General features: G+C 36.5%; 3 protein-coding genes and 1 pseudogene across 8 annotated transcripts; 2 read left to right on the top strand and 2 right to left on the bottom strand.

Moving 5' to 3' along the window:
- Nucleotides 1-19,801: 19,801 nt before the first annotated feature.
- Nucleotides 19,802-48,058, bottom strand: LOC100590009. 3 transcript variants are annotated; one of them, XR_001116542.2, is made up of 8 exons: nt 47,922-48,058; nt 40,282-40,426; nt 37,665-37,861; nt 30,874-30,991; nt 28,599-28,741; nt 23,014-23,239; nt 21,773-21,865; nt 19,802-21,420 (listed from the first exon to the last, which is right to left on the bottom strand). XR_001116542.2 is itself a non-coding variant. In XM_003256413.2 (7 exons), the coding sequence occupies exons 1-5, from the start codon at nt 47,930-47,932 to the stop codon at nt 28,666-28,668; spliced, it is 444 nt and encodes a 147-aa protein (XP_003256461.1). In that variant the 5' UTR covers nt 47,933-48,058; the 3' UTR covers nt 19,802-21,420; nt 21,773-21,865; nt 28,599-28,665. The 3 variants fall into 3 exon arrangements, 2 of the variants coding, with proteins under 2 accessions (XP_003256461.1, XP_012366084.1); XM_003256413.2 differs by lacking the exon at nt 23,014-23,239 and having other exon boundaries at nt 37,768-37,861; XM_012510630.2 differs by lacking the exons at nt 19,802-21,420; nt 21,773-21,865; nt 23,014-23,239; nt 28,599-28,741 and adding an exon at nt 29,164-29,319 and having other exon boundaries at nt 37,768-37,861; nt 47,922-48,039.
- A 74,834-nt stretch (nt 48,059-122,892) lies between these two features.
- Nucleotides 122,893-212,121, bottom strand: SERPINI1 (serpin family I member 1). 2 transcript variants are annotated; one of them, XM_003256411.4, is made up of 9 exons: nt 211,942-212,121; nt 158,347-158,614; nt 155,723-155,953; nt 153,604-153,798; nt 152,063-152,267; nt 140,901-140,998; nt 125,416-125,502; nt 123,932-124,021; nt 122,893-123,215 (listed from the first exon to the last, which is right to left on the bottom strand). In XM_003256411.4, exons 2-9 carry the CDS (start codon nt 158,594-158,596, stop codon nt 123,139-123,141), a joined length of 1,233 nt encoding a protein of 410 aa, XP_003256459.2. In that variant the 5' UTR covers nt 158,597-158,614; nt 211,942-212,121; the 3' UTR covers nt 122,893-123,138. The 2 variants fall into 2 exon arrangements, with proteins under 2 accessions (XP_003256459.2, XP_003256460.2); XM_003256412.4 differs by having other exon boundaries at nt 211,630-212,042.
- Nucleotides 212,122-212,829: 708 nt separating this feature from the next.
- On the top strand, nt 212,830-264,067 carry PDCD10 (programmed cell death 10). Of its 3 annotated transcripts, XM_003256407.3 has the most exons (9): nt 212,830-212,959; nt 222,218-222,290; nt 227,432-227,643; nt 242,782-242,835; nt 250,529-250,646; nt 251,947-252,073; nt 260,260-260,338; nt 260,637-260,719; nt 263,580-264,063. In XM_003256407.3, the coding sequence occupies exons 3-9, from the start codon at nt 227,548-227,550 to the stop codon at nt 263,659-263,661; spliced, it is 639 nt and encodes a 212-aa protein (XP_003256455.1). In that variant the 5' UTR covers nt 212,830-212,959; nt 222,218-222,290; nt 227,432-227,547; the 3' UTR covers nt 263,662-264,063. The 3 variants fall into 3 exon arrangements, with proteins under 3 accessions (XP_003256455.1, XP_003256454.1, XP_030678648.1); XM_003256406.3 differs by lacking the exon at nt 222,218-222,290 and having other exon boundaries at nt 212,842-212,959; nt 263,580-264,067; XM_030822788.1 differs by lacking the exons at nt 212,830-212,959; nt 222,218-222,290 and adding an exon at nt 213,035-213,550 and having other exon boundaries at nt 263,580-264,067.
- On the top strand, nt 252,482-253,463 carry LOC115837286 (annotated as a pseudogene).
- Nucleotides 264,068-288,358: the final 24,291 nt, after the last annotated feature.

Here is a 288,358-nt window from a genome sequence, read left to right as displayed (position 1 = left end):
GTGTCCTATGCTAAGGCCACATCTCTTGCCAGGTAGACTTTCCTGGAAAACTCACATCTTTGGTAATTGCTCCTGTTCCTGTTTTTTTAGGACTAATGATTGTAATAGCTTCACACAGTTGCCAGCCTCAGGCTACCCTATCATCCTTTTATCAAACTTATCTTTTCACCCAGTTTGTAAGATCTCCGTGAGTGTAAGATCTCAGTTTGACAAATATGCCATTTATCCTTTTTCTTTATTTACATCCTTATTTTATTTTGGTGGGGATCATTATTAAATTCGCCAATAGCTTTCTGTGAAAAGATACATGGATGGTACAATTTTTGATACCTCAAAACTGAAAATTTCTTTGTTTAACCCTCATTTCTGATTAATTTGGGCTGGGCGAAGAATTCTAAGTTGAATATATTTTTCCTCTTAAATTTTTGAAGATGTGTTTTCCATTTTCCTCTACCTTGTGTTGTTATTAATAAGACCAATGCCAGGCTGATTTCTGATCTTTTTAATAAAATAATGATTTTTTTCTGTAGGGCTTTTATGTTTACTTCTTTGCTCCCAGTGTTCTGGAATTTCTTAAGTCTCTACTTCGTGTGGATCTTTTTTCATTTGCTATATTGGAAACTCAGGAGATGCATTCTATCTGGAAATTTTGTGTTACATTTTCTATTTCTGAGTATTGCTGTTTTGAACATTAGACTTCTTATACCCATATTCTAATTTTCAATTTTCTCCCTAGTTTTATTTTTTTTTAAAAAAGCTAGATCCTAAGAAATGTCCTTAATTCTATCTTCCAGAATTTGTATTAAAATTTTTATTTTTGGTATATCTATACATACATACACATATATTGTGTATATATATATGTATGTATGTATATGTATTTGGTTAATTATACATGTCAAATTGACTGAGCCATTGGTTGGCCAGATATTTAGTTAAACATTATTTCTGGGTTATCCATAAGGTATTTCTTGATGAGATTAATTTTCAAATTAATATACTGAGTAAAGCAGATTGTCCTCCCCAGTGTAAGTGGGTCTTGTCCAATGTGTGGAAGGCCTGAATAGAGTAAAATGCTAAGCAAGAAAGAATTTGCTCTCTCTGCCTAACTGTGTTTGAGCTGGGACATTGGTCTTCTGCCTTCAAACTTGGACTTGAGCTAAAACTTACACCATCAGCTCTCCTGGTTCTCAGGCCTTTGATTTGAACTGGAACTATACTATTGGCTTTCCTAGGTCTCCAGCTTGCCAACTGCAGATCCTGAAAATTCTCAGCCTTCCAACCTTCGTATTTGTGTGTGCCAATTTCTTATAGTAAATATCTTCGTGTGTGTGTGTGTGTGTGTGTGAAAGTGTGTATGTATCTCCTATTGGTTTCTTTGAAGAACCCAAACCAATACAGATTTTTATATGTGTATATTTTTTATTTCTAAAGCTCTTTTATTATTTTCTCAATATCTCTTTGTGGTAGCTTGTTGTTCTTATTTTATAAACACTTATTTTATATCTATGTGGGAGTTAATTATACATTTTTTCCTTTTATATTTTATTCTATTATCTGAATTGTCTCTTTCTCCTAGAATTTCATTGTTTGTTTTGGCTTTTTTATTTTGCATCAGAGGCATAAATACCTGATGAGCCTTTAATGTCTGCTCATATTTAAGAAAGAATCACTAGAATATTGATTAGAAGTTCTGCATGTATAGGTGGGACTTATCTACAGGTGAGCTTACTATAAGGTGCATCAGAAGCCTTCCAAAAGTGAGTATTTATAGGTCTCTTTTGTTAGGCTACTGAGTTTCCCCAGAAGGGAATCTTTCTTGCTTTGCTCTTGGGGATGAGGATTATTTCTGGTATTTTGAGAGCCATGCAAATGAAACGGGTTAGAGGGTGTCATGGACTGAATGTTTGTGTCTCCTCTATATTCATATGCTCACCGGAAACCAACCATTCTGGACTTTGATCTTGGACTTCCAGCCTCCAAAACTGTAAGAAAATTAATTTCTGTCATTTAAGCTACCTACTCTGTGGTGTTTTTTTATGGCAGCCTGAACAGACTAATACAGTGTGTATCTATGTCTTCCTCTTAGTACCACTCTTTTTAATATAATGTTTTCATGCCTCTTATGTTGCCTTGGTTGTACACAATGTCCTTGGATCTGTTGTCTTATCTCTACAAGGCTGAACCTTGAATTTTCTGCCAAGGAAAGGAAGGGAGTATATGCCTGGTTATGCAGTATATAGGTTTGGTGCGAAGGTCTAAGTGCCAGATCTTAATGCTTTCCACAGATCCACCTGCTTTTAGCCCCACTCTGAACACTTCCCATCAGGCAGATGACTCTAATTCATGCATGTCTTGGGTTTTACAGATTGAGTTACCTTGTTTCTTGGAAAATTTGTTGCCATCTTTTTTCTATTATTGTCTCCTCTCCCGTCTCTTTCTCTTGGAAACGTATGTCTTTGAAATGTTCTAGTTGTTGTTTTCCTGATTGTCATTTTATAATAGTCATTTTAATGAGGTCCTTTTTAGGAACTGGACACCAAAATATCATGGACTTGATTAATTCCATTAGTTCTCCCATCCTAGAGAGCCATTTTTTTCAGACCACATCTGCAATAGATTGCAGAATGAACAGCAGGGACAGAGGACGAGATCAAACTGGCTGGAACACCTAGAGCAGGGGAGGGAAGTAGGAAGCCTGTGTCCCATGATAAAGCCAATATTTAGAAACCAGACTCTTATGGAAATCAGTTGGCCAGACAGTGTTAAGAAGCAGTGATAAAGAACAAACGAGGGCTTCCAGCTGTCTCTGAGCCATCATAAATGACCTCCCCCAACCTTCTTCCTGCCTAATAGCAGAGAGGGCAGGGGAAACCACAAAGAAGCTGGAGGAAACCACAAAGAAGCTGGATGTAAGCAGATGATGCCTCTTTTCCAAGTCACATGAGAACTAGACAGCCTAAAAAGGGGAAAAGGGAAAGAGGAACATTATATTAGATAAAGAGGCAGAATTTTAGGAATAATTGATACTGACTCTTTAAATGCCCAAATGAGACTGCTTAAAGAATAAAAATGGATTAAAGGGCTATGCACTCTGTACAAGATGTATTTAAGAGGATCACTAAGACGATGAACCAACTGAAGTGACAGTATCAGCAAGTTGAACACAGGAAACTGGGTGGAGGCCGGTTTTAAAAACATTTTTTCCAAAGCATTAACTAAACCGCAACGTTTCACTCTTTCTTTCTGACTGCAGTTGTGCTGTAATGGCATCATCGATTATTGCATTAAGTATTACGGACATATGGGGACTATGAGATATTTAGCAAAAACTTTTTCAAACCTCAATTTATAGCCTCTGGTTGGGTGACCTTGAGAAAGCGAGTAAAGTTATTATTTAGCTACATTTCTTTCAATCAAGACAATAACATCTGCCTTGCAAGTTGTTATGCTGTTATGCAGATCAGAGAAATTGTCTTAGAACCATGCCTAGCTCTCATTAATGACAATTGTTGATAATTCAGTACAAAGACAAAACACAATAAAACTGAACATGTAAGCACAAAATAACTAGGAGAGATTAACTCATTAGCAAGAAAAGAATTTGAGAAATTTGTTACAAATCTGGAAGTGCTAAGTTAACATCACAAGTGGAGCATCTACAACCAAAAAGCAGCAGGGACAATTTCAGCAGTTTGCTCAAGCCAGAAAGGAGACTGAAATGTCACACTTCTTTTGCATCATGCATTAGGAGATTCTGTGCTATGAGCTTTGCAAGTCAGATTTTGTGTGATGGGCAGAAAGGGAGATACCAAGTTTGAAACTTTTCTCTTTGTTGCGGCCTTTAAATACTGCCGGGGTAGTATGGCTCATTAAAAGAAGATGAAGCAAAGTCTAGAAATATACGTTTTACATTTTAGTCACATAGGAAGCTTGATGCAGAGATTTTCAGAGGACATTTTTCAAATCATGAACTTCTCAGAATTAAAGGCCTCTAAAGAAACCAACTTTTCAGATCCTTTATGACTCACAAGATTGAATTTTCTACTCATATGTCAAGACACTGAACACATTTGTCTTAAAACCTCAGGGAGAGAAAACAAGTTTATTATTGATTTGTTCAAGGAGATGGTAGTGCAGATTCAAGCGGGTTATGTGTGTAGTGGGGGTGCCAGTGTGGTCTGCAGCTGAGTGCCCTGCTGGAGCTAAAACAGGACCAGGCATGTCTGGAGGACAAGTGAGACTGGTTCACCAGAAATCTATTTATATCAGGAATGAAGCACCTCCTAGGACGTAAATCATCCTAAAGGGAGGAGGAATCAGTTATATGGGGCTGGTTCAATGGCAAAGACTATGTCCCCTGACAGGTAATTTTGAAGATAGTATGGTTTATGTTACTTAGATTCTCAGCCTCCCAACCTTCCCCCAATTTTCTAGCATTCGTATACATTTTAGGAATTGTGATAGTTTTAGGTGTCAACTTGACAGGGTTAAGCAATACTCAGATATCTGGTAAAGTATTATTTCTGGGTATGTCTGTGAGAGTGTTTCTAGAAGAGATTGGCATTTGAATCAGTGGGCTGAGTAAGGAAGAGCCACCCTTACCCAGTGTGGGTGGGCACCACCCATTCAGCTGAAGACACAGATAGAACAAAAAAGCAGAAAAAAAAGGCAAATTCTTTCTCTCTCCTTTCTAGAGCCGCAGTTCTCTTCTTCTTCTGCCCTTGGACACCAGAACTCCAGATTCTCTAGCCTTCAGCCTGGAACTAAGAGTTACACCAGCAGCCCCTTAGGCTCTTACATCTTCAGACTCAGAGTAAGCTATGCCACTGGCTTCCCTGGCTCTCCAACTTGCAGATAGCATATTGTGAGAATTCTCAGCTTCCACAATTGCATGCGCCAATTCTCATAATAAATCCCCTCTCATCTATCTATCTGTCTGTCTGTCTGTCTATCTATCTATCATCTATCTATCTATCTATCTATCTATCTATCATCTATCTATCCCATTAGTTCTGTTTCCCTGGAGAAGATTAATTCAGGTATTATAAATAATTTTTGTCATAAACCTGTAAAAACAGCTCTTTAAATTATTTGGAAAGAATCAGCCCTTTCTATTTACTTGTGTTTCATAGCATAACATCAAAGAGTGAGAGTTGGGGGGTGTGCACTCAAACCCCATCTATCCATCTCCACTTCTGCATAAAATATAGAATGTCTTTCCTAATCTGAGGACTCTAGGGAACAAAGATCCCTTTGGCCTTTCAAGGATCTTAGAGGATGGCAGCAGTGACCATCAAGAGCTGGGTCAGCATTGAGCCTTGGATGTTCGCAGATGTAAGACACATTCATGTGACTACATAGATACAATACAGGCCTCAGAAATGAGAAAAGAAGAACAAGGCTAACATTCATTCATTCAGCAAGTAATTGTTGACTAAATGACTAAATTGCTCAAATGCTTGGATGCTTTCCAATGAGACAACTTTGCAACAGCCTAGAGATTCTTCAATAGACCATTTGAAGGAAGGTCATTGCCTATGAAATATGAACTAGATTTCTTTTCTTTTTTTTGAGACAGAGTCTCGCTCTGTCGCCCAGGCTGGAGTGCAGTGGCGCAATCTCGGCTCACTGCAAGCTCCACCTCCCGGGTTCACGCCATTCTCCTGCCTCAGCCTCCTGAGTAGCTGGGACTACAGGCGCCCGCCACCACGCCTGGCTAATTTTTTGTATTTTTAGTAGAGACAGGGTTTCACTGTGTTAGCCAGGATGGTCTTGATCTCCTGACCTCATGATCCACCCGCCTCTGCCTCCCAAAGTGCTGGGATTACAGGCGTGAGCCACTACATTTCTTAATGTCACCTCCATGAGGACAGGAGTTTTATCCATTTTAATCACTACTCTAAATCCAGAGCCTACACTGGGAACACATCCATGATAAGATCTACTAAATACTTATCAAATTTGTTGAATGACTATGATTTCATTTACTATTCTGGGCAGATTGTTCAATAAAACATGGTTTAATGGTTAATTTTGTGTTTCAACTTGGCTGAGCCATGGAGGTGCCCAGATATTTGGGTGAACATTGTTCTGAGTGCGTTTGTGAAGGTATTTCTGAAAAGACTAACATTTGAATTGGTAGACCAAGTACAGCAGATTGCCTTGCCCATTGTGTGTAGGCTTCATCCAATGTGTTAGAGGCCTGAGTATAACAAAAATGCTGAGTAAGGGAGAATTCACTCTGCCTGACTGTCTTGGAGCTGAAACATCAGTCTTCTCCTGCCTTTGAATTCAGACTAGCACTATAACATTGGCTCTCCTGGGTCTCCAGCTTGCTGACTGCAGATCATGAGACCTCTCAGCCTCCATAACCTGTGAGACAATTCCTTATTATATATATATATATAAAATATATAGTGGTAATAATGGCAGTGTTGATGGACCAAAAAGGAAAAAGAAATGGATACATAATTGTAGTAAATATTTATTGAATAAACATTAACTATTTACTTAATAAATAACAGCGAAGAAAAAGAATTAAGTCATGAAACTTCCTTCTATTGTGTAATTACTTTCTTGCAGCTGGACATTGTCCAGGAAAAATACTTTTTGCAATATCTTCACAACGCAGCAGCCACAATGACCTTTTAAAACATAAGTCAAATCCTGTCACTCTTCTGTGCAAAACCCTCCAATCGCTTCTACCTTACTCAGAGTGAAAGCCAGAATCATTACAATGGCTTAAAAGACCCTGGATAATCTGGCCTTCCATTGCCTGTGGGGTTTCATCTTCAGTTATTATTTCCTTATTCACTGTGCTCCCCACAGTAACCGCTTTGCATTTCCTCCAACATGGCGGAAATCTCCCCAAACAAGGACTATTACACTTGCTATTCTCTGTGCCTGGGTCACTTTCCCTCTAGATATTCATATTGCTTGCTTCCTTACCTCCTTCAAGGCTTTGCTCAAAAGTCTTCTTCTAATGGACTCCTCCCTGATCACCCACTTTAAATTGAAACGTGTAGACAACCCAGATTCCACTTTAGAGCTTTATTTTTTTCTTTAGGACTTATTCTCTAATATGCTATGAGCTGCGCTTCCTTAGTTTATTATTTCTCTCTCTCTCCACTAAAATAGAAATTTCATGGAGGCAGTGGCTGTTGTCTGTTTTGTTCCCTGCTGTATCCACAGCATCTAGAACAATTCCTAGTACATAGAAGGAATTCAATATACTTTTGGTGAACGAGCAAATAATTGAATGAATACTATAAAGATTTGTCTAGAAGCTGGGTGTGTTGAAATTGCTTGTCACAAAGCCAATAGCATCAAAAACCTTTTACAAATCACCTGAATGTGAAACGTTTTTACTAGCTGTTATTCTTTAGAAATTTGAGTGTGTGGTGAGTGTTACTTGCAAATTCTATAGTTCTTTATTTCTCTAAGTCATATTTTTTCATGGAGTCCCTATTTGGTCCACAAAATGGGAGATAACTCAATATTATTAATCACTGGCTGCTTTGTCCTTTGTCAGAGTTGCGTACAGGTCCTGGGAAGCTAATGAGGCCCAGAAAATTTGGCAAGGGCCCTCTGTTTCTTTCCCCTGGCATGATCACTGATACACTTGCATGTTGCCTTGGAGGCAATCTGCTCTTCTGCATCTCTGCCAAGGTTTGACAAGCTGTGTCCTTGCCAAGGCTTAGAGCCTTGTCGCCTTGAGTCTAGGCTTCCTAGGTTCATCATGGCACTGTGCTTCCTGCAGTCTTGCTGCCCTCCATGGTTTTAGCAAGGGAATGGGGTATAAATTCCGAATTCTCACAAAATCCGCAATTACCTTCCCATTTGGAATCCAGGGACTCTCTTTCTCCCAAGGGCTGCTACCAACTTCTCTTCTCTGAAAGAATCCTTTGTAATCTCTGCTTGAAAGCCTTTAAAAAGGTAATGTTGGTCTGTCTCACGCAGGATGGGAAAAAGATGCTGAAACAGTCAGATTTTCTCTTTGAAAAAACATTTTAAAGAAAATATTTTTAAAATATATGTTTAAAAACATATTCAAAACCTAAGAAATAATTTTCTTAGTGAGTTTTGCTACAAGATAGTTGTGAGGTGAGTTTAGGGGCTTTGCTAAGGGATAAATGAAAAGCCTACCAGGGTACACTTCTTGAAATAAAAAGAACATTAGGGTTTTTTGTTGTTGTTGTTGTTGGTTGGTTGGTTGGTTGGTTTTAAGAGACAGGGTCTCCCTGTGTCACCTCAGCCTGACTACAATGGCCTGTTGATGACTCCCTGCAGCCTCAAACTTGGGCTTAAGCAATCCTCCTGCCTTAGCCTCCCACGTATAGAGGACTACAGGCACATGCTATCACAACTAGATAATTTTTTTAAATTATCTTTTATAGAGACTGAGTCTCACTTTGTTGCCCAGGCTGGTCTTGAAAACCTGGCTTCAAGCAGTCCTTCTGCCTAAGCCTACCAATATTCTGTGGATACAGGTGTTATCCTCTGTGACCAGCCAATATTAGGTTTTAAATAATAATAATGGCTTAACAAATCTAATTTATACAAAGTTTTTTTGGAAAACATAAAATGAGAGATAATAATGCAGACAAAAGTTACATTGTAGCAGAACAACAGATATTTGTAGCATGAAAGTAAATGTATTTTAATGGGAAAAATATTGGTAAAGTATTTTAAGGTTAATAATTTGCTAGATCATGTACAAATGGGAAATATTTTTTACAATTATATCCACAAGTGTGTTTTTTAGAATACTCTAAAATATGAAATATAATGGAGAAAATTGATACTCTATGTGGACTTTCTTGTTTTAATATCTGTGTATTCAGCTGTTTCCCAATTCATTACGAATTCTCAGTCTTTGCTTTAGTTTTGTTCCAGTCATTGAACTGAGCTTGAATGAAGTAGCAGAACAGAGATTCCATCACAGACTCTTACTCCGGAGGTTCCTGGCTTGACTACTAGAAATAGAGCTCCCACATACTTGTTTTGAGATGGTTCTTTGACTCAGTGTGATGGATAATTTTATGTGCCGACTTAGCTAGACTATAATGACCAGTTGTTTGGTAAACACTAGTCTAGATGTTTCTATAAAGGTATTTTTTTAGAAAAAATTAACATCTACAGTGAGTAGAGCAGATGACTCTCCATAATGTGGGAGGGCCTCATCCAATCATTTGAAGGACTTAAGAGCAAAGACTGAGGTTTCTCAGAGAGGAAGGAATCCTGCCTCCAGGCTACAACATAAAAATTCTGCCTGAGTTTCCAGAACTTTGGACTCAAGACTGCAACATCAACCCTTACTTGAATCTCCAGCCTCCTGACTTGCCCTGCACATTTCAGACTTTCTGTCCCCTACAATAATCATTTGAGAGAGCCAATTTCTTAATGCAATTTTTATCTCAATCTTTAGATAGATAGATAGATAGATAGATAGATAGATAGATAGATAGATAGATCCTCTTGGTTCCATTTCTCTGGAGAACCCCAACTCATACATTCGATGTGGTACATTTGAAATGATAGTATGATTAAGTGTCAAAGTGGGCTTTCCATTTGATGCCAGTGTGCAAACTGTTGATTACCAGCTTACAGCAAAATAATGCCAAAAAAGTATAGAAAATGGGAGTAAGCATTTAGAAACCATTATCACAATTGACATACCATGGTATCCAAGCTCATGATCAGTGAACTCATCATGTTTGGTAGGACATAGATCAGTATGGATACTGTTGAACTTGCATTTATGAGGGGGATTTGTGTGTGGTTCACCTGTGTACTATTCATGTGTGATATTTTAAAGTTATTCTGTTAATTAGAACCCACAATTATTTTAAAATCTGAGAATAAATAAGCATTAAATATTTATAACTTGTTATTTTACTTTTTAATTCAAAATTTAAAGTTTTACAATGTAACATTGTTAGCTATGATTCAGAAGTAAAATTCATATTATTTGTATTTAATTCCAATATGCATATGGCCTTTTTCTAAATGTAGTTCATTTAATTTTTTTTTAATCAGGAGAAAAAACTTCTTTCTGAATGTGGCAATTAAGTGTGTGATTCCAAGAATGGAAGATCAAAAGAATCCATACTAGTTTTAGCTGGAAATCTGATGCCTCAGGTAGAGAGTTTAGTTTTGTGGTTGCCGTTGATGGAGAAATATGTTAATACCACAGTGTGATACTTTTGGAGATACACTGGCTAATGAAGTAATAACATGAACACTTAAGCAGAACTTGCATTCATAGCATAAAGAAATGTTCAAATCTAAAATAATTCTTCCAAAGAAAAAATATTGAAATAAAAAGCCAGCAGAAGTAGATGTTCACTATTTCACATATAAACATTAGTGCTTTATAGATTACCTGTAATGTAACAATACATACAAATGCTGAATCTTAAACAAAAGAATGTGTAAGAGATTTTTGCTTGGAAACTTTGGGATATTTTGCAGCAGAGAAGGTAGCTTAAGTACCTTACAATGATATCACAGCTTAATGTATTCTGGAACTGGTGAATGATACGGAAAACAAAGTCAGAATAAAGAAAGCTAGCAAAGTATTTTTCAACACAATGTGATAAATGCATAGATATTGCTAACATGACAGTTCTTTCATAGATATGTGATTTAAATATGATGGCGATTATTCTGTCAATGAGTGTGGTCCAGAGTTTATTTAGTATGGGAAAAAATTCTGATGGTATAGTTGTAATGGCAGGAAAATAATCCGGAGTAGCTACCTAGATCAAGGAGCTTGTCCCAACATGTAGATTAACTCACTGTTTCTAACACTGATAAATTCTTGCCTTTAGGAAAAAAAGGGGATAAAAAGTAAGCTAAACTGAATAGCAAGATAAGTAGTAAAAATTATGAATTATATAAAGGCAAATACTATAAATTTAGGAATATTTCCTTTTTATATAATAAAGAAACTGGTTGTAAACAACAACTAGGTATGCTGACATAGACGGTTATCAAAAGGAAAAACTCTATCAAGAACAAACTCTTCATATTTCTACAATATGCTTTTTTTTTTTTCCTGAGACAAGGTCTCTCTTTGTCACCCAGGCTGGAGTGCAGTGGTGTGATCACAGCTTATTGCAACCTCGAGCTCCCAGGCAGAAGCCATCCTCCCGCTTCAGCCCCACAAGTAGCTGGGGCTACAGGTGCATGCCGTCATGCCTGGCTAATTTTTTTTTTTTTTGTATTTTTCATATTTTTTGTAGAGACAGGAGTTTCTTCCTATGCCCAGGCTGATCTTGAACACCTGGGCTCAAGCAATCCTCCTGTCTCAGCCTCCCAAAGTGCTGTTGTGAGCCACCAGGCCCAGCCTCTACAATATTGGAACAGTTTGTTCTGAACTTTTTAAAGATCTTCCACAAAATGCTAGACTTGTTTATTTTTCTTATATCTGTGGCATTTTTAATGATCTTTAATTTTTTTCATGCAAGAAAAGAATGTAACGCATTTCCCAATGGAAGATAAGAAGAAGGGATAAAATGAAAGTCAGAAGCTTGGAAGAACAGTTTGTATTGACTGTTATTGCATGTCTCACAATTGAGCAATTATCTATGAAGCAGGTGATCTTGATGAAGCACCTCAGCTAGATAAAATTCCCATAGGATATTTTTGGAGAGAGAAAGTGAGGCATGGGGTGAGTTTGCTTTAGGATATGGATATGCATCTATTACGTAGGCAATTATTACCATTCTTTTGTTCTTCCTTACTTGGCTCCCCTGTTTAATTTCTCAAAAGATTAAAGATAGCATGAATAAAGCATATGTAACTGAGTATTAATTATTTTTCTCTACTAAAAGCATTCCTTTTTTGGCATTCTTCTTTTTTGGTAAATCCAATTTTCTTTTTCTTTTTTTTTTTTTTTTTTTTTGAGATGGAGTCTCACTCTGTTACCCAGGCTGGAGTGCAGTGGCGCAATATCGTCTCACTGCAACCTCTGCCTCCCAGGTTCAAGCAATTCTCCTGCCTCGGCCTCCCAAGTAGCTGGGATTACAGGTGCCCACCACCATGCCTGGCTAATTTTTTTGTATTTTTAATAGAGATGGGGTTTCACCATGTTGGCCAAACTGGTCTCAAACTCCTGACCTCAGGTGATCCATCTGCCTCGGCCTCCCAAAGTGCTGGGATTATGGGCATGAGCTACCATGTCCAGCCTGTAAACACATTCTGCCATATGTGCCTAGAATCCTTGATGATCATGATGGTGATGATAATGATGATGGTGATGTTTATGTTGCTGGTGTAGATCACTCTAATTTAAAAATCTACAATATGTGTCTCTTTTGTCCTCTTCCTGAAACAGCAAACTTTACATTCAAGGGCACCATTTGATTCTGTCACTGGAAGTGAGGCATTTAATCTTTTGAGATATCTTGGTATAATGCCACAAAAGCTTTTAAAATGGCATTTTAGTGGAGAAAGATGTTCTGGCTCATCAACAACTACAGTTATGTACAAATTATTGTCCCAAATTACCCCTTTTTTCTTTGCATGTTCTCCAATCTGAGACCTGCAGGAAAAAAAAAAAAAAAAAAAACTGATTCATTTACTCATTTAGCAAACCTGTACAAACCTTTGAAGGATTATACTGCCAATAAATGTGGTTCTCTCTAGTCCTTACTTTTTGGAACAAAGAAGAAATAGTCACCTGCTCTCTTGATCAGTTCAGATATATGGGGTCAGATCCTAGCTTAGTAATATGTACCCGACATGTCAGAAATACTGATATTTAGTGAATCTGAAACAAGTAATAGTTGTAAATTTTTGTTAAGTTCTGTAGGTTAGAGAATGACAAGGTCTATCTCCACATTTTATCTTGAGTCAGCACCACACACAGTTGTCTCTTTCTCTCCTGCCTCCCTCTAGTTGCCCTAGTATGTAATGCATCTCTCCAGGTATTTGCACTTTTGTAGGCTTGAAAGACTTTTACTATTGAGATGATTCAAGCAGGAAATGGCAGTGTCAGGGCTTTATGTATCTGTGATGACATTGATGACTTTGTCTAAGGCCCCAGGTACAGTCAAAGAGACTATTTTGGGCAACACTCTTGCCTTAGCAGCAACATGTGACCAGCTACCTACTGGGTCTATTGTATCCACCCTGCCTGATCAAAATGCAGTTTGGGCTTCTGGAGAATGACTTTAATAGGGTCACAGTAGAGTCATACTGAAAGTTGTGAAAACTAGAAGTGTGTAGCTAGATCTCTGGTTTTGTAGTCATAAGACCTGAGATTGAGCTAGCTCCAACACTTACCAGCTGGATGATACCAGGGAAGTCAGTCTAACCTCGCTGTCTGTTTCGCGAACCATATAAGGGAAATAATATCACTTCATGGACACATTTTGATGATTACATGCAGTAATACAAGAAGAAATTTTTACACAGTGTATTCAAATACATAACGGCACAGTAATAGGTCCTCTACATTTTACTCACACGTTTATCTTGCAGTTTATTCCTAAGGCTGCTGGATCAATTCGTATCTCTCAATAGGAAATGGCCTTATTTGAACTTCTTATGATTTTCTAGACATTTCCTGACATTTCTAAAATTTTCTTGAATCTCTTTGTCACGTTCTCCAAGGAGACTCATTTCACATTTAATTTGAATGCTTTCCAGTGCATCTGCCTTTTCTCTGCTCAGGAGTCTGCTCTTGCTGTGAGCTGGTTGCTTATGTACACAGCTTCAGGCTGCCCAGGCTCAGGCTTCACTCACACTTTTCAACACGGCCCTGATCCCCCTGAGGAATCTGCTGTCTTCCCTGTCTCCCCGACCTGTCTCTGGGTCTAATTTACCTCTTTCTCGCCAGCTGGTTAGAAAATACTATACTCTATAGAAAGAGGGACAGGATCTCCTACTGGAGGAGTTTAGGTGTCTCCTGAGCAAGTTTTCACAGACTTACTACACAATCCTCTCCAGCTTTCCAGACATGCCCCTCACACACCAGCAGTTTTATCCCCACTTCCATCTACTGCAGTTTTGTTTGGCACAGACTATATTGCTGAACCTGATCTATCGTACCAGGCTTTTTTTTCTCAAGTATGTGGATTGTTCTCTCAGCATACCCACTGGGACTTTCTCTAGTCTATTGTTTCTTGTCACTCCATACACACTAGATTCAGATTGTCTTCTTTGAGTCTCCTGGACTGTGTGTAAATCAGAGATTGTGCCTAGACACTGGTGAATATGCCAATAAACTGCTTATACCAAAGTACCACAACCTTACTTAAGCCCTCCCATTCACTATAAATAATTTGGGTAAGAATAACTGAATTGCTTTAAAAACAAGTGTTACATATAACTGGATAAGCAGCATCAGAACATGTAACTCCTCAAAAAAAAAAAAACCTCTTTTTAATATTAATACCCGTCCTGATGGATTGGCTGCTTATCATTATAAAATATCATTATTTGTTTCTAGTAACAAATTGTCGTTAAATTTGTCTATTTTTCATATACTCAGTATAGTCATTCCAGCTCTTTTTTGGTCATTGCCTGCATATCACATCTTTTTCTATGGTTTTACAGACATACCTCAGAGATATTGCAGGCTGGGTTCCAGAACACTACAATAAAGTGAATATCGCTGTAAAACAAATCACATGAACTTTTTGTTTCCCAGTGCATGTAAGTTATGTTTACACCACACTGTAGTCTATTAAGTGTGCAGTAGCATTATGTCTAAAAAATGCATGCTTTAATTTAAAAATACTTTATTGCTAAAAAATGTCAACAATTATCTGAGCCTCAGTGAGTCATAATGTTTTTGCTGGTGAAAGATCTTGTCTTCATATAAATCTTTTTAGATATGTACCATATCTTAAATAGAATGAAAGTAAAACATTGTTTTTAAATACTAGCTAAATACCATTGCCTGCTTGAGCCTATTAGTCTGAAATTTTACTCTCTCTTAAAATACATTAGTTTTAACAATGTAATGAAGATATCTCAACACTAAAGACTATTCTTGACTCACCAAAAGAAATCAATTAAAAAGGAGAAAGTTCTACCCACTTAATTCAGTGTTATCTAATGCACTACTTGAAATTCCCTGTACGCGGTCCACATTTTTCAAAATGCTCTACTAGTGAGAGCTGGCCAATTTTTCTACTCTTTTTAGAGACACATATTTTCAACATAGAAAATACTTGGGGCTCATCTCATTGAGCATAGCCAAGCAGCTAAGGATGTGGAACTACATATGGTGGTGGTTCTAAATTGATGCCTAAACAGTCCAACAGTGTGAAACAAGGAACGACCATCACATTAAAAGGAGCACTGGGTTCTTTTAGTCACCATATATTTCTTTGGAGCAAAGTAGAAATCTTATTTGTATGTCTAGACCAGTTCTTTTTTTGATATTCGAATCAGTCACTGAACAAAGTCACTATTTTAGTGTCACAATGGTTGATTTACAGAATGTTAGTGTTACAAAGTTTATTGGAAGTCATTGAAACTGAACTTTACATTTTCTATATAAGAAAACTGAATACAGATAGGTGAAATCAATGCCTTGGGCTCTCCCTGCTACTTCATGACAAAACCAGGCTCTAGAGCCCTGCCCAGTGGCTTTTTCTCTACACCAGTGGTTCCTCCACCGGGTTGCACATTAGAATCACCTGAAGAGGCCAGGCCCAGTGGCCCACACCTGTAATCCCAGCACTTTGGGAGGCCGAGGTGGGCAGATCATGAGGTCAGGAGTTCGAGACCAGCCTGGCCAATATGGTGAAACCCCATCTCTACTAAAAATACAAAAATTAGCCAGGCATAATGGGACATGCCTGTAGTCCCAGCTACTTGGGAGGCCAAGGCAGAAGAATAGCTTGAACCCAGGAGGTGGAGGTTGCAGTCAGCCGAGACTGTGCCACTGCACTCCAGCTTGGGCAACAGAGTGAGACTCCATTTCAAAAAAAAAAAAAAAATCAAAAATCACCTGAAGCAAAAAAAAATAGTGACACTTGAACCTCATTCTAGACCAATTAAATCAGAATCTCTGGGGTGTGGGTATAGGGCATTGTACTTTTAAAATCTCCTCAGATGATTCTAATATGAAGCCAGGGCTGAGAGTCGCATTTTATGCCACTCTCTTGCAGAGTAAAAATATTTACAAATATTAGCTGATGGATTCAATTTTTTTGCCTTTGCTCTCTAAGTGTTGATGCTGAAGCATCTATTGCCTTAGGGTGTGATAGAGAAAAAGCCAAGGGCAAAAAAGTCATTGTTCACCTTTGATTTTCGAAATAGACTTTAAAAAGTGTTTAGCAAAAAGAATTTGAAAGCTAGACTTTCAATGGCAAGGGCAAGGCTCTTGAGAGAGAAAAGGCTTTTCTAAATTCCAAAATCTTTCTTTCTAGTATCAAAAGTCAGAAGCTGTTGGACTCAGACATGGAGTATAAGTGAGCCACATAAAAGGAAAATATCAGGCTATGTTGAAAGAGGCATCTCCAACTACACAGAAATGAGCGTAAAACATTAATGATGACTACTTTCTTAGAGAAAACTGGAAGTAAACAAAAGATGTGTGTCTTAGGCTGGCTACCTGATGTAAAGAAACAGAAACAATAGGGAAGAGAGAGAGGGGAGAGAGAGAGAGACAGAGAGACAGAGAGAGAGAAATTTTTAAGGAATTGACTAATGTGATCATGGAGGCTTGCAAATCCAAAATCTACAGGGTCAGTTTATAGGCTGGAGACCCAGGGCAGAGCCAGTGTTGCAGTTCCAGTCCAAAGGCCAACTTCTAGAAAGACTTATTCATGTAGGAGGAAGAGGGTGCCAGGGGAGTCTTATTCCATTCAGGTCTTTAACTGATTGGATGAGGCTTACCTACATTACATAGAGCAATCTGTTTCACTCAAAGTTCACCAATTTAAATGTAACCCTCATCCAAAAAATATCCTCACAGAAACATTCAGAATAATGTTTGATCAAATTTCTGGGTACAGTTACCCTACCAAGTTGATACGTAAAATTAGCCATCACACCTAGTATATGCCCAGTTGTGCTTCTGTTACCTGTCACAAATCCGTACGGGTCTGCAGCAACCTCAATTCTTGCCTCCTCAGAAGAAAGAATTGAACTGAAGGGCATAAGGCAGAAGAAGAGATGGAGGCAAGTTTTACAGCAGGAGTGGAAGTTTATTAAAAAACTTTAGGGCAACAATGAAAAGAAAGTAAAATACACTGGAAAGAAGGCCAAGTGGGCATCCTGGAAGTCAAGTGCAGAATTTAACCTTTTGACTTGGGGTTTTATATGCTGGCATACTTCTAGTGTCTTGAATCACATTTCCTTTGATTCTTCCCTTAGGGTAAGCTGCCTGCATGCATGGTGGCCTGCTAGTACTTGAGAGGTGAGCATGAGCAGTGTGTTTACTGCAGTTGTACACACATTCACCTGAGGCGTTCTTCCCTCTTCCAGTGAAATGCCCCCGGAAGGTCATATACCAGTTAAACTCCACCATTTTGTCTCTTAATGCACATGCTCAAGCCCACTCACACAATTCCTGAAATCTTATTGGGAAGCTGCTGATCACCAGTTACAGGCATTTTTGTCTATTGAGAAACTGCCTTGCCCTGGCTCTGGCTAAAACCAATTATTATTTTAGAGAGGTAGTGTGACAATCACCTGACACCTCACTATCACCTGATGGTTGCCTGACATTCCTGGTGGAGTAGGGGGAGGCGTCTCCTGCCCCACTCATACCTGGCTAGCTACGTACTGTAACACTTCTGCCAAACCTATCTCTTACTCTCTCCTTTCTGTTGTGCCCCAGCCAAAATTCAAGGAGGAAGAATATCTGCTCGTACAATGATTTTAGGGTCAAAATGCAAAATGATTTATAGGAGACAACTTTATATACCAGAGGGACAACATGAGGATCCACACATCCTAAAGCTTTATTTCCTACTAGAATTTTTTTAAGTGGGGAGAGAAGCTACATGTAGAATAGCACAGGACCGAAAAAGGTTACCCAGCGTCTTGAATATTGCAGCTGCTAAATAAATGTTAGTTGCCCTGGAAAAAATATTTATCTATCAAAATATAGATATCTGTAAAAAATAAAGTTTCTGATTCGTATCTAATGGTTCACCTGCTATTATAGCTTTTAAATCAGAGCTAGATTATGTAATGTATTTTGTGTAGTTGGAAGAGCTGGGGAGAGTTAAGTATGGGGAAGAACATGGGCAGAGATGTGCAGATACTATCCGTCAAAGTTTTGAGTACTAGAACAATAACGCATAATAAAATTAATTTTCTCTACAAATTTATGTTCTTTCACCAGTGAGTTATTTTCTGCATTTATGCATAGTAATTTACTGAGAAAAAATGACATCAAGATTTCTTAAAATGTGTTATGGGTAGATAATGATTTTAAAAGTGGAGAAAATATATGTAATCATTGAACAGGTGTCTGCTTGCCAAAAGAAGTAAATAAACATTTAAAAACAATTCTTCATCAGAATGAGTTTTACTTCTAAAATATGGTGGACAATGTACTCTGTGGATACTTGGTACAAATTCGTTTGAAAGGCCTCTTAGATCTTTTACTCGGTGATCAATTTCTTGTCTTTATTTTTATTTTAGAAAAACAAAAACAGAGAGACTATAATTACTCTGAATAATATTCAGCTATTCATTTGTATTTTATAGCTCTGTGTGACAATAAATATACATTTATATTAGTTCCTTATTTTAATCCTTCATTTGGGTAACAAGTGATTGCTATATTATTAGCTTTTTGTGTAATGTGATATGCATAGGGAACATCTTTTACCTGTCTAAGACCATATTGGCAATAGATTGAGAATCCAGATGACTGGAATCTATGAGACTTATTCAAGATATTGCTTTGATCGTTTATAGTAGGTTTTGACTTAGGTCAAAGAAGATACAATATTCAATTTGAAACTATCAGCATATTTGTATTTCATATGTAACCAAATACTCTAATATTGAGAGTAAGTTGAGATTAGCATGACATTTTAGCCACAGGACTCTGGAATACCAAAATCTTTCTCTAGAAAAATACCTCTCACAATTTTCTGGAAAGAGATAAGTGACGATGACAGTGACCAGCTAAACAAAATAACACTTTATTAAAAATCGAGTCTTTGCTACTTCAAAAGCCACTGACAAAGTCTGGTAAATTGTGCTGGGATTCAATAGAACTCATGCCTAAGTGACATACAAGAGTGACCATCATCCTGTTGAGCTGACATTTAGAAAGAATCACTTATAGAACAAAAGCTGTATCTGCTAGCTCTGAAAGACATGGAGGCAAGGAAGCAGAAAAGAGTTTTTGCTCCATTTGCCCAGCACTGAGTTAGCCTAGACCACTTGCTGTAGACCTTCAAAGATCAAGGCAAGGTCTCCTGCTGTGCAGGAGGGTGGAAGAAAAAAAAGGTGTGTGTGTGTGTGTGAGTGTGTGTGTGTGTGTGTGTGTGTGTGTGTGAAAGAGAGAGAGAGAGTCAGAGATAGAAAGCTGGTACCCTTACCACTTTTCAACTGTGGAAGAAGGAAAACTGGGGAAAGCAAAATCAAAGCCCTCTTGAAAACTCCAGCTGTAGAAAACTCAGCATGTCAGCAACCAGTGGCCAAGCAGTTCAGCTCTAGCTCCTTAGATGGAAGGAGAAGGAGAGGAAGGATAGAACTGCTGACTATTGAGCTGATTTGGTCATGGAAAGGAGGTAGAAAAGAAGCCCAGAACAACCTCAAGGCTAACATCTGTCCCATAGATAAGTTCATGATTCTGTGAGATTTTTGGTTTTCACAAAATATTTTTTCAGCCATATAACGTTTATTTCTTTAGACTCATAACATACATTTTTTTAAAGTTTTCCAGCTCCAGAAATATAATTTCAAGGAGTATCCATTCAAAGTTCACTCACCTACTCAATACTCATTGAGAATAACACTGAGTTTTTTGAGGGGTATAAAGAAGAACTAAGATGAATCGCCCTTGAAGAAACTTGCATTTTAGTAGTCATTGTCAAAAATAGCTAGCATACAAACTATTAAGTAAAAATTGCCGTAAAATATATATAGCTCAAGGATACTGAGAGCTTAGAGAAAAATGAAGATTTTTTAAGCAACAAATTTCACTATGATTTGTATAAACTCGTATAATCGGTTTTGAAATGACCATTTAGAAATTATAAACAGAACACATATAATACTTCTTTAGAAGAGACAAAAAAAGCAGATAAGCAAATATACACCTGAATGATTCAAATACTGATGCATCTGCTCCAAAGCTCTAAAATTAATTAGATATTTGGTTTCATGATTGCAATTAGTCTTAAAAAAAATAGGCATCTATTAACATAGTTTGGCATTATAATGACAATTAGTGATAATTGCTCTATTCTGGAAAGAAATAATTAACGAAAGTAGTTGGCTTCTAAATAAATTAAAAAGTAAGCTTGCTAACTTAATTTTTAAAATTTGGTATGGGGAATTTATTTTAGGAATCTTCCACTTTGGATGTATAAAGAACTTGAGGAAAATAAAATTCTTTTTCTTGCTTTGGCTATTTCTCATTAGCTTTCCCTTACCTTTCTGCCACCCTCCTAACCCCACAGACTCTTACGTTATCTATTTACATTTCCACTGGAATATTAGAGAAAATATTAGGGTATTTTCGAGAGCCCGGAAGCTGAGAAAAATTCCTTATAAGATGGAATTAATTATAATCACTTGAGAGATTTGAATAATTAGTTGAAAGTTACAGAAGGCAGATATCAGCTCAGTATAAGGAAGAACTTCCTGAAGATTAGGAGGAATTAAAAACCATTTGTTTAGATGTTTCCAATACCTCAGTTTATTCAAAGGGGAATTGGAAAGTCCTTTACTGGATATTGTAGAGTTGATTGATGTAAGCATTCACTGGGACCGGTGAGGAGCTAGGTTTGTTGATATGTAAGTTTTCTTTATGAACAGAAAGGCTTTCTGTCACTGAAATTATTTTCTAACAAAGAGTTATTTGCGTTATGTTTCTGTCTCAGAAAATTGTATCTCCTACACAGTTTATTCCCTGAAATTGTTTTGGACTGATCCATCCAGATAATCCAGCACCTGGTAGACATGGGACTTCCAGGGGAAGAGTGAACTTGGGACGCAAAATTAGATACGAGATGCTAAGTTGCACATGCACATTCTTTTTATATCTATTACTTCCAGTGTATTGGAGAATAATTAAATATTTCAGAAGAGTGGATGTAACTATAAGTTTTAGGATGAGAGCTTGGTGTCATTCAGTTGAGTTAAATAGAATGTGGTCAGATGTCAGCCATCTTTGGCACTTATGCACAAAATTTCCACAAATATAGTTTGATTGCTGATAAAAATCCCTGCATTCTCCAACACTGTACATCTTCTGATATGCTAAAACCATGGAGAGAGTAGCTCAGATCTCTGCGCATTATAGAAGATGAAAGAAAGTACTACAAAGGTCAAGCGAGCAGATATACTAGAAACTGCAGCAATGCAATTATTGGATATGTCATTATGGGTCACCATTGATGACTGGTGGAACTACCACCGCTACAGTGAGTAGACAGACTCAACTTTGGGGTTTGATGTTATTCAGTTTATAGGTCTCCTAATCAGTCCCACTCTGGCATAGACAGATAACACCAACTTCGGCCACACTGCTCATAGAACCTGTACAAGACGTCAGATTGCAACATCAACACACATCTTCAGATTAGCATGATCTACATCTTGAGACCCTTACCAGTGAGCCTAGCCTTCTTCATAGCTAAGCAACCCAGCACTTGTTATCCTTGCATAAAACCCATGATTTTCTTGTCAGTTAGCATGTTTTTGCCTGCAAGAAACAGATAACCCAACATAAAGTAGCTTAAACAATAAAATAATGTGTTGGCTGTCGTAACTCTCCAATTTCCTATGCCCTTATAATGTCGATTTCCAACACTGTTGCCCTAAAGTTTTCAATATATTTCACCTAAGCTTTTTTTTTTCAACTTTTATTTTAGATTCAGGCAGTACATATACAGGTTTGTTACCTGGGTATACTGCATGATGCTGAGGTTTGAATTATTCGGTCGCCCAGGTGCTGAGTATAGTACCCAATAGTTAGTTTTTGAGTCCTTTTCCCCGTCTCTTCCTGCCACCTTTAGTAGTCCTCAGTGTCTGTTGTTGCCATCTTTATGTCCATGAGACCCAGTGTTTAGCTCCCACTTATAAGTAAGAACATGTGGTATCCATTTCACCTAAACTTTTGAAGTTGTATCCTACCTGGTAATTCTGCCACTCATTAATAATTTCCTACAATAGCCGTTTATTCATTCATTCCACATTTCAAGTGCCTGCTATCCTGTTTGGGGGGAAAAATACATCATTGAATGAGTTATGTTGCAGTCTCTAAATTTAAGGAGGTGTGTTAGTAGGGAGAGGGTAGGCTATGGTGCAACATCAAATGATAACAGAGGTTTACTCTCTAACTATCCAACTTTTATAGAATGACTGTGGCTCTGCTCCATGCCAGGTTTACCTCAGGACCTAGGCAGATAGGCCTTGATCTGGAAATTTGCCCACTGGTATGGCACAAGGAAAGAAAGCATGACAAAGCACAAACTGTTTCTCAAAATTTCTGCCTGCAAGTGACCGATATCATTTGTATTTCACTGCTCAAAGCAAGTTGCTTGACATAAGTGACTTCAATAGTGAGGGAATCATACACCTCTTCCAAGGAAGGCACATGGATATTGGTGAAGAGTAGTGCAATCAACCATGTGACATTAAAATTTAGAGCAGAGATCAGTAAACTACAGCCTGCCACATCATCTTGTAAATAAAGTTTTATTGAGACATAGACACACCCATACATTTACATATTATCAATGGCTGCTTTTGCACTACAATGGCAGGGTTGAGTAGTTGTGACACAGATCATATGGCCCGGGAAGCCTGAAATATTTACCATCTGGTCCTTTACAGAAAATATTTTCCTACCTTGATTTAGAAAAGCAAAAAGATATAAAATAAACTGCAATATTTAATCATGCATTTCCTGTGTTTATTAGCTTTTAGCAACAATGATATTGCTTTCTTTCTATACAGACTGCGTTAGGATACAAGGCATATTTTTGAAAAAATGTTGGTTTCTGGTGATGCACAATCTTCTGGTAGCTTCAAGATTCCATCCAGCATTTTTAAGTTTGGCAAACAGGAGAATACTCTAAAGCAAAAGTTAAAAAAAAAAAAAAAAACTATATTGACAAAAGCATTTTATTTCACTTATTCTCTTTATAAGTGAATGGACTTTGCCTATTGTTATAAGGAAGATGAATGGCTATCACTTCATTCTGTGTTCCTTATCTTTGCAGTGGAGCTAAAATAAAATATTATTCATATTAATTGATCTGATGACCTTGCCATAGCTTGCCCTTTCAGGGATCTAACAGATCTTTCAGCAGGTGGTAAATATTGATCAGAGAAGTGGGACTGTCTACAATCTGTTTTTGTAGGAGAATTTCATTCCAGTTTTTACAGTCTTATAAGGGAAAAAAAAAATCAATGAGTGGATATAGCCAACTAACCATGAGAGAAAGAATGAGATCATGATATATGTGCTCATTAAAAGTTAAAAGTTCAGAAAGAGAGAGAAAGTAAACCAAGCCCACAATATTCAGTGATAGTTAAAGAAGAATTCTGGCTGATAAATATAAAAGAGGGAGTGGGAAATAATATTGTGCTGTTATTTTTTCCTGAAAGAGCACTTCTAAAGCTCCTATTTCAAATTCAGGGAGTCATTTCTATGTTCAGAAACAGATCCTTCAGTTCAATCCAGTTAACAGTGGTCATATACATAGTGGCATTAAAAAGCAGCATTTTCTTTAGAATGACAACTTTTCTAGATCTGGGAATTCTGAGGGCTCTGGCTGGGAGAAATCTATGGCATTTGAATTTGCCTGCATGAAAGATACTGAAACCTCTTAGCAGATATGCTAAATCAGCTAATGATGGTACTGACCTCCTGGAAAGCCCCCATTGGCTGCATGATTTTCTTAACATTAATTGCTTCCTGTGCATCTCTTTAAATCCTCACAACAACTCTGTCAGATTGGTTTTTATCCCTCATTTTAAGTAACTTATTCAAAATCGTAAGGCCTGTAGGTGACAAAGCAAATATTAAAATCTATGTCTTCTGGCTTCAAAATTCATACTTAGCTGGCAAGAATTTCTAGCCACTGATTTTTTTTTAAGTCACGCAATAATGAACTGATATCATGTTTGACTCCAAGAGAATGATAGAGAAGTTTGCCTGTAGGTGTCCCAGAAATGGGGCCACCTTCTAACCTACTGGGACTTACACTATTAGCTCTATCATTAAGTCCTTTCTCTTTTGAATTGTGCTGTCTTCTTATTGGAGGATCTGAAACAAAGGAGGAAGGGAAAGCAATCACAATTCTAGGTGATAATGGTCAAGAAAAGCTTGTACTTTAAATAATTCTGAGCATGGTGTGTAAAAAGAGTCATCTGAAGCTCTGGCCCAAATCCTCAACACAGATACCCAGTGACAAAATGAAAGCTGTTATAATCTTCAAGGTGTGGATTTTTGGCTGGGTAACTGAACCCATATTTGAATGAACTTCTGACTCCAACTTAGTTCCTTAGCATGAGTGGATGCTTAAACCTATTCCTCATACTCTAAAATGACCCCATCATTCCGTTCAGTGTAACCCTGCACTACCTAAGTTAATATAACCTGTCTTTTTCTAACTTGAAAGTCAGCGTATATACACCTTGGACTCAATCCAATAGAGTTAATACTGGAAAAACAGAAAAACCTCATTATATCCCTCATTCCTACATAACTCTATACCACATCATGAATTTTGCAGACGGAATTATAGTAAGACCTCAGGGCATATCCAATTTCAGACAATTCATCTTAATACTATTATTGTAAGGCATTCTTTGAAGAGAGGCAAGTGGCTGAGTTGTGACCAAAATGCTTTATAAAACCCCACATATGAATTAACAAAACTGAAATACAATACTATTACATTATCCCTATGACTAGAAATGTGCTTTCTTATGAATGATGTTGAAATGTCCAGCTAAACTCCTTTGATTATAGGAAATATAATTTTAAACCTCCAAATATTATTATGGTTAAATATTAGCTCAATATTATAGCAAGTGTGCTGCTAGTTTTCACTGTTATGTGAAAGCAATTTAAGAATTTATTATCACAGACATGAAATTTTGCTTCCAGACTCCAGTCATAGGGGAGACAACTGCAGTAAATGAGATTTATGTAACAACAGAGATTAGAATTTCTATTTTGACAAATTTTCGTTGTACATCAGGCGTTGAAGAGTCTAACATCATATAGGTTTCTGGAATACAGTTGCTGTTCATGGGAAAAGAGCAGTGTGAGAAAAGAAGATGGTGAAAACTATGTCTTTAACTGAAATTGAAGTAAACAAAAGATTGTAATCATAGAATAGAAATGGACCCTGGAGATGATCTCTTTGTTTGACAGATGCGCCTGGGAGGAGAGATGACCTCAGTCATGGGTGCAAATACAGGTTGTAGAATTCAGTTTCTTGTTTTTATCCTTTTAATTCCCGTAAGCACACTAATTAGTGGTACTGGGAATTAGCTGGAGATAAATAGGTGGGCATATTACTGGGTGCACACTTGAAGGTTTAGATTCCATTATTATCATTAGGAATGTTCCCAGTTGTGACAAAGTAATAAAAATGGTTTCTTCTTGGCAGGTTTTTGAGCTCTTTCAAGCACTGGAGTAAATTGAATTCTTCGTATTCACTTAATGTTGCCCTTGGGGCCCAAAGAGTGAAAGTAAAACCAGAGAATAAACAATTTATAAAATTGTCACATAGAACTTAATAAAATATATATATGTATGTATGCTTTTTTAAAAGACATAATATCTATTAAGCATGTGGGAGAAAATGTGTGGAATTTGAAAGTCTAAAGCTAAACAACTTTGTATAGGTAAAGTCATTACAGAAGGAGCCTAAAAATCTGCACAGCAACTATAAATTAACGAAGAGAAAAGAGTATATTAAGAAAAAATTTTAAAAAGACGAAGAAAGATTTGTTCAAAAGTCTTTAGATGAGATCAGAAGCATGAAGTGTTCAACATAGAGCAGATTCTATAACTATTTGCTGGGTAAATTTGAGCAAGAGACGAACGATATTTTAAAATATAGTTAAAAGTATAATATACAATGAAGTGCAAAAGATGACTGGTGTCTGGGGCCTTACTGCTTCCTGTAATTTTGGTGGAACTCACAAGGATTCCTCTTGAGAATAAGGGATTCCAGTGGAGTGCACCATAAACTGGAGAGTCCAGTAAGAGTCTCAATGTGGTTTTCGGCCAAAGATAAATGCTGTATCTGAGGTATCTTTGGTAATTGTTTGAAAGACGTGAAATGGTTTTTGCTCATATTTAAAATTCTGCAGCTGGATACAAAAGATAAACATCTTGTTACTTGTCTCCTAAAAAGAATGGTTAACTACCAAATCTAACATAGGACTAGCATGCCTTATGTAGATAATAACCCCTCAACAGAGTAACAGTGATGTTACTGTCATGATGGTCACATGCAAACTATGTGACAAATACGGTTCGCAAAAAAAAGAAGGAATATTTACATTAGAATATTAAGAGAAAATAAGCAAGATATATGAGACCATAAGTTTGTGGAGCACAGGAATCTGTTTTCTTTTCCAATGAATGTGCTTGGTACCTGACTTGGCCCATGGTGGATTCTTGATATGTCCTGAATAAAAGGATGAATAGCTGCATATCATCTCAGCAATATAAAAATGGACACACACAAAAATAACAACTTGTGAAAAATACTGCCTCTAAGTAGTGAAATTATAGTTATTTTTCTTACTACCTTTCTGTAATTTAAAAACTTCTATATTGAGAAAATAGCACTTTAAATCAGAAAAGAGGCATTTTTAATATAAAAGAAAACTAAAAATACCCTTAGAGACAGTAAAATGTGTTAGGCATTTAAATTTAATACATTTTCCTGATAGATAATGCTTCTCAATGTGTTTGCCTTAAAACTGTAACTGTACAAGACTGTGCAAATAGAGAAAATAATTCAAAATCTATCACTGACATCTTGCCTTAAGGAAAAATTCCTTTATGTGTAAGTTAGGATTTAATATCATGAGATAAATACAGGGTACATATTTATGGGCCTTGGGCCCCACAAAGACACTTGGTAAATGGTCATTGCTAATGGGAAAGAGGGGGCTGTAAAGAGAGAACTGCAACAGAGAAGCTTTAGGGAAAAAAAAATCCCTTTGAACCACCCAGATTTCATTGTAATTGTTTTGAATCTATTATTTTTATTTTTCTTGTTTCCTTTCAGTCCCTCTCCATATGTATATTTTATATAGATCTCATCTTATCTTTGATGACTTTTGGCTTCTGCTTATTTCCAGAATTCATACAGACTTCAGGAGCACTTCAGTACTATGACAATTTCTCACCGAAAAACCAGCCCAAGGAGTTCCTGCCCCCTGCCTCTCTCCCCATTCTCCTCTGAAATCTGTTATTTTCTTGTTTACCAGTCATGCTCTCACTTTTTCATGGGTATCCTTTTATCCTTTCAGTATCTCAGATTCACCACATCACAGATTGTTCCAGTCGATAGGAAATGTTAGGGGAGAGAAGAGGGGCAAAGCAAGTGGGTGGTGACACAACTTTCTCTGTCCTGGCACTTCCTGCCTGCTGGACTGTTTCTCTCTTGTGTACAGCTATAATGGCCTCTTTCTGAGACCTTCTCTCAGCCAGTGCTCAGAATTATATCTTAACCTGCTCTATAAATTACCCTTCCTTTTTGTGGATGCTCAATTTCCTTCATCCAATTCACTCCTGAGGACCTCTGTTGGCCCCTCTCATTGCCACCAAAGCTCACTCCACCTACCCGTTCTGCCTGCTGAAGCAAATAGCAGCTCTGTGTAAAAAGGGTTCTCTAGCAATCCCTGACTAGAAAGAGATTATTTTTAACAATATGAGTTTGGAATCCTTGAGAGACCAAAGAGTCTATATATATATTTTATTTTTAGTTTATTTCTGTCCTTAATCTGATAACCAGCCTCCACTCCAATAACAGAATGTTACCCTAAAGGCTACTATTGACAACTACCTTGTAAAGTCTTTCCCCATAGGTGTTCGATAAATATGACTAACTAAAAATTAATTTCTTAAACCATAATGTATACGTCATGCCATTGCATTTTCTAGTTTATAACACAAGGAAAATGGCAAACTTTTCTGCTCATACAAATAACTTTCCTAAAAATTGGCAATAAAATATTAATTTGAAAAAAAATAGATGTTTCCCTCTAAAGTATGACATTCTGATATATAAATTTCTCTTCCGGCCTTGCCATATGTGCCACTTTAGTGCAAAGTGTCACCTTCAAGACCTGACCACATGGGGCCAGGTGCAGTCTGTACAGCCAATGATCACGTGTATCCAAATAGAGAAGACTTAACTTTAGCCTGTTAACTAGACATGCTACAGAGCAGATACCTTGGCAATCTTATGGCACTTAAGTCCACCAGAGAATTATCCACTAACCAGAGGGTTTCAACTCGAATTAGTCTTCTAAGAATTCTGTTAAAATTTTCAACTTGGTAGGGATCCCCCAAATCCTGAAATGAAATGTTCTAATTCTGAGGAAAAACAAATAAAAAGAAAAAAGTAAGGTTTTTGTCAACTTTAGTTATTCATTTAAAATGTATTATATATATTAATTATACATCCAAACACAATTACGTTGTAGCAGTTTTCAAGATAGGGAGGGTGAAGATCTTGATCAGAATTAGTGAGCAGCATACAGGGTTTGGGAGGGTTCCATGGGTGTATGGAGGAAGAAGGCCAGGATTCTCAAGCAGATTCTGAGATTTTCTAGGTGTGTAGAATGGAAGGGATAAACTTCTGACTGCTTTACATGATCAGTAATCATTAGCCTCACTTGAAAATTCTCAGAAATCACATTTATAAAATTTTCAGAGTAAGATAACATCATTTGGAAGATGAAAACTATGATTTTGTTTAAAGTAACTAGAGATACATGCCTAAAAATGATTTGCTGTGCTTCAAAGATAGTGAATATTTTATTTTCACTTTTATTATCAGTCCACTTTGGTGTAAAATACATTGTTACCACTCTCAGTGGTCGCATTGCTCTTGTAAACCGCATTCCTAAAAGTCAACTTAATTTTTTATTTCCATATTTTGCCATCAATTTCTGTCAATAAAAGTATTGAATAGAATGACAATCCCTTTTTTAAAAATTTGAGGCCAAATAATTTGCTGTTTTTAAGGAAATGTAGACATTATCTTTAGAAAGATTATTAACATATTGATATTTTTAGGTATTATACTTTATAAAATTTGATACTTGAAATTTTATTTTCCAAAAGCATACAAGGTCTTTATTTTAAAATAAAACTTGAGAAATGATAAAAGTTTATGTGTATCACCTGTGCATTAAAATCATCTCCCCAGAAAAGATTTTTAAAAAATTTACCACTATTTCCCAACTAAGTTTTCTATGATAGTTTAGAGTTTATTTAGCCATTCTCTTACAGTATAGTTATTGAAAGGACAATCAATTTTTCTATGACAGTTTATTAGCAAGGCTCCATTGACCTTAAAGTATACCCAAGGTTAAAATTGCAAGTATAAAGAAGGAATGAATATAGACACCAAAATGACTACGCCTAAAGAGAGTCTGGGAATGGATGTCAAAGCCTTAGATGTATTGTTTAAATTTTTTAAATAAATAAGTGGATGTATTGTTTATATTTGTACTAGATTGTATCCATTCTTTATATATGAATAACTTAAAATTAATTTGAAAAGAAAGAACCATATTGGGACACGGTCTTCTATTTTCTTATCTTTGGGCAAGTCAGTTCTCTTCTTGGATTTCCTTTTCCTTTCTGAAAATAAGACATTTAAATCAGACCCTATGTGAAGCTCCTTCTCATCCCCTAATTTTGTAATTCTGTGGTATGTAAGTCTGTGAAGCAAAGGAGGCGTCAGGAGTCCTCAACAAGGAGTTTTAGGCTCTGTTTCATTTCTGGAAGACTTCTTAAACTTTTCAAGTATAATTTTATCCCTTTAAAATACAAAAATATTAGCCTCTCACTCTGTTGTGAGGAAGTTGACTTATTCTTTTGTTGCCAGAAACACTTGTCCCAGTTAAATCTTCAATCCTCTGCCTAAGCATGACTTGATCCAATTGGAGTTAGGAGCTTGAGTAGTCACAGCCCCACAGCTTTGTAGTGGTCAGGTTGACTAACTGCGGGGGATGTTTCAATGCTAGTGGCTCAGTCAGCAGGGTGATTTTCTGCACCAAGAAATGAAAATCCTGCTCCCTCACTGGTTAAAAATTTGATTTATTCTAGGATAGCTTTGTTTGAGCTGGCTGCTCAAAAGTTTCATCCTGATGCATCGTTCAAAGGATTCCAGATTGCATCGTAAACTCATTGATATGGATTATTGTCCAACATTTGACATTTTTATTATTAACAACAATTTTGTTCTTCTCAAATATTTTAAACTTATTCTCAAAGTTCAGCAACATCAGGTTAAAATGAAGGTTAGAAAATATGTAACGTATTATGATGAAAAGAAGGGGGAAAAAGAAACAGAGAAGCCCAAACACCGAGAGTTTTACGGAAAGCTCTGAAGAGATGTTAAAAAGTTGTGTTATTTATGCCCTTTAAAAAAAACAGATGTCACAATTTAATCAATGGAAAAATAGACTTTTTTTTAAAAAAAAAAAAGGTCTCACCTTGCAGTCTTCCCAGTTTTCTTGTAGTCATGTTTCCAATTTGTTTTTTCAAGAACTCTTTTCCTTGGGGGCAAGGCACACTCTACTTGTTTGAAAAGTTGCTCTTCTTCAGAGGGTCCTAGATAAGAACCAGAAGTTGAGATTTTGGAAGTATGTTGAGGGGGCAGGACTGGCATCTTCACTTGCTATTTGGTCAGTTGTTTGAAACTCCCACTAGATATCACAACTGGGGGAAGCATGATTTGACCCACATAGTGTGAGCAGTAATAAAATGATTTAACCCACTCCTGTCTTCCTAACCTGGTTGGGGGAAAGGTTGAAGACAGGGAAAGATCCAGGACTTCACCACATTTTTCATTTTCTGATAGTTGAAAATCATTTTTTTCAAATTTTGCCAACTAACTTTCCTCTCATATCTTCTAAGGAAAATTGAGCTAAACCTCTTATTTGACAACACTAAATCAGATTCACAGTTATGACAATAATAAATTAATCAAAATATGACAATTAAATATCTGAACCACTCAGTTTTCTCATTATCCTTCTGCTATAGGAGCCTGTGGCTGTGTGAGAGGCTTACTGCCGAGCCCTCTCAAAACAAGATGAGTGATACAAAAAAGGGGAAATATGAAACAAATCAGCAACTTTATTTCTTTTTCATCTTCTTTGCTTAAAAAGCAAAGGAAAGTTTTTTTAAAACTATATTAAGGCTATAATATAGGTTATAAGGTTATTTAAATAGTTCTTTTTTTTTTTTTTGAGATGGAGTCTTGCCCTGTCACCCAGGCTGGAGTGCAGTGGTGCAATCTCGGCTCACTGCAAGCTCTGCCTCCCGGGTTCATGCCATTCTCCTGCCTCAGCCTCCCGAGTAGCTGGGACTACAGGCACCCACCACCATGCCCGGCTAATTTTTTGTATTTTTAGTAGAGATGGGATTTCACTGTGTTAGCCAGGATGGTCTTGATCTCCAGACCTCGTGATCTGCCTGCCTCAGCCTCCCAAAGTGCTGGGATTACAGGTGTGAACCACCGCACCTGGCCTAAATTGTTCTTTTTTATACTATCCATGGTCTAAGTTTCTACAGATGACTGACTTACTTTTAGCTTAAAATTTCACTCATAGATTTATTTTTTATTCAGATTTAGCACATCACTGTGAAAATGTGACAGTTAAAATATAAAATATCTCTATTTTTTATACCTTAAATTCTGGGCATGTATTTCAAGGTTCACAGATAATTTAATTGCTTTCGGCTCACTGCAACCTCCGTCTACTAGATTCAAGCGATTCTCCTGCCTCAGCCTCCTGAGTAGCTGGGATTACAGGCATGTGCCACCACGCCTGGCTAATGTTTGTATTTTTAGTACAGACGAGGTTTCACCATGTTGGCCAGGCTGGTCTGAAACTCCTGACCTCAGGTGATCCACCCACCTTGGTCTCCCAAAGTGCTGGGATTACAGGCTTGAGCCACCACTACTGGCCTAGAATTAACTTTTAACCATACGTAAATATTTCTGGCCCAGTCAAGTGAGAACAATCACTAGGATAGTGATTTCATCTTCATATAATTTTCTCTTTGGGGATTGTGAAGTCATTCCTGATTTTCTTTCTCTTTTGTGTCTCAATTCAGTTAGTCACCTTATCCTAGCAGTTTTCCCTTTGAGAATCTGTCCCTTCATTTTCAATGTCCAGGTTCTCATGTCTTCCTACTTAAACTGTAATTACTTTCTCTTGAATCTTCTTGCTTGCAATGTTCTCTCCTCCAATATAAACGATACACATTACCATACAACCTTCCTAAACACAGCTTTTACCCCAGGACTCACTACTCAAAACATTTTGGAAATTTCTTCTTGCCTACAAATCCCAGCTTGTCAGATAAGGCTTTCCACAATCTTATCTCAGCTTCCATTTCTGAACTCATTTCTCACTATTTTCCAACATTATCATCCTTCAAATAAGGTTTGCACAAAACTTTCAGGGTTAGGGAAAGAATGTCCTGTTTCCAGTCTGGAGTTGGCTGGTAAGTAAATGTGGGACTCCAGATGACTAATTTTAATATCCTGATCTTCAGTTTTTCATGTCTGCAAAAAATAGGGGGAAGGTCTAAATCAAGGGCTGACCATGAATTGAATTTGGTGAGAAAACATGTTTGTTTGGCGCATATAGTGCTTTATAAAAATACTGATTTCTAGTACTTTAAGGACAATATAGGCTTTTTTAATTGCCATAGGCCCCTACACTCTCTTGTGCTTCCCCTCTGATTATTGTGCTTCCCCTCTGATATTATGTCAACTTCACTCTGATATTACGTCGACCAGGCCCCTGAAAGCAACCCTACACTAAATTACTTCAATTCCCTACCAGTTCTATCATGGTGTATTTCTATAAGTCACATCTGGTACCATTTGCGTGCACTTTCCCCACTCTGTTTTTCTGGAATGCGTGACTCCCCTCATTTCAAAGGTAAAAGAATAAAGGAAAAGGACACTGAGGACATCAAAAACAAACTTTGCTTTTGTGGCCTGTGGGCTTTTGTGGACTATGATAGAAAGTAATAAGTTCATTTGTGAAGAGTTTATGGAAGGCAATAAGAGGGAGTCCAATATTTTATTATTTCGGCACAAACATCAGTTCTTACACCAGGGGCAGGTGGAGACCAGGGTGGAGCCTTCCCTTTCAGTCATTTCTCTGGTAATGAACTCTACTGTTATCACCCAGGAAATCCTTTGACCCAGAATGAGGCAGTATCTCAACCGACTTACACATAAAATATCCTTATGTTAGGAAATGTTCTTCTTCATTGATGAGGATGATTGGATTTAAAAATCACAGAAGTGGAAAACTGGAGCAATCACCTAATTGAACAGGGAGACCCTCAGGCTGTATTGTCTTTCACCCACCCCCACTTCAAATTTGGCAGCTTTCTCTGTGCACCAGATAACCCAGAGTTATTAAACTCTTCCCTGTATTGTTTGTTTGAGTGTTATTGATCTTCTGCTATTTAATTATTTCTTTTTAAAGTAGCTTTCAAAGCTTTCTTTGAAGTTGGGGGCCAAAGTTCACTTCCACTGTGAGGAGTTGAATTAAATTGGATTTTTCTTTTTTTTCCTCAGACTTGGTTGGTAATTGAAGATATATCTTAGCAGCTGAACTACAGTCTGGAATACCTGACAGTTCAGGGATGTTGACTTTCACTTGCTCCCTCTCAGCCTGTTCTTTGTCCCCTCACTGGATTTGTAACACGTAATAGCAGTCACTGAATTAACTTCCTGGGATATTTTCGAATGGAAAGAATCTATTCTTTAAAAGAATTCTGCCAGCAGTTTACTTTTTTGCTTTACTTAATTGTGAAAATTTAAGTCAGTCTTGATCTGGCAATCAAAGCCTTAGGCAATTGCTATTTATCACACACCAGATAACCTTTCCTGTCTTATGAGCTCTTCCTGAATGTACAATTGAGGCAATTGAGATAAATTGAAGTAGCTTTGATGGGTGTTTCCAGATCTAATTTGGAAGGAGGGTAATTCTTCTCAAAGTGCTTTTGAAAAGCATTTGTTATCCATGTCACAAAACAAACTTAAACCAAATTAAGAGCAATGAAGGAGGGACATCTATTTCTCCCTGGTTTGAGGCGATGGGATTTTTTCGAATGTTTTCCATCCCCTAGATCATGCTCTGGTCCTTTTATGACTAGTCACTTACAAGAGATTGGGTGTTGTTAATGATCTATAGAAGGAAAATATGCTTTTATCTCTACAGAGCAATGATGTCCTCTGCATGAATGGCCACCATGGTCGTTACGTTGGATTGGTTTTGCTGAGTGATGACCTCAGCACATAACCTGGCCACTTAAGTCAGGGAGAGAAGGAGACCTTTGGACATTCTCTGCACAGGCTCATTTTCAGTTTACCCTCACATTTTATTTCCTTGTCATCTCCAGTTTCTGTAGTTCTCTCTAAACCCCGACCCAGCACTTGTGCTCAGAATTCGATTTCTTTTTGCCTCATTATGGCTGCCACAATTATCAACCACCTGCCCCTGCACTCACACACTCATGCCAGCATTTTTACTTATCAGTCTATTCACTTCCTATTCAAATTTCTTTCTTCTCTCCCTTTCCTCATACCTCTTAAACCAGTGTTTCTCATAGTATGGCCTTCAAGTCATCTACAACAGAATTCCTTGTGATAATTTTTTACAAATCTGGATTCTGGGAGCCATCCCTTACATCAGATTCTGTGGGAGCAGGGCCCAGGAATCTGACTTTTCACACACCTCAAGATGATTTGTTCACACACTAAAGCTTAGGGACTAAATTAAATCCTTCCTGCTTTAGCCTGTGATGTAGCTCTCTCTTCCTTTTGCTAGAGGACTCCTGACACATGTGACACACTCAGCCACCACTTCTCTTGGTGTCCTTCCTTCCTAATTCTTCACAATTTCTCACTCTTGGAAAAAAAAAAAATCTTCCCAAAGTCCTGAAAGGACAACTCTAATTTATCCCTAGTAGTACTATCTACTCACATTTTAAAAATAGGAGTCAGTGCTTGGCTACAAATAGAGCTGACAGAGTTAAAACATAAGAACATATTTTACTCAAAGTATAAGAAAATTACGCTATTTTAGTTCCCCTTCCTTTGCCAACTGAATTTGAGTGAAAGAAGACAAGCATCATGTGGGGATCCACTGAGAGGGAAAATGAGCAGATGAATAGACCTAAAGCCACTTTTCCTAAATCAACAGTAAAATTGTGCAATATACAATATTACTGCAAATCTGCTAATATAGATGGAAGATAGCGAAGATTTGATGTTTCCTAGAGACTAAACACTCACTGAAGCAGGAATTATGTCTAATATTATTTCACTGGCTTTTGTGGATGCAAAAAAAGGCATGAGAAACGCATGGCCTCTGTTCTTACAGAATTTATAATCTATTGAAAGCTGCTTATTGAAATCAAACATTATGTATATGAAGGACTGCAGATGGCGATTATTCAGATTATTATACTATTACCCTTGTAAAACCTGATAGGATAAAATAATAATAGCAAAACATAGTTATTCCACCAAATTTAATGTGCTGTGTGAAAATGTAAAATGAGACTACCTGGTTTATTTAGTGTGATGGTTAATTTTAGATATCAACTTGACTGAATTAAGGGATACCCAGATAACAGGTGAAACATTACTCCTGGGTATGTCTGTGTATTAGTCAGTGTTCTCCTGAGAAACAGAACCAATACGAGATAGATAGATGATAGATAGATGATAGATATAGATGATAGATAGATAGATAGATAGATAGATAGATAGATAGATAGATTAGATAGATAGATAAAATGGGGGTCATTATGGGAATTGGCTTACATAATGATGGAGGCTGAGATGTCCCACCACAGGCTGTCTGCAAGCTGGAGAACCCATGAAGCCGTTGGTGTAACTCAGTCTGAGTCTGAAGGTCTAAGAACCTGGAGAGCTGACGGTGTCACTCAGTCTAAGGATGAAGACCTGAGAACGCCTGAGAATCTGGCGGCCTGCTGATGTAAGTCCTAGAGTCCAAAAGCCAGGGATCTTTGAGTTCTTATGTCCAAGGACAGGAGAAGATCAGTGTCCCAACTCCAAAAGAGAAAGCAAATTCATTGTTTCTCTGCATTTTTGGTCCCCCTAGGTCCTCAACCACTTAAATAGTGCCCACCCACACTGGGTGAGGGCAGATCTTCCTTACTCAATCCACTGATTCAAATGCCAATCTCTTCCAGAAATGCCCTTACAGACATTCCCAGAAATAATGCTTTACCAGCTTATCTAGTTATTCTTTAATGCAATCAATGTAACACCTAAAATTATCCATCACAGCCTGTGAGGGCATTTCTGGAAGAGATGAACATTTGAATCAGCAGGCTGAGCAATGATTTGCCCTCACAAGTGTGGGCAGGCATCACGCAACCCATTGAGGCCCCAATAGACCCTGATGGAGTGACACTATCATCTCTCCTGATTTTCAGATCTTCACACACATACCAAATTATACTACTGGCCTCCCTGTTTCTTCAGCTTACAGACAGCGTATTGTAGGACTTCTCAGTCTCTATAATCATGTGATTCCTACAATAAGTCTCATCTATCTATCTATTATCTATCTATCTATCTATCTATCTATCTAATCTATCTCTTTAGATATCTCTCTCTCTCTCTCTCGATGTATAGCTGTATATATATAGAGAGAGATGTATATATCGAGAGAGAGGTGTATTTTATTGGTTCCATTTCTCTGGAGAACCTGATGAACACATTTAGATTCTATTTTGATGTTGTTGGAAAAAACCAATATAGAATTAAGTCAACTTAAAGTCATCAGTTGAAATGACAGTGTTATTCGTTATCATAAAAAATAGTAAATAAACTAAATTTCCAACAAAGATTATTGGTTAAATATATTTAATATATTTAATGATACTAATATGATGGAAAATTATGCAAGCTTTAAAAAGTATGTTTTGGATAATGTTTAATGGCATGGAAGAAATGCTGACAATATTATTCTGTTAAGTGAAAAAACTTAAGAAATAAAAATTACATATATGTATGTGTGTGTAAAAAGTAAATGGAAATAAAAGTCACAGTGGTTATTCTGAATAGTCAGTTACAGGTTCTTCTTTATCTTTCAGTGTTTTCCAGTATTTATTACTGAATGTTAGTTATTTATATAATCAATTATAAGAATATGCTTTCAAAGGCGGCTTCACTTATCAACAATTCTATGGTCTTGAAAAAGGAAAATTTTACCTCCAAATGATGTCTTTTTTTTTTCTTCAAGTAATGTCTTTTAATCCACAAAAAATTCTACTCAGAGGATGTACACGAAAAAGGCACACATTTATTCTTTTACCTTCTCTTACTCTTGGGTAACGTGGTTGACTTCCTTGAACGTCATGTTGTTCTACCTTGTGCCAAGTGAGGTACTTACAAGAATCTGATGGAAGCTTTAAAACAAGAGAGAAGAGAGACACTGTATCATCTGGCAATATGTAGTTCTTTTGCTTCCGTGTGTAAAAGTAATGCAAATCCATGCCAAACACTTAGCCAAATTGAACTCCAAATATCTAATGGTGTGCTCATGGAAATCATCTTATCCAATCTAAATTATGTGTTCTTATTCAACTTCGCATCTCCAACACCTGCAACTGATTTACATTTGATGGTAAATGACAGCATGAATAAATATATGTACCCATTCATGATCCCCTTTAGACCAATTTATATAAATCATCCTTTAATATGTTTTAATATCTCATGAGCAGTCTCATTCCATTTACAACAGTTCTAATTGTTAAAATGTCTTCATTACATGGACCCTGCTTATTACATAATCCCTCTAACTTGCTCCAATTGTACGAGTTATATTTTTTTAAGGCTACACAGAGAATAACTCCACGTATGCTTACTGTTTTAAACGTTTAATTATAGTTGTCATTCTTTTCCTAAGTTATTCAATTATTACTCATAGATAATCGTCTATAAATTAGTAAATATTTTGGTGGTTATTCTTGGAAAGAGTTTCCACTTATTGACATTGCTCTGAAAATGTGTAGTTCAAACTGAATGAAATATTTCAGGTACAGCCATCTTGTTCTGGACAGCATATTACTGACTAGAACATGTGCCAAGATCACATTTGGGGCAATTTTAATTGTTTACTAACATTGGGATTGTAATCGATCAAAATTCCAGTGTTTTATATAACTTGTTATTATTTCAAGGTTAACACAAACAAAAGGCATATTACTTGAAAAGAATATTATATTAAATATTTACACCATAGAGTCATTCTTCTGTTAGCCAAAGTTAAACACGTGTACAAACAAACTCAGAATATTTAGTTTAAAAAATGTTAAGTATTTGGAACAAATACTCTGTTCTTTACAGCAGAATTTGGCACGTGCTGCCCCAAAATAAGTTGAGAAGTGCTGGCTTTTTAATAATAATTTAACTTTGATATTTTAGCTGCATTACTTACTCACTGAATGACCTTGGCCATGCTCCAATAAATATCCAAATACCTTCATTTTAAAAATAGAACTAGTAACAAAAGCTGTCTACCTTGCTATCAGTAACACTAAAAAGTTAACTTATGCTTGAGCCATTCTTGGAGATATTCTGAGGGTTTGCTAACGTGCTTTCAAGGAATGAACTCATCCTTTTGTACTATTCTTTTAGGAAAACAATAAACACAAAACATTTTAGATTACTAAGGAATACAGCCCACAACCTACTCTTAGCTGTTCGGTTTATATACTTATGGAAGCCTCTTTCCCAACACCTTACGTGAGTTTGGAATTTTTCTTTTCTTGCTTCTATTATAGAATAAAAATTTCTTGGAAGTTAAGTTATCTAGGATTGCCACACCCACTGCCTCTGTGCTATTTTATGAGGCTTGTGCTGGGAAAAGAAAAATTGTTTTAAGCTAAAGCTGTGTTTGAGAGGAAAGTTTTCATTTTTCACCAGACATCTACTTTTGTACAAAAACCCATTTTTTTTTTTTTAAGGAGCTAAGTGGTTGATTTTGGAACTTCTGACATTGTAGGAAAATGAGCTGCTGCATGTTTTTATGTATTTCTATGTAAGGTTGTCAGAGTGGTGCAGCTGTGTGACAGTTGTTTCTTCCTAAAGGAAGAGCGAATATTTGTGTCTTGCCCTGTAATTTTTCCTTTTTTTAATTCTGATGGGCCAATTGATTAATGTATTGTTCAATAAATTTTTTTGATGCTAGCATGCTTCATCACATTTTATTCAAAAATATATATTACCACATTATATGTCAGGCACTCTGTTAAACACTGGGGATACAAAGTTGAATAAAACATGATAATTGTGCTTGAAAAACTAATTTTCTGTAATTTGGTAGGTAGACATTTGAATAACTCACCTTAAGCCAGAGGGATGCCCAGAATAATTATGTATGAAGGGAAGGGAGAAAAGGCGTGTATGATTCCAGTTAGATGGCTTAGAGAGAATGTCTTAGAAGTGGTGGGTTCAGGAGATAAGAAAAATGTATCTTGCAGACAAAGGAAATTCCAGAAAGAAAGGAAAGTAAATCTCAGAATAGAGACAGAATTTGCACTCAGCAGGAGAAAGGAAGGAGTGCCACTTTTGGCTTTAATGGTCATTATCTTTTCTACTCATCTTCTCCTTTCTCCTCCTTTTTGATCTTCCTTCCTGCAATCCAACTTCCTTCTTTTTTACCCTTTGAATTGTAACTGAGAGTGTCAACTTTTCATTTCTCCTCTCGCAATTACAAGGGTAGGGATAAACAGCTAATACACTTATTTTGAAACGTTGAATATCAAATAAAATATGTTCTATAAACTTATCATCAGGTAAAGAGTTAATTAAAAATATTTACCAAGGATGATATTCCAGAATCCAAACGTGGGTAGAATGTTCTTCTCCTTGATGGAGCTGACCCAGTGTGGGTCTCACTTGGATCAGAGTAGTATGATGAATTAGATGGACAAATCTCTTGACTACTTGTGTTTTGACCTGAGGAGCTGAGTAAAAGAAAACTCTTAAAGTGTTCATATATGTGTTTTAAAGTTTTTTAATGTAAGTATCCTTGTTTAAAATAACAACAGGCATGGCACAGTGGCTCACACCTGTAATCCCAGCACTTTGGGAGGCCGAGGCCAGGGGATCACTGGAGGTCAGAAGTTCGACACCAGCCTGGCCAACATGGTGAAACCCCATCTCTACTAAAAGCATAAAAATGTGCTGGGTGTGGTGGTGTGTGCACCTGTAATCACAGCTACTTGGGAGGCTGAGGCAGGAGAATCCCTTGAACTCGAAAGGTGGAGGTTGCAGTGAGCTGAGATAGTGCCACTGCACTCTAGCCTGGGCAACAGAGACTCCGTCTAAAAGTAAAAAAAAAAAACACCAAAAAAAAACAACCAACAACAAATTATAAGCATTAAGTTTTCCCCTAAAAGAAAGATAATACCGTAGATTTTAGAAGGATTTTTACCTCTTTTCACAGTTCTAAGCAAATTTTTATGGCTAATGGTCTGTTAAGACAAATTCCCTTCAAAGGTAAGGGTGTCTACATAGACTGTGTGTCTTAGAAAAAGGCATCTAATAGTATACACGAACACACACACACACACACACACACACACACTCGCTTATAAGATACCAAGGAGTACAGCCCTCATGTTGATGCTGGAACATCATTCCTAGTAGAGCTACAGCTGCAGATCTGGCATGTACAGTCTCTGCATGATTCTGGAACTTAAATTTTCCCGAGATTTTCCCCAAGCCTATTATATTCCCTCAGATTAGCGGCAAATGACTTAAAAAGTCAGATTCTTTAATCAATTTTACTCACTTTGGAATGCCACTCAACCCTTTCACATAATAACAGTCCAGTTCTCCTTGTATTCCTATATTTATACCACTGAGATGTAAAATATATGTTATACTAATTCTCTGGTTTTTTATTTATTATTATTCTTACACTTTTCCCTTTCTCCTTAGAAATGGTGGTTAGGTTTCTCTTTCTGTAATTGATGTTGTACATTATGTTAAGCCAATAATTTTAAAATATTTTAATCTAAATATTTTTTGCGCGTGAAGTAAAACTAGAAATCACATCTTTCCATAGTTACGGTCTCTTTTTTTCTCTTGGTAGATTATTTTTCAGTCTCCAAGAATCTTAAGAGAAAGTATTCTATATTTTTAGCACATTTATTATGACTAATAGCAATTTCACTGATAGGAAACTACACACTTCTTGTTTATTAAGGTTGCCTTCATGAAGTACAATGTAGAAACATCTTTCATTTTTCACTTATAACTGAGCTAGTACAGTAGAAGAGCACAATTATATTCTAAAATAGCATCGTTCTTTAAAAAGTTTCATATTCTAAAAATATCATTACTATGCCATTAAATTTTTTTTAAATGACCTATGATCATGAAGAAAATTATTTCTCTATCTGCCACTAAATTCAAAAGTCAAGAATTTGGTCTTAATTATGTAAAAAAATCAAAACATATATGCATCTCATTTCTGTCTCACTTGAGCAATTCTTTAACAGTTTGGATATTGTTTCTTGAAATTATCAAAAAGCATCGTGTCATAAAAACAAATTAACAAACATTACAGAAACAAACTCAAAATTTCGGAATTTTATTATTCCTAAAGCAGATAAATCCTGCCATCTAAAACTGGAGTTTTAGCCAGTAATTATGAGAAAAAATTGAGGGGAAATGGAATAATATATCAGAGGATTAACAGGAGTGAAACTTTAACTGACTTTTGGGTTCATTTGTCTTTACTAAAATATGCTAGCCACTTTATGCCAGAATAAAATAAGAAAAATAAGGACAATGAATATGGATAAATCTTTCTTCAGTGACTTGTGTCTTGTGATTACAAACTCCAACGATGGTTACACAATGAGGGGTTGGGTTAATAGAATAACCTGTAAGTCTCCCTCTAAAGTATGGGACATGGTTTTATCTTGCTTATATAATCTCCTTAAAGTAGGAAACAAGGAAAATAAAGTTTATATAATTACAAGATCTGGCAGGAAAGATCCAGTTGATTAGGTTTTTATTGTACCTTCTTGTGTAGTTTTGCAAGACTAAGCATAACAACCTCAAGGTGAAATTAAGTTTTAAAGTATAAGTGAAAATTATCTCATCATCTTAGTTTACACGAGATTTCTTTCTGGTTTAAACTAGAACTCTTTATGGCATTATCCCGGTAATGACCGGGCATTTATTAATAATAGAAGGTAATTAAAACTTTAGTAATACAAGTAAGTAGGCAGCTAAACACCCTTACCATCTTTCTCCCTCTGTCTCTCCCTCTCCTTCCTTCCCTCTCTCTCTCTCTGTCTTTCTTCTCTCTCTCAATGCATTTCATTTTTTTCAGAATGGACAGAAAAATGAATCGAAGAATGGTTGTGTTTCATCTAAGAAAATTCCACTCAATAGACGACTAGTCTGATTGTCTTTGAGTGTGAAATCTGCTTGTAGGCCCCAAAGTCTGCATCCTTTTCTCACATTCTTATATTACTCCAGACACCACACCAGGGTACAGTGATAAAGGGCAGTGTGCTGGGAGGAGCTCGTGTTAAAAACCTCTGGGACATTCTCAGAATCTTAGTTCTGTCACTTCTATTATAAATTTCATATGGAATTTTTCTTCAGTCTGCTCCTTTGGAGAAATTTCAGCAAAACAAGATCATTTCTGATCATTTAGTTTTAAAAATAAAATAAAAAATAGCATACCTTCCAGATTATATAACTCACTCAAATTTCTCCTCCATCTACAACTGCCTTAATGTGTACATCATTGAAGTCAAAATGGCAAGACCTGCAAGTCCTAGGAATTTGAAAAACAGTGACTGCTATGACCCTCGTTAAGGCACTTAGCATAATCTCTGATCCTCCGTTCTGTATCTTTAATATTCAGGTGATAATGTGGACTGTGCCTCAGGGATAGGGTGTTTTGTTTTGTAATATTACTGCTATAATGACAAGTGCTGCTATTACTAAAATTATACTTTTACAGTTTACATTTATTGACATTTACTATGTGGTAGGCACTATACTAAGAGATTTACGTGAATTAACTCATTTAATATCATTCCTATCACCTAGTGAAATGAATAACATTATTTCAACTTTAAAGATGAGGAAATTTAGGCACAGAGAGACAGGGTAACTTGCTCAAGTTACATTAGTAAATGACCAGTGATCTTAACTGCTAGAATTCATACAAGATGCAGATAACTACTGTCATTCCTTAAATTACTGAAGAGATCTATCACCATTAGGGTGCAGTTGTTATTAAGAAAAATCACTAATATTGATTTTTCTTATTTTAATTACTTCACTTAAACACATATAAATAATTGTACTAGTTAATAGAACATGTAAATTCAAGCAGTTATTATTTATTGAAAACAAAAGTTGAGCATTCAGTAGTAGAACCTATGAGAACGCCATTCCAGATAACATCAAACTGTTTTTTAAATGCTCCCACCTCCCCTCCCCAAAAGAAAATAAAACCAGACAAATGCAGTTTAGTTGGTATATTGGTTTACTCATTTTTAATCTTTCTGCCTGCAGTGAACAAACAGTTATCATAAATTACAAATCTAAACCTTTATGAAAGAGGAATTAATTTTATTAATGTTCCAATATAAAGCTGCCGTGGAGAAGATGCCATGGCTAAAACTGTACAGCATTTGTCAGCCATGATTTATAGTGTCTTTAAAATAGCTGGCGTTATCCGAATTGGCCATCTAGTCTTGGTTGAAAAACGGTGTAGAAAGGCTAACAAAAAGGATCAGGTGAGCTGAGACTGCTGGATGAACAACAATAATATAACTTATCAATTCATGAGCCCTTTCATCTGAAGATTGCAATGTTCTTTACAATCACAAATTTATAAGCCTCATAAATTGTCTGCAGCAATGGTTGCTATCTGTTTAATTAAAATGTCAAGGTGGTGATTATGTAACTTTGTAAGGCGAGTGAAGGAGGAAGTGACAGATGGCCCACTTTCTAAGGTGAAGTTGAGCTCTTAAGTTGCATAAAGGTATGTTGAGCACACATCATACACAGGCCATGGGCTCCTTTAAGACATGTAGTGTTGTCAAAATAGTATAGCATGTGACTCAGTTTCTAAATGTTCCATTTATACTCATTGCTTCAACATGAGGGCTTGTATTTAGGAGGAAGGAAGGAAAGCATGTTCAACTTTATTTTTCAGTTAGCAAAGGGCACTCTTTCCAATCTCTCAGCCTCCTTCTCCTTCCAAAAATATATTGAGCTAGAGTCTCAAATTCAGTGGGATCTCGCCAAAGCCAGGTACTTCTGAGGCATGGGCTAGAATGGAATTACTATGAACTCTATAGCATTACATTTGGATGAAAGGAAATGTGATTTCAGCCTCTTTGATTTCTTAGACCATTTTTAAAAATATTTAAAACCCAGAATTTCTGTCCTCTTTATGCTTGTATTTTGTTTGTAAAATGGGTCATGATTGTGCTCTTTATATGCCAGACATGGTAATGAGAAAACTGAAAGTATTCTCAATGGAGTTATCATAAAGCCAGGAAGAAATTTGATATTATAAGTTGTTAATTTCTACACTGGCAAATTTGCTAGATTTTTTAATTTGAAGTTTATTACTATATACTGATAGCTTTAAATTGAGTTTCTGGAAGTAAACATGTAAACTGAGTAAATAATTATTTATCAGTGAGCTATTCTGAAAAGCTAGGTGTTTTAGAGATATTCCAAAAATATTTCACTTATCCCAAAGCCTAGGATTTCAACGGATGTGTCCTAAATGATTTACATTGTTGATTCTAAAAGCATACAAGAATAAATTTCAATTTTGAAAAATACACAATTGCAATTGCTTTTTCTCTACCTCAGTCTGAATGAGTCAGATTTTATGTGACCCAATTTTTATTCTTATAAATTTTGCAGGTCCCTATTATTTTAGCCCCATAAACATTCTTATAAACATTTATAGGCCACCAAACTAAGGTGCAACAAAAGTAAAAGAACAGACACCTATAATACTTCTCTAGAGGTAAAATTTGTAAACTTCAATAGCTACTAGTTGGTTCACTAACATTTATAGAAGCAAAAGATATATTCAAATAACAAAACCAATGAAGATAGACTGAACTATCTCTATGTTCCCACTATGAAATTATATTTAGAAATGTTTAGAGCTTTATTGTAACAACATTTATAGCTGCAGCTTAGGTGGTTTTCAATACTTGAGGAATATCTACTACTCTCTATATTATTACAGCTTTGAAAATTTAACCACATACAACACTCTGAGCTAGAAGAATATAGATACTAAAAGAAAATATGTGACTGAGGTAGATCTTGCTAGCAGAAACAAAACTATAAAATGCCAAATGAAATTGACAGTGTTTTAGGAAGGTGGGATGAATAAGGTTCTTGTTTCATGATGTGCAGAAATGTGATTGAAGAAATACTGGCATCGAGGAAACTTTTCTTTAATCCTTCCCTCTCTCTTACTCTCCCCTTTCCTTCCTTCCTTCCTTCCTTCCTTCCTTCCTTCCTTCCTTCCTTCCTCCCTCCTTCCGTCCCTCTCTCCCCTCCCTCTCTCTTTCCCTCCTTCCCTCCTTCCTTTCCTTCCTTCCTTCCTTCCCTCCCTCCTTCCTCCACTCCTTCCTTCCTTCCTTCCCTCCCTCCCTACTCCCATCCCTCCCTCCCCTCCTCCCTTCCTTCCTTCCTTTTCTTCCTTCCTTCCCTCCCTCCTCCACTCCTCCCCTCCTTCCTTCCTTCTTTTCTTCCTTCCTTCCCTCCATCCCTCCTCCACTCCTCCCCTCCTTCCTCCCCTCCTTCCTTCCTTCCCTCCCTCCCTCCCTCCCTTGCTTCCTTCCTTCTATCCCTCCCCCATCCCCTCCCCTCACCTCCCCTCCTTCCTTCCTTCCCTCCCTCCCTCCTTTCCTTGCTTCCTTCCTTCTATCCCTCCCCCATCCCCTCCCCTCCCCTCCCTCCCTCCCTTCCTTCCTTCCTTCCTTCCTTCCTTCCTTCCGTCCTTCCTTCCTTCCGTCCTTCCCTTCTTTTGCTTTTCACAATTTGAAGATTAAAGTTTAAGTTGTATCCTGGGTGTAGGCTGGGTGTGGTGGCTCACCCCTGTAATCCCAGCACTTTGGGAGGCTGAGGTGGGTGGATTGTCTGAACTCACGAGGTCAAGAACTGCCTGACAACATGGTGAAACCCCGTCTCTACTAAAAATACAAAAATTATCCAGGTGCAGTGCACAGGCCTGTAGTCCCAGTTACTCGGGAGGCTGAGGCACGAGAGTCTCTTGAACCTGGGAGACAGAGGTTGCAGTGAGGCGAGATTGCACCACTGCACTCCAGCCTGGGCGATAGAGTGAGACTGTGTATCCAAAAATAAAAAATAAAATTAAATAAATAAATAAAAATAAGTCGTATCCTGGGTATCACTCTTTAGGCTGTCTCTAAAATCATTTTATAAAGATTTACTAGTTGAAAAATAACAATGCTGAAAGTAAAGATTATTTTATATGGAACAAATAAACCTTTTGTTATAGTGTACTAAAAGAGTTTTAGCAAGTAGAGAAAAAATGAAGTTTACAATTCTGCACAGAACTACTATCCATTTTAAACTCTTGTTTTGTATGCTAATTTCTCCAAATTAATACACATTTAATTTTTAATATTAAAATCAAGTATCTTGACGCTGTTTGAGATATACAGAGTTGGCTAAACAAATAGAGCTTCTATCGCTCCTTTGATATTCTAATCCCTTACCTAAACACAATTCATTTCTTAATTATAGGTAGTAGTAAATGGAAGCTATAAATAAGTTTTGTACACGTTTATGAAACCAATTTTCAATCTTGAAAATTGAAGATGCAAATATCAGTTTTTAAAAAGTGAGAGCCAGGTTATATACTAATATAAAAAAAAATTTCAAGAAACCTGCAAATCCCCAATTGTATATTGTTTAATTATCAGCATGTTTGAGAAACAGTTATGAGATAGCTATGAAATTTAGGAGTGAGGAAACAAATATTGGGTTTGGGCCTCTATTTAATCTAATTTGTGGCTTTAATGAGCTGGTATAAGTCATGTTTTTATGATAGTAATTTCATTTAAACTGAAACACTAATAGATATTACCTTTCAGCTATCTTGCGTATGTTTCTCATGAAAATCACAAATGCTTTCTTGAAGAGTCCCATGTCTTTCAGACATACCATTACTAAAGGAGTAAGCCCACCTCTCTCCATCACAACAATGATCACAGAAACTGCATTGCATTTGTAACCAGGTATTAGGGGAGACGGTGGCAGTTGAGTTTGCTTCTCTCTCAAGGCAACCATAATCAGTAATGCAGGCTGCGTGACTTTATGTCTCTAAAGGAAATTTAATCTGGTAACACTATCTACGTTTGTTTGGCTTTTTTCTTTCGCTCAACTAATGACAAAGGTTACTTTTAATTTTCCTACCTTTCAGACATGTCTTGCAGGTGCAAAAAGTCCTCTTACCTTCATAAAGCTATTTTTCTGAAGACATTTTTCATCATGTTCCCTGGAGGGGATATGAGAGCTGTCCACCAAGAATCTGCAGCCTCTTTTGGGGGTCTTCCATGGATTCACTGTGACCAAGGAAACAAGCTGTTACCTAGCAACACAGCCCTTCAGGAGGTATTGTTACCAATCTCTCAGAGCTCATCAGAGGAATTCCTGTGCTCCTGGAGCAGCTTTAACAGGGATCATTGTTTCTAGGGAGTTGTCTAAACTGTGATATAACTGAACCTCAACTACGGAAACATAAATGTTAGCAGAGGGGATAAATGTCCATAGCATCCCTGGAAGGTTCGCTGTCTTCGGTTCCATTATTTTTTGAATTGTTTGCACTGGCTTGGGTTTCTTGAAGTTCTACTTGTGCAATATATCCCCCAGTATTTGGTTTCTTGCTTCTCTTCTGTAGAAAAAGAAGCAAAACGGAAGATACCTAATTCTTGCTTGAAGTATGCTCAAATAAAACTCCTATGATTTGAAGACCGGGAATTCTGCCTTATTCATAACAAGAAATAAATAATAGCTATTTATTTCAAAGCAAATTTTTTACAACTTTTCAGAAAAAAAAAGGAGTATATGTATACTCATTTATTGATCCAACTATCCTGCTCTGAGTGTCTGCTATGTACATAGATAGCATTGTGAATTTTTAACTTCATGAGCTGATAAAATGAATGTCCTCTAAACTTGAAAGTTGTATGTCTCCTTTCCCAAAAATAGAATAATGTAGCTGTGTTTCTGTGTACTAAGAAATTGCTGTCTGCCCAAATCATAGTAAACTCTCCCATAGTCTTTACTGCTTCAGAGAAAAAGATATTTAGGAAACCATTTTATTCAAAATCTAGTTTCAAAACAAGATAATTTGCATATCTTGGAAAAAGCATCGTGTTTCTTTTTATTATTTTTTTCTGTTCAGTAGTAATCTATAGACTAAAAATGTTTCAGTAACCTTATTAATGTGTTTCATATCAAAAATTGAAAATACATTCTCCTCTATTTTGTTTCTGTCAGGAATTAAATTTTACATACAAAATGCTTCAGGTGATAGCTTTAAACCTTCCCAATCCCCATCAATAGCTTCCTGAAACTCTCCTCTCTTGTTTATTTCTGCAAAGGGTAGCTTCTTTAAAACGTGATCATGTATGAGTGTTTATTTATTCACTTACCCTTTTTTACTTTTAATCAATGTCAGATACCAAGAGTTGTGTTAAGAAGTTGAGTGTAGCCTGCAACTAACTACACTTGGATCTTACTGATCCAGAAATAGTCCCCATAGTTAGAGTAGTTACTTATGAAATGGTCATTAAAGTGAACACAGCACATATACATCATCTATACTGCTTTTTGTTATGATTAATATTGGGTATGTTCTGATAAATCCATCATTATTATAGAGAAAAAAAATTACTTTTTTACCAGTTTTTCCAAAGACAGATCACAAAGCTCAAGGAATTTAATATTCTTGTAATTGACTAGATAATTCAAACTAGCCCATTCCAGAAGAAAAACAGCTGGGAATTAAGTTAATCCACTTGAAATTGTTTTACAATAATCAGAACATTCAAAACCTCAAGGCTCAGGATCCCATAGATCAGAGCCCACCTTTTTGATAAACTCTTAGTAAAGTCGTGGAGACTAGAAGCGAGATAGTTTGTGACACATATGCTTCCCAAAAACTAGAATAGATTTTTACTGAATAGTGGTATATCTGATGGTATATGTTTCTCAAAGGTCCAAATGTAATAACAAAAATGAAAAAAAATGCTTCAGGGTGAAACTTAGCAGAAAAATCTTCTATGTCAAAAAATATAATTTAACATATTTGCTAAAGATTCATACATTGATTTGTTTCTATCCACATTAGTATAATTTTTGTAAATGGAGTTTCACTGTTGTTGCCCAGGCTGGAGTGCAATGGCACGATCTCCACTCACTGCAACCTCCGCCTCGCGGGTTCAAGCAATTCTCCTGCCTCAGCCTCCCGAGTAGCTGGGATTACAGGTGCACGCCACCACACCTGGCTAATTTTTTTGTATTTTTAGTAGAGACAGCGTTTCACCATGTTGGCCATGCTGGTCTCAAACTCCTGACCTCACGTAATCCACCTGCCTCGACCTCCCAAAGTACTGGGATTATAAGCGTGAGCCACCATGCCTGGCCCAAGTTAGTGTAATTTTTAAAAATTTTCAAATGCCTAAAATATTACATCTAAACTTTCTGGATACTTTTCCCATGATAGGGACAGAGATGACAAATGTTAGACATTTTCCTTTCTTTTCTTCTCTCTCTCTCTCGCTCTCTCTCTGTCATGTGTGTGTGTGTGTGTGTGTGTGTGTGTGCCTATAAACCACAGAACCAATGTCATACATTTTATTTACTCTTATCTTTTTTAAGCATCCTGGGAACTTTCCCAAGTCCAAAAATTCTAGACCAAGATTATCCAAAAATGAATAAAACACAACTAAACTTACCTTTTTAGCTTTATAACTCACAACAATTGATCCATACTCCTAACTGCTTTAGGCAAAAGCTATGTAATACTCCAGTGACTCAACTCTGACTTTGCTTAGAATTATCTCGGGTGCTTTTAAAAAAATCCAGTGTCCAGGCCCTTCCTCAACTAAACAAATAATATCTGAAGGTGGGTGGGGCCCAGGCATTCATAATATTTTAAAGTGTTCCTATTATACACTCTCAACTCCTCACTTACCTGTACCTACTTCTGTGGAGCAAAATGTGGTTGAAGAAAAACACACCATTAGGCTGGGCGTGGTGACTCATGCTTGTAATCCTAGCACTTTGGGAGACCGAGGCAGGCGCATCACTTGAGGTCAGGAGATCGAGATCATCCTGGCCAACATGGTGAAACCCCGTCTCTACTAAAAATACAAAAATTAGCTGGGCATGGTGGCAGGTGCCTGTAGTCCCAGCTACTGGGGAGGCTGAGGCAGGAGAATTGCTTGAACCAGGGAGTCAGTGATTGCAGTGAGCCGAGATAGCGCTACTGCACTCCAGCCTGATGACAGAGCAAGACTCTGTCTCAAAAAAAGAAAGAAAGAAAAAGATAAAAAGAAAAATGCACCATTATGCTGACTGGTCTCACTCCAAAATATATAACCACTCACCTCAAGGTATTGTCTGGCAGTCACACTAAACTCCCAGAACCATTCTCCAACCTGCCCCTGTCCCACCCAGTCTAGTAGATGATTTTCAGTTGTTCTTCCTTTTTTTCTAATTTCCCTTATTTCTGCCTCTATCTTACTCTCGCCTAAACAATCAGAAAAGGATTTGCACAGGGTACTATCATGCATGTATCCACCTACTCACATCTACCTGCTCACTTACTCTACTTTCCCCTCTAACAAGTAGGCCTTATCAGCGCTTCCATCTTCATTTGTGGACTGGAGTCTGTCACTTCATCTCTACTCGAAGTCGTTAAACAAGAAAGTCTCTTCCTTCTCCATCATTAATATCTCTTCTTTACTGCATCATTCCCACAGCATATAAGCCTGCTGTAACTTTCCCATTGAAAACAAAAACAAAAGGTACCCTCTCTTGTCCCACTTCTCCTTTCAGCTTTCATCCCAATAGATTGCTTTAATGTCTTCCAGCATATGAGAAAAGCATTAAAAGTGCTGTCTATGCTTGCTGCCTCCAATTCCTCTCTTCTGAGTCTCTTTTGAACTCACTCAAATATCTTCAGTTCATTGCTCCACTGAAATTACAGTTGGCAAGGTCATTAATCATTTTCAGGTTACTAAATTCAATGGTCAATTCTTAGTCCTTATTTCCTTTACTTGAAAAGTACAGTTACTCTCTCCTTTCAGCACTCTCTTCGTTTGGCTTCTAGGACTCTACACCTCACCAGCTGTCTTTTTACTTCATAGTCCCTTTTGCTGTTCCCTACTCATCCCCCACCAGCTCCTAACCTCAGTATGCCCAGAGCTCGGCCTCTAAACCTCTTTCTCTCTCAACTCAGTCTTATTTGGATAATGATCTTATGCAGTCTCATGGCCTTAAAAACCATCTATATGCTAATGACTCCAAAATTTATAACTCCATCCTAGATTTCTCTCCCTTGAATCTCAGACTCCTATATTCACCTGCCTACTTGAAATTCCTCTTATATGTCTTAGATGCATCTCAATCTTAATCTTCCAGAAATATACCTTTAAACCTCCTGTCCAAATCAGCTGCTTTCATATCTTCTGTCTATTCAAGCCAAAAATCTTGGAATTATCCTCAACTACTCTCTTTCTTTCAAATCCCACGTCCAATCCCTCATGAAATCCTATGAGCTCTACCTTCAAAATGTATTCAGAATCTGATCACCTCCCTTCCCTTCATGGCTAGCCTGTTATGAGACCCCTGCATTTATTAGTATCATTACAGCAGCTGCTTTACTAGTCTTCCGCTTCAGGCCATACCTCCCTATAGTCTATACTCCATAGCACTCACAGGGGTTCTGTTAAATGCAAGTCACTCTTCTGATTAAAATACTTCAATGGTACCCCATCACATAAAGAAAGAACAGTATCCATACAATGGACTACAAAGCACCAGTGTGTCTGATTTTTTTTAAATAATATCTATCTCAAAATTGTAAGCTACTTTTGAAACAACCACAAAACAATCAAGGTTTAAATTGACTAAAGTTCTTGCACAACTTCCAAGTTGACTAATATCAGTTAAGAAAAGCTAAGCAGTTGGTACATGTTGTTAGACAAAAATACTTTTTTTTTGTTTCCCTTAGGTCTTAGGATCTGTTAAAATAAGGAATTTGGAACACGAGCTGTTAAAAATATAGGCTACCATTTACAAATACCTCTTGCAGAGTATGTTCTTAATATTGTGAAATCAAATCAAAATATAGAACTTGTGGACGTGGCCTACCTAGCAGTCTCCTAATATTATACTTCCTTCAAAAATGATACAAAACAAAAAAGAAAGGAAAAGTATATCTACAGAAAAACCAAGCACTCAGTAGATCTTGAGAACAGAGACTAGTAAAACTTCAAAATAACCATGAATTTAAATGTTTGGTATGTCTCGCGTGCACCAGCTTCAGCCTTATCCCACAGGAAGACTAGGGCAAACCAAGGAAAACTATGGGGAGGACAGGAAAGGAAAGAGGCCTAAAGTCGATCTAAAACTATCAGAAAGTACCATGAAAGTGTTCAGGCAAATCAGAGCATGAGCTACAGGAAAGAGACTTCAAAGTATGCAAGATGTGAAAGCACAGGCTTGATATAAAGGGGCCTTTTTTGAAACACAGCTTTTGGGAGAGAATAAAGGCAAAAAAAAAAAAAATAGTGAGACATACTCTTTGGCAACTGGGAGGTTTTGATGGTTAATTTTAGGTGTTGACTTGACTGGATTAAGGAATATTTTGAGAACTGATAATGCCTTACTTCTGGGTGTGCCTGTAAGGGTGTTTCCTGAGAAGATTGTCATGTGGGTTGGTAGACTAAGTGGGGAAGATCCACCCTCAATATGATGAGCACCATCTAATCAGCTGGGGTCCCAGATAGAATACAAATGCTGAGGAAAGGCAAGTTCTGTCTGGCTTTAAGTGGGTACACTCTTCTCCTGCCCTTGGACTTCAGAACTCCACTTTGATTCCAGGACTTACACCAGTGATTTCCTGGGTTTTCCGGTCTTGGGCCTGGACAGTTACACTATTGGCCTCCCTGATTCTGAGGCTTTTAGACTTGAACTGAGCCAGGCTACCTCCATCCCAGTGTCTCCAGTTTGCTGGTGGCTAGTTGTGGGACTTCTTAGCTTCCATACTTTCTTAAGCCAATTCCTCTAACACATCACCTCTTAGGTATCTATATCTGCTTGTGTATATGTACATATCCTAATGATTCTGTCTCTGGAGAACCCTGCCTAATGCAGAGGTGAAGAGGAAAAGAAGAGAAAGGAAAATCTTGAGGTCTTGTAAGGCAAAGTAGAAAAAACTATATTAGAGGACTCACAAACCCTCCTGTGTTAGGCAGGATAATGGCTCCCCAAAGATGTCCCCATCTGAATACCTGGAAACTGTGACTGTGTTACCTTACACAGCAAATGAGAAGTAAGGTAGCCAACGGAATTAGAGTTGCTAGCCAGCTGACTTTAAAACAGGAAGATTTTCCTGAATTTTCCAGGTGGCCCAGTGTAATCACAAGTGTCCTTAAATGTGTAAAAGAGAGAAAGAAGAGTCAGTGTCAGAGTGATGTAATGGAGGAAGACTCAATTGGTCATTGCTAACTTTAAGAGGGAAGGATGCCATGAGCCAAGGAATGCAGGAAACCTCTAGAAGCTGGAAAAGGCAAGAAAATACCTTTCTTCTGAGCCCCCAGACCCTCTCAACACTTTAGACAGAGTTATGCTTTTATGAGCTTTGTAAATGGGCTTCTGCATAAGAGTTAGATTGACAATAGCCAGTTAGTCATTAGTAATACCCATGGAAATGGAAACCAACGGTTGAGGGTGGGGGAAGGGAAGATTCAGAACATGGTATCAAAAAAGGGCAGATTGATCTGTAGAATAGGGTAGTGAGAAGCAAGGAGTACTGGGAAAGTGAAGCATGCATCAAGAGGCCATGAGATGGTGCTCAATAATGAGTACCTACAAAGCAAGGCTACAGGGGTGCCCTTAAATACCTCTACCAAAATCTTAAACACATGTGATATATAATTTTCTAAACTTTCCAATTTTTCTGTGATCACTACCTGCTGCTTTTGTAATCTGTTTGAAATGAAGCAGTTTTACAGAGCAGTGGCAAATCTAGTTTTATGTCAACCAGACTAATTGGACAATAGCTTTGGTTTGGGGGGCAAGTGCCAGGTGCTCTGAAATGTTCAACTTCATGTTTCTCCCAATTCCAAGTCTCAGTCTGTTTTGAGACCCTGACAGTAGTAAAATGAATCTTACTTATCCTGACTGGACAGATGGTAGTGAAGGTGCTATATAAGAAACCAAATAGTATTGTTCCTGGGACTAAGATTTTACCATCAACTTAATATACAATTACTGAGTAACTACAAGGTACCAGACACCGTGTTGGGTCCTGAGAACAGAGCGGAGAACACACAGAAGCAACCTCTATCTTCCTGACACTATGTACAGATCAGACATCTAATGCTAACTTACATCAAATTCACAACTAATTGGTTAAAGCTGTTATGTCTATTATGATACAGGTATACTGGGTGTTTATTTAAGAGCTTATTGTAGGAAAAGAGCCTAATCTAATTTAGAAGTTTAAGAAATGACTTCTCCAAACAAATGGCTAGTTAATTCGTTTTCTTCTACTCTTTCTTCACATTGGTCATTACCTACTACCAAGTGACTGACAGCCATAGTAGGTTCCCTGTCTATATTGTTCACCACTTGGTGTCTCTCATGTCAAACACAGAGTGTGGTATATCATAAGTATGAATGAAGTATTAGTTAAATAAGTGCGTAAAAGTACAAATATCTAAACTCATCCTGCTGACATGGAAGATGGAAACAGTTCACGGCTGAGAAATGATTCTTTTTTTTTTTTCTTTTTTTGAGATGGAATTTCACTCTGGTTGCCCAGGCTGGAGTGCAATGGCACAATATTGGCTCAGAGCAACCTTCGCCTCCCAGGTTCAAGTGATTCTTCTGCCTCAGCCTCCCGAGTAGCTGGGATTACAGGCATGCATCACCACGCCTGGCTAATTTTGTATTTTTTAATAGAGATGGGGTTTCTCCATGTTGGTTAGGCTGGTCTCCAACTCCCAACCTCAGGTGATCCACCCGCCTTGGCCTCCCAAAGTGCTGGGATTGCAGGCTTGAGCCACGGCGCCTGGCAGGAGAAATTATTCTTAAGCTGGAGAACACTTCACAGAGTTAACTACTGGGAAATGTTTGTGTGTTTACATGTGAGTTACTTATAGAAAACATTTCAAGAGGCTTCTTTCAGTGGAAATTTATTTCAGTTCCCCCTTGACCTGGCAGCTTCAGAAGAAGAAGTGAGATTTTTCCTGTAACAGTATGAAGAATAACTGATTGGGAAACAAGACACAAACTGAGAAAAATTCCATGGTACATTCGTAACATAGATGTATGGATCCTGCCTTATATTCCAATCTTCGGGGAGAAAATAATCAAGGAAAAAGCATTTATTTTCTTCTTGGAAGATTAAATTGGAGATAAATTAAAGTTTTTCCCTTTTTTCCCCCAGGGTATGAATAGTTATGTTCTTGGTCTAACAGAGTTTTGAGTACCTGGCCCAAGGCCTGGCATATAATAGCCATTCAGTGGTAGAGTGAAACCAATGAAGCAGAAATGCTTGGGGAGATTGACTTTTCTAATCAGAGGAGAAGAAGATCTTACCTCCAAGGGTAAACAGGCAGGCTAAGGGCTTTAGTAGCACTCATTAAAAAGCAGGCTAAGGAAGGACTACACCTACTAGAAAAAAAAGAAATTTCTATTAGTTTGAGGTTTCAAATCCCCCCAAAACAAGACCGGTATCATGGTAAAGGCTAGGTTGGGGCCCTGGACAGAGTATGAGAATGTGCAGGTGGCATCCCTCAGGATTCAGAGATTCAATGGACCATGAGTGCTCCAGCTGCATAACTCATTGAATTGTCTTGCCAGTTTCTACACTGGCTCGATTGGGCATAATTCAAAAAGGAAAAGCTCATATTCATTCCATTCTTCTGGAGCTCTGTGATAGCATTTAAAAACACCCAAATGGGAAGTCTTCCACATATAGTATTATGATATTTCTTCATGTAATTACTAAAAGATATAGATCTAATTGTTCTGTAATACTCATACCCATTTTATCTAGATGTTCAATGGATCTATAAATCTCCCCCTGATATTCATCATAGTAACTATAGCAGAACCTTCAACTCATTAAAAAATGCTTTATAGTTTAGGCAGTAGAAGGAAGGCTGGCATCAAAATATTTTGATCAAAAAAGATGACAATGTAAAGGTTCAGTTGCGGCAGACAGTTTTCGGAAAGTAACTGGTAAAGCATTTACCATATCCTAAATTTGCACTCTTTGCAAACTTATGCACATATATTCCGCTTTCAGAGTAGTTTTGCAAACTGTACACAAACAAAAAAGGTGGAAGATTTTTAATAAAGAAATTGCATTTACAGATGATCTGTATTAGAATATAATAGATCTCCAGTTACAGTCAATTACTACCTGTGTTGTACAAGAGATACCTTCTATTTTAGTTGCTAATAAAGGGCTACACAACTCAAAAAAAAAAGCAGGCTAAGAGAAATCAAAACTTAAACTGGAAGAAATTGTTAGGTAATCATAAATTGTTATTCAGTAAATATTGTTACTAGGTAATTGATACCAGGTTATAACAATTGATGGAAAGTATGAGGTGGACCAAGTGCTTGTCACTTTACATTTTTTAAATATCCTTTCTTTATATGAAGTTTTATAACATAAATAATTGTATATACATATATTTGCATGTGCATGTTTATATATGTATGTATAAAATCTAGTCACAGATTTTTCAAGATTTAACTCAATTAACTTATTACAAATTCACTGTAGAAAAGCAGTAGTTTCCAATTTTATAAATATGCAAAGTTTTGGAAAATTAATTGACATGAAATTTACAGTTTCTTATTTTCCAAATAAGGTAACTAAAACAATAGAAATATTATATATTTCATCATCCACTTCTAAAATGAAAAGATATATTAGTTAATCCAAATATTTAAAAAACCACTATCTTAAAATAAAGGCCGATCGTTTAAAGTAACATAATGTCTCATCATGAAACTCGACTATGTTTTCTTTGTGTTCCTTGTTTTCCCTTGGTTTTGCCATTGCTAACTGTGGACCAGCCTTTGAGACTTCGGCAGCCATAGCTCTGGAGTCCATTCTAGAAAAGAAACAGGCCGCTGAAGTAGGAACGTTCTATTTATTTAGCAGATTTATCATCCTTGAAACCCACAGAAGGCAAAAAGGCACATCATACTAATGTAACTCATGTGTTGTGGTATGATAACATCATGCCTATGCAAAGGATTTATGTGAGATAGGAAAAACAGTTTTCTTGCTTTCAGATAAGTAATGGCATAAATTAACAACAGGTCTACTGTGAAGACTTAAAATGTGAATACAGAATGGTTTTGTTAAAAGGTGCTGGAGAATAAACTAAAGGGTTTTTAGGGTTGCCCAAATCTGATGTTACAGCACTGCTGATTCTTGGAATATTAAAATTTTTCTTATACAGATATAATCTTGTTGAGACTAACACAAGCTAATTGATAAATTCTAAAGATTTTGCTGTCTACAGTGGAAATGGCATCTAGCCAAATACCAAGAAAACTCACTTTTTAAAATTTTTATTTGCAAAAACTATGATGCAATATTTGCTAATCGTTTCATTTTGTTTTGCCAAAGGCTATTTAAATCTCTGATGCTTCCCAGCCTTCTTTACAGGAAGGGAGCTTAATAAATGTTCAACATGTAATGAAGTTGCTCTCTACTCTATACTTCCCTGTTTTTTGTTTTTTTTTTTTCTTTTTGAGACAGACTCTCTCTGTCGCCAGGCTGGAGTGCAGTGGCACGATCTTGGCTCACTGCAACCTCCGCCTCCCGGGTTCAAGTGATTCTCCTGCCTCCGTCTCCTGAGTAGCTGGTACTACAGGCGCGTGCCACCATGCTTAGCTAATTTTTTTTGTATTTTTAGTAGAGATGGGGTTTCACCATGTTGGCCAGGCTGGTCTCAATCTGTTGACCTTGTGATCCACCTGCCTCAGCATCCCAAAGTGCTGGGATTACAGGTGTGAGCCACCACGCCCGGCCTACTTTAGACTTCTTTTATTGCACTATAGTTTGAATCTCCAAATTCTAGTCAATAATACCGATGTTCGCCTATATCACATCAACCTTCAAAAAACATTTATTCCTAGAAACTTATCATGTTTTTGTTACTTTCCTTTTTGAAGTCAGTTAACCTGTCATAACCAGAAAAATCACTGCTAAGTGCTTATTGATAATCCCTAACAACGAGACTCCATTTGTGACTTTGTTGTGTTGGATGTTTTTCAGATTACCACCTGCTTTATATTTTAATGTGAGCTATCTGGGCTGATAGAAATCAATCTAAAGGCAAACAAGTAATTTCACTGAATCTGAAATTGTTTTAATTACCTGAAACTAACTGGCAGCTCTGAGAGAAATGAATAAAAAAGATTATTATGATAAATTCTAAACAAAACCCCAAAATTGTATTTTAAATAATTTATTATTATTTTATTCAGTGAATTGCAAGGTTCACTGTTCACTCTATTTTCCATTGGCAAAATTTGATAACATACATAAGACAAATGAGGCCAAAATACCAAATGGTCATTGCTTATTAAATTATAAGATAAATCAATTTTTATAAAGAGTTTTCATCCCAGTCTAAACAAAACTATGTTCAAGTTGATTAAAAATTCTATCACCATTCGCAGGCCTTTTAGCACTTTAGCTTCTACTGTGTGTGCTAGGCACTGTGCTAAGTGGTAGAAATACAATAGTGAACAGGTCAGATTTATTCAAGGAAGAAATATGGTGAAGGTGAAAGAAAGAGTAGGAAATTATTAATTAGGATGAAAAGTGTTACAATAAAAGTAACTAGAACAGTATGGAATCCCTTAGAAGGGACACTTGATCAGCTGAGGTGGAAGAGAATCAGAGAAGGCTTTCTAGAAGAACTATTATCCAATCTGACACCTGGAGGTTAAGTAGGAGAGAGGCAAAGAAAGGGAAACAGGAGAAAGGACAATACAGGCAAAAGGCAAAGGCTGGAGGTGAGAGAGAGCATTGCAGTTTGAGTACCTTTGGTAGTTCAGGGTGGCTAGGACTTAGAATGAAAAAGAGAGTAACAGAGATGAGGCTGAAGACACAAGCAGAAATCTGTGAAGATTTTATACGTAGGGTGACAATGTAAGTTATCATCTGAACAAAGACCCTTTTGAGAGTTGAGGGGGTGCTAGCAGAAGATCCTGGAGCTAAAATCATAAACTTAATTGTCTCAGGCAAATGGAGATACGTGCCACTTCATGAATAAGTTTAACTTGATTTTTATATAAATGGGAATTATTAGGGGGGCTTAATAATGAGAATGAATTATATGATCAAAGTTGTGCTTTACCAAGATCACCTGACTGCATTGCAGAAAATGGATTGAAGGGAGGAGAACTGGAGGCTGGAGGCAACTTAGGAGAGTCTTGCAAAAGTCTAATAATTATACCAAGAGGATACAGCATGGGGGAATTTGAGAGACTCTTTAGAAGTTATTACTGGCATAACTAGTTGGACATGGAGAATTAAGGGGGAGGAAAAATCAAAGATGTCATTTCAGATTTCTGACATTGACAACTAGGAAAATGGTAGCACCATACACTGCGATGGGGCAGGAAAACCTTTACTTTAGAACATGTTGGGCTTGAGGACCCTCAAGAACACCCAGCTAGAACTATCAGGCAAATGTACTGTATTATGTGTTTGGAACCCAGAAGAGAGAGAGAGAGAAGTTAGGGACAGATGTTTTAGCGGTTTCAAAAGATTTTTGAAAATGGAAACCGTGGGACTGGATCAGATTGCTTGTAGAAAATGTGAAGAGTAAGGAAAGAAGAGAGGTCAGGACCAAATTGTGAGGAACACTAACCTTTAACGGATAAAGAGGAGAGTAAAAAGAGAGCCATAAACAAGACTGTGAATGACTTGAGAGATAGAAACAAACCAAGTAGGATGCCTCAGATACCAGAGGAAGAGTGTTACAGGAAAGCATCAAAAGCTGCAGGAGGCATTAATACGAGGTGACTGCCTCTAGTGATCTTGTAAGAGCAAATGTAATGACATTAATGCAGAAGCCAGAAGGCAATTTCCAAAATATGTGTGTCTTGTCTCATTCCGTTTCCCCTTTCTGTAACTCTTTCCACACTTTTAACTCTTTACCTCACTCAGTCCTTTTGGTCCTTGAAGATAATTAGACCACATTGCTCCCTTATTGTTTTGTGCTTATCTTCATTGTATCCCTGTATTGTACGTTTGTTGAAATAATAATTTAATTGTTAGTTTTCCCAATAGGCTGTAGGCCTCAGAAGACAAAAAATGTTCATGATTATATCCCCAAGTCTTAGCATAGGACTTGCCATAGATGTGAGCTATTTAGTAAATGTTTATTGAATTAATGCAAAAGGAGGCAACTATTCCTGAAGGTCTATAATTCAATGTGAAGTGGTAGTTCAGGAAGAGATTGCTCTAACACAAAAAAACAAGTAAAAACAAGTAAAAACAAATTTTATTATAACTACACCCATTTAACTATATCTACAAACTAACTCATCTACATTTAGTTCTTGTATTTCCTTTCCAGCTCTTTGAGTTTATTTGTAATAAGAGAGCTATTTCATTAAATCTGTATATTCAGAATTATAAGTGAAAAAGGCTTGCAAATTCAAATTTACTCACTATTTATTTCCTGGGCATCTGTTAGTACAGGGTAAGTTTTGTTGAGATGTAATATTGTTTTATTGCACTTAAAGAGATCTACTAAATGCTTATTTTTCAAAAGTTGTAATAATTAGATTTTATCAATTTTCATGCATCATAGACAAAAGTATGATGTCATATTTAACAAAAAAGGCAATGAAATGTCATCGAGATATTTATAGGGCTATCAGTTACCTGTCGACAAAGTATAATTCAAATCTCATTTTGAATTTTGTCTGTGAAATTATTACGACTAAATATAGAATTAAATATATTTTGTCTGTTTTCTTTTTTAGTAAGTTAAATCAAAGGTAGAAGTAAAAGAGCAAGAAGAAAAAAATCTTACAATTTAAGTCCTAATCCTATTCACCTCCAATAAAACTAATTTCCAACCACATTAGAAGAATAACAAGATATATTTTTAAAAATTTAAATACAAGGGTGTTAGCAAAAGTCATCTAACTTTAAAATAATAATTTAGATGCCAATCACATGGAAGTAAACTAATAAAGTAAATAAACGAATTACTGAGAAATGGAGATTCTTCCATCCAATCCTCTTTCTTCCTTTCTTCTTTCCTTCCACGGTATTTACCGTATCAAGAAGTGAAATAAAATAGTTGAGTTAGTTTTGGGCAATATTTCTACTCTTCTGGGAGGAATGAAGTACATATGCAAGTATGAACTACAAAATATTTATCATGTAATTCACATAAGTTATATGTACCTTAAGGACATTTTTTTCTGATTTTTTGCACAAGGGAGCCCCATATTCTCATCCTGTACCCGGCCGGCCCCACAAACTATGACCTACAAGAAGGGGATGGTGTCCTGAAAGTGAAGAAAGTGCTTTCCAGATGGGGGAAAATGTCTGTCAACTGTGTCAAATGCTGGTGAGACTTGAGAGAGATGAAGACTCATAATTGATCATTGTTTTTGGCATGGAGACTATCTAATTAAGCTAATTCTATCAGCTTAGATGGTAAAGTATATGTGCATAATAGTTTAACTCTTGTAAAAATAAGGGAGGAGGTACTATACATTCACTTTTGCCTGTGACATTTTCACTTAAATATATCGGTTTTATTTATTCTAACTATATCTGAAGTACAAATAAATTAACTTTTGTTTAATGACAAAACAGAATCACCCTAGAACTGAAATAATTTAAGAACTATAATTACACTTTGTTTATGTCTTCTGTTGTGGCAGGTAAACATACTATTTTATTTTTCTTTCTCTTTTTCTTCTTTCCTTTCTATTTTTCTCCTTTACTTTGAAGATGCCCACACTAAAAGGATTGAATTATTAGATCAAATCTGGTGCTAAAAATAATAGTTCATCAAAGAAAAATCTACGTTTTCCTACTTTGTCTGCAACATGAAACGAGAGAGAGAGATGAAGTACAATGATTTGCCCACCTCCGTGTTATTGTTTACATAAAAATAAAAATTTCTAGTTTAATCATATAGTAGCTCAAGTCAGCCACTAGATGGCAGATGTTACCATATTCAAGAAACCCTTTCCTCACAGAAAACTGTTTATAAGCTCGTTTAGAATAACAAGTTGCAGAGAAAAAAAATTCGATTGATTCATCCTCTCCATCCTTCCTGCTCTTGAAGAATTCATTTTGGGGTCGGATTTCTATGACAGTTTTCCTTGCTTAGAGATGGAAGGATTAAAACTTTCCCCTATATATAAGATGGAGGATTCTGAAAGTAATTCTGGAGACTTACCAACTCCATAAAATATAAAGTAGAATCACAAAACTGGATAACAAATTGCATTTAAATGACTATGAAGATGAATGGCAATGTTGCACTGCAATGTTTTCAACCAAGACCAAATGGATAACCCCACTGATGCTGCATCTTATATCTTACAAGGAAGGAAATGACATATAGATCAAAAAGCAAAACTATGTATTTACTTCTGTGTTGTACTAGTTATATTACATTTTTTAAATGTTGACATATCGTTTGTTCATTTGATCACAATGTTGGTTACTTATTCCTTATATAGCAATATGAAAGCAATATCAGCTTGTAAAATGGGAATCTTTTTAAGTTTATAAATACCCTAAAGCACAAGAAACATTGATCTTTCTCCTTTTTTTTAGAGACAGGGTCTCACTCTGTCACCCAGGCTGCAGTGCAGTGGCAAAAGCACAACTCGCTGCAGCCTCCAACTCTTGAGTTCAAGCAATCTTCCCTCCTCAGCCTCCCAAGTATCTGGGATTACAAGCATGCTGATCTTTCCTAATAATAATTAAGGGCATTCTTGCTGTTTGATAATTTTGTGAAATTTTTTTTTATTAAAGTAGCTGTTGATATCTTGCAATATTTCATACCCAATAACTTTTTGTGAGGGAAGATGGGTAAAAAAGGAATGGGAATTTATTAGCAAAAGGAAATTTTGGAACTTAAAAATAAAGAATCAGGATCAGAAGATAAACCAAATTTCCTCCCCGAACTCTCCATCACTCCTGAGACACATGCCATGACATGCTGTCTCTTTGGTTTTCCTTTTATCTCTCTACCTGCTCCTTCTCAGTCTGTTCCTTGAGGTCCTCTTCTGCCTGTTTCTTAAATTCTTTTGCTCTCAGCTCTTTTGCTTCTCACACTTTACTATTGCTGTATGCACTCTTGAAGGATAATTTAATTCTTTCATCTACAGTGAATACACTGGTCTCTCTTCAAATCCTAGGAGTTCATATGGCTATAGTTGGGTTCTGGCATTAGACTGCCTGGGTTTGAATGCTAGTTCCACCATTTAATCATAGGTGATCTTGATAAATTACTTAACTTCATTGTCTTAGTTTACTGTCCTGTAATTTGAGAATGTTAATAGTCCTGCTATCTTGTTAGGTTAGAATAAAGCAATTTTCGTAATGCATTTACCACAGTATCTGGCAAAAAGTGAAAATCTAATACATTATTCCATGTAGGGCTCTTTCTTAGAAAATAGAGCCAGGCCTACTGGATGTCTCCACTCAGATGTCTTATAAAAACCTGAAGACAATATATCCAAATCTTTTGAATCAATACCTCACTTACCTATCCCCAGATCAGTTCTCTTTCCTAAATTCCCTGCTCAAGTTAGTGGCAACAATAGTATGTAATTTTGTCTCTCTAATCTCTCATATTTATTTAGTCCCTACATCCTGTTGACTGTACCTGGTAAGTATCACCTAGGCTTATCTTCTTCAGTTAATTCCTATTCCTTAAGATTGTTTAAATCCATTCATTAACTGAGTGAATATATTGTCAACTGTAATGGGATCTGCAGACATGCTAATGAAGAAGGCAGTGAGGCCCTGTTCTCCCTGGATTTATAGACTACTGAAAAGAAGACTGACATAAAACAGAGAAATTGCAAATAACTCTTACCTTAACTTGTCTCCTCAGCAATTCCTCACCTAGATTGTTAACATTATTTTTCATTCCCTCTTCTTTCTACCATATCTGTGAAAAATTGCCAGAATTTGTATCCTGAGATTTTTTGCTGAAGTTGCTTATCAGCTTAAGGAGATTTTGGGCTGAGACAATGGGGTTTTCTAGATTACAATCACGTCATCTGCAAACAGGGACAATTTGACTTCCTCTTTTCCTAATTTAATACATTTTGTTTCTTTCTGTTGCCTGATTGCCCTGGCCAGAACTTCCAACACTATGTTGAATAGGAGTGGTGAGAGAGGGCATCCCTGTCTTGTGCCAGTTTTCAAAGGGAATGCTTCCAGTTTTTGTCCATTCAGTATGATATTGGCTGTGGGTTTGTCATAGATAGCTCTGATTATTTTGAGATATGTCCCATCAATACCTAATTTATTAAGAGTTTTTAGCATGAAGCATTGTTGAATTTTGTCAAAGGCCTTTTCTGCATCTATTGAGATAATCATGTGGTTTTTGTCTTTAGTTCTGTTTATATGCTGGATTATGTGTGTTGATTTTCATATGTTGAATCAGACTTGCATCCCAGGGATGAAGCCCACTTGATAATGGTGGATAAGCTTTTTGATGTGTTGCTGGATTCGGTTTGCCAGTATTTTATTGAGGATTTTTGCATCAATGTTCGTCAACGATATTGGTCTAAAATTCTCTTTTTTGTGTGTCTTTGCCAGGCTTTGGTATCAGGATGATGCTGGCCTCATAAAATGAGTTAGGGAGGATTCCCTCTTTTTCTACTGATTGGAACAGTTTCAGAAGGAATGGTACCAGCTCCTCCTTGTACCTCTGGTAGAATTCGGCTGTGAATCCATCTGGTCCTGGACTTTTTTGATTGGTAAGCTATTGATTATTGCCACAATTTCAGAGCCTGTTATTGGTCTATTCAGAGATTCAACTTCTTCCTGGTTTAGTGTTGGGAGGGTGTATGTGTCAAGGAATTTATTTCTTCTAGATTTTCTAGTTTATTTGCGTAGAGGTGTTTATAGTATTCTCTGATGGTAGTTTGTATTTCTGTGGGATCGGTGGTGATATCCCCTTTGTCATTTTTTATTGTGTCTATTTGATTCTTCTCTCTTTTCTTCTTTATTAGTCTTGCTAGCAGTCTCTCAATTTTGTTTATGCTTTCAAAAAACCAGCTCCTGGATTCATTGATTTTTTGAAGGGTTTTTTATGTCTCTATTTCCTTCAGTTCTGCTCTGATCTTAGTTATTTCTTGCCTTCTGCTAGCTTTTGAATGTGTTTGCTCTTGCTTTTCTAGTTCTTTTAATTGTGATGTTAGGGTGTCAATTTTAGATCTTTCCTGCTTTCTCTTGTGGGCATTTAGTGCTATAAATTTCCCTCTACACGCTGCTTTAAATGTGTCCCAGAGATTCTGGTATGTTGTATCTTTGTTCTCGTTGGTTTCAAAGAACATCTTTATTTCTGCCTTCATTTCGTTACGTACCCAGTAGTCATTCAGGAGCAGGTTGTTCAGTTTCCATGTAGTTGAGCGGTTTTGAGTGAGTTTCTTAATCCTGAGTTCTAGTTTGATTGCACTGTGGTCTGAGAGACAGTTTGTTATAATTTCTGTTCTTTTACATTTGCTGAGGAGTGCTTTACTTCCAACTATGTGGTCAATTTTGGAATAGGTGTGGTGTGGTACTGAAAAGAATGTATATTCTGTTGATTTGGGGTGGAGAGTTCTGTAGATGTCTATTAGGTCCACTTGGTGCAGAGTTGAGTTCAATTCCTGGATATCCTTGTTAACTTTCTGTCTCGTTGATCCGTCTAATGTTGACAGTGGGGTGTTAAAATCTCCCGTTGTTATTGTGTGGGAGTCTAAGTCTCTTTGTAGGTCACTAAGGACTTGCTTTATGAATCTGGGTGCTCCTGTATTGGGTGCATATATATTTAGGATAGTTAGTTCTTGTTGAATTGATCCCTTTACCATTATGTAATGGCCTTTTTTGTCTCTTTTGATCTCTGTTGGTTTAAAGTCTGTTTTATCAGAGACTAGGATTGCAACCCCTGCCTTTTTTTGTTTTCCATTTGCTTGGTAGATCTTCCTCCATTCCTTTATTTTGAGCCTATGTGTGTCTCTGCACCTGAGATGGGTCTCCTGAATACAGCACACTGATGAGTCTTGACTCTTTATCCAATTTTCTAGTGTGTGTCTTTTAAGTGGGGCATTTAACCCATTTACATTTAAAGTTAATATTGTTATGTGTGAATTTGATCCTGTCATTATGATGTTAGTTGGTTATTTTGCCCATTAGTTGATGCAGTTTCTTCCTAGCATCAACGGTCTTTGCAATTTGGCATGTTTTTGCAGTGGCTGGTACCGGTTGTTCCTTTCCATGTTTAGTGCTTCCTTCAGGAGCTCTTTTAGGGCAGGCCTGGTGGTGACAAAATCTCTCAGCATTTGCTTGTCTGTAAACTATTTTATTTCTCCTGACACATATACACCATGGAATACTATGCAGCCATAAAAAATGATGAGTTCATGTCCTTCGTAGGGTCATGGATGAAACTGGAAATCATCATTCTCAGTAAACTATCGCAAGGACAAAAAACCAAACACCGCATGTTCTCACTCATAGGTGGGAATTGAACAATGAGAACACATGGACACAGGAAGGGGAACATCACACTCCAGGGACTGTTGTGGGGTGGGGGGAGGCGGGAGGGATAGCATTAGGAGATATACCTAATGCTAAATGACGAGTTAGTGGGTGCAGCACACCAACATGGCACATGTATACATATGTAACAAACCTGCACGTTGTGCACATGTATCCTAAAACTTAAAGTACAATTTTAAAAAATTGCCAGAATTTTCTCCTTAAAACTAAATCTAAATCTTAAAATACTATCCAAAATACTCTAACAGCCCAGTTTTAAAATAATAGACATGATCTAATCATATCTATTTAAGTTATTAAGTTATTCAAAGATAGTCTAATATTAGGAAATCCATTATTATAAGTCATTAAATTAACGAGCTAAAGAGAAAAATTATTTGATTATCTTCATTAATGCGATAGACACATTAGACAAAATGTAATGCCCATTCATGTTAAAAATAATCAGTAAACTTTCTTAGCATATTACAACATATTTACATCATCCCAAAAGCTTTGGAAACTTTAATGTTTAATATTTAACATTATAATATTTATTCTTGAAAGGCAGGAACAAAGCAAAGATACCTACTATATCCACAACATTTAGGATATTGCAGACACTAACTGTATTAGTATACAAGAGCTGCCATAACAAAATACCTTAAACTGAGTGCTTAAACAATCAAGTTTATTTTCTCACAGTTCAGGATACTGGAAGATCAAGGTGCCAGCAGGGTGGGTGCCTGGTAAAGGCTCTCCCCTTGGGTTGCAGGTGGCTATCATCTCACTGTGTGTTCCCATGACCTCATCTTTGTGTGCATGACGGGAGAGAGGGGTGTGTGTGTGTGTGTTTGTTGGGGGAGTGAAGGGGGATGCTAGATAGTATATTTCTCTGGTGTCTCCTCTCATAAAGACACTAATTTTATTGGATTTGGGCTCAACTCTTGTGGCTTCATTTAATCTTAATTGCTTCCTTACTCCAAATAGAGCAACACTGAGGGTTAGGGCTTTAATATATAAATTTTGGAAGGACACAAACATTCAGCGTTTGTGTACGTTGGTACTCTAACCAATGTAATCATCAAGCATGAAAAAGCAATTATGGGGCATAAGTTTGGGAAACAGAGGTAAAACTGTTTATTAAGAGAACATGGTGATTATATACCTGGAAATCTCAAAAGAATCCCTGGGGAAATATAATAAACAATAAGATAATTCAATAAAATAATGTTATAAAATGGCATGTAAAAATCAATAGCATATATAAGTATATACGTATACATATATATAAACAAAAACAGTGAGAATATATAAATGAATAATAGATCTCATTTGTGATAGAAAATAGAGAAAAAAGAAGAAAGCCCCTTGGCATCAGCTTAATCAGAAGTGTCTAATATTTATAAGAGCAAAACTATAATGTGCTTTTGAAAGAACTAGTCACAAATAAATGTAAAGGAATACCATCATCTGGGAGAGAGAGAAGGAAATATCATAAAGACGTTAGTTCCTCTTACTTACTTAATACATTTAATTTGATCTTAGTTCAATGTCTCTAGGCTTTTTTCTAGAGTTAAACAAGTTGATTATAAAGTTCATTAGGAATTTAAAAACAAGTAAGAAAAAGCAGATAAACTCTAAAAAAGAAAAGCAATGTTCAGGACAAGAGCTGGAAGAAAAAACTATATCAGATTTCTTTAGAAAGTACTATAAAAACTTTATAATTTAAACAGTTCGATATTAGTACATGAATAGGCAGACTAATGAAAAGGTAGAAATTTCAGAAATAGATACAATCACATGTGAACATTTAGTATGCTTTATAGGTAGCATCTCAAATTGCTGGGTAGAAGATGGACAGTTAAATAAACGTTGCTGAGATAACTGGATAGCCATATGGAGAAAGATAAAATTGGATCCATTTCTTACACCATAATCCAGGATAAATTCCCAATGGATCAGATATTTAAATCAAGGCTTTAAAAAGGAACTGTGCATGTATTTTTAAAAAGCAGTTATGAATTCTTCTATAATCTGAAAATGGGGAAACATTCCTTAATATGACTCAAAATCTAGAAGACACAACAGAAATAACATATATTTTGTTATATAATTATTAAAATTTTTCACAGTAGAAATATAACATAAGCAAAGTAATAAATACAAATCGTAGCATGGGAGCAAATATCTTGCAAACTATACCAGAAAATTAGTAATACTGATACTCAATACAAAGATATTCATAAAACATAAAAAGTTTTAAAGATTGAGAAGAAAAAAGCCAGGAACTCTATAGTAAAATGGACTGATCTGCAGAAAATTGATGATAATGGAAAAAAAGGATTTTTCTTTTTTTTTCTTTTTTTTTTTTTGAGATAGAGTCTTGCTCTGTCACCCAAGCTGGTGGGCAGTGGTGCAGTCTCGGTTCACTGCAACCTCTGCCTCCTCCCGGGTTCAAGCAATTCTCCTGCCTCAGCCTCCTGAGTAGCTGGGATTACAGGCATCCGCTACCATGTCCAGCTAATTTTTTTTTTTTTTTTTTTGTAGTTTTAGTAGAGACAGGGCTTCCCCATGTTGGCCAGGCTGGTTTCAAACTTCTGACCTCAAATGAACCAACCGCCTCAGCCTCCCAAAGTGTAGAATTACAGGTGTGAGCCACCGTGCCCGGCCAATTGTTGTCAACCATATGAAAAGTTGCCCAACTTCACCCATGAAGGGATAGTTATTGACTCAGGGTGATGGTTACATGGATGTTCATTACCTACCTGTATACACACATCTGATTGTGTCACTCATCTGGTTGTGAGCTGCAGATGGCTTCTCAAAACCTGTAAGATAAAGTTCTAACAACTTAGCACAGCATTTAAGAATTTTTGGTCAGGATTCTGCCAAGTTGGTTAGCCTAATCCCTCACTGTTACCCAACTCCACATTATGCTGTGATCACATCAAAAGTTCTGTTATTCTACAAATTTGTTGTGTATATTTTTTTCATACCCTGCCTTTGCACCATGCTATTTCCTCTGTCCATGATGTCCTCTCCTTTCTTTTCTGCTTGGAAAAACCTATGATTCTTTGACTCAAATGTCAAACTTTCATGTGAAGCATTTTGCTTACTCCTTTGAGTTTCCACAACACTTTCTTCAGGCTTTGATTAAAGCACTTCTTTAATCAAAAGAAGTTGTGATTAGCAATCGGCTTTTATGTATGCCTTCACCATGGAGAGAGGTATTTTTCTTGCCCCAATCTCCCTAGCCAATTTCCAGTGCCAAGCAAGCTGCCTGGCCACAAAGAGACATATAATAAATTTGTTGAATACAATAATTATTATGCAGTTGCCAAAGAGACGTCAGCATTTCCTATACAAATCTTCTTTCAGGAAGATGTCAAGGGGAATGGAGGCTGGAAAGCAGATTCTTACAGATTATGTTTACTTAACAGCCTGAGTTTTGGCTGTTAGTCAGGAGTCCTTTGGTTACAGGACAAAAATTCAACTTGAATCAGCTCTGAAATTGGCAATTTATTTGCTTCTAAAACCACACCTTGGAAATGGATTTGGTTTCAGAAGCAGTAATTTTTCTCTCTCTCTCTCATTCTGACACACACACACACACACACACACACACACACAGGCACTCCTCTGCTTATTGCTGATTGCTGCCTTCATCATCTTAAGCCTATGATCTCCATGAGGCAACAACTGGCAACAGATAACTCTGGGGTCATATGCTTGCAGCATTTGCAACTAACAAGGAACAGAGCTACTTCCTGTCAGCTCTGGTTTAAAAAATTCCATGAAACTACTCCAACTGCCCTGAGTCATACAAGTATCCCTAGGCTATTTTCCATGACAAAGAAGGTGGAGTATATGATTGACCCCAGTCTGGTACCATGCCTGTTCTGAGAATGGGATAATGTGATTGGCAGCTTCCATCAGAACTATATTTTGGAGGGCAAGAGGAGCAGCTTCCGAAGAGAATAAAGACTTCTTGCCTACAGAGGGTAATTCTCCACTACAGATATGAAGAAAATGACAAGAGGAAAATGTTGGAATATTATGTAATTTTTGTGATTAAAACTTTCATATTCCTGATATGTAAATACTGTAATTCAAACACATTTTAAAAGTTTATCAATCAAAATAAAAAACTGCCCAGGAATCTCATTTGTACACTTTTATCTTTTGTTTTCTTTCCTCTTTCTAATTATTCTTTAAATAAGGATCTACCTAAAGAGTACAATTCTCTAACATGAACTTTCTAAATCTGATAAATTTTGTTCTTTGTCTATTATATTCTTTATTCTTTTACAGTGCCTATTTCTGCTAAAATCAAAGAATATTCAAAAAGAAAAGAAAAAACTGAAGAGAAAAAGCTTTTCTATGAATAAGTTACTGCTCAAGGATATTTTGAGAGTGGAAAAAAATGGAGCAAGCATGTCCATGTTCAGTCTTAACGGAATTTTCTAAGGGTACTTGTGAAGTTGTTAAAGGTCTATATCCAGAAACTTGGGCTAGCTGGCAAGTATCACCACCCCACTCTGGGAACAATGTGACTGCAGGTAGAAAGGGTGATTGTGAGGTGTTACCACACTGGCTTGGTAGCCCCAACAAGCAGCTTTTTCTTGGACAAATATGATCCACATACATTTAAGTGCCCATTATGTGCAAAGAATTGTCCTACAAGCAGTGGATGGATAAAAGAAAGTCCTCATGAGATTAACCCTATATAGGAAGAGAAATATGAAAAACTGCTGGGTAGGATTTTAAAGTAGCAACTGTTCTTTCGCAAATTAAATCTTTTAATGTAAAGACACATTTTATTTTGCCTATCTGTATTTTCTGCTTTTTTTTTTACAGTAAACATATTTCAAGGGTCATAAAATATAATGAAATAAATAAGTTATTCTAAAATGTTAAAGGATACACCTCACCTGGCATCAAATAAGTTCAAATCCCATTTCTGCAAGTCACCAGTTGTGTGAACTTGGGCAAGTTGATTAATCTACGCAATAACATTGTGAATATTATAGAAGATAAAATGTAATAAAGTGGTTGATACTATGCCTGGAATGTAGAAGTTGGAGGAATAGATTATATTCATCGTTCTTCTTATTAATGTGAAAGACAATCTTAGTTGAAGTCTAGAAAAAAACAAAATCTAGAAACAGGTGGTAACTGACCCAGTTTATTCTTTCCCAACATTTGCTCAAGTATGAATTCTCTAGGCTCTGTCAGCTTTATACTGAACTCACTCAGAAAGCACCTTAGAGTTCACTGTCTGGGGGTGTCCAGGGCTTGGGTTGCTGTTGCCTCATGTTTTATCTCTAGTAGCAGGAGCTGGCTAAAACTTCAGCCCTGTTTCTAATTAGAGCTTTAGAACTAAGTGACATTTGCCATCATGTGAGTCCAACCTTGGGATTACTGTGGTCTATACGTTTCCCTCTAATTCAATCTCAAGGAGGGAATAAAATAGTAGTTTTTCTTTTTCTCCTTGTTTTGGCAACTTTATTTTTCAATTAAAGGTTATTCAGGGTAGAAGTGGTGAATAGTGACAGCTTCTTGTTTGCCTCTCCTCTGTTCTTCCCTCCCACACACCTAATTCTGGATGGGCTTTTGGCAGTTTCTTCCACACAATGGGGAAGTTAACTGCTGATTCTCCCCAATGTTTGCTGACTGCTAAACCAGGCTTTCTTTTGAGAGGAACCTCTTTATTTCTTTCTCATGACCAAAATCTATTTATACAAACAAAATACATCTATTTTTATCCAACTTAAATGTTCTCAGCCAGTTTTGTCAAACTCGTTTGACTTAAGTTTGTTTTCCCCCGGCTCACTATTTGAATAGTTTTAGAGACAGAAGTTACATCCTTGTATATAGCAATGCAATTGTTGGGGGGGTGGGGGGGAAACACACAGCACAATTCTCACTAATGGAGCTATTGGAAAACAGAATTGATGGCTCTCTAAATATGGAAGCTACTACTACTGGTTCTTAATACAGTTCTACAACTGGTTCATTTAATAAGGACTTATTGTGTGCCAGACAGGGCACATGAATAATTTATGTATTCCTCTTAACAACCCTATGAGTTGTTATTATTTTCCATCCCATTTTACAGATGAGGAAACTGTGGTTTAGAGTGGTTAACTAATTGGGCCAATTCTACCCAGCTAGTGAGTGATTACGTCTGGGACATGCTAATTAAATTGTTAAGGTTAATAGATTCTATAATTTCCTCATGTCAGGCAGAAATATAACCATTGAATCAAATATTTTCAATGTTTACCAAAGTTTATTCACAAAAGTGTGAATTGAGCTCTAAAACCTATTTGCATTAAATGAACAACAAAAGGGGTTTATCAATCAATTGAAAGTATGTTGCTTTTTAAGCGTAATAAATTTAAACATAGATTACACTTAAAACTTATAACTGCTGTTACAAGTTTGTGGGCTTCTCAGATCTCTATAGCATTTTAGAACTCAAAGGGATTTAGAATCCATTTACTTCAGTGTCTGTTCCTACAATGCTCAGACGCTGTCTAGTTTCTCAATGAGGGTCTTGGAGGAAGGGATTGGGTTATTTGGCACACCTGGGGTTGTCTGGCAGAATAATTAATCCCATTTATAATCCAATGTATAGATCATTTTCAGCTATGACTGTTCTGTAACTAGTTGGTAAGAAACTGGTAGTTCAGTAAACTTAATGAAGCATTGACTAAACTGAGTGTCTGAATGTTTAAATGTTAGACCAGTTTTAGTGATAGCATTGGTTGTATGACTTGACAAGGAAGGAAAATATGTCAGTCTTCCTGAGATTTATGTCCAGGATGTACAAACAACTTGGATTTTCTCAGATGCTCTTAATTTCCAATTTTCAGTTATTTTCTCTCCATAGTCCATTGAAATGTCCCCTCAATTCTAGTTTATAGAAATTAATAACTGAATGAATTAAGTCAGCAAACATTACAATATCAACTAGCTACAAAAGATGATACAACACAAAATGTGGAATCATAAACCTGGGGCTATCTGGCTGCATAAAACTTATAATTACTAATAAAAATGCATGAATGTCTAACATATATGAGGCACAACTCTTTATGAATATGGTACTTTCCAGTCATAAAGTTTTATAAAACCATGACAATAAAAATGCAAGTGTAATTGAGATTGCAAAGAAAACTAATACAGTACAAGGTGTATGATGGGATAATCATTACGTCCATTATAGGCCATTACTTTGTCTATGGTAGGAAGAAGTTTGAATTATATTCAGAAGGATTTAGTGATGCTTTAATATATCATGCACCTAGGCAGAAATAAGTTTCAATTATTTCTGCAAATATATACGTGTATAAATACATACATAGCCACTAGAGGCAGTAGTTGTTGGAGTGTAAATACTAGGGATTGACTGCCTGGCTTCAAATCCTGACTCTGCCACTTATTCGTGCATAGCTTGGACAAATTACTTAATTTCTCTGTTCCTCACTTTCCTCATCTGTAGAATGGAGATAACAATAGAGCCTAAATCCTGTAGTTGATATGAGGATTAAGGGACTCAAAATAGTATGAATATTTATTGAGTTCCTGCTGTGTGCCAAGCACTATTCTATATCCTGGGGATATGGAGCTGAATAAGACAGGGCCCCTGCCCTCATCTGTGTGCTTACAACCAGTAAGCACACAGTATGAATAAGATAACTGAAGATTCTGAGCAAGTGCCAAGAAGACAATGGAAGCATCTTTTTAGAATGACTGAACTCATAATATAGCTTGAGGATATGACTGTTTAAAATATAACTAATATAAGCATGCATATGTACAAGTATCTAGGATTTACAGTTGGCTTTTGGCGCCTACTCTCTAATGAACTTGTGGAATGGCTTTGCTAGATATATCTAATTAATAGTTTGGTTTCTGTTCAATACAGGCTGCTCATCTCTTCTTTTCTGTGCTCTCCAAGTCTGTTGCACCTTCTTCCCTGTAAGCAGCCCATTGATTTTTAGGGCTGTGACTTTCCTAACCCCTTGCCTTCACTGTGAATTACCCTACATTATCCTACCGAGAAGACATCAGAGTACTGCTAAGGAAGCTTTGCTTCACTCTCAATACGTTCTGTAAAAAACGCCTAGAATTAAGAGCTGTATTAATGGAGAATGTCTTTTCTCAGTATTTGCATCATGCTGCAGCTCTTACAGTCTATCTCCACCTTTCTCTCCCTGGCCTCCACTGAGATTTTGTACATTGTTTTTTCAGCTGACATGACGGGTTATTTAGCTTAATTTGTGTGGAAGAGTGGCTTTCTTATGGGGGTTTGTATTGAAAGCAGATTTCCCTCATTAAACAGAAATGAGAATGCCATGACACTTCATAGGTAACACCTGTAGTCTTCCCTTGGCTGGCAGGAGTCAGGAAGTTTACTGTTCAATCTTTTCATGCCCACTTTTATGTAGGCAACAAGAAAATATAGGATAGTTTCTAGTGTAAATTGGGTATAACAGATTGGACCATAATAGCCAATTACTGAAAAAATAGTTCTTTGTTAGGTCATTTATAATAAATTTTAGGTTGAAAATATCTTCTCATGGGATAGAAGTTTCTGATATTGAAATATTGTTATGCATGTAACACTTATAAGAGCTTTTTACTGAAATAACTTCTAATTATTTTTCAGAATTGGTGGTGAATTATAAAGACTGAGTCAGTGAGAATGGAAGTACATTTGCTAGGCCTATTTTAATGTCAATAGAATTGATGCATGGGGCAAGCAGAGGGAACATTCAAGAATTTTCCTTTGCTATACAACCCTTCTCAAGAGAATAAATTATTATAGTTTTCTTTTTAATGTAAGCTGGACCTTCAATGAGGAATATTTCTTCAGGTTTTTGTTTGCTTTGTTGCTTTTTTTTCAACTTTAACACACTTTTATAAAGACCATTCATTGCCTGTGAGTTTGCAGCATAGGAACTGTGTATCTCAAAAGGCCGTATTAAGCACCTAGTTATAAATACTTGTCCATATTGAGCCTCAGAAAACGATACCCTGAAGTGAAGGATTCAGATGTCTCTTGCCCCTCATTCTCCCTCAAGGTGAACCATAGAAACTAGAATTCCTCTTCCCTAAGGTGGGTCATACAAACCATATCCACTTTTCCTCAAAGCCAAAAATAAAAGCTAGAATTATTACTCTAACCTTGTACTGCCTTTCTATCTAGGAGCTGGCCATAAAGACATTCTCTGACCTCCCCTTATTTGATAGTAGGTCATCAAACCCTAATTCCAGAAGGAGTCTTGCCCCATATCCAGGAGGAAGAAATGCCACACAGAGAGGCCAAGAAGAATCAGAATATATAGTTCTTACTGGGTTTCCACACACAGTCCATTACTATTAGATAATTCCTCCTTTGTCCAATCACATTTCTACACAGCTGTCCACGCCATTGAATCTAAGCATAAAGATGGATAGTTTTCCCTGGTTCTTTGAGCCTTCTTTCAGAAGGCTTCTCTGTCATGTAAAAGTATGATTAAATACATTTGTCATGCTTTTTTCTCGTTATCCTATCTTTTGTTATAGGAGTGTTGGCCATGACCCTTATGACGGATGGGGAAAGGCATCACATCCTTCCTCTCCTACTTGCAGAAATGTGAATACTCAAGGTTAATGTCAAGGCAAGAAAACTATTTATCAATTATTTAAAGTAACACAAATTGTATCTTTAAACCATGATTTAAAAATTTAGCTAGCATTTATTTGGCATGTTCTGTTGTAATCACACTTGTGGTGTTATTTTATTATCACAATTTCTATCAATTAAGTATTATCAATTTTTAACATGGTTAAACTGAGGCAACAAACTGAGAGAGGTTTCAGCAACAAAATTCTTAATCATTATGTTCATCATTAGCACCATAAGGATTTCTAAGCAGGTAAAATTCAGGAAAAAGGTGCAAATTTGAATTAATAATTATGTAAGTGGGAGATTTTATTGTAATTAGCATTACCTTCAATGTCAAGTAATTCAAGGTTTAAAATAGAGCCTTCTAATTTTGTAAAGACATGATTTAGTAGGAAAGAAATTTGTCATTTGGGTAAAAGACTATTGCAGATGTTCATTGTATTTTGAAGGAATAGCTACTATGAAAACATCTTTATTGACAACCACCACAGTCAGCAGTAACATATCCTTTTTCATTTCGGATTGGTTTTGTTACTAAAGGATGTTTGTTCCACTTCAAAACTGATGATGTATTATACTCTGCATCTGAATTGACAAGGAATGGACTCTTCAGCTCTGACAGGCAAGTGAGAAACCATTGGCTGACAGGATCAACAAAGAGACCAAGATAAAAACAAAACAAAACAAAACAAAAAAACCCACAGGAGTGGAGCTTAAAAATATATTTGTTTGAAACCCAGTCACAGTAATGTCTTTATTTTACAATAGGAACTCAACTCTTAAGGGTTGCTACTGTTTTTCTTCCATAGCATATTATATCTATCTTTGCTGAAATAATGGCAAAGGGATGCTGGAATGCATGTCAGAATGGTGAGGGAATGAGGAGTCATTGACTGGAGTCATTTTCCAACTAAAGTAATAACAAAATGTAGGCTTCAGGGAAAAAAAAGATACTTGAAAAGTTTAGATGAGCTTTTTAAACCTAGAGCAGATAATTAGCAATGACTTTTTATTGCCTTTATTTCCTGGCAAGGCCTGTAATCCCAGTTACTCGAGAGGCTGAGGCAGGAGAATCCCTTGAATCCGAGATCATGCCACTGCACTCCAGCCTGGGAGACTGAATGAGACTCTGTCTCAAAAAAAAAAAAGTTTCCCTTGTTTTTATTAATTCAAAATTTCCTAAATTATAAATTTTTAAAACTTCATAATTGGGTGTTATATGTTCTACATGACTGTATTCAAGAATAATTTAGGAAAACATTATTGAGAAGATTTGTTAAAGCTTAATTTGGGTAAGCTGGGCATAGTGACATATACCTGTAATCCCAGCTACTCAGGAGGCTTAGGCAGGAGGATTGCTTGAGGAGTCCAGGAGTTCAAGGCCAGCCTGGGCAACACAGCAAAACTCCATCTCTTTAAAAAAAAAAAAAGTTTAATATGGGTAGATATATTCAATATCTATCCCCTAAGGGCAACATAAATATTTTGGCTCCTTATGACAAGGAATTCTGCATCAAATCTGCTTTGTCTTCATTGCTAAAATAATACATTAGAATCATTCTGTGCTATACAATCACCATAGACTTACAACTAAAAACACAGTTTTATCATTTACTAAATATTTACCTTTAGAAACCAGATGAAAGGTGGAATTCTCACTCCTGAAAGCTTGGCTACTACTACACCTCAATTCAAAGGACCAATTGTGTCCTGACCTACAGGGAAGAGGAGGGCATTGTAAGACTCAGGCAGGAATTGTAATATTCATGGAAGAGAAATAAGACTTTATGTAACGAAGTAGAAAGAAGGAGGCAGACCTTATATTTGAAAAGGTTCAGAGGATGTCACCCCAAAATATGTCACTTTGGCCTAAGGACTATTTTGGGTCAAAGGCAATTAAACAAAACAAAACAAAGCAAAACAAACAAAAAAAGAAGACACGAGAAAAACTCTCTGTTATCCCCGACCCCATCAGGAAGGGCAGGATGATTCTACATCACCAGAAACAGCTATGAAGTCTACCAGCCCAAGGAAGGCACCAGAGAGGAATCTACATAATATATAAAACAAATCTACTAACTAGACCTCATCCTCCATTAACTTTCTTTTCTTTTTTTTTTTTTTTTTTTTTTGAGACGGAGTCATGCTCTGTCACCAAGGTTGGAGTGCAGTGGCGCGATCTCGGCTCACTGCAAGCTCCGCCTCCCGGGTTCACGCCATTCTCCTGCCTCAGCCTCCGGAACAGCTGGGACTACAGGCGCCCGCCACCGCGCCCGGCTAATTTTTTTTGTATTTTTTTAGTAGAGACGGGGTTTCACCGTGGTCTCGATCTCCTGACCTCATGATCCACCCGCCTCGGCCTCCCAAAGTGCTGGGATTACAGGCGTGAGCCACTGCGCCCGGCCCTTTCTTTTCTTTTCTTTCTCTTTCCTTTTCTTTTTTTTCTTTCTTTCTTTCTTTTCTTTCTTTCTTTCTTTTTTCCTTCCTTCCTTCCTTCCTTCCTTCCTTCCTTCCTTCCTTTCTTTCTTTCTTCTTTCTTTCTTCTTTCCTCTTTTTGAGACACAGTCTCACTCTGTCACCCAGGCTGGAGTGTAGTGGCATGATCTTGGCTCACTGCAACCTGTGCCTCCCAGGTTCAAGCAGTTCTCCCCCCTCATCCTTCGGAGTAGCTGGTATTCAGGTGCACCCCACCATGCCCAGCTAATATTTTGTATTTTTAGTAGAGACAGGCTTTCACCATGTTGGCTGGAGTGGTCTTGAACTCCTGACCACAGGTGATCCACCCGCCTCGGCCTCCCGAAGTGCTGGGATTACAGGAATGAGACATTGTGCCCGGCATCTTCCATTAACTTTTCCCAAAAATTTACCTTCCCACAATTTGCTGCCCCTAGAAGCCCAAAGTTCCTTTCCTTTGTCCTGACACTTCTCAACATATTTATTATTCCTTGTTCAGATTGTTATATAACCCTAAGGTCTAACCACTCATTTGAGTTATACATTAGTGACAGTTCCCATTCTTATGTACTGTGCCTATGTTAATAAACTTCTGTTTTTCTCTTGTTTAATCCGTCTTTTGTCAGTCTAAATTGCAGAGCTCCAGCCAATAGATCTAAGATGGGTGGAGAAACAAAGAATTTTTTCTTCCCCTATATAATCATAAATTCATAAATTTCAAAAACGCGATTTGAAATGCATGCTGAGAACATGCTTAAAAAAGGTTTCATTTTTGGTTTTTGTGCAGCAAAATATTAAGGATCTATCATTTATTAAATGCCTAACAATTTTTCTCTAACCTGTGGGTTTTATGAAGCATTTCTCCATCTAATATTGGCTGTCTTCTTTATCATTAACCTATTGTAAAGCTCAAGAGTTTTTGTTTGTCACTAATATTTTAATTTATTAATAATTTCAAAAATAAAACTGTGCCTTAGATGCTAAATGTTAGTTTAATAGAAAGAGATATGTAAAATGAATAGTTTTTATATGAATAAATTGGAACTAATGCAATTACAGAAGTTTTTATTGAATATTACATCCTGCTTATTAATATGTGTTGAATCAATATATGTAGCCAGAAAAATGAAGAAAAGAGATTACATTTAAAATATCAAAATGTCAAAAATATTTGCCTTCTGTTTTTGTGAGCTCTTCCTCTCCTTCCCATTACTGGAAGGAGTTAAATGTTTCTACTGTATTCCTTTCATACTACTGTGAAGAAACACTACCGATAAGGTTTTATACTTTGTCCTTGCAGATATGTTTCCATGTATTCATAGGTGGGTATGCAGACATCTTTATATAGACATAGGGATATTTTTCTATATATTTATGCCTTTTAAATTTATTGTTGACATTATTTGATGTCAATACACCAGAGATTTAAGTGACCATTTTTAATGACTAAACATACGGAGGTACAATAAATTATTTAACCAAGTCTTTCTTAATAGATGTTTATGGAATTTCATCCTTTTTTTGTATTGAGAACAATTAGTGAACTTAGTTTACATACATCTTTGCATAATTACCTAAATACTTTCTTGTAATAAATTGTAAATAAATTGGGATTAAAAAGATAGATTTTAAAAAGCGTACTCTTTAGAAACCAAGTGTGTACCTTTAAATTGTCTTCTAGAAAATCCACACCAATTTATACCTTTACTATTAATGAGGAGAATTTGTTTGCACATACCTTCAGCATCACCGAAATTTATACATCTTCTTATTTCTCCTAGCAAATCTCCCTTTAGAAGTCTGGAAAAGCAGAAAGAGAAGAGTGAAGAAATGTCCACAAAACTGCTCCTATCCTTTAGACCACATAGGACCAAACTCTTGCCTTTCATCAGTTTTCAGTTTGTACATTAACATATCCTGGTGAAGTTCCTCAACCACTTCTGCAACATTAAAATATAAATTTTAATTTATATTTGCCCACATTCTTTCATCTGTGATTTGGACACATGCAGGCTATTGAATATAACGGATACAAATCTCTGATTCCCTTGAGCTATTTCATAGTTCTTCTCTCACAGGCAGGATAGAGTCAAGAAATAATGATTCAGTTATTTCTTAATGATTTCACAATTCTACATTCAATAAAGAAAATGTGAATTCCTGGAAGTTATGGTATTTGTGAAATATTTAATGTCAGTTCCCATGGAAAGCGTGGACACATCAACAAGCCCAAGTCTCTTAGAATTTCGTTCTGCTAGTTCACTGAATTCCCAAATGGGATTTAAGCATCACCATGGGAGTTGCAGGTAACGTTAGCAGAAAAGGTATAAAAATATTTTATAATAAAGTTTAACTGCTGACTAAAATGGCAGCTATGTTTTTCAGTTTGGAAGATCAATAAAGAGGAGGCTTGGTGGATACAATCTTGCTTATCTCTCTATCTGGATTATGAATGTGAAAGGATATTACTAAAATCAAAAGCATAAAAAGGCAATATGATGTGACACCTTGAATTTGTTTACTTACTGAATCATAGTGATGGATTTCCTAATGTTGAACCATGAGATGCCATAGATTTTAAGATATAGAGAAAAAAATGAATTAATAAAATGATATGACTGGAATATATTTAAATTTTAAGAACTTATTGCTAAACAGAAGAAATTTTTATCTCAAAAATGTTAGCCAGGATATGAAACGCTGAAAATCTGAAACCATTGCTGTAAACCCAAGTGTTGGCTACTGTGGAAGTGGGGAGTTTGCTCAAGATGGAAGCGCAGGGGCCAGTGGAAATGTCTCCTTTTTAAAGGGGCGGGAGGAATGGCAAATTAAATACTCCAGTGGTTACACTTACTTATTAATTTTTATGTGTTAATAAATACACATAAATAAAGACACATAAATTATATATGATTTTTAGAATAGTTTATATTGTTAGAATAAGTTTATAGTTAGGGCTATGGGGAATCATAAAATAACATTAATTCAAAAACCAGGATGAGGGGATAAAAGAGAAACAATAGGACTAGCAAAATCTTAATATTATTAGCAAGAATAGAAAGAGAGGCAAAAATTGAAAAAAGGAATAAATAGTAAACAGCAAATAAAATGAGAACAACACAAAAATATGAATCTTCACACTGAATTCAAATGAACCAAATTTTCCTGTTATGAAACAAGGAATATCGAATTGGGTTTTTAAAAAATACAGACATGTGCTGTCTATAAGAAACACACTTGAAAAATGAAGGCAAATGTTGAAAAGAAAAGGATGTGCAGAATTATAAAGTCAAATCCAAATTTTAAAAAGTAAGGAGGACTGACAATATCAATATATATAAAATGAATAAAAATTTATAACAAATGCATGGTAGAAGCTGTAGTTCAAGGAGTTTATAACTCATGAGGGACACAGCATCAAATATACATATACAAAACAGTCCTCCAGAAACAAAAGTAATTTAACCAAGTGAGGATGCAATGTATTAATAATGGAATCAGCAGACCCCTTTTCATATATTTAAAAACATATATTTTTAAGTATTTGTATTCTACTAACAGAGAATATGTTATTTTCTTATGTTATCAGAACATATACAATTGTGAGTCATGTGCTGTACCTCAAAGAGGCCCACAGAAATAATTTTCTCCAGTACAGCAAATAAAAGTAGGAATCAACAACAAAATCATGAATAAAAAAACCAAAACCACTCTTCTTAACAACCACTAGATCAAAGTAGAAATCAGATAACTATTAATGGCAAATTACCTTGCAATTAATTTTATGATCACTTTACTTCAAATATGGAGTTGCGGCCTTGAAAATCTTACACAAACAACAACAAAAAAAAGCCTGAAATTTGGCAATTAAGAATTCAACTTACGGAAGTGGGAGGGGACCAAATTCTGTTATTCGTAGAGCTGAGCTATTTTAGGCTTCTGACTTATCTAGTATATTTAAGGTCATACTACACAGAAATCAGGGGGAGGCCTGGCAAGCATTCAGGTCTATTTTTGACAATTTCCATGTCATAGGCAGGAGCATTAATCAGGCAGCTCTTGCTCTGTGGGGCTCATGGGTAGATTCTCAGCCACAAATGCAGAAGAAGGTAGAAACTATTAGGCATCAGCCTACCACATTGGCTGCTCATGAACAACTAGGAGCATCAGCCTCCTTCTTGGTTCTTCTCAAGGCTTCCTGCAAGACTTGCAGGTGGATAGGCAGGGATCTGGAAGAAGCACCCTCACCCAAGAGTGGAGCTCCGGGCTCAGTGATTCTCAGCAAGCTGATGGCTCTCATTTTCAGCAGTAACCACCATGGTGCAGTTTACACCTTGCCAAAGCCCACGAGGAGCCAGTCCAGTCCCACTTTGCTGGCCAGATCATAGCCTGGTTTGTCCTTCTCCTCCATCCCCACAAAAGGGTCACCTTCTCCCAATTTGCAGCAGAGGTGCAGCAGGGCCATAAATAGAATGGGGATGGTGATAGTCAAAGACTGCAGGTCATAAGCCGTTTCCTTCCTCGGCCCATGTGGGAGCTTAGGGAAGCCATCCAGATGATGCAATGATGAGCTGAGGCGATGGTCAGGGGTCTGATCTGTCCTTCCACAGGAAGGTGGGAATGGAAGGAACGCATGTCTTCTAGAGAGTTAGACGCTACGAAACCACAAAAGCAAGGTGTTAGCACTTCCTCCTGTTCTCCCCCTTGCTCTCCCTGAAGCAAGAACACAGTCTTTATAGGTCATGATGCTGTGCCAGGAAGGTGTGAATTCAAGCTCCACCATCTGAGCTGTGCCTCTGAGAACCCTTGGCCTCCAGCCACAGAAGGGATAGAGCTGCCCTCTTTTTGAGCATGGCTTGTATCAAATGTGGCCCAAGCATGTGCCAGGTACCCAAAAACAGGATGGAGCCCTAATTCGGGCCTGAAGCCTCCTTTCAACTCCTTCCACCTCAAGGGCTCCTCACACCTGTTCATCCGCCATTGATTTAAAAAGTTGACTTTGAAGAAGCACAGGGATTTCCCAATACTTTGAAGCCCTATGCAAGCTTGTCCAACCTGTGGCCTGCGGATCGCAGGGAGACCAGGATGGCTTTTAATGTGGCCCAACACAAACTGGTAAATTTTCTTAAAATATTATGAGATTTTTTTTGCAATTTGTTTTTAGGTCAACAGCTATTATTAGTATTAGTATATTTTATGTGTGGCCCAAGACAATTCTTCTTCCAGTGTAGCCCAGGGAAGCCAAAAGATTGAACATTCCTGCTACAGATTCAATACACAACGTGGTGCCCCATGGTACTCCTGAAACTTGCTACTCAGTCCTAAAACCAGCAGTGCCAGCATCCCCTGGAAGACAAGACCCCCAGGCGATGGGTGTGCACACTCAAATTTGAGAAGCACTGCCCTACCAGACCATTTTCTCTCTGCCCCAGTCAAAATTAGGCCGTGAGGCTGGGTGCGGTGGCTCAGGCCTGTAATCCCAGCACTTTGGGAGGCCGAGGCGGGTGGATCACGAGGTCAGGAGATCAAGACCATCCTGGCTAACACGGTGAAACCCCGTCTCTACTAAAAATAAAAAAAATTAGCCAGGCGTGGTGGTGGGTGCCTGTAGTCCCAGCTACTCGGGAGGCTGAGGCAGGAGAATGGCGTGAACCCGGGAGGCGGAGCTTGCAGTGAGTCGAGGTTGCGCCACTGCACTCCAGCCTGGGGGACAGAGCGAGACTCCGTTTGTAAGAAACAAAACAAAACAAAAACAGAATTAGGCCATGAGAGGGTAGAGAAGTGTCTTAAAGCTGAAATCTTTGAGTGGTGTGTGGTTTTACCAGTGTTTGCCTTTTCCTTAGGTTTAAGTTCCTGGAAAAGTGAAGAGTCTTTTAACATTTCATCTGTATACAGGACTGAGAATTGCTGTGGAGACACTTGGTTTGTTTAATCCATGCCTGGAGCCTGGAATCTGATTGTAACTTCTTCGTTCTCAAGATTCTTTGAGGGGGGGGCTCTGCTGTTTGAAGAATGTAATGTGAATGCCACTCAGTTGGAAAGCAAGTGAGGACTTGCTCATGATGAATTTATTCTTTTCAGGACCCTGAACTAATTAGCTCTCATCTTACAAAATGTCATGGCATCATATTTTAAATTCATTAGGAAACACCGCCTTACAGTAGCTCTGTTTCCTGCAAGACAATGACCTGTCAGATAAACAATGTGTTCCTCTCACTTCTTGCAAAGGAAACAATTCTTTGTAAGCAAGCCAAGATTTACCAAAAATGCTGAAATTAACTGCTCAGGAAGGGGCATTTTTGTTTCTTTTCTTACATTTCTGTGTTTTAGACATAGTCTATTATGTTTCTATGGCATGATTTCAATATTAACAGCAAACACTTAATCACCATTTTGTTTACAATGAAGTATAGGTTGACGAGTACTCCATTCATCGTGATGAAGATTTCCAAACGCCTATTGTATATACATGCTTTGTTAGGCCATTTTTTAAAAGAACTCAAAACGTATCTTTTAAAATATGGTATTTTCAAATTCCCCAGGTTACTCAGCTTTCTGTTTTACCGTATAACTGAGGAAGTAAATAGGGCATTTTGCTTAACTAGCTTCAGTCTGATCTCTGTAGGGGTACAAAAAGGAAAAAAGCCTTCTCTTAAAGAGTTTACAGTCTAAAGTAACATCCACAAGCCAGAGAAAATTGTATATTATGTTATGGTTGCTATCGCCTAAACTGAAGGTCAAAGAAAGGAGAAGCTATTGCTTGGTGTAGGAGGCTGGGAAGCCTGCATGTAGAATGTGTGGCTTAGAAATTTCCACATAAAGAAAGTCAGGCTTTTCAAGGAATGTGGGTGTGGTAATAAAAAAAAAATCAGCCAGTACTTGTGTGCAAATAAACTACAAGATGCCTTTCCCAGCAATTCTAATTTCAAATATCCTCTTTCTTTTATAGCTTAAATTTGTCACGAGGATGCCCTACATGTGACAAATGGGAGCAGAGAGAAACTTGCAGGACACACCAGGACACACACCACATACACACAGCATGAGAAAGGCTAGAATTAGAACTTTAATAGTATAATAGATCTTCTGATTATCAATGTCATTCATATTTATTCCAAAATATTTGAAAACAGTGTGGAGAGTTGGGTAATTTTTGAGGGTGTGGAAGTAGGGTTATTATGTGAAGACTCTTAGAAAAGTCATAAAGAAGCGATTTTATTCTAATATTGCTTATCAGACGTAATTGCTATAAGCATTTAGGACCACATTTTACCAGAATTTTTGGTGCATTTATTAATTACTAAAAATAGAACCATATGATATACTCTCTGTGTAACCCAGGTTTTTAAAAAATAGCAATGTATTCTAGATATATTTCTATACCAGTACTATAGATTTGTATGATAAAAATTTTAATATTTATATAGATTTTTAGAAGTAGAATTGCTGTTAAGGAAATGTATTTTTAGGGTTATATATAATATTCATGTTGTTCTCTAAAAATACATCAATTTACACCTCTACAAGCTGTATTTAAGAGTACATGTTTTTACATACTTACCAGCACTGAGTATTATCAATATTTTTTAATTACTGCTGTGAACCCTTAAAACTAACTTTGGAGGTGGGAGGAGAGGGATAAAGGAAGCCACAATTCAGTCTGTTTAGTCTCTTGAAATTGCTTTGTCTTGCATCAATTTTCAATGCTATCACTTTGATGTACAGTATGAGAAGTTATCCTCTTTAGCACCATTCAGTATTCACTTGTGTTATCTACACTGTTCTTTGTGAGGTTTGACAAATGCACATGATGAAGAAAATGGAAATGATTCCCTTTGAGCTGTTCATGGCCTTTGCTTTAGTAAGCAAATAAAAGTTGAGAGTTTTTCAGCTTTTCCTTAAAAGGTTTCGAATGTCTTTATCTGCTTCAATATGAGAAAAATTTCAGCTCTTGCATGATGTATTTCTGGTGTAATTAGAAGAAACCTTTATGCTTGACTTGTAGGTCTCTTAATCCCGTCACCTGTGTGTTGCAGAATGCGCCTGCTTGACTCAGAGTTTCTAGATCCTGTGCAAGAGAGAAATTTGTATCAAACATGGGCCTCGACTCATAGAACTCACTATTTAGAATGGGAGCTATGAAGTATATGGGATACAGTATACTAATGATGAGCTTCATGATAGGTATGAATTCCAGCAAAAGACAGAGACGATTTGCCTTCACATCGTATCCTCTCTGAGGAATCCCAATTTCTCTTTTGAATTCTCTTGGGCACCATGTTCACCAGGAAACCTCTGAGTTCCCAATCTGGGTTAGAGACCCTTTTAGGATGCTTCTGTTAGACTCTATGCATGTCTCTATCACAGTAAACAACCCCATTCTTTCTTGTATCTCTCTTCCTTGCTATACTGTGAGTAATATAGAGCAGGCAATAACATTAATTTTTACATTTCTGGGAAATGACACCTAGAACATAATTTTTGTTTTTTGTTTTGGAGACTGAGTCTCCCTCTGTCGCCCAGGCTGGAGTGCAGTGGGGCGATCTTGGCTCACTGCAATCTCTGCCTCCCAGGTTCAAGCGATTCTCGTGCCTCAGCCTCCTGAGTAGCTGGGATTACAGGCACCCGCCAACACTCCCAGCTAATTTTTGTATTTCTAGTAGAGATGGGGTTTTGCCATGTAGGCCAGGCTAGTCTCAAACTCCTGATCTTAAGTGTTGGGATTACAGGCATGAGCCTCTGCACCCAGACACCTGGCACATGAAATTATTTAATAAATGTTATTGAAATATATGTAATGAAGAGACAAAGGAAGTTCAGAAAGGGAACTGGTAGGTATCATTCTGATTCTGAGGCACCTGCAGCTTCCTGAAAAAGCCAACGTTTAGGAAGCAATTATAAAGGTAGAGTGCAACTGAGAAGATGGTCTAGGGGCTCTGAATGTTGTGGCATGGAGAGTATTCACTTTCATCTGCAAGTGGGCTGCCTTGACTTGCCTCAGTAGACAGCAAACTAGATTGATAATTTAAGAGATAATAGTTTTAATTAATTTTTTAAAAATGATGAAATTTCAAAGACAAATTAATTCTAGAAGCCAGCCTTTATTTAAATGGGGCAGGGAGCTGGAACAATACAATTTCCTTTAGAATTTTAAAACAAGTAATCTTCTAAATCATGGATGGCTTCTGATTATTTAAGGGATTGTCTTGCCCAGACCCCTTCCTGTCTCCCACATTACCTGCCCTCTTTACCACGCTTTTAGTCAACATTTTAAAAAGTAAATATATTAGTAATAGGCATTCAAGAGACATATGAAGCAATTTAGCTGTGAGGGGCTTCCCGGGGAAAGGAGAAGACCATAGTATTTGATGAGGTTAAAATGCTTTTATAATATAGATATATAGTATGTAACTTATAAGAAAACAAGCAGTTACTTTTTAAGCTTATTTTTTATTTATTTTAATTGACAAAAATTGTATGTATTTATCATGTATATATATGTATTCCTATTGAAATAGGAATATATTGTGGAATGGCTAAATAGAGCTCATTAACATAGGCATTACTTTACATACTTCTCTTTTTTGTGGTAAGAATATTTAAAATCTACTGTCAGCAATTTTCAAAAATGCAATACATTGTTATTAACTATAATCTCCATGCCTATTCTTCCTATCTAACTGAAATTTGTTATCCTTTAACCAATTTATCCTCAACACCTGCCCCAGCCGCTGATAACCACTCTTCTACCCTCAAACAAGCAGCTCTTAATTATCCTGAGAAACACATTTCAGAGCAAGTCTGAAAGAATGGCGGTTAATATATTTGAATATAAAATAGAAGAGTTCCAACTCACCATACAATTTCTGTCGTCTTAATACAATCTATAAGGATATGATTATTCTTTATTTTTATTCTCAAGGTTTTCATAAACCTTCCTTGTAGAACCCTTTAGGAAAGAGTTACATCGTCAGTACTATCTTTAACCTTATTATCTTCATTTTCAAATTGAGACTCAATTTTCTGGAGGTTATCTTTGGATTAGAACATTTTATTACAAAATCAGAAAAAAGACAGTCTTAGAGCTAGAAGGGATCTTGTGGCTTTCCTGAACAAATTGAATTGAAAGACAAATACCAGTCACACTGCTATGAAAAGAACATAAATTTCATAATCAAAAGACCTTGATTGGCGCCAGAGTTCCGACATCTACCTTGTGGATTTTCTATCAAACAAAAATGGAATTAAAAGCAATAAATGCTTGAATCAAAGTAAAATATTTGATTAAATTAAATGTTTTAAATATTTTGATTGAGTAACTGTTGAAATAAATACTCTAATAGAATGTAGGCTCCATTCAAGCTAGAATTTTTCAGTTTTCCAGAGCCTAGAACCATGCCTGGAACACAGTAGGTGCTCTGTACTATACTCAATTGCTGTTTAAATGATTGAATCTGATAAATGAATAGTTTTGAAGAAATAAAACCTAGTTAGCACTAAAATACTATTGAATATAATTCAATTCGAATAATTCAGAGTTAATATTTTAACTATTGTATATTCTGGTATTATTAAAGTTTTTTGAATTTGAGGTGCCAGGTTATTTTAGGGGTTCTACTTTTATGGATTGATGATAATAGGGGCTACTGGACTTTAACCTCTGCTTTAAAACTTCCAGAGACAAAGGGCTACTATGTATTTGTTTAAACTTAGAGTTGTTACTAATGTGAGACTATTTTCCTTGGATTCATAGGAGAAGACAAGGAAATATTATTTAACTATAAGTACCAATATTTTGGCAGTGAACTATCAAGTGAATTCACTCATTATTCTATCCAACTACTCATCTATTCATGATGGATCTGCACTGGAAGTTGGTACAACAGATGAACCAGGAAGTGTATGGTGTTTAGTGGTTCAATAAACTCTTCCTGTTTAATATTTATTGGGCATTCTCAACGTGTTAAGTAACCCATAGAATACAGATTAGATCGCAGTTCTCACCTTCAAAAAATAAGACATAAGTGCCTCATAAAGTCTGGGTGGAATGAAGCAACTTGCCAAATGAAAAAAATAAAAAATAAAATTTGAAAAGTAATGACCAGTATTTTACTCTATCTTTTCTACCTTGATTCTTTCTTGCTCAGTCTGAAGGAATAAATCTGAAACAGAGCAGATGGGGCACATCCAGCCTGTGTTCAGTTACGAGGCCATTGAAGTAGACCCATCAATCTGCAAAGCTCTGTACTGAATTGCCTTTGTGGAAGGAAAGTTTGATTTGTGCTTTAAGAGGAAAAAATTCATCAGTTTTTAAAAGCTGTGATGCAAAGTTCAAAGAAAAGTTACTCTAGAATTTCAGCTGTATTTAATTAAGGCAGTGACCTGAGTCAGGAAAAACTATTCCTTTCAGAGTTTTAAAAACAATTAAGTTTCTAAATAATCAATTAGAAATCAAGGCCATATTAAATAGGGTGGTCTTCTATGGTGAGAAGAGACCTGCATCAGGTGACCTCCAAACTACCCTTGAAGACAGCTCCCTAAAAACAAATATATTTGTAATAGGAATTTGAACTTACCCTGTGATCAGTAAGGAACCATTGCTAGCTGTGGTCACAAGTTTATCTACATCTGTATTATTCAAAAAAAAATCTACCAGGCACTTAAAATGAGGCTAGTCCAAATTGAGATGTGCTGTAAGGACAGAATACACACAAGATTTTGAAGACTTAGTGTCAAAAAAGAATGCAACTATCTTATTATAATGTTTATATTGATCACTACTTATAATTGGCTACATTGGGTTGAAGCATATTTTAAAATTAATTCTACATATTTCATTTTACCTTATTTAATGTGGCTACTAAAAAAATTGGAATTGCATAATGTGGCTCACATTCTATTTCTATTGGAAACCAATATTGAATGTTGGGAGAAATTTTTTCTGTTGCCCTGAAGTTGGCTTCTCGGATCTCTAGATGAGGACAAGAAGTGCTCATTGGCTCCACATTCCAAAGAGGGCAGCCAGCGATTTGGTTACCAGCTCTCTAAACTAAGAGGTAAGGAGCCATTCCGTCTACCATCCCAAATTCAACAAAACAATAACTTTTCTGGACAACGTTTGTGGAGAGAGGCTTTCCTGCTCACCTGTCTGTGTTCACATTCTATCCACCACCATGCCCAGTGATGACGCCTGAAGGTTAGGGATCAGGAACAAGAGCTTGAGGATCCCTGCAAGAGGTGAAGCTATGCATTTTGGTTCCATCCCTGGCTAAATGCTTGATCAGCTGCAAAGTCTGGGGACCACGCTGCCAAACCAAAAAAATAAAAAATAAAATTTGAAAAGTAATGACCAGTATTTTACTCTTTTTCTACCTTGATTCTTTCTTTCTCAGTCTGAAGGAATAAATCTGAAACAGAGCAGATGGGGCACATCCAGCCTGTGTTCACATTCTATCCACATGAAATTGCAGTGGAGAGTGTGATGAGAGAATCACTGGGAATGCTTGATGTGTGTACCTTGTAGGTGGCTATTGAACTGGAACTTGGAGACAGGTCCTTTCTTCTAGTCTAGGAATATATGAAGGCAGGTGATTTGCTGTAATAGTTTTGCTATAATAGTTCGGTAATTTGCCTGTGAATAAAAGCCAAAGGGAGGGAGAGGAATCATCACACCAAGTCCTGTGGCCCTCAGGGAAAAAAGAAGAGGACCACTTTGACTCCCATGGCTCCCTGTGAAGGGGTATTGAGACTAGGGAGCAGAGGCTGCAGGGTTGTTCAGGCACCCTGGCTAAATGAAGGAACATTTCACCTCACCAAGAATGCCATACTTTCACAGGGCTGCGTGCATGTGTGTGTGCATGTGTGTGTCTGTGTGCGTGTGTGTGTGTGTGTGTGTGTGTGTGTTGGGGGCGGCAGGGGGAGTACAGACGAAGTGAAGGTAAAGCCTGTGACGTGATAATTGAGTGTTTTCTTCGTAATATGAGGTACTTATCATTGGTCCTTACCTATAAACCCTAGTTCCAAGCACTTGGAAAGATCCACTCAACATTTTACTAAATCCTCACCTGGGTCTCTGCCCTACTCAAATGCTATTAATGGCATGCCATTGTCTGCAAGACAAAATCCTAACTTCTCAGAAGGTAATAGTCATGGCATTTGGTCCTTACATACCTTTCTAGCTTTTCTCATCTGTTAATCCCACTCTTTCTGTGTTTTATCAGATAGAATTACCTTGAACCACCCACCTTTGCCTGAAATCATGCTTCCACTCATTCAGCAAATACATATTTATTACATCTTATGTATCAGGCATTCTTCTAGGCATTAAATGCATAGAAGGTCAATCAGACATCCTCCTATCACCAAGCTTATAGTCTAATGAATAGGATCTCTTGGTAAATTCTGTCCTTGAATCTTGAATATGCTTCCTTTCCTCTTTCACCACAGATTAAATGTTACCTCCACCACGAAGCCTTTCTGCAGGTAGAATAAATGCTCTCTGGCTCTGTACTTTGTGTTTACTGTTGTCACTATTATTTGATTATCTCCCCACCTACCTGGAGATCTCAACAACAGGAGCTGTGCCCCATTTATCTTTGTATTCACAACACCTGGTACATTATGGGTTCTTAAAAAATGAACACTGAAATGCCTCAACCTCATTGTCTTTTGTGTAATTCTGTCTTTATTTCTTATTTTTGTATTTTCTCTGAGGTTATATAACATCCAGAGCTTAGCAAGCCAAGTTTAGTTCAGAACAGTTACACAATCCAAATATGTTTTAAAGAAGCCTCTTCCAAGCAGCATTGGTTAGATGATTTAACATATTTCTTCCTGTATCTAAACAATGAAGTCATTTCTGTTTTTTAGGCAAAAAGTAAAGTACATAACTCCCCAAATTATTCTCAAAATTAAGGATAAACAGCTGCTATCATTTTGAAAATTAAAAAAAACTATTTTGACCATCAGAGGCTCATTTTAATGCGTACAAAAATAGTGCTATATATAGTTAACACAGACTTGCATGTTGCTAAGTTATAATCACTGAGTCACTGATTAAGAAGGAGCTTACATCTGGGACTTGTCTTGAAAACAAGATTTTTTTGCCATCAAAATGGTTATTTTCTTTTCTTTAGTATCTGATAAAAACTAAAGTAATACAAGGTTCAAAATGGAAACCTGTGACACTTTCAAAGCTAGTAGTTGAACTTTATTGATCTGCTCTATTCGTAGGACTAAAATAAATAAGTACGTAATTGATTAGAGTTCCACACAAGCTCAGAATTTACAAGACATGGAAACAGCAGAATAATCCTAAGCATCTGAAAGTGTCAAAGGAATCAGAGTCTCAGCCTCCCATAGTATCTGGCAGCCCACGATAGTATGGGGACAATAGAAGCAGCAGGTGATGAGGATGAAGCAGACAGGATGGGACTGTGAGGAGAAAATCATGCAATGAGGCAGCAGAAATCTGTATATAAAATCTATCAAGTACCAATCGAATGATGGCCAAGTCAGCAGATGACAACATTAATGGATTAGACATAAGGCCAAATACTCTACACACACACATACACACACACACACACACACAGACACACACACCCCTCTGCTCTGTATGTGCCTCCTGGTTTTCAGATGCAACTGCAGAAAAAATATCAGGGAATGAATCCTGAAATAAATGAGATTTATTTTTACCACCTGGTGCAATGGGCTTGAAATATAAATCAAGTTGACTTATGGAAAAAAATTACGTTTCTTGCATTCTTGAGTTTAGGAGCTGCTATGCGAATATGTTGCACTATATCCCTGTTTATTTGTGTTTATTTCTCAAAAATATAGTTCTAGAAGTGAAATTGCTGGGTCACATTTTGGTGGGTACTACCAAATTGCTCTCCAAAATTATGTATATGTTTATTTTTCTGCTAACAGTATATAGGCCTTCCCTTTGCCTGATGCCTTCACTAGTGCCAGTCATTAGCTTCGAATGTTCATTTATCTAAAATATTCCCTTTCATTTACTTCCTCAGAAATACTCTTTTGGTTTACTGCCAGAAAAGCTTATCCAACAATAATTACATTTAGCTTAGTTACATTTAAATCCAATGTCATCAATTTATTTTTGTCATCTATTTCCTTTCCTTTGAGGAGACGTGGAATAGAAGTGGAAAACAGAGGACTAATAGTTATTAGGCGGATACTTGGAATTGGGAACGTTGCAGATAGTGTTTCTAATCCTAGTAACATTATGCCAGTGATTCTCAATGTGTGGTCTCTAAACAAGCAGCATCTGCCATCACCTGAGACCTTTTTAGAAATGCCAATTATTGGGCCACGTCATAGACCCATTGAATCAGAAATTCTGTGGAGGGCCCAGCAGTCTACTTGTATTTATTTATTATTTATGTATTTATTTATTTATTTATTGAGACAGAGTCTCACTCTGTCACCCAGGCTGGAGTGCAGTGGTGTGATCTCGCCTCACTGCAACTACTGCCTCCCAGGTTCAAGTGATTCTCCTGCCTCAGCCTCCCAAGTAGCTGGGATTACAGGAGCCTGCCACCATGCCCAGCTAATTTTTGTAGTTTTAGTAGAGATGGGGTTTCACCATATTGTCCAGGCTGTTCTCGAACTCCTGACCTTGTGATCTGCCCACCTCGGCCTCCCAAATTGCTGGGATTACAGGCATGAGCTACTGCACCTGGCCTGCTTTCTCTTTTTACATGACCTCCAGGTAATAATGCCAACGTACCCTAGAATTTCAGAACCACTGAATTATACCCATTTTATAGATGGTGAACTGAACAGAGAAGTAAGCAGCTTGCTCAGGTCATCAGCCATAGAGTTTGGCCTGACTTCAAAGTCAGCACAATGCTTTCTCCTTGTGTGCAAGCAAATTTTATTAGGAAATAATATGTCCAATGTAAGATTTGCTCCTGGGGGACAACAATATAGTAAAGTGTGACTATAGAACTCTGAGAAAACCAAGAAGCAGAAAAATCTGTAGTTATCCAGCAGGTTACTGACTGAGAATGCCAGGTTCCCAAAACTGGGAGAGACAGACGTTGCTGATGTATCAGCCTGAAATTGGGCCTGAAATGAACCTTGGGTCTATTAATCCTTTCATTCTCACAAAGAGGGCAGAAATGTGGAAAACAGACAGTATGCAGGGATAGGCCCATTATTTATGGGTTAGAATTACTGTAGTACTGAAAACGTAGTAAAAGACAGAATCAAATTTGAAAGAAGACAAATGTATTATATGCTAAAATTAGAGCATCTTTGTTAGAGGTATTTATTAGTCAGTGAAATTTTTTGTTTATTTTTTCAGAAAGGAGAAAATACTGAAGGTTTTGTGGTAAAACATTTGGATTACAGAAGTGTATGAGAAAAAGAGAGCAAAGGGCTCTCATTTTGGCAAAGGAGAGAGTACAGTGTTGACTCGTTGTTAAGTATATAAAAATAAATTCTTGAGTTGCAGATTCACTGTATCTCTTTTTGTGTACTCAGGCTGTATATAGGAATAACTGGCCACTGCTCGTTTGATTCAAGAATGTAACCTTGAAAATAGGGCCCAATGCATGGATCCCAAAATTCAAGGGCCCTTTGAATCTGGAAGTAAGGCAAAGACAACTTTGACTTTTTGTGATGTTCCCAAATGGCCAAAAGGGACTCCTGAGTTGAACTTCAGCAAAATGCAGTACTTTGCTTTTTCTGCTGAACCATATAACAACTGGAAAAAAAATGTGATCAATTTAGCAGAAAGGATTGTGGACAGTAGTGTGTAATGCAGCAGTTCTCAAGCTTTAGTGTGCAAAAGAATCACCTAGAGGGCTTGTTAAACACAGGTTACCGGGCAAACTCCCAGAGAGTCTAATTTATTAAGTCTGAGGTGGTGCCTGAGAATTTGCTTTTCTCTAACAAGCTCCCAGGTGATGCCGATACTCTTAAGTACCACTCGTGAAGGGAAAAGAGTTTTGATTTGGAAATCAGAACACATACGTCCTTCTGCAAATCCTAACATATGATTACCAAGTGCCTTTGGACAAAATCACTTAACCTTTCTGATTTGTGATTTCTCCTTTGTCAATTATGGCTGATGATAGCAACACCAACGTAGTGAGGTTGTCAGGATTGTTGGGAAAGCCAAATGAATTGGTACAGGAGTGTTTGTGAATCCTGGTTAATAATGTTTCCTCTCCTTTACTTTTATAGTTAAAAACAAAACTCCTTCATCCACAAGTGTATCTCCAGATGGTTCTGCCTTGCTTTTCTTGGGGCTGATGTAAGTCCAAGTAGATAAGCAGTCTATCGCAATGATGAATTGGAAATTCTGGTAGACAATGTTAGTGGCCTACACAATAGCCACCTCTTCCCCGTGTTTCTTGCTAACACAACATTAATTTTGTGGAAGAATGAGGAAGTTTTGTGCTCAAACATAGAGTCCCTTGCCTAGCCCAGGCCCATGACTTATGATTGGTCTATGCCTATCTTGGTAACCTTGGCTTTTTCTCATGTGAATAATGATGAGAGGACCAAATTCATACATTCAGTAAATATTTATTTAATATCAAACACTGTTCTTTGTGTAGATGAACAAGAGTTACTAACAGTCTGGAATGGTAGGCCCACATTAAATAATTAATAACTCAAATAATTTCTCCTATGAAGAAAAAGCAGTCTGTGCAGTAATACTAAGTAATTGGAATCGTAACCTGCTCTGGGATAGAAGAGTGGAAATGGATCTCCAGGAAACATTTAAGTGGTACTTAAGCTAAGAATAAGGGTGGATGGGAACAAAAATATTTTAAGCTTGTACAAAAGCTGTGAGATGAGAATAAGCCTTGTGTATTATACAAATTGGAGAGATAAAGTGCAGTCAGGTCACAAAAGGTTATGTACAGGATTTAGCCAAAGAGAAAAGTGAAAAATCACTAAAAGATTTTAGCCGGTAGCCATTAGAGCACATTGGGATTGAAAAAAAATTACTCTAGCTGCCTGGGAAGAATGAATTGAAACTGGACCAGGTGGGGATGTGTGAAACCCATTAACAGACACAACAACAAGAGGTGGTTGCAACTTGGACTAGAGCTGCACTGTCCAATATTGTAGACACTAGCTACCTGTGGCTACTGAGTCCTTAAAATGTGTCCTGTCCAAATAAAGTTGTGCTTTAAGTATAAAATACCTACCAGATTCCAAAGATTTAGTAAGAAAAAAGTAAAATATCTAATTACTAACTTTTTTCATTGATGACATGTTAAAATGACAATATTTTGGATATACTGATATCTTAATAAGATGTTAAATTTGATTTTACCTGCTTTTCCCTTTTTAAAATGTAATTATTGGAAACTTTAAGATTATATGTGCTACTCTCATGTATGGATTGCATGGTATTTATTGGACAATGTTGATCTAGAGTTTGACAATACAGATGGAAGGACGTAGGCACATTTTAAAAGGGTTAAGGACACTAAGACTAAATTGACTAACTTGATGATTTATTGTGAAATACAGGACCATCAAGGATAATACGTCTAATTCTCTGTAAAAAATTGAATGATAGATTATTTCTTGATATAGTGAAAGCAGAGCTGGGTTGAAGAGAATATGAAAGCTAATGTGTTCTTATTTCATCATATTGAGTTTGATATTCCTCAGAAAATCTCTCTGAGCAGTATATGAGAATTTAGGAGTTGGCCAAAGATGGTAGATAAAGCCATGGCAGTGGTTGAGTTCAAGGGGAAAATGACAATTTAAAGACAAGAGAAGGAGCTCATGAAGGAGCAGACAGAGGGTAGTAAGCAAACTAGGAAGAGGAATGTGTTATCAGAAGAACAGGAAAGAGATACCATCATATCAAAGGCTATTGAGACAAACGCAATAAAATGCAGATAATTATTGTAAGTGAAATTTAGTAATGGACACATGGTAGTTGATTACTACTCTTCTCTCTATGTTTGTGCATATTAAAATTCCTATAATGTGAAGTTGCTGTTGAATTTTCTAGAGACTTAAAAAGATAGGGGCTGAAACATGTTCTTTGGGAAAAATTAAATGAAATCACCCATAAATTTCTATCAGCTTCACATTGTATACATTTACAGCTCAATTAATTAAATAATACAATAGATGCAAATCTTAAGACTCAAGGAGGCTTATCTAATAAAATATACGTTATATATATTCATTCTCCTATGGCAGTAACCGTTTTTTTCATGTAATTTGTGAAGGGGAAATGTAAGAAATGCAAGTACTCATTACACATAGATGAGCAAGAGGATAAGAATAAGTTATGATCATGTTGAATTTTTATTCATTTTCACTGACCCAAGGAGGAATAAGACATGTAGACATAAAACTGACATTTTAATAACTTGGATAATAACATGCAGAAGCTTAAATCAAAAATAATACATTCCAGTCTCATGGTTTCCTATTAAGATTTTAGCCAGCGAAGAGTAAGAATTGGCTAATTCTTTGTGCATGGTATCATGTAATTATTTTGCTTATAAATTCAAATTCCTGGAATTGTAAGCAAAATAATTTTAAATGACAGGAATTAATATATCATGTCCCAGTATGCTTTTCTTCGCTAGGCTTAAGTAGATTAGGATTTTTAAGAGAGTAAAAATAAGAAAAATCAACAGCTCCTCTTAGATTGCATTGAAATTTTTAATACAATGTAAATGCTAGGAAAACTTATTCTTAAGATCTGTTTAAAATGTACTAGAAATATATTTTTGTGGAAAAATAAATTCTTTTATTTGAGTTTGGAAAGAGAATAGAACATCTATAAACAATATCCAAAATATATAAGAAACTAAAACTACTGTATAACAACAAAAAATAAATAACCCAATTAAAAAATGAGCAAAAGACCTGAATAGACATTTCTTAAAAGAAAACAAATGGCCAAGAGATATATGAAAAAATGCTCAACATCACTAATCATCAGGAAAATGCAAATCAAAATTACAATGAGATAACACCTCACTCCAATCAGAATGGTTACTATCAAAAACTCAAATGATAACAAGTGTTGATGAGGTTCTGGAAAAAAGAGAACCCTTACACACTGCTGGTGGGAATGTAAATTAGTACGTCCATTATAAAAAAACAGTATGGGCCGGGTGCAGTGGCTCACACCTGTGGTCCCAGCACTTTGGGAGGCCGAGACGGGAGGATAACAAGGTCAGGAGATCGAGACCATCCTGGCTAACACGGTGAAACCTCTACCAAAAATACAAAAAAAAATTAGCCAGGTGTAGTGGTGGGCGCCTGTAGTCCCAGCTACTTGGGAGGCTGAGGCAGGAGAATAGCATGGACCCGGGAGGCGGAGGTTGCAGTGAGCCGAGATCACGCCACTGCACTCCAGCCTGGGTGACAAAGCGAGACTCTGTCTCACAAAAAAAAAAAAAAAAAAGGAAAAAAACAGTATGATGGTTTCCTATAAAAATTAAAAATAGTACATCCATGTGATCTGGCTATCCCAGCATTCCTTTGGGTATGTATACAAAGCGTGGGGGGGGGGAGGGAATGTACATTCAAGGGATATCTGCCTCTGTTTATTGCAGCACTATTCACAATAGCCAAGATATGGAATCAACCTAAATATTTATCAACAGATGAAGAAAGAAAATGTGGCATAATACAAAATGGAATACTATTCAGCCACAAAAAAGAATGAAATCCTGTCATTTGTGGCAGCGTGGATAAACCTGGGGGATATTAAGTAGAGTAAAATAAGTCAAGCAAATACCATATGATCACATTCACAAGTGGAATATAAAAAGTTGTTCTCATGAAAGTAGAGGTAGAATAGTGGTTACCAGAGGATGTGGATGGTTAGGAGGCGGGAGATGGTGAAAAACTGGTCAAAGGGTATGAAGCCTCAGTTAGATCAAAATAAGTTCTATTTTTTATTGAATAGTAGAATGACTTATAGTTAATAAGAATGTATTGTATATTTCAAAATAGTTATGAGAAGTTTTGTTTTTGTATGTTTGTTTTGCTTGCTTGTTTGTTTTTTGGGAGACAGGATCTTGCTCTGTTGTCCAGGCTGGAGTGCAGTGATGTGATCATAGCTCACTGCAACCTTGAACTTCTGGGCTCAAGCAATCCTCTTGCCTCTGCCTCTGGAGTAGCAGTAACAGGGACTACAGGCATGTGCCACCATGCCCAGCCCAGCCTTTTTTTTTTTTTTTTAGAGACAAGGTCTTACTTTGTTGACCAGACTGGTCTCAAACTCCTTGCCTGGTCTTGAACTTCTGGCCTCAAGTGACTCTGCCTTGACCTCCCAAAGTGCTGGAGTTACAGGCATGAGCCACCGTGCCCAACCTAGAAGAGAGGTTTTATAATGTTCTTGTGACAAAGAAATAATAAATGTTTAAGATGATAGGTATGCTAATTACCCTGTTTTATTACACAATGAATACATGTACAGAAATATGTTATACCTTATAAATATATACAATTATCATGTGTCAGTCTTAAATATTTTTAAAGTTAAAAATTGAAAAAAATTTAATTTATTTTAGGCTCTCTGGATTATTCAATAAATGCCCCTGAAACAGCTGATCAACTATTTGTAATAATTCATAATAAAAATGGAATTTGATTTCTAGAACCATATGTCCAAATATTCTAAAATAAACTCCATATGGGCTGAATATCCAAATGCAAAATGAAACAGAAATGCTAAAGATTGTATAAGTGATTATACATATTCAGCAGAAAACATAAAGAAAAATATTGATAGATTTAATTTTTTTTAATTCAGGACATCAAAAACATCCTAAACTAAATTTAAAGGCAAACCAGAACCCAGAAGAAATTTTCACAATACATAAGAAAAGGCTGATATAATTCATATAAAAATCCTAAAGAACTATAGGGAAAAAAGATAAAGAGCTAGTTAAGATACAGGGGAAGGCATGAAAGAGAAATTTCCAAAAATGAAATGAGTAAATCTATTTCATATAACTAGCAAAGATTTTTTTAAATAATAGATGCTACTCTGAAGCATGGGGTCTCTCATATTCTGCTGGTAGAATTTAATATAATCTTTTTGGATTATGTTATTTGAAATTTAGCAATCTCAAAACGTACTTTAAACGTAAAAAACTATAAAAAGTTTTTGACCCAGAAAGTTTACTTTATAGATTATATTTCAAGAAATTCTAGGAAAGAAGGATTGATTGAATAAAACATGTTACAGATGTACAATGAAATTTCATTTGGGAAATACGTGAAGATAAATGGTTAATATTATGAAAATATTTTTAGAATACAATTTTTAAATATGGTAAGAGGAAGTATCATCTCGTTTTCCCCCATATAACTGTAAAATACACAAAAAAATATAAAAGTGGTTATTTCTGAGTAGCAAAATGATAATTTTTTTCTCCTTTTGGCTTTTCAGAATTTTGCATTTTTTTCTCATTTCTACTTTTAAAAATTTACTTTTAAAATTGTGAAATAATTCAAAAATACAGAAACTTATAAAATATAATATGAGAAATATCCCAGAATGGAAAATTCAACAGTGTCCAATATCAACAACATTTACTATGTTAATTTCAAGATTTTTTGTTTCCTTTTTTATTGGTTATTTTTCAAAATTAAAAGAGTACAGTAAGATTTGCACTTCATAAGGAAGTAAGAGAATCAGTCGTTACTTTCTTAACTTAAAAAATGTTAAATTATAGGAAACAATCATTTTCTGACATTGGACTAAGATAGTTAGTACTGTGATTCTTTAGAAAAGGCAAACAAAGCAGGTGAATACTAGAATCACCTGTACTTTCTGCCTGGAGATAATTGTTGGACTGCAAGACAGACACATTTGACATATTCTCCCTTGAATACCCTTTCTTGATTCCATTTCTAGTCTTTTTTCTCCACCTTCACTGTCCTGGATTTTTTTTTTATTTAATCAATCCACACAGTTTTAAAAATACTTTTACTATCTATACATTTGGGGCTGCCATAACAAAGTACCATAGATTAGGTGGCTTATAAACAGCAAGAATTTATTTCTTACAGTTTGAGAGGCTAGAAGTCCAAGATAAGAAGAGTCGCTTCTGGTGAAGGCCCTCTTCCAGGTTGCAGACTTCCATATTCTTGTTGTATCTTCATGTGGTAGAAAGAAAGTAAGCTCTCTGGGGCTCCTTCTATAAGAGCATTTATCCTATTAATGAGGGTTCCCTCTTCATGACCAAACCACCTCCCAAAGTCCCCACCTTTTAATATCATCACACTCGGAGTTAAAGTTTAAACATATGAGTGGGCAGAGGAACACAAACAGTCTGTAAAAGTACTTCTATAAAAATAGTATCATACCCTCTAGATAGATCAATAGATGATAGATAGATAGATGATAGATGATAGATGATAGATAGATAGATAGATAGATAGATAGATAGATAGATATACACACACCACCTAATCTATGATACTTTGTTATGGCAGCACCAACGAAGAAATAATGTATACATAGTAAAAGAATTTTTAAAACCTAAATATATATATATATTTTTTTTTGCTCAATACTATTTTTGAGATTTTATTCATATTAATCCCTGAAACTTTAGTTTACTCTGTTTAACTAATACAGTGTTCTATTGTGCAAATCTATGATAATTATTCATTCATCTCTGTTTTGCTGGACATTTAGTTCATATTTTATACAGTGAGTCAATATTACTTTTAAAAAATTACAAACATTATTGGGTTGGTGATGAAAAAATATTAAATGAAGGGATTCAATATATTTGAATATATTTGACTGCAGTAGCTTACATGAATTATCTGACTTTGCCATCAAAATGCAAATATTCATTGATAAGTTCTGTTTATATAGATATAAACTCTTTATAACTCATAACTTAAAATTGTTTTGTCTCCCATTTTTAAAAACCCTTTACTCTATAAAAGACTAAAAAGAATTTAAAAGAAAAAACGGAAACCTATTTTTACCTGTTTGTAATGGAAGTTTCCTAGGTAATCACATATCCAGCAAAAAGAGACAGTTTTAGCCTTGTTTAAAGGTCAACTGATTATTAATGTGCAATTCACCATTAAGTTGACATAAAGTTACTTATTTTTTTGAACCCAAATTTGGGAATCATGCTCATCCCTCTATCCCAGGGGTCTAGCAAATAATGGACAGCCAGTAAATATTTGTGGAATAAATTGATGTTGAAGGTATTGATTTTTGGCTTTGAGAGAAAGTCTGGGAGAGGGCATATTGGTGTCAAATGTGGACATTTCAGACTGTTTTATAATGAAATTTCAGAGTGTTTTATAATGAAAATTTTGGGCAGATTACATTCTTTAAATGGGTATTATCCTAGAAAATCTGAGACTTGGTTTTGGTAAATTATAATAGATTCTTGTCTGCCTTGATGACCCCTTTACTCAATACCTACAAGATGACATTAAGACCTTAATGAAGAAGAACCAGATAGCAATATGATGGCTTATAAATCAACCCTCATTTAGGGAAATATATATACAACATATGTGTATATACAGATCATATATATCATCCTTTTACTAGAAATTTCAAAAAGTTGATATATATTGATTCTTTTAAAATGTTATAGTTTTTGTCATTAGTTATTTTCTGTTTATACTTATTCTGATTTTTTCAATATACACACCTATGTAATTCAGCCATGTTCTGTTTTCAAGTTACAACATTTTTGTAGATAAGGTACATTTCCCCTCTTAACTGTCATATTTTATTTCCTGTTAAAAAAGTGATTTATATAGTCAGGTAATTTGGAAAGGAAGTGAAACTGATGTCTAACTACTGTATGGTTGGAGCCATTCTTTTAAATGTTCTGGTGAAAATTGTTTGCTGATCAATTTTTAAGGATTATGTTCCATGCATTTAGTTTTCATTCAGTGATTTGCTCAGCAATATTTTTGAGTGCCTAAAATATGACAAATTAATTGTAATAGTTTGGTGCAAAAGTAACTGTGGGTTTTGCCATTAAAAGTAATGTGCTGACATTACTGAATAATAACTGTGCTGACAATGCTTGGTAGTACCGAGCTCTGTGTTCTATGGCACCACAGCTAACATGCAGTTTAGTGTAGTGATTAAGAACAGTGGCTCTGAAGAAGTGCCAGGACTTAAATTTTAGCTGTGTGACCCTGAGCACAACATACAACTGCTTTGAGCTTCAGTTTCCTCATTTTTAAGTGGAGACGGCGGTTATGTTGGGCCAGAGCTACATCTCTTTGGGTCTCGGTTTCCTCAATTATAAAATAGAAGGTTGAACTAGGTTCTCATTAAGGGCAAACAAATGATTATTTGTGGAATGAGGAGGGACTTCTAGCAGAAAGCAATTGTACCTCTATTGCCTTAGAATAAGTTAGACATGCTAGGAGGTCTCTAAGGGCTAGTCAGAAGTGTAAATATTGTGCACTGAGATAGCTATTCTGTTCCTGAGATGTGCACAGGTTAAGCTTCTGTAGCGTTTATATTGCTATACCTGGGACTTATGCCAATTACTAACAATGATTATTCAGCCATTCTTTCTTTAACATAGTCAATAAAAAGTTATCTTTGTCAGGGCTGAAGCTGAACAGTCACTGCTGAAAGAATCATTGATTATATTTCTTCCCACTTTTAAAACTGTTAAGGAATGTCTTATAGACAGTCATAACACCAGATAAATTACTACTGCATATGTTACTCATAGAACTGTATTAGTCCGTTCTCATGCCGCTATAAGGACGTACCCAAGACTGGGTAATTTATAAATGAAAAAGGCTTAATTGACTCACAGTTCAGCATGGCTGAGGAGGCCTCAGGAAACATAATCATGGCAGAAGGCAAAGGGGAAGCAAGGCATCTATTTTGCAGGGTGACAGGACGGAGTGATTGCAAGCAGGTGAAATGCCAGACGCTTATGAAACCATCAGATTCTGTGAGACATGCACGATCACAAGAACAGCATGGAGGAAACTGCCCCATGAACCAATCACCTCCACCGGGTGCCACGCTTGACACATGGGGATTATGACCCAATTGCCTCCACCTGGTCCCACCCTTGACACATGGGGATTATGGGTAATGTGGATTACAATTCAAGATGAGATTTTGAGTCAAGACACAGCCAAATCATATTAAGTGTTTACTGAGTGTGTCAGAATTTTGATACTTAAAAATTAGAACTATTTCTTTTTGAAAACCACTTCCAAATGTTTATTTCAAAGATCACATTTGATGGCTTGTTATTTTTCTATGCTTTTATTTAAAATTGTTCTATTTTCATGACTGCCATTATAGTATTTGGAGTAGGTACTTTGTTTTAGACTATTGCTTTTGTTTCTTTGGTTTTGTTTGACATTTTGGGTTTTGGAGTTTTATCTGTTCTGTTGGATTTTGAAACTTATTTGCAGAACTAAGTTCTTAGAATGAATAACTTGAACTCAGTTTGTTTCCCAGGAGGAAAAATGTACACAAAACTGTTAAATTTGTCTGCAATTCTTCCCTCTCCTGCACTGATATAATTTAGAACTTCCATGGTGCTTTGTATTTTCAAAGTATTTTAGCGCTATTTTAATTTGTGTTATGCTTGTGAAATAAGAATGCCAAAAATACCCTAAAAGTAGGTTAGTTTATAAGGGATCTGTAAACATCTTGATTTTCCAAAAGAAAATAAAGGCCTAAACTAAAAATCAGAAATAATAGGTACAAATATTTAAATAAATGGCGTATGAAAAAGAAAAGTCCTGTGACAGAAGAAGAGGAAGGCTATTAACAAATGCTTTTTTTTTTTTTTTAGAGAAAGGGTCTCGTTATGTTGCCCAGATTGAACTTGAACTCCTGGGCTCAAGCGATCTATCACCTAAGGCTTCCAAATAGCTGGGACTATAGGCATATACCACTCACTGCACCTGGCTAATAAATGCTATTAAAAAAAAGTAAGTTTAATGGGTTTCTTTTTAAACAGTACTTTAAAAATGTATTATATTGTATACAATAAGATGCACAAACCCTCCATTTGCACTGCTCAATTAATTTTGACAAATACCCGCCTTTAGCATCCCTCCATCACACAACTTGCATTAAGATCCTAGCTGCCTACAGACACATCTGTCTCTCTCTCCCATCCCCTTCCGCTAGAGTGTAAATTCTCTCAAGATAGAGGCTTAGGCTCACTTGCTTCCCTATGCCTTCACAGATCCTGGTGGGTACTCAATAAGTGGTGAATAAATTAATGAATAAGTACACATTCATTGATAGTGTATCCTATTAATAAGCCTAGTTACTTTTCTTAGTAGCTCAGACCTGGGAGGAGATGATAAGGTTGTATGTCCTCAATATCTTTAGCAGCCTCAGCCTGAGGGTGTTAGAGGGCAGTCAGTCAGGTCTCTTCTTCACTGCAGTTCAGAGCTCCTCAAAGAGAGGCAATTAGGAAAAGCATGCAAAATCATGGGGCAGACTTCTCCAGGAAACAAAAGGTTGTTTCCAATATTTGGTTTTCAGAGTCAGAAACAGAGAGGTGGTAAAAAACCTAATCAATACCTGCCAGTTGACCTATGGGGGCTACTCAAGGGGCTACTTGAGATGTCAGGGCTTGAAAATCCTTCTTAGGACTTACTCTTCATTATTCAACAATGTTTAATGAGAGCAACCTCATAAAGATCAAGCATTAATTTAAAGTAAATTTGGGCCAGGTGCAGTGGCTCATGCCTGTAATTCTAACACTTTGGAAGGTCAAGGTGGGAGGTTGGCTTGAGCCCAGAAGTTTGAGACCAGCCTGGGCAACATAGTGGGACCCTGTCTCTACTAAAAAATAATTAGCTGGATGTGGTGGCATGTGCCTATAGACCCAGATATTCAGAAGGCTGAGGTGGGAGGATCCCTTGAGCCCAAGAGGTGGAGGCTGCAGTGATCCATGATCACATGACTGTACTCCAGCCTGGACAACAAAGTAAGACCTGATCTCAAAAAAAAAATAATAAAATAAAATAAATTTGTATTACTGATTGGAGACCACATTGTTATCTTGGGAAAGTATATTACATAGTATACTATTTGGTAAAAGGTAAAGGAAAAGAAAAATAGAAAAAAGTGAAAAGGTATAAACCATGCTTATGAGAATAAATTAGTTACATGCATGCTTGGAAAGGTCAAAATAGGCTGACATAATAAACAAACAGACTCAAATTTAGTGGCTTAACTGTACAAGCTGTAGGTTTTGCTAATGCGCAGGCCAACTAGGTATTCCTGGTTCCATGGCTCTTCTGGGCATTTCTCCTACAAGTGGCAACTCGGAGCCAGGCTCCTTCCCTCTTGGGGTTCTTCCAAATCCTAGGGCCCAGGCGTCTCTCTCTGGGCATGCTGCACCCAGCCAGCAGGTGATGGGAGAGAAAGAGCTGGAGGACATAGAAGTGACATATATATGTCTGCTCACATACCTTTGGCTAGACTTTGGTTCCTTGGCTGCATCCAACAGCAAGGCAAGTTAGAACATGAAGCCACTGTGTGCCCAGGAGAAACGGGACCTGGTGGTGGAATGTTAGCTGTTTTTTTTTTTTTTTTTTTGCCGAAGGTCCACTCTTATTTTTCCTCATTCTATAAACTGTCAAGTTCCTTTTTATTTAAAAACTAATTATTTTTAAATTAAAGAAATAAAGTTATCTGAAGAAAATATGTTATTTGAGCAGTCTCGAATTTTTACTTTAAGAGAAAGCTATAGCAGGTGCAAAACCAGAGTAAAGAAGCTGGTCAGAGTTGCAGGTAAGTGTAGAAGTCATTTGGACATAATTTAAGGTGCCAGCACTTGCGTTTATTTCCCAAACAGCAAAGAAGCAGTGCAAAGGGCATAAACGAGACCTGATGTGGGTGGGTGGATGCAGGATTCCCTTGCCTGTCTTATAGAGGTTGCCAAGGTTACTGGCCTGGTAGCATTCGCGGAATGAGAACTCCCTGTAAGCTTGTCCTATCTCTAGCCATGTCAGTACTCCAAAACAGCTTATACATCTGTGCATGGTATAAATCTACTGCTTAGGAACTCTGTCATGCTGGAATAATATCCATGTTCAACCTTAAAGTTTTTTTCTGTTCCAGACCTGGAGAAATTGCCTTTACCCAGGCCTGAAAGTCAGGGCCAAGGGGTCTACCATTGATGTTTACACTGGGATTTCCCACAGGCAGGCAGAGATATGACTCACCAGAGATGAGAAATCATTTTCCCAACTTCAGAGACTAGGTTTTGGGGACCTAATAATGCTCTACTAATGTGGAGAGAACTTCTAGCCTCTAAGATAAGCTCACAGGCTTTGCTACATCTTTGCTGTCCATTAAAGTGATTTTCATTAAACCTTTTCCTTTGTTAAAGACTAGTAGATCAATAGATAAGCTTCTTTTTGCAAATAGCTATGTGCAGAAGCAAACAAGTGTGGAATTCAATATAATTATGCAGCCACATGAGTATTACTTTAGAAAACATCTCTTTAGAAATGTTTTTATCTTCAAGTGAGCAATTTCTTACATTTCTTTCTTTTTAGCAATGTTGTGCAAATTAGAAATGGTTGGTCTTATTAAGTAAACTTGTCAAACTGAAAAGAAAACTGAAATCATGTGTTTTGACAGGTTTTCCTCCAGTAAAGAGGGAAATAAATGAGCATAACAAATGAAAAAAACACAATTGTCTGAAGATTTTTGTTGTCTCCTATTTGGGATTTGTATAGAATTAGACCTCCTTAACCAGCCTCCTGAGTTAACTCCCTATTTCAATGTCTTGGCTACACCCAATACTAGCTTCTCTCCTAATTTTATCTGCTAATACAGTTGCCTCCTTCAGCTAGATTCTAAGAAGGCAGGTAGATCTGTATTTAATCCATGTATTTCTAGTGCATAACAAATTAGTAATAGTCAAGTGAGTAAGTATGGGGAAAAGTCCAGTAAAAGGAAAAGTGATCATTAAAGTTACTAGTGGCAAAGGCTCTCATGTACATAGTCAAAAATATTTGCTTTTGGAAATGTTTCACTAAGCCCTTTCTATTTGAAAAATGAGACAAAACTTAGAAAAAGAAAGTTTCCTCCAAATCAATGTGTGCCAACCACTTAGCCCCTTGTAACTAAAACCCAGGAACATTGTGAATATAACATTATTTTACATGTTCAAAGACACAGAAGAGCTTAAATAAATGGTGTGCTATTAGCTCTTCTAATAGTGGTACAAGTGATCTTGGAAGAACCAAATAAACTCACTTTTCCCACCAGTTTGTCACTGTAGTCAAAACAGGTTTATAGATTCTGCTTTAATCTGTGTGCTTTGACTGTAAGATGTGAATCAGAAGACTTTCAACAGGGACGTTAACAAGAACACTTAGTCTGGGCAGGGCGTGGTGGCTTATGCCTGTAATCCCAGCATTTTGGGAGGCCAAGACGGAAGGATCACTTGAGGTCAGGAGTTGAAGACCAGCCTGGCCAACACGGTGAAATCCCATCTCTACCAAAAAGCACAAAAATTAGTGGGGCGTGGTGGCAGGCGCTTGTTATCCTAGCTACTCGGGAGGCTGAGGCAGGAGAATCGCTTGAACCTGGGAGGTGGAGTTTGCAGTGAGCTGAGATTGTGCCACTGTACTCCAGCCTGGGCAACAGAGCAAGATTCCGTCTTAAAAAAAACCCCAAAAAACAAAAAAACAAAACAAAGAAAACACAGTTAGTCTGTTTACAATACGTGTCACAGAGTATCTTACCAAGAGATAATTTTTTCTTCTTCTTCTTTTTTTTTATTTGATAGCCCAAGCTGTGTTTCCTTTTCCTCACAATTTTATCTCCCTTCTGGCTGGCAATGGACTCTTTCATGTTCATCAAAGACATTATAGAATGTCTATAAAGAGCTGGTTCTTAAACCTTGAGTTTTTATTTCCATGAGTCAAAATTATCATGCCACTTCGAATCTTAATCAGAAATAGGCCAGATAGCACTGTGCCATGAAAATGAAGATTATTTACATCAAAAAAGTGAAAGATTCATATTCTGTTCTCTAAAAGTTGCCACTGAATGCAAGAGGCTCATTCTAAGGAGCATTTTTTATAGCTTGTGTACATCTGGATAGACTAATATTACCAACTGCTTTTTGTGTTTGTCATAAGGATACTTTTTTTTCACCCAACTTCTTTAAATGTTGAAATAAAAGTGGTTACTACCCTTATCAGTTTTTAAAGATTACAGTGACATCTTGTGGCATATAATTTTCCCTTTTAAAATTCCTGACCAGGTAAAAGTTGAACGTGTCAGTTCTTGCCAAATAATTTTGGCTTTATTAATATAATATACATTGACCAAAAAAAAATCTGATTACTGACTACAGTAGAAGCCAAATGAACAAAATCCATTCTACTTTATTTGGTTCAAATAAATATTTCCGAATAATTTAAATTAGAAAATAGATTTTTTTAATCTACCATTTATTTTAAATTTTCTTCTATCAGCCTCATTATAACATAGGAAATGCCCTGGAAATCTGTTGTAATTTAATCCATGTAAAGACAATGAAATTAAAAATTAAAAGTTTTCTGTTAAGGAAGTATTGTGTCATCATAACTTCTAAGAATTGTTATAATTCAGCTAATTAAAATAATCCTATTTGGGGAAAGATTTTTATCGAAAGAAAAATATTTTCTATAACAGAATCAAACTGCCATTTAAGTCTGATAATCATTAGCCTCTTCAAGGACTACCTCTAATTAGCAAGTGTAGTGTGTAAAGTGAGACTCCATTAAGGTATAATAAAATATATAATTTTTTTAAAGACACGGTAGGCTAGAATTAATACTTCCACCCTCCCACTCTGCAAACACACATTTCGGTCATTAATGTTCACTTCCAAATCATGATTTAGGGATGACCAATTTGAGTCTTGTTCAGGTAACACAGAGTCATTCTGCTGAAAATCATTACCATTTGCAGGGATATTTTCTCCTTCCTTCTTCCCTTCACTCACTCTCCCACCTACTTCCTCTCCTTTTGATTTTGAACTTTAAAATGACCCGTCTCATGGCCAACAAAAGCAATCCTTTTTTGAAATTATAGGTGATAATGTTTCTTCTTGCTATGTACTTTGATAAATATGATTCCTAGTAAGTCTTGTCGTAAATAATATACTATTTCATCTGATTTGAGACATCAATTGTTAGACACTCCTTTGTTTTATGTGCTACCAAGAAAGAAGAAAATCACTGTCAGCTAAATTGTGACCGTTGACTAGAATAATTATTTTTAACTCATTCAAAATGCATTACATGTCTTTTAGACTTATTTAAATAAATTTTATTTTATATAATGCTTATGCATATTTTAAAATAAAAATATAAACAAAGTATAATATTTCTGAAACACAGAGTCCAGATCCAAGTCACTCTCCATGCAGTGACTGCTGTCTGGTTTTGCCCACTCCATTGCCCTCTATGCTAGTAAGGACATTGGTGATTCAGCTGTGCCCAAAGAGAGCCCCAACTTTTGTCTCAAGGACTTTCTTTCAAGCTATTGACACACATTCTGAATATTTTGAAACTGGCACTTTATCTTACAGAAAAACCAATGGAAGGTCTTTTTACGATGACTAAGATTTACAATTCTTCCTCAAATGGTCATTAGGATTCTTCCTCAAGTGGTCTGTAGACTGACATGCAAGAGATTACAGTTAGAAATGGTCATGCAACAAGATTACAACATGCACAGGTGATGGCAGCTAAGTCATGGCTGCCACCTGACCACCACTGATCGTCAACACAACTGGCCTTTCCATTTTCATAAATGTTAAAGTGTGAACAATGATTTGCCTGAAAAGAGCTGAAATCTGGTAACATTAATGATAATAGGTAGCCTTTCCTGAATGACCGCTCTACTTATATTCTTCATAGGCATTATATCATTTAAACCTTAGTATAATTCTATGAAGTAGATGGTATTATTTGAATATATAGGTGGAAATAAACAACTTGCTCCAAGGACAGACATCTGGCAAGTGGAAAATCTGGGGCTTAAACTCAATTTTATCTCATTCCCAAACCAATATTTTTTTCCATAGGCATCTGGTTAAAAATAGTTAAACAAAAATACCAGGAGAGAGAGAGTCACTCAATCATATATAAAAGGATAATCTTTCCATCAGCAATTTTCCTTGAATAACAGAGCAAAGAGCAATTGTGTGAACAAATGTCAGCTTTATATATGCATGAATTATGAAAAAACTTCCAGAAAAGAAAGATGAAACATTGTCTCCTATTCGAGGAGGGGAAAAAAACTGCTGCATCAGCTAGAAGCTGTGATTACTGCTGAAGAAACATTTTCTGGCACATGCCATATGTCACAAATAACCACTTTACTTTTCCTCAAGGAAACAAAAATTCTGCAATTTTCAAAGAGAAGAGAATGCATCTATATTTAATATATATAATTAAGAGTGAATTTGGGCCAGGCGCAGTGGCTCACACCTGTAATCCCAGCACTTTAGGAGGCCGAGGCGCGCAGATTGCTGGAGCCCAGGGGTTGGAGACCACCATGGGCAACATGGCAAAACCCTGTGTCTACAAAAAAAAAAGAAAGAAAAAAAGAAAAGAAAAAATTAGCAGGGCATGGTGGCGCGCACCTGTGGTCCCAGCTACTAGGGAAGCCGAGATGGGAGGATCACTTGAGCCCAGGAAGTAGTTTGGCCCTTGGAAGAGCCAAAATCATACCACTGCACTCCAGCTTGGGTGACAGATTGAGACCCTGCCTAAAAAAATAAAAAATAAATAAAATAAAAAAAGGTGAATTTGGACCAAGAGCAGTATGTTTTTGGTTTGGGTCAGTTTTGTCTATTAAGTAAATGTACTTTGCACAAATCTTTATCTCACCAAAATCAGAAATCAACATGACTACGATCCAATTTTAAGTTCTTAGCTTACTAAAGTTAAATTATCTTCTGTACTTTGAACCAAAGCAGTTAATAAAAAATTAAACTAATTCTTCTGTGGAAATCTCTCTCTTTTTCTTTATAAGACAGATTTTTAAAAGCTATTTTCATGTGCATATGGAGGCTTCTGCGTTCCCTCAAGAATAGCATTGCTGGCAGACATAAAACAAAGTGGCTATGCTAAACATCATGTTCTCTATGTTTGCACAAATAAAAAAAAATTTCAAAATTTGTGTACAGTTTGAAATAGGCATAGATAATCTAAAACTTACATTTCTTGTAAAAAAATGTTTTTATCCAACAATATTAGAAATGGCTATATACTTGAAAAGCAAACAAATAATTATTCACAAATTGGAGATTTTGAGAACTGAGTTTTAGAAATCCTTGCATCTTATTTTCCTATTTTATAGTGCAAATACTATCCTAAATGAAAGGGCAGAAGATTAATATTTTCCTCAATTCTTCCTAGGGAGAAATTTCATGATGGAATCTATAACAACATAGGATGTATCTAGCATAATCAAAATCATCTTAACATTAAGGTAAAAGCAGAAAGTTGAATTAACAAATGATCGGTCAGAAAATCTGAGCATTACATGACATGTTCTTTCCATAAAAAATGCAAAGCATTTTGCCCTAATTGCTTTTACTTATTTCCAATTCTAACAAAGTGTGTGAGCTTCTGGCCCGCAGATAAAAAGAAGCATATTTAAATGTTCAGGGAAATACATTCCATAAAAAGAAGAGACAATTAAGAAGAAATAGACCAAAAAAAAGGAAATAAAATGCTTGCATATATATACATAGAAAGCATAAAACTCAACAAGCAACCAATCTTTCACCATTTTGAACAAACAGCATCCAACATCTCAGTAATCATGTGTGCACATTTACATGACAGCAGGTGCAATAACAGATGCTCATAATGATGACATGGAATTACTGGAAAGGTTTTTAAGTTCAGAATATTAAAAAATACTCAATAATGAATATAAGACATTTTGGGAAGCTTTTCATAAAAAATGGTCAAAGTGAGGCATGTTAAAGCTTAAAGGGAGACTGACACCTGAAAAATTTACTTTTTGGAATCAGATAAATTCCTGATGATACTAAATAAAAATCAAGAAATATTGACATTATACTTTCTTTAACTATGTTAAGAAAAAATGGGTGAGACATATTATTCAGGTTTATAGCAGTAACTTAGAGCTTTTCTACTCAGAGTGTGACACACAGAGATACAGAATCCCAGTATTGACCCCTGGACCTACTTAATCAAAATCTAAATTCTGTATTTCTATCCACAGAAATACAGAATCCCAGTATTGACCCCTGGACCTATTTAATCAAAATCTAAATTTTACCAAGATTTCCACATTATTCTTGTACACACTAAAATTTGAGAATCACTGGTTTAGAAAACTTTAAAAAATCCATTGCAAAAAAATCAACAGATTCCGAAAGTTGAGTATACAGTGTTGGACAATCCCTAAACTGCTATGCATGTAACTGACTTTAAACAGCAGACCAAAGGCTTTGAATATGAAACTCTGATGACTTTATTTTTTAGGATCAACTCAAAGAAAACCTCACCCAAAATGAAAAGCTTCCCAAAATGTCACCCAAATACATCATAAAGAAAGTGTTGAAGACCAAAGAGAAAATCTTCAAAGAATAAAGATACAAATGACATATTACATACATGGCACACAAATTCAAATGACTGTGGAATTCTCACCAAAATTTGTGGAGGCTAGAAGACAGTGAAACTTTTTTAAAGTGCTGAAGTTAAACAACTATCAACCCAGAATTCTATATTCACTGAAAATATCTTTCAGGAATAAAAGTGAAAGAAATACATTCTAAGATTTTTAAAAAAGACTAAAATATATTCTTGCTAGTATTCTCATCCTAAGAGAAATGCTAAAGAAATTTCTCTAGGGTGAAGGGAAATGATAACAGAAGGAAAACTCCAAACTTTACAAACAAAGGAAGAGCAACCAAAATGGTCAATATTTATGTAAATATAATAGACTATATTTCTCCTTTGAAGTTCATTAAAATATGTATGACGATTAAAAGCAAAAATTGTAATTTCTGTCTGATGGGATTTCTCCATTGCATATACATATAATGCATATAACAACAACCAGATAAGGGGACAGGGTAAGGGAATTACATGGTTATAAGCTTTCTACATTCTGCATGAAGTAGTGAAATAGTAACACTAAGTGGAATAAAAATTTAAGTTATAATCCCTAGGGACATCACTAAAAATTATCCAGAGAGAAACAGTGAAAAGCCAATAGGTAAACTGAAATGGAATAGTAGGAAAAAAATCAAATATTCTCAAAGAAGACAAAAAAGTGGAAGCAGAGGAATAAAAAACAAAGTAGAAATGGAAACAAGTAATAAGATGGTAGATCTAAATTCAACCATATCAGTAATTACACTATATGTAAATGATCCAAACATACCAAGTAAAGATAGTCTAATTTGATATAAAGAACAAGACCCAACTAAATGCTATCTACAAGAAACACGTTTTAAATGTTATTTTAAATGACCACATGATGCAAAAACTGATATAACTGAAAGGAGAAATAGAAAACTATGCAATTACAATTGGAGACTTAACACTCATGTCTCAGTAATTGGTAGGACAAGTAGCCAGAAAATCAACAAAAATATAGATGACCTGAACAATATAATCAACTTCCTTGACCTAATTGAACACTCAAACTACCTAATTTCAAGGTTTATTGGAAAACTACAGCAATCGAGACGGTGTGATATTGGAGAAAGGTTAGACACATAGATTAATAGAACAGAATGGAGAGACCAGAAATACATCTACACCATATGGTAAAAATTAACTTTTTTCTATTAAAAATGGTTTTTACTGTAAAAGATTGTTTTTACTATCCTATAAAAACCAGTTTTTTACAGTAAAAAACTAATTTTTTACAAAGTAGCAAAGACAAATTGAGAAAGAATAGTCTCTTCAATAAATAACGTTGGAAAAACTGAACATCTGTATGCCAAAAAACAAGCTATATTCCACACCTTATACAAAAATTAACTCAAAATGAACCATATACTTAATTAAAAGCCATCAAACTATTATGAGAAAAAACAAGACATATTCTTCATGACTTTACGTTAGGTACAGTTCTTTGATACAACACAATCTTAAACACAATCTTAAAAAAATTATTTCACTTTTGAAGTAAAAAATGTTTTAGTATCAGTATCTGTGAAAGACATTGTGAAGACAATGAAAAGACAAGCTGTCAACTGAAAGAATGTATTTGCAAGTCACATATTTGACCAAGAACTCCTATCTAGAAGATGAAAGAACTCCCAAATCTCAAAGACAAGAAAACAAATAACCTAATAAAAAATGGGCCACAAATTTTAACAGATTACCAAAGAAGATATACATATGAAAAATAAGCACATGAAAATGTTCCCAACTTTAGGGAATTCAAATCAAATCATTAGGAATATACAGATTTAAAGTATGATTAGATACCACTACACAAGTATTAGAATGGCTAAAACATGCACACATATAAACCTGATACTAGCAAGTACTAGTAAGGATTTTTGGGATTATCTCATTTGGCTCATATATTGCTACTAGGAATGCAAAATGGTACACAATCATTTTGGACAACATTTAGGCAGTTTCCTGTAAAGTTAAACATACAGTTGTTATATAATGCAGCAATCTCAATCTTGGGTTTTTATCATACAGAAATGAAAACAAAAATGTTTCATACAAATTCACACAAAACCTTGTATGTAAATATTTATAAAGCAGCATTATTTATAATCACCAGCAATTAGAAATAACCCAAATATCTTTCATGGGTGAGTGGATAAACAAATTGAACTACTGATACACATAACTTGGAAGAATCGCAAAAGCATTATTGCTTAACAAAACAATGTCTTGAAAGTATACACACTGTATCATTCTATTTATATGATATTCTGAAAAAGACAAAATCATAAAAAGGGACAACAGATGAATGCTGGCTAGAGGTTGCAGGTAGGGAGAGGCTGTGACTAAAAAAAGAACAAAAGAGTTTATGCTAGGGAGGGAACTGTTCTGTATTTTGTTTGTGGTGAAGGTTACATCAATCTACAAGTTTTAAAACGCATTGAAGAGTGCAGTAAGAATAGTGAATTTTGGTGTAGGTAAATTTTAAAAATCATAGCAATTTAAGATACTTTAGAGGCAGTACAATTTTGTTAGGAACTTAGTGTCATTATGTATCCTTACTTAAAAATAGAAGAACTGCAGAACTACCAATACGTTTTAAAAAAGAACTCCCAGTGTTACAAAGGCTGGTGCAAGAGTCTAATCATTTTCCTTAAAATACAAGTTTACAACAAGTTTGCCTTTTTCAGTGTTTCTTTCCTGGGTCATATTATGTAGACATAATATAAAATGTAATCTTTGTTAAATAGTACTGAGCTGGGAAAAATGAACATTTCAGATACTTTAATTGGCTTATGGTCTACTGGGACTTCTTTTGAAGGTTATTTCCCTTTATGGTCTTACTACAGACAGAAGCACCTGGTATGAATCTTTTTTTTTTTGTGGCTGTTGTTGAGACAGGGTCATGCTCTGTTTCCCAGGCTGGAATGCTGTGGCATGATCACAGCTCACTGTAGCCTCAAACTCCCAGGCTCAGATGATCCTCTCAGCTTAGCCCCTCGAGTAGCTGGGACTACAGGCATGTGCCACCACACCCAGCGTGGTAGTTTTTGTAGAGACAGGGTTTCACCACGTTCCCCAGGCTGGTCTCGAACTCCTGAGCTCAAGTAGTCCACCCATCTTGGCCTCCCAAAGTGTTGGGATATCAGGCATGAGCTACCCAGTCCAGCCTGGTATGAATCTTGTTAGCAAGTCTGGCTTAATGGAAAAGCCATTTTAAAAGTACATTTTTACTGGCAAAGGAATCATTACATTCACTCACTCACATATAAACTGGACATTTGGTAGGTAAAAGGCTGATAAATTCAATATGTGTGTCAAATAGAGTAATATAATTTAATAAACTATTAGTCTCTTTTCAGTTACCTAATTGCATATCATTTTTGATTAGTCATGTAATTTATCTCGACCTCAGTTTATACATTTTTAAAATGGCAAGAATATTTTTTGCTCTATCTTAAAGACTGTGGAATTTGAATGGAAAATTCAACAGGAAAGCACTTTACAGAGCAGAGAGTCTCTGTGTGAATGAGTTTCATGTTGTAAACAAATTTCTTCCTCTTTTTCTCTAAAGGGGCTTCCTCAAGTTTTGGGGGGGAAAATGACATGAAGCATCCTTGGGGGAGTGTAGATTGCTTCCCAGTAAATAATGATGGATGTGGAAGGACTTCTCTCATCTATTATCAGACTGAGGATAAAAATCTTCAGTGCAGAGTAAGCCATTCAAATAAACATTAAAAAAAATAAGGAAAAATGCAAACACAAGCATGTGCATGCACACACACACACACACACACAGAGAGAGAGAGAGAGAGAGAGAGAGAACCAAAAATGGAATGGAACAGTGTGGTTTTCTGGTTCAGTTTTCAGGCAGAAAAACATACAAAGTTCTTCTAAATAATATATGATCTGGAAGTGGGCCAGAAGTTGCTGGTATGTGTGTTCCACTTATCAAATGGTGAAAACTTGTGGGATGCTGGTTTTAGATTTGCCCACGCAACTGCACTCCTTTATACAATCCTTTTCCCTGTCCTGATACATCATCCCTAGTGATTCTAGCATTTTTTTTGGAGAACAAGAACAGAATTAAAACAATGTATTTTGGGTCCCTGCTCACATGGGTCTGGGATTTCTTTTTAATGATGCCCTTTAGTCAAGCTGGAGATTTGTTTTTAGTTTAGTCCAATATATTTTTTAAAATGTGTTAAAGTATTAACAGGCAGTCTAGCTTTCCTGAAAGGAAACAGCGACATGGGAACCTTGTTCGGGTATTTTTTATTGAGCCTATACCTTGAGGCAGTCTTATAATGAAGCCGTTTAGCTAAAGAAACTTGCCCTCTGTCTAAGGCATGCTTCTCTAAATGAATCCTCTCCGTAACAGACAGTGTTGTAGTGAGCCTCTGAGAATATGGTAAGGTTATTGATTTTTTTAGCAGCCATTTTTTTTGTATTACAAATATTCATCTTATTTTCTCAACATTGCAACAAAGACCTATACTTAACAAAGATGCATTTCAAGTAACCTTTGGCCAATAACTAAAATGCCCCAAGCCATTTTGGTTAACAAAAAAAGAATTTTTTTTTCAGATAAGAAAAATGTCCATCATTATAAATCAAGAAGCTGATTATATACCAAAGGCAATGAATTATAATATGTATAATGTACACATACTTAATGAGAATAAAATGTTTTCACCATATTTTCTTTATTCTAATTACTTTTATAACACACAACTTTTTCTGGTGCTCAAATAATCATCTCTATTTAAGACTGATTTTAACAATTATTCGGTTACTATGATGATGTCAAAATTTATAGGATTATATTGTCTATAACTATTCAGTCTAGCCTAGTGAATACATAAAAAGTAAAATCAAGATTTAAAATAAATGCAAAATCTACATAATTATGTTGATTTTCTCTAAGAAAAAGGTTCAAAGAGCAAAAAGTTTTGGCAAACTGTACACTGTGTGTGTATTAATTTATTCGTTTAAAGGAAATTGAACTTGACTATGTTGCTTTTTCAAAGCAAACAAAAATACTGAAGATATTATAAACCAAGTCAAACAAAATGAAAAACTTCGTTTATCAAGTACTCTATTCCTAAGCATTCCACAAGCATACTAACAACACAGGAGAATCTTTTCTTATTTAAAGGATATCTCAATGGTATTGAAATATTTTAAGGTAAACCTTCTGAATAGTAGAATTTAATCTTATATCAGCTAATAAAAGTTGCATTTTGGGCTTTATAAAATCCACATGATTGACCGGGCACTGTGGCTCAGGCCTGTAATCCCAGCACTTTGGGAGGCCGAGGCAGGTGGATCGCCTGAGGTCAGGGGTTTGGGACCAGCCTGGCCAACATGGCGAAACACCGTCTCTATTAAAAAATACAAAAACCAGCTGGGCGTGGTGGCAGGCGCCTGTAACTCCAGCCACTCAGGAGGCTGAGGCAGGAGAATCACTTGAACCCAGGAGTCGGTGGTTGCAGTGAGCCAATATCGCGCCATTGCACTCCAGCCTGGGCAACAAGAGTGAAACTCCATCTCCAAAAATAAAAAATAAAAAAAAATCCACATGATTGCCTAATGACATTTACTCTTCCTTGTAGGTAATTCATTTCATTGACTGATGGCCATACAAATGTAGAAATAATGTTTAACAAGTAGTGATATGGTAATGAAGAATACCACAAACTCATAATACCAATACTGAAACAACAACAGTTAACCCAGCCTGTATACATTATACATGAAAACAAGAGCACTTTTCTATAATAACCTATGAATAAACCATAAGTCTTCTGAAAATATAAGCTGTAAAAGATTGTGCTAGGTACTATGTCCTTGGGCATCCATAAATTCTTTTGTGAATAATGCCTATAAATATCTTCATATTTTTAAAAAATATATTTCAAGTGTTCTAATATGCAGAGGAATTATGCATTTGTCCATAGCATGTAATAGAAAAAAAAACTTTAGAGTAAAACTATTTTTCCCCATGTTGGACAAGTATATTGCATTTTTTCATGCATACTGTCACCCCACACCCCCAAATCCCTCCAAACTCTATAAAAATTATACATTTTATTCCATTTATAAAAATATCAAACATGCAAATATTAAGTAGAGTTTTGCTAACAAAGTGAGAAACAGCAAAGTCTGTGGACAAACATGAAAGGCCTTACTTGGGAGTTTGTTAGAAACACACTCCAGGCTATTCAGACCACACCCTAGACCTACTGAATGATAAAGTGAATTTTTAATAAGATCCCCAGGTGATTCCATTACACAATAAAGTTGGAGAAGCATTGATTTAATACACTTGTTGATTGATCTAAGTTTCTATAAATTAACCATATCTAAAAAACTGGTTGTAAGTGAGTATTCCATATGTACCCTTTACTTTAGCATGTAACAGAATCACCAAGAAAGCTTGGGGAAAAAAGTGGATTTTCAAGTTTTTGAATTTAGTAGGTCTAAGATCAGGCCTGGTTTTCCCAAACTCTCATGAACTGAATTAAAGTTAATGATAATTGATAATAATAATTCTTGTAAACAGCTCCAAATCAGCACAATACCTAATACACAAGAAAGTAACACGCAAACTGTTTGTTAAATTTTGAAATATGTCAAACTTTTTCTGAAACTGTTCACCATAGAATTAAAAATTTGGCATTAAACAGAAATAGTTCCATTCATGAGATCTTATCAAATATTTTTTTCCAAGAAATATTAAAAGATAAAGTAATTTACTGGAGACCTTGAAGTTGACACTTTTGGAAGCAACTATTTATTATATTAGAAAATAAGACCAATATATTCTGCAGAGAGCTACTTATAACTCTCTCCACATCTCAAACACAAATGTGTCCAGTAGCCACTCAGGTAATTAACGGGAGAAACAAGGAACGTGATACTCCAATTACAGACATTCAAAATGTAAAAGCCCCATGCAGGGCAAACATGAACACTTGTGTGGGCAGCGCTCAGTCCCGTGACTTGTCATTTTCCAGTATACGTGCTAGCATGGTTTTTCTAATTAACTCTCCTGTGACGTGCCAAAGTGCATATTTTTATTGTTAGTTTGCTCATGTGGTTCATTTTGGGTTTTTTGGGAAATTGTAGCTTGGATTTTACTAACAGCAACAAAACACAGTGATACACCAGACTTGTAAACTCCTTTAGGCATATGAAGCCAAATGAATTTTTAATGATTTGGAAAAATAAGCTATAGGTATCTGAGATTTGCATAGCTCTGTTGTTTTTTTCTAACAGGTCTTGTCATGAAGCAATACGGAAGATGTCCAGTTTGTATGCTTTTGCCTACACTATACACTTATTTCCAAGAAATGACAGTGAGAATTTTTGTGGAGTACCTGTCTTCACCTCACTTGTTATTGCTTGTTATGCATATGCATATAGTGCTATCTTACTATGATGTTTTGATCCTGCATAATTATAAGAGATTTAAATGTGCAGAAACATTGTTTCCAAAGTTCACTTAGAGATATCTTTATACTACGACTTCTAAAATAAAAAAATAGATCTAGTCACATGTTCAATAGGTACTTTTATTTTAAACAAGAGCACACAAACACAATGACATAACAGGACCATTACCTTAATACTGATAACATTCCTTGACAAGTTACTTATAATTTACATATATTGTTTTTATCTGGAGCTATTTTAAATATTATCTTAAGATATACTGTAAAACACAAATCCTAAATATATACCAGTTGCAAACACAATGTGCTTAGTTACTGTTTTCCTTGTTATTCAAATAAAGTAACTTAAAGTTCTTCAAAGTCATGTCCACTTGTGTTCATTGTTTCAGGATGCATGACTCGTCCCATGAATAGAATTGTACCTGTATTGGTTTGGAAGTAAACAAAAGAGGGGGTGAACAAAATAATAAAATATTTATCTTCCTTCTTGCTTACAATTAATGAAAATATGTTATTTTCTCCTTCCTTCCTTCCTTCCTTCCTTCCTTCCTTCCTTCCTTCCTTCCTTCCTTCCTTTCTTCCTTCCCTCTGTCCTTCCTTCCTTCCTCTCTCTCTTCCTTCCCTTTCCCTTTCCTTTCCTTTCTTCTTTCCTTCTAGAGAAAGGCTCTTGCCCTGATGCCCAGGCTGGAGTGCAGTGGCTCCATCAGAGCTTACTGTAACCATGAACTCCTGAGCTCAAGCATTCCTCCCACCCCCAACACTTCTAGTAGCCAGGATAACAGGCATGTGCCACCATGCCTGGCTAATTTTTAAAAAATTTTTATTTATGTAGAAATGGGGTCTCACTATGTTACCCAGGCTGGGCTTGAATTCCTGGCCTCAAGTGATCCTCCCTGTCTGGAACTCCTGAAGTGCTGAGATTAAAGTCTGAGCCACCTCACCAGCCTTATTTTCATTAAAAAAAATCATTTCAACATTATAAATTATCTGATAATTCAGTTGGTCAATCTCTGGAAAAAGAATAAATAAATAAAAGTGTGAAAAATTATGTGATGAGTACTGAGAAAAAAAATCTCCATTTAAAAAAGAGGTTCTTTGTGACCTATTAAATAAAATTTTGTTTTCATAATAAACTTACCAGTTCTCCTGTTTCTGATAAGAAAGAAAAATGGATGGTCGACAATAACTTGAGGATACAGCACAGCCATCCTACTAATTGCAATCATTCCTACAGTGCAGAGAAAAAGTAATTATATGTCTGTGGATGTGCAGAGACTAATGAGTAATTCCTCAAAACCCTCTATGCCTATCCACCTAAGACAAAGACAACAATTTACAGGAAACAAGATTTTAAAGACTTAACTGGAGAAAAATTATAAAGGTGTTAACATTTCTACTTGATCTTTTTAAAAAACAAAACGAAACAAAACAAACACACACCACAAACAAAACAAACAAGCAATTTCTTCCCTCTACTCCACTAAAAATAATAGGACAATTTATTCTTCTTGTTACAAAATGTTTATTCTCAGCCTCACATAAATATGTGTGTCTTCACTAAAATGACTTTTGAGTAAAAGGAAGTAAAAAGAATAAAAAAAATCCCCAAACAAAAACTGAAGAGAGTTTCTCTATATTTTCAAATCATTATTTCTTTCGTCCGAAGTGGGTATTTTTACATAGGAAGTCACCAGGTTTCTAGTAAGTGGTCAGGATGGCAGTGATTAAAGGGAAAATATAACAGTGAGAGATACAACGAGGTATCCTATGACTGGGCTACTAAATTCCCCTGAGATCCTCATTATAAGATGATATATACTTGCTGCAGTTAATTGTCAAAAGAATGTCCAGATTACATGTAAGATTTCAAGCTGTCTTGATGCCTGAGGCTACTATGCTCTTATTTCCTTCTGAAAATACTATCCTAACATGAAAGTGATAGAGGTGGGGTATGTTGGGATAGTTAGTGGGTACGAAAATACAGTTAAATAGAATGAAGATCTAGTATTTGATAGCACATCAAAGTGATTATAAGTCAACAATAATTTGTTGTACATTTAAAAATGACTAGAAAAGTATGATTGAAATGTTTGCAATAAAAAGAAATGATAAATGCTTGAGGTGATGAATACCCCATTTACCCTGATGTGATTATTATGCATTATATACCTGTATCAAAAATATCCCATATTCTCCATAAATATATACATTTGCTATGTAACCACAAAAATAAAAAATAAGAACTTTTGCTGACAAAATTAAGAATAAACTTCAGCAAATAATTTGGTAGGAAGAAAAATGTTTAAATGGGTAGCAGGAAAATATTTAAAATATTTAAACAGGCAGCACAGCAGAAAAATCTATTTTTGCAGAACTGCCAATGTCTTCCTGTCTCTCATTAGAGAAAAAATGAAGATGAGAGTTACCTGTAAAGGGGCACTGGAGTGAGTTCACACTTCACATTCTATTTAGAAAATTTCGGCTGGTTCAGCATTTGCTTGACTTCTAAGTTAGAGCAGAGTGACTTTTTTGGCTGCATTTTGAAAATGACCCCACTCCCCACTCAAGATTGCTCTAAAAATACAAATCTAGAAGAGGGGAGAAGATTTTAGCAAACAGTACCTGAGACAGCAGCAGCTTCTGAGCCTTCTTCATTAACCTCTAGGAAGGACTTGTGAATTGCTTTGGAAAGAAAAATCTCCTTGTTATCTGCAAAAAGAGAATCGATGATCGATGTTCTTTTTTTTTTTTGTCATTCAGAGATAGGAAAATATTTTGCCCTTTTGTTAAATGGATTTTAGAGATCTAAGAGACTGGGATACTGAAGAAAACCTAGGAGATAATGTTACAAGATTTCATTTAGGAGATGACCATTGAAGATGTGGTTTTTAATTTGCCCTCATTTTATATTCTTTTGCTAATTTTCTTTTCCATTTTTATTGGTGGTTTTCCCATATGTATGTCTTATATTTTCAGAAAAAGTGGAAATTTTTTTAAATAGTGACTTCAAATTATTTCGTAAGTCAAGATTAAAATATCTCACACATTGCTCTTTAATTTTAAATATTAAAAGTATGAAATGGAAGCAGGTAAAAAAGCCAGAATAAAAAAAAGTTTTTTCCTTTTTTAACCTAATATTTAATTACTATGATAATGTAAATATCCTTGGCAAAGAAAAATGAAATTGACTTCTAGATTCATAATGTAAATTTATGAAAAAGTTACTTTCCATTACAATTAATTGGTTTATCTGAGGATTCACAAACATGCTTTATCCTAAGATAAGAGGAAGTAACACATTTTTCGCATTAGGAGGACTATTTTTCCCTTCCTATTTATGCCTGTTTTAAGATAATGGCTGTTATAGGCTATATTATGTTCTACACAAATTTATACATTGAAGTCATAACCCCCAGTACTTCAGAGATTGGCTATATTTGGAGACAGAATTTTAAATTTAAATGAGGTCATTAGGGTGGGTCCTAATCCAATATGAGTAGTGTTCTTAAAAGGAGAGGAAATTTGGACACAGACAGGTACAGAGGGAAGGCCTTGTGTAATGGTTAATTAACCGTATGTGTCAGCGTGGCTGAGCCATGGTGCTCAGATATTTAGTCAAACTGTCTGGGTGTTTCTATAACAGTGCTTTTAGATGAGATTGACATTGGTAGACTTTGAGTAAAGCAGATTACCCTCACAATGTGGGTGAGCCTCATCCAGTCAGCTGAGGGCTTTAATAAAACAAAGATTGGCCCTTCCCAAGCAAGGAAGAATTCTGCCAGCAGGCTGCCTTTGGGCTGCAATTTTTTTCCAGGTCTCCACCTGAAGATTTTGAGCATCCAAAGCCTCCATAATCATGAGCCAACTCTTTAAAAATTTTTCTCTCTTCATAAATATGTATATAATGACTAATTATGTATGTATATATGTTTGTATATTTACACATACATATGTTACAGGATCCTTGGGGTGTCACTTCACCAGCCAGAAACCTCTGTTGCCAGTGGTGCCTTTGCCTGAGTTTTGCTTAGGCCTGCTGGGTTCATTGTGCCCACTCGTCCTGGCAGGCTGCACTTGGCTTGTGCTACCAGCCCGGATCCCACACCTGCCAAGGGCGAGCCAGGTGTGGAGTGGTGAGAGGCATGTGAGTGAGTGAGCATGGGGTCTGTCTGCTGCACACAGTCAGGCACTCTGGCTACGGTGGGGCAGGCAGCTCCAGGCACTGGCATGGGGGCTGGCTCACTGCTAGGCTGCAGCTGGACCAGAAGTGCCACAAGCAGCTTCCACTACTGGCGCCAGGAAATGTGGTGGTGTTTGGAAGCTTGGAGACACCAGGAACTGCAGAGCTTCAAAGAGGGTGTCACAGTCCTGGCTCGGGAGCTACTAGGTCTGGGCTCCCTGAAGGGCCACGGCACTTCTCTCCTCTATTCTCTCCTTCTTGCTGCCTACAACATGGCGAGCAAGGGGCATGTTTCAGCCCTATTTGTGTTACAGCTCTTTCAGTCCCGCCATTTGGTGGGTCCCAGGTTCTTGTCCCACATCCAGGAAGAATGAGGCATGTAGACAAGTGGAGGGTGAGCAAGGCAAAGAGGTGGTTTATAGAGTGACACAACAGCTCAGAGGAGAACTGCAGTGAGTAGCTCCTCTCTGCAGGCGGGTTGTCCCAATGAGTGTCCAACTCTTAGCAGAGAGGAGACCCACAGTGGGTAGCTCCTCTCTGCAGGCAGGTCATCCTGCCATCTGCTCGAGTCTGACTGAGTTTGGGGGTTTTTATAGGCTTCAGAGGGGAGGAAATATGTGCTGATTGGTCCATGGGTGGCCACGGGTGGCCTGGAAAAAGCACTGTATAAGTTCTCATTCTGGTCCACAGAACTGGCAGCCTGGACCCCAGGCCTCAGGTCATCCCTGGCCTGAAGGTGGGGTTTCATTGGGGACCCTCCCCTTTCCACCCAGGAGCCTGTCTGCCTCCTGCCACCATTGGCCTGCCCTCCACAGTACCCATGGCATCCAGGCTGTCCGTGCTGAGGGGTGCCTGCAGGCCTGCACTGAGCTGCGTTTAGCTCCCTCTTGGCCTCCCTCCCATGCTCATCAGTGCCCAAAGTCTGGAGGGGGCCCAGTCAGCAGGGGGTTGATGTGTCAGCACTGCCCCAGGTATGTACACAGCCAGCCAGCTCATGACAGCACCTAGACTCGGCCACAACTTTGCTCAGAAATCAGAGTAGTCTCCGGCATCAGGGAGAGGCTAGGCAGTAGGAGCAGGCACTTCTGAGCCTGCAGTGGGCAGCGGCTTCCTGGGCCTGGAGAGTGCAGAGATGCCCAGGTCCACAGCAGCTGTGCCCAGGTTGGCTGGGCTCCCGCCTCTCCAACTCAGAAGGGGGCAGGCTTCCACTTGTTCCCAGCTCCTGCTGGCTCCGTGGAGCATGAAGCCCTGGCTGCTCCTCCCTCCCTTACTGCAGCCGGGGTCATGGCAGTGGCCACTCCAGACAGGCCACCACTGCCATCACGTAAATATGACTAATAAACCACGTGAAGATAGAGGGGACAGACGGCCATCTACACACCAAGAAGGGAAGCCTCAGAAGAAACCAACTTGCTGACACTTTTATTTCAGACTTACGCCTCTAGAGCTGTGAGAAAATAAATTTCTGTTTTTTAAGCCACTCAGTCTGTTACTTGTTACAGTAGCCCTAGCAAACCATAAAATGGCATTCAATCTTGGGGTTTCAACTTTTCCCTAAGAAAGAAACAAAACAAACAAAAGATGCCTCAAATACATTTTTTGAAAGAGCACAGGAGAGTAAGAAAAAGAATTACTCAAATTTATAACCCCCCTTTCAATTCCAGGAGATCTAATTCAGATTTCAGATAAATAACTTTGTTGCTGATGTCCAGTGCCATTAAAAGCACAATTGATTTCCCATTGGGTTGCTTAGTTAGACTTTGTAAGTATCAAGTCCTACCCACAAAATACATTTTCCTTCAAGCTTTGAAAAGCACATAATTATCTTGTATGTATATGGAAGGGTTTTCAACATTTTGGTACATCTGTTACAGAGGACCTGATTACTTTGAATAAGCCCCAAGACAACTAACAATGGCATCTCTGAATATACTTTTAATGGGAATATTACTTCCTCAGATCTTATTTGGAATTAAGATATAAGTACTGCATTATTAAATAGTCCATTTCACATATTATGATGTTTACTTCTAGAATGTATTTGTTGACTAGGAGAAAAATAAAAAAGCAATCAGGTTTTCACATTTAGTAATAAAGTATAATTAGCTCCCTCAAATCCAAAAGAGTAGTGTTTTTTTAAGAAAAATTTAAATTGTGTTAAGTAACTGAATATATTTAGTTGGTAAAATCAGCACATAAATTTCAAGACAGTAGCTGGGCGCAGTGGCTCATGCCTGTTATCCCAGCACTCTGGGAAGCTGAGACAGGAGGATCACTTGAGCCCAGGAACTCAAGACCAGCTTAGACAATATAGTGAGTCTTCATCTCTGTGTAAAATAAAATAATATTAATTTTAATTTTAAAAAGTAATAATAAAAAATAAAATAGTTAAAAAATAAATTTTAAGACAGTAAAATATATTAACTAGCAGCTATTTGATGCTGTATTATTTTCAGATTCTGCTGCCCATTTTCATCAGTCTGTGAGTTAAGCATCAAGAGCCAATATTATGACCTTGAATACAAAGGTGCTAGAACCCAGTTCCTACAGGGTAATGAGTATCCACATTGTCAGCTAAGCCCTTCTGAAGAATTCTAAAAGGGGTTCTCCTCAAAGACACCACATAATATTCCAACTACATCAATTGGCACATAGGAAACTGCCTCCAATAGCTACTAGGCTTGACCAGCTGGCTGCAGTAGGCACTTTGAAACAAGAAAAATCATCCCTTTATTTCTAGCCTCTGTCCCAAATGTTGTAATATCCTCTAGTCACCTATTTTCTTGCCTGTTCCCACTTGCCCCACCAAAATGATGGTGGTGGTAGTTGTGGCAGGGATATTGCAACGTACTTATGGCAGAAAGAGAAAGAAAACAAAGATGCTAAGGGTTATTCTCAGAGACCTAGTTATTTAAAAGATAATGAAATGGACAAACTTTTCAACAAAATTCATTAAAAAAAAGGGATTGTCCACAGAAACGATATTAAGAGCAAAAAAAGAACATACCCAAGAATACAGAAAATAATTTTTATCACAAAAAATACTATGTATAATTTTCTGCAGATAAATGTTAATTAACTTTATGAGATTATAAGTTATTTACTATGAATATCTATTTATTATACATGATTTGATAAGTTTTGATAGATATACATATATCTGTGAACCTTTCTCCACAAAAAAAATACAAAATATTTGGCTGGGCGCGGTAGCTCACACCTGTAATCCCAGCACTTTGGGAGGCTAAGGCAGGCAGATAACCTGAGGTCAGGAGTTTGAAACCAGCCTGGCCAACATGGTCAAACCCCGTCTCTACTGAAAATACAAAAAAATTAGCCAGGCGTGATGGCGGGTGCCTGTGATCCTAGCTGCTAGGGAGGCTGGGGCAGGAGAATCTCTTGAACCCGAGAGGCAGAGGTTGTGGTGAGCCGAGAACGTGCCATTGCACTCCAGTCTGGGTGACAAGAGTGAAACTCCATCTCAAAAACAAACAAACAAAAAAACAAAATATTTCCATCTACCCTAAAAAAGTATTTGTTCTTTTTTATGCAAATAATTTTGAAAATGAAGAGATTTGCCATGAGCTAGACTTTTATAGAAATGTATAAATTATAAAATTGAGTCAAGGAAAGAAAATAGAATATTTGAATAATCCAGTAAAGTAATTGAATCAGTATACAAAAACTTTCTCCACCCTTGAAATTAAAGACTCCAAGCCTAGATGGTTTTCTAGGTGATTTTAACCAAATCTTCAAGGAACAGATAGGATTGCCTGTTGTAAAACCGTTCTGGACATTAGAAAGAGAATAAAAGCTATCTAACTCATCCATAGATATTTCACTTTGCTGTAAAAATTGAAAAAAAAAAACAATATAAGAAAGAAAATCATAGACCAAACTCACCTATTAGCATGAAGATAAAATTCTTTAAAAATCAGAAAATTAAACTCAGCAACATACACAAATGATCTTTTTGAATGAGTTTCAATGGATGTTACAGTATGTCATGACTCAGCAGTAGAGAACTGCTCTCCTGACTGCCTCCAGTTCACCTTAAAGCTTCCTCCAGGATGATCTTATCAAAATACAAATCAAATTATGCCACTAATCCACTTAAAACACTTCATCCCCTCTCCTGCTTGCTCTCCCTCTCACCTCACCTTCAGTATATTGCAAACCTGCATACCTGCTCAATATAAACTATAAGCACCTCCATCAGGCTGCCTTTGCTTCCTTCAATTAGCATTCTTTACCCTATATGCTGTGCTTCAAATTATATGAACTGAAACAGCCTCATCATAGCATGCTTTGTCATTTCTGTATCTTTGTTTCCCTAGAACCTCCCTCAACTTTTGTTGTACAGTAAGACACCTAATCTACTTTAGAAGCTCAGCATCTAGCTCTGTGAGGCTTTTTCTGCTCTCCTCTAATTCCTAAATCACTAAAGTAGATCTGATCACTCTCCTATTGAACCCAGAAACTAATTCTATTGAAGCCTTTCTAATGTCATATTTGCACTGATGCTTCCCTCTTCCTGGACAGTCTACTTCCTTAAGGCAAGGATTGTGTTATTTTTCTTAGTAACCTTGTCTTCTGGCATATAGTAGGGCCTAAAGAATGAACTAACCTCTAGGAAACCCTAGAGGGAGTTTCCTGGTAATGTTCAATTTTCCAGTCTTTAACCCAGTATAATGTCATAGACAGGATTTCAGTAATTGTTGAATGAAAGTGGTTAACTATTTCATATTATAAGACTTTGGGTATATAAAGTCTTTCAGTGTCATCTGATGTGCACTATGACCACAACTCTGTTCATAATTATGGCTACAAAGTTTATTCTTGTAATAGGCCAGGCATGGTGGCTCATGCCTGTAGTCCCAGCACTACGGGAGGCCAAGGCAGGCCAATCGCTTGGGGCCAATTGCTTGAGCCCAGGAGTTGGACACCAGCTTGGGCAACATGGCAAAACCCCATCTGTACAAAAAATTACAAAAACTAGCTGGGTGTGGTAGTCCCAGCTACTCAGGAGGCTGAGGTGGGAGGATCACCTGAGCCCAAGAAGGTTGAGGTTGCAGTGAGCCAAGATCACACCACTGTACTCCAGCCTGGACAGAGTGAGACCATATCTCAAAAAAAAATTCTTTTTAAGTTTATTCTTGTAATAAATGAAACATAAGACAATAATCTAAAGTAGATGTTCCAAGAAAATTGACAACAGCAGCAGAGAGGGAAAAAGTGCAAAGGCCACATACATGCTAAAAGACTTCAAAATCTGATTGAGTAAAAGAGTAAGGAGAATGGGATCCAGCAGACTAGTGCTGTTGTATTTATTTCAGAGAAAGCAAAACAAAGATTGAATGCAACGTTTGGATTCCCGTATCATGATTAATTGCTACATGAGGGATAGCAAATGTCTGCACCTGTAAATGAGACCTTAGGACAATCAACCTTCAGAAAAACACCATCCCATTGGACACATAAGTAGAAGAAAATGGACAAATAAGAAGGCCGGGCATGGTGGCTCATACCTGCAATCCCAGCACTTTGGGAGGTTGAGGCGGGTGGATCACTTGAGGTTAGGAGTTCAAGAGCAGCCTGGCCCACATGGTGAAACCCAGTCTCTAAGAAAAGTATAAGAATTAGCCTGGTGTGGTGGCGTGCACCTGTAATAGCAGCTACTAAGGAGGCTGAGGCCAGAGAATTGCTTGAACCCAGGAGGTGGAGGTTGCAGTGAGCCAAGATTGTGCCACTGCACTCCAGCCTGAGTGACAGAGTAAGACTCCATCTCACAAAAAAGAAAAAAGAAAAAAGAAATCACATCACAGGTACTAAGGGGAAAAAAAGAAAATGAGGCCTTTTTTTCTTGAGACAAACTTCAAGCAGTCTCATTAAAATAAAATATAAGCAGAAAGTGGTCTAAGCAAGCATGTGTCTGCAGCCACAAAATCTTAGAAGTAGATCAGGTCATGCAGAGAAACAGGCAATGTCACGCAGTAGACAATCAAGACCATCTTTCCTGCTAGGCCATACACTCTTCAAGGCCTGGACTTTGCCAGTTCTACTTATCTCATCCACAATACCTTGCACACTGCCAGGTACCAGGTATGCACTCAGATATTTGATTAATTGAATCAGAATGCAAAGGGGTATTAAGGAGATTTACACTGATGAGCTTGTCTTGTTGGTTAGAGAAAAGTTAGCTATTCTCTCAATCAATCAAGCAAAGGCAAATAGTTTTTTGTTTTTAAATCTGCTGGCACCAAGCAGCCTTCTCCTTCTGGCCACAGCAGACAGTGCTGCCAAATGACTGGTCCTACTTTCCTCCAGGCAGCATGAGGCCAGGATTTTTACAATGGATGAGATGGGAACAGGGCCAGTAAACCCTAGGTTCCCCCAGAGAAAAACTGGGCAATAATTCAAGCTCTCCTGAAAAAAGCAGGGCAAGACTACAAAGGCATTCATTCAGTCACTTACTAAATATTTATTCAGTACCCACTACATATGAGGTATTGTGCAGGGCTGCAAAGGCTCTAAGTATCTGAGATTAACATCATGCTTTCAGGATGGCCATCATGCAAGTGTAGGCCACTACTTCCTCTGTGGCACTGTTCCTAAATTCAGCCAATTTAAATAGATTTCTGCGTCATCAACGGCATGCTCAAAATAACAAAATGACGAGAGTATTATAACAGAACCCTAGCATACCAAAAGTGTCTCTGTGCTTCAGTTGCCAAAATATTTTTAGCTTCAGCCCCACCCATGAAATTTATAAAAGTTCCTAGAATTTGAGTTCTCTTACGATAGGAATAATGTTTCTTTGTTTGCTTTTCTGGATAGATTTGTTACAAAACCAGCAAACATTCATTTATTGGTTCATTCATTCATTCATTCATTCGTTCATTCATGTGCTGAGCACCTACTATGAGCCAGATGCACCAGGTATACTATGATGAACTAAATAGTTCCTTCCTAATGAGAGGAAAGCAGACATCAAATAAGAGAACAATAAAAAAGCGAATCAATAAATGACTACAATTTCAGGGTATCGTAAGTATAACTAAGCTAACAAGATAAGGTGATATGTTGCTCAGTGACTGAGGCAGCAAAGAGGAGCTATTTGACACAGGTTATTCAGAAAGGTGGGTCTGAGAGGGCAAATCTTAGCTGAGACTGAAGGAATACAAAGGAGCCAGCCACTGGAAGAAATAAAGGGAGAGTATTTCAGATGGAGGGAAAAGCTAGTGCAGAGGCAGATACAAACTGGGCGTGTTTAAGCACCCAAAGAAGGGGCTGTGTGGCTGCAGTGGGGAGGGCAGGAAGTATGAGAGAAGTCCCCAATGCTTGTAGCCAGGTGGGGTACAGTAACATTTACTCACAGCACTCACCCACTCAGTATCTACACTGTCCCCCACCCCCCAAATTCTCTTCTGTGTTCTGGGGACAGAAAGATGTCTATGCTTTTGAATAGCTCTGAGCTCACAGACAAGTATGTAAACAAATAGTCTAGGAGAAAATGAAACATGTGCTAACAGAGGTGTGTGCAAAGTGCTACCAGATTCCAGATAAGGAAAAGTAAACGATTTAGGAAGGAAGAGGAATGTCAGGTCAAGCTTCTCTGATGTGTCGACCTTTCAGCTTGCTCTTAAACAATTAGTAAGAGTGAAAAGTCAGAGAAGGCAAGAAGGACATTCCAAGCAGAAGATTCTATTTGTAAAGTGAGAGAAACTTTACATCCCCAGTGGGGATCTCTTGAAGGTCCAGTTGGAGCCTGAGCTATGAGGAGGTTGGGGAGTAGGAGAGGACATAATTTTAAGAGCTTTGACGATGATGCTAGAGAGCCTGGATTTGTCCAGAAGTAATGGGACGCAATGCTTTGATTTTAGAAGATAGCTGTGGCAGCTGCTGTGCAGGGTGAATCAGATAAGCAAACAGCTGGGGGCAGGAAGATGAACTTTGTTAGCTGTTGCAATAATCCAGGCAAGAAAGTAGAATTGGAATTATGGCAATGAGAGAAATAGAGCCTTGTAGTTTACAGGTGCAAGGAGAAAGAGAACAAACAAGGGCAGGGGGTAAGAGTAGGTCCAGCATAAATCAACAGCACTTCAGTCTGGCCTGAATATGGCTTGTGGTGTGTCTTCTTAATTCCTTTATTTTATTGGCTCCTTTATTAAAGCTTGTACTTGATGCTGAAGGATTTAGTACTCTCTTTCTCCTTCCCCTTACACCTTCCAAGAGGATTATCTATTAATCCAAATGCTGACAGTCATCCATTTCCATTACAAAAATAGACCTTCTCTATAACAGGATCCTCACTGCAAGTAGATGAGCATTTTAAATAGAGCCTGAGAAGAAAATGATTCTCAGTATTTTCTGTAATCCATGTTTATTGTGTGAGGCTTTACTGTGTTTTATGTTAATGGAATTTACCAACAAAAGCAATGGACATCAAATTAAAATAAAAAATAAATGCAGTAAATATTGAGCATCTCATTTTATTCATTTCTTCATTCAGTAGGTGCTAAGCAGAAAGCACACTGCTGGGCACCATAGGACACACATGTAAGAATCAATCTTGGAGGGTTTAAATTCTGGCAGGGAATATTAGACACATAAATAACAATAATATGAGATAAAATGAGATATGTGCCATAAAGAAAGGCACAAGGTATCATGAATTTAAGAAGGAATGATTACTTCTGGTTGGTGTAGTCATGATGCCTTGATGAAATTGGGGATATTAAAGCTGAGGTTCAGTACAGGAGATTTTTCTTGTGGAAGAGACCTCACAAAGGCAGAGAGCTGGGGACAGGTGAGACACAGAGTGAGTACTTAGTTTGGCTGGTCAGGAGTTGTGTATATGGAATCAACCAGAGTGATGCCTGGTCTCAATGCCCCGCTGAGCAGCGGATGTGGCACAGCCGACTGAAGGCCGGCTTTGAACAGGAACTGGAACGATCTAAGAGTAAGTTTTTAAGGCGATTAATCTTGGCAGTGGTAGATAAAATAAATTAGATTGGAGAGAGATTGGAAACTGTTTAGAAGGCTATTGAAATAGTCTACAGCAGCAGTAATGAGAGTCTCAAATAAGAGTGGATGCCATGGAATAAAAAATGGAAGAGTGGACTTGAAAGGTCTTAGCAAAAGATCTCAAGTCACTCCGTTTTTCCAGAAGCAAAAGAAAGCAAAGCAGGTTTTATTTTTCCATACTGCTAAATCACGTATGCTATTTTTGAAGAAAGATACAATTTTATCACATAATTTAAGAAAGTAACAGTATAACAATACTACTAAATTATTCTCTGGGTGATTTCAAATTTACTAATTAATTCTATTACTAATGACCTTTTTTTTTTTTTAATAAGAAACAAGGTCTCATTATGTTGCCCAGGCTGGTTTTGAACTCCTGGACTGTCCTGCCTAGGCCTCTCAAAGTGTTGGAATTAAGGCATGAACCACTGTGTCTGGCCTATTAATGATATTCTTAAAAAGTTTTTTCTAATTTTTAAGTAACAATTTTAATTAAAAAAGCAATACATATACAAGGTAAAATTCCAAACACTACAGAGCAGTATATGAAACGAAAACTGCTCTTTCATCTAAAGTCTCTGTCCCGTATTCCAGAGGCAACTGCTGTTATCACTTTCTAAGATATTGTTCAAATATTTTCTAGCCATTTAAAAGCCTATATACATACATATATTGTTCTCTATCTTTTCATTTCTCTTCTTTTTCTTTTTCTTTTTCTTTTTTTTTTTTTTTTAGCCATTTCATATGCTTGACTCCTCTGTCTTTTGACGTAGTATGTTCCCATTCTGCCTTTTAATTTTTTTTTCTTCTCTGTTTCCACATGCTTTCTCCAGTATAGGATTTCTCAGCCTTTTCACTACTGACATTTTTGGCTGGATAATCCTTTGTTGTGGAGGAGCTCTCCTGGGCATTGCAGATGTTGGGAAGAATTCCTGGCCTCTTTGCCCAGATCCAAAATCTGGGCAAAGAAAATTTTTCTGGAAAGAATTCAGCATTCTAGATGCCAATAAAAACACTGATGTTTCATGGAAGGAGATCAAAATAGCAACATTAACAGGGGTCTGGAAGAAGTTGATTCTGACTTTTATAACTGACAGTTTCAAAATTTCATTGAAGGAAGTACTGTGGATGTGGTAGAAACAGCAAGAGAACTTGAATTAGAAGTGAACCCTGAAGATGTGACTAGATTGCTGCTATCTCATGATCAAATTTAAATGGATGAGGAGTTGCTTCACAGGGATGAACAAAGAAAGTGGTTTCTTGAGATGAGATCTACTCCTAGTGAAGATGCTGTGAACATTGTTGAAATGACAACAAAGGACTTAAACTATTACAGAAACTTAGTTGATAAAGCAGTGGTAGGGTTTGAGAGGACTGACTCCAGTTTTGAAAGAAGTTGTACTGTGGGTAAAATGCTACCAACAGCATTGCATGATACAGAGAAATTGCTCATGGAAAGAAGAGTACATGGATACAGCAAACTTCATTGTTGTCTTATTTTAAGAAATTGCCACAGCCACTCCATCCTTCAGCAACCACCACCCTGGTCTATTAGAAACCATCAATATCAAGGCATGATTCTCCACCAACAAAAAGCTTATGATTCACTGATGGCTCAGATGATCATTAGCATTTTTCAGCAATAAAGTATTTTTACATTAAGGTATGTGCCTTACTTTTTCAGACATGATGTCTTTGTACCTTTCATAGACTATGGTATAGTGTAAACATAACTTTTATATGCACTGAGAAACAAAAAGTTCATGTGACTCATTTTATTGGAATATTCACTTTAGTGCAGTGGTATGGAGCCAAACCTGTAATATATTGAGGTAAGCCTTTATATATCCTAAACACCATGAGATTCTCATTAAAGTAGCAACAAAATGCATGCAAATAATTTTCCTGGGTATTTATGGGGGTTATGAAGAGTTATAGACATTAATCATCAAGGTTATGTTATTTGGAGAGGAAAAAACTAGACATATGAAAATGATACCAACCTTACAAAGCAGACCATATGGTGCTCAAATAAATGGTGAACAGGCAAATGCTATTGAATTTAGAGGAAACAAGGAGGCAAGTTTTATAATTAAAACAATAATTTTTGAATGAATGATTCATAAATTAATGTGTGTGTGCATGCCATGGGGAATGTAAGGGCATATTGGTTAGGGTGGATGGCATACTGGAGCTGCTTAGACTCCGGCAAAACTAATAATGTAATAATCAAAGAATTCCCACTGAAAGACTGGGAAGTTTGCTTTAGATCTTTTATCAAGTGATCCTGAAAACCTGAATGGGGTGGTATTTGAGAACGGAAAATCCAGGATTTTTTACTTATGTTTAAGGGGGCAAATAGTCCTTATACCGTATGTAATGTGGGAACAAATAAACCTCTTGTCTTCTTCCCCTCATCCTTTTTACCCTTAAGTGAACATTTACTGTGTGTCAACTATATGTCAGTTCTTTACAAGGTACCAGGAATACAACCGTGAGTAGGACACACAGAAGGATTCAATTCTCATGGAAGTTTTGATCAAACAAACAGATACTTTGCATATACAATGTATGAATTCTCTGGAAGATATTTCCAATCTCTAAACCATCTGTATTCATAATGCATATTTATGGTCTATTGTCTCTGTCTCTGTAAAGGCAATTAAATATTACCTTACAAACCTTCCAAATATGTTAGAAATTATAAGCTACACTGACCACAGTAATTGATTTGCCACTGCAGTGCTACTCCGTCAGGACTGAGAGGCAGTAGGTATTCTATTTGTTTGAAATAACTTCCTAGATGTTTGGGTGAGACAGTGAGGAATTACTAATCAAACTGAAAATAGAGCCACGTGAAGAAAGTACAATGTAATTATCCAGTTGGAATTTGGCCAGTATGGTAAGACAGATTTCTCTCAATTCCTAAAGAAGAGAGAATGACAATGTTATATTATGCTAAGCTTCAGCCATGAATATATTTCTGACTCAGGTACAGATCCCACATTATTTTTTGAATCTCTACCAGTCCTACATTCTTGATAACCCCACTGAAGAGTTCAGAGCCCTAGGAGCTTGGATATAAGCCATGAAAACATTTACTCAGGGAAAGCCCATTTCTCTTATGTGGACAGGAACATTTATATAGTAGACATTTAGAAAAGCTCTATTAGTGTTTAGGGCTGTAAGCTCTCTGAACGAGGGGTAGAAGTTGTACCAAATATATTAGTATCAACTCATTGCTAGAAGCTGAGTGCTGTTTAGAAAACAACATGTTCAATCCTAAATCTGGGAGGACAAAGGCTTTTTTCATCACAGACACATTGAGAATTTCTCAAAAGCTATTAATATGACCCCCCCCAAACTGTTTCTCTCTCACACACACCTACATGTATATGTGCAGATGCATTGTGTGCACACATTTATATGCAATTTCAAGGGTTGGAGGGCATCAGCTTCTCTGAATTCAGTCTATGGGCCCTCACACTCCAGGTTTAGAAGCTATAGTTTGGTCAGCTTGATTCTCTATAGGCTGCTGCTTCAGGCTAAGAAAACTAAATTCTCTCCTTTAACACAAGAACTGCTAAGGAATCTATCATCTCAGTGCTATTTGGAAATTTGGGTTAAATAGTTTGCATATAAAGAGGGCTTACATGTTGAGTTTCTTTTATCTTAATATATATCTATCTTTATCTCATCAGAAAACAGATTGTATTTTTATTTTCTCTCTTCCACGGAAATGATAAAAATAATCCTTATATAACTTATTTACTCAGTCTTAAGTTCATTGTTGCCTTTTTTTGATGGCAAATTTCTTGGGGTTAGCTACTTAAAAATACTTCCAAAATTATTCTACAAATTATAAATGCTTTAACATTGCTAATATTTTGTGATTTTTTTTAACTCTGAAAAAAAATAGGGTATTTGAATCAAATAATTCAATTGGATTTTTTTTCTTGGGATATTTAAAATAAATTACTAGACACTCCAATATGCCCGGTATACTTTGAAGTTACTTCTTTAAAACCACTGTTTATTTATTTATTTATTATTATTACTATTTTTTGAGACAGAGTTTCGCTGTTGTTGCCCAGGCTGGAGTACAATGGCGCAATCTCAGCTCACTGCAACCTCTGCCTCCTGAGTTCAAGCAATTATCCTGCCTCAGCCTCCCGAGTAGCTAGGATTACAGGCACCCACCACCATGTGTGGCTAATTTTTTGTATTTTTAGTAGAGGTGGGGTTTCACTATGTTGGTCAGGTTGGTCTCGAACTTCTGACCTCAGGTGATCCACCCACCTCGGCCTCCCAAAGTACTGAGATTACAGGCATGAGCCACTATGCCCAGCCCACTGTTTATTTATTTTTTTATTAAAGAATTAGAACATGTTTATACCATCTCACTGGGTATTCTTTATTCTTTTAAAAAGGATCTTTGGTCTAGCTCTCACAACAGTCACTCATTTATCCTCCCTTCTTTCTTTCTTACGTGATTTACTACAATGGGACATATTGAGATAGTCAATCAACACATTTATTGATTATCTATTCTACAAGGCATTATGTCAGATGGGATGGGGAATCCAAAGATGTTTAAGACAGGTCTTCCGGAGAATATAATCTATTGTCAAAGATATGATATGAACCAGATAATATAAACTTAATGTTAAGACTATACCTATAGTTTTGCTTGTAGAGGTTAAATATATTTCATGCTAGATTTATTTGGCAAGTGGTAACTATATTTTACCCCAGAACTCCATAGTAAATAGAGGATTTAACATCATCTATTAAAATAGATGATTAAAATAGATAAAATAGAGGATTTTATCATAAATAAAGAGCACTTAATAAAGCTCTTATGGAATAACATTTTTAAAAATTTGTGTTTATTTCTTACCAGAGAGGCCTGTCAAATTTGCATCTTTGATGAAAATTTCAGTTATTCCAAGAGCCTTCAAAACATCTTTTAAATCAATTTCCTGTTCCACTGTGAACCTGGAGAACACATAGGGAGAAAAATATTTAGTTACAGCATCTTGTTACCTGGAACAAGAACAAAGTGTTAGATATGTGGATATTTAAAGTCCGCTTTATGGAGAGTAAATTATGCTAAAACTGGCTTTTGACTGCAATTAGCATTTGATTGAACATGGAAAAATAGGTGGCGTCAAAGAGATTGACATAACAAAATAGAATTTAAACACATAAGTAGGAAAATATATGATATAGACACAAAACCATAATATATGGTACAACAAATGAGTTTTGAGATCAAGTATCATTACCATATGATTACTTAGTATCATAGTTATTGAGTAAAACTTGTCAATGAGTAGCTTTCAAAATCCTTTGACCTAGTGGTAATATGTTTGATTTTTTTTTAAGCTGGCGATGACTAATCATACATTTACCTCGGTTATTTCATTCTCTTCTTAGTATCCTGGTCAATTTATGTTCCTTTCCCTCTGCCACTATGCAACTCCCACCCACATCAATGCCATGGACAAGGTTAAATTAGACCCAAATTCTGTTTTACAATAAATACATTTAGCATTTCAGCTCCCTACAACTCAGAGAAAGCAAAAATAAAACGTACTACATTAAAAAATGTATGCTTATGGTTATAGTGATCTCTAAAACATAAGCCTGTTCTCATGATATCATCACACAAAAGCCTATTAATCAATGGAGAGTGAGTTAAATATTATATCTTAAAAACCATGTGCTTTTACACTGAAGAATTTTTTTTTTTACTTTAAGTTCTGAGATACATGTGCAAAACATACAGGTTTGTTACATAGGTATACATGTGTCATGGTGGTTTGCTGTACTTATCAACCCATCATCTAAGTTTTAAGCTCCACATGCATTAGGTATTTGTCCTAATGCTCTCCCTCCCCTTGCCCCCCACTCCCTCAGACAGGCCCCAAGGTGTGATGTTCCCCTCCCTAAGTCTATGTGTTCTCATTATTCAACTCCAACTTATGAGTGAGAACATCCGGTGCTTGGTTTTCAGCTCCTGTGTTAGTTTGCTGTGGATGATGGTTTCCAGCTTCATCCATGTCCCTGCAAAGGAAATTAACTCATCTTTTCTTATGGCTTCATTGTATTCCATGGCATATATATGCCACATTTTCTTTATCCAGTCTATCATTGATGGACATTTGGGTTGGTTCCAAGTCTTTGCTATTGTAAATAGTGCTTCAATATACATACATGTGAATGTGTCTTTATAATATAATGATTTTTAATCCTTTGGGTATATACCTAGTAATGGGATTGCTGGGTCAAATGGTATTTCTGGTTTTAGAAAACAGCATGGTACTCCAAAACAGATATATAGACCAATTGAACAGAACAGAGACCTCAGAAATAGCACCTCGCATCTACAACCATCTGATCTTTGACAAACCTGACAAAAACAAGCAATGGGGAAAGGATTCCCTATTTAATAAATGGTGCTGGGAAAACTGACTAGCCATACGCAGGAAACAGAAACTAGACCCCTTCCTTAACACCTTATACAAAAATTAACTCAAGATGGATTAAAGATTTAAATGTAAAACCTAAAACCATAAAAATCTTAGAAGAAAATCTAGGCAATACCATTCAGGACATAGGCATGGGCAAAGACTTCATGACTAAAACATCAAAATCAATTGCAACAAAAGCCTAAATTGACAAATGGGATCTAATTAAACTAAAGAGCTTCTGCACAGCAAAAGAGACTATCATCAGAGTGAACAAGCAACCTACAGAATGGGAAAAATTTTTGCAATCTATCCATCTGACAAGGTCTAATATCCAGAATCTACAAGGAACTTAAACAAATTCACAAGAAAAAGCAACCTCATCAAAAAGTGGGCAAAGGATATGAACAGACATTTCTCAAAAGAAGACATTTATGCAGCCAGCAAACACACGAAGAAAAGCTCATCATCGCTGGTTGTTAGAGAAATGAAAACAAAAACCACAATGAGATACCATCTCACGCCAGTCGGAATGGTGATTATTAACAAGTCAGGAAACAACAGATGCTAGCGAGGCTGTGGAGACATAGGAATGCCATTACACTGTTGGTGGGAGTGTAAATTAGTATACTTAAGAGTTTTTTTAAACAAAAGAATCATAGGTCTTTATTTTTGTTTTAACTGACCTTATGAATTATTATATATGTGTATCAATTTTGAAAAAATAAAACATTATTTTAAAACAAAATGAAAATATAGTGATCATAAACAGAATATTAACTTAAAAAATAGTTTCCACAGCAAGCCAGATTGGTCTTAATATGAACTCTTCCCCAAACTAATGAATTGTATCACCAAACTTTCTTGTGAAAGACATGGACCAAGCATGCCTGCATCAAGTAACACATTTTTGTGTGTGTGAGACAGGGTTTCACTCTGTCACCCAGGCTAGAGTGCAGTGGCATGATCACACCTCACTGCAGCCTCGAACCCCCAGGCTCAAGCAATTCTCCTGCCTCAGCCTCCCAAGTAGCTAGCACTACAGATGCACATCACAGCACCCGGCTTTTATTTTTTGTTTTTAATTTGTTTGTATAGATGTGGGTCTCGCTTTATTGCTGAGGCCGATCTTGAAATTCTGGTCTAAAGCTATCTTCCTGCCTCAGCCTCCTGAGTAGCTAGGACTACAGACATGAAACACCACGCCTGAAAAAATACATTTTTAAACAAGCAAAGGCATTTATTACTTTTATTTTAAAAGTGAAAACAACTGGTTAGAACAAAATGCTTCACTTTTTCTAAGATGTTGCCTCCTAATTAATACAGATTATAAATATAAAATTTTAGGCCATAGGTTATTCTCTTAACAGAGATAAGTCCGTGATAGTCAACAAAAAGTTTCATTAGCATCATTTCTAATGTCTGGTTTTAAGGAAAATGAGAAGGAAATGATGGCAGTAAACAAAAGGAATGATTAGTGGAAAACAGTTTAGCAGGTTCACAGTTATGGAAAAATATGATTGACTGATGAGTACATGTATATGAAACAAACTAAACCAAGTGCTAAATTTTATCTAAATTTTGCACTTTGACTTAATATTGTTTATTTTGTTTTCTACTAAAAGCAGGTATTGATTGTGAAGTAGACTTGTTCTATGGTATCCATCTCAAAAAAGGGAATGAGTAAGAAAATACAGAATGTCTTAGACAATACATTCAATGGCTTAAAATATTTATGTATGTATGCGTTTGCTTATTGTTACTATTTATTTTTGAACACTTATGTGGAGCTTAGGATATGCCAGAAACTTGCAAGAATATAAAACAGGTATTAATTTAAATATCACCACAACCCTTGAAGCAGGTATTTTTGTTATTCTCAGGTAATAGAAAACATTGAGTAGCAGAAAGATGAAATAACCTGTATAACCAAGGTCATACAGTTAATAAGTGGCAAAGCAGGGCTATGGATCCAGGTGGTATTACAGTTGTCCTGATCCATTTAAAATAAGAAAGAGAAGGAAGATATTAGTAGGGGATTTTTTTTGCTTCTTAAAAGCAGCTTAGTTTGTTTCACACTTTTGTGATGAAACACTAGTTAATCAGGTGATGATGAGTGACCGATCCAGGCGAACTTCAGCAAGTTTCTTAATTTCTGAGGCTCAGTTTTGGCACAGGAAAATGGCAATAATAATACCTATTTCATAGTATTGTTGGAAAGATTAAATAAGGTTACATCTTAGGATGGTGCTAGCATGCAGGAGGCATGCAATGAGGAGTAGATACCATTAATACCATTTATTATATTGTAGTTATGTATAACATGTCACATTATTATAGATGTTAGGGTGTTGTATGTTTGCATTCCAGTAGTAATTGGTGTAATTTGATTAAATAGCTATATTAATCCCTGCCACCTTAACTGTAAATTAGCCGAATCTATTGTCTTATTTATTCCAATATTCGCAATATCTAGCATAAGACAAACCACATAGGATGCAAATGAAATAAAATCTAGGTGTTTGTAAGACTTTGTTCAAAGTTGAAGATAGGGAGTAAATAATCTCTAGTTGTCCATTCTTTGACTTTTTTAAACATCAAACTATTGAAAAATAGTGATTATTTGTTTATTATTTCTTTCCTCTTACTATAAGCTAATATTAATATAAATAATCATTATCTCCCATATATTGAGTGCTTACTATGTTTCAGGCACTATGCAAATCCTTTTATGAATAATATATTATTTAATGATTTCTGTGATGCTCTCAAACAACCCTATGAGATAAGTGTCATTATCTCCTGGCTGCAGAAGGCTAAACTGAAGCTTAAAAGAGCTAAGCAACAAGCAACTTTCTCTAATCACAAGATAACAGATGGTAGAATGAGGATATGAACGGGGAGGTCTTTCTGACAGTCAAGCCCCCACATAACTAATCACTATAATTCCAACAACAACTTTTAAAAATAAAAAAATTAGAAGTAGATTTTACATTTCATAAATTATAAACATTAAAAGCCATGACACTGCTTTTATAAAGCCAAAGGGCATGCCTGTTTTAATAAAGGCATACAATGTAATTTCTGCATTTGCAACTTTCTACCTGAATAAGTTGAAGAGGCATATGGAGGGTAGAGGTTTGAAGACCTGCAGAACAAGTGTTAGAAAATAACAAATATATCCTAGGTAGGAGACTATAACACATATAAGGATTAAAAACCCAATCATACCCTTTGTAGAAAAATCTAATGAAAAGCACTCATGTTAATAAACAAAATCAGGGCCGGGTGTGGTGGCCCACGCCTGTAATCCCAGCACTTTGGGAGGCTGAGACAGGTGGATCACCTGAGGTCAGGAGTTCGAGACCAGCCTGGCCAATATGGCGAAAACCCACCTCTACTAAAAACGCAAAAATTAGCTGGACATGGTGGCGCGTGCCTGTAATCCCAGGTACTTGGGTGGCTGAGGCAGGAGAATGGCTTTTGAACCTGGGAGGTGAAGGTTGCAGTGCTCTTGCAGAGCCAAGATCGTGCCATTGCATTCCAGCCTGGGTGACAGAGTGAGATTCTGCCTAAAAGAAAAACAAAACAAAACAAAACAAAACAACAAAAAAAAAATAGATGACTTATGTAGTTTTCTTTACAAACATGAAACTAAAATGCTTTATTAATAGGCAATTATTTCAAAATATCAGGATAGTTTCTGGTTACAAAATAGAGAACCACTTCACATCCTTTGATGTCCAACACTCTGATCACAAATGACAAATCTGAGACTACAAAGCCAGAGTAGACTGATAATACATACAGCAAGGTACATCTGCTTCCAAGTATTAAAGTATTTGATGCTGACTTTAGAAAAATCTTTTTATATCTAAGCTATATCAGTAAAGACTCAAAAGGAAGCATATACACTGAAGAGGAGAAAATTCAAAAGAATCAAGTTTAAAAAATTCAATTTAGAGAGAAGTATATATAAAGCTACCTATAAGATTAACACAGCGTAAATACCAGGACTTAAAATGTACACTAAACAAATTACAATAATATTAATAATAGGTAATAATTACATAATGCTTACGCTGTAGCAGATTTTATACTTAAGTGCTTTTTGGGTGTTTTACATAAATATTTTATATATGAAACAAACTATTTTTGCTACCATGGATAAATGGAAGGATCTGGTAATCTTATTTAAATCTTAGAGATGTACAACCATGTATATAAATCTTGTGGTATTTCATTGGATTTGGTAATGGGTACAGCAATCTTAGCTTTTCTTGAATAGATTCTTATATTTTGGATAAAAATACAATTTCAATTCAGCATCTAATTTCTGTAGAACTTACTGTTAAGGGGGAAAAATTGCTAAAATACAAAAGCAATTTCTTCTTCTGCATGACCCTCCCCTGCAAATACCCTCCCCTTTACCTCTTAAAGACGGCATTTTATATATTTTTATTATTTTAATAATAATCTACAAGAAACTTAAATTTACAAGACAAAAACCATCAAAAAGTGGGCAAAGGGTATGAACAGACACTTCTCAAAAGAAATTTATGCGGCCAACAAACATATGAAAAAAAGCTCATCATCACTGGTCATTAGAGAAATGCAAATCAAAAGCACAATGAGCTACCACCATCTCATGCCAGTTAGAATCGTGATCATTAAAAAGTCAGGAAACAACAGGTGCTGCAGAGGATGTGGAGAAATAGGAATGCTTTTACACTGTGGGTAGGAGTGTAAATTAGTTCAACCATTGTGGAAGACAGTGTGGCGATTCCTCAAGGATCTAGAACCAGAAATACCATTTGACCCAGCAATCCCATTACTGGGTATATACCCAAAGGATTATAAATCATTCTACTATAAAGACACGCACACATGTATGTTTATTGCAGCACTATTCACAATAGCAAAGACTTGGAACCAACCCAAATGTCCATCAGTGATAGACTGGATGAAGAAAATGTGGCACATATATACCATGGAATACTATGCAGCCAAAAAAAGAATGAGTTCATGTCCTTTGCAGGGACATGGATGAAGCTGGAAACCATCATCCTTAGCAAACTAACACAGGAACAGAAAACCAAACACCACATGTTGTCACTCACAAGTGGGAGTTGAACAATAAGAACGCATGGACACAGGGAAGGGAACATCACACACAGGGGCCTGTTGGGGGGTTGGGGGCTTGGGAACGGACAGCATTAGGAGAAATACCTAATGTAGATGATGGGTTGATGGGTGCAGCAAACCACCATGGCACGTGTATACCTATGTAACAAACCTGCATGTTCTGCACATGTATCCCAGAACTTGAAGTATAAAGAGAAAGTTCAAAAAATATATATAAAGGCATTTTAATATAAAAAAATAAAAAGCTCAAAAAACCTTTTATTTTAGATTCAAGGGATACATATGTAGGTTTGTTACATGGGTATATTGCATATTGCTGAGGTTTAGGATACAAATGATCCTGTCACCCAGATAGTGAGCATAGCACACAATAGTTTTTCGACCCTTGCCCCCTTTCCGTCTTCCCTCCTCTAGACATCCTCAGTGTCTGTTGTTGCCATCTTTATGTCCATGAGTACCCAACATTTAGCTCCCATTTATAAGTGAGAAAATGCAGTATTTGGTTTTCAAGGACAGTGTTTGAAAGCTGTTTGTATAAATTCTAGCAAAATAGAAAGTAAAAGTACCTGTCAAGCAGGACAAGAATGTGGTCAAAATACAGAAATGCAAGTTGCATTTTCAGAGTAATATCTCTCTGTGGATAAAACTATGCAAACCATTAAAATTGATACTTGAGTAAACACAGAGTATAGCTACGAAAAACATTTTTACCTTTGCTAAAAATGGGTCACATAAATCATTACCATTATCAAACATTTAGTGGATCCTAATGTTGTAAAATGGAGAAGGTGGAGAGTTTCACATTGATTATTATAATATATAAGTATTTGAAAAGAGCCATTCTGTTAGAAGGGGAATCTAGAGTTATTTATTTTGCTATTTAGCCTCCCTATCTATGCATTAGCCATGTACAGGGAGAATTTATGGAACTCCTGGAAAAATTGATACATGATAATTACCTGTGCCTAATTTAGTACAGGCATTAATATGAGCAAGACAGCCAAACTATTTCATAATTGAAGAGTATCTCTTAGGAAATGAAAATTTAATTTTCTTCTGCTGCCACATTCAATTTCTCAGTGGACAGGACCTGGAGGCCACATTTTCTAGTGAATATGGTTGAATTAGAATGTATAATATTTAGTAAGCATTCATTTAGAATTCTGTTAATATACTCCTAAATAACTTTGCATCTTCACAGAATTGGAGCATTTGGAAGCATTGCACTTAATTCATGGATTTAACAAGAGAAGCATTAACACTGTACTGAATTTCTCATTTTATCAAAAGGAATTCTGCATAAAATGCAAGAAAAAATACAAAATTAATTGTGAAAGGTCATTAGATGAGGGTTAACGTGGACTAAATGTTTTGTAAGTTTAGGCCTGATTTACATAGTAATTTAAATTTAATCATTCATGTTCAAAAGTAAATTGTTCTTTGGAATTAAGGTACATTGTTTACATATTTAGTATATAAATGTCAATTATCATACATAACAAAAAAACTCTTGGCAGGTATTCATTAACTACCTCTCCTTAAGAATAGACTTATAATGGAATATTTCTACATATATGTATTATCATGGAAAGTTATGCATGCTAAATATCTTAGCCAAAAAGATTTGGGTTATGATTGCTTTGATTTTTGTATACAGACAAGAAAATATGTGGCTATATATAGCCATATGCAGAAAATTGAAACTGGATCCCTTCCTTACACCTTATACAAAAGTTAACTCAAGATGGATTAAAGACTTAAATGTAAAACCAAAAACTATAATAACCCTAGAAGAAAACCTAAGCAATACCATTCAGGACATAGACACAGGCAAAGATTTCATGACAAAAACATCAAAAGCAATTGCAACAAAAGCAAAACTTAATAAATGGGATTTAATTAAATTAAAGAGCTTCTGCACAGCAAAAGAAACTATCATCAGAGTGAACAGAAAACCTACAGAAAGGGAGGAAATTTTTCCAATCTATCCACCTGACAAAGGTCTAATATCCAGAATCTACAAGGAACTTAAACAAATTTACAAGGAGTAAACAATCGCATTAAAAAGTAGGCAAATGGCATGAACAACACATCTCAAAAGAAGACATTTATTCAGCCAACAAACATGAAAAACAGCTCAACATCACTGATCATTAGAGAAATTCAAATCAAAACTACAGTGAGATACCATCTCACGCCAGTCAGAATGGCAATTATTAAAAAGTCAAGAAACAACAGATGCTAGCAAGGCTCTGGAGAAAAAGGAAAGTTTTTACACTGTTGGTGGAAATGTAAATTAGTTCAACCATTGTGGAAGACAGTGAATCCTCAAAGATCTAGAAACAGAAATACTATTTGACCCAGCAATCCCATTACTGGGTATATACCCAAAGGAATATAAATCATTCTATTATAAAGATACATGCACACATATGTTCATTGCAGCACTATTCACAATAGCAAAGACATGGAATCAACCCAAAATGCCATGCCCATCAAGGACAGACCAGATAAAAAAAATGTTATACATATACATCATGGAATACTATGCAGCTATAAAAAGGAATGAGATCATGCCCTTTGCAGGGACATGGATGGAGCTGGGAGCTATTATCTTCAGCAAACTGACACAGGAACAGAAAACCAAACATTGCATGTTCTCACTCATAAGTGGGAGCTGAACAATTAGAACACATGGACACAGGGAGGGGAACAACGCACATTGGGGCCTGTCAGGGTGTTTTGGGGAGGGAGAGCATCAAGATAAATAGCTAATGCATACAAGGCTTAATACCTAGGTGATGAGTTGATAGGTGCAGCAAACCACCATGGCACACGCTTACCTGTGTAACAAACCTGCACATTCTGCACATATATACAAGAACTTAAAATAAAATAAAATATATAAAATAGAAAATATATGGCTACATATTATTTATAGTTATATATTATGAATATATAACATGACGTGCTATATAATAAATTATGACATAACGTAATATTCCATATTATGAATATATTATAAAACATAATTTTCCAGGCAAAAACTCCATAGTTCCAAATAGATCTTCTTCACTTACATAACAAACTATCAGCTAAGTTTTTAGAAACATTGATATTTACATAAAATGTAATCCTTAAATGATAATTCCTAAAATTAGAATAAATATGAATGGGTTAATCAGTTATTAATAATTCATCTTTAATACTAATAACTTATTTATCACCTTAATGCTCACAGTAATTAATCATACTTGAACAATTTTCTTAATATGGAATGTGTTTTAACTGTACTTTCACATACATACATACATACATATATATTTAGTCTCTTTTTATTGATATGTCTTGTTTTTGAGACTAAAATTTATATAGTGTGCTAATAAACATGTTCTACGTGTTTACTGGCCTAGTTCTCCTACTAGGTTTTAAGGTATTCAAGGATAGAATAAACATTTTCAGTTCAGTTTCATTTTGCAAACACTTACTGTGTTCTTTCTATAAGAAGGAAAACTGGCTCTACCCTAGAACTTACAGAAAGGAAACTAGCCCTACAAAAAGATAATGTTATTATGGGATGGTAACAAGTAATAACAGAAATAAGTGAAGCAAAAATGAGGGTAACTTGCTCCAGGTAGTTCATGGGAGGCTTCAGAGAAGAACTGGTTCTAGAGGTGTACCCTAAAGGCTAAGCAACACTATCTTGGGAAAGAAATATGAGGAGGGCAGTTTAGACCAATGCAAACACATAAGTGGAGATTCAGAGACATGAAAAGAGCATGTTGTATGTGGCATAATCACAAGCACATGGACAGAACATGCTACAACATGCTTGATGTGGTGAGTGGCCAGAAATGGGGTTGAGAAGGGGATGGCATTCAGGACATTAAAGGCATTGTGCGCATCTTATTCTTTTAGCCACAGGGAGAATTTTGAGCAGAGTTGCATCTTCCTGCTAATTTATGGTTGCATCTCAGCACCTAACACAGTGACTTGTTTGCAGTTCTTCTAGCAATGTCAGAGATTGTTTCCTCTCCAGTCATAATCAATCTTAAGTGTTAATAAAATACAGAAGACCGTCAATGCAAATGATATTCAGACAAAATAGATAAATTTTCTAAAACAAAGACAAGAACACTGAATTATATCTGAAACTAGGTCTTGATGAATAGCACCGAATGAACCAATAAGTGAGCATGTGTCTACGGGAAGGACCACATGAGTATGAAAGAAATGACTATGAAAGAATACTAAAAAGAAGAAAATCAAAGAAGAAGGAGAAGGAGAAAAAGAAGGAGGAGAAAAAGAAGGAGAAGAACAAGAATAAGAAGAGAGTGGCACAAGAATTATAATTTGAAAGCAGTTCCAAGAGTTTTTCTGGGTCAGATTTTCATTGATAGCCCATCATCCATGCTGTGGGAGGGGTGACACAGGAACCTCATACCTGGGCAGGTATACTTCTACTTTTTGCTTCTTCACAGAGTTTGCCCATTCTTCAATCAGCTGTGCTTTGACTAATGGCTCCAGAGTAGCAAGAGGAACTTCCTGTCTGGACAGCACCAGCATCATGCTTATTTCATCTCCTTCGTATGGTATTTCTAGGACTTGGTAGATACCACCAGCTTCATTGGAGCCATCACTAAATTCCCCTAAAAAAAATAAAGGCCATAAAAGACTCATATCAAACCTTAAAAAAAGCTGGGGGCGAGGGATGAAAGACTACATATTTGGTACAGTGTACACTGCTCCGGTACTTGTGCAACAAAATCTCACAAATCACCACTAAAGAAGTTTTCCATGTAACCAAAAACACCTGTTCCCCAAAAGTATTGAAATAAAATCTAAAAAAATGAAAATAAATCAAAAGGTTTACATTTGTTATATATGTTTCTTCCCAAATAGTATATAGAATATAAAGAAATTCAAGCATCTGATAAGAAGCAGGTTTATTTGAAAATAGGCCCTAAAATTCAAATAAGTTCACAGCCCTGTATAATTTATTTTATTTTAGAATCCACAGAATTATTTCACATTTGTAATAACATGTATTCAAGACTTGCTTTTTATTTTTAAATGAGATAATTCAATATATCCAAAGTGTAGCATTAGAAACAACAAAAAGCCCCGGTTAGAAAAATAAAGCCTTGGCTCCAAGTTGACTGTAAAGCACAGTGATCAATATTCACCTGATTTTTCAGAAGGGAAAATCTGACCATTTAATACCTGGCACTTTATTATCACAAAAACTACAAGTTTTAAAGCAAAGTTTGCAGAGTCAAAATGAAATCTAAGCATTGTATAATATTTAGCTATTATATTTGTGAATATTGATATCTCCAAATCAGGTAATTAGGTAAATGAGGTAATCGGCTTTGTGCTCTATGAACTTAGCAAATTATTACAAGTCAATATAGTGGATAAGAAAGACTAATACCCTAAACTTCTGAAGAGTCCAATAAAACATCTTTGAAAATAATGCCAAAGATATTGAATTATATTAAAAATTATAGGCTCTCAACAAATTAAAGTATAAACAAACAATTATGTTTGGCCATACATACACATGTCTAAAATCAAATTTTTTAAAAAAGTCCTTGTATGAGAAGAACGTTTGTAATTTAAAAAGTGGTACAGAGCCCAAATCAAGTGCTTCGTGGGACATATGGTTCACTAAAACCCATCCTAAACCCAATGAGTTTTTGGAGTAAATCAGAACATTCTCACACAATGTCAGGTATTTTCAGACGAATAAAGCTACTCTGCAGGTGTGGTCGACTTCTAAATTTGAAAATACACTGGAAACCATCAATGAATATAAGATTCACTCAGAAGCTAATTAGAGGGTTTTTAAAATGGAGCCAAAAAAATTGAATTGTAGCCTGAATTAGATTGACAAGGAGTTTGAGTAATGAATACTTCATGTTTTTCTTAGAAATGTGTTGATATTCTGCAAGAAGAGAGAAATAAAAGCAAAAAATGTCTTACCATAATAAAATTCTCCTTGTTGATACATCATCGGAATTTGGACTTCACTTTCATCATCTTTAGTGAAAGAAAAGGTTCTAGTATTTTCAGGCCTAAACTGTGACTTCCAGTTCCCCTTGAAATAGACAGCATTGATGAGGGCCAGAAAAGTGGCAGCGTCAAAATCTCTTGGGGATACCAAATCTTTCACCAGATCTATTTAGGAAAAAATGAATAGATAAAAATTCATGTTAAACTGGAAGATTAAGGGGGACCAGAAGATTTTCAAACCACCATCTGATAGAGTGGTCCAGAGAAACTGTACACCAAATTTACAGTGAAAATAAAAAGTATCTTACTTTCAAAGGGAAAAGAGTTACACACACACACACACACACACACACACTATATATATATAAAAGCAATTAAGGGCATTCAAAACACCCATATCACCTGGAATAGTACTAGTAGCTTCTTGATACACAAACTACAGAACCACATACAATATGAGCTTAGACTTAATCACTTTCCAGTTGCAATGATGCATGTAAAACTCTTAACATAGAGTAAACACTCAATAAATGCTTCAAAGTTTATTCTGTTTTTTGTTTGTTTGTTTGTTTTACAAACAGTCTCTCTGTGTCACCTAGGCTGGAGTGCAGTGGTATGATCTCTGCTCACTGCAAACTCTGTCTCCTGGGTTCAGTGATTCTCATGCCTCAGCCTCCTGAATAGCTGGGATTATAGGTGTGTGCCACCACACCTGGCTAATTTCTGTATTTTTAGAAGAGATGGGGTCTCACCATGTCAGCCAGGCTGGTCACGAACTCCTAGCCTCAAGTGATCCACTCCACTTGGCCTCCCAGAGTGCTGGGATTATAGGCACGAGCCACCGCGCCCAGCCCTAAGTTTATTCTTGAACAATGTACACGATTAAATTATCAATTTCAAATTCTTCCCTGTGTATACTGGACATCATTCTGCCAATATACCAGTTGCTTTTGGGTAGGTGAAAACAGATGAATGAAAGCCAGCTTAAATCATGATGCATTAGTGTTTATCATCTGAAATATTCCTTTCCAAATCTATTTCAAAAGATATTGGGTCTTTGCTGTTTGCTAAATGTGTCTAAAGGAGTTTGAAAACAAATGGGTTTTAATAGTTGAATCTACTTCATATGGATTATCACCCTTGATTTATTCTTTGAATATTAAAAGACTACATTTAAATTTCTTTTATTGTAACCTTTTTTTAATCTCATAGATAAAAAACATAAGACAAAAATTTGCTCTGTATTCTCTCATTGTATTAATCATGGTGCTTCTTAAGGTAAAAGATGCCTACATCTTGGAGATTAAGGGATATTGAGTATCTGCTCAGGGTTATTTTTGTTGCTGTTCCAATGTAAAGTTCAAGATTAACATGATTTGGGTAGCTTTGAAAATATGGCTTCATTTAATGAACAGCTATAAAAACTTACTTTTAATTTAGTCTCAATTTTTGGACTGTGATTTCAATTATTTTGCTGGTAAAATTGGAAAATAAAATGCTAAAATATGAAACATTTGGAAACCCTAAATACATTTAAAAAATATAAAATAGCAATAAAATTTCAAATGAATGCAACTCATTCTAATTCCTCTCCATTTTGGGGGGCTTAAAATAAGCTGCTCTTTTGAAAATGAATCATATACAAATGTTTTAAATTACCAGTGAAGTTCTTTGGTTCAAAAGCCAACAAACATGTATAAACTCTGATTTTTAACTCTTTTTTACTCTATTTTAATCACATTGTTATAAGAGCCAACTGCCATTCTACCTAGTAACTAATTTATTAAATAGGACGAGCAAAATTCCATAAAGTGGTTAAGATTACAGAGGAAACTCATCAATCAGAGTGCAGATTTCAGATTATCACTGCCAAATTCTATATATGCCAAAAGATTTAACTTCTTTCTCAAATGTTCATTCATAACAATGTTTCTCAAATAGACCATAATCTATACAAAATAATTATTAGATACCCAACTAAATGCTCTCAAACATTCAAAATGCAAAAGGAGCAAGGAGGAAATACTTTCAGAAGTTAAAGACAGTTAAAACTAAGCTACTAGAGGAAGAAAGGAACCAAGTGACATACTGTTTGTGTTATTCTCCACCCACTTATTGATGTAGTTGGCCACGGCTACATTTTGACTGAAGTCCACATGATTCACTTCCGCATTAAAATATTTTTTCATCATTTGTAAAAATTCCTCATTGACATGAAATCCATTTTGCACAAACAAGGAATTGGCAATTTTCATCACATACTGGCTCTCTTTAGCAGTTACCATGTTAGAAAACTCCTTCAAGAAAGAAAATTCTTCACCTGAAAGATGAGAAAGGATAAGTTTATTTGTAGAACAAACACAGTGAAATGTCAAGGAGAGTGGAGGAGCATTAAAGCACAGCAAGGGAGATTAACCGAACAGGCACCCAGGGGAAAAGTGCCAGGCTTTCCCCCACATTGATATGGTCCAATACTTGTACTATTTCTAGATGTTCAAATTAACGTTTTGCAAGTTAATATCAACTACTGATATTATTTTTTATTTCATTGTTATTTTGCTACAATCTATAGAGACTGTTTTCTTTCAAATTACTAGGTTACTTTGATGAAATTAAACTTCTTTTATACTGTTAGAAAAAAGTACCTAGTTTCACTGGTACCAAAACAGAGATATAGATCAATGGAACAGAACAGAGCCCTCAGAAATAGTGCCGCATATCTACAACAATCTGATCTTTGACAAACCTGACAAAAACAAGCAATGGGGAAAGGATTCCCTATTTAATAAATGGTGCTGGGAAAACTGGCTAGCCATATGTAGAAAGCTGAAACTGGATCCCTTCCTTGCACCTTATACAAAAATTAATTCAAGATGGATTAAAGACTTAAATGTTAGACCTAAAACCATAAAAACCCTAGAAGAAAACCTAGGCAATACCATTCAGGACACAGGCATGGGCAAGGACTTCATGTCTAAAACACCAAAAGCAATGGTAACAAAAGCCAAAATTGACAAATAGGATCTAATTAAACTAAAGAGCTTCTGCACAGCAAAAGAAACTACCATCAGAGTGAACAGGCAACCTACAAAATGGGAGAAAATGTTCGCAACCTACTCATCTGACAAACGGCTAATATCCAGAATCTACAATGAACTCAAACAAATTTACAAGAAAAAAACAAACAACCCCATCAAAAAGTGGGCGAAGGATATGAACAGACACTTCTCAAAAGAAGACATTTATGCAGCCAAAAGACACATGAAAAAATGCTCATCATCACTGGCCATCAGAGAAATGCAAATCAAAACCACAATGAGATACCATCTCACACCAGTTAGAATGGCCATCATTCAAAAGTCAGGAAACAACAGGTGCTGGAGAGGATGTGGAGAAATAGGAACACTTTTAGACTCTTGGTGGGACTGTAAACTAGTTCAACCACTGTGGAAGTCAGTGTGGCGATTCCTCAGGGATCTAGAACTAGATATACCATTTGACCCAGCCATCCCGTTACTGGGTATATACCCAAAGGATTATAAATCATGCTGCTATAAAGACACATGAACACATATGTTTATTGCGGCACTATTCACAACAGCAAAGACTTGGAACCAACCCAAATGTCCAACAACGATAGACTGGATTAAGAAAATGTGGCACCTATACACCATGGAATACTATGCATACATAAAAAATGATGAGTTCATGTCCTTTGTAGGGACATGGGTGAAACTGGAAACCATCATTCTCAGTAAACTATCGCAAGGACAAAAAACCAAACACCGCATGTTCTCACTCATAGGTGGAAATTGAACAATGAGACCACATGGACACAGGAAGGGGAACATCACACTCCGGGGACTGTTGTGGGGTGGGGGGAGGGGGGAGGGAGAGCATTAGGAGATATACCTAATGCTAAATGACGAGTTAATGGGTATGGCACACCAACATGGCATATGTATACATATGTAACAAACCTGCACATTGTGCACATGTACCCTAAAACTTAAAGTATAATAATAATAATAATAAAAAGAAAAAAATACCTAGTTTAAAATTCAAGATCATCCTTTACATTTTACTCAGTAGACCTTTTAATTTTAAAACTAGAAAAGCCATTAGAAATTGTTTTAATTTTTAACTTTTTAATGAGCTACTTCACATGTATATCAGAGCATTAAAATAGAAATCAAACATCATGTCAAAGTGATTACAAAATACCGTTAGGCTAGAAATTTCCCCCAATACATAGAATTTTTATAAGATAATACTTCAAAAAAATCTTGGATGCTATTTAAACAAGAGGATACTGCTGATTTTAAACAAAAATTTCTGATATTCTTAGCAAACCATGCTGTCTTTATTTGTAGTACTCATCATATTTGTAATTTTTCACTTATTTGTGTGACAAATATGTGCCTCTCCCTCTACACTGAAAACTCCAGAATAATGTTTGCTTTTTTTAATCACAATGAGTTTATGTAAATCATAATAATTTTTAAAAGATGTAATTTCCTTAGATTAATTCAGCCAGAAATGGAACCAGGAATTAACACTTTTCTTGGGTTTCCTAATCCTTCTAGCCATACCATTTCGATGAGATTATTTTTTACCTTGTGTAAATATTGCTGTGTCTGGAATAAGAATACAACATAACTGAGTCAAAGTCAAATTCAAAAGTCTTGAGAAATCAAACCTGATCACTCTTACCATTTTTCAGGCTGTCATATCCCATTGAGTGGCGGATTTCTTTCTGGGTAGACCCTTGGGCCCCAAGTTCCATCATTCCCATTGCAAGAGCAATACTCAATGGAGAGAAGAGAATATTTTCATCTTCACCAGTGGCTCTAAGACGATTATACATATTCACTGACAAGTCAGCAATGGCTTCCTCAGGGAAAGTGGCCCCTGTAGCCATACTTTGCAGAACCAGCAAAGAGAAGAGTCCAAGGAAAGCCATATTGCAATAGTTTCAAGCCTAAAAAAAAATAATTTACATATTAATTATTAGTTACCTCTATAACAAAAGTATCATGGAAGGATATGTTGGGAGGTTCTACTTTTAAAAAGTCAATTAATAGTCAAATGAACAAATAACACTACAAAGTTCTGAGGATTCTCCCAGGAACAAGATACCATGGTCCCCACCTTCATGGGCTTAAGAGTATGTATAGTTACTTACACAACAAGTAATTACAAGTCATGTTTGGTGAAACTAATTTCTCAGTTTTTCATAGCCTCGCCAAATACAGTTTGATCATGACTTTGAATGGACTTACTCTAGCTTCCACTAAACTACATAGGTCTAGGACAAGTATAATAAAACCCAAAAGATATTTGCAGGGCTTAAGATGAACTAGCACCGCTAGGCATTTGAAAATCTCACTTCACCCATTTATAAAGTAAATGCACCTTGCAGCTGGGTTACCAACTGGTGAGCAGAGATCAGACATATACCTGCCTCAAATCCCAGTTTATTCATTCCAGGTTGCAGAGCCCACAGGAAGTGGTAACCCAGAGAAGGAGCAGACTCAGCACATCTTTGTGTGATTGTTCCTCACGTGTTGGTTCCTAGGAGGCTGCTCCTCTCCCGGTGACAATCTTTGGGCAGGGAGGAGCCCCCTACCAAAGCTGAGAATGAGGCTGAATTCTCGCTACAACACAGTCCATTTATATTCAGGCTTATGTTACCATTTCAGCTTACACCAAACAAACTGGTGTTTCTATTTAAATTAATATTTCTAATTATCAAGCTCATCAGGTTCTTGAACCAAATTGAAGGGCATCAAGGCCACATTCTCTCTTGGAGAAAAAAACACCATCAGTGCCCAGATATCCCTGAATAATATCTCTGCTTCTTGGCATTCCAGTGTTCCAGAAGCCCTGTCTTCCCACAAACAGCCTGACTTGAGCACACTGGGGACACGATTTCCTCTTGCCTTCGTATTCTCCCATTTTTGTCACTGCAGGCATTTGGAAAGCTAAACTGTTTATTCATACAATTAAGTAACTTGTTCTTGATCATTTAAAAGAATCACTAAAACAGCATGTAAAGTGATATTGAGCAAATGCATTTGGAAAATTGTATTTTAATTATGGTCGAGCATTAATAGTCTCCGTTACTCAATTAACAGAGTACATACAGATTTAACTGAAGAGCAGAGTGATTCCAACAGGCTTATGAATTAGAAGATCCTACTCAGTCCTGTAACATTTATTTGTAACTCCAATTTCAGAGAACTGCCTGGTGACTTTGTAAGTCCTTCACATTTTCATGTTAGAAGCATCAGTTTTTTTGTCTGAAAAGTTCCAAAGTCCTCTGCCCTCACCCCTTCACCCTCCTGCATTTTTATGCAAGTTTAAATAGTTATTGCTTGTTTAGGAAGGTAAGTCTCAGCCTCTTTGTAAATATGAACTCTCACTACCTCCATTGCTAATGGGATGACAGCTAATGGGAGATGGAGTGCACTGCTGCGGGGCAGGCTCTGTCACTCATGCAGCATTAGGATAAAGCCAGGTGCCAAGAGCACAGCAGCCCTGCCAGTCTACTGATTTCAGCCACCTTTGGGGGGCTGCCGCTGCTTTGGCATTCTTACTTCCTTTTGTACTCCAGAGAACTCCAGGAAAAGGCAGAAGCTTTACTCGTGGTGATGCATGCGATATATTTAAACAAACCTACTGTACTGCAAGTTGTATAAAAGTATAGCACAATTACATACAATACACAATACTTGATAATGATAATAAATGACTGTGTTACTGGTTTATGTATTTACTATACCATACTCCTTATGATTAAAAAAAAAATAACTGTTATACAGCCTCAGGCAGATCCTTCAGGAGGTATTCCAGAAGAAGGCATTCTTATCACAGATGACAGCTCCATGGGTGTTACTGCCCCTGAAGACCATCTAGTGGGATAAGATGTAGAGGTGGAAGACAGCGATGTTTATTATCCTGATCATGTGCAGGCCTGGGCAAATATGTGTATTTGTGTCTTAGTTTTTAACAAAAATGTTTAAAAAGTAAAAATATAAAAATAAAAAGTAGAAAATTAGAAAAAAAGCTTATAGAATAAGGATATAAAGAAAGAAAATGCTTTTGTACAGCTGTATGATGTGTCTGTGTTTTAAGTGTCGTTACACACTTACACACTTACTGAACACAGCTTGCAAGGTTAGAAGTTCTTTGGGTAAGTGAGTGAGTAAGAGGTAAGTGAATGTGAAGCCTAGGACATTGCTGTACACTACTGGAGCCAGACGTGGTGGCATTACAAAATGGTCAAAAAGTTTTTTAAACATTTAAAACTTCATAAAGTATAAAAGTTACAGTAGGTAAAGGTTAATTTATTATTGAAGAAAGAAAGGCATTTTTAATAAATTTAGTATAGCCAAAGTATACAGTGTTTATAAATTCTACGGTAACATACAGTAATGTTCTAAGCATCACATTCACTGACCACTCATTCACCGATTTACCCAGAAAACTTCTACCCATGTAAGCTCCATTCATGGTAAGTGTCCTTTACAGGTACATCATATTTTATCTTCTCCAAGTCTTTTTTTTTTTTTTCGAGACGGAGTCTCCCTCTGTCACCCAGGCTGGAGTGCAGTGGCGCGATCTTGGCTCACTGCAACCTCCGCCTCCCGGGTTCACGCCTTTCTCCTGCCTCAGCCTCCCAAGTAGCTGGGACTACAGGTGCCCCCCACAACGCCCGGCTAATTTTTTTTTGTATTTTTAGTAGAGACGGGGTTTCACCATGTTGGCCAGACTGGTCTCGAACTCCTGACCTCAAGTGATCTGCCCGCCTTGGCCTCCCAAAGTGCTGGGATTACAGGTGTGAGCCACTGCACCTGGCCTATCTTCTCCAAGTCTTATATCTTGTCCCATTTATCCAAGGACTGGAAAGGCAGGTTATAGTGTATTTTACTATTCCTTTTCTATGTTTAGATACACAAATACCACTGTGTTACAACTGCCTACCATATTCAGTACAGTAACATACTGTACAAGTTTGTAGCCGAGGAGCTACATAATACCATATAGCCCAGGTGTGTAGTAGGCTATGCTATCTAGGTTTGTGTAAGTATACTCGGTGATGTTGCCACAAGAGTGAAATTGCCTAATGACTCATTTGTTCAAATATATCTCTGTCATTATGCAATGAAGAAGTGTGTAAGACCAAGCAATGAAATTTACTGTATGACACTTGCATCTGTCAGTCAATAACACAACTATTTGGAAACCACTGCATTTAACATGAATATCATATTTTAGGCTAAGAAAAATATTGTATTTGTATAAAACAAAATCCAACCTATTACCAATTAGCATTCCATAAAACAAGGCAAAATCTACTATGATCACAGGCATTTTTGTTTACAAATGAACGCACCATGAGATGATAATAATAATAGTTAACATTTGTTGAATACTTATAACAACTATCTTATTTAAACTTTGCAATCACCTTATAAGTACAGACACTTATTATCTCCATTTTATTAATGGAAATGCAGGCTTACAGAGGTTAGGAACTTGCCCAAGGTCATACAGGAAGTGCTAGAGCCAGGATTAGAGCCCAAGCCATCTTCACAGGGCTTTACCTAAACTAACCTGGCTAAACTAACCTGGCTCTCTAGTCCTTGGATCAGTGGGACAATATATAAGATGGAGAACAAAGACTTGGATGTAAGTCCCGTTGGCTATCATGCTGTTTGACCCTCAGCAAGTCACATGAATTCTCTCAGCCCTAGCATCCTCATTAATGAAATAAAGGTATTAATCCCCACTCTGCAAAATTATTAAGGAAATAAATAAGAGAGAGTGTGCAAAGCACTCTTTTTATTGAGACACAGTCTCGCTCCGTCGCCAGGCTGGAGTGCAGTGGTGAGATCTCGGCTCACTGCAACCTCCACCTCCTGAGTTCAAGCGATTCTCCTGCCTCTGCCTCCCAAGTAGCTGAGACTACTACAGGCGCATGCCACCACGCCCAGCTAATTTTTGTATTTTTAGTAGAGACGGGGTTTCACCATGTTGGCCAGGATGGTCTCGATCTCTTGACCTCATGATCCACCCGCTTTGGCCTCCCAAAGTGCTGGGATTACAGGTGTGAGCCACCATGCCTGGCGCAAAGCACTCATTTTAAGCAACAAGTTATTCTAACAGAGGACATTATGAAAACATGTTTCCTAGGTATCTATATTATTAAAGTTAAACAATAGGCCAGAGAACCAAAATGAGTATTTTTATCATTGATATGGTTTCGCTATGTCCCCAGCCAAAATCTCATCTTGAATTGTAATCCCCATAATCCCCAATCTGGTGAAGCGCAGGACCAGGTGGAGGTAATTAGATCATGAGGGCAGCTTCCCCATTGCTGTTCTCATAATAGTGAGTGAGTTTCACAAGATCTGATGGTTTTATAAGCATCTGTCATTTCCCATGCTTGCACTCTCTCCATCCTGCCACCCTGTGAAGAAGGTGCCTGCTTCTTCTTTCCCTTCCACCATGATTGTAAGTCTCCTGAGGCCTCCCTAGCAATGTGGAACAGTGAGTCAATTAAACCTCCTTCCTTTATAAATTACCCAGTCTCGGGTATTTCTTCATAGCCGTGTGAGAACAGACTAATACAATCATCTCTGTTGCCCATATAATGTTGCACCATTAGCCATTTATTCAGCCAAGACTGATAGAGGTTCCATGAGGTTATCAAAATTTATAAGTACAGGCTCTTGTCCTCAAGGAACTCACATTATTTGCAAGAGTGTACAATTAATATGACAGTGGCTCTTTAAGAAAATAGATCTTTTTAAGAATGAGAAGAATAAATCATCCCTGCAGGAAAATACACGCACATGGATAGCAAAAAATTATATCCACTGGCCAGAATATTCACTGACCTCAGGTTAAAAACCTCTGGTTTACAGAGGTTACAGATGGTCAGATAGAAAAAAAAGCAATGTTAGATGGACCTGCAGCTCTGCAGGTTTTTCTTACTGGGGAAAACGGGATGTCAAAACCACAGATGTATCTTTGGGCTTCTGGACTCCTGGAAAGAGCTCCCATTATGTTTGTGGGAGAGGGCTCTGCCAGGGCAGTGGGCAGCAGGCCACTGATGACACATTCTGCCAAGAAATTTGGACCATGTGGCTGTGAATTGTGGGAGCAGGCCTTGTCAGGGAACTCTTTCAGAGAGCTGAAAGAACTCTGCTCTGGAAACACACGTGTCTATCCACAGTTAAGTGATATTTCTTCCTTTTGAAGGCAAGATGTCCAGCTTGCAAGCAAAATTACCTCTGCTAGCCTACCCTAGCCTCTCTGCTGCTGGTTGCTGGCTCCCTCCTTTGCCTCTGCTGCCTCTGACTTCTCCTGAATGTTGGGTGGTTATTTTTAGTTTCTAGGTTTTTGGCTGGGTGGGGGCTGGAAGGAGTGGTTTCCTTGTTCTACATTTTAAATGTTGATATTCTCCACAGATGTAGTCCTGGCCCTTCTCTCTTCTTGGTAGTACACTTCTCATGCCCACTGGTGAACTCTCAAAACAAAGATACTTCAAGTATTATATCTATTAAGATTATTCCTAAATAAGTAAAATTATAGCTCTGGCTTCATTTTTATCTTAACTTCTGATATGCATTGGTAATTGTTCTTGGGATATTTATTCGTTGATGCCTGCCAGCAGTTTGAATTCAAGGAGGCCAAAACAGGACTCCTTATCTGATCAAATCTACTCTTTTTTCTTTCAACGTCAAAGCATTTGACTCCCCGCCATCTCTTTTTCCCTCATGGTCAATTCATTGTCAAACACTCATTCCATGTTGCACCCTGGCACCTGTCCTGTTGATCATCCCATGGCCATTCCCATGGCCACAATGACAGTTCTTCCTCTCAGTGCATCTCAAGGACTATACCAACGGTTCTGGTTCCCAGCCACTCTCTAAACTGCTGGTTATTGGCCTCTTCAATCCAACGTATGCTGAGCCTCCAGATCAATTGTCTTGATACTCCTTATGACCAGGCTATTCCTATGTTTACAAAACCTCAGGAGTTCTCTCATACCTGTAGACCAAAGCCCAAAATCTTTAGTCCTGAATATAACACAGCCTTTGTACTGTGACGCAGCAAAACTTTCTACTTACTACTCCTTCATGGATCCTGTAACTCTAGCCAGACTCCGTTTTGCATCAGATACACCAGAATTTTCCTCTCCTGTTACTGGCTTGTGTAGTTCTCTTTCTGAAACTAATCTAGCCCAAGTTCCATATGTTCAAATCCAAAGCACTTCTCCAGGTTCTGTTCTATTTTCGTCTCCTTCATGAATACCCACTTGATTCTTCAATTAAAACAGCAACTTCCTCCCTCCTTTGAAATCCTGGCAAGTTTTTATCTCTACCTCTCCAATAGCACATACCACTGCTTCCTTCTGTTACAGGTAATTTCGTACATGGATCATTTCTTGTCCTAAGCTTTTTGAGGACACAAATGGAAGGATATTCATCTTTGTATATCTTAGGACAATCAGAATGAGCACCTAATTAATTACACATAGTAGGTGCCAAATAAATATTAAATTAATATAGTGTGACATGTAAAGGCCCATAATGCTGTACCAGAAGGAACAGCAAGAGTAGTTGTCACTTCTAAATTATTAAGGCTAATCTACTTTGAGCCCAGGGGTAGTAGCTCAATTTTTTCTTCTCTTTGAAAAAGTGTTTCCATCTTTACAGCCCGACAAAGTGGTATTGTCACCAATGACTGGACACATACTATAATAACAAGTACACTACCTCGAACAATCACAGAAGGTGGTACCAAAACATTACAATATTAACATTAGTCTACAAAATGCCAGGGCCCTACTATTACTCATAATAATCAATGCATTCTCAAATGAGTTACTTTCACATAGATAATTACATTGGAGATTTATTATTTTTCTAGCTACTCTGTAAAATGCCTTTACATAAAAACAACAAGAGGCTGCAGTACCAGAATAGTAGTAGATAGTGCTATGGTAGTAGAAAAGGTAGAAGTAGGTTAGCTATGAATAAACTGCCGTTAATTCTTGCATTTCTCTCCTTTGTTACCAGTGGTAGAGTAAGTTGCATATAAGTGCATACGTGTACACTACTTTAGAAAACACTTCATTAAAACAAGTAAGGGAACTAAATCTTCTTGTAATTGAGGTATGATGAATCACAAAACTGAAAGTCCGCATTATAAAAAAAGATAGTGTTTTTCAACTTCCCTGGTAGTTCATCTAATTTATAAGGGATTGATTATTCATAAATGCATCTTTTTTATAATCCAATTATTTTAAAATTATAAAAAATGGTTTCATAATTGTGAGTTGAGAAAAAGAGAGAGGTGTCCTTTGGTAGCTGAGAAAAATGCTTGAGGGAGGCCCTTTCTCCAGTAAAAAAAAAAAAAACAGCCACAAGAAATAACTAGGGAGAGATGCCTAACGAAAAGAACACTGTATTAGAAGTTCCCTGCCTGTTAATTCTCAGACTTTTTTATGTAAAGGACTAGTAATTCCTTTAATTGAAAGAACCTACATAGGGCTACTAAATTTTTGTTCTACTAATATATTGGGGTGGCGGCAGAAAAATTTACAAAAATAATGCCTCTTTTAATCATACAAAACAATGAATACATCAATCACATAAAAATGAATATTTCAACATGAAAATAAAACAATCCCTTGAAGTGGATATTTTTGAATTCATAAAAATTCACTACTTTGTTTTTTTCATTTTGCCACAGACTGGTGAAAACTTTATCATAGGTGTTTGGAAAACTGGGAGTTTGGAAACCATTGCTTTAACTTTGGTTAATACTAGCTACCTTGGTGAAAGTTGGAATAAGTTAAAGTTTCCAGGCCTGTGTTTCCTGATTTGCTAAGACAAAGGCACAATTAGATCAGCAGCAATGAAGCTAGGAACTTTGTCAAAAAAACTTGTCAAAAAAAAAGGGGTCACACTTTGTGAAACAATCTGTATTTTAGAAATCTGTAATTTTGCAAATTCCTCATGTATAGTGTTCTTCCCCTTTCCTAATTCTAATAAATCTTATAATCAATGTCCAAAGAAATCAGCTGATCATCATACAGACAATTATGTGTCAGAGCTGTCATTTCCTGTGCATGTGCCATAGCCTAGACAAGTGTGTGCTTTAAGCTGTTTGTTTATCCTTGTTCCCTCAGTTGAATTGTTTCCATTGGTCCTGCCTCTCACAGTAGTTTTCCTTAAACTTGGATGTGGACTTGTCCTCAATAGGACTGTACTGTGATGGCAGAAGTGAACAGAAAAAGTACTGTGTATGCAGAAGAGAATGAAGAGCACCAGAGGATGTAAATTTACTGTAAGTGATGCAAATATTCATCACTCAAGAAATGAACCAAGTGATTCTCTTGTAAAATAACAATTAAATGTTTTACAGAGGACCCAAGAATAGAAAACACATGCAAGTAGATAAATCTGTGCAAGTTAATAAATCTTTCGGCCTTGGGTTATCCAAAAGGACTGTCTGTTGGATGCCAACCAGCACAGTTAAAGGCAGAAGGATTTGTCAGTCTTACAGAATAGATCACAGTGTTTTCAAAGCTAGGAAAAGTGAATAACCCGTGAATGCTATGCTGAGGACAACTGCTTAGGTGGTAAGCTATCAAAACCTTCCTTACAACTTTCAAAATTAGCTGTGTAACCTCAGGCATATAATTAAATTGGAGTGTGTAGAGAGAGTAGGAGTATGGGGTGGATTATGTAGAAAATATCCCAGTATTCTTTGAAATGCTTTAAGATTACATTTGCAATCACAAAGCTGCTAAAAAGGTTTCAATCAGGAAATGCACTATGAAAGTATCATGTCATATGCATGATAAATGATGGACAAAGTGATTCAGAAGAATGTTAAAAAGGTTTAAACTGTTGTTTACTGAGGGAATAATATGTCACGGTATAAATATACTCTGTTTTTTAAAGAAGTATATATTTTTTCCTTTTCAAATTTTCTTTCTCCTCCAAAAAACCATTACTAAATTGAGATGTCTCTTCAAGCCAATGGGCCAGAACCTATGAAATGAGGGACTACAAAGAGACTTAATTCTGTAATACTATCCATGAAATTATGATATAAACGATTTAATCCTTTCTCCTTTTTCTCTTTCTTTTGCCTCTCCCTCTAGCTACCCAGCTCATTGTGACCCTTCCCATACCTCTTAACTTGGAGTTTGTAATAGGAGACATGTTTTCTTTTTTTCTGTACTATTGAATCAAACAAAAGGGAAATCTCCTCAGATATCTCTCAAATAAGGTGAACTTGAGAAAATGGCCAGGTACATCAAAAGGGCATAACCATGGAGAGAGTAATATATGAAGAGTTAATTTACCAGAAAAAAAATTATGAAAGACTTGGGAATGGGCCAAGATGATTACTGGCTGTCTTCAATGAAAACTAGGTATTATCGAAAACATACATTTCTAGGTTATCTGACTCTATGGGTTTTGAAGTTTTCTTTGAACAATTTTACAACTCTCTGTATTGTAGAAAACTGGTCATGAGACAAATAATTCTAGTCCATAATAATGCACAACATACAGGTATAGTGGAATGCAATTGATTATTGCCCTGTGGATATTGGCCAGTTTGCATCTATTAAGCAAATGTATTTTGGTATTTCTGAAGGCTTATATAGTCATTTGCTTTTTGGATCCTTTCCTGAATCGGTTCTAATAGCTTACTGGCTATCTCATTAATTATTGAGCTAAAAAAATCTTTGATATGTGTTCGTTTTGCATTTGTATGAGAGTCAAGATTATAACTTTCTTAAAAATAATTACCATTTAATTGGTTTAAAAAATTTTTTAAGCTAGAATTTTTTCTTTTAAAAATATGTATTTTCATAGAATAATCCAATAATTAGACTAGGAAGGTACTGGAATATTAGCCTTTTCTTAATCACTAAACATTCCTTAATCATTGCTTGAATTTGTACTGTATCAGTGATAGCCCAAAATGATTTGGTAGAACTCTGTGGCTTGGAATTACTGATCACAGAGCAACTAGCACTGACCTGGCTGTGCTACAGTTGAAATTGCCTTTGCAAAGATTATAGTAGCAGGATAAATCTAACACAGCTGACGTCATCTTGCTTCTAACCTCACAAGCTATCTGTCCTTGCTCATTCCTGGGCATAGGCCAAGCTAACTATGAGAGGAATTTAGCTTATGGTTTAACTTTAAAGAAATGATGATAATAGTCTCTTCCCCAAACTAACTCTTTTCTTGTTTGGGAACTGAAACTAACTGCCTTCCTAAAACTATTGAAAGTTCACAAGGTTAGAATTATGGTAAGGGCCTGAATTCTGCCAGCCTATAATCATAGTTAACTGATAATCAGCCATTGTTCTCTAGCTTGCTTACTGCTCAGGAATCATGTAGCCAGAGGTCACAAGATTTGGAACTTTCCTAATTGCTGCTATAAATCACATCACTATTATCAAAATCTAAGACTTGTCTTTGAGGTATTTTTCAGACTTTTGAATACAGATGGACCAACTGATGTGACCCAGATCAGTGACTCACACAAAGGAACGGACTCAACTGGTCCTGTGATCTCCACCCAGACACTGACTCAGCTTCCAAAGACAGTTTGAATCTCCTATGATTTCATCCCCAACCAATCAGCGAAACCCATTTCCTAGCCCCTGCCCACCAAATTATCTTTACAAACCATAGCCTTTGTGATCTCAGGAAGGCAAATTTGAGAAATATCTCCCATTCTACTGCTCAGCTGCTTTGCGATAATTAAATTCTTTCTCTGCTGCAACAGTGTTGTCTTAGTGTATTGGCTTTATCTGTGCAGCAGGAAAGAAGAACCCATTGGGCTGTAACACAGGTCTAAAATTCTTGGTTATTTTACATGCATCCAAGAGTACAGTAGGACCTGATGACCTGCTCATTTGGGGACTAACAAGTTGTCTTAGTCTCTTTTCTGTTGCTATAATAGAATAACCACAGACTGGGTAATTTATAAAGAAAAGAAGTTTATTTGGCAAATGATTCTGAATGCTGGGAAGTCCAAGAGCATGGCAACAGCATCAGATAAGGGTCATCCCATTGTGGAAGGCTGAAAGGTAAAAAAGCAAGAGAAGATGAGAGAGGGCAGTATGGAGAGGAAAAGGCGGCCAAACTCCTACAATAACCAGCCTGCTCCCATGATAACAGCATTAATCCATTCATGAGGGCAGAGCCCTCATACCCCAATCACTTCCAAAGCCCCACCTCTTAACATTGTTACAGCGGCAATCAAGTTTCCAACACATAAACTTTTGGAGGGCACATTCAAACCGTAACACAATCTAGCCCTAGAAATGTTTGGAAACAACTAAGAGAATATGTAGTGCCAACACTCCCTAGAATTTCTAAAGTACTTTCTTATATATTTAATATATTAAATTTGAATTCCTCAGCATTGAGAGAAGGGTGGTTGAAATGAAGATGAACTGTGACTCAGAAGAGAAGACTCCCTTTCTTTAGCAGTGTTTGAGACTTCCAAAAAGCTTTTGGGCTTTCCCCAGGTGCTTCCCTGGACCACAACATCACCTGTGTAGTGGGAGACAGAGGGTTTTAACCTCCAAGAATATTTCACAACTACAATAACCTCTCGTGAAACTGTTTTGACTCAATAAATAAATGCTGAATAAATAAATCTCTGGCCAATCCTCTTCCCATCTTAGGTAATAAGAAATTTTTAAAATTAAAAGCTAAAATACTTGAATATTTTGTGTCCTTTTAGAAGTTAAGATAATGTCAATAAAGAAAAAAATACTCACGACATTGTCAAAGATGATAAGGAGGACTGTTCAAGAGGGACTACTGCAGTGGGGGTTTTGCAGTAGTAGAGAGAGATCGGGTTTAACTCCAAATACCAGGACAAGTGGGAATTTATAGCCAAGGAGCAGAGTGGATGTCAGTGAATGGAAAATTACTAAGAGGAAAGATCAGGAATAAGGGGGCCCGTACCTAAACTGACCTGACAGGATTCTTGGTGAAGGCAGGCCAGAGTGATAAGATATGGAGGATGATGGGGGTAGGATGGGCAAGATGAGGAATTTTATCATATATCAAGACTAGGGGATTCTCACTACACTGACTCAGCAAGATTCTTACTAAAACTGGACCAAGTAGGTCAAGGACAGAGTCCAAGGTCAGGGCCTAGTTGAGAAGACAGTTCAGAGGAGTCTGACTCAAGTCCAGTCAAGGAGATAGTCTTTGCCAGTGTTGTCTAATAGAACTTTCTGTGCTGACAGAAATACTACATATGTGTGCTTCTCCAGTGAGACAGCCAGCAGCCACTTTTGGCTATTGAGTTCTTGCAATTTGACTAGTGAAATCAAGGAACTTAACTTTTAATTTGATTAATCAAATAGTCACATGTGGCTAGTGCCTACTGCATTAAACAGTGCAGACACAGCTAGAAGTAGGCTAAACAGATCAACTTTTCCTAACATTGGTTCTTGACCAAAGAGCCCGTAATTCAAGTGTTTAAAACAAAAGCAGAGAAAAATTAGTAGCATTAATCCCACAAAACATGTGTCCTTAGCTAAGATATTTTTATTTAAAAACAAATTCCCTTTCTTCAGGAGATCTCAAACGATAAAGAGGCTCCATTTGGAATTCCAAAGGCTTTTGGTTAAAAGCCTGGGGAAAGCAAAATCAATCAATGCCAACAAAACCCAGTGCGCTGGCAGGTCCCCAGCCCTCCTGGAAATAAGATTTGGGCTTTCCATAAAATGTAATGAATAATTCTCTTTGGCATAATTGGGGAGAATTTGTACTTGCCAATGAATGACTTCCTTTGGATTAATGTCAGGAGAGCTAAACAAGTGACACACAAGCCCTAAGACAAAAATCAGCAAGTAGTTTCAGAGAGACGGGTAAAAAGTCATCATCAATCAAGGCTGCATGTGGCCCAAGGCCATTGTGGAATGAAGCCAGGCATTAATGGTCTTAACTTACCCATTAATGCTTTAAGAAATCCCTACTGTTTGATCTCTTCCCTAGACAGTGGGCTTGCCTGTTTACAAGACTGTGGAATATTTATGCTGGAAACACCTTGTAAGGCCTCCCCCCATTTTGTAGGTGAGAAAAGAGTATGTTTTTTTCGCTTTTTTTTTGAGACAGTCTCGCTCTGTCGCCCAGGCTGGAGTGCAGTGGAGAAAAGAATATTTTTACTGAACAATTTCTTGTACAAAAAGGATATTTAATGAGCTAAAGACTTACATATTAATGCAATACTTAGAATTGCATTCACTCCATTCATTCATTCAACAAATATGTATTCTTGCCAGCTATGTGCCAGCCCCTGAGCTAGGTGCTAGGGATACAGAAAAAACAGGATGAAACAAGCAACCCACCTTTGTGGTATTTTTCTTCATCTACTAGGTCTACATTGTTCAAGGAGATATTCAGCTTTTCATGCAGAATTTAAAAGAAATTACATTTTCTATTTTTTTATTATTAAAATGTTTTCGTGTAATAAAATTTTAAAAGTTGGCTGTGTCCCTGAAAGTCTAAAAATACTCAGATATAAAGTTGCTCCCCAATTGTTTTGCTAATAAAAAGAGTTGTAGCCTGACTCATCCTCTAATCATTCATGTGTTAAAGTGACACTTCAGGTGAAGCCCGTCTCTACTAAAAATACAAAAATTAGCCGGGCGTGGTGGCAGGTGTCTGTAATCCCAGCTACTCTGGAGGCTGAGGCAAGAGAACTGTTTGAACCCAGGAGGTGGAGGTTGCAGTGAGCTGAGACTGTGCCACTGCACTGCAGCCTGGGCAACAGAGCGAGACTCTGTCTCAAATAATAATAATAATAATAATAATAAAGTGACACTTCATTGTACCCTGAAGGGCTGGGAAATCAGGTAAAATTTTCAGAGAAGTTATTTAGAACACACACTTAAAATTCGCACAGACTTTTAGAGCATTCAAAGACAGTTTTAAACTTATCTTGATAATGAACAGGCAGAACTGGAAATATGTTATTATAATATAAAGATATCTTGATACAGGACAGCAGGATATAGGACTGTTAGTCATACGTATACATCAAAGCCTCCCATATTAAATGGTATTCGTATTATATTTGTAGATTGTTTTTGTCTTTTTTGCTTTTTTGGATTCTGTGTCTCTCTCCACTACAATGTCAGCTTCACAACTGTTATTTTACTCCTTTAGCTTTAACCTCTTGCTGTACTTTGTAACAGTGGCCCCCAACCTTTTGGGCACCAGGGACAGGTTTTGTGGAAGACAGCTTTTCAATCAACAGGGGTGAGGGGATGGTTTGGGGATGAAACTGCTCCACCTCAGATCATCAGGCATTAGTTAGATTCTCGTAAGGAGTGCACAACCTAGATCCCTCACATGCACAGTTGACAATAGGGTTCAGGCTCCTATGAGAATCTAATGCTGCTGCTGATCTGACAGGAGGTGGAGCTCGGGTTGGTAATTCTCGCTTGCCCACCATTCACCTCCTACTGTACGGCCTGGTTCCTAACAGGTCACTGACCAGTACTGGTCCATGGCCCAGGGATTGGGGACCTCTGCTTTATAAGATCAGGTATGAGGTTTGAGAACATCTCTAAACTCTCCTGAGGTGAAATGTATAGGTTCACTTTGCTGCAGTAGCTACTGAAGCCATGCAGATACACCTTTATCTTAGCCAATAACCATAATTTTCTCGAGATCTGAGGGCCCTTTTGGTAAGGTGAATTAGACTAATGGGATTCTGGCACCAATGCAAATAAGGAAGAATACTAATATTAACTTGAATCTCATGAAATTGTCATTTTTATAAGTCCAAGTGGTCAAATATTGGCAACCTCATATGCCTCAATCTGCTACTTACTAAGCATTAGCTGTGTGCCAAGCTGAAGATGAGAACTTTCATAAGTTGTTTTGCTACTTTATATTTCATAGAGTTATTATGACGTTTTAAAAATATATACTAATTTAGATATCTGGAAAAAAATCTTTATTATTTCCTCTAAGAACTCTTTAAAAAAAAAAAAAAAACTTGTGGTAGAAATGCTAGAAATTGACAGAAGAAATCTCTAACTGATATGGAACACCAACCTAAGTTAAGTGGCTCTTTCTTAATCACAAAAATACTTGTGGCTGACACTTATTTTACCCTGGGGAAATTAAATTACGTACGTTACTTTATAAATAGTCTTTTTCAGGACTATAGACTGTGGTGAAAGTCAAAGTAACAAAGAATGTGTCAAAAGTAATTTTACTGTTTTGTTTTTTAAAGCTCCCATAAACTTAAAAAAATTTCCTTGACATTGACTAACACGTGCGGTGGCTCACGCCTGTAATCCCAGCACTTTGGGAGGCCGAGGCCGGCGGATCACAAGGTCAGGAGATCGAGACCATCCTGGCTAACACGGTGAAAACCCCGTCTCTACTAAAAATACAAAAAATTAGCTGGGCATGGTGGCGGGCACCTGTAGTCCCAGCTACTTGGGAGGCTGAGGCAGGAGAATGGCGTGAACCTGGGAGGCGGAGCTTGCAGTGAGCTGAGATCGTGCCACTGCACTCCAGCCTGGGCAACAGAGTGAGACTCCGTCTGAAAAAAAAAAAAAAACAAAGACATTGACTAACACTGTGCTAATGCTATCTGAAAATACCTGCCTGTTAATTCTATTTATAAACCTGCCACACACATGGTAATAGAGGTATTTCTAAAAGAAACTTTGGTTTCCTGTTCCTGTTCATCAGTGTGAATGACTGAAAAGACAACTTATAATTTTTATTGCAGAGTGTAGGCAAACAACTAAAACGTAAGTAAATTTTAAAAAGGCTCTATCAAAGTATTCTAGTTACATTTGCTTGTAATTTTAGGAACAACATTTGTAATATAGTAACAGTTTTAGGAAGTATGTAGAAAGATGTGTCAAGGAAATCAGCCAATGTTAATGTTGGTGTAGGTGAAAAAAAACGTAGGGGAAATATTGTAGTTCTTCACAAGGCACTTAAAATAGTAAATTGACCACTCTTATTTCTGGAGATCTCGAGAGAAATGGATTTAATTTATTTTTCTGAATCAAATCCAAGTATAACAGTCCTCACTAACAGGAAACTGTCTTTTATCAAGCTACTTACATAGCAGCTTAAAGCTTTTCCCATCATTTGACAGGTAAAATGGGAAGTGTAATTAATGGATCTTACATTGTGAGCAATAGCATTCACTGCCCTGGTATAGTTAGGATGTGTCCCTCTCCTTAGGTAACCACTGAAAGTTCTTAGAACAGTCACGATGAAATGCAGCAAATGTGTTGGAGTCTTTTGGTTTTATAACTTTTGATTTGCTTCTTGTCTTAAGCACTACCAAATGTTAAAGTTAGTTGTGTCAGATAAACTTCAGGGAAATATATAGATAGATAGATAGATAGATATACATATATGTGTATATATGTATATCTGTCTGTCTGTCTGTCTATCTATCTATCTATCTATCTATCTATCTATCTATCTATTGAGAGAGTCTCAAGATGCTGCCCAGGCTGGAATACAATGGCTATTCAAGCAATTTTCCTGCCTCATCTTCCTGAGTAGCTGATACTATAGGTACACTGCTCTGCAGTTGAATTTCAGAGAATATTTTAATGACTCCAAGGTATGTGTCAGAGACTGTCATGGAGATAAGACATGTCCACAAATGAATTAGAATAAAATGAAACAATTCTTTTGACTTAACTTTTTAAAAATACAGACAATTAGCCCTGCAGAGAATGACTACGTGATGGACATCGGGTTGCCATGAGCATCATGGATTTTACTCCGTAACAGATCTATACAGCTACATTTGAATATACAATTTTAAAATCCCAATAAGAAAACCAATAAGAAGCAAAGCTCAACTTGAAGTAAGTGCAAGGCAGGCTACCCAAACAGGTTGGGATATACAGTCATATTTCCTCACTTTTAGTATTGCTTGTAGAATTTTATAGGTGAGTAGATGGGAGGTATAAGATCTAGAGAATTGTTAATAACATTCAGGAATATGATAGAAATATCTAAGTTTCAAAATGAAAGGAGAAGTTCCTCCCATAAAATATATCCTTTGACCTCAATTTTCTCCCCAAGGATCATTCATTCATAGATCTGTGGAGATGGAAAATAATATAATGAACCAAACTTCTAGACATAATATAAATTATTGCTAATGCTCATAACAAGCCTATAGGTAGATGGAAGCAACCCCATTTGTAGATTAAGAAACTGAAACCTATACTATATCGTGTTCAAACAGTTTATTAAGGAGTGAAGAGGGGATCTGAACTTTCATCTGAAGGCTTCAAGTCTCGTACTATTTCACTATGCCATGCTGCCCATGTTGGATGATATTTAGAGGTCATCAGGTTCACTTCTGTTAATTTAATGCAAGAATTCCCTGTAAAAGACCGACTCTGCTAAATTCCATGTGTGCATGTGTGTGCGCGCGCACACACACACACACACACACGTACACACACACACACACAGTCCATCTAGTTTTAAACTGGCTTGCTTGCTGGCAAGGTATTCCTTAAGTGTGGCTTGCTTGCTGGCAAGGTATTCCTTAAGTGTGGATGACATTTAACATATCGGTCCTACTTGTGCCAAATAATTCTACAACAGGTCTCAAACATAAAATATATTTATTGGGATGTTAACCTGTCATTTATTTCATTACAGTACTTAAACATTTTTAACTAAAAAAAAAGTTAAACAGGTAAAACACTCACAGAGCACAAATGCAAAAGTTATAAAAAGGTATATAGTGAAGATTCTCTTCCCCACATTCCCTTGTGCCTTAGCCAGTTTCCCTCGGTGAAACCAACCAAAGTTATCTTCCAGAGATATCTTATGTATATACAGTATATGTATGGTCCCTTTTCTTACAGAAATGACAACATAATATACATTAATATACGCTGGTTTACATTTTTACTTTCATTTAACAGCATATGTTGGATACTATTTCCTAGCATTACATAAAGAATTTTCTCATTTAAAAAAATCATCTTTATAACATTTCACTGTATTTATTTAATTAGTCTTCTACCAATGGGAATTTAGATTATTGCAATCTTACCACATAAACAATACCACAACAAGTAATTTCAGATATATAGCATTTCACAGGGGGGCAATTATATCCACAAGATAAATTCTGAGAAGTTAAATTGTTGGGTCAAAAGATACAAGTACTTATAATTTTGATAAATACTGTCAAATTGCCCTCTACAGAGGTTATATTATTAAAAACTCTAAAAATATACTCAAACAGAAATAAGAAGGATCTATACAAAAGAACAGATAAAATGCTGCTGAGGAATAAACACGGAAAAGACTAGAATCCTTCATCTTTTAAGTAGGATTCTTAGCAAAATACGGACAGATTAACACGATAAACAACACCATGAGGGTACATCAGCAAGGTCCAGATGGTGGGAAAATGTACAGGACAGTTGATCAGTTTCAACAAACATAACATAGAAATAAAGGTCAGTGAGAGCTAGAGAAACAGGGAAACAGATGGCTTAAGAGATTTGAGATGCATGTCAACAAATTACTATGCCTGGGCTTTATTTTACAGTTGAAACAAATTGTAAAAGTCATTTATAGTAATTGAGACAATTGTGGAAAAAGACTAGAATAAGTGGAAATTGATACCTTATTCTTCAATAGGAATATGAAATATTGAAAAGATGTCAGTTCTCCCTTTATTATACTAAACATTTAATAAAATTTCAGTAAAAATAGAGCTTTAAAAAAATTAGACTAATTTTAAAGTTTATGTAGAAAAAATTAAGAATACCAAAGAAAATTTTGAGGAATAAAAACAGTGATAAGATACTAAAATGAATTAAAAAGCCACAATAATTAAAATAGGGTGGTTCAAAATATAATTTACTATATGATAAAACTTGGCACTTCAAATCAGTGGTTTTAAAAGAGATTATTCAGTAAATAATAACTGGTGTTGGGAGAACACGATATTTTTGTGTTAAATCAATAAAGAAGATTACTTTGTACTTCAAATCAAAATAAATTCCAGAGAGATCAGACTTTAAAGGTAAACAATGAAACTTAAAAGTTCCAGGAAAAAATCACGAACTTTTTTAAACATATACTTTAAAAACATATATTCATATGTAAATATATGCATACACATATTTCTACATATCTTTTCCATATATGCACAAACACATACATGTGTGCATATATATGCATTTGTTATATCTGAATATATAAGGTTGCATTAGAGAAGGCCCAAGTGTGACAAAGACCTAGGCATCATTAAAAAAAAAAATGTAAACATGCCTATGTTAAAATAAAAATAATCCACAGGAAAAAAAAAACTATACAACTACAGTCAAGAGACAAGTGAAAAACTGAAAAATCTTAAATCACAGACAAAAGAATAATTTTCCTATTCTACAAAGGACTTTTATAAATTAAAAAATCAACAAAAATTCTATAGAAAAACAAGCAAAGGATATGAATACATATTTCATCAAAAAGATATTACAAATGGCTTTTAAACATGTAAAAACATGGTCAAACTTTTCAATAATTATTAATTAAAATAAACTACACTGAGGTACCATTAGTCACTTAACAGATTGACAAAAATAATATTAAGGGTCACACTATTAATATTAGAGAATGACTCTAAGGCATGACTTGTAAAAAAATGAACTGGGACAGAAAAGCAGTCACCTCTTAAAAGTTGTAGAATATGTCTATAATCTTTAAGGTTGGGATTTTATTTTTCTATCTCACTTATACAAAGGTCACAATATTAGATGATTTCTCTTATCCAAAATGCAACTGATAAACTAGAATAAGCAAAAACTTTAAGATCTTTAAATAGTCAAAGATAAAAATCCATAAAGTTACATATTTTGTATCAAAGTCTGTATAGTTAACTCAGAGGGGCAGAAGTATGTAATCCCTACCCTAGAATGTTTAATTTTATTTTATGTATGATCTTAATATACATGCGTGTTTTCTTTTGGCTTCCTGTCTTTGGCAATTAAAAGAACAAAATTAGGGCCAGGCACGGTGGCTCATGCCTGTAATCCCAGCACTTTGAGAGGCCAAGGCAGGAGGATCACGAGGTCAAGAGATAGAGACCATCCTGGCCAACATGGTGAAACCCCGTTTCTACTAAAAATACAAAAATTAGCTGGGCATGGTGGCGCGCAACTGTAGTCCCAGCTACTCAGGAGGCTGAGGCAGGAGAATTGCTTGAACCTGGGAGGCAGAGGTTGCAGTGAGCCGAGATCATGCCACTGCACTCCAGCCTGGTGACAGAGCCACACTCTATCTCAAAACAAACAAACAAACAAACAAACAAACAAACAAACAAAAGAACAAAATTAGAGGGAGGGGCTCCTGGAGACAGGCATACTGACTTTAGGGAGAAGCCATAAAAAAAGCTGGTCTGCAGCAAATGAAAAACTCGGCACACCTCAAATAAAGCCTTAAAGTCTAGGACCTTTACCATAAGCATATTTCCTATGCGGATCATGGTATTACTGCAGCAGCCAGTGCTGGATATTCATGATGACGCCCTTCAACCATCTCAGAAATAGTAACCTATTCTATTCAGTAGGATCTTCAGGGGTGTGCATAATATGTGTTAGATAAATTCCATAAGTCATCTGAAACACAATATTGGAATATTCAACAGGATACATTTCAGTTTTCTAGAAAACTCAGATACACAGAAAAACAAATTTCTTTGTGGCTGTAGCTAGCTATGATATTGCTATAGTGTAAAAGACAAATAATGCATGATCACGGATGTGCTTTTGTTTTTAACCCGCAAATCAGATTTTTCAGCCTTCTTCAGTTTTGAATTGAGTACAGGCATACCTCAGTGATATTGCTGGTTTGGATCCAGGTCGCCACAATAAAGTTAATAACACAATAAAGTGAGTTATATGAACTTTTTGGTTTTCCAGTGTATATAAAAGTTATGCTTACACTCTACTGTAGTCCATTAAGTGTGAATAGCATTATGTCTAAAAAAATAAGGCACATACCTTAATGTAAAAATACTTTATTGCTGAAAAATGCTAATGATCATCTGAGCCATCAGCAAGTCATAAGCTTTTCGTTGGTGGAGGGTCTTACCTTGATGTTGATGGCTGCTCACCGATAAGGCTGGTGGTTGCTGAAGGTTTGGGTGGTTGTAGCAATTTCTTAAAATAAGACAACAATGAAGTTTGCCACACCCATGGACTCTCACAAAATATTTCTTCTGTATCATGCAATGTTGTTTGATAGCATTTTACCCACAGTAGAACTTCTTTCAAAATTGGAGTCAGTCCTCTCAAACCCTACCATTGCTTTATCAACTGAGTTTTTGTAACAGTCTAAATTCTTTGTTGTAATTTCAACAATGTTCACAGCATCTTCACCAGGAGTAGATTCCACCTCCAAAAAAACACTTCCTTTGCTCTTCCATAAGAAGCAATGGCTCATCCATTCAAATTTGATCATGAGATTGCAGAAATTCAGTTATATCTTCAGGATCCAATTCAACTTCTCTTGTTATTTCTTCCATATCCACAGTTACTTCCTCCACTGAAGACTTCAATGAACCCCTCAAAATCATCCATGAGGGTTGGAATCAATTTCTTCCAAACTCTCGTTAATGTTGACACTTTAACTTTCTCCTGTGAATCAAAAATTTTCTTTACAAAAAAGATAACATTTTTTCAAATGACATCACTAAATGATGCCATTCTAGTGACTCCTTCCAGAAAAATTTCAATTTACTTTGCCCAGATCTAAGAGAGGAATCACTATCTATGGCTCTATAAACTTACAAAATATATTTTTAAATAATAAGAATTGAAAGTCAAAATTACTCTTTGATCCATGGGCTGCAGAGTGGATGCCGGGTTAGTAGACATGAAGACAACATTAATCTCCATGTACATTTCCAATCAGAGCTCTTGGGTGATCAGGTACATTGTCAACGAGTGGTAATATTTTGAAAGGAACCTCTTTTTCCAAGCAGTAGGTCTCAGCAGTGAGCTTAAAATAACCACTAAGTCATGCTGCAAAACAGATGCCCTGTCATTCAGGTTGTGTTATTCCATTTGTAGAGCACAGGCAGAGTAGATTTAGCATAATTCTTAAGTGCCCTAAGATTATCCAAATGGTAAATAAGCATTGGCTCCAACTTAAAGTCACCAGCTGCATTTAGCCCATAATGAGAGTCAGCCTGTCCTTGGAAGTTTTAAAGCCAGACATTGACTTTATCTCTCCAGCTATGAAAGTCCTAGATGGCACTGTCTTACACTATAAGGGTGTTTCATTGACAGTGAAAATATGTTGTTTAGTGTAGCCACCTTCATCAGTCATCTTAGCTATATCTTCTGGATAACTTGCTGCAGCTTCTCCATCAGCACTTGCTGCTTTTCCATACGCTTTTATGTTATAGAGATGGCTTCCTTTCTTAAACCTCATGAACCAATCTCTGCTAGCTTCAATCTTTTCTTCTGAAACCTCTTCACTTCCCTCAGCCTTCACAGAATTTAGGAGTTAAGCTATTGCTCTGGATTAGGCTTTGATTTAAAGGAATTTTGTGGCTGGTTTGATCTATCTAGACCACTAAAACTTTCTCCATATCAGCAATAGGCCTGTTTAACCTTCTATCATCCATGTGTTCACTGTGTTCACTGGAGTGGCATTTTTAATTAATTAACTTCAGGATTTTTTCTTTGCATTCACAACTTGGCTTGCTCCTTGGCACAGGAGGCCGAGCTTTTGGCCTATCTCAGCTTTTAACATGCCTTCCTCACTGATATGGTTTGGCTCTGTGTCCCCACCCAAATCTCAAGTTGTAGCTCCCATAATTCCCAGGTGTTGTGGGAGAGACCCAGTGGGAGATAACTGAATCATGGGGGTGGGTCTTTCTTAGGCTATTCTCATGATAGTGAATAAATCTCAAGGGATCTGATGGTTTTAAAAATGGGAGTTCCCCTGCACAAGCTCTCTCTCTCTTTGCCTGCTGCCATCCATATAAGATGTGACTTGCTCCCTTTGCCTTCTGCCATGATCGTGAAGCCTCTCCAGTCATGTGGGACTGGAAGTCCATTAAATCTTTTTTTTTGTAAATTGCCCAGTCTTGGGTACATATTTATCAGCAGCATGAAAACGAACTAATACAGTAAATTGGTACCAGTAGAGTGGTGCTTTGCTGAAAAGATACCCGAAAATGTGGAAGCAACTTGAAACTGTGTAACAGGCAGAGGTTGGAAGAGTTTGGAGGGCTCAGAAGAAGACAGGGAAGTGTGGGAAAGTTTGGAACTTCCAAGAGACTTGTTGAATGGCTTTGACAAAAATGCTGATAGTGATATGAACAATAAGGTCCAGGCTGAGGTAGTCTCAGATGGAGATGAGGAGCTTATTGGGAACTGGAGCAAAGGCAACTCTTGTTATGTTTTAGGCAAGAGACTGGCAGCATTTTGCCCCTGCCTTAGAGATCTGCAGAACTTTGAACTTGAGAGAGATGATTTAGGGTATCTGGCAGAGGAAATGTCTAAGCAGCAAAGCATTCAAAAATTGACTTGGGTGCTGTTAAAGGCGTTGAGTTTTATAAGAGAAGTAGAGCATAAAAGTTCAGAAAATTCACAGCCTGACAATGCTATAGAAAAGAAAATCCTATTTTCTAAGGAGAAATTCAAGCCAGCTAAGAAATCTGCATAAGTAACAAGGAGCTGAATGTTATCCCAAAGACAATAGGGAAAATGTCTCCAGGACATGTCAGAGACTTCTGTGGCAGCTCCTCCCATTACAGGCCCAGAGGCCTAGGAGGAAAAAGTGGTTTCATGGACTGGGCCCAGGAACCCCGTGCTGTGTGTAGCCTGGGGACTTGGTGCCCTGTGTCCCAGCCACTCCAGCTGTGGCTGAAAGGGGCCAATGTAGAGCTTGGGCTGTGGCTTCAGAGGGTGCAAGCTTCAAGCCTTGGCAGCTACCATATGGTGTTGAGCCTGTGAGTGCACAGAAGTCAAGAATTGAGATTTGGGAACCTCCACCTAGATTTCAGAAGATGTATGCAAACGCCTGATTACCCAGGCAGAAGTTTGCTGTAGGGGTGGGACTCTCATGCAGTACCTCTGCTAGGGTAATGTGGAAGGGAAATGTGGGGTCGGAGCCCCCACACAGAGTCCCTACTGGAGCATTGTCTAGTGGATATGTGAGGAGAGGGCCACTGTCCACCAGACCCCAGAATGGTAGATGCACTGATAGCTTGCACTGTGTGCCTGGAAAAGCCACAGACACTCAATGCTAGCCTGTGAAGGCAGCTAGGAGGGAGGCTGTACCCTGCAAAGCCACAGGGGTGGAGCTGCCCAAGACAATGAGAACCTACCTCTTGCATCAGCGTGACCTGGATGTGAAACATGAAGTCAAAGGAGATCATTTTGGAGCTTTAAGATTTGACTGCCCTGCTGGATTTCAGACTGCATGGTTCCTGTAGCCCCTTTGTTTTGGCCAATTTCTCCCACTTGCGACGGCTGTATTTACGCAATGCCTGTACTCCCATTGTATCTAGGAAGCAACTAACCTGCTTTTGATTTTACAAGCTCATAGGTAGAAGGGACTTGCCTTGTCTCAGATGAGACTTTGGATTGTAGACTTTTGAGTTAATGCTGAAATGAGTTAAGACTTTGAAGGACTGTTGTGAAGATGTGATTAGTTTTGAAATGTTAGGATGTCAGATTTGGGAGGAGCCAGAAGTGGAATAACATGGTATGGCCGTGTCCCCACCCAAATCTCATCTTGGATTCCCATGTGTTGTGGGAGGGACCCAGTAGGAGGTAACTGCACCATGGGGGCAAGTCTTTCCAATGCTGTTCTCATGATAGTGAATATGTGTCATGAGATCTGATAGTTTTAAAAAGAGGAGTTCCCCTGAACAAGCTCTCTCTCTCTGCCTGCTGCCATCCATGTAAGATATGACTTGCTCCTCCTTCCCTTCCACTATGATTGTGAGGCCTCCCCAGCCACGTGGAACTGTAAGTCCATTAAACCCTTTTCCCTGTATAAATTTGAGTATGAATTGAGCAGCAGCGTGAAAACGGACTAATACAAATGTGTTTGGCTTAATAATCATAGCAGTCAGCACCATCTGTTGATTGCTGTCCTCACTGCCTGTGGCAGGAAGGCTCTCTGTGGTCAGTTTTCTTTTTGGTTGTGGCTCTCTTGCTGTTCATTACTTTTTAGCCATTACAATTGATGCAATTTAAAAATTATTTAAGTGTTTTTTGCAATAAAGATACCAGGAAAAAAAGGTGTCCTTGGGGAGTGAGTTATGTTAAGATTTAGATCCTAGTATAATTCAATAGTGTGTCTCTCTAAAGATCATTAATATTATTAATGTGAAGCAAAAGTTCTAGATTAAATAGCTTATGGGAGAATATAATTTATTCAGAATGACATGACTTTAAAGTGTTTTCACAACCTATTATTAAAAAGAGAGACAATACAACTATTTCTCAAACCTGGCACTTCTGAGTGTGTGGTCTGGTGATTGCTACTTCAGAATTGCCTAGGAGGTGGTTAAAATCCAGTTTGGGGGCCACATCACCAAACTCTTGAAAAAGAAATTCTACATATTGACCTCACTTGCCTGTATTTTTAACGGATATTTCAGGTGATTGTTAGACACACTCAAGTGTGGAAAACGAGCTGGTAGAATACCAACTAGGATATGCCTGTCAGTAAAATTGTGGTATACCAGCCTGAGCAACATGTTGAAACTGCATCTCCACCAAAGATACAAAATAAATTAGCTGGGCGTGGTGGTGCACACCTGTGTTTCCAGCTACTCGGGAGACTGAGGTGAGGGGATTGCTTGAGCCTAGGAGGTGGAGGTTGCAGTGAGCCAAGATCGCACCACTACACTCCAGCCTGGGTGACAGAGTAAGATCCTGTCTCAATACATACACACACACAAAACTGTGGTTGAAATATGACAGTGGTGGCATGAGAAGAACGGGAAATGAGGAAATAATTGAACAATAATTACAAGCCAGATCACTTATTCCTTTGCAATCTACTAGCTGTGATTTTTACCTTTTTTTTCTAGCATTATTGCCCAATATCAATTTGCTCCCTAGACTGCAAGCTCCATGAGGAACAGAAACCACATCCGACCCACTTAGGACTACTAGGACCTAACCCACTGCTTGGCCCAAGTCTGCACTCAATGTTTGCTGAATGAATGATTTACGTATATTATTCCTACTTACACCTGAGCCAACTGAGACCTGGGGACTTTGGGTAGATTACCTAAAATGACATAGCTGAAAAATAGTAAGCAGAGAATCAATCGGGTCTGGTTCCAAAGTCCAGACCCCTTCCCTCCCAACATCCCCTCCTTGAATTGAATGTCACCGGGCACTCAATTTGTTCGTAAAGGAGACTTCTATCTACTTTGCCTGTTAAACATTCAAGTCTTCAAAAACCTCTGTAAGGAATTTTATTTAGAAAATAAGTCATGTAGTATATTAGAATGTGATAAATATCCTGGAAAAAAAAACCTCAGTGAAAGGGATAAGAAAGTAAGGAGGTGAGAGGGAGTATTGCAATTTTAAATAAAAAGATTAGGAAGCTTCACTGAATAGGCGATTTTTGAACAAAGGTTTCAAGGAGGAAGGTGAAGAAGCTAAACTCTGCATATCTAGGGTCAGAAGCCAGGGATTAGCAAGTGCAAATGCTGAGGAATGAGTCTGGTTAATCCAGAGATCAGCAAGAAGCCAATACAGGTGGAATGGAGAGGCTGAGGTGGAGAGTGAAACTGAAAGCCTCACTAGACTGAGTTAAGCAAGGATGGGGAACAAAAATTTAGAAACTGAGCAAAGAAAACTCTTGAACAGTAGCTGGGTGGAGAAGGGAGTAGTCAAGAAAGAGTTTTCTTTGTTTTCTAGTTTGTTTAAGACAGGAGAAAAAACAGCACGTTTGTTTCCTAGGGGTAATGATCTGGGGGAGGGGGAAGTGGATTATTTGGAGAAGGGCACTGCAGGAGTGGTATCATGAGGACAGGAGAGAGAATGAAGTCTAGAACACAAGTAGAGGCATTGATCTTATAGAGAAGCACTGACAATGCATCTATAGAAACAGGAGAAAAGGTAAAGTATGTGGGTACAGATGCTTTTGGGTGGAAACGTGGTAGTGAGTGTGGAGGTTTTCTGAAGGTTTTCCTTTTCTCTGTGAAATAGGACATGGGGTATGTCATAGAGACCAAGGGTGGAAGGAGGTGCTGGAGAACCTGTCTTAAGAACATTTTTTCATGGCATTCTACTTATAGGAAAAGTACCATACTAGGTATTTCTGCTTAAACATATGGAAATATCTTAAGCACAGACTCCTGCCAAGGTAGTATTACTCATCTTTGCTTAGAATTAGTTTGGAAAATAAATTGTACAAGTAATGAATTTTGAAAAATAGAGATTGAAAACCTTCTCCTCTTGCCCATTTGTATTGCAAATTTATTCTCCTCAAGTTATTTCATGTTCTGAATGTCACTGAGAAATTTGGTAGATTGCTGAGCTGCACCCCAGAAGTGAGTTTCTAACAATAATTTAATTACAAGGGTCGTAACTATGCTTTACCATGTGGGGCTGCCAGATGTAATCAATGCAATATAAGTTTAAAGAAGACATTATTGACTACGTTGAAGCACATTTTATAAGCAATGAAAGCTATCATTTATGCAACAGAAATTACTCTAATGTCTTATGGAATTAGAACATCAGTAGACTATACAATGGTTGGAGGTTTAAGGTGGAATGAGCCTACATAAGTCAGATAATAAAGGTATTACTCACTAGTCCTCCACCCCACCACATCAATCAAATCTTTAAGGCAAACAAGGCTTAAAGTTTTTATGCTACTACATTTGATGATACAATTAGAAATTGTTACAATTGGGAATTTAGTTTTATTAGCAGAGAATCTGGGCAAAGGCATCAGCCATTAAATAGAGGCCCATAAAGTTTTTAACCCGGGGACAATGAATAGTTTAACAAACTAAAATTTCTATCACTAAACTTTTCATCTTTTTATTTGGGCTCTTCAAGCCTCAAAGCTGTTGCAACCCAGTGGCTAGTCTTGCAATGGATACACTTATAAAAACACCTGCAATCCCAAATGTATTAAGTCTATTGTTCGAAAGTCTGAAGGCAGGCTTGGGGCAAAAGATCACATGTGAGTAAACCATATGAGGCACTGTTTTCTCCCTCTCTAGTTTAGGTTAAAGGTTCTTATACAAGCAAAGAGTTCATTTGTTCTAAGGAACAGCTGTTGTACTAGTGTTAAATCTTGTTCAAATACAGATGCATAAATTGCGCCTGTCACCAAAACAATGGCACAAGCTCAAGATCCAAAACTACCCACCCTGCAGAAAATAATCATTTAGTTTTACTCTGCCTGAACTTGCCTTTACACTGTTATTTTCAGAACTGTGGTGATGAATTGATCTTAAATGTTAATGCCTTATATCTCCCTTGTTGAACTTATCCTCTTTGTAGGCTAATCTGAACACGTTTGAAACCAATGAAGGAAAGGACAAATTCAGATAATCTGAACTGTGTAACCTTTGGCCAGATTAGATAAATCCAGAGAGATGTTCCACTTAAACAACCCATAGTGTTTAAACGGGTTAAGTGTTGTAACACAGTTAAGACACACACACACACACACACACACAACCACAATTTGGAGTCAGGCTTCCAGAATTGAGGAAATTCTTGTCACCAGCTCACCAATTAAAGCTGAGGCAGCATGTTCAACCCAGAGACATAGTATCAGAGGATTGGAGGTTATATGTATTCTCTGATCAGATGCCTTATGCTGCTGCCCTGGTGCCAGAACAGCATGTGATCTCACAGTTCCCAAGCCAGTCAGGAATATATATATATATATATATTTGAAATTATATATATATTTGAAATTAGTTATCCAGATGGCAGCAGGCACTTCTTTTACCAGAACCATTGCAACTATGGTAAGATCTAGTTGATAACTCAGAGGAATTGATGAGACAGCATAACTAATTTAAGCTTGCCAGAAGCAGAATTTTAAGCACTATTCCTACTTAGAATGATATTCCTAATTCCTTTCACCTGGCCAACTTCTAATCCTCTTTCAAAGCTCATCTCATTGAAGATGACCCCCAACAAGTCATATCCATTTTCATATATATACACATATGTGTTCAAAGGTATGATGAGAAACAGAGTATTTGTATAACCTTAAAGTATCCAACCACATGACACTTTTTCACAAATTGGAGGAGACTAAGGACACGTGGCATATACATATATATACATATATATACACACACATACATGTATACATATATATACATATGTGTGTGTGTATATATATATGTATATATAGTGCTCAGTGCAGTGTCTTGACTACAGAAATGTCTGTCTCTTGGAATTTTACAGAAATACCTGTCAGAATATGAATAAAAACAAAACTGGATTAAGAGTGAGAAAACTTGGACTTAACTTCTATCTACTCACTAATCTGTGTTATTTATGGCAGTTTTTTACTCTAGCTGGAACTCAGTCTCATTCATTACTTCATTTATTTTTATTTTAGTTTCAGGGAGTACATGTGGAGGTTACATGGATATATTGTGTGATGCTGAGTTTTTGGCTTCTAGTGAAAATATCACCCAAATAGTGAACATTGTATCCAACAGGTAGCTTTTCAACACTCACCCCCTTTCACCTTCCCCAGTTTTGGAGTCCCCAGTGTCTATTATTTCCATCTTTATGTCCATGTTCACCCAGTGTTTAGCTCCAACTTATAAGTGAGAATATTTGGTATCTGATTGAGTTATTTTAATTAGGATAATATTAGGCCTCTGGCTCCATCCATGTTGCTGCAAAGTATATGATTTCACTCTTTTTTATGGCTGCATAGTATTGCATGGCATATATATATATATATATATATATATATATATATATCACATTTTCTTTATCCAATGTTGATGGACACTTAGGTTCATTCCATGACTTTGCTATTATGAATAGTGCTGTGATAAACATATGAGTACAGGTGTCTTCTTGATAAAATGATTTATTTTCCTTTGGGTAGTAAAAAAAAATCTGTAGTCAGATTATGGGTAAAATGATAGCTCTATTTTTAGGTCTTTGAGAAATCTCTGGAACTCAAAGTCTCTAAAATGGGAACAATATGCCTTCTCTGTCTTTGTAAAGTAGTTACGAGAATGAAACAGTAAAGCCCAGAAGTTTCTGTAGAGAGGAAAATGGAATCTAACAGAACACCTGGCTCTATAATGGGTGGCCTTGGGCAAGTCACTGAAATGACTAGAATCTATTTCCTGTGTCCAGTGTGGATCATGAAAACATCTGTATCTCTTAAGCTTCTTTTATAAAGAGCCACTCAAATATAAGAGAGTGTTATAACCTTTGTATTTATTTTTAAAACATTTTACATTTTAATTTTGAAATAATTTTAGACTTACAAAGAAGTTGAAAAAAAGTAGAGTTCCCATATATCCTTCATTCAGTTTCTCCAAATGTTAATATCTCACTTATAACTAATGCATAATCATCAAAACCAGGAAGTTAACACTGATACAATGTTATTGAGTAATCTATAGACCTTGTTTAAATTTTTTCAATAATGATCTTTTTCTGACCCTGGGTTTTATCTAGGATCCCATATTGCATTGAGTTGCCACGTGTCCTTAGTCTCCTCCGATCTGTGAAAAAGTGTCATGTGGTTGGATACTTTAAGGTTATACAAACATCCTGTTACTCATCATATCTTTGAACACTAATTTTAATCTGTTAATGATTATCTGCAACAATGATTAATGCCGTATTTGACACACTGTGATTTTTCTATTTCCATCATTCTTTCTACATTCATCAATTGGAATTCTACTATAAGAAATAGCTGTCCCTTTGCTCCCATTTACTTATGTATCAAAATTATTTTTGTGTCAGTAGAGACTCATAGGTATTTATTTTATTCTACAGGCTATAATACATTGCTATCATTACTTATTTTTCAAATTGTCCCAGATTTGTTATGGACTTTTTAGATGGTCCAACTCACATAGATCAATGTCTTGTTAAAAATCAATCCATCCAAAGAAATGCTTGTTTAAAAATGTAGCTTGATTAAAACGTAAACTTAGACGAGAAAAAATGTGTAGGGTATCAGGGGATACAGGGCACTGGATCCACACACCTGCAGGTCCAGAATGAAGACAAAAGACTTATAAAGATATGGAGACATTCAAAATATGAATCCGTGTAAAGGAATTAATATTACTTCCTGTCTGTAATGGGGATTTGTGTTACATAAATCAGAATGCTGAATACCCCTGACATTTATACTCTGGCTGGAGATTTGGTTTTCTGACAATTGTCAAGAAGAACATTTAGGAACATTTATATTTTTCTTTATTTTTTGAGATGGAGTCTCACTTTGTTGCCCCAGCTGGAGTGTAGTGGCGCAATCTTGGCTCACTGCAACCTCTGCCTCCTGGGTTCAAGTGATTCTTCTGCCTCAGCCCCCCGAGTAGCTGGGATTACAGGCGCAGACCACCAAGCTCAGCTAATTTTTGTATTTTTAGTAGAGAAGGTATTTTGCCATGTTAGTCAGGCTGGTCTCAAACCCCTGAACTCAAGTGATCCGCCTGCCTTGACCTCCCAAAGTGCTAGGATTATAGGCATGAGCCACCACACCCAGCCACATTTAGGAACATTTATATCCCTGGTTCATTTGAATATACAGAGGCCAAAAAGGAGTATGATTACAAGTTCAATGACTATATCTAATAGTGTAATATATTTAGTGTGTGTGTGTGAAAGAGAGAGAAAGAGAGAGAGAGAGAAAGAGAGAGAGAGAGATCTCACTAATTGAGGCTCCTTTAAAAACAAGAGTACTTTTTGAAAACAGGTAACATTAACCTTCATTATGATTTATATAACAGAAATTCCTATGTAACACCAAGGAGATCATATTAATTCCTTTACTCATGTTTGTTTATAAAATCACTTATTAATTCATCATGCAAATTCATATTTTCAATGTTTAATACATCCCAAGCACTGCACAAACACCATGGATATAAGCAACCATTATACACTGCCTTCAGTGACCTTGCAGTTTAGTGTGAGGTCCTTTCAAAAGCTGGTCTTAGAAAAAGCTCTAGGCTTCATCAGTAAAACAGGAGGGTTGGTCTTTGATCTTTCAGATTCTTTCCAGTACTAAAGTCATTTGATACTGTGATTAACTAACTTGATTATTTAAAGGTTGCTGTTCAATGTGCCTTTCTCTAAAAATATCCTAATCAGTAATAGATGCACTTTTCTCTCTTTAATAAATCCTTTGTAGCTGTTTTAATACTCACTGAATTTCACAGAACTGATTGCCTACAGGCAGAAAACCTCATTTACATAGAGTCACTAAGTCTATTTTTTACATGGTGGCTTAGACTTGTGACATAACGAAGAGTCAGCTGAGACACAGAATACATTATTTACAAAGTCTGAAGCAGAAAGTTGGTTGCATATTATAGATACTTAGATGTTCTGGTCTTCTTTGGATTAATGGAAATCAAATAGCTAATCTAAATAACTGCAGTGGTGGACTAGAAATTGCTTTTATGGCATGACTGCCATAGTCATTACAAGGGGCATATACTTATATATATTTTTCAAAATATATAAAGATGACTTATCTTTTGACTAATGGCCAGACATGTTTATTTGGAAGTTTAATTACAAAAGCAATTTTAGGTCTGGGCATGGCGGCTTACGCCTGTAATTCTAGCACTTTGGGAGGCTAAGGCGGGTGGATCACTTGAGTAGAGGAGTTCAAGACCAGCCTGAGTAACATGGTGAAACTCTATCTATCTCTACTAAAAAACAAAAACAAAAACATACTAGACGAGTGTGGTGGTGCATGCCTGTAGTCCCAGCTACTTGGGAGGCTGAGGTGGGAGGATGACCTGAGCCTGGGAGGTCAAGGCTGCAGTGAGCTGAGATCACACCACTGTACACTAGCCTGGGCAACCAGAGTGAGACATTGCCTAAAAAAATGTGGGGGTTGGGTCAGGATGGTGGGAGAAATTGTAAAATTATGGGAAATAAACACAAACCTTCTTGGAAGGCCTGGGGGTTTACATGGCTTCAGTAAAGTGTTTGGCTGAAAGCAGCTGAATTATCTTAAAAGCCTAGGGTGTGGATACCTAGGAATGTAGAGGAGTTTATCTAAATAACTTGTTTACTCATGTGGTCCTAACACTAACCTTTGATCATTCCTGGGCAGGATGGCTCTCTGGGGTTGGAGGCAGGGGGCGGGAAGGGCGACCAGGTTAATTAGCCTCTAGTGGTGCTGACTCAAAGCCTTTGTCATTTAATGTGCACTGAATAAATGTCGAGGAGCCAGCTAGTCAGGGTCATGGCTGCTACATCTCTTTCAGTCAGCGGCCTGGTCCCCTAGCCCACTCTTTCACTGAATATCAGTGTCTGAGTATGTTATTCATCCATCATGCAGCTGGGGTCTGCGGGATGGACCCCGGGGGAAAAAAAAAAAAAATCAGCAACACCTACTTGTTTTAATAGCTAATAATATAGGCTTTAGGTTTACAAAGCTAAACTATTTCAGTAATACTAGAATCTGAGAGATTACAGAAGAAAGTGAAAAACAAATGAAAACAAAGACATTTTTAAAAGACTATGCCATAATACCAAGGTCACATTTTACATTTATTGTAATTTCAAGTATGAACAGTCAGTGATTTTGATCTGCATTTTACAAGGTTCCAGTACCAACCACAGCCTTCTTATGGTTTCCTTTCTCTGAATTGCTTAACCTAAAATAACAAATCTTTTTACAAAGCATAGCTCTATCATAATGGGCCCTTTTGAAGTACTATAAGACCATCATCTATTTCCTTGAAACAAGAACTGATTTTTACTAGTAAGTTCGTTTTAAAATATTGAATCTACCAGTATCCTTGGTCACTTGCTACTCCAAATCAGGAGTGAATGTGTACTGCTGGTGAAATTTGAAATGACTTTAAAAGGAGGTCCATTTGGAGTGATCATGATAATGTCATGTGCTCTCTTTCAGAGTTTCTTAATTAGGAAATACTTCCAAACTACCATCCTGAAATAGGTCATGGATTAATATGCCTGATTCTTTCCCATACAGCTAAACTTAAAAAAATGTAGTTGTGGAGTTATATCTTAATGCTTACAATGAGAGCTGTGACCCAGTAACCTGGTAGGATTGTTAAAAGACTAGAATAAAAGTCAAGAAGGAATGGGATTTGTTGAATGAATGTTTTGATCAGACAGCAGAACAGCTCATTGAGCTGCCTGAGGTTGCAGGAAGGAGCTATCAAAGATATTTGTGAACAGCAGGAAAGAAAGAAAGAAGCAAGAGGAGGCCAACTAGGTGGTCAGTTAATAGGGAATGAAAAAGTGCTAGCAGGGATCCAAGAAGCAAGCACCTACTCAGGGTTTGGGTAGGACATGGACAAAAATAGCTTGAACCTGAACTCCATGGTGGACATGCAGACCAGCAAAGATTGAGAACTCCTGAAGTGGAAGAAAATGAAAGGATTTACCTGGATGAATCTGGAAACCCTATAGTGTGGCAGTTCTGCTATAACCAAATAATGCAGTTGTATTCAATCAACTTCCCTTCTGGATTACACCTCTACCAGAAGTTTTTCTTCTAATGGATTTATCTGATTAGTGACACTTCCAGTATGTTCCAAGGATGTGAAAATTCAGATTTTGCACTGTGGATTTCCTTATGGCCAAGTCATAAACATTAATGTTATTCTTTGTTGACATTTAGAATATTCAAATTTGAACAGTGTCCATATACTAAAGAAAGCACAGATAATAGAATCTGTAACTTATGAAAATGTATGTGCCACAGAAGTAGGGCACTGAAAGTTGCTTATTTTTGTTGTATATACAATCAAAATGCTTGTAAACATTTTACAATTATAGATCAATAGAGTGCTTTAAGAGACACTTTCATCTATTCCAATTGCTGAAGAAGCATCTCTGTAGCCCAGGGTCTGGCTGTATGTAATGTGTGGTTCAATTGGTTGGTGAATTTTCACTTCCCCTATTTCTGGGATTTGTGACAGCCTGTGGTGATTCTAACCTTCATTCCTTTATCCCTCCTGGATTTCCTGCCTAATTAACCAGTATAAAAATGAATACAGAGCTTACAAATTCTTAAACTGGATAAAACAAAGGTAAATGTGGCATAACTGCATCTCTTCCAACCAGTCACTGGGAGTATAAATATTTCCCTTGAAAAAGAAGCTTGAAGTAAGGTTAATATATGATTTTGGAGAATAAGAAATCGATTCCTCTCCTCCTTTTAAAAAACATTAAGGGCTAGCAAATGCCTTTAAAATTGAATCCAAGGTAATATACCCAGAGAGACACTCTATCAAGCACACATTCTGATATTTCTTACCAGAAGAGAGACAGTAGCATCACTATATAATTATTTCACAGTTGCTTTTTTAATATACATACTTTAGTCAAACAACACTGATAGTCTTCTGATATGCAGTTCTCCTTTATTAGCTATTATTCTTGTGACACTGGTTCTAGGCAAGATTTAGACTTTTTTTTTAATCTTTGCCTTAGCACACCTGAGGAATATGATATATTCTTCATCAAAAAAAAGACAGTCTGTAGTAGGCACTGGACATGAAGTATAAGTTTAGGTAGTTTGGAAAAGGCCACAGGGGTAAGTTTAAGATACCCATCTCACTGCTCCCCACCCCCAATCTTCATAGGGTCCCAAGGCCTCTGAGAATCACTCTTGTAAAAAATGTGGGAATTATGTTTTGAAAAACCCACTAGGGTTTCTGGCATTATTGAGTACCTGCTATATATTAGATGCTTACTATATTTTCTTTATTTACCACCCTCATAGTTTCATGAGAAAGGAACTTTGTGAAAGAGGAAACAGTTCATTTACTCAACAAATATTTACTGAACATCCCTAATGATCAAGCACTTTTTTGGGCACTGGGAAGAGTAGTGCCCTCTACACAAAATAGACAAAGTAACTGCTTTGAGAAATCTTACAATCTAGGGGCTCAGAAAAGTCACCGAAAACAAAGATGAGATTTGAAACCATACCACATTTCCAAAAGCCCCTCACATCCTCCTCTGAACATCTGGCTTTCCTCAAGCATCAACATCCAATACACACTATACTTTTCATTTCAAGCAGATAGCATCCACTGTGTACTGGGCCCTGGACATGGAGGTGAAAGCAGCAGACAAAGGCTCTACCTTCACAGAGCTTATATTAAACAAACACACATTCATTAAAGTACCTAGTTGAAAACTGTGTTAAGTGCAATGAAGAAAAAGTAATAGTGTGTCATATAAAAGAATAAAGGGGACCTATTTTAGATTAAGGAGAGAATCAGGGAAGGCCTCTCTAAGCAAGTGTTATTTAAGTTGAGAGTTGAGGATAAATAAGAGTTAAGGAGGGAAGCAGTATTCCAGACAGAGGGAATGATATGAAGGCCTGATGGCAGAAAAGAGCTCTGTGATCAAAGAACTGAAATAATACAATGAACAAAGGGAAAGAAGAGGCTGGCTTATGAGGTAGGGGCTAGGTTATCTAGGCCCTTGTAAGCAGCAAGGATGTTGCATTTTGTCCTAAACACAGTATAATTTATAAAGTTATACAGGAGAGAGTATGGGGAGTCTAAAGTAGAAGCTCAAGAAGAAATTGGGTGGTTATTGTAACAATCCAGGTGAGAGAAGATAGTTGACTATGGGGGTTGCAGTGGAGATAGAAAGGGGTAGTTAGATTATGGATAGAATAATTTAAAAAATAAATTGGACAAGACAGAGGTAACAGTGAGGAAGGGTGAGTCGGGATTACTCCCAGGTTTAAACTCAGCCAGCTGGGTAGGGGGAGCTGTCCTTTGTTAAGATGGAGAAGGCTGGAACAAAACCAGAGAGGGGTGAGATAGGGGATCATGAATTTTGCTTTAGATAGGTAAATCTGAGGTGCCCATGTGACACCCACTTGGAGAGTTAAGAAAGTAGTTAGATAAATGAGGTCAAAGTTCAGAGTGTAGGTCTGGGTTAGAGATACATTTAGGAATTATGAGCACATTTGGATTAGAGTTTCTGGGGAGTGTGGAGAAGAGGCGCCCTATGGCCAAGCTCTGGGAAATCCAAACACATGCAAGACTTAGGAGGATGAAGAGAGAAAATGACCTTCCTTGAGAGCTCAGGGTCTGGCAGAAAGCAGGGACACAATGCATGTTTATTACTAATCTCAAAACAAACCTGTATTTCAGTTTCTGTTGAAAAACATTTTCCTGATTTGGCATAACTATTGTATTAGGTTGAACCATATAAATTACCTTTTTTTCGTAGGTCAAAAATAGTCAAATATTAGCAATTTCACAAAGTTCAACTTCATACAACACAATTTGAAACAAAATCCATTTATATTGTGGGACAGTATACAGTTTTAAAATGTTACTTCACACATGAAGGAGAATCACTAATATAGGGGGCTTTATTATGGTACATGGAAAAGATACTAGATATCGTACTGGAAAAGATATTAGAACAAATCATACATGATAATGCTGCATATGATGTACCAATTAGTTTCATCCTGACAGTTGAGTTGACAGCCTGAAAATGCCATTGACAACCCATCACCATGTTCTGTCAATAACCTCAACACTATTCTCTGATAAATCTATATATTTAGCAGAGTAATTTAACACATCTTGCAATTTAACACATCTCAAATTTTTCATCTGGCTTAAGAAAAATCTCTTATTTCCTATTCCTTTCCATGTGGAGAAAACATTTAAAGGAAGTTAACAGATATGGTTGACTGCTTAATAATTTAATCTTTGCTTGTACAGACTAAGCTTTGAAAAACTATTCTGATACAGTTTGACTTACTTTGTGTAATTACAGGTCTACCTCATTTTATCAAGTAGACATATTCCAAAAACTATGTTAATAATTCAATAGCATATTTTAAATTTACCAAGGGGTTCATGATTGAAAGTTCTGACAAACTCAGAAGTCTGCAGTTCCTTAGCAGATAATATAAATGTGTGAATTGGTCCAGTATAATGGAGAATAGTGGAGTCTGCGGCAACTGAAGAGGATATTCCTTACCCAAAGAAAATCTTTTTTTTCCTAATATAATAAACTCTGCAAAACATAATTTAGCTGGCAGGAGGTGAGACAGAAAGATTTCAGTCTGTCAAGCTGCCAGTTTGAAATGCCTAATTTAAAGTAAGCTTGCAGTGGATTTTCTATTCTTTTTTTAATATTATCATGAAACATTCTCTAGTTTTTGTCTGAAGTTAGAGTTTTTATATATTGATTTTATTATTTTTATAGGGTTTAGATATGTAATTGCAGCTGTCTAATTTTTTAAGAATGCAAGAGATCATAGTTGCAGAATGCAAGGTACAATATACAAATACTGTGAAGTAACTATGGACAATTCCATAGAAATACACAAAATATTCTGGTTACTTCTGGGGTCATAATTATATTGCAGAACTGTTTTGGCTGGAAACAAATGCAACTAGGTACTTTGTGGTGATACCTGAAATAACCTATATAATTTTCTATGCTTCACTTTCCTCATCTATGAAATGAGAATTATGATAGTACTTGTCTCATAGGATTGTCATAAAAATTAAGGGTGATAATGTATAGATGTAAAGATATTAGTGCTTAGGTCACAGCAAAAAGTTCAGTCTCAAAAACAGTGAAGTAGTTCTGGACTTCCTTCTAGACAACACCCACTGCCTCCTGTAAACCTTTCACTTTCTCTTCACATACTAATAATAGTCTTCACGTGATACACAAATAGTCTTCATCATGAATACATGATGGCAAACCCATTGCTCCATGTTGCCTTTTCCATTTCATTAATTTCTATGTGCAGTCATCTTGTTCTTACTTTCCCATGCCACAACGCATGGCTGAAAAAATATTTCTCATAGAGCATGCTAAATTCAACCTGGAAAGAAGATATGTTACATAATGAGTAATTAATCATTTCATATGCACATTTCTAAAACAGACATTTCAATGCTGTCATTTTAGATATTTGGGTAACATATACATGTAGTGACATCCAGAAAAAAAGCAAAGCTTTGGTTTCTTTAATTTCTCTGAAAATAAGTCATCCTGGCTGGGTGTTTTACCAATAGTTGTGAATTTACTTTTTAAGCACCAAAATTTATTTTTATTTTACCCATTTGCATGAAACTTTAAGAAAATGTATAATTCACTTAGTTTTTCCAGAAAAGCGGAAATGTAACAATTAATCCTCTTTCTTATGCCTGAAGGTCATTTTTTAAAACTTTCTGGCTCTGTCCTTCGTTCACCCAGCCATTATCTACTGAGCATCACATACTGCCCCACAGCTTATGTCTCTGCAAATTCTCTGAGGTCAAGACATGAACCCTTCAGGCAACTTACGCTTTCTTAGTTTCTTAGCTTTTTTCCCCTCTCATCTTTTGTTTATATTGAGTCATTGTTAATTTGTCTAAACATATAAATAGCATTCAATAGTAAATTAAACAGTTTATTAACAGTAAACAGGTTCTGCGTAAAGGCTAATGGATAAATAAGGTGAATTTTACAGCAAGGAATTTGGCTGGGTTTGTAAGCTTATTTCCTGCATTCTAAGGTGTGTTACAGTGGAAATTCTGGATCCTTTTAATAAACAAGATATTCTTGTTAAAGTTTCTCATTTATAAGTCATTCTAAAAAGAGGAAAAGAAAACACTACTTAAAATATCAGTTGGTGCACTATTAGATTTAAAGTGAGACTGGGTTTATGGTTTTAAGTCATCAGCCTTATAGTCACGATTGTCTTGTATAAAGATAGCAATTACTGTACTGTAGCTTGTCGCGTATGGTTAATGGTCCTCAGTGACAGATTATTCATGCCAGGCAGCTAGCTGAACATTATGTTTTTATGATGGTAAAAAGCATAGATGTCTTCATATGTTTTGTGGACGTTGAGAAGGAGTCAAACCAAAAAATAAAATGTTCCCATTAGAGTAAGGTAAGACATAAAAGGAACATTGTATGAGAGTAAACTAGAGCAAAAAAACACAAACAAAAATGTAAGACACAGAAGAGAGGAAATGAGATTCGTATTTTAATGAAAGTTGACTTCCTTAATCATAAAAGCAAGGGGTTAATTTCAAAATAGTGATATATCAATATCTCAGTGAGTCATTTTTAATAACATGAAGCAAACTGAATGTACATAAATACAATCTTTGTAAAGATTTAAATGCTTTATGTTTTCAGCTCATTTGCAATGGTTACATTTTGAATTACTACAATTATTCTTTCTTTTCTTGCTGCTCGACTCAAAACTTACTTACTCCTCTTTACGAGTTTCTCCTGTATCCCAAACTAGGGGTAACAAACCCAAATGCCTACAGAGGCCAGGGAGGCTGGGAAAATGACCAAAAAGCGCTCAGTGTAAGACAACAGAGCATGGTAGTCACTGTGGAGAACTGGCATTTAGATAACAGTTAACACACACACACACACACACACACTCTAACACACTGTCTCTTACCTGTGGGCTGACTGCTGATCTATTTTGTAATCCCTGAGCTAATTCAGGGACAAAACTAGTTGATTTTGTACTCAAATTCCCTCAAATCTGCATCATCAATGCTACCACCTCTGAGACACTGTCATCTCCATTTCTTCCAAAGTCCCTTTTTATCCCTTCCTTATTGTTAATGTTGCATGACTATTTATTTTTTCCTTCTTGAATCAAGATCTGGCACCAAAGGCCATGTTTACAGTTCTTTTTCAGACTGGTTTAGCTACGTTAGTTCTATGTGACTGACATAAATAGGCTCATGGCTAGTCAGTCTTCACTATGCATTACACCTTTATCAATATAAATTACCTTCCCTGACCTTAAAGGTTTTGCCTCGAATTCTGTCTTGTCTTATACAAATATAGCTGCCTTACATTTTAAAACTCATTTTTGTCTATTATTGCTTCATCATCCTTTTACTTTAAACTAGTATTCTTTTGCTTAACTTTCTGTCTTTTAAATATTAAATAGTTTTTTTTTTTCTATCCAGTATGACCGATTTTGTGTTTCATTAACGGACTAAAGCTGCTGATAACTGCAATATATTTGTTTAGTATATGTCATTCTATTTTAAAGTTCTAGTTTTTTCTTTTTCTTTTTGTTTTGATCACATTTCTTTTTTTGTTCCTAAGTATTATATTTTCTATGAATGAAAAATAAGATAAAAAGAAGTATTACGATAAGCTGATATTTCTGCCTCCTTTATTTTTATCTGCTTAAAGTTGCTTAGGTTTTTTCCTTGCCTTCATTTTGAAATTAAAAAAAAAAGCAACAAAACACAAAAAAAACTTTAACAAAGTGTGGGTAGGTCCTAGTTTCTCTTCACTAATTTTTCATGGTGTTCTGTGAGGCCAAGTGATGTAAAATGAATTTTTTATTCTACATTACTTTTTATCTGCTAGTCTGGGTTCCTCATAATTCAATCTTCCATAACTCTTTCCTATTTTTAAAAAAGTTTTATATATTCACTTAAAAAGCAGGTTTATTGAAATACAGTTAACATATCATAAAGTTTACCCTTTTAAGGTGTATAATCTAGTGTTTTTTTTTCTTTTTTTTTTTGAGACTGAGTCTCGCTCTGTTGCCCAGGCTGGAGTGCAGTGGGAAGATCTCGGCTCACTGCAAGCTCTGCCTCCCGGGTTCATGCCATTCTCCCGCCTCAGCCTCCCCGAGTAGCTGGGACTACAGGCGCCCGCCACCATGCCTGGCTAATTTTTTGTATTTTCAGTAGAGATGGGGTTTCACCGTGGTCTCGATCTCCTGACCTCGTGATCCGCCTGCCTCAGCCTCCCAAAGTGCTGGGATTACAGGCTTGAGCCACCGTGCCCGGCCAATTTAGTGATTTTTAATAGGTTCATCAAGCTGTGCAGCCATCACCAAGATCTAATTTTAGACCATTTCATCACCCCAGAAAGAAACCCTGTAACTATTTGCAGTCACTTCCTGTTCCCCTTTGTCCCTTACTAGTAGTCTACTTTGTGTCTTTATGGATTTGCCTATTCTAGATATTTCATACAAAATGTGGCCTGCTGTGTTTGGTGTTTTTGCTTAGTATGCTTTCAAGGGTCATCCATGTTGTAGTATCAGTACCTCATTCCTTTTAATCGTCAAATAATATTCCACTGGATGGCTATACAACATTGTGTTTATCCACTCATTAAATGACGAACATTGGGTTGTTTCCACTTGTATGGATAATGCTGTTATAAACACCTGTGGATGTTTTTGTGTAGATAAACATTTTTTCTACTCTTTTTGGCATATACCTACCGTGGAATTGCTGGGTCATAGGCTAACTCTGTGGCTAATATTTTGAAGGATGGCCAAACTGTTTTCCAAAGTGACAGCATCACTTTACAATCTCACCAAAACCTTACGAGGGTTCAAATATTCCCACATCCTCACCAGTACTTTTTATTGTTATAGGTGTCTGTCTCTTTGACTTCAGCCATCCTAGTTTGTGTGAAGTAGTAGCTCATTGTGGTTTTGATTTGCATTTCCCTAGTGTCTAATAATGCTCTGTATTTCTTCATATGCTGCCTGGATTTTTACATCTTGTTTGGAGGAGGAAATGTCTATTCATATCCTTTGCCTACTTTTAATTGCGTTGTTTTAAATTGTTGAATTATAAGTGCTCTGTATATAAGGTTCTTCTCAAATACCTGATTTGCAAATATTTTCTCCCATTATATGGCTTATCTTTTCAATTCTTGTGTCCTTTGAAACACAAAAGTTTTAAGTTTGATGAAGTCCAATTTGTTTTTATTATATCTCTTGTACTTTTGGTGTCATAGCTAAGAAACTACTGTATAATTCATGGTAATAATTTACTCCTGTTTTAAGTTTTAAAGTTACAGCTCTTACATTTAGGCCTGTAATCCATTTTAAGTAACATTTCTGTATATAGTGTGAGGTAGAGCCCAATTTTTTTTTTTCATGTGGATATCCAGTTGTCTCAGTATCATGTGTTGAATCTCCTTCCCCATTAAACTGTCTCAGCACCCTGCTGAAAATCAGTTGACTGAAAATGTAAATAATTATTTCTTGACTCTGAATTCTGTTCTACTGACACATATGTCTGGGTTCCTTGCATTTCCATGTGAGTCCTAAGATCAACTTGTCAATTGCTGCAAAAAAGGTGGCTGACATTTTGATTCATTAAATCTGCATATTAATTTGGAGAATACTGCCATCCCAACAATATTAAGTCTTTCAACTCATGAACGTGAGATACTTTTCAATTTATTTAGGTCTTCTTTAATTTCTTTCAGTGATGTTTAGTACATCATTTGGTGTTTTTGTTGTAAAGTTCTTGCACTTTTGTTAAATTTATTCCTTAGTATTTTATTTCTTTTTTATGCTGTTTTAAGTGGATCTTAAAATTTTGATTTTGGATATTCACTGTTAGTGTATAAAAATACAGTTAGTTTCTTTATATCGATCTTGTATCCTGCAACCTTAGTGAACTTGTTTATTAGTTCTAATAGTTTTTCACGTGGATTCCTTAGGATTTTCTATATACAAGACCATTTCATATGTGAATAGAAATTTATTTCTTCCTTTCTAATATGGGAGCGTTTTATTTCTTTTTCTTGCCTAATTTCCCTGGCTAGAACCTTCAGTACAGTGTTGAATAAAAGTGTGAGAGCTGACATCCTTGACTTTATTCCTGATCTTAAAGGGAAATATTCAGACTTTCACTATTAAATATGTTAGCTATGTTTTTTAAAAAAAATTATGTTTTTTGTAGATGACTTACCCCACTGAGGAAGTTTCTTTTTATTCCTAGTTTGTCAAATGTTTTTATCATGAAAGTGTGTTTTGTCAAGTATTTTTCTTCTTCAATTGAGATAATTATGTGTCTTTTATTTCATTGATATAGTATGTTACACTAATTGATTTTCATGTTAAACCAACTTTATTCCTGGAATAAATCTTACTGGATCATGATATATAATTCTTTTGTTGCCAGATTGGGTTGCTAGTATTTTGTTGAGCATTTTTGAGTCTATATTTGAATTTTCTATTTCTTAAGTTGGTCTCAGTAGTTTGTGTCTTTCTAGCAATTTGTTCACTTCATCTAGGTTATCTAATCTTTTGCCATATAATTGTTCATAGTGTTCTCCAATAATACTTTTATTTATGTAAGACTGGTAGTGATGTCTCCTCTTTATTATATTCACCTTTAAATATCATTTTCTTCTAAATTCTGAGAAAGTATCTTAACTTACAAAGAACTGACTGGCTTGGCATCCTTCAATACTCAATAAGCTATTCAGTCTTAATTAACTATATTTTAAAGTGTAGCATTACTTTTTCCATACATTTAGGTCATTTGGCTCTTAATCTTACTGTCCTAGTACAATATTCTGCGCAACTCTTCTAAATTTCTCACAATTAGATGATACCCTTCCTAGTGTCCTGAACATTATTTTAGCAGTTTGAAGAGGAGTTAAAATGAGAGCTGCAAATCCCTATTTGAGTAAAAAAAGTTATAGTTCACTTACAAAATAAATTATAATAAAATAAAACCTAACATTTAATAAAATAACATTTAATGAGCATTTACTACATACCAGGTACTGTGTAATGCACTCTATGTAAAATCTCATTATATCAACATAAACAACCTTTGAGTAAAGTTACATATCACAAAACCAAGGTTTAGAGAGATTAAGTAACATACTGAATATCATATAGCTAATGATTATGGAACAAAAATTTGAATCCAGTTTTGTCTGACTGTAGAGCTGACATTCTTAACCAGTGTTTGACAAATTTTTTTAAAAGGGCCAGATAGGAAATACTTTAGTCTTGTGGTTCACGTCTTCATTGTAATGACTCAACTCTGCTGTTGAACCGAGAAAGCAGCCTTAACAAGATGTAAATGAATGGGCATGGTAGTGTTACAATAAAACTTTATTTATAAAACAAGGTAGTGTGACTGTAGGCCCTAGCTTGCAATCTCCTGCAATTAACCAACATAACAGCTGCCCTAATTCTTCCTCAGAGCCTTTCCTGATTACCACATAGACCAATTTCTTCTGCTTCTGGCTTTCTACCATAGTAACTGCTGTAATATCATAGCCTTAAGTCATATATCCTTGTTGTAATGTAAATGTGTCTTCCAATGCCTTCTTTTATTAACTATATTGACAAAAGATTATGCCAAACAGTAATTTTATATATTTTGTTATATTCTGCTATAGCATTCAAACTCACACTGGAGATTGTTTGTAGAAGAGTTTAGAAATTTACATGTGACTGTAATCTGGAAAGCTTTATCCCAATAAAGCCATTCACCTAGGGTAACATGATAGAAATTAAAAATCAGGCAGTAATAATGTTGATATTGAAATGCAAAGACAACTACAATTTTGCCAAGTCAGTATGTTTGATTATGAGAGTTTTATAGGCAAAAGTTAATGTACTTATTTACATTTTCTCAATTTCAATTTTCTTCTCAGACTTTCCTACCTCAAGGAATGATAATTCACCAAAACTGTGAGTATCAAAGTGTCGCTGTATGAATGAGTCATAATTTAGGTAATAATCACTCTATAGATGTTCATATTTTTCACGTTTTTGAAATGGATAATAACACCATTTTCTAGGGTAATGAATTTTTAGAGTAGGCTCTCCTCTAGGGAATAATGGCTTATTTTGCTTTTTCACACAGCTAAGAAAATCTTCATAAAAGAAATCCTAATACTCAATTTTTCTTTTATTTGCATTATACCCATTTTTTTAATGCAGTCTATATGGAGAGATTACTGAATATTTTTAGATTTAAAGAAGATTTATTATAGAACCATCAAGTTTTAAGAAAGTGTTTATAATGCAAAGTACAGGAAAAATATTAGATGCAATATTAGCTAGAGGGCCTTTTAACTAGAGATACCATCAGTTTCTGAGGAATGCCTTTGCTCAGGGACTTAAAATTTGGAAATCACTGAAGTGAACACTTCGTGTGGGAAGGTTACAGTTGCTAAACTTCTACACACACACACACACACACACAAAACAGCACAAAATTGCTAAGAATGAGAAGAAATAAAATTTAAAATAAACATGGTTTTAGTCATCAGACTATGGCTGAAACTATTGACAGTTACCCAAAAGTCATTCTCAAACCTTTGTTCCCCTGCTCCATCTACCACAGAAGCCAAAAGTCTTTGATATCTCCACTTCCATTAAAGCTAGGACAGCCATATGACATGAGCCAGTTAGTGCACAGTGGACATTTGCTGGGGATCTTTGGGAAAGCTTTTATTTCCTGATTAAAAGAAAAAGACTCAACAGGAACAACTGTTTCTCATTCTTCCTTCTTTGAATGAGAGTGTGATATGTGGATCAACAGAGGCATCTGTCTTACAGCAAGCACAAGAGAAATCACAAGGACAAAACCCTGACAACATCGAGCCTGTAAACAAAAAGCAAACAACTATTCTCCTCAGACTTCTTGTTCTGGAAAAATAAATCCCTATTGTTTTATCTCATTGTGCATAAAACTTGTAGCTGAAAGCGTTTCTAGTTGATCTGTACTTTACAATTATTTTTTAAATTGTTAATCACTTTTGGGCCACGCAATGTGAGGAAAAATTTGCTTTTAAGATAATCCTGGACAAGATTTCTTTCTCTCCCTTTCAAACTGTTCCATTTTATATTACTAATTATTAATTAAATCTGCTATTATATTAACAAATAGCTATTATTTACACCTTTAAAGTTACTGGCATTTTTAATTTTTATTCCTTATTTATTTTTTTTTAATTTTAAGGCTTTTTCTTCTTATCTAGATAACTAGTTATTTGCATTTTTAAAAGAACATATCAGAAACTTTGAAATACAAAAACAAACTTTGTTGCCTTAGATTTAGTTAATATACCTTGTGCTCAAAATCTCGTATTTTTTAAAAAAGTTTCCTAATTTACCAAAGCCAAAAATTATTCTATGACATTATTGGTATTATATAATTTCATCTGGTATTGTATGTCAAAGGACATACGATATAAGATACTATTTAACCTGCCATAGACATTGAATAAAGGATTTAACATCCGTAAGCAATTTAGGAGACTAGGTACAGGTTTCTTAACTGGAAGGCTGAATATATCTCAAAAACACTAATTGCTTCAATGATTCTAAATTGCTTCGTGAAGTACACAACAATTAAATGCTCCAATAACTGATTTAATTCAAGTAAAGGCAAAAATTATACACCACAATGTGGTATCTCTAGCATACTGCTAACAGGTATAACAACAATAAAATTAGATGGCTCTTCAAGCTAGATCTGGTTAAAAGACCTCAAAGCAACAAAATTTAGGTTATCAAGAAAATGACAGAAGCAATCCAATGTGGGTAGAATATTAGAAATGTTTTAGTGGGCTCTTTGGGGTCTGTTCAAGAAAAGCCAAGATGCTAGGAGTGGACTACAAGTTGATAGGTACTCATTGAATTGCCTGGCTGTGCTATAGAAATCACTGTGTGACATTTGAGCTACTCTTACTGGGAACCCTGGTGCGAGATATACCTGGGAAAAACAATATAGTTTAACAAAATAAGGTTATTAAATGAAAAACATTTCATCTGTTTTCCTTCCCACATTAAGTAAGAGCTGTGAGGAGCTCAGAAGTCTCCTTTCCTAGGCAGAACCAGAAGGGGGCCTCGAAGCAGTGGCTGAAACTGAAGGTACCCTGTAAACTTCCGCCACCAAGCTATACATAGAAGGCCAACACTAAGCACTGTCAATGCCAAGTCTCAAAACTCATTCGTTCCCCATGATGGCTCAGAGATGACAAATACCTGTATAATTCAGGTACAATATAAGCTTTACTAAGGTCTCTCAATGCAGCCTTTTCACTGAAAATGGAACATTTACGACCAGTTAAACTTTGGTTAAGGCCTCATATTACATTCATCTATTTATTTTTCTCTATTTGTTAAGAAAAAAAGTAATGGAAATCATGTGTAGGGGAGGGGAGGTATTACATAAAAGCACATCTTTAAATCAGCAGAGTTCTAGAGGCAAGGAGAGAAAAGGACCACACAAACCCCAAATAGCATCTAATGAATAAATTCATGTCTGAAGCATGCGCCCATGCATGCACGCATGCACACACGCGCACACACACACACACACATGCAAGGTTGCAGTTAATAACAAAATTTGTTCTACTCATTTAGAAATCCAACAAAAGATAGCAATATTTATATTTGGCTGTAATATAAGCAACGGTTGTTGGCAGAGGGCTGAATTTGGTACTAACACAGATGTCTAAGAAAAATTCATTTTTCTAGTTGTTATTTGTTTGCAAAATGATGTTTCATTATAGATTGCTAAATAGTTATCCAAACTGTTACTACTTACCAAGTATGAACTATGTAAAAGGATTCTCAAAATGAATACAAAGGTCAATGAAACTCAGACTTGGCTCTAAAGATACTAAGTATCTGGTGAGAAAGAATAGTATGAACTAAGTTTACTCTACACAAGGCACAGTGCTAATCATTAAGAATAATATCAGCAAGGCATGGTGGTTCACACCTGTAATCCCAATTCTTTGGGAGACCAAGGTGAGAGAATTGTTTGAGGTCAGGAGTTTGAGACCAACCTGGGCAACACAGTGAGACCCTCACCTCTATAAAAAGTTAAAATTAGCTGAGCATGGTGGTTCTTGCCTGTGGTCTTAGCTACTGGAGAGTCTGAGGTGTGAGGAGTGCTTGAGCCCAGGAGTTCAAGGTTACAGTGAACTATGATCAGGTCACTGCACTCCAGCCTGGGTGACAGAGTCAGACCCTGTCTCAAAAAAAAAAAGGAAGGCATTAAAAAAAAAAAGAAAAGAAAAAGGCAGGTTAATTATCAGTTCTAAGCAAGCCAATTTATATCAATCAACATGAAGGTAAAAGTAAACAGAAGATAGTTAAATATGTGCTATAATTAATTTTACTACTAAAAAACTATATACAATTAACTAGAATTGTATAGGTCTTATCATAATGAAGTAAAAATTATATTAGATTCTTAGAATTCTCACACCAGATTAATTTGTTTCTATAAGGTCAAATGCAAAAAACAATTAATGACCAACTCCACACATGCTTAAACAAAATCAGTCTACTTTTTTTTTTTGGAAGAAATAATTAGAACAACAGAAGAGCAAATTCAGTTTTTATACAATGAAATATGGTTTCTACAGATAAGCTTCAATGAAGGTATAACTCCAGGGCCTCGAGGTTAAATGGTGGTTGAGCCCTGGGTTTTCCTGTCTGTGAAATTCAGACCTTAAGTGTCACCAGTTGGAGACTCCTTTACCCTCGCCTATATATCCTATCTCTGAGATGAATTTGGAAATGCTGGCCCTCAAATCTGTAATGTATTTGCAGCGCACACAGTGTGAATCCAATTGTGCTCAATCAACACTTTTGCAAAGGCAAACTAGCATGAAGACATTCTCAGAAGGACTAATGTATAAGCAATCATTCTGTGAGGTCAGTTGACTCTGTCTGTCAAAGCGCAAATTGTCTCAATGTGTGTATTATAGAAGTATTGTCCAATGTCCAATGGTTCTAATTCAGTGACTGGTTACTCAATTTCTTTATGCTGAATATGACATAAAGTGCTCAGGACTAACAGGAGATAGAAAAGAAGTATATGGTCTCTAAAGAGTTAATAATGTAGTTACTTAAAACACACCTTCCAAATTTTAAAGACTAAATTCTTAGAGGTAAGATAAAAAAAAAAAAAAAAGAAACAACAAAAAAATCTCTCCCTTATTTGTGTATGTTAATTCTGATCCCAAAAGCAGTGTTTAACCTTTGGAATTTGCTTAATTAAATAAATGGGCTCTTGCTCATCTTACTGTCTGGTTCAAGTACCTTTATTATTTTAAAGGGGCAAAACATCAGTTTAGGTATTTACTTTTTGATATTTTGTCCAAATAATGTTTCACTTAGAAGTGAGTGTATACAGGTAGGATTTTTATGCTTTAATAACCTATGAATATTCAAAATCTAATGAATACCAGTTTGATTCCAGTTAAAATGGCAATTGACTGGAATCAGACTGGTATTCATTAGATTTTGAATATTTATGGGTTATAAAAGCATAAAAAAGGAAGGTTAATCATCCAAAATTTATTCCAGTAAAAATTGCCATTTTAACTGGAATCAGACTGGTATTCATTAGATTTTGAATATTCAATTTTACTTAGAAAAATAATGTATCCCAGTATGAATACAGGCCTCTACAAATTAACGACTGGGGGAGAAAAGGCCATGGAATCATGGATTATAGATATTTAACTAAAAATATAATATCTTTTTTCTCTTTTGCTAAAGGTGTGTTTCTCAAGTAGTTTTCTTTGTATCTATTCCCCTGTATCCTTCTTTACCAAAACCATTTGATCTTGAACCTTTAAGTCTTGCTCTTTTGTGCTGCATGCATCAGTGAATCTTCCTGTTAAAGAGAAATCCATACTAACTTATTTTTACCCAAAAGGCTTAGAATCAGAACTCTAAAGACCAAAGGATATCATAATTTGAAATTAACCAAGGTTTTTGGCTAAAGAACAATCATCCCCAGAGCAATTTCCATTCAAGAGAGACATTCTGCACTTTGTTGCTTTTCCTTTCTCATCATACATATTCACTGACAGCCATACTCAAATAGTAAAATTAAAGAGCAAAATAAGTAATATGCTTATAACATAGATAGCATTTTACACAGAATTATAAACTGCCATATAACGAACGTATTCAACCCCAATCAAGAAAAATCTTCAGATTACCTGAGATTGAATGTGAATATTAACTAACACGAAGCACGAGTTCAAGGTAAAAAAAAATGCCATATATTGCAATGATATTCTCTCATATAAAAACATGGCCTTTTTTTCAAATGATATTGAAACCCAATGTCTTTTACTGACACGGTAAAAAGGATCCAAATCTTGGAAATAGGTGAAAAAATCAGTACTTTAATACCACAAACTCATTCATTCCTAATCAGATTCTATCCTTTACCATGCCTCAGAGCAGAAGACCTATAAAGAGCTGAGATTCAAAGTATATCTTAATTTCAACTGTTTAGATATTTATCTTCTATCCATTTGCTTGCTTATTAACTGTTTCCCAATAAAACTCTTTCAAACAGATCTTTTAATCAAGGCTCGGAAAGAATTTCATTGCTAGTATTATAATTATTACATGGGGGAAATAACCCAGCGACAGCAATTATTCAGTTTTACAAAATGAATTAGTAGTAGGGTCTGAGAAATAATCTAAGACTGATTCAAGACAATCACTTAATCACAAATAACAAGGGCAAACACAATCTTTTCCATGTGTCACCCTAATACCTACTTTTTTTTTACCCCCAAAATCATTTTCACAGGGCCATATCAGCTATGTGAATTAATAGATTCTCCAGTGCTGTAGCAAAGATAAAACCTGATCCTTATAGTGGTTAAGTTTAGCAGCTACTGTTGCTTTTTCTTTCTTCTAAGCTCTTTGCTGTTTTTGATACTTAGCTGATCTGCTTAGGGATAATCAAAAAGCAGCTGTTTTTCTAAGATCTATCTGTCTATATATTTCTATGGTATGTGAGAGTGTGAGAGGGAAGAGTATACACACTGATAAGTCACTTAGGCTTATCGGTGGTAGCACTCAGTAGGACTGAACTTTAATCTGGGAAGAGAATTCATTTGAGCCATTTCTTTTCGAAAAGAAATTTGGGATGCATTACAAAAATAAAATTTAAAATCCCGAGAACTCAGGAAAGCATAGAACTAGGAGAAAACAAGACAATTACTCCATTTTATTGACCCTGGTTATTAAAAAAAACATAGATTAAAGTATTGAGACAGACTCTGAAATATGCAACTGTCACAATGAAAGCATTTCAGGGCAAAATTTGCTGCAATATGCTACTATGATTAAAAGCCATGTAATCTGGGAACCTCTGTAACAAAATGAAAATGAACTAGGAAAATAGCTTCTTACTACTTCTCTAAAAATAAAAGGCTGTAATTTTGTCATAATTACATAAAGGTAGGTGAGACTTTCATCTTTACCCAGCATTACAACGTATTTCCATCCATACGTATTACAATTTGCTTTGAATACACATATAGTTTAATACCGAGAATAAACTATTATTTTATGACACTACATGTATTTTAAATCTGAACCCAGTATCATAACACGTATTAAGGGTAGTCCTTCAGCACATACTCTCTATCCAGAGAAAAGATTCCCACACAGCTTTCCATGTACTCTTGTTTTTAAAATGTACACATATTATCGGACACAAATGAGAGACTAAGGAGCAGCAGTGAGGTACACCATATGTTTCCATTGTAGGCTGAATCCAGGTCTTTGTTCCAATATTCCAGAGCCACTGGGAAGAAAGCTGACTATCCACTCATTAAAATTCATTTTTACATTATTGCTGGCAAAAGTTATACTTTTGATAGATTAAGTCAGAGCCCATCCTATCCTGACTATTCCTGCCTGCATTTGCTTCTTTAATACGGATTTCTTGCAATTCTAGGAAACTGCAAAATAACCACCCTGGATAACAGGTCGGTAGCAGGACAATCTGATAAACCAACGTAAAGGGTAGACACTGAAGAAGAACGCAAAGTTATTTTCCTAGTGAAATAGTTCAGAAGTCATTCTATATCAATAGCAAAATTTTTGCTTTTTATAGGCTACGCACCTATAACATCCACCAGATAACATACACCTCGTCCTCAATTAGCAGGATTTTTCTCAATCTTCAGATCTCCCAGAACAGTTTTACTGCTGCAACTCAAACCAAAAACACTAACCACGCCCTTTATACCCAGAGTCAAGCTTCCTTTTGCTTTTTTGCCCTTAAAGTCCAAAAATGTAAATCTTTCACCCGAGAGGTTTTGCACCGGTTTCCTAACCCAAGGCGGACTCTTTTAGCTGTGTCTTGATGTAATTCCTATTGGAAGACGTTTTCTCCAGGGCAGTGCAGACGCCCCGAAGAAGGACCCACGCTTACCTCCCACACACCTGCAACCCCTGACGGGATGCTGGAGCTGGTGCTCGGAGGACTGTGCTCCGCTCCGCTCTCGTTCCTGCTTTCGTCTCTCCCGGGAAACTACAGTCCAGACTGCGCCTCTGGCTTCTACAGAGACCCAAGCTCCTCCTCTCCCTCCTCTAGTTGGCGAATTTGGCAGCTGTTGCTCCTCCCCCTGCTGTTTCTGCAGCTGCCCGGGCCGGAGGCAGCGGAAAGCAGCTGCCCTGGTACCTTCCCGCTCCCTACACTTCTGCAGCTGCTCTGCCACTTCCCCTCCCCTGGGGGTCCCTCTCCCCTCCTCTGTGGCTCACACCTGGAGCGGCCTCCTGCCCCACCCAGGCGTCTCTGCTGGGAGCCCCGGCTCAGCCTATCCTTCCCCGACTTGTGTGTCTGGTTGCCCGGTGTGCCTGGGGCTTAGCTGCTATCAGGGAAGCTGCCCCTCTGCCCAGTGCAAGTCCCCACACCAAGCCCTCCCTTCACCTGGGCGATTTCCCCAAGGCTTCCTCTCTACCCGCACAGCATACTCAGCCCGACAACCCCACGATCCCCACCACGGGCCCCTCTCCCTCTTCCTTCCTCTGCTCTGTCAGCCCGCCCCCTCAATGGGTGAGGCGCCTGCGGGGCCTACCCCGCACCCTGATTGGCGCAGGTGAGGGCTTGCCCCGCCCTTCCTCTCCTTTCCGTGCACCATCTCTCTTCATCTCACCTCCTCCCGCAAAGGCAGGGAACTCTCCTACTATTGGCTAGAAGTGTCCCCACCCATCGCCTCAGGATCCCCCGCACGGCCTGCCGGGAAGTATAGTCTTCCGAGTGCAGGAATTGCGGACAACGCCGGCGAGCGGGACTACGAGTCCCCATAGGCCTCTGCGCGACTCCGGCTGGGCAGGATTCCGGACAACGCCTGGTTCCTCTCGGGTCCTTCCGGCGTCGCCGGAGTGAATTGATCCGGGAGTTGAAGAGGGCTGCAAGGTGGGAAGTGAAGTCAGTGCCTCAGTTGCTGGTAAGGTGTAGCTGTTCTGTCCCAGTCCCCGTAGCTCTGCACCGAGCAGAAGAGGTCTAGGGTCACGCAGGGGCCATGGCTGAGGCATTCGGGCTTGGTTCTGGCAGGCGGAGCGGACGGGGCTGAGAGCGGGGCCCTACGGGCGTAAGCGAGGTTACCCTACGCGAGTGGCGTAAAGCGGGTTTGTAAATGCCCCCTGCCGGCTTGGGCCCGAACGCCTCCAGGAAGTCTCCTCTAGGCGGGGGCGGGAGGGGAAGGGCGAGGTTGGCCCCCGGTGCCCTGGGAGTGGGGAGAGGGCGGATGTGCCTGGGGTGGGGTCCTTTGAAGGTGTGGCTTCGGACCGAGAGGTGAGGTTGGTGTTTTCCCCCTGCTTTGTAAGTAAGAGAAAGGGAGGAGGAAGGAAAGGGTGCTTGGGAGTCGGCTCTTGGGGGTGACTCGGGTTATGCCCTTTGAGGGAAGAGGAGCACTGGAAGAAGGAAGAGACAAATGTTGGGGTCTACGGATTCAGTTCCAGTTTAATGATGTGGCCCTCTAAGGAGATAATTTTGCCTTAAACAGAAAGGCTTGACCCTCTTAGGTGTCATACCTAAGGTATGTTTTTACTCCTTTACTGCTTTCAGAGCGCTTTCATTTTGGGATGCTGATGAGGAAACCGAGGGATTATATGACGTGCCCAAGGTCACACACGTAGGGATAGACTTTCTGAATCTAGTCCGGTTCGAGTCCAGCTTCTAGAGTAGGGACGTTGGTTGTGCTTTTTGAAAGGGGTGGAGGAAGTTGCAAAGTAAATGTATTTTATATAGTATATCTAAGAAGCCATTGTGAGATAAAAAGTTTCTTGAACTGGAGTGAAATTCCTCAATAAAGGAAAGAACCTTTTGGAAAAAAAAAAATGGCCAGTTTCAACTTTCACAGATTTTCCCCCTTTTTTTAGGGGTGTATTAAATGATAGACTCTACTCTCACTATTCATTTTTAAGGGTAGATAATAGGATGGGAGAACAACAGTTAAACAATATATCTTATCCTTAGAAGAATATTCTTTTTCTACCTTAGGACTGTTTTTACTCTTATTTTGTAAAACTGATAATAGTGGAATTTGAATTCTTTCACAAAACTTTACACTTTTTTCAAATAATGTAGCGTTAGGAGAGTTTAGTGTGCCCATTACTAGAAAAGAAGGTACTTTGCATTTCTTGGAGGTAACATCGTCTTTTCTGAGATTTTACTTTTCCCCCATTTTCTTGACTCTAGGCTGTATTTGTGTGTGTGTCTGCAAATAATAAAATCGGGCTCTTGCATATTTTTATTTTTCTTAGCATCAACTGTGACTTGCAATTCATTCTTATTTTACATTAAGGAATGAAAAAACACTACACTTATAGTTCATATCTTGCAGAAAGTAGTGCCTTTATGCAAGTCTTATCCTCTGTAATTATTATGACCAGTTATAACTCATGACTATTATTATTGGATAAGTTTTTAATAGAGTTGTAAGAGTATGTTCATTGATGGCAGAGTTTATTTGTGATAACTTTATATCCATACAGGTTAGCCTGTAATAAATCATGGCTTACTCTTAACATGTAATAAATCATAGCTTACTGTTTTATATGTAAGTTGATCATCAGACTGCTGAATTTTGAATGTACTCTGCAGTTACTATATTATCAACAATGTGCTTCACTTTTTAATGCAAAAACATTTTTTCAGAACAGAGGTATTATCTTCCCTGATGGTTGAAATTAAGGTGGTCTGGAAATTAATACGATTTTTAAAATAGAAAAAGTATGATACTATAGAATGAAGTAAAATCAGGAATAATGTACCATGAGTAATGTAGTACACAGACAAGGAAGACCCAATTAAACAAATGGAAAATTATGTGGTGATAACTGACTTTGTGCTGGATTAAGAAGGGTGCGGTGGTGTAAGTGATCATAAACTGAACATGAGTCAGTGATGGCAAAGCAAGAATATTAATCTGTTTTCTAGATGACAATGTAGGTATTTGCCTTTTGTTGAAGGAGGTATGAAATAAGTTCTAACCTTTGGCATGTAACTCTGTCATTACGGAAAGAGCTTTTGAACTATGAGGAAATTTTGGAAATTAGTTAATATAATGCATTTGTTCAGCGTGTTTTAGATTTTGTTCTTGGTTCATTTCTGCCACTACTCTTTATCTCTGAGGCCAATTATGTTTTTGATATTTCTTCTGTTGGGATGGTGGATTAATGTTTGTATTGTTGTTATCATCTTTCAGTCACATGCTGCAGTATTGTCACTTTAGATCTCTGCACGTTGGATAATTAAGAGTTCACAGAATTATGTGTACACGTGTAGTTTGCAGCTCACCAGTGTCTGCATTTCTTCTCATTTTGAACTTTGCAGGAGCCTTATGTCAGCTTTTGGATATTGTTTCTTAGAGGACTTGGGATGTCTTTCGTGTATGATACATCTGACTCTCTCTCTTAAGGATGTAAGGTCTGTAAGAATAGGGGCTGTTTATTATTGTAGTCTCAGTAGGTAAGATAATGTTTACAAAGAGAATGAAGAGGCTCAAGTTGGTTAAGTGACTTGTAACTGGTGGTAGTAAGACAAAATCGAGATCTTCTGACTACAGATCTTTAATATTTTAAAGACTTAGTTCCCTTAGATTATTTACATGAGAAGACAATGTGACTTAAATATTCAAATACTATTACCTTCTTACTCTGTTTAACACTAAAAATTTATCTCTTCTCCTATCCAGCTCTCTGTCCTTATCTCCAGCCTTTCTCATTTACCATGCCTTTCAGTTACTACATACATAAGCTGCTTCCTGACTTGGTGGCCTTTACATATTCCGTCTCACTCCTTGGACTGTTCCCCTCACACCTACCTAAATGTGGCCACCTGGTAGTCAGTTTTCACGTCTCAATTTAAATATCGTTCCTCAGGGGAGCTTTGCCCACCTTCCCAGAATCAGAATAGGTTTCCGCCATGTATTCACCGTACTGTGTACTCCTGTGTGGCATCATCATAATAGAAACTTAATTATTTCTGTATTTATTTGACAAATACTGTCTCCTCACTGGACTATAAGCTCCCTGAGCAGGGCCCTCTCATTTGTCATGTTCTACCCCACTGCTTACGTAGTACCTGGCACATTGTAAGGGTTCAGTAAATATTTGCTGAATGAATGAAGGAGTGTATTCATGCACAATGCTTCCAGCACTTCTCTGGGGATAGAAATAGAGAAATGAATAAAGCGGATACGCTTTCTGGATTGAAGTATGTAAGAACTTTCAAATGAGCCATAATGCTTAGGCAATTTAGGTTATATGCAAAGGAGTCATTAACAGAATTTTAATATAAATTGTAGAAAAATGTTTGTTCTTTTTGGAGGTGTGTGAAATCAGGGTTAATTTTCTAAGTGGAAATGATAAAAGAATCACTTTCATTTACAGCAAAATTGCTATGTAACACGGCATTTTAGAGACTTACCACTGTCCTGCTTTTTGCAAGCGATATTCATTATAACAAAATATAGACATGGAAGAAACTTCTAATGGACTCTTCTTCTCTATTGTTATCTTGTGTTGCCCTAAAAACCTTTATTTCTTCTAGGTAGTAGTAGTAATACTGTTTTATAGCAGAAGACATCAAGAAAATAAGTAAATTTACTTATTAAACTAAAAAAAGTTTAATTAAATTGCTAGAGTTTCCAGAATGTTGGTACTGGAACCATGGTTAGAATCCGGATCTGTCTGCGTATTCTAAAATCCATAATTATTCCTTTTTCTTTGCTTTTTTGTTTTGTTTCTTGCTTTTTAACCTTGCTATTTTCCTATGAATTATACCTTTAATATCACTTGATTTAGACAGGGTGGCTTTGTAAAGTTGAGTAGTTTTTGTTTCAAAGGAACTTACATTTTGGGTTTCCTGAAAATTTTTCTAATACTTTTCTAATCTTATTTGCTTTATAGCTGGAGACTTAAGCATAAAAAGATAATTTTTAAAACGTGCGAACTGAATTTCAGGGATAAATTGTGTTAGGTTTTGGTCTTGAAAACAAGTTCTACAGTCATGTGTAGTACCACGGTATGGCATAGAGTAAGGTCAATAGCCCTGAGTTTCTGTAGTCTTGTATGCCTTCATGGATTCACCAGTTTACTCTTCCACAAGATCTTGTCAAAAAGAGATTGCTGATATTTGGCTTTAAAATTTGGTAATACTATCCATTTTATTATTAAAAACAAGTCTTTGCTAAATCCTAAACTTACTTTTTAAAAAGTCAGTGTTGATGTTACTTGAATCTTGGATAAAATTTTCATATTTACCTAGCATAACCACTATGTGGAGGGTAAAACTGAGGTACTGCTTTTTATGTGTTGTTGGACAATTAAGGTCATTATGATAGGTGTTACTAAGGATTTTAAGCCACTTACATGACAAGTAATTTTTTTCCATAATATAAACTGTAACAGTGATTTAGAAGTTTAATGTCATTGTTATCTATGTTATTGCATTTGAAATATTATAGTAAGCTGCAGTGTTAGAGGGTTATTCTTTAGGGACACACACACAAACAATGCAGAAAATGAAAGCACATTTATTATAGCAATTAGAAATAATTTATGTGCTGAAAGGTAAACACTGTGGTTTGGTGGTTCATTTTTGTCTGTATGAAGATGGAAATTTCAATTTTGTCATTTAAACTACAAAATTTAAATGTGTCTTAAGTGTATTATATTACACTTATTTTTCAAGCTCACCCTTACATTTTTGGTTATGTATAACCATTTTTAACATCACCCAAAAGTGATTTTATGCTATTCAGCTTCATTCTTTTACAGTTGATAGAATCAAGGTTGCCTATAGGGTTAAAAGAAAAAGAAAAGAATTTTATTAACAAGCTTATGAACTATTGGGTAACAGCAGTGGAACATGTTAGGTGGTAGTCACTAACATATACTCAGGCCGGTCCCTTGGGAATAAGTTTACCAGAGTTTAGTCTAAATAATGATTTTTTTATTCGTTTACTTATTGAATGCATATTACCTGTGAAATTGCCTTAAACCTTCGTTGGAATGAACTGGAACCTAATATAATAGCTAGCATTCATTGAGTATTAAGTAACTAAGTGCCAGGTCTCATGCTAAGCATTTTACAGGATCTCTTATAATCCTTACGACAACCCTTTGAGGTAGAGGCACTATTATCTCCAATTTTTAAATGAGGAAACTAAAGTACAGAGAGGTTAAGGAACTTGCCTATGGTTGCAGGAAAAATTGCTTGGAATTAGGAGTTGAATCCAGGCTGGCTGACTCAAGAGACCATGTTTTTCATCATTATAGTAAAAATGATGTTAGTGATTGAACTCCATTGGAGAGAGAAATTAGCATTAAGAGTTGTAGTTACAGAGAAGTTATGTCTTAAATGCTAAGGTCAGTGTGGCGGGCAGAAATTACTTAATATTCAAACTTTAAAAAAAAACCTGTTAGGAAATACATGTTGTAAACTAACAACTTCAACACAGCCAGTTTTTTTCTAGCATTGGAGTAGATTTCTTTTGAGTACCAGGTGAAGTGTTTGACTTGTTATGCAGAGACCATATTGAAAAAAGAAATATGTATATTATAATACAAGAGTCACAATCAGTGTGGCAAGCTACTCTTTGTGAGAGCTCACTGTGGCTCTCAGTCTGGTGTGGGGAGTGGCAGTCAGTGTTTCTTATCTCTCTCATTCTGGGACTTTTGCATAGGGAATGGAATTATCACATACTCCTGTAGTTATTTTTAATAAAGTTATTTTTTTGTTTGTTTTCTTCAAACAAATGTTCACCATGTCTGTTGAACTTACATAGGGTAAGAGTATCATGTGAAGCAGGTGCGCTCCCTGGAGTGTTAATGCCAAGTGGCAGTGTGAGTGTGACATGTCACTGTATTTCTTTACTGTCTCTCTTCCCTGCAAGACTACATACCCTCAAGGGTATGTGCTGTTCAACTTTTCATCACCATATCTCCAACTAACACTGTTGCTGACTTAGACTGACTATGCAGAATACTGTGTTGGTTACTAGGAAATAGAGAAATGGATACAACTTTTCTTTAGGGAGTTTATACTTTAGTAGATTCAAGGGGAAAGGGTTGAAAGACCATTGTATGGGCATTTAGTCTTTCTAATATAGTAAGTACTTCCATGTGCATCAGTTCATTTTATAATTTTAGGTTAGAGCTGATAGAAAAATAAATGATTGTTTCTCTAACTGCCATCTGGTCCCTGGCACAGAAGTGGGTCTCCCTGTCTTATTCAGTCATTCTCTCTTACTTCAAGATAGACTGGAATTCAACTGAAATTGAAGTTATGGAATGACAAAACCCTAAGATGTTACACACCGGCTGCCTGCTCAGACTTATATAAGGTTACTACAACAGAAGCCAGTTGGGAATGTTAAATGAGTCAGACCTGGCCTCTAGACAGCAACTGCACCCTATACGAGTTTAGATTGTTGCTAGGCTTTTTTCCATTTAATTCCAAAGCATTTGGAATCTTTTTTTTTTTTATTGAGAACTGCACCTCTTTCTCTATGTCTTTATCCATATTAAAATTGGCATTTATGCAGTACTGTCAAAATTTGAGAGATTTCCGAGGTTCTACCTTATTTTTGGTATGCTTCCTTAAAAAATAAATCACACTTTCGCAAAGTGTAGGTTACAGGAGGAATAGTAAATGCAGTAAAAACAGATACTATCCTGGCCCTAATTTCTTCCTGTAAGCAATAGTATTTGTGTTTGAGATCAATTGGGAGCTAAAGGTAAAGTTAAATGGCATCATCAAGATAGAACCTTGGCCTCATTAGCACCTAATGTTAAATAAGGCAGAGGCTATTTATTGTCTGGGGCTAATACTTTCTATCAACATTTGAGTGCCCTGTGGCAGTGTTTTTGGTGCAAAAAAAATGTGTAAAGTAATGAAAGTACCTGTTGCATGTTTTAGAGGATCTTAAGCCATTAGGAGTCATTAAGTTAAATTCTAGGTATCTAAGATTATAAGTGATACAAACAAGTAGCTCTGATCCAGGGTGGTACAGATTCCTTTAATTCCTTTAAGCAGAGAGGACATAAAAACACCCTGAGGAATTAAGTTTAGTTGAATTTGTAAGGGATTTTAAAGGAAAGCTTTAATTAACGTCGTATTGGAGAAACTAAGACAAGGAATAATACTAATAAAAAGGAAAATAGACATGTACTTCAATTAAACACCAAACAACTATTCAGCTAGGCATTATTCATGAACCATTAGGTTGAGAACTTTATGGGCAAAAGATGAACATATTCAAGGGGACAGATTTGTTTCCTGTCTTCCAACAAGTGTTTTCATTTAAATTTTACTCAGATCAGAATTTACCAAAAATTTAGACATAGGAAAAAAAAAATGAGGATTGTCACAACTAAAGAGATGTATGTTTTTCCCCTTGAACAAGTTGCTTTGAAATGTCGTAGGAGCCAATTGTTACTATTTTGTTACTGTTTCCATTTCCCATCAGCTAATTCAGAGGTAATGAGCTCTTTGATTTTGTTGTCAACTTTTGATTATCTTGTACAGATTATAACCTTTTATGAATTATCTCAAGGGCTTTGATCACATCTTGATTTCAGTCTGCAACCCAGCCTGCTACCCAGCCTGCTTCTAGGCCATGGTTTCCTTTGTTAAGTTTATCTATGTACATTTAGAAAAAGTAATTTTAACATTGGCTTGGCAAAAAGTTTTAAAATGCACCTGATGGCCAAATTCTTTTATGTAAGCCAAAACTTAAGTTTATTTATGCATCCATTTTGGCAAATGGGAGATAAAAGATTTTGAAAATATGCTATGTAGGTGGCCTTTATGACATTGTGATATCAGTGTTTGACTCTCATTGTGTATGTTATGCAGGGGCAGGACTAGGGTGAGGCAAGAGATGTGCCTAGGTTACAAACTTTGAAGAAGCACTAACTCTCCAAGTCATGCAAATCAGAGCAAAATTTTGTGTTCTAGGCATCTGGTTTGCCTAACCCTAGTTGCAGTCGATTCCATGTCAGTTTCCTAGAATTTTGGCTAAAATATTAATAACAATATGAATAGAATGGTTATTGTGTGTTAGCCACTGTAGTGAGTATTTTATATGCATTTAGTACTCTTAATCTGGGGAAGTGAGTACTTCAGTATATCTGTTTCTCACTAGTTTAGAAATAGAAATTTACAAAACTGAAATGATAGTATCCAGCTGAGCAAAAATTCAAACTGAGGTTTTTTTTCTTCCAATCTGAGCACTATCTCCTGCTGTATACTGTCTATCTATGTGTAGAAAAAGTTACTTCTTACCCATTTTATACATTTCTGTATTAAGAAACAGTACTCTGGCCAGGCACAGTGGCTCATGCCTGTAATCCCAGCACTTTGGGAGGCTGAGGCAGGTGGATCACATGGTGAAACCCCCATCTCTACTAAAAATACAAAATAGCCAGGCGTGGTGGCAGGCGCCTATAATCCCAGCTACTTGGGAGGCTGAGGAAGGAGAATCACTTGAACCTGGGCGGAGGTACGCCACTTCACTCCAGCCTGGGCGACAGAGTGAAACTCTGTCTCAGAAAAAAAAAAGATAAAAAAGAAACAGTACTGTACAAAATATGTAAGTGCATACACTTGACATGATGCAGTTAACTTTTAAGGTGAGTTGGAAGTCTCAGCAGCACCAAGTTGAAGATCCACAAGCTTGTGCTGCTGAGTACCCTAGAGTTGTCAGACATATTGAAGAAGAAACTAAAGGATAGAGAGGTGAAATGACTTGTTCAGAGACAAAGATAGTATATAAATGACAGGACCAGAATTTGAGCCTGTGCTTTGAGACTTTAAATGCTTATGCTTTTTCCCTGTATCTTTCTGCACAAATTGTCCATTTAATATTTTTAAAGCATATATATATATATATATATATATATATAAACAATACAATGGTAAAGTGCTATATACACTTACCATTAATAAGAGATTGCTTCTAGATGTCCCTAAGTGTAAAATTCTATAAGTACTAAACTGACAGTAGTGTATGTTCAGGGAGGTTAGGTTCCACTTATCTTTATTAAGAAAACTGGAAATGGAAGACATTGAATTATAGAAGATGTAATTTGCAGGTCAAGGAGAGAGATGTAGGTATATCCTTAAGACATCAAGCTCATTTTACTCTAAGTAGGATCACTGACTTACCCTATTCCTCTGCCTCCCTTTTTCCTAGCTTTCTCCTCTAAATCTTGGTCTCTTGTTTGGAAGTGACTAACAGCATTTTGGCATGAGAAAGCCCTAAAAAGGTACGTAAACTGTGTCAGCAAATGTTAACCCCGCCCAGCTTTGTTAAATGGCCAGACCGCGATCTATACAGTCTTTGTATAAATCCATTTTCTCTAAAAGTTTGATGAGTGATTTTTTTTTTTTGAGACAGAGTCTCGCTCTGTTGCCCAGGCTGGAGTGCAGTGGCACGATCTCGGCTCACTGCAACCTCTGCCTTCCAGGTCCAAGCAATTCCCTTGCCTCAGCCTCCTGAGTAGCTGGGACTACAGAAGCCCACCACCGCGCCCGGCTAATTTATGTATTTTTAGTAGAGATGGGGTTTCTCCATATTAGCCAGGCTGGTCTTGAACAATCCTGACCTCAAGTGATCCACCTGCCTCGGCCTCCCAAAGTGCTGGGATTACAGGCATGAGCCACTGTGCCCAGATGATGAGTATAAATCTCTATGTTATATTATTGAGAGAAAGCAAGGAATTGTCAGTTAATTGAAACCCTGGGTTAACCAACTCTTGGGGAGGACCTCCTTGACTAGAATTTGTAAATAATTTTTAATGATATGATGCTTAAAGAAAAATTTGTCTTAAAAAAATTCCTGTTAGATTACTTTGGAAAGTATAGCTGATAACAATAATGAAGTCTTATTATCACTGAATTTTGGTTCCAGTGATAATGTGGCTGGGTCCAGGCTTTGTTAATAGAATTAATTTGATTTTTGTGTGTGTTTTTATTTTGCTAGGCATGCTATTTGAAAAGTATTAGCAAGACTGATTCAATTTATAAATTGCCCATCTCAACTCATGAATTTGGTCATTCAGCAAACATTAAGTGTCTGTTATGTGCCTGCTATGCTGACTCTAATGTCTCTATTGGGAAGAAGAAACACACTTATAAATGGGAACATAAACATAGGATTCTGCTCACTGCTAGAATGAACACACTTCTCTTAACTGAATGTTCATGCACATTTTGTTGGAGATCCAGCATACATCAATCAATCAATCCCTTTTTAGAGAGAGAAATTATAGGAATTATAAGAATTTAGGGCCAAGAGGGCTAAGTACTGGATTTTACTAGAGGGAAAAACAAGACAAAAAGACCTGCCTGCCTACAAACGTTTTAAGTGTAGAATTACTTAAAAAGCCATTTTTCTAACCAAAAAGTGCCTGTACCAGTACCAAGAGCTTCTGTTGGTCCACTCCTTTCATTTGATAGTAAATAGCTTTGGCTCTAGACTTATCTCAAGTCCCGGATGGAGTAAAGTAAGGCAGTTTCAGGAAATACTGATTCTGAGCCCTGAGGTATACCCATGTGTAGCTCTTTAAATGAGCAGACTCGAATTGGTTAGGGAGGGCAGAAACACCAAAGATTTAAGAGTTTGGCAGTGGAATGGCGAATACCTATGTTTTTGAGCTTCTTACTCTAAGCAAGTGATAATTATCTTCAGCTCAGGAAGATATTTAAAGCTGATTATCTTCTGTTAAAAATTAGCAGTGCTATTTTGAATATTGAAGAAAATGAGGGGGAAATTATAAATGGGAAGATTGCTTATACTCAATGTTGATATCCCGATATCACAATGGGTGTTTTTGAAGAAAAGTGTTTTTAAAAATATGCCTTTTGTCTAGGTTCTTATCAACATTTCTGGTTCTTGGTTTTTATTCTGTGGATGCTAACAGTACACAAAGCTTACTTTGAACTGAAAATTTCCCTGCAAAGCAGCACATTTGAAATCTGAGATGTAAAGTTCTTGCTATGTTGCCATCATACCAACATTAAATTTTTATTATGTATTTAGTTATTAGCTAGATGTTGTGACCAGGAGCAAGTCACTACACCCTTTTTGGACTTCGGTTTCTGCTGTAGGTAGTGGGATGGATGAAATAACTTTTTAAGGCCATTTCAGATGTGGGATTTGTAGTCAGTGATCTTCAGTTTTCTGTATGTGCATAATCAGCACCTGCTCCGGAAAATAGTGTACCTTAGAGGGCGGAAATTTTGTTAATGTGCTACCCAGCTGCTGGGACTTGGTCACACTCATCCTAAAAGGAAGGCACCTTGTCAAAGGGGGCCTCAGACCTCACTCAGCTCAGCCAACCCTTGCTGTTTCCATAGCAGGCTCGTCGTTGCATGGGGTAATTGCAGGTTGTCCCTTGAACTATTTCAAATGAAGAAGCATGTGGAAGAAATGACAAAGGCATATTTTAATTTGAAGTTAAAATTGACAGTAATTCAATATTTAAAAAGCCGTATTGGAATTGTTGATTTTTAATCTCATGTAAATGCTACTAAAACTGTGAGTGACCCCAGTTGTTAATGTGTGTTCTAAAAAGTTCAGTTTTAAATTGGTTCTTTGGAGCATTTTTCATAAGAACAGTATTAAAGATGGCATGTATGCCGTAGGCCAGTCACTTACGTAGCCCATGATGTTGCCAAAATACTGTTCTTTTTGTTGACAAAAAAAGCACTGCTAAAAAGAACAAAATACTGTTCTTTTTGTTGACAAGTACTGTAAAGTTAGTTGTAGAGACTATTTATTAAACACTAGTTTTAAAAATATTAAATGCCAGTATTTACAAAAGGTAAAAATTAAGTATTTGAGTAGGTTTATAGGGGGTATGTAGGTAGAGATGTCAGCAGTAATTCTGAAAGTGACTCTAGCCACTTACCTTATCCCTTTACCTCTGGCAGCCTGTACATCTGCAGTTACATGCGTATGTGTTCAAAAGAGTGAAACACAAAAGTAATTCCATTGTGCTTACTTTTCTCATAAGTATTTCACCTCCTTTGTACCGAGATTCTTGAAAACTTAGACTCCTTTCTTACCAGCTCACTCTCTTAGCCCCTGCAGGGATTTCTCACCCCAGTATATAAGTACTCCGCTCTTTGAAGGTTACCTCTTTAACCTCATCAAGAAATCAAATAATTTTTTAAAAGTTACTTTCCATGCTCAGTAGCATTTAAAACTTTTGGCTACCTTCTTCTCCTTGAAACTCGTTTCGTGATGCTGGCTTTCTCCAGTTCTCCCATAGCAATATAGCAGTCTGACTTCTCCCTTTTGTGCGCATCACAGTTGTACGTTTTCTGACTTTCCTTTTATAAAACACATTTTATGGGGTCAGAGACTGTCTTGTCTTGTTCACTGCTCTATATTTAATACTGTGCCTCCTTGTAACCAATGAAATATTTATTAAATAAATAATTTTTTTTCTGTCACATAATGAGAGAGCTCTTCAAGGTCTGTTCTTGTTTTCGTTTGGCCATTTCTTACTTGATTTTTCATTGATGATACCATGCCTTCTGCTGCTGTCTATATTCTGCATTCATTCTGTCCGTTTCATTTTAACTGATATCACTGCATTGTAGCCATCCTCCTTTTCCCCAGGTTTTTTTTATTATGAAGTTTTCCCAATTTATTTTGAAGCGGAAAAGCAGATTACCAAGTGACATTAAGTAGTTAAATAGGAACAGCAGGGCCACAATTGGTATTTATCTACTTCTTTTTGCTTATTATTTTGGTCCTGTTTATTTCTGGCATAGGTATACTAAGTCTCTTAAGTTTTCCCTGTCGTTATTCTTCCTCCATTCTCTCCATCATGCTGTGACCAAAGCCATCTACTTAAATAAGTTACATAATCAGGTAATGGTGTTCTTTTTCCCCATAGAACGAAATTCAGGAACTCGTCTTTTGCTCTTTTTGTTCTGTGAAGTCATGGAGTAGGTTTCAGGTGAGAAACAGGAAAACTCTTTGATGTTTAGAACTGTCAGAAATGGGACTAAACAGTTTCCGTAGGTGTTGCGTTTCCTTTCACTGGTAGCGATATGGTGGAATACTAAGCACCTTTCCAATGGAACAGGTTATTGGAGCTTTTTGAAGCGTCACTGCAGGCCTTTGATTGTATCTTTCAATCTCGTTAGGTCTTACACATTCTGGCACAGATTAATTTTTAATGATTAGGAACTGCATTTCATACCTAGCGGTGTTAAACATACTCTAAACGTGTTTAGTGAGTAATAAATTCTGGGTACTTTTCTTGAGTAGATGAGGTGGGGTTCTTTATTTCCACTTCAAATTTGGTTTTGGTATGTGAGAGTATAAGATCTGTATTCAGAGTCCTGGGATCAAGTCTTGGGTCTCTACCTGTTTGATCTTGGGCAAGTTATTTATTATCTCTGAGCCTGCTTTACACTTTTAAAATTAGAATTGCAGTTTTTTAAAGCACATGCAAAATGTTTTATGCTATGAAAATGCTTTACAAGTAGTAGAAATTAATCAAAAAATGGCTTTTTGTTTAATATAGGTATGTCACTACTGTTATTCACTTTATGATTAGGATCTTTTTTTTAACCATAGTAAAGGAAATTAATAGTTGTATTCTCTTTAAATACTAACATATTTCCTAAACACCTCAAGGCAAAATTTCTTTTATTGTTGAATTCTTGATTTTAATCCCAAACTACCAGCCTCTCTGGGTTTTTCTTATTTCTCAGTTTTTGTGTCAGATTTGGACAACAATTTCTGTAGTTCTTCTAAATACCAAAAGGTATCACTGGCACAATGAAGTAGCAAGTATTTTACCAAGTGGATCACATTTGGTAGAATTTTTTTCAATTTTATGTTTGTCTGACATATTTGGTGCTTGTTATGTTTGTGTTATTTTCAGGTGACAAAATCAATAAACAAGTAGCAAAAAGGGTTTAATAAAAATGTTAAAACACCCTAGTTCGTTCTTCATTGATTCTTTAATTTGTTTTTCTGCACACCTTACACATCATGCATTTCCTGATAATAATTTTATATTATGTATAAATATTATAAGTATGTGTCTTATTCATATGTTCTCTTAGATTGTATATGGTGGCATGACATACATCATTATTCCGTGGTGCTTCATAGAGAGCTCTCTGAGTTCAGGTTAAGCAGTGTCTTAAATCACTGCTTTGTGAGGTCGTACCTAACCAAGGACTTTAGGGAAGGGCAGTTGTTGAGTCTTTGGAGGAAAAGGTAAGTTTCTTGCCAACTAGGTTTGCTTTCACAAGTAGAATATATTAAAAAATAGCTTTTCATAAGATAGGAACTCTGTAATTTGGAAAGGAAAATTATTGGTATTTGTTGTTTCCCCTTAATATGGTAAGTCTCTGTTCTTTCTTCCCCTTTCACCAGATCAGTGTGTTTTTTGTGTCCAATTCTTTTATCACCAAAAAAGAGACGAAATATTGCAGTGAATGAAGATTCCTCTGCATTTTAGCACTGCTTTTTCAACTGTAGTTGGCTTTTGAATGAGGATGACAATGGAAGAGATGAAGAATGAAGCTGAGACCACATCCATGGTTTCTATGCCCCTCTATGCAGTCATGTATCCTGTGTTTAATGAGGTGAGTTGGGTAAACATGTTCTTACTTGAACTCTGCAATTCTTTAATTCCTGCTTTATTTATTCATCTGCTTGTTCTTTTGTATAACAAATACTAGCATGAATGAACTCTTATCTGTGTGTTAGGCATTGTATCAGGGCAAAAAATAGTGAAAACAAAGCCAAACAGATATGCCTCTTCCCTCTAGAGATTATGCTATAATGGGAAAAAGACATTTAATAAAAGAACACAAATAATTATATGAATGAACAATGGTGATGAAGTACTATGAAGTTTAAAAGCAGAGTATGTTAAGAAAGAAAATAGGTGGGACCTACTCTAGGGGTCAGGACAGGCCTCACTCAAGAAGAGACATATATCCTAAGACCTGAAAGAGATCTAAAAGAGATAAATAGAGTTAATTGAAGAGGTGGAGATAAGTCCATTCTAGGTAGCCAGAATAGCAGGCACAAAGATCTTAATCAGATATTGTCAGTGGTGACAAAACTTTTTAAACCAATATTTGGAAGATATCATTGCTTTGTATCTGGAGAAGGTGTAGTTGCTTTTTAATTTGAAGAATTGTCTTAGACTTAATATTGATATATTTTGGGGTTTTCTTTTAAATTAATATTAACATGCTAAGGTATGTAGAGAATTCTGGAACTGAAATTTTCTTAGAGATTATTTAATTCCTTTTCTATAATGGGGAACTAAGGCCCTGGTATGTGAAATTATTTTCCTAAAATTACCTATAACAAATCAAGATCTCCAGACTTCAAATTTAATGGCTTCAGCCTTTTAAAATTTTAATAATTTTTTGCTATTTTATTAATCTAATTTGCCTTTAGTACCATTAACCTTATTGTTACTATTATAGTCCATATGCTCTCACCATTTCCAATGAATTTTCGTCTCTCTTTGTAAAATACTTTCATTAAAGTAAGATTCTGCATTTCAAAACCATTTTTTTCCACATTATTGGATTTGATTACAGTTGTATTCTATAATCTTAAGTCTTAGGGGCAGTAGAGAGTGATCCGTTTACACTCGTTGCCATGAAAGCCACAGATTTAGTTGCCAATGCAGTCAACATTTTAAATTTTCAAACACTGTCTCTCAAGTAATGTTAGGTTTGACAACCATAGAAGAATGGACAAAATGATGGCTTGGATAAAAATTTATTTCTCTGTCACATAAAAGATTCTGAAGATAAGTGGTCCAGGGCTAGTATTGTTATGACTCAGTATGAGAAACTCAAGTTCTTATCTTCTGCTCTGTCATCCTAGCGTTTGGCTTCCATTATCAATCAAGGTCACCTCAGCATACAAGATAGCTGCTGAAGAGCCACCCATCACATCCTAAGTTGTTGCCTGGAAGGGGAAAAAGTGGGGCAGAGAGTGGGGTCCTGCATCTAGCTGAGTTTGCTTCCTTAAAGTAGCCTTTTTGAAAGGCCTACACAAGACTTACACTTAATTTTTTTGTCAAGAACTTAATTCTAATGACCAAACCTAGCCACAAAGGGGTTGAGAAATTTAGGAGTGTTGTTGTCAAGGAAGAGGCATCTTTTGAAAAACCTCCTGTTATACTGCCACCATGGTAGCACTGGAGACACTTTTTAGGTCTGGTTATGTCTCGCTTTGGCAGCTGTAGCCAACACCAGTAATTAATTTCACCATTTTTGTTCTGATACTTACCCATTCATTTCAAGGAGCTATTGTTAGAAGCAAGTGGCTTCAGTTATGTTTATAGTAAGTACTTACTGAATGCCAGCCATTTGTTTGCTGAATACTTCTGTTAGGGTCTGGAGATGTGAAAAAGGCTGCATGCATGTTCTTAATCTATTCGGAAACACAGACATTTAAGCAAGTAAATTTTTAAATTATTCTTGTCCTAGAAATTTGATAAGGAGACAGATCCTATAAGCTAGTGAGTAACCTATTTAGTTTGACCTTCTCAGTTACTCCAGGAACCATTATCACAATTCCACCCAGAGATACTCTCTTTTCATGTCTATATTCTGAGTTGATAAGTTATTGGGCAAAGTTGTTTGGAAGAATTTTCTGTATTTATCTGGTATTTTGGGCCTTTACTTGAATGGAGGGAAATTTACATTGCATATCTTCAGTTTAATCCTCTAGTGAATGAAGAGAAATTAGAAAAGGTTTTTGTTCTAACAGTTTGCGTGGTCTTTTTCCTGCATAATTCTCAAATTGAATTTAATGATCAAACATTAACAGCATGGTGTCAAGCTTTTAAAAAAATTATTTCTGTCATGTATTCAAAAGCATGTTCAGAAGTATAGGGTTTTAGAAATAGGGATGGTACTTACTGGGGTTTCCTCTTTGATATAGAGATGAAATCTAGGGCTTGAGTTGGGAGTGGAGTATAATAATTGTTCCTTCAAATATGAGGTGTTTGGTTAAAAAAGAATGAAATACTAGGATTATTATTTGGTGTTTTAGTTTGTTAACATAACATATAAATAAGATACCTAATCGGTTAAACGTTAGTGTTTAACTATAGTTTACTTATGAAATTCTCTATATATCTAATAGGGAAATTATATTTTAGTTTGGCTTTTTCTGTGCTGTGCAGATTTAAAGGTGAAAGTGGTTGTCAAATTAATCTGCAAAATTGTACCATAGTAAAGATGACTGTTTTACTCTGAAGCTAAATGATTCACTAAATCTTGGCTACAGTGTATTGTAAGAGTTAAAATGATTACTCCTTCTCACCTTAACGTTAGATCCATGATAGCTACAATGGTAGTCTAGTAATCTTTTAAAGGATTTCTAGCTAGTAGGACATGTTTACACCTGGGGAAATTTTCGTACTGTTACTACAGCTTGCAAGCCAAAGTTATTTATGGCATTCTGGAAGCTCGATGTTTGCTAGACTTAATAAAGCTGTGCCAGGACAGCTGAGAAGAAGTAGGCTTCTTGTTTAATCAGCTGCTGCGGAGTTCAGAGTCCAAGTTTATTGCATGTGTTGTAAATGTACTGTGAAATAGGTCCCCTGATTGCATTATGGAATAATGGATTTCTGGAAACCTCATTTCATGTCATATCAGGTTCTCACATAACTATTACTTTGTAGTGATTCTTTGTATATTGGGGAGGAGAGAATGGGGATTCAGTTCTTGATTCCAGGAAAAAATAAGGCTTGTGTTTTCTTTTTCTAAGACCATTTAGAGGAATTGTTTTCTCAAGTAATATATGTTATGTTTTGAAAAATAAACAATTTTGCAACTCAATGTGAATTTTAGGTCACCAAAGGTTTATATGTTTGTTTATTAATAAATTACACAAAAGTATGCTTCTGTGTAAGTAATTAATATGTTTCCATTCAGAAGCATCTGAATCAGCTATTTCTGCCAATTATTGGCAGATATGGAACTGTTAATTTTTCTTACTTAGCAAATGAAACCTGGAATACCTCTCCAACATTACCTACCTACTTTTTTTAAAGAAGATAAAATCTTGTTTTTATTATTTTTTAATTTTTTTAAATTTTTGTGGGTATATAATAGGTGTATGTATTTACGGAGTATGTGAGATACCTTGAAACAGGCATGCAATGCATAATAATCACATCATGGTAAATGGGTTATCCATCCCCTCAAGTATTTATCCTTTATATAACCATCCAATTATACTCTTTTAGTTATTTTAAAATGTACAATTTAGTGTTGACTATTGTAACCCTGTTGTGTTATCAATAGTAGGTCTTATTCATTATTCCTATTTTTTAGTACCTATTAACCATCCTCACTTCCCCTCCACCCCCACTATCCTCCTCACCCTCTGGTAACCATCCATCTCTCTATCTCCATGAGTTCAGTTATTTTATTTTCTAGCTTCCACAAGTAAATGAGAACCTGTGAAGTTTGTCTATCTGTACCTGGCTTATTTCACTTGATATAATGACCTTGGTTCCATCCATGTTGTTACAGATGACAGGATCTCATTCTTTTTATGGCCAAATAGTTCTCCATTGTGTATGTGTACCACATTTTATCTATTCATCTGTGGATGGACACTTAGGTTGCTTCAAAATCTTGGCTGCTATGAAGAGTGCTGCAGCAAACATGGAAGTGTAGAAATCTCTTCTACATACTGATTTTCCTTCTTTTGGGTATATACCCAGCATTGGGATTGCTGGTACCAGAGGATCATATGGTACCTCTGTTTTTAGTTTTTTGAGGAACCTCCAAACTGTTCTCCATAGTGGTTGTACTAATTTACATTCCAGCCAACACTGTACCAGGGTTTTCCTTTCTCCGTATCCTTACCAGCATTTGCTATTCCTTGTCTTTTGGTTAAAAGCCGTTTTAATTGGGATGAGGTTATATCTCATTGTAGTTTTGATTTTCATTTCTCTGATGGTCTATGACGTTGAGCACCTTTTCATATGCATGTTTGTCATTTTTATGTCTTTTGAGGAATGTCTACTCAGATCTTTAGCTTATTTTAAAATTGCATTATTAGATTTTTTTGCCTGTACAGTTGTTTGAGGTGTTTATAGATGGTGGTTATTAATCCCTTGTTAGATTGACAGTTTGCAATTTTCTCCCATTCTGTGGGTTGTCTCTTTGCTTCGCTGATTGTTTCCTTTGTCTGCAGAGCTTTTTAACTTGACGTGGTCCTATTTGTCCATGTTTCCTTTGGTTGCCTGTACATGTGGGGTATTATGTAAGAAATTTTTACCCACACTATTGTTCTGGAGAGTTTGTGGATGTTTTCTTGCAGTAGTTTCATAGTTTGATGATTGAGTTTTAAATCTTTAATCCATTTTGATTTGATTTTTATATATGGCAAGAGATAGGGGTCCACTTTCATTCTTCTACATAGGAATATCCAGTTTTCTGTGCACCATTTATTAAAGAGACTCTTTTCTCCAGTGTATGTTCTTGGGACCTTTGTTGTTATTTAGTTCATTGTAGGCATATGCATTTGTTTCAGGGTTCTCTATTCTGTTCCATTGGTCTGGTTTTTTTTTTTTTTTTTTTTTTTTTTTTTTTTTTTTGCCAGTAGATGGTGTTTTGGCTACTATAGCTCTGTAGAATAATTTGAAGTCACGCAGTGTGACTCTTCCAGTTTCATTCTTTTTGGCTATTCTGGGTCTTCTGTGGTTCTATATAAATTTTAGGATCGTTTTTTCTATTTCTGTGAAGAATGTCATTGGTATTTTTCTAGGGATTATATTGAATCTGTAGATTGCTTCGAGTACGGTGGGCATTTTAACAATATTGATTCTTCCAATCCATTAACATAGAATATCTTCCCCTTTTTTGTGTCCAATTGCGTTCATCAATGTTTTATAGTTTTCATTGTAAAGGTCTTTTAGTTCCTTGGTTAACTTAATTCCTTGGTATTAAATTTTATTTGTGGCTACTGTAAATGGGATTACTTTTTTAAATTTTTTTCAGATTGTTCACTATTGACATATAGAAATGCTGCTGATTTTTATATGTTGATTTCGTATTCTGCAACTTAATTTATCTGTTCTAATAGTTTCCTTGTGGAGTCTTTAGGTTTCTCCAAATATAAGATCATATCATCTACAAACAAGGATAATTTGACTTCTTCCCTTTCCAATTTGGATGCCCTTTATTTCTTTCTCTTGTATAGTTTGCTCTAGCTAGGACTTCCAGTACTGTGTTGAATAATGGTGACAGTGGGCATCCTTGTCGTTTACCACATCGTAGAGTTTTGAGAGTTTTTATCATGAAGGATGTTGAATTGTATCATATGCTTTTTCAGCATCAGCTGAAATGATCATATGATTTTTGTCCTTCATTCTATTGATAAGATGTATCACATTGATTGATTTGCATATGTTGAACCATCCTTGCATCTTGGGATAAATCTCCTTGATTATGATGAATGGTCTTTCTAATGTATTGTTGAATTTGGTTTGTTAGTATTTTGTTGAGGATTTATTTATCAGAGATTGGCCTGTAGTTTTCCTTTTTCTATGTGTCTTTGCCTGGATTTGGTATCAGGGTAATACTGGCTTTGTAAAATGAGTTTGGAAGTATTCCCGCCTCCTCTATTTTTCGGAATAGTTTGAGTAGGGTTGGTATTGGTTCTTCAGATGTTTGGCAGAATTCAGCAGTGAAGCCATTGAATCCTGGGCTTTTCTTTACTGGGTGATGTTTTTATTACAGCTTTGATTTTGTTTCTGGTTATTGGCCTGTTCAGGTTATGGATTTCTTCCTGGTTCAGTCTTGATAAGTGGTATATGTCTGGGAATTTATCCATTTCCTCTAGATTTTTCAATTTCTTGCCATACTGTGGCTCATAGTAGCCACTAATGATCCTCTGAGTTTCTCTGGTATCAGTTTGTAATGTCTACCTTTTCATCTCTGATTTTATTTATTTGGGTCTTCTTTTTTTCTTGGTTGGTTTAAAGTTGTGTCAATTTTGCTTATGTTTTCAAAAAACCAAGTTTTTGTTTCATTGATATTTTGTATTTTCTTTGTTTCGATTTCATTTATCTCTTATCTTTATTATGTCTTTTCCTCTACTAATTTTGGGTTTGGTTTGCTCTTTTCTAGTTGTTTAAGATGTGTGTTATTTGAAGTGTTTGTTCTTTTTTGATGTAGGCACTTAAAGCTATAAACTTCCTTAGTACTGCTTTCACTGTATCCCATAGGTTTCGGTATGTTGTGTTTCTGTTGTTTCAAGAAATTTTTCATTTTCTTTCATAAGTTTTTGATATATCCACGGTTAATTCAGAAGCCTATTGTTTAATTTCCTTGTGTTTGTATAGTTTCAAAAATTTCTCTTGTTATTGGTTTCCAGTTTTATTTGATTGTGTTTAGAGAAGATGTTTGATACTAGTTGAATGTTTTAAGACTTGTATTGTGACCTAACATATGATCTGTCCTTGAGAATGATCCATGTGCTGGGGAAAAGAATGTGTATTCTACAGCTATTCTGTGGAATATTCTGTTTAGGTTCATTTGTTCTATAGTGCAGATTTAGTCTGATGTTTCTTTGTTGATTTTCTGTCCGAAAGATCTGTCCAATGCTGAAAGTTGGGTGGTGAAGTCTCCAGCTATTATTGTATTTTGCTCAGTCTCTCTATTTAGTTCTGATAATATTTGCCTTATATTTCTGGGTACACCAGGATTGGGTGCATATATATTTACAATTATCATATCGTCTTACTGAATTGACCCCTTTATCATTATAAAATGACCTTGTCTCCTTGTAATTTTTGTCTCGAAATCTGTTTTGTCTGATACAAATACAGCTGCTCCTACTCTTTTTTTTGGTTTCCATTTGCATGGAATATCTTCTCTCGTCTCTTTATTTTGAGTTCAGATGTCTTTATAGGTGAAATGTGTTTCTCATAGGCAACAGGTTGTTCTTGTATTTTAATCTATTTGCCACTCTTTTTCTTTTGATTAGTTTAGTCCATTCACATTCAATGCTATTATTGGTAAGTAAGGACTTAGCCCCGCCATTTTGTTACTTGTTTTCTGGTTGTTTTGTGGTCTTCTCTTCCTTCTTTCCTTCCTTTCTGTCTTCCTTTTAGCGAAGGTGGTTTTCTCTGGTGGTATGTTTTAATTTTTTGCTTTTTTGTTTTTGGTGTATACATTGTATGTTTTTTGTTTTGAGGTTATCATAAGGCTTGCAAACACTATCTTATTACCTATTATTTCAAACTGATGTCAGCTTATCACTGATTACATAAATAAGCAAAAAGAAAACTAATAAAATCTCTGTACTTCATCGCTTTCATTTTTTAGCTTTTGAAATAAACAAAACTAATAAAATCTCTATACTTCATCCCTCTCATTTTTTAACTTTTGTTGTTTCTTTTTATGTCTTATTGTACGGTTTGTCTTGAAAAGTTGTTATAGTTATTATTTTTGATTGATTCATCATTAGTCTACTTAAGAGTAGTTTGCACACCACAATTACAATATTATAATATTCTGTCTTTTTCTGTGTACTTACTATTACTAGTGAGTTTTGTACTTTCAGAAGATTTTTTATTGCTCATGAATGTCCTTTTCTTTCAGATCAAAGAGCTCCCTTTGTTATTTCTTCTAGGACATGTCTGGTGTTGATGAACTCTTTCAGCTTCCATTTTTTTGGGAAGGTCTTTATTTCTCATGCATGTTTGAAGGATATTTTTGTTGGATATTCTAGGATAAAAATTTTTTCCTTCAGCATTTTAAATATATCATACTACTCTCTCATGGCCTGTAAGGTTTCCACTGAAAAGTCTTCTGCTAGGCAAATTGGAGCTCCATCGTTTGTTATTTGTTTCTTTTCTCTTGCTGCTTTTAGGATCCTTTATCCTTGACCTTTGGGGGTTTGATTATTAAATGCCTCGACACAGTCTTCTTTGGGTTAAATCTTCTTGGTGTTCTATAACCTTCTTGTACTTAGATATTGATATTTTTCTCTAGGTTTAGGAAGTTCTCTGTTATTATCACTTTGAATAAACTCTACCCTTATCTCTTTTTCTACCTCCTCTTTAGTGCCAACAACTCTTAGGTTCACCATTTTGAGACTATTTTCTAGATCTTGTAGGAGTGTTTAATTCTTATTTTTACTTTTGTCTCCTCTGTGCATTTCCAATAGCCTGTCTTCAAGCTCACTAATTATTTCTTTCACTTGATGCATTCTATTAAGAGGTTGATACATTCTTCAGTATGCCAGTTGCATTTTTCAGCTCTAGAATTTCTGCTTAATTTTACAAAATGATTTCAGTCTCTTTGTTAAATTTGTCTGATAGGATTCTGAATTCTTTCTCTGTGTTATCTTGAATTTCATTGTGTTTCCTCAACACAGTCATTTTGAATTCTCTGTCTGAAAAGTCACATATCTGTGTTTCTTCAGGATTGGTCCCTGGTGCCTTATTTAGTTTGTTTGGTGAGGTCATGTTTTTCTGGATGGTCTTGATGCTTCTGGATGTTTGTTGGTGTCTGGTCATTGAAGAGTTAGATGTTTATTGTAGTCGTTGCAGTCTGGGCTTGTTTTTGCCCATCTTTCTTGGGAAGACTTTCTAAGTGTTCGAAGGGACTTGGGCCCCAAGCCCAGTAATGCTGTGGTTCTTCAGTCTTGTAGAGATACCACCGCCTTGGTGGTGTTGACTAAGATCCGGAAGAATTCTCTGGATTTCCAGGCAGAGGGTCTTGTTCTTTTTCCTTACTTTCTCCCGAACAAATGTAGTTTCTTTCTATCTCTCTGTGCTGAACTTCCTGAAGCTGGGGGAGGGGTGACACCCCTGTCTCCACCACCTCTGGAATTGCACTGGGTCAGACCTAAAGCTAGCACAGCACTGGGTGTGACCCAAGGCCTGCTGTAAACACTACCTGGCTAAAGCCTATGTTCACTCAAGGCCCTGTGGCTCTACAATCAGCAGGTAGTGAAGCCAGCCAGATTTATGTCCTTCCCTTCAGTGTGGTAAGTTCCCCAGGCCCCAGATGGTCTGGAGATACGGTCTGGGGTCCAGGAATTAAGAGTCAAAAACCTTAGAAATCTACCTGGTGTTCTTTCCTACTGTGGCTAAGCTGGCACTGAAAGCACAAGACAAAGTTCTTCCCACTCTTCTCCTTTCTACAGACAGAGGAGCCTCTCTCTGTGGTCACTGGCACATGGGGAGTTCTGCTAGGCCACTGTTGATGTTCACTTAAAACCCAAGGGCTCTTCAGTCAGCCTATGGTGATTGCTGCCGAGCCTGAGCTTCACTCTTCTGGACAATAGGCTCCTCTCTGGGCCAGGACAGGTCTAGAAATGCTGTCCAAAAGCCTAGGCCTGGACTCGGGGACCTCAAGATCCAAACTGGTACTTAAGATATAAGACAAAATCCCTTTTATATTTCCTTTTGCTTTTTTCAAACAGGAGTCTCTCACCATAGCCACCACAATGAGCCAGGAATTTGCTGGGTTTCACCTGAAACCAGCATGTCTGAATCTCACCCAAGGCCTACAGTGTACTACCTGGGTATCGCTCTTGGTTATTCAGGGCCTGAGTGCTCTTTAGTCAGCAGGCAATGAATCCTGCCAGGATTGGATCCTTCCCTTCAGGGCGGTGAGCTCCATTTTGGCCCAGGGTGTGTCTAGAAATGTCGTCCAGGAGGTAGGGCCTGGAATGGGGTCTCAGTACTCTGCCTGTTGCTTATCCTACCGTGACTGAGCTGGCATAAAAGATAAAAGACACACTCCTGTTGCCTTTACTTGTTGCCTTCCTATCCTGAAGCAGAAGGAAGGAGTCACTTATTGCTGTGAGCTCTGCTGCCTGGGATGGGGGGAGGAATGACACATCCACTCCCTTGGTCGCCCTGTCTGGTGGGTCACTTGGTTACATGCTGTCCTAGTCCACTGGCTCTAAGCACAACAGTAAGATGTGCCCAGGAATTGCAGTCCTTGTGTCCTAGACTGCCTTTCAAGTTTATCTGAGACTCTAGAGCACTTCAGCGGTTGGTGGCAAGGCTTACTCAATTTCCAACCTCTTGGATCGGTGATTCTCCTCTGACCATGTCACGTCCAAATGCTACCTTTTGTGGGTGGCTGCTAGCTGAACCCAGCACACTTTTGCTCTCCACCGTGATTGGTCAGCACTGAGTTTAATGCAAAGTCTCCCAGTTGCTGTGCTCTCTCCACCCAAGTGCACATATTCTTTGTCCATGCCACACAGCTGCCATTGCGGGATGGGGGAGGGGTGGCATCAGCGATTCAAGATGTTCTTTCCCACTCTCTTTATTGCCTCTTTTAGCAATATGAAATTAAAACTAGGTACTATGATTGCTCACTTGATTTTTGGTTCTTTGGCAGTGCTTTTTTGTGTGTAGTTGGTAAAATTGGTATGCCTGCAGAGCGGACCATTAATGGAGGCTTTGATTCGGCCATCTTGCTTCGCCTCCCCTCGTAGTTTTTTTTTTTTTTTTTTTCCTGTTAAGATAAAATAAACCAGACCTCAAACTTTGAGCATAGTAAACATTCTTCACAATGCAGGTAGAGATTTTATCTACAATCCTACCATCCGGAAGTGATCATAATTAGCATTTTGGGTTTGAATTACTGCTCTTCTTCTTAGTAGGCTATTTAATCTTATCTGTTTCCTTATTTATAAAATGGGGATAAACAGTGGTGTACTTCATTATCTCAGCAACTCTGTGAAATAAGTAAGTTGATGTAAAGTGTTTAAAATAGTACTACTTATATAGTAAGTGTTAATTGTTGTTGTTAAGGAATCTTTCACATATATGTCACAGTTTTGTATACTTGTAGGCAGTGTTTTAATAGAATATTTTTATAATAGGTGGTTCTGCTTACCTTTTTTGCCAGACAGCTTGGCAGCCCACAGAACTGATTCTTTTAGAAGCATGTGTTGAACTTCACATGTACAAAATACAGCTGATTGCATTTTCTTTCTCTGTGACAGTTCAAAAACTAATAAGTGACTTCTTGCTTCCATTACTTCTGTCTTTCTAGCAAGCTTATTTACTTTTACCTGGCTCACCTTATTTTTATTTGAATTGCAGGAGATGTATTTGAAGTTTTTATTCTTGTAACTTGGCCCAGTTTAGTTCTTTTTAAGAAATAAGATCAACAATCTGTTCACTGTGGGTAGGGAGAGGGGCGTGAACATGGAAAAATCAAACCTTGCCTGATTTTGAGGAAGCAAGTAGATCGTACACAATTCAAAACCAGTTAATCTAATTATTTTGACCTTTAAAACAAACAACAACAACAAAACACACAGCTTTCACAAAAGTGTGAAAGCAAGAGTCTTTTAAAACTTGAGTAACCAAAGGGCTAAAGAGCTTTTTTAAAAAAATTACGGTTTTAGGAAACTTGATGCTAGAAAAGTGTAGAAGAAACTGATACTTTTGGAGAGAGCAAAACAACAAATGTCCTCTCCATGGAATCTGAATTATGTGGAAGCTTTTAAAATATTTTTATAAGTGGACCAGAGTAAATTTGCCTGGTTTGTGGTTGACAGTAAGTGTAAGTGTTCTTAAAGGCTATCAACAGTAAGTTACAGAAGGAGTTCACAAAACAATAGGCAGAATGGGGGTTGAGGTAAGACCTCCTGTTAGGCTTACCCAGCGTATCCATTGTCTCCAAATGTGCTTCAGGAGGCACTTTTCCTTCTCTTTTAGGAGAGACGAAGTATGTTACATACCTTTTCTCTCACTCTGATTCTCTTATTTTCTCTCCTTTACTGGTTACATGGACATACTGTATAACTGAGGCCCAAGCAGTGCTTCTCACTGTCGCAGTATCCCTTAATGCAAGGTGCAGTCATATATTCCTCCTTCAGGGGACCCAAAATACAGTGTATACACTGTCAGTTACTACTAAGAAGGTTATTGTGTTTAATCTTTTTTTTTTTTTTTGAGATGGAGAGTCTCGCTGTGTCACCCAGGCTGGAGTGCAGTGGCGTGATCTCGGCTCACTGCAAGCTCTGCCTCCCAGGTTCACACCATTCTCCTGCCTCAGCCTCCAGAGTAGCTGGGACTACAGCCGCCCACCACCACGCCCAGCTAATTTTTTTTGTATTTTTAGTAGAGACTGGGTTTCACCTTGTTAGCCAGGACAGTCTCGATCTCCTGACCTTGTGATCCGCCTGCTTCGGCCTCCCAGAGTGCTGGGATTACAGACGTGAGCCACCATGCCCAGCTTTACTGTGTTTATTCTTTAAAGTTACCCTAGCCAAAGACATTATCCCTAAAGCTCAGAAAGTGCTGGACTCTAAAGAGACTGAAAACAAAGTGGAAATTCTTTTCTTTTCTAAATTTACATGAAATCATTACGTTCCATGTGTTACCAACCCTGAAGAAATTTCTGAGTGGGAGAACTCCCCAGGAGGATGATTTTAAGAGGCCGGAACACACTTTTTTAAAGATCAGTTCAAATCCTATGTTTATAAAGACTCCTTTCTGCTTCAACTGATGGCAGTCACTCCACTTTTCATATGGCTGCTTTACGTTGTACATGTAGGAACTCAAGTACATGGTAGGAACTCAAGAATATGTCAGTACTTAAAGAACCAGGTTGAAGAGATTCAGTGACAGGGTGGACTCCAGTCTGGAAGAGTGAGTACAGGGAGTCAGGGTAGCATTAGTGGCTTGTATACAGGATTCAGAGTCAAACTGAGTTTCTTCCTTTGTAAAATGGAGAAGAAGATAACATATCTTGCTACCTAACTAGTACAGGCTGAAATTATCAATAGATTTAAGAACAGTTTAGATAAATTTATGGGTAAGAGATTAAATTCAGTTCAAACCATAGATATATGCCTGGTACTGTCCTGGACACCGTGAATATATCAATACCATATGAGTAAGAAAGCCTTTTGACTTTATTGTAAGGCCTATGGGTATATGCAGTCATGTGGCACATAACACTTCGGTCAGTGGTAGATGGATGGCATATATGATCGTTGTCCCATAAGATTATAATTGAGCAGAAAAATTCCTCTCACCAAGTGATGTTAAAGCCATTGTTCATTGTAGCGCAACACATTACCTCTTTTATGCTTACATAAATACATTGTGTTACAGTTGCCTATAGTAGTCAGTTCAGTAAACATCAGGTTTGTAGCCTAGACACAGTAGGCTGTATCATACAGCCTAGGTGTGTGGTAGGCTATCCCTGTAGGTTTATGTCAGTACACTCTGTGATGTCCACATAATGATGAAATCACCTAATGACATGTTTCTCAAAACCTATCCATCCCCATCATTAAGCGATGCATGACTGCAGTGTATCTCCAAGTGACTCCCAGCAGAATTTTGGTGAAGTGCTTCTCAGCTCATAGATTTTTGATCTAGTATATGTCTGACCTTCCTGTGACTTATTCTTTTTGTAAGGTTCACGTAATTAAAATGAGTCTAGAAATCTAGAGATGCTGATATCTTATCTCAGATAATCTTGTTAGCTCTTCATGAACTTTCTGGGCACTTTTACTTGTCTGGATCCTTTTACATACCATTCAGGGCTATACAGAATGAACTAATAACGCTGATACTTGAAGGCACACAGCTGACTCAGACCTTTTTAAAAGAGGTCAGAGTGTGGTGTAAACCTAAGTAAGGAAATGGGTTCCTATCAAAATGAAAACATTCATTCTTTATGTCTGTCCCTGCCTCTCTTGAATAACAAGAACTTGAGATTTAATGAGCTATATTGTTATTTTAATCTTAGTAATAGTCACTATAATTATATTAATTACTTGGAAGTAGGAAACTTTTTTCATTTTTTGGAAACATACCTTTGTTAATGATGAACTACTTATATAGTTATTTCTTTCTACATTTGTTTACTGGGCTCTTTATGCCTTCTTTTTTATCTACTGAGGCAATATTATATTTTACAAGATTTGTTAGAAGTCATGTTAAATATTAAGCTAAGTGGTTCATTGTTTTTTGGCAGATAAATTACCTTGTCAAATTCTGTTGCTTTTGCTTTGTGCTTAAAGTTAGTAATTTGTAGGGAGATAAGGTTCTTGGCATTTGTAACTGTCTTGTTTAGAAAATAAATTGATTTAACGTGTTAGAGATCCCATACAGGAGATTTCTGAAGCAAAACTTACACTTTTGTTGCCTCAAGGGAAGACTTTATTGCATAATATGATATATGTTCATAAGATTTGTGTAGAAATATTCTACTTGGTAAAAATCTATATAGGTTACATTGTTTCCAATTTAATATTGTCCCAAGTAAAAAATATATACAATTGAGTTTTATTGAGTTAACTAGCTCAATCCTTAAGGACTGAAAAAATCAGAATTTAACAGGAGCTACGTTTTTTAAGCCTGGCAGTTAACTCTTTACAAATGGAATTATTTTTATGAAATTATGAAGTTCTGTGCCTTTGGTTCGCTGAAAACTGAATTAACGTGTGTAGTAAGGATGTTAATCTTTTGAAATTATAAACCTAACATATTTGATATAAAAATTAAAAGCATATGGGTTGCTTTTAATTTTTTTATAAAAAATTAAGGACGTATTTTTTCATTGAAAATTTTGTTAGCCTAATTGAAGAATTACGGTGATCTACAATTGTTAACAAGAATGTTGATTAAATGTTTAATGTGTTCATGTGATTGCTACAGAATGGAATCTCAGAAATGTGCTTTTTCCAAGAAAGTTGATATTTATAATAATTTAAAATTTTTATTGCAGCTAGAACGAGTAAATCTGTCTGCAGCCCAGACGCTGAGAGCCGCTTTCATTAAGGTGAGGTGCAAATAATTTACTATGATTATTAAAGTGTATGTTCTTTGTAAATATAAGTACATGTGATGGTTGCCAGTTTATTTTCTTTTAGGGAAAGCCTTTTTAGCCATCTTATGCCTGTTTTACTGTATTCCATAAAGTTTAAAACACTTCCAAAAGATGAACTAGAACAAATGTTATTTCGTTAGCATTCATCTTTTCATCACTTTGTGCTTTTGAAACTGAGTTTTTCAGAGTTCTCTCCTTAGCTGTAGATTATATATTTGAGGTTTTTTTTTTTTCTGTTATTTGACCTTTTGAAAACTTATATGGCTGGGCGTGGTGACTCATGCCTGTCATCCCAACACTTTGAGAGGTTGAGGCGAGAGGATCACTTGAGACCTCGAGCTCAAGACCAGCCTGGGCAGTATAGTGAGACCCTGTATCTACAGAAAATAAAAATATTAGCCAGGCATGGTGGTGCGTGCCTGTCATTCTTGCTACTCAGGAGGCTGAGGCAGGAGGATTGCTAGAGCCCAGGAGTTTGAGGTTACAGTGAGCCATGATCATGCCGCTGTGATCCAGCCTGGGTGACAGAGCAAGACCCTGTCTCAAAGTAAAAATTTAAAAGTATTTGTAAAAGTGTAACTTGAAAAGGTATTCTTTCTGTTGTTTAATTATAGAACATGAGTCTAATAAACGTTTTTCAGTGGGAAAGTAATACCTTCAAATATGGTGAATTGAATATACTTTGAGGATATACAGTTAAGTTACTCAAAATAAATGTTTTCCTTGTCTTTAGACCTGAGCTGTTCAGTGGGTTATCACTAGCCACATGTTGCTTTTGAGCATTTAAAATAAGACTAGGTCAGATCAAGATATGTTCCAAGTTAAAATACACACAGATTTTGAAGACTTCATATAAGAAAAAGAAAGTAAACTAGATTAGTAATAAGTATTTTATAATGATTACATGTTGAAATAATATTTTGGATGTACTATTAAAATAATTTTACCTGTGTCTTTTTACTTTTTTTTAAATGTGGCCACTTAATATTACATAGGTAGCTCATAGTTGTTGCTGATATTACATTTCTGTTGTACAGCCCTACTCTAGAGACTTACCATACATGTTGAATGCATTCTTTAATAAAACTTTTATCTGGTCCTCCATCCTAAATATATATCATGGTGCCCAAAACTTTAATTTTTATTTTTGTATTCTTTCCCATCAGTAGCTTAAATAACCTGTGTTTTAGGTAAAGTATTTTAATGTTTAAATGTGGAATACATTTATATTTTAATTGGAGTTGAAACTATAAACCCATTTTGCTTGATTTCTTCCATGTCACACAAGTTTATTGGTAACACTTTTTTCTGGTAGCACAGGTCATGTCACTAGGTATCTCATATTACCATAATAATCTACATTACATATGTTAGAATAGAGCTTTTTTGATTTAATATTCTGTGATTCAAGGTGAGTACATATATATATTTAGTAGCTTCATTAAATTGCATCCTGCCAAATCATTGGGTTAATGAAGCAACACCACAGTCATTTTCTTTTTTTTTTTTATTGTTGTTGTTTTCTTCTTTGAGTGTCAGTTTGGCTTTGGAATGGTATATTTGGTCATTAGGGAGGCATGATGCTGTCTTAAGCATCTTTGTGGCCAAAAGAAGAAGGAAAAGTAATCTGTACAGTAGTATTGCTAAGAGAAAAGTCAATATTTCAGCTTTTCCAATGCCAAGAACAGAGAGAAGAAGACCCTGTCCCAAGGAGTAGATAGTATCTTCAATGACATTCATAAAATAAAATAATAAATTTCATGAGGGTTTTTCTCGTAACATCCTAACATATAAGCTAATTATCTAACACTTCAGTACAATTATGTGACTGTGATAGATGTGGTTTGATCCATGGATAAAGTTTGTTGTCCATGGCATAGATATTTATTTTGGAAGAAAACAAAGTAATGCACTGATGTATTTTTAATTATCACATTTAGTTTGTTACATTTCAAGTGAAATTGAAGGAGGACATGTGTTAAAAATGTAAAGATGTTTGTATTTTTTAAATTACAACTTTTGAAAAAGATGAAAGAAACCTCACCAGTCATAAAATCTTTTATATTCATACTTCCAATTATTGGTCCGCAACAACAATAATTTTCATCATAGTTTTTGTTATTTGGAGGAAGAAGAAGATTAAAAGAGTTTTTCCCAAGATAATACTATTGAATATTTTAATGTATATACAGTTAACCTTTGAACAGTGTGGAGGTTAGAGGTGCTGACCCCCTGCAGTGTTGAAGATTTGAGTATAAGTTTTGACTTCCAAAAATCTTAACTATTAAAAGCCTACTGTTGACCAGAACATCTTACTGGTAGCAGAAACAGTTGATTAACATATATTTTGTGTATCCTATATATTACATACTGTATTCTTAAAGTCACAGAAACGAAAATGTTATTAAGAAAATCATAAGAGAAAATATATTTATTATTCATTAAGTGGAAGTATATCATCATAAGGTCTGCATCCTTGTCGTTTTCACATTGAATAGGCTGAGGAGGAGGAAGAAGAGAAGGGGTTGGTCTTGCTAGCTCAGGGATGTCAGAAGTAGAGAAGGTGAATGGGGAGGCAAGAGAGGCAGGCACACTTAGTGTAACTTTACAGAAATATGTTTAATTTCTGACTTATTTGCTTTGTCATTTCTCTAAAAATGTTTCTGTACAGTACCAATCTTCCAACATTTGCTTTAGTTTCAGTGCTCATATCAGAGAAGGTTCCATGTCATAAAGCAGCCTTGAATAATCGGAACTCTTCTGCTGGATTGTCTAATGTCCATTTGTTTTCTGGCACTCCTTTGTCTTCTTCCTCATTGTCTATTAGCTCTTAAATTTCTCTGATATCCATATCTTGAAACCCTTCATCCTCTACCATTTTTTTTTTTTTTTTACCGTATCTACAATCTCTTTCATGATTTCCGTGGCTCTGTTGTAAATCCTGTGGAGTCATGCACAACATGTGGACACAGTTTTCTCCAGAAGAAATTTATTGTTTTAGGCTCGATGGGTTTTTCTATAACAACAATAGCATCAATGGTGTAATTCTTCCAGACTTTCATGGTATTCTTTCTACCAAGGATTGTTGACAGCCCTTTCCATAGAGGCCTTATGGTTCCATGTATAATGAGCCTTAAAGGTTCTTGATCCCGTGATGTAGAGGCTGATTTAGAGGTTGGTGTTTTGGGACAAGTAGGCCACTTTGATGCCTTTCAGTGTTGAACTCATGGGGTTCTGGGAGGCAAGGGACATTATCCAGTATCAGAAGAATTTTTTTGAACAATAATAATAAAAGAAAGGCAAGGTGCAGAGGCCCGTGCCTTGTAATCCTAGCACTTTGGGAGGCCGAAGTGTGAGGCCAGAGGCCAGAAGTTCAAGACCAGCCTAGGCAACATAGGAAGACCTTGTCTCTAATTAAATCTACATATACCTATATATGTGTGTTTATGTATATGTAGGTATCTCTGATATCTATATATATATATCTGATATCTCTATATATATCTGATATCTGTAGATCTGTCTATATAGAGATATATAGGTATCTCTATAGACATATATACACAATCAGAAGAACTTCAAAAGACCGTCCCTTACTGCCAAGATGCTAACTGCAGGAACAAAGCACTGATGGTACCAGTCTAGAACAAGGGTTCTCTTTGTCTAGGTCTTCTTGTACGACCACAAGACTGGAAGCTGGTGTTTTTCTTCTCCCTTCAAGGCTCGAGGGTTTAGCAGCATTATAAATAAGGACAGTCCTGATCATAAACCAAACTTCATTTGCACAGAACAGTAGAGTTGTCATATCCCTTCCTGCCTTAAGTTCTGGTGCTCACTTCTCTGCATTACTAATAAATATTCTTTGTGGCTATTTTTTCCTTCAGAATAGGACACTTTGATCTGTATTAAAAACCTTTTCAGGCAGATATTTTTTTCCTCAAAGATTTTCTTAAGGGTGTGTGGGGACTTATTTGCTGCCTCTTGGTCATCAGAATCTGGGTCTCCTGTTTTCTTGACATTTTTTAAGCAAAACCTCTTTCTAAAATTATCAAACTATCCTTGGGTGGCATTAAATTCTTCAGCTTTAGACTTTCATTTTGCTTTAAGTTGTCATAGAATGACTTTGCTTTTTCTTGAATCTTATTAGGGTCTTTAGGTATGCCTTTCTTATAGATATCCTGCACCCACATAAAAGCTACATTTTCAACAGACAAAAAGGTATTTCACAAAACATGCAAGGTTTTTGTACCTGCTGATGTAGCTGCAACAGTGGCTTCGTTTCATGAATTTCCTTTTTTTTTTTTTCTTACAGTGAGTCTTAGGCTGTATTCAAGCAATTCAGTATCATGCAATTCACCTTCTTGTAATGTCATGACTTTGCTTCTTGAGCACACTTCCAACATCACTAGTGGCACTTTGTTGGGTCCCATGGTATTATTCCATGTTTAGAGTATTGCACTAAATAAGATGAAAAAAATATGTGAGGACTGGGAGGTATTTGTACTGGGATGTGCAGTTTGCTGGAGAGATGAATTGTTCACATGGAGATGATTAGAGAGAGTCACATGGCGTTTTAATCATATACTTACTAATACTTGAACTCACTGCAATAGCAACAGGAGGTAGCTTCAAAATTATTACATATACATATGTACTTCAGTTAATTTTGTGCAGTTATGATTTAATATTGCATCTGTGTATTTGTTTATATTTATTTTAACTGCAAGTAACATCATGTACAGTCTGTGCGTGTGAGTTTTGATAAGTTTTAACTTTTTAATAATTTGTATCTATTTTATGATAGTAAATACTAAAATAGACTAGTGGATACCTATATTTTATGCATACATAACAAATGTTTTTATTATTTTTTTCACTACTTATAGGTTACTCAGTTTGTAAGTTTTTTCAAATTGTTGCTGATCTCCAAAAATTTTCCTATATATTTATTGAAAAGTATCTGCATGTAAATGGACCTGAGCAGTTAAAACCAGTTCTTCAAGGGTCAGCTATATTCTACTTGATTCCCTCTCCCCCTTATCCTCTCTGAGAGGTTCCGATAGGTTGTCCATCTTCCAGGTTGAGAATCACTGATCCACAAGAGTGTATGTTACTGCCCTTCGGTTTATTTTTTTCTTACAGCTGGATTATTTACAAAGATTAGACACCCTACAGGGTTCATGTATTCTGAGGGAAAACCTAGAGTTGTAGATTGTCTCTCTGATTTAAGACCATATTTATTCGTTTTGTCAATCAGAGCCATTTGGTAAATTGAAGCTTTTGAAATAAGAATTAGCTTAACCAGGTTTTTAGCCAGGAGGTACTAAGACTACTCCTTCCAAACTATGTACTGAGGTACCTGGTGGCCCATAGCAAATTCAGAGGGGTGCCACGAAGTATTTTAAAATTGTGAAGGTGTACAGTGATACTCAACATCTGTTTGACACTGCATGGACTCCTAGATTGAGATGGATTGTAATTCAGCATATTGGATTGTCCTTCACTGCTTTCATTGGTGTTAGATCATTGAGAAGCTGAACTTTTTGGCCAGTGCTATGATCTAACAGAAGTACCAGAAAAAAGTATAGCTGCAAGAGGAAATGAGAGGGACAAGGTCCAATCTAAGTCCAGTGTTTGAGAAATTATGAAGTGCCCAGTAGGCATACACATCCCAGTAATTAGTGATGATAGTTATTTAAGAATGGAGTAAAAATTGGTTTTTTCAATTTATGTGTATTTTTTTTAAAGGCTAAGTAGTTAGGACACTATACTTATTAAGTTGTTTGGACCTAAGTATTTAATAAACAGTACTGTGAGGTTTATCTTTTGTCACCAAGGGCACTGAAAACTGAGAAAGTTAGGGACCTTTGTGAGACTTTTGTAATGCTCTAGCTTTAGCATTTTGGGGTCCCAGACCAGCTTGGTATTGAAAACTTTATTCTCAGACTTTCAGCATTTGAACCTTTCAGTACTTTATTATAACTTAATCAGATATATGCTTTTCTTTTTTTCATCCCCTACAAGCACATAGAGTATGCTCCCCCTCTCCCCAAGATAATTCATTATGTAGGAAGATTTATTGCTAGATAAGATAAAGTATTGTTATGAATGCTACATTATATGTAATTTTGTGGCAGTTCACATTAATGCTATAACAACACATCTTAAGCCATATTTGGACATGTTATAAAGGAAACTGCTTTTTTAAAAAACACAGTTTTTTTTTGTTTTGTTTTTAAGACGAGGTCTTATTCTGTATCACAGGCTGAAGTGTAGTGGCATGATCATAGCTCGTTGCAGCCACGAACTCCTGGGCTGAAGCAGTCCTCCCATCTCAACCTCCTAAGTAGCTGGAACCACAGCCACACCCCACCATGCCTGGCTAAAAAGTAGATTCTTTTTAAAATATATATCCATGGAAGGAAAAGTCAACATAGGCTATAAAAGAAACAGGATTCAGTCAAACACAGTTTATTGTTATTAATCATCTATCAAAATGATTTTCCTGAATAGTATTTGACAGCATTTAAAATGATCCGAAGATTGGGATAAATGCGTGTATTTTCTTTTCTCATTTCATCCCACAACCCTTCAGTTTTTGATACTTGAGATCTAATGAGAAACAAGATGTTATAATGGAAAGAGCAATAGGAAGAGAAGAAAACTGTATCTGCAGTGATAATCAATGGAATTGAAGAGGCCGAGGTTAAGTGTGCTTGACACATAAGGAAACAAAAAGATTGCCATCTGATTAAGATCGTAAATTGTGTTTCTATTTTGCTGTTTAATATTAGGGCAAAAAGGAAAGAAAATCATCAGCATAATGATTAAAATTGGCAGGCATCCTACAGGAAACAAACATCAAGTGTGATTACAGAATTTACTGGGAAAAACTGAAATCTGAAAATTAACTCTGGCTTCGGTAAACTCAGAACTCTATGCCCAGTCTTGAAATGGCTAGAAAATTTTAGTGTCCTGGGGAGTCTAAGTAACATAGAACCAATGCAAACTCAATGAAACAAGCTCAAAAGGTAGTAAAAGATTTAATGATATTCTAGAAACCAGTGAAGGAAATATTCTTGCTACAAAAATAAAATAGGAAATGAAAATCATTGTATGGGAAAATAGTTAAGGTATTATTATATAGGTTCAGTAAAACCTTCAAAATAAATCCTTTTTTGTTTTTCCTGGCATTCTCTAAATATAAATGGAAAGAATATGCAAAACACTAGTCAGATGAGTTATTACTTGATCCTTGAGTTGCAGTATTAGCACATTTAAAAAAGCTTAAATTCTCAAGATATTTAAAGTAATGAGAATAGCAATTTGATGGATTACTAAAACATATATAATCCTTATTTCTATCTTTGTTATTAGTTCAATTGCAAAAGAGTATAAAGAAGAGTAGAAAATACTAAGTTCTTTCTGTTCAAATGGAAAATGGAACCTTAGTCGTAGTAGAGTCGGGTGCACAAGCTCTAACAAAGCCTTAGTGAATGCTATCATGACACCTGCTTTACAAAGATTTCTGCCCTTAAAAGTTATCAGTGTAAGACGTTCCCAGCAGATTCTAAACAATTAAACTTTGGCTTTAAAATGTTGATTCCTTATCTGTATTTCAAAACTAGTTTTCTGTTTATTATAGGCTGAAAAAGAAAATCCAGGTCTCACACAAGACATCATTATGAAAATTTTAGAGAAAAAAAGCGTAGAAGTTAACTTCACGGAGTCCCTTCTTCGTATGGCAGCTGATGATGTAGAAGGTAACAGACAGAAGAACCTTGTTTAAGTTATGCAATTGTTGAATAGCACTTCCTCTTAAATCATTACTATTTGACTAAAGGATCTTCCTTCCCTACTGTTTTCCCTCCCTCCCTTCACTTACGATGATGATGGTGGTGGTGGTGGTGGTGGTGGTGGTGGTGGTGGTGATAGTGGAAGCTAATGTAGATAAAATAGAAAAATGGTTTTTCTTGCTTTTTATATTTGTGAGATTTAATTACTTGAACTTTGTTTATGCTGCATGCTTTAATTTTTCCCCCCTTTATGTTTGGTGAGTTTCAGTTTTACTAAAAGATAAGCTATTTGGAATATGTTGACTTTAAGCAAACAACAGTTTGAAAGTAGTGAGGTTTTTATTTGGTTGTTTTTTTAACTTTAGTACAGCATCTGTTTTTCAAGCACAGATTTAAGAGAACAATATAACCATCCTTTTTGCTTTTCTTATTTTTTTTACTTGAAATTATTTAGACATTGGTTTTACTTAAGTTCAGTAGCAGTTTTCCCACTAATTTAGAAAAATGTGCACATATAATGTCCCATAATTATTAAGGAAGAACAAAAAGCAGGTATTTTAACTGATTCCATGATTATAAGAAAGCCCTTATCATTATTTAGAGTTGAGCATTTGCAGCCCATTAGGCCATAATATATTGATGAATTGATAGAGTTGTAATGCTTCCAAGTCTACAGTGAATCTGGTGAAGTCTCCTTTCCAAAATTGGTGTTCTGTGATCCCAGCCCGTGTGTTGGATTTGTGCTGGTGTTTTTGTTCTTAAGTGAGATTTCAAGAATGTGTAGATTTTATTAGATTATTTGGGGTTTTAATATAATGAAGCAATGTATATTAAATATAGGGGTTTTAAATTTTTAATCTTTCTAATTGGCAAGTATATATTACCTTTGCACTAGTTATGACACTCATTATTTAATTTAAGGTTTCCTTGGGAAATGTAATGTCAGAGTAGTGATGAACTTAAGCCTCCCTTTTAAATCTGTTTTTTTTTTTTTTTTTTTTTTTTTTTAAGATTTCATGGGATTTCCTTTTATCCCAAATTGAAAATATTTATTCTTTCTTTTTGTGATACTTTACTTGAAGGGAGCCCTGCTGTTGTTACTGGACTAAGTCGAACGCTAATGAATTCTGCTTTGCAACCTTGTCTTTCCTGATTATCTGGCCTTTCACCTCCCCCACCTGCCTTTGACCAACATTGGAAATTCTTAGATGTGATGAATTTGGCAGAGAGTCGCAGGATGTTTTTTATTATGTATTTATTTTATCAGAGTATATGATTGAACGACCAGAGCCAGAGTTCCAAGACCTAAACGAAAAGGCACGAGCACTTAAACAAATTCTCAGTAAGATCCCAGATGAGATCAATGACAGAGTGAGGTTTCTGCAGACAATCAAGTAAGCAATTATTTGTTTTGTTTCTTCTTTTCTTAAAAGTACTTCCAAGGAACTACTCATCTACATTTTTAAATTTTGGTATGACATTAACTTGAAATGCTTATTTGAAATAAAATCTCAAATTTTTAAATACCACATTTTATTAACTTTATGGCATTTGGTTTCAGAGTACAACATTTTTTAGAATGTTTAATTTAAAAACAATAATGAAATGTGCGTAAACTGGAATGTAGTTTGAACTACATAAATGATGGGAAGATATAAATGTCAGGTAAATGAATAGAGAAACTGATATATCCTAGAGATTGATAGTAAGAGATACCAAAATTGTTTTTATTTCAGAAATGGCAGCAGTCATTAAGGTAAGTAATGTACTCTTAGGCATGAGTAGTGTTTTCTAAGACTGACCAAATAGCCTCTAAATCCTTGCCTTTGCGGGATATAGGTTAAATAAGACCAAGAATACGCATGGGGCCATAAGGCTGGCTGGTGAGCAGCAGCAAGAAGGGTCATCCTAGAGCAGTAGTTCTCAGACCAGGGACACTCTCTTCTGGAGTACAGTGAGGGGTGAGAGGGTAGGGGATTGAGTGAAAACATAATCCCTACATAAGTATCTTTAAACTAGAGAGTCTGATAATTTTCTTCAACCTCAGTGGATAAAAAACAAAGAAAGCTGGGAATACTTGCAGTGTCACTATCAATGCATGGTTTTCGTGAAACCATAGGTAGATATTGCTGGGAAGAAAAAATTTAGCGCAGGTCTTTTTCTGGAAGAGGCTGTGACGTGGTAACTTTGAAGAACCTAAGGAGACTCACTTGGAATAAATAGTAACATTCATCTTTTCGAGCTTGGGCAGTGGGAGGAGTGGCAGCAGCCAGGCAGCCCAGCTTCGTGAAGGCCCTCAGCATGCCATGGCCCACATGCATCCCATATGCGCCTTCCCCACTTCCAGGATGCCCAAGAGGACGGTCAGCTCAGCTGATAGGACAGTGAAGGAAGAGCCCAAAAGGAGATTGATGTGGTTGTCAGCTAAACCTGCTCTTTCAGTAGTGGAAATTGAAGCCCCAAAAGGTAGCAGGAAAGGATAAATCTTCAGGAAAAAAAGTGCAAACAAAAGAGAAAAGAGTAGCAAAGTGAAAACAAGCCAAAGTGGCTAAGAATAAAGATTTACCTACAGAAAACAGAAATACTAAAACTGAAGAGAGTCCAGCCTCTGAAGCAGGAGAGAAAGAAGCCCAGTCTGATTAATATCGCATACCATGTCTTATCAGTGGTTCCCCGTCTCTCTTCTTACATAATCCAGGGGAATATTTTTATCAACTATGTTGTAAATGCATGTTTTTTAGTAGCTCTAATGTTTTTTAGTAGCTCTAGAAACATTTAAGGAGGGAATTCTACCACATCCCATTTTTTAAGTGTAAATGCTTTTTTTTTTTTTTTAAAGAGGTGAAATAATTTAATTTGCTGGTTTTTTTTGGTACAATGAGAAAATAATGTTGGATATTGAATTACGGGAAGCCTTGACTGTTATGGGTGTCAGCTTAACATTCCATAGATGGGTGGTTAGTTTTTATATCCCATAATATAAAGCATACTAAATGGCAAAGTGGAGTCACAGTCCTGCATTTAATGTCTTGAACATTTTTAATTACTTCACTCTGTCACCCAGGCTGGACTGCAGTGGTGTGATCATAACTTACTGCACCCTCAACCTCCTGGGCTCAAGCAGTCCTTCCACCTCAGCCTCCAGAGTAGCTAGGACTACTGGTGTACACCACCACAGCAAGCTAATTTCTTTTTTTTTTTTTTTTTTTTTTTTAATTTTTAGTAGATACCACGTCTCCCTACATTGCCCAAGCTGGTCTCTAACCTCTGAGCTCAAGTGATCCTCCTGCCCTGGCCTCCCAAAGTGTTGAGATTACAGGAGTGAGCCACCACACCTGGCCTTAAATTACTTCTTCTCTTCATGTTGTTTTTTAGTGGAATTGTTTCCTTGGGCAAACCACTCCTTGAGCCTGGCTCTCCCTATCAGAATTGTGTGCACTCTGTAGCATCTTTGGTCATGGTAGTCCTGTTTTTCTAATAACTTTGTTAATCTGCTATGAAAGATTAAAGTATATAGTGTATATGCTATTAAATTGTGAATTGGTGGGACGTATGTGACAGTTTATCAACGTTTGAAGGTACTGGTACTTGATAGCCTTTTAAGGAAATTTTGCCTCAATTGTAAGCTGGAAAGTCACTGGAATAACTTTAAAGAATAATAATGATATGTGGCTTTTTAGATTTTGCAGTACATATGTTCAGAATTGTGTACAAGTTGAAATGTCTATGTACTGATCCTCAACACAACTGATGAAATCTCAATTATGAAAGAAAAAGAAAACATTCATCTTTTGAAAATAGTATTCTTTGTCATTCACATTGAGAAATGCTATTTTAGCTTGTTTGGATACCTAGCTAGCTTGGATACTCTCTTTTGAGTCACATGAAGAGAAGAATATGTCCCATAGAAAATAATGGTTCGTGATGGGTATGCAACCCAGCTATCAAGGAATGACCCTGCTCTTTGACAATAATTAAGGGCCAGGAATATAAAAAAAGGCTTTTAATTGAATAGCCAAAGTCTGTGTCACAAGCAACAAACACTAAGGGTTTTTTTGTTTGTTTGTTTTGTTTTTGTTTTTGAGACGGAGTCTTGCTCTGTCGCCCAGGCTGGAGTGCAGTGGCGCCATCTCGGCTCACTGCAAGCTCCGCCTCCCGGGTTCACGCCACTCTCCTGCCTCAGCCTCCCGAGTAGCTGGGACTACAGGCGCCCGCCACCATGCCTGGCTAATTTTTTGTATTTTTAGTAGAGATAGGGTTTCACTGTGTTAGCCAGGATGGTCTCGATCTCTTGACCTTGTGATCTGCCTGCCTTGGCCTCCCAAAGTGCTGGGATTTACAGGTGTGAGCCAACATGCCCGGCCTAAGGGTTTTGTATTTTACCTTTCCTATAGGAAAGCCCCAGCTTCCGTTTCTACTTTTAATATGTGAAGGAGGAAGGTAATCAACTGTTTATGGAGTTTTATTTTTAATCTGGTACAAGTTGAGCATCCCTAATTTGAATATCAAATTCTAAATGTTCCAAAATCCAAAACTTTTTGAGCACCATGACATGACACCATAAGTGGAAAATTCCACGTCTGACCTCATGTGATGGATGCGTTGTAGTCAAAACACAATCAAAACTTTGTTGTATGCACAAAATATATGCATATATGAATGCACTTTATGAAACATAAATGAATTTCATGTTTATACTTGGGCTTCATCCCCGGGTCTAAAGACTTCTGGTCTCAAGCATTTTGTTTAAGGGATACTCACCCTATATAGTTAAAGTAAACATGTTTGGCCTGTAAAAGTATAAATTGTCAGTGATCCCAAACTTGGTTGTTTAGACTATTTATTTCTAAAGTTTTCAAATAATTTGGTAAGTTTTTGTTTGCTTTGATAATCGTGTACTTGTTGATGAGCCATGATACATTTCTATGAAGATTTGACATTTAAAATAATATTTGCAGCAGATTTTGCTTCAGATCATCGAAATAGGTTTATATAATCAATGTCATCTTTTTTTTTTTCTTCTTTTTTTTTTTTTGAGACGGAGTCTCACTCTGTCGCCCAGGCTGGAGTGCAGTGGCGCGATCTCGGCACACTGCAAGCTCCGCCTCCCGGGTTCACGCCATTCTCCTGCCTCAGCCTCCGGAGTAGCTGGAACTACAGGCGCCTGCCACCGTGCCCGGCTAATTTTTTGTATTTTTAGTAGAGACGGGGTTTCACCGTGGTCTCGATCTCCTGACGTCATGATCCGCCCGCCTCGGCCTCCCAAAGTGCTGGGATTACAGGTGTGAGCCACCGTGCTCAGCCAATCAATGTCATCTTAATAGCAATCATTTATATAGGACTTATTATATGCTAAGCACTATTTTAATCACTTTACATATATTTGCTTATCACAACAACCCAGTAACAAGTGAGGAAATTGAAGCAGGCACAGAAAATTAGGTAAGGCCACAGAACTTACCTATTAAGTGGTAGAGCTGGATTTGAACCCAGGCAATCTAATTCCAGGTGTTCACTGCTGTTTCCCAATCATAGACTTCCAATGTTGATGTAATCTGGAGATTGAAAAATAGAGTTTCTGCCATTTGAAAGAAATGTGAAAAAGGATATTTTAACATAGAATGCCAGTACGTGAGAGAGATAACAGTATTGTGGTTGAAGCTGGGATAGAAATGTAGGCCCAGAGCCCTCATCCTGTCACTTTGACATCCTCTTTCCCCCTACAGAGTCCCTGAGACATCTCTGCTAAACCATCTGTGACTCTAGGGAGCTGCAGTTTGAAAACCACATTATTAACAGCACATTTTAGTCATAAGGAAATTGAGCTTAAGAGTCTTGTCCATAGTCACTGACAGAGGCTTTCGTTAGGGTGTTGTTTCCTTTATGAGGGAGTAATCATACTTCAGTTCTGTTTTCTAGAGTGTACTAATATAGCACAATTGAATTAAGAGTAGTGGTGGCAATGAAAATTTACTTCCTAACCATTTGAGGAGGGATAATTTGCCCTGGCAAGTTTGTTGATATGTATGTTATTTCTGAGACTAAAATTCAGCCGCATATGAACAGCATAGATAGGGTAAAGTATAATTATTTGTATCACTGTCATATATTGGTACATTTTCATGTATGTTCTTACCACTATTAATTGAAAAATTAGTGGATAAAATTGCACCAAAATAGAAAATGATTTCTTCTTCAGGCGTTTCTCCGATATTTTACTTTCTTATATCTAAGGTAGTTATCCCCTTTATTCATTTTAGCAACATTTTTCAATAAGCGTATGTCATATACGTATTACACCAAGTACTACAGGTAATGCTATAGATTGTATCAAAGTACAAGTAAAAAAGAATCCTGGCAGCTAATAAATATTCAGGCAATTTTGAATATATTAGCAGACCTAGGTTTGAATCTCCATTCCAACATTTAGCTATGTAACCTTGGATATAAGTTGCTTAACTTCTGTCATTTTAGTTTGTGCCTCTGAAAATGATGGTAATGACTTGTGAGAATTGAAAGAAATGATGTACATGAAGTGCCTAGCACAGAACCTAGCATACATTCAACAGTACATGCTATAATAGCATTGTGAAATGAGGATTTTCCTCCCTTTTCTCAATGGAGTTGATTAGGAAAAATGATCCAGCAAATATTTTAAAAGGCCTTTTGATCAATGAATGTGTGTGCATGAGTACATTTGAGCTATGCAAATATTATATAAAATTAATTTGTTTTTTTTTTTGAAGTCCAGTACATCTCAACTAATGGAAAACTAGTGGAAACTCGTGATTTAACAGACCAAAATAAAAAAGCCAGGCATTTATTTACTGTTTGTAATCTGCATTTGCATATTCTTAGGCTAAAATTCAGCAAGGTTTGTTTTAAGTTAGGAGTTTTCATGAAGGGTTCAGAATAGATTTTTTTCAGAGTTTTCCCATCTAAACCAAACTCAGCATAAAGCACAGGGATTCCCTTTCATTAGCATATTTGGATAAATACGTATCATGCAAATTTGGGTGGCACGATTAGAAACTCTACTTTTCCATGCAGTTTTTTGATAAGATGTATGTTTACATTTCATCTGAAGCCTTTGCCTTTCAGTGTATGTTTCGCAAAGCTGCCCTATTAGGTTGGTGCAAATTGCTAAGTTCCTTCTTCTACTCATACTATCTGCCTCTTATCACAGAATTCATCTGCATGAAGCTACTCTCAAGGTTTTTCTCAGTTCTTTATCTGGTTAGTTGTCTGTAGTGGTTTTTTTGTGCTGGTGTTTTCTCTCGTAGGAAACAAACTTTCTGGTAGTTACTAATATAATTTAGCTTCCCTATGTGCACACCTTGGTGCCATAAATGAAAATACTTTTCTGTGTACATATGTATAACATAATATTTGACATACATTGCTGCAGATTGTTTCTAGAGAACATTTTTTCTACAATTTGGTAGGCATTTAACAGTGTTTTGCCTCGTGTCCAAACAGAGGCTTAGGAATAAATGGCGTTGGTTGACAGAGAGCTCTGTTCCAATAAGGCATTAAACCTTAGCTCCAAGTTTTCAAACCTGACTCATCAGCAGTCACCTGAGGAGTTGCGCCTCCCCCCATCCCCTTTTAAAATAGAGATTTCCAGTATTTATCAGCAGGTCTCTCTTTTTTTGTCCAGCAAAACCCTCCCTTCTCCTCCCCTTGTCTTTTTGTCTCCCTAGGTGCATGAGGCAACATGTTTCAGACCCACTCTTTTGACTTGTAGAATCTAGCCATTGTTATTGTATATGAAACATACGTTCATCTTGATGACTAGCCCCGGAAACACATTTTATTCCTCTTTATCAGAATATTGAAATATACTACAAAGTGAGACTATATACTTCTGTCTGATCACTATGTAATTTGCTCCATTATATTCCATTTTAAATAACTCCATTGTGGATTTGGAAAAGCTTGCAATTTTGGAGATTTGACATTTTTTATTTGTTGAAATTGTAATTTTTCTCACAGAATAGTCCTATGACAGCATTTTATTAAGCAATGGTGGGTTTATGTCCATCACACCAATATACAGAGATTCAACTTACTTAAGCCATAAATGAAAGGAATAGTTATCTAATTAAAAACTGCTGTTACTAAACCAGAGGCAAAAAAAAATTAGACAGATAACATTTATGTAAGACTTACTGTCCTACTTGAATATGTAATGTTTCAGTGTTTCAGCCCAATACCAGTGTTTGACCTGAGAGAGGTAATAAGTAAAATATTATTGAAATAATCAATGAAAATGTAATTACTACTTCAGAGTACTCTAAAATACTTTTTAAAAAAATATCAAAATTCTGTATGCTTTTAATTCTTAAAATTTCTACATGGTTATTTACTGAAAAATATGCTGGGAAACACCCACATGCACACAGAAACCTGGACACTGAGGTTTTTTCCCCTTGCAATAGGAATGTTGAAATGTTTTAGATAGGAAATAACTGAAATCTGGCATTTGTAATTAGTATTAGTAATAAAATGTTATGTTTAGGATGGTGCAGATTTCCATCTTATTCATCTCTTCACAGTTGCATTTGAAGTTTTTGTTGTGACTAACAGCTAAGAGAATGGCTGTGAAAAAGAAGGTTTGTCGTAGAGAATGTGAGACTATTTGAGAATGCAGAATTACATAAAGTTCAGTTTGGCAGAAAAAAATTGCTATGAGGTTAAAATGTGGAAATCGAAGGGCTAGATAGAAAAGCAAAAAAAAAGTTCAGAAAAAGTGGTGCATGGATAGGAAGAACAACTCAAATGAGAATTACTGATTTCTTCTTTTTTTTCTTTAGAAAGGGGAGGGAGGTGGTGATGCATATATAGTCAAAGGATGATTGCTGGGAAGGTTAAAGTCGAAGAATATTGTGATGTTGTCTCCCCTAGTAATTTAAATATTATATTTTCCAAAGGGAATAGTGACTGACAGCAAGTGTTTGAAAGAGGAGGATATTTGGTTGCTAGATAGAAGCTAAAAGTGTCTATAAAAAAGTAAAGGAGGAGGAATATTTCCTCAGGGGAGAGGAATATTTTCTGAGGAGGAAATATTTTATGTTAAACATCAAAACTAATAGGTATCTAGCATACAGCATTGTTAAATACAGAATTGAATTATATGTAATGCAGAATATTATAAAATTGTTCCTTGTTCAAATAACAAAAAGTAGAGAACATGGTAGCTTGAATATAGCTACATTAGCCAGAGCTAAGAAAAATTTTAAAATGGGAAAAGACAGGCATAGATAATGTTTATCTTTTTATAAATTTGAGTAAGGAACGCTTAATGAAATGCGATTGATTTGAGAAAGTTGGTTTTGGTTGGGAACCTTTGGTCAGCAGTGCAAGAGAATCAGGATTACAGAGGGGTACAGACTAAAATCCCCACTCCAACTAGCTAGCCAAAAAGGCTGGCTGTTCTTGAACTGATTGCACTTAACCATAATTAAGAGTACTGTGATTAGATTAAGTGTGCTTAATTTCTTTCAAATGTAGCTGATGTTCTTTTCTCTCACAAATTTCTTTCTAATATAGCTGATATTCTTTATTCTTTTCCCAACAGGGATATAGCTAGTGCAATAAAAGAACTTCTTGATACAGTGAATAATGTCTTCAAGAAATATCAATACCAGAACCGCAGGGTACGTTTAGTAGAAGCCTTGCTAGTTGACATCCTAGATGTTGGTTTATGCCTAGTTGTTTTATTGACTTAAAAATAAGATTGAGTGTTGGAAATAGTTTTGTGTCATTAACCGTTGAGTTTATTCTTGAATTTAAATATGCCTTTTTATTTAAAAGTAAATACTCCACAATTGCTTATTAGTAATATTCATATAAAGTGCATCCCATATCCTATATAATCTCTTGTCCTTGCCTTTGGCTTTTGTGATTATTTCTCTTATTTAGTACTTTATTTCTTATTATATTTTGTGGCTGTAGGCACTTGAACACCAAAAGAAAGAATTTGTAAAATACTCCAAAAGTTTCAGTGATACTCTGAAAACGTATTTTAAAGATGGCAAGTAAGTACTGTAATTTATCCTTTACTTTTAAAATTAAATAGATTATGTGGTTTTATATGATATGAAAACCATATAAATTAAGCCCTTTTACTTTATTATTAGTACTCCAGGCAACTGATAATGAAGGCAGACCGTTAACAATAGAAAATGAATGGTTGCTAATCTAGCCATAACTCCTTTCTAGAACAGGAGTTATCAGACGCTTTCTGAAAAGAGTCAGATAGTAAATATGTTAGATTTGGTGGGCCTGTTGCCATTATCCACCCATCTCTGCTGTTGTAGTACAGAAACAAGCCATAGACAATGTACAAACAAGGGGGTGTGACTGTGTTTTAATAAAACTTCATACAAAATTCAAATTTCAGTATCTTGAAATAATTTTTACCTGTCATGTAATATTCTTCTTTTGATTTTTTTTAACCATTTGGAAATGTAAAAGCAATTTTAGTTCATTGGCCTACTTTATACACTCCTGAAACAGTGGTTCTCAAACTTTAGTGGCATCAGAGTCATCTGGAGGACTTGTTACAGTCAAATTGCAAATTGTTCGAGGGTCCCACTTCTAGAATTTCTGATTCCGTAGGTCTAGGATGGAGCCCAAGAATTTGCATTTCTTAGAAATTTTCAGATGATACTGACATTACAGGTCTATTGAGAACTACTGCACTAAAGTTAAAGCAATAGTTGTCAGTCCTTTCTGTGCATTAGAGTCACTTGAGGACAGTTTTTAAAAAATTCCCACTGCCTAGGCCCCACCTGCAGAGATTCTGATTCAGTTGCTGGGAGTGGAGTCAGGGTTTAGATGTTTTGTAAAAGTGCCTCAGATGTTTTTAAAGTGCTGTAAGGTTTTTGACCCACTGTCCTGGAAAGAGGCTTTCACAGCATCATTCTATAAAATAGGAAATATACTAAAATGTAAATTGGACATTATTTTTTAATTTACATGTAATTGGTTGTGATGCACTATAGAAAACCAAGAGATTTTATATATTTTAACATACATACGTGCATATGTATAATGTATAAACTGATGGAAAGTCTGGCCATGTAGGTAGTTACTTGCAGTTCAAGTCAAATGTGAGAATTTTTTGAACAAGATTATTTTTTAACAGTGCTTAAAGTCAGAAAAGTAAATAGAGACCTCAGTCATGCCGTCCTGCTATTCAGGTTTTAAGATCTCTATATTCATGTCACATCATTACAGAATTATTTTAGTAATATTTAAAAATGATAAAAATACATTAGATAGAATTCTGTTAATTTTCAGAGTCATTTTTAACAGTTCAAACAGGTTGAAGTATTTACATTTATATTATGAATTAGAGATATCAAGCTAAATTTTATTATTTGCTTTGTGGTGGTGTTCCACACACAGGTTTGTCTAAGGGAAATGCTCCTTGATGACTTAGTTTAATAAGCTGGCATTTGTGTTTTGAAAATAAACTTTTATTTGTTTTTTTCTTGATTTATGCTAAGCTCAAATAATCAAAAACACATTAAAATAATAATTTACATGATGGGATTATTATTTCTGATTTTAGTTACTATTATGGAATAAGCACAACAAAAGGTAGACATTAATTTAGAGCCTAATTTTCATTAATTAATTGAAATTATTTACTCTGCATATGGATTCAGTGTCCTTGCTGCTACTTTCTCTGCATTCAGCAGCTTTTTAAAATTCCAGTTCTTTGTGTGTCAGTAATGTGCTTGAGTTTTATACCTGTTTCCTCAAAACAGAAAATTGTTGATAGAACCTGATCTGTAGGCCATCTTTTAGTAGGGGGATGGATTTGCATTGATTCAGCTATTTCTTCCTGGCCCTTCTCTTTTTTTTTTTTTTTTTTTTTTTTTTGGAGACAGAGTCTTGCTTTGTTGCCCAGGCTGGATCTGGGCTCACTGTGACCTCCAGCTCCTGAATTCAAGCAGTTCTCCTGCCTCAGCCTCCTGAGCTGGGATTATAGACACATGCCACCATGCCCAGCTAATTTTTGTATTTTTAGTAGAGACAAGGTTTCACCATGTTGGCCAGGCTGGTCTCACACTCCAAAAGACCTCTTGATCCGCCCACCTTGGCCTCCCAAAGTGCTGGGATTACAGGTGTGAGCCACCGGGTCCAGTCCCTGGGCCTTCTCTGTTGAGAAATGTCTAGGATGCAGATACATGCTAGATGTGATACTAGGAAACTGTTGAGGCCACACAATGGGACTAGGGCATCATCTCTGAATCCCAGCTGCATGAAGATGAGCCATTAGGAGAATGTGGTCTAGCTCAAAGCCAATTTTAAAGAATATATTTTTATATGTTGTCAGCTCCCAGATTTTGAAACTGCATGGTTATTTTGTTTTAAAAGTATGCTTATAGTAAAAGTAGTTTGTAGTAGTTTGTGGTTTAGAATTTCTACCTTTCTTTAAGGAGATAAGAGATTGGGATGAATCAGATTAGAAATAATTAACTTTTTCTTGAGTATGATGCCCATTAACTACAGATTTTGATATTATGATACTTTGTTAGATTTTACTTGTTAACTTTTATGAAACCACAGCTGGAGACCGCATCTGAATCCTCCTTTTGGCCAGTTAACTTGTTCCACCTATAAATGAACTGGGTTGTTGAGGCGCCACCTATCATTAGCAGTCCTCCAACATTTTATTACCAGTCAGAACCACCAGGGGGCAGTAATTACTAGATAGTTTAAAATGATGCAAGACTATTACATCCTAAATTAGAATAAAAGTTTTAATAATACTAACTTGTCTTTTTTTCTAAAATTGATTTCATTGCTACTGTTAATAGTATAAATCTTAAAAGGGTGAATTTTTTGGATGAAATTAATGCTTATTCTTTTCTTTTTAAACAGGGCAATAAATGTGTTCATAAGTGCCAACCGACTAATTCATCAAACCAACTTAATACTTCAGACCTTCAAAACTGTGGCCTGAAAGTTGTATATGTTAAGAGATGTACTTCTCAGTGGCAGTATTGAACTGCCTTTATCTGTAAATTTTAAAGTTTGACTGTATAAATTATCAGTCCCTCCTGAAGGGATCTAATCCAGGATGTTGAATGGGATTATTGCCATCTTACACCATATTTTTGTAAAATGTAGCTTAATCATAATCTCACACTGAAGATTTTGCATCACTTTTGCTATTATCATTCTTTTAAGAATTATAAGCCAAAAGAATTTACGCCTTAATGTGTCATTATATAACATTCCTTAAAAGAATTGTAAATATTGGTGTTTGTTTCTGACATTTTAACTTGAAAGCGATATGCTGCAAGATAATGTATTTAACAATATTTGGTGGCAAATATTCAATAAATAGTTTACATCTGTTAAACATTTCTTTACTTGAAAAAATGCATATATATATGTGTGTATATATATATATATATATGAACAGAAGACCAAGACAACTTGGTGTAATGTCTAAAAAACTTCTAATGGGAGCTTATCAGCAGTTTATCAAATAATAAAGCAAGAATTTCTATTTTTGTCCTTAATCACTTTGGACACAGAGTAGTCAATGGAAATATTTTTGTTAATTACTTATAAGGTACTGAGTATTTTTATATGATTTCCAACCTGTTTTAAAAGACTTATGAGTAAGAGATAGCATTTTCTAGTGTTTTTGCACTATAATGCCACTTTTTGAACTCTTGTGACAAATGTAGATTTGACTCTTAAAAATTAAGCCTTTGATATGCTGGGCCCTCATAAGCTTTGCACAATTTTTTCCCAAAAAATAGCCACAATTAATAGTAATTTGAAGCTATATCAAAGGTTGGATTGAAATTGTCATGAGTGTTAACATTATATACACTCTTCAACTAGGTACAGTTTTATTTCACCATAGAGAAGTTTTAAGGAAATTGTGTATCAAGTGTTCATGTTAAGTGGTTTCATTTTTCAATTATAAAATAAAGGGAAAAAATCAGAATTTGCTTATCTTTTATAAAGATTTTAGATGTTAAACTAAGTTTCTGTTGGCAGTATTTTTTTTGCTGTTAATGCAACTCAGTTGTTTTATTTTTTTCTCCATCTTAAAAAACAGATTTTTAAAGAATTATCATTGGCACCGTAAAAGTAAAACATCCTGTTAAATGTAAATGAAAATATGTTGAAAGGAGCAAAAAAAATAGACAATTGAATGAAATCTCTTAATTAATGAACATTTTACTGACTTGATTTTTTTTTCTTCAAAGATACATAGCCAGTAAAACAAATAGAATACTGATCTTTATTTATTTTTGGCATAAACTGTCATTCACTCTTGGAAGGAGATGGGTGATCATTTGCCGAATAGACTTGTGGATATATGAAGAAAAAAGACACTTTTATTTGCAGCAGACTTTTTAAACATCATTTCTAACATCATCTAACATCATCACTCCTTCTGCTGTCTTTACCCTCCTTAAAAGAACTCAACCAGTTACCAGACATGCCTCAAATCACCTGTTTTTATAAGCCTTCCATATTATCATTCCACTATCCATTATCTCTGGCTTCTGTTTTCATGAAATATTCCTCCACAAAGGAGGTTTATTCTTAGAGTACTTTAGTTTCTTATGTGATCCTTCCAACAGGGCTGAGTTTGTGTTAAAAGAAGGCCAGAGTGGCCCCAGTTAGATTCATTTCCAGAGAACAGAAAAGTGGCTTCAGAGGAAAGGAAGAGGAGGAAAACAAATTTGTTGGGCACCTTCTCTGTGTCAGGCACTAGTTACATTTACATAATTCTCTTAACAGTCCTATGATTTAGCTATCTTACAATTGAGGAAACTGACAGAGCTTAGGGTACACAGCTGGTAACTGCTAGGGCCAGAGTTTAAATTTGTGTCCAGATTCCATGTTCTTTCCACTGAACTGTACTCCCTCTATTACTGAAAATATGTCTTGTTTAGGATATTAGTTCCCAAACACCAATTTGAGAAACCACTCCCAGGACCACAGGAAAATGAGAAAAATTAGAGCAATGTGATTGTTTTTTCATAAATCTAACTGTACTCATTTTAAAGGATCATGGAGATTATTGCTGTTTTAGATGTTTAAAATACTGTCTTTCCACACTTTTAAAAAATGATATAATAGTAAATTTTTTTAAAAATGACTTTTAAAAGCCTAATCAGGCAAAACAGGTTGACAACTCATTATTGAGCTGTCTCAGTTGATTTAAACGTTTTATATGGAAATAATTTCAAATTTACAGAAAATTTGCAAGCATAAGAATAGTGCAAAGAACATCTGTATGTCCTTTAAGACTCAACTATTATTCAGATTTTACCCTCTTCATTTTATTGTTTGCTTGTTCATTTGTCCTTCTTTAAGTCTCCTTTACTCTGGATCATTTCCATAGCCACCTTGGTCTTTTATAGCATTGAATCGGATTTAAGTTATGCATTCTTGGTGAGAATACTCTGTTGATGGTACTATGTCATCATGGTATGATATTGGGGGCACACAATGTCCATCTTATTGGTGATGCCAATTTTGATCACCTGATCAAGGCAGTGTTCAGTTTCTCCAATGTATAGTTACTGTGTTTTACATTGCAATTAATAAGCAACCTGTGGGAGACTCTATTAAGTCCATGCTAACAACATTTTCATTCAGGATTTAGCATGCATTGATGATTCTTGATTATTCAGTCTTCAACTTCAGCATTCTTTCCACATGTACCAGTTGGCAATAAATATTTTATTGTAAGCAGGAGCCCTCCTTTCTCCCCTGATCCATCCATTCATTCATCCATCTGTATCCATCTCATTTTTACATCTGTTATTGTTATAAACTCATGCTTTTTAATGTTTTTCCAGTGCTTTTTAATTAATTTTGCCATACTTACTTTGATGCTCAAGTTGCCTTAGATTTGGCCAATAGAAACTATTGAGCTGGCTCCCATGTCCTTGTGATATCCTCTGTCGTTTGTTTGAAGCACTTCATAGGTTACATAAAAGATATTCCAGGATTTAGAGTCAGCAATTTCTCCATAGAACCCTAGGGAATATCAGATACCTAGATCTGGTTGCTGGATATACTCATTGCTACTGGGTGTCTGTTTCTAGGCTGTTCAGCAGACAGAACTAGAAAAGTCAAGTATGTACGGTTGGCCCTCTGTATCCATGGGTTGTGCATATGTGGATTCCACATCCCTGGATTCAACTAACTTGGGATCGAAAATATTCAAGAAAATAAAAGATAATACAATGATAATTTTAAAAATATGGTATAACAGCTGTTACGTATTATTTACATTGTATCAGGTATAAGTAATCTAGAGGTGATTTAAAGTATATGGGAGAATGTATATAGGTTATATTCACGTGCTATGCCATTTTGTTTAAGGGCCTTGAGGATCCTTAGATTTGAGCATCCTGGGGGGTCCTAGAACCAATCCCCCATAGATACCAAGGCATGACTCTACATTAACACTCAGATATGCATGTCCAGATAGCATTTACATGTGCTCATATACATGTTATGTTTGATTTCAGAAATGAGTTTATACCAGTGCCTCCAATTTCAATCTATTATCACAGGATTCTTTCTCACCTTCGCTATTCTATATTTCTATGTCACTCCTTCCTCAAAAGTCCTGGATTCCCCCAAAAATCAATAATTTATTCACTCTATTCTATAATATATCTGAAATAATTTGAGAATTGCGTTTGCCTATATCACTGTAAAAACAAGATTTATTTGCAGTTCTATACCTATATCTTGCTCAGGATGAAGGACAATGGCTACATTGTGCATTTATAAATTATTTGTATTATTTTTTTCTCCTTCACTGATTATGTTATTTGAAAGACAATTGAGTTCATTTTCTCAATTCACCTTCAGGTTTAAAGTCTTTCTCCCAAACTCCTCCCATTCTTGTTGATCTAATTTTATTTAAAAAAAATTTATGGAGCCATAACATGCCTCTAGAAGTTAGAACCTTACCAAAACATATACCCAGAAATGTAACTTTCTCTCATATCTGTTCTGCCCCATTCCCATCTGTTGTAGGTATCCAACTTCACTGGTTTTGGTTTTGAGGCTTCTTTTTTATGGAGGAAAACAATAAATGTATGTTTTCTTTCCATTCTTTCTTATACAAAAGGTAGGCTACCTGAAGGGAGACCAGCCATCTTAGTTTGCCTAGTACTGAGAGGTTTCTTGGGGCATGGAACTTTTAGTGCTAAAACTGGGACAATCAGGCAAACTGAGATGGGCAGGTCACCTTACATACAGGTCACCTTACATACACATTCTTTGTTAAAACAGTTTTATTGATGCATAATTTGCATACCATAAAATTCACATATATGTCCCTTTAAACATTATTGAGGTATAATTTAATGCCATAAAATTTACTTATTTTAAGTCTGTGCTATTCAGTGATACTTGATAAATTTACAGAGTTGTATAACTTGACCACAGTCATACTATATATTTGCATCATTACTATAAAATATGCTGAGTTACAGTTAATCCTTGTTTCCTCTTCCAGCTGCAGGGAACCACTATCTACTTTCAGTCCCTATAGATTTTTCTTATCTGGACATTTCGTATAAACAGAATCATCTAATATCTTTTGAATCTGGCTTCTTTTGCATAACATGTTGTTTTTGAGGTTCATCCGTGTCATAGCATATATAGGCATTTCTGTAATTATTGTTATTGCTGAATAGTATTTTATTATATACCATATTTTATCCATTTATGTGTTGATGGACCTTTGGACTACTTCCTTCTTTTTTTTTTTTTTTTTTTTGCAGTGATGCATAATGCTGCTATGAACATAAACGTGCAAGTCTCTGAAAGTGGCTTTTCATTTTGGGGTAGGAGTGGAGTTGCTGGGTTGTGTGGTAAATTTCTATTTATTTAAGAAATGGCCAAACTGTTTTCTAAATGGCTGTATCATTTTACATCCCCATCAACAATGTATTAGGGTTTCCTGTTTTTCCACATCCTTACTATTTGTTAATGGCTTTTAAAAATTACAGACATTCTTGTAAGTGTGAAGTGGTGTCTCATTGTAGTTTTAATTTGCATTTTCCTAATAATGATGTTGAACTTTTTTGTGTGCGCTTATTAGCTGTTTCACATACATGCTCTTATACATATTCCATTTTTCACTTACTGTTTCCATAAATCACTCCATGTAAATTCGGAGATCTCTCTCTGTCTCACTTTCTCTTTTGTTGTATTCCATGGCATGTAGGTGCCAGTTTTTTCTGATCAATCTGCTATCTATGGGCATTTAGGTAGTTTGTAATATTTTACCAAAATACAAATAATGCTACAATGAATAGCCTTACATATGTATTTCTGTTTAAGGTATCTCTTCAGACTACAATCCTTGAATACTAAGTCTAAGGATATTTGCATGTGTCGTTTTGTTGGATATTGCCTTTCCATAAAGGTTGTGGCATTTCAGATTCTACCAGCAATGCGTGAGACTGTTTTCCCACAACTTCACTAACAGTGACATACTGTAAAGCTTTTGAAGTTCTGCAGATCTGATAGTTGGGAAGTAATGTCTCATTATAGCTTTAATTTGCATATTATGAATGAAGTTAAACATCTTCGAGGACTATTTTTCTATTTTTTCTGATTGTGACTTTGTTTATGGTGTTATTTTGCCATGCAAACTTTTTTTTTATTTTTTGGTAGTCAAATTGATTAACTCTTCTGTGAAACCATCTGAGTTTGGTGGTTTTTGGGAATTAATTTCTTGATAACTTTATTTCTTATATTTAAATTGATTTCTTTAAGTTTTTTGGCTTAAAGGGGTGAGTTTGCTAAACTGTATATTTTTAAGAAATTATCCATTTCCTCTTAGTTTTCAAATGTATTTCCACTGAAGTAATCTTTTATGTTTTTTAAAAAATTCCCTATATCAAGTTATTTCTCCCTTGTTATTTTTTATTCTATCTGCACTTTCTCCCTTTTTTAAAAAATTAAACTAGCAAGTCATTTGTTTTATTGTTTTGGTTTTTTTCAGGACTTTACTCGTTAATTTGATGTACTGTTTTTCTATTTTACATCTCAGTTTCTGTTGTAATAATATTTTCTTCTTTGGACTTTTTGTATTTTATTTTGTTGTTCTAGTTCTTTCAAGTTAAGAATTTAGTTCTTATTGATACAGGTATTTAGGGCTGTTTTTTTTCTGATTACTGCTTAGAGTATATCTCATAGATATATTTATTACCATTATTTTTCAGAAATTATGTAATTTTTGTTTATATTTCCTATTCAAGAGCTAAGTTTAACAGAATATCTTTAATTTACAAGTAGAAGGGCCTTTTTGGTTTCATTTTTAATTTTATTTTTATTGCACTGCGATCGCCGGTATTGTTTGTAATAATTTAACCTTATAGTTCCTGCTGATACTTTCTTTGTGCCCTAATATATGTTCAGAACTTTTAAATATACATGTGAATGTATGTATATTTAAGATTGTATAGTCTCTATTATTAGGATGTAGTATTCAGTATATATTCAGACATCTACCTTATTGGTTGTTATTTATTTCTTGTATGTCTTTACTTTGTTTTTTGTTTGCTTGACCAGTTTTATTGTGTGTTAATGTCTCCTTTTAGTGGTATGTTTGTCTTTGATCTTTTTGCATCTGTTGTAGTTTCTGTTTTATGTAGGTGTTGCTGTATGGTGGTATAGATACCTGTTACATCCTAAATGTGAAATGTGGATTTTAATGTTATAAAAGTGTCCTCCTTTGTTTTATTTAATGACTTTTGAAATTTGTCTTTTGACCTTGAGTTAAACCCATTCACATTTATTGATATATCTGTCATGTTTGGGCTTAATTCTGTTATTTTTTAAAATAATTTTTGTGTGTATTACGCCATAGTTATTGTGTCTTTCAAGATTTGGTGTGTTTCTGCTTTTTTACAACATTTTGTTAGGAAGATTTACATTTTTGTTCCAGTGGTTGCTTTGTATTAGTATTTTATAGTCTTTTAAATGCTTTTTTTTTTTTTTTACTTTTACTATCAGTTATGTTGTCTTTAAAACATATCCTTTAACTCTCACCTGTTACCTAAATGATAGTCAGTGTTCTCATTCATACTTTTCTCTTTTTCTCTCCCTTTTCTTTACATTTTAAATTGCATTTTTCTACTTCATCAGAACATCGAATGTTATTATTTTGCCTGTGTTCCTATCGTTATTTCAGTCTAAACTTTTCAATTAAGTATATGCAGTGCTCACTGTCAGTCCTTTTGCCAGAGTTTTCTTAGTCATGTATTGGTTAGATGAAGTTCATCTTTTAGCAGATTCCTCAGGAAAGGCACATCTATACAGTATTCTTTGAGTTCTTTTGTGTTCAACATGATTTTCCTATAGTCTTGATACTTAAAGAATACTGTGGTTGTTTATAATATCCTTGGTTCACATTTTCTTGCCTTAAGTTTCTTGAAAACATGGCTGTACTGTTGCCTGCTTTGTATGTTATTTTGGTAAGTCTGCTGTCAGCCTAATTCTCTTGCTTTTAAATTGTTTCATCTTTTTGCCTAGAAGCCATTCAGATTTTTTAATTTCAGAGTCTAATAGTTAGGATATGTATCGCTGTGGATTAATCCAGATCAGTTTTCCCTCTACTTGATGGACATTTTCTGTGTGTAAATAGAGGTGGCCTACTTCTTTCTTCTTTCTTCTGTCTTATGTCTTCTTTCTTTTTTGTTCTTCTCCTTTCTTCTCTTCCTCTTCCTCCTCCTCCTTCTTCTTTCTCTTCTTTTTACGCCTCCTCCTCCTTCCTCCTCCTCCTCCTTTTTTGTTTGTTTGTTTTTTGTTTTTGAGACAGGGTCTTTATTGCCCAGGCTGCAGTGCAGTGGCACAAACATGGCCCACTGCAGCCTTGACCTCCCGGGCTCAAGCAATCCTCCTGCCTCAGTCTTCCAAGTAGCTGGGACTACAGGTACATGCCCTCATGCCTGGGTAATTTTTGTATTTGTTGTAGAGACAGGGTTTTACCATGTTGCCCAGGATGATCTTGAATTCCTGAGCTCAAGCGATCTGCCTACCTCAGCCTCCCAGATGCTGAGATTACAGGCATAAGCCACTGCATCTGGCCCAAGGTCTTCTTTTATTTCTGGAAAGTTTTCTTAAATTATAGTTTAAAATATTAGTTTTATTCCATTGTTTTTGTCTTTCTGGGTCATCAATTAAATATATGTTGGACCCTCTTTGCCTGTCATCCATTTCAATCACTTTATCTCTGGCTATTTTTACTCCTTGCCTACCTCATTTTTGTGATCATAGTTCATGGTTGTTTTTCTGCTTTTCTTCAAGACTCTATTACTTTATCCAAATATCTTCTCGGAGCACCTTGTAATTTAATTTGTATTTTTGTTATATATATTTTTCTATTTCTTTCTTGCATGTAATCAACTCTCATTTTATTTCTTGTTATTTTTGTACATTCTATTCTCTGTTCTTAGTACTTCTACTTCTGATTCAGTCCAATTTTTTAAATATACTTGAGAATATTTCGTTGGAATGTGCTGGTACAGTTTTCATTGGCTTCTTGTATTTTTGTTTTTGTTTAATTTCTTTTAGATAAACGGAGATTTTCATCAGCTGAAGTGAATTGTGTTGATGTTGGGAAAAGAAGGAGGTCAGCATGCTTTGTTCTTTTTATAACACCAGAGATTTAATCTTTCCTTCTTATTTTATTCTTCCCTTTCACTGCCTCATTGTCCTCTGGAAGCAGTGCTTCACTAAAGCTTCCACTTCCAGTCTTGCTTCTTAATATGTAAGTAGTGTTGTAAACTATCAAGTACTCACCTGTGTTCAGAATTTTGGACTTTAATATTGCACTTTCCCTTTTTAGGCAGAATTTTTCCTTTGCTTTGTCTAAGTCGTCTGTCCCCTGTACTCCTTTTCACAGAATCCCTTAAGACTCCCTTGCCTGCTCTCCACACTTACAGGCTTACAGCATCAGGGGAGCAGTAGGAGCTCTCTGTTGGAATTTTTCTTCTCTGCCTAGAGGTGACTTGAAGGCTGCAGTGTTTTCTGTCTCCTAGTAATACTGAATGCATAGGTCACCTAAAGTTTAATTTATTCTCTTTGTTCATATATCATTTCATTTAGTAGGATGTGGGGAAAATTCAAAATTAGCTACCGTTGTTCTCTAGAGCTATAAGGTTCTTTTCCAGTTTTTAAAGTAATTTTGCTGGTTTGTGAAATTTGTAATTCCTGAAACCTGTGGATTAAAAGACTGATCCTTAGAGATAAACTATCCTGTGCTGTCTGTTGGGGGGACAGATTCAGCAGAAAGTTATTGGCTCTTCTCAGTTTTTCCTTTTCCCTTCTCTCTCACAAGCAACAAGCGTAGGAAATAAGCTCCATTACTCTCTTTTCCTGGTGTGTTTGCTGTTAACTTGCAGGTTACCTTGGGACACAATTATCTTTCTGAGGAAGTTCTCAATGGCATGCTCATGTTGGCTAAAGTGGGATATTCATGGGTTTCAAATTAAGAAATAATACATCTATTAAGTCCAACAACTATTTCCAGTCACCTGACACTATTTAAATCAACTGTGATAAATGATGTAATAGTGTGCATTTTGAGTAAAATTCAGTGTTATTAATGATGGCTAAACCCATTTATGTCAGTCTGCTGGGGCTAGCGTAAAAAAATACCATAGACTGCGTGTCTTAACAAAGTTACTTTCTCACAGTTCTGACAGCCAGAAGTCTGAGATCAAGGTGCCAGTATGGCCGAGTTCTGGTGAGGGTTCACGTTCTGGCGTGCAGACAGCTTTCTCACTGTGCCCACACATGGCAGAGAGAGGGACAGAGAGAAAGACAGAAAGCTCTCCAGTATCTCTTATAAGGGTAGCAATCCCGTTATGAAGGCCCCATCCTTAAGATCTCATCTAAACCTAATTATCTCCCAAAAGTCCTATCTTCAAATACCATCACATATGGAGTTAGGGTTTCAACATATGAATATTGAGGGAATGTAATTCAGTCCATAGCACCACTCAAGACAGTACCTGCTTGGAGTATAGAATTCAGGATTCTAACAGGGCAAGGAAAGTCTGACACTGGTGGTTGAAAAGAGTAGTATTCTTAAAAAGAACAGAAATAAGTGTATTGTTGATAGTGTTAGCTAAGTATCACAATCAAATGGAAATGAGTTCCACAAGAGTTGAGAAAGAGTCAGAGAGCACAAGAGATGCCAGCCAAAAGAAATGGTGAGTGCTTATTAATGAACTGCAGCATAGCAGGGATAATGCAAAAGAAATCAGTGAGAAATGAAGATCATATATTAATATATTAGATATTCCTGAAAAGACCCCAGAAGATAAAAGAGCAACTCAGATACAAAGACATAGAAAGTTCTTTTCCAGGATGTTCTACTTTTCCAGAGGGCTATACATAAATGGAAATTATGTTGTAAATTTTATTTCCCCCAAACCTGTCTGTGGGTGGGATAGCTAATCAGGTTCTTATTAGCTGTGAGCTCTTATATAAATCATAACTTTCGAGTTTTAGTTTCCTCACATAAAATTTGGGGGCACATATGAGACTTTCTTCCCAAAATATTAGCCCACTCCCTATTTGCTTTCTTTTAAGGAAACTATCCTCATTATATTTTGTTCTTGGTTCCCTCTGCATTCTCCCAGTAGAAGATGGGATAGAGAACAGGCAGTAGAACTGTGTATGAGGGTTCTCCAGAGAATGAATAGGATATAAATATATGTATGAAATTAGCTCATGTGATTACAGAAGCTGATAAGTTCCAAGATCTGCTTCAAGGTAAGCTGGCAAGCTGGAGACCCGAGAAAGCTGATGGTTTAGTTGCAGTCTGAGTCCAAAGGTCTGAGAACCAGGAGAGCCAATGTTGCAGTTCCAGTTCAAAGGCCAGTAGGCTCAAGACCCAGGAAGAGCCAAAGTTTCAGTTCAAGTCTGAAGGCAAGAAAAAAGCAATGTCTCAGTTTGAAGGCTGTCAGGCAAAAAGAATTTTCTCTTAGTCAAGGGAAGGTCAGCCCTTTTGTTCTAATCAAGCCTTGAACTGACTGAATGAGGCCCAGCCACATGATGGAAGCAATCCTGTCTATCCATGCCACTGATTTAAATGTTAATCTCATCCTAAAACACTTTCACAGAAACACCCAGAATAATGTTTGACTAAGTATCTTGGCACTCTGTGGCCTAATCAAATCGACATGTAAAATTAATCGTTGTAGTTGACAAGAAGGGAGTCTCATCCTGTTGGCAAGACTTGCCGTAGAGGGAAGGGAAACAGCAAAACAACCTAGAACTGGCCTATAAATAATTTTGATTTAGAATTTAAATCACAGGAAATATTCTATTGTTTTTGAAATGTGATTGTAACATCACCAGTGAGGTCAGTCTTTACAGTAATTTTGGTTCTGAATATGAAAACCCTTAATTTTTAAATTTCGCAAATCAATGGTCTATTTTGGGACCACCTCCCCCACTACCTCCATGAAAGCCAAACTTTATAGCAGGGGAGTCCAATCTTTTGGCTTTCCTGGGCCTCACTGGAAGAATTTTCTTGGGCCATAACAATAACTGATGATCTTTTAAAAAATACATATATCACAATAAAAACCATAATATTTTAAGAAAGTTAACAAATTTATGTTGGGCCCCATTCAAAGCCATCTTGGGCTACATGTGGTCCATGGGCCACAAGTTGGACAAGCTTGTTCTATAGCTTACCAACAAGTAGGCCTAAAGAAAGATGAAATATAGTTCATTTTAAGGGGAAAATAGCCTACGAAAGTTTAACCTTCTGAAGAGTCAATTGAGGCTGTTGAAATAAACTGATAATGAACAGATTAATTGGAGAAAAGGCATACAGATTTATTAATATGCACAGGAGCCAAATAAAATGTGAGACTCTGAGAAGGGCCAGATAGCTGAAACGTAAATAGCATAAAGGAACATGAGCTTGAAGCATTGTGGGGAAGTAGTAACAAGTTAGGGGAGGGAAAGGGGAGGAACCAAATGATGAGCAAAGGCTGTCTTATTATTCAGATAAAAGTTGTTTTAGAGCTGCATCCAAAAGAATAAGTGATAGCCTGTCTGCCTGCAGTGATGCATTGATCTCCTCTGTGGTGATTAATCTTTCCTGGTTGCTTAATGAGTTTCCTAGGGAAAGGATTCGAGACCATTCTGCTCCTTTTGGAAGAACTTCCTTCCCTCAGTCAGATAAGGGAACTTCAGAGAAAGGCCCTCCCTGCACTTCAGAAGAGAAGTTGTGGGAGGAGCAGAAGGTCAGAGAGAAACATAGGTTCTGAGGCTTCGTTCTGGAGCATTTTAATCTCCTTTGTACAAAGCACTCAGCATGTTTTGGAGTGTCATTTTCTGAGCCCCAGTACTACTAAATTACATTTGTCAGATTACTGACCTTACAATGTTGAAGAATGTCATCTTCCTAAAACATACACACAAAAAGATACAGAGATCAGAAGAAGGACAGCATATTATGTAGCCAAGCATCCAGCACAGTGCTTAACACTTAGTAGGTACTTTAAAAATATTGAAGGAATGACCCTTTAGACTTCTTTTGCTTCAGTAATATCAAATATGTATTATTTATAGAAAATCTGTAGGAAAGATAAAGAGGAGATTAAAGGTGTTAAAATGAGTTTTTTCTTTCAGAGAAACAAAAGAATAATCAGGGAAGAGAATGCCAAAAAATTCTAATGAACCTTCAGACATCTTAAAGGAAACCTAGCAAGGCCTCTCTTGCTAAAATTAATACTAAAGAAAGGAGAGGAAGCCCGTGGCGGGGCGCAGGGCAGGCGGAGTGGGGACCAAAAGCCACACAAGAATGCAAAAATGAATTTGTATACCATACCTTTCAGCTATAAGACTTATAAAAGAAGTTAGGAGAAGAAGGAAAATGTCCTGTACGACTACTCCAAATAACATTACCTTATAAATGTACTGAAATGTTAACTCAGCACGAAATAATTGAGATATTTGTTATTGTTTTGTAAAGATGCTAAATAAGAGGGCAAACAGTACTTCAGAGAAGATGTCTCTTCATCTGGGCACATTGCCTAAAAAGCTGAAAATTGTCATCAACAGATATTCTAAATGGGATTTGGAAAAGAAGAAATTTTGTGGATTAAATTCCAAATGAAATTAAGATTACTGTGGGAGAGAAACTGCTGACTACAGGTCTATTTCACCTACTTTCTTGATTAGCATTCGTATTTGACCTCTTTATCATATTTATACATTTCTATTTTCAATTAGGCTTTTCCAAAAAATTGTTTTATAGAGTTTTTATGATTTTGACAGTTCAATATTTATATTCCAAGCAAAAATTAAAAGCTTTTTCACGCGTGTGTTACTAAGGTCTTAGAGAAAATAAACCCAGTCATTTGATACAACAGCAGGGAAATAGGAGTCACCTTTCTAAATCAAACCAGCTATTCATAAACCTATTTATTATCTAATTTTATTCTACAATTATCCTACATATCTGGTTTTTCAAGTGTGGATAGGAAGTTATTCTGTGCATGCCAGTATACTCACTCTTTCTTAGTTCTTTTTTTTTTTTGAGACAGAGTCTCACTGTGTCGCCCAGGCTGGATTGGAGTGCAGTGGCGCAATCTCAGCTCACTACAACCTCTGCCTCCTGGGTTCAAGTGACTCTCCTGCCTCAGCCTCCCAAGTAGCTGGGATTACAGGCCCTGGCCACCACACCTGGCTAATTTTTTTTTTATTTTTAGTAGAGATGGGGTTTCACCATGTTGGTCAGGCTGGTCTTGAACTCCTGAACTCAAGCAATCCACCCGCCTCAGGCTCCCAAAGTGCTGTGATTACAAGCATGAGCCACTGCGCCCGGCCAGCTTTTTCTTTTTTTGATGATAAAGTGCTAAATGAGTTAGTTACGTTAGTTTTCTCTAAAGTTCCCTTCTGAAGGAAGCTGCCTCACCTATGGTCATTGCAGAAAGAAAGAGATCTGGCCTATTCCTACGTGACCCTTCCCAGCTACAGTGATTAACCGGACCAGCAGCAGAATCCTTATCCAAATGAAAAAAAAAAAAAAGCTGACTTCTGGCCTTGGAGATAGCTTTCCTCAACCATGATGAGCTGGGTCACTTCACATCCTTGCTCCAGATTCTAAACCAGGTAATTCTAAGTACTGGCTGGCAGTGAGAGAGGAAGCGGAAAGGATACAAAGAGACTTTAAGCAGAAGGAGGCACACAAGAGCCAACATTCAGAGAAAGCAGAAAACATGAGTAAGAATGAGGTGGAGAGAATTGATCAAATGGTAAGTTGTCCGTTGATAGAGAAAAAGCAGAGTATAGAAACACAGAAACAGCTGGAAGTTGCTTAAGTTACATTGAGATGAAAGTTCACTTGGCTGCTGTTGAGATAAAATAATACAAACCCCAGTTCTGGTTTGTTTCCAGAATGGCCTTCCAGTTCCAAACAGAATCAAACTTGGCTGTGCCATAATTTCTTACTTACCTGTTCCTTTGCCTCCTTGTGTGTTCAAAATACAAAAACAAACAAACAACAACAACAAAAAAAAAAAACAGAGAAATATCGGCAAATGATTTCAGGTATAGCTGCAGTGAATAGTGAACAAAATGCTTATCTGCACTTTATAAAAAAAAGAAAAAATCGGGAGAAGGAAAATGTCCTGGATGATAATTCTAAAAAACTTTAGTTATTAAATGTACCAAAATGTTTAAACTGAAATGTTTAAGACTGATCTTCTGATCTTATATTGTCCTCCATTCTACTCCCCCCTCCCTCCATCCTCCCAAAATACAAAACACTTAAGAAAACACACTTTGATACACATAGCCAATTTTTGATTGGACATCCCATTGAGCTGGTTCTCAGAAGCCTAATATTACTATCATGTTCCTAATTGCTGTATTTGTTAAGAATGTATTAGTTTGTGTGCAACAAAACTAAGTAATGTTTAAATAAATAATTTTTTTAACAAAGCAAGAAATTTAGAATAATGCAGTTGCAGATATTGATAGTGTCTTAAATATAGACTTTGGGAGACTTTCATAGGCTTTTCCTCAGTTACTCATTCATGTCCACATTTGAGGCAGGATAAAGGGAAGAGGGATCCTCTTGTCTTACCAGATAAAGTGAAAGACTTTCCAGGGCCCCCAACAGTCTTCCATGTATGCTTTCATTGGCAAGAATTGTGTCACATGGTCGTTTCTGCTTATTAGGGAATCTCGGGAAGTACTCGGTAATGACTGGTGTTGGGCACCACATGCTTCTGCAGGAAAAGGAGTTTCTATTAGCAAGTAATAGATGTTATAATAGAGATGATAATACTGATGGAATGGACTCTGTGACAATATGACACCAAATTATAAACAAGCCCCCTAAGGCCATGCCTTGAGATAAGCCATATTAAAACATTTGCAGCTCACTGACTGCCAGATGCTGACTGATACTCTCCCACCCCTATTCCACAAACCATAAGTACAGCTTTGATTTGACAAGAGACTGATTTCAGTAACTTTCTGCTGATGAGAGACTACTGACCATGAACTTGTTCTGGCCAGTTTACAGAGGCTGCACACTGAATGTCTTAGCCTCTGCTGCTTCACCTTTTGACGTATTGAGCTTCACCTTTTGACATATTGGGCCTAAATACGTTTAAATGTTAAGTCTGTATGCCAAAGATGCATGCATGCACGTTTGCTTAATACACATGCAGGTGTCCCCCTCTTTGTCAATATTCATATCTCCTCTTATAAGCTGTTGAATATATATACCTAGCTAACCTGCCTAGCACAAATTCCTGTCTTACCTTTCTTCCAAAGTGACTGTTTTTGGCCTCTGCTGGAGGGTATGTATGCTTCCCTGCAGGCTGCCAACACTTTATAAGAAATAAAGTTCTCTTGAAATTTATGAACCTTGAGACGAATGAGATGCAGACAGACAGCATGGAGAATGAACACTAGTCATGGACGCCTGGGCATAGCCCAGAGCCAGGGACTTCCCTGGGTGAGGTTGTCCTCATATTCAACTAGCCATCTGTTGGTGCTACAACGGCTCAAGCCTAAATCCTGAAATTTGCACTTTTCTTTTAGCTTGAAAAAAATTTAAAGCTACAGAAGAATTGCAAGAATTGTACAATAATATGTCTATATGTATGTATCATTGTTATATAATATATATTATCATCATTGTTGAACTAATTTTAAATGTTGCAGACATCATGACCTTATCCTAAATACTTCACCGTATATCTCTTAAGAACAAGTATATACGTTTTACATAACTTAGGGCAATAATCATTCAGAAAATTTAATATTGATTTAATACTGTTATCTAATATAGAGTCATATTTCAATTTTGTTTATCCTTCCAATACTGTTCCCTCCCCACCCTCCCACCCCAATTCAGGAGCCAATCTAGGATTATGACATGGATTTAGTTGCCATGTATCTTCAGTTTCAATTTTTCTTTGTCTTTTCATAACATTGACTTTTTTTTAAGAGAACAGCTGGCGGTTTTATAGAATTCCATCAATTTGGGTTTGTCAGATTATTGGTTTATGATTAGATTCAGTTATGAATTTTGGCAAGGATATTGCAGAAGTTATGGTTGGTTTTTCTTAGTGCATCTTATCAGGATACACATGATGTTTGTTTGTCCCATTATTGGCAATGTTAACTTCTGTAACTTGCTCCATTGAAAAGTACCCCCTTCCTTTCTGTAATTGTAAGTAATCTGTGGAGAAGATGCTTTGAAATTGTATACATATTTTATTTCCTAAGAAACTTTCATCTATTGATAATCCTTTCCTGAATCAATTATTATTAAAGCTTTTTGTAAAATAATGAATTTCTAACTCTATCAAAATTTCTTTACTCCCTTCCTTCCTCCCCTCCGTCTTCGCTTGCTTCCCTCCCTTCCTCCCTCTCCTCTTTCTCCCTCCCTCCCTTCTTTCCTCTCTTCTTTCCTTCTTTCCTTCCTTCCTTCCTTCCTTCCTTCTTTCCTTCCTTCCTTCCTTCCTTCTTTCCTTCCTTCCTTCCTTCTTTCCTTCCTTCCTTCCTTCTTTCCTTCTTTCCTCCCCTCTCTCTCTCCCTCCTTCCCTCCATCCCTCCCTCCCTATGAAACTGCTACAAGGAAACATTGGAGAAAATCTCCAGGACATTGGTCTGGGCAAAGACTTCTTGAGCAATACCCCATAAGCACAGGCAACCAAAGCAAAAATGGACAAATGGGACTACATCAAGTTAAAATGATTCTGCAAAGCAAAATATGCAATAAACTAAGTGAAGAGGCAACCCATATAATGGGAGAAAATATTTCCAAGCTACCCCTCTGACAATGGATTAATCACTAGAATATATAAGGAGCTTAAACAACTCTATAGGAAAAAATTCTAGTAATCTGATCAAAACATGGGCAAGAGATTTGAATAGACAGTTCTCAAAAGAAGACATACAGATGGCAAACAGCCATATGAAAAAGTGCTCAACATCACTGATTGTCAGAGAAATGCAAATCAAGACTGTAATGAGATGATTGTCTCACTTCAATTCAAATGGCTTTTACCCAAACAGCAGGAAATAACAAAGACTGGCAAGGATGTGGAGAAAAAGGAACTCTTGTACACTGTTGGTGGGAATGTAAATTGACACAACCACTATGGAGAACAGTTTGGACATTCCTCAAAAAACTAAAATTGAGCTTCCATATGATCCAGTAATCCCAGTGCTGGATAGATATCCCCATCCCCCACCGGAAAAAAAATCAGTATATTGAAGAGATATCTGCACTCCTATGTTTGTTGTAGCACTGTTTACTAAGCTAAGATTTTGTTACAGCACAGTTTACTAAGCTAAGATATGGAAACAACCTTAGTGTCCATCAACAGACAAATGCATAAATAAAATGTGCTATTTATACACAATGGAGTACTATTCAGCCAGTCATAAAAAGAATGAGATCCAGTCATCTGCAACAACGTGAGTGGAACTGGAGATTATTATGTTAAGTGAAATAAGCCAGGCACAAAAAGACAAACCTTGCATGTTTTCATGTATTTGTGGGATCTAAAAATCAAATCGATTGAACTAGTGAACATAGAGAGTAGAAGGATGGTTACCAGAGGCTGGGTAGTGTAGAGGGGGGTTGGAAGGAGGTAGGGATGGTTAGTGGGTAAAAGCAAACAAACAAAAATAGAATTAATAAGATCTACTTTTTGATATCATAATAGGGTGACTATATTCAATGATAATGTATATTTTAAAATAAAGTGTAATTGAGTTGTTTGTAACTCAAATGATAAATGCTTTTGTGGGGATCGATACCCCATTCTCCATGATGTGCTTATTTCACATTGCATGCCTGTATCAAAACATCTCATGTACCCCATAAATATATGCACCTACTATGTACCCATAAAAATTAAAAAAAAATAAAAGTTGAAAAACATATTTTTTAATGATCCTGATTTGGTCAGTGGGAGCACCTTTTTGGTTTCTCTAATTTTCTTATCATTTTAAAAGCATTTTATTACCTTCTAGGCAAGAAAACATTCCAGATTTCTTACATTAACCCAAAAATCATTCATTTCTACAAGTAGAATGGTATTTAGAAATGAAGACTTGGGCTGTAGGTGTCACTTTGTAACAGATATCTCAACAGTCAGTGCTAGAAAATAAATGTGTGTGTGTGTGTGTAAATTTATACTGATACTTCTCATTCCCATCCATTAGCACAGAGTTCTTCCTTGCCTTTCTCTGTTCCATATTTGTATCTGTCTTCTGCTATAATGGAAACCCTGATTCCTAAAATAAAACAATGTTTATTTATTGGTACAATTCTATAATAGGCACAAAATTTCTACTCCCATGCCACCACAATCTAGAAATCTATTAGAGGTCAAAATTTCTTTGCACAGACTCTAAAGTTCTTTGGATTTTCCCCTCCTTGTGGTTATGTCATGCACTTGGTTAGGTTCACTTGTTTCTATTTGTATTCAATTTTAATTTGTTCCCCACTTTTGTTGACTTATTTTTATTTTTTAATGTTTAAAATATTTACATGTTTTCTGAATTCAAAGCTTTGCAAAAATATATTTCAGAATTGTGCTGATCCATTCTTGATTCTTCTCTCCTCTATACTCATTGGATACTCTTTCTTGTATTTCTGATATTTTTCTAGGCTGTAAATAAGCCATCATCACCTGTCAACTTGATTACCTGTATTGCCTCCTAGCTGGTTTTGCCCCTCTTTCAATCCAGTAATTCGAACCTGGGCTGCACAGTAAAATCTTTTAAGGAACTTTAAAATATATTGGTGCCTATATTCCACCTCCAGGGATTTCAGATAATTCTTCTGGAGGGGGCTGTTATTGGATTTAAAAGAAAAAACTGCCTAGATCATTTATGAAACTACCTAGAAGAAAACCACTGGGCAATTCAATGATTTTTTGTCAATGAACATCTCATTATGTTACATTCCCAGCTTAAAATTTCAATAGCTTCCCAGTGTCCTGAGCATGAACACCTAGCTCCTTCCTATGTCTCCATGATCTAGGCTTACTTCTCCAGTCACACTTGTGCCCCTTCTCCCTAACCTTCCTTCCCTATGCTATAAGAGCCACCCAGACTAAACTACTTTATCCCCAGGAATCCACCAAGGGCTTGGCCACCTCCAGACCTTAGCACACACTGTATCTTCTGCTTAAACCCTCTTTTTCCTATTCTTTATCTGGCTAATATCTAATCATTTGGGTGCCATCATAGATATGACTTAATTTAATCACATCTTTCTTACCTGATCTTCCACGTCTGGTTTAGGAGCCTGTGCATGTTCTTCCTTGGACTCCCTTATCACTGTTTTAATAAAAATGTGTAGTAACCTTCTGCTTTTTGCTTATCTTACCCTACTAGATTACAAACTTCATGGGAGAAGTGCCAGCCTGTCTCTGTCATCATCCGTGTCTATCACCATGTTTGGCCATTGTGGCTGCTCAATGAACGAATGGGGAAATAAATAACTGAGTGGATAAACAAATAAATGTAAATTGCATTCTTTTGATAGAATCCATTTGCCATAACCAAGTTCCAAAATCCTCACTGGTAATCCAATAAGAGAAGCAAATAGTGCAGGGCTAAGTGTGTGGCAGGTGGCACAGATGTTTGACTGACAGGTCGACTTATTTATCCATATGATGATTTCGTTTATAATTATCAAAAAAGTATTTAAAATGTCCACAGTCATGTTCTGAGTACTTCCAGTATAAATGCAATAATATTACCTGGGACATAGCATCTTTTGTTTTTCTGTAGAGCTCTTAGGATTCTTACACTTTTCCTTCCCTGTCCTTCTTAAAATAAGTACTAGAGGAGACTTTAAAGACCATGTAATTTATTCTTTTAATTTTACAGATAAAGATTCTGGAACCAGAGAAGTTAAGTAACTTACCCAAGATCATGAAGCTGTTTATTGTCATATATCTGTATCATTTTCCTCCTAAGTGAAAACTTGACTCACTTCCCTAAATTAATGCCCCCCTTGGTAAAGTTGTAAGCCCCATGATTTCCTCCACTGTATTTTCCCAATAGGTACATGAGCTCTTTTTCGTGAGCTAATCACCACCCCACCCCTGTGTAGTGGCCATGAACACAACAATTATCACTTGTACCATTTGCTCTCAACATACAAGAATGCGTTTTTAAAGCTCTCCTAAGAACCTCATATTGTTTCAGACAATGGCAATAGTTAATCTTGAAAATTACAAAACCAAAATGTGTTGAGTAAATTGAGATCCATTTTCTCTGACAGCATTTGGCCTAGGCAATGATTGCACCAGCTCCATCTGCATTTTGTAAGATGTCTTCTTTATGAGTACACTTGCGACAACGTGATTTAGGAGTGCACTTCCGATATTAGCTTATGATTGCTGCTCCTGCTGTGGAGAAATAGAGGCCCGTGGTCTTCACGGCTTTCAATCAGAGGCACCATGCTCAGGAGGCACACTGTGTACTGTGAGAAATATTTATCGTGCCAGTATTCTTTCCTGGGACTATAGCTTTCAGTCTCTCAAAGTGCATTTTGTTTCAGAACTTTGATTTTTACAAGTGTAAAATTCCTTTCTATTGCCCTTTTTCCCTTTTATTTCTCTGTTTTCCTAGACAGAATTTCTTAAAGTAAACAAAGGTGAAGTGGTAGCATTTTTCATAGAAATGTGGATGTTTCTGATTTTTTTGTGGTTAATAGAGGCTTTGCCCAGAAAAAAAAGAGTATGAAACAGATTAAAACATATATATTTGATGCCAATCCATTCCTCTTTCTGTGATCTCCTTTTTGTTGGTTAAAACATTCATTCAGTATTTATTTGGTGCCTACTATGTGTCAAGCACTGTGCTAGGTGCTTAGTATTGTAGGCATATTATTACAATATGATGATTGTATTTATTTCTATCTTATATTAGTTTAATAATAATAAACTTCAGCAACATAGATTTCTATCCATAAACTTTCTTTCCTGTGTTCCCATATAAAAAAATGTATTAGTTTCCATGGGCTGCCATAACAGAATACCACTAACTCAGTGGCTTAAATAACAGAAATTTATTGTCTTGTTTCTAGAGACAAGAAGTTGACATAAAGGCATTGGCAGGGCCATATTACCTATGAAGGCACTAGGAAAGGATCTATTCCAGGCTTCGCTTATAGCTTCTGATAGTTCTTTGTCTTGTGACAGCAAACTCCAGTCTTTACATGGCTTTTCCCTGTGTGTTTGTGTATGTGTGTGTGTTTATAGACAATTTCCTATTTTTATAAGGACATCAGTCATATTGGATTAGAGCCCACAGTAGTATAACCTAATCTTAACTAATTACATCTCCAATGACCCTATTCCAAATAAGGTCACATTCTGTGGTACTCGGGTAGCCCCAGTTGGGACTTCAACATATTAATTCTGGGGGCACACAGTTCAAGCCATAACACCCATTCAGATGTCACCAATTCCAAAGCTATTTTTACTCCATCTACCATGCCTCCTCAACCGTATATAATTAAGCAGTCTTTTCCTTAACATGCATACCATTTCATCTACACCCTTTTTTTACCTATCTGATTTATATAGATGGCTTATGTCATTTTCTAGACTTTATGCTCCTTAATATTAAGACCCATAACTGATAGCTATTGGGTATCACCAGGGTAATGCCCTACATGTTAAGTCACATAAACATATAAAATGAATGAATGATCCAACCAAAAAATAAATATTTACATAGCCATTTCTGGCTAGAAAATGTCTCTCTATACACGATTTCGTTTTAGGCTTAAAGTAATTATTTGCACTGTGCATGTAGGAATCATCTTCACTTAGGACCGTGGAAACTGACACCCAATGAGGGTAAACTTTAGAGTCACATGGACATGGTGGAGGCTGCACCAAAATCCAGGTCTCCTGACTCTAAATTTAGAATTACTGTTTCATTGTATTTTATTCCCTTCAGAGATATTCTTATTGCTACCTTATACCTCTGCCACCCCAGTTAGTGGTCAGTGCTTACCCAAAGTACTGTAACTGCTCACAGTTTCCCCATATGAGGCAACTTATCTGAGAAACTTCTAGTCTTATGCCCTGACATGTCTCCCCTTCTCTCTCTTTATCTCTCTCCCTCTCTCTGTCTCTCTCTGTGTCTCTGTCTCTGTGTGTGCGCGTATGTTTATAGGTATATATCTCTTCCTTTGGGGTTAGGCCATTCAGTGAGATGAAATTTAATTAAAATCCACTTTCTTTCTAGAATAGAGTGTTTAATGTTTTAGGAACAAAACGTCTGATTCGGGGGATTCGGGCACTCAGACAGCCTAAGAGGGTCACATTATGATAGACAGTAGTTAGACTGCTTTGAATATCATTTCTGTTGTTATTAAAAACAGATTCAGACAGTGCCGAACAGACCAGGCCCTCTTAGGGAAGATGTCTATAGTTGACATTAACTCTGACTAATCATAAGGAAGAAAGCATTTTTTCAAAATGATAAAACCACACATCTACTAACTCATACAAATGTGTGTGCACACACAATCGTTGCATTTAATAACTAACATTGAAATATTGATATAGCATTGCTCTCTGGGATAGATTTAGACATAAGACCTTCTTCCTAACACAATGAAAATGATTACAGAATCTCAGCTTTAATGTGAAACATCATGATGTAGATAATTTTGCTTCATTCTGTTTTACAATCTAATATTCCAATCTCTCTGTGAACCTTGTTTTCCCAAGGTTGCAGGAAATTTACCTTCTTCCAACTGTGTAATAATATTAATGTTAATTCATGTGCATAACGTTTTAAAATTTACATAGAGTTTTCACTGTATTTTCTTTTTAACCTTGAAACGATTCTATGAGATGAACAATTCTGCTATCTTCATTTTGATAAATGACTCAATCCGCCCAAGATGATAGGGCCGAAAATGAGAGAAACAAGACTTGAACCTGGTATTCTGACTCCAAATTTTAAGCCCATTTGACTTTATGTCCTAGCATGGGCTTTCTTATTTCTTTTCTTTTTGCACGTTTTAGCTCCTGAGCTGGGTTAGAATTTATTGTGGTGTTTAGCAGTCTACCCTGCACAGGGCTTTATACTGTGGAGAAACTTGGGATTTGAACTCCAGCTTTTCTACTTCTTGCTGCATGATCCTAACATGTCATTTGCGCTGCCTAAGACTCAGTTTCTTCAGCTAAAAATGGTGACAATAATAGTGCCCATATCATAGGATTTCCAGGAAAATTAAAGGAACTAATCTATGTAATGTTCTGAAAGTGCATAGCGTTGTTCTATTGGCATTGCTACATTATACAATTTGCAAGTTGTGTGAAGTTGGATGAGATATTTTTTGTTTTAATTTCCTCATCTGTCAAAAAAAGAGAGAAAACATTAGGTATCTTGCAGAGATATCACGAGAATTAAATAAAATAACATTTGTGAAAGTGCTTAACACAATGTTTGGCATATACTAGGAGCTCAATAATTTCCCACCTAACTGCTTTTTGTCTTTCTTCAAGGAGGCTATCACTAAATGCTTACTGGATTATCAGTGACTCCTTTCATGCAATGATTTATGACTGTTTTCTGGTGGCTCTAAACATGAATGCGAGTGTTCGATATCTAGGTGGCTTTGACAAACTGTTCTAAAGCCCCAGGTAGAATAGCAGGCAGTTTTCTCAGAGAGGCAATGGAAAGGAATTTAGTAAGCTAGTTCAGAGCAATTGCCGAGTAAGTGGCTCCCTTACGAAGGCCCCACTGATGACTGAGAGACCCACGTGTGACTGAAAACAAGGATGCTGGATTTCAAAGTGAAGATATGTTAAAGCAAAGAGGAACAAACGTGATTCGTTGTTGGAAATACTCATCAGAATTTGCATAAATAGATTGACCTTCTGAATACTTTTTTTTTTTTTTTTTGAGACAATCTCACTCTGTTGCCAGGCTGGAGTGCAATGACGCGATCTTGGCTCACTGCAACTTCAGCCTCCCGTGTTCAAGGAATTCTCCTGCCTCAGCCTCCTGAGTAGCTGGGATTACAGGTGTGTGCTACAATGCCCGGCTATTTTTTGTATTTTTGTAGAGACAGGGTTTCACCATGTTGTCCAGGCTGGTCT

The sequence above is a fragment of the Nomascus leucogenys genome, chromosome 11 (assembly GCF_006542625.1).
Source record: "Nomascus leucogenys isolate Asia chromosome 11, Asia_NLE_v1, whole genome shotgun sequence".
Taxonomy (NCBI): domain Eukaryota; kingdom Metazoa; phylum Chordata; class Mammalia; order Primates; family Hylobatidae; genus Nomascus; species Nomascus leucogenys.
Note: the sequence above shows the minus strand (reverse complement) of the source record. Positions and strands in the feature narration are given on the sequence as shown.

Coding starts and splice junctions, on each gene's coding strand:
- SERPINI1 (XM_003256411.4), bottom strand. CDS start 158,596: ATGGCTTTCCTTGGACTCTTCTCTTTGCTGGTTCTGCAAAGTATGGCT. Junction 155,954..158,346: donor ATATGACAGCCTGAAAAATG/GTAAGAGTGATC, acceptor CTCATCTTTCAG/GTGAAGAATTTTCTTTCTTG. Junction 153,799..155,722: donor GGTGGAGAATAACACAAACA/GTATGTCACTTG, acceptor TTTCCTAAATAG/ATCTGGTGAAAGATTTGGTA.
- LOC100590009 (XM_003256413.2), bottom strand. Junction 37,862..40,281: donor ATTCTGGAATATCATCCTTG/GTAAATATTTTT, acceptor CTTGTTTTAAAG/CTTCCATCAGATTCTTGTAA. Junction 28,742..30,873: donor AAAACTGGGAAGACTGCAAG/GTGAGACCTTTT, acceptor GTTTTTCCTCAG/AATTAGAACATTTCATTTCA.
- PDCD10 (XM_003256406.3), top strand. CDS start 227,548: ATGAGGATGACAATGGAAGAGATGAAGAATGAAGCTGAGACCACATCC. Junction 250,647..251,946: donor GGCAGCTGATGATGTAGAAG/GTAACAGACAGA, acceptor TTATTTTATCAG/AGTATATGATTGAACGACCA. Junction 260,720..263,579: donor ACGTATTTTAAAGATGGCAA/GTAAGTACTGTA, acceptor CTTTTTAAACAG/GGCAATAAATGTGTTCATAA.